This window comes from Anser cygnoides, chromosome 26 (assembly GCF_040182565.1).
Source record: "Anser cygnoides isolate HZ-2024a breed goose chromosome 26, Taihu_goose_T2T_genome, whole genome shotgun sequence".
Classification (NCBI taxonomy): Eukaryota; Metazoa; Chordata; class Aves; order Anseriformes; family Anatidae; genus Anser; species Anser cygnoides.
The window spans coordinates 4,723,217-4,963,225 of record NC_089898.1 but is presented as its reverse complement, the minus strand read 5'-3'; the positions used below and the strand labels follow the sequence as shown (position 1 = coordinate 4,963,225).

At 64.5% G+C, this 240,009-nt stretch overlaps 29 protein-coding genes and 1 long non-coding RNA gene across 47 annotated transcripts; 15 read left to right on the top strand and 15 right to left on the bottom strand.

The window, feature by feature from the left end:
* Window positions 1-1,224: 1,224 nt before the first annotated feature.
* On the top strand, window positions 1,225-3,256 carry MRPS24 (mitochondrial ribosomal protein S24). Its single transcript, XM_066983453.1, has 4 exons — window positions 1,225-1,282; window positions 2,494-2,580; window positions 2,679-2,790; window positions 2,906-3,256. The coding sequence occupies exons 1-4, from the start codon at window positions 1,250-1,252 to the stop codon at window positions 3,187-3,189; spliced, it is 516 nt and encodes a 171-aa protein (XP_066839554.1). The 5' UTR covers window positions 1,225-1,249; the 3' UTR covers window positions 3,190-3,256.
* A 734-nt stretch (window positions 3,257-3,990) lies between these two features.
* Window positions 3,991-14,385, bottom strand: NPC1L1 (NPC1 like intracellular cholesterol transporter 1). The gene is made up of 19 exons (XM_066983451.1): window positions 13,385-14,385; window positions 11,690-13,215; window positions 10,920-11,020; window positions 10,458-10,630; window positions 10,251-10,379; window positions 9,986-10,168; window positions 9,455-9,569; window positions 9,212-9,339; window positions 8,665-8,802; window positions 8,323-8,412; window positions 7,836-8,026; window positions 7,631-7,758; window positions 6,492-6,612; window positions 6,342-6,397; window positions 6,122-6,272; window positions 5,372-5,603; window positions 4,608-4,721; window positions 4,332-4,494; window positions 3,991-4,240 (listed from the first exon to the last, which is right to left on the bottom strand). The coding sequence occupies exons 1-19, from the start codon at window positions 13,436-13,438 to the stop codon at window positions 4,131-4,133; spliced, it is 3,903 nt and encodes a 1,300-aa protein (XP_066839552.1). The 5' UTR covers window positions 13,439-14,385; the 3' UTR covers window positions 3,991-4,130.
* A 150-nt stretch (window positions 14,386-14,535) lies between these two features.
* DDX56 (DEAD-box helicase 56) lies at window positions 14,536-19,882 on the bottom strand. Its single transcript, XM_066983452.1, has 14 exons — window positions 19,736-19,882; window positions 19,497-19,655; window positions 18,288-18,448; window positions 18,031-18,201; window positions 17,371-17,461; window positions 17,015-17,259; window positions 16,507-16,629; window positions 15,828-15,944; window positions 15,636-15,730; window positions 15,437-15,510; window positions 15,272-15,361; window positions 15,084-15,189; window positions 14,843-14,940; window positions 14,536-14,745 (listed from the first exon to the last, which is right to left on the bottom strand). The coding sequence occupies exons 1-14, from the start codon at window positions 19,781-19,783 to the stop codon at window positions 14,665-14,667; spliced, it is 1,659 nt and encodes a 552-aa protein (XP_066839553.1). The 5' UTR covers window positions 19,784-19,882; the 3' UTR covers window positions 14,536-14,664.
* A 2,234-nt stretch (window positions 19,883-22,116) lies between these two features.
* On the bottom strand, window positions 22,117-24,333 carry TMED4 (transmembrane p24 trafficking protein 4). Its single transcript, XM_066983469.1, has 5 exons — window positions 24,133-24,333; window positions 23,003-23,103; window positions 22,786-22,911; window positions 22,550-22,696; window positions 22,117-22,463 (listed from the first exon to the last, which is right to left on the bottom strand). Exons 1-5 carry the CDS (start codon window positions 24,272-24,274, stop codon window positions 22,314-22,316), a joined length of 666 nt encoding a protein of 221 aa, XP_066839570.1. The 5' UTR covers window positions 24,275-24,333; the 3' UTR covers window positions 22,117-22,313.
* A 282-nt stretch (window positions 24,334-24,615) lies between these two features.
* LOC125180995 (interleukin-1 receptor antagonist protein-like) lies at window positions 24,616-26,959 on the top strand. Its single transcript, XM_048054144.2, has 5 exons — window positions 24,616-24,751; window positions 24,988-25,048; window positions 25,120-25,208; window positions 25,291-25,415; window positions 26,245-26,959. The coding sequence occupies exons 1-5, from the start codon at window positions 24,748-24,750 to the stop codon at window positions 26,452-26,454; spliced, it is 489 nt and encodes a 162-aa protein (XP_047910101.1). The 5' UTR covers window positions 24,616-24,747; the 3' UTR covers window positions 26,455-26,959.
* A 134-nt stretch (window positions 26,960-27,093) lies between these two features.
* LOC136786986 (interleukin-1 receptor antagonist protein-like) lies at window positions 27,094-30,098 on the top strand. The gene is made up of 6 exons (XM_066983468.1): window positions 27,094-27,873; window positions 28,068-28,104; window positions 28,194-28,351; window positions 28,909-29,064; window positions 29,160-29,284; window positions 29,869-30,098. Exons 1-6 carry the CDS (start codon window positions 27,654-27,656, stop codon window positions 30,076-30,078), a joined length of 906 nt encoding a protein of 301 aa, XP_066839569.1. The 5' UTR covers window positions 27,094-27,653; the 3' UTR covers window positions 30,079-30,098.
* Window positions 30,099-31,088: 990 nt separating this feature from the next.
* Window positions 31,089-34,897, top strand: LOC136786954 (uncharacterized). The gene is made up of 4 exons (XM_066983301.1): window positions 31,089-34,039; window positions 34,142-34,187; window positions 34,333-34,707; window positions 34,863-34,897. The coding sequence occupies exons 1-4, from the start codon at window positions 31,346-31,348 to the stop codon at window positions 34,895-34,897; spliced, it is 3,150 nt and encodes a 1,049-aa protein (XP_066839402.1). The 5' UTR covers window positions 31,089-31,345.
* Window positions 34,898-34,971: 74 nt separating this feature from the next.
* On the top strand, window positions 34,972-40,149 carry LOC125181002 (PH and SEC7 domain-containing protein 4-like). Its single transcript, XM_066983407.1, has 12 exons — window positions 34,972-35,194; window positions 35,750-35,860; window positions 35,951-36,031; window positions 36,740-36,852; window positions 37,123-37,181; window positions 37,296-37,385; window positions 37,478-37,521; window positions 37,606-37,763; window positions 38,724-38,964; window positions 39,061-39,205; window positions 39,293-39,436; window positions 39,533-40,149. The coding sequence occupies exons 1-12, from the start codon at window positions 35,052-35,054 to the stop codon at window positions 39,785-39,787; spliced, it is 1,584 nt and encodes a 527-aa protein (XP_066839508.1). The 5' UTR covers window positions 34,972-35,051; the 3' UTR covers window positions 39,788-40,149.
* A 115-nt stretch (window positions 40,150-40,264) lies between these two features.
* Window positions 40,265-42,578, bottom strand: ASTL (astacin like metalloendopeptidase). The gene is made up of 9 exons (XM_066983409.1): window positions 42,244-42,578; window positions 41,896-41,970; window positions 41,727-41,788; window positions 41,543-41,633; window positions 41,319-41,436; window positions 40,902-41,083; window positions 40,736-40,817; window positions 40,519-40,649; window positions 40,265-40,433 (listed from the first exon to the last, which is right to left on the bottom strand). The coding sequence occupies exons 1-9, from the start codon at window positions 42,290-42,292 to the stop codon at window positions 40,300-40,302; spliced, it is 924 nt and encodes a 307-aa protein (XP_066839510.1). The 5' UTR covers window positions 42,293-42,578; the 3' UTR covers window positions 40,265-40,299.
* A 145-nt stretch (window positions 42,579-42,723) lies between these two features.
* On the bottom strand, window positions 42,724-51,166 carry STARD7 (StAR related lipid transfer domain containing 7). Its single transcript, XM_066983408.1, has 8 exons — window positions 50,725-51,166; window positions 47,142-47,347; window positions 46,823-46,872; window positions 46,350-46,460; window positions 46,176-46,258; window positions 45,659-45,758; window positions 45,089-45,173; window positions 42,724-43,610 (listed from the first exon to the last, which is right to left on the bottom strand). The coding sequence occupies exons 1-8, from the start codon at window positions 51,141-51,143 to the stop codon at window positions 43,426-43,428; spliced, it is 1,239 nt and encodes a 412-aa protein (XP_066839509.1). The 5' UTR covers window positions 51,144-51,166; the 3' UTR covers window positions 42,724-43,425.
* A 1,752-nt stretch (window positions 51,167-52,918) lies between these two features.
* TMEM127 (transmembrane protein 127) lies at window positions 52,919-59,761 on the bottom strand. Its single transcript, XM_066983357.1, has 3 exons — window positions 59,497-59,761; window positions 55,865-56,029; window positions 52,919-54,887 (listed from the first exon to the last, which is right to left on the bottom strand). Exons 1-3 carry the CDS (start codon window positions 59,759-59,761, stop codon window positions 54,580-54,582), a joined length of 738 nt encoding a protein of 245 aa, XP_066839458.1. The 3' UTR covers window positions 52,919-54,579.
* Window positions 59,762-59,878: 117 nt separating this feature from the next.
* CIAO1 (cytosolic iron-sulfur assembly component 1) lies at window positions 59,879-62,363 on the top strand. The gene is made up of 7 exons (XM_066983356.1): window positions 59,879-60,017; window positions 60,680-60,828; window positions 60,911-61,022; window positions 61,106-61,194; window positions 61,273-61,474; window positions 61,592-61,679; window positions 61,770-62,363. Exons 1-7 carry the CDS (start codon window positions 59,879-59,881, stop codon window positions 62,008-62,010), a joined length of 1,020 nt encoding a protein of 339 aa, XP_066839457.1. The 3' UTR covers window positions 62,011-62,363.
* Window positions 62,364-62,890: 527 nt separating this feature from the next.
* Window positions 62,891-84,284, bottom strand: SNRNP200 (small nuclear ribonucleoprotein U5 subunit 200). The gene is made up of 45 exons (XM_048054172.2): window positions 84,125-84,284; window positions 83,322-83,485; window positions 81,991-82,162; window positions 81,676-81,868; window positions 81,369-81,424; window positions 80,662-80,760; window positions 80,193-80,345; window positions 79,624-79,723; window positions 79,303-79,439; window positions 78,277-78,360; window positions 77,878-78,051; window positions 77,067-77,204; window positions 76,742-76,897; window positions 76,224-76,394; window positions 75,821-76,014; window positions 75,078-75,201; window positions 74,520-74,669; window positions 74,234-74,344; window positions 73,311-73,442; window positions 72,746-72,934; window positions 71,984-72,181; window positions 71,377-71,529; window positions 71,170-71,250; window positions 70,756-70,839; window positions 70,198-70,304; window positions 69,836-69,954; window positions 69,423-69,577; window positions 69,037-69,226; window positions 68,667-68,840; window positions 67,874-68,034; window positions 67,366-67,593; window positions 66,836-67,027; window positions 66,563-66,741; window positions 66,195-66,346; window positions 65,801-65,909; window positions 65,554-65,662; window positions 65,178-65,367; window positions 64,861-65,025; window positions 64,493-64,614; window positions 64,210-64,353; window positions 63,950-64,126; window positions 63,676-63,836; window positions 63,508-63,589; window positions 63,335-63,427; window positions 62,891-63,241 (listed from the first exon to the last, which is right to left on the bottom strand). Exons 1-45 carry the CDS (start codon window positions 84,167-84,169, stop codon window positions 63,098-63,100), a joined length of 6,411 nt encoding a protein of 2,136 aa, XP_047910129.1. The 5' UTR covers window positions 84,170-84,284; the 3' UTR covers window positions 62,891-63,097.
* A 242-nt stretch (window positions 84,285-84,526) lies between these two features.
* Window positions 84,527-88,969, top strand: FAM178B (family with sequence similarity 178 member B). 3 transcript variants are annotated; one of them, XM_066983576.1, is made up of 16 exons: window positions 84,527-84,961; window positions 85,665-86,023; window positions 86,117-86,178; window positions 86,258-86,356; window positions 86,464-86,613; window positions 86,725-86,830; window positions 86,905-86,974; window positions 87,073-87,193; window positions 87,266-87,356; window positions 87,523-87,699; window positions 87,782-87,879; window positions 88,014-88,094; window positions 88,183-88,267; window positions 88,346-88,447; window positions 88,556-88,633; window positions 88,728-88,969. In XM_066983576.1, exons 1-16 carry the CDS (start codon window positions 84,694-84,696, stop codon window positions 88,866-88,868), a joined length of 2,088 nt encoding a protein of 695 aa, XP_066839677.1. In that variant the 5' UTR covers window positions 84,527-84,693; the 3' UTR covers window positions 88,869-88,969. The 3 variants fall into 3 exon arrangements, with proteins under 3 accessions (XP_066839677.1, XP_066839676.1, XP_066839678.1); XM_066983575.1 differs by having other exon boundaries at window positions 85,662-86,023; XM_066983577.1 differs by lacking the exon at window positions 88,014-88,094 and having other exon boundaries at window positions 84,528-84,961; window positions 85,662-86,023.
* Window positions 88,970-89,638: 669 nt separating this feature from the next.
* On the top strand, window positions 89,639-98,577 carry SEMA4C (semaphorin 4C). 2 transcript variants are annotated; one of them, XM_066983330.1, is made up of 15 exons: window positions 89,639-89,659; window positions 91,930-92,058; window positions 93,463-93,611; window positions 93,709-93,771; window positions 93,884-93,982; window positions 94,770-94,866; window positions 94,949-95,065; window positions 95,135-95,286; window positions 95,384-95,559; window positions 95,641-95,785; window positions 95,866-96,088; window positions 96,168-96,283; window positions 96,362-96,519; window positions 96,594-96,664; window positions 96,813-98,577. In XM_066983330.1, exons 2-15 carry the CDS (start codon window positions 91,950-91,952, stop codon window positions 97,637-97,639), a joined length of 2,502 nt encoding a protein of 833 aa, XP_066839431.1. In that variant the 5' UTR covers window positions 89,639-89,659; window positions 91,930-91,949; the 3' UTR covers window positions 97,640-98,577. The 2 variants fall into 2 exon arrangements, with proteins under 2 accessions (XP_066839431.1, XP_066839430.1); XM_066983329.1 differs by having other exon boundaries at window positions 89,644-89,659; window positions 91,927-92,058.
* Window positions 98,578-99,347: 770 nt separating this feature from the next.
* Window positions 99,348-100,809, top strand: ANKRD39 (ankyrin repeat domain 39). The gene is made up of 4 exons (XM_066983332.1): window positions 99,348-99,506; window positions 99,645-99,748; window positions 100,307-100,510; window positions 100,582-100,809. The coding sequence occupies exons 1-4, from the start codon at window positions 99,407-99,409 to the stop codon at window positions 100,717-100,719; spliced, it is 546 nt and encodes a 181-aa protein (XP_066839433.1). The 5' UTR covers window positions 99,348-99,406; the 3' UTR covers window positions 100,720-100,809.
* Window positions 100,810-102,562: 1,753 nt separating this feature from the next.
* On the bottom strand, window positions 102,563-110,897 carry CNNM4 (cyclin and CBS domain divalent metal cation transport mediator 4). The gene is made up of 7 exons (XM_048054201.2): window positions 109,378-110,897; window positions 106,205-106,348; window positions 105,979-106,116; window positions 105,179-105,348; window positions 104,910-105,009; window positions 103,452-103,627; window positions 102,563-103,368 (listed from the first exon to the last, which is right to left on the bottom strand). The coding sequence occupies exons 1-7, from the start codon at window positions 110,858-110,860 to the stop codon at window positions 103,174-103,176; spliced, it is 2,406 nt and encodes an 801-aa protein (XP_047910158.2). The 5' UTR covers window positions 110,861-110,897; the 3' UTR covers window positions 102,563-103,173.
* Window positions 110,898-112,083: 1,186 nt separating this feature from the next.
* Window positions 112,084-121,927, top strand: LMAN2L (lectin, mannose binding 2 like). 6 transcript variants are annotated; one of them, XM_048054156.2, is made up of 9 exons: window positions 112,084-112,244; window positions 113,742-113,883; window positions 115,022-115,139; window positions 115,962-116,044; window positions 117,644-117,676; window positions 118,041-118,202; window positions 118,277-118,391; window positions 119,629-119,748; window positions 120,278-121,927. In XM_048054156.2, exons 2-9 carry the CDS (start codon window positions 113,812-113,814, stop codon window positions 120,418-120,420), a joined length of 846 nt encoding a protein of 281 aa, XP_047910113.1. In that variant the 5' UTR covers window positions 112,084-112,244; window positions 113,742-113,811; the 3' UTR covers window positions 120,421-121,927. The 6 variants fall into 6 exon arrangements, with proteins under 6 accessions (XP_047910113.1, XP_066839432.1, XP_047910110.2 ...); XM_048054153.2 differs by having other exon boundaries at window positions 112,098-112,244; window positions 113,765-113,883; XM_048054157.2 differs by having other exon boundaries at window positions 112,105-112,244; window positions 113,803-113,883.
* A 138-nt stretch (window positions 121,928-122,065) lies between these two features.
* FER1L5 (fer-1 like family member 5) lies at window positions 122,066-138,392 on the bottom strand. The gene is made up of 51 exons (XM_066983328.1): window positions 137,855-138,392; window positions 137,563-137,618; window positions 137,392-137,483; window positions 137,006-137,315; window positions 136,800-136,928; window positions 136,661-136,723; window positions 136,540-136,590; window positions 136,435-136,465; window positions 136,235-136,350; window positions 136,012-136,132; window positions 135,840-135,937; window positions 135,704-135,772; window positions 135,565-135,608; window positions 135,422-135,495; window positions 135,253-135,347; window positions 135,053-135,166; window positions 134,777-134,957; window positions 134,582-134,706; window positions 134,413-134,504; window positions 133,397-133,586; window positions 133,160-133,315; window positions 132,379-132,492; window positions 132,137-132,300; window positions 131,950-132,064; window positions 131,761-131,863; window positions 131,521-131,684; window positions 130,826-131,002; window positions 130,257-130,359; window positions 130,102-130,179; window positions 129,837-130,018; window positions 129,599-129,757; window positions 129,422-129,520; window positions 128,749-128,910; window positions 128,485-128,668; window positions 127,856-127,881; window positions 127,704-127,745; window positions 127,520-127,633; window positions 126,767-126,898; window positions 126,522-126,677; window positions 126,358-126,449; window positions 125,342-125,512; window positions 124,412-124,560; window positions 124,199-124,338; window positions 123,605-123,693; window positions 123,439-123,534; window positions 123,211-123,352; window positions 123,033-123,132; window positions 122,742-122,935; window positions 122,541-122,650; window positions 122,309-122,456; window positions 122,066-122,231 (listed from the first exon to the last, which is right to left on the bottom strand). Exons 1-51 carry the CDS (start codon window positions 138,144-138,146, stop codon window positions 122,160-122,162), a joined length of 6,276 nt encoding a protein of 2,091 aa, XP_066839429.1. The 5' UTR covers window positions 138,147-138,392; the 3' UTR covers window positions 122,066-122,159.
* An 820-nt stretch (window positions 138,393-139,212) lies between these two features.
* On the top strand, window positions 139,213-165,476 carry KANSL3 (KAT8 regulatory NSL complex subunit 3). Of its 5 annotated transcripts, XM_066983338.1 has the most exons (22): window positions 139,213-139,492; window positions 141,355-141,525; window positions 142,182-142,272; window positions 142,586-142,771; window positions 142,954-143,085; window positions 144,359-144,475; window positions 145,030-145,131; window positions 145,246-145,317; window positions 145,632-145,706; window positions 146,590-146,747; window positions 147,656-147,719; window positions 148,215-148,415; window positions 148,675-148,831; window positions 150,010-150,087; window positions 153,106-153,297; window positions 155,020-155,104; window positions 155,964-156,118; window positions 156,611-156,723; window positions 157,318-157,537; window positions 157,756-157,889; window positions 162,296-162,455; window positions 164,720-165,476. In XM_066983338.1, exons 1-22 carry the CDS (start codon window positions 139,242-139,244, stop codon window positions 165,301-165,303), a joined length of 3,498 nt encoding a protein of 1,165 aa, XP_066839439.1. In that variant the 5' UTR covers window positions 139,213-139,241; the 3' UTR covers window positions 165,304-165,476. The 5 variants fall into 5 exon arrangements, with proteins under 5 accessions (XP_066839439.1, XP_066839440.1, XP_066839441.1 ...); XM_066983339.1 differs by lacking the exon at window positions 150,010-150,087; XM_066983340.1 differs by lacking the exon at window positions 153,106-153,297.
* Window positions 139,961-140,453, bottom strand: LOC136786976 (uncharacterized). The gene is made up of 2 exons (XR_010826631.1): window positions 140,376-140,453; window positions 139,961-140,273 (listed from the first exon to the last, which is right to left on the bottom strand). It is a non-coding gene; the product is annotated as an uncharacterized lncRNA (long non-coding RNA).
* A 2,905-nt stretch (window positions 165,477-168,381) lies between the features above and the next one.
* ARID5A (AT-rich interaction domain 5A) lies at window positions 168,382-174,718 on the bottom strand. Of its 3 annotated transcripts, none has more exons than XM_066983345.1 (7): window positions 174,157-174,718; window positions 171,885-172,071; window positions 171,066-171,234; window positions 170,909-170,961; window positions 170,740-170,837; window positions 170,425-170,647; window positions 168,382-170,285 (listed from the first exon to the last, which is right to left on the bottom strand). In XM_066983345.1, the coding sequence occupies exons 2-7, from the start codon at window positions 172,038-172,040 to the stop codon at window positions 168,993-168,995; spliced, it is 1,992 nt and encodes a 663-aa protein (XP_066839446.1). In that variant the 5' UTR covers window positions 172,041-172,071; window positions 174,157-174,718; the 3' UTR covers window positions 168,382-168,992. The 3 variants fall into 3 exon arrangements, with proteins under 3 accessions (XP_066839446.1, XP_066839444.1, XP_066839445.1); XM_066983343.1 differs by lacking the exon at window positions 174,157-174,718 and adding an exon at window positions 172,569-174,108; XM_066983344.1 differs by lacking the exon at window positions 174,157-174,718 and adding an exon at window positions 172,569-172,675 and having other exon boundaries at window positions 170,500-170,647.
* Window positions 174,719-177,684: 2,966 nt separating this feature from the next.
* LOC106048913 (serine/threonine-protein kinase 10-like) lies at window positions 177,685-185,854 on the top strand. The gene is given in 19 exon segments (XM_066983337.1): window positions 177,685-177,935; window positions 179,081-179,245; window positions 179,355-179,403; window positions 179,575-179,724; window positions 179,815-179,887; window positions 180,213-180,407; window positions 180,965-181,046; window positions 181,134-181,244; window positions 181,339-183,006; window positions 183,112-183,267; window positions 183,378-183,514; window positions 183,662-183,785; window positions 184,058-184,313; window positions 184,316-184,453; window positions 184,561-184,685; window positions 184,763-184,945; window positions 185,029-185,154; window positions 185,236-185,349; window positions 185,475-185,854. Coding segments are annotated over 19 exon segments (4,107 nt in total). The 5' UTR covers window positions 177,685-177,788; the 3' UTR covers window positions 185,583-185,854.
* A 2,175-nt stretch (window positions 185,855-188,029) lies between these two features.
* Window positions 188,030-191,989, top strand: LOC125181005 (fumarylacetoacetate hydrolase domain-containing protein 2-like). The gene is made up of 8 exons (XM_066983387.1): window positions 188,030-188,104; window positions 189,501-189,713; window positions 190,451-190,667; window positions 190,761-190,820; window positions 190,930-191,092; window positions 191,176-191,284; window positions 191,398-191,485; window positions 191,819-191,989. Exons 2-8 carry the CDS (start codon window positions 189,508-189,510, stop codon window positions 191,879-191,881), a joined length of 906 nt encoding a protein of 301 aa, XP_066839488.1. The 5' UTR covers window positions 188,030-188,104; window positions 189,501-189,507; the 3' UTR covers window positions 191,882-191,989.
* On the bottom strand, window positions 191,971-201,947 carry GPAT2 (glycerol-3-phosphate acyltransferase 2, mitochondrial). Of its 2 annotated transcripts, XM_066983382.1 has the most exons (21): window positions 201,838-201,947; window positions 199,057-201,171; window positions 198,871-198,944; window positions 197,298-197,408; window positions 196,872-197,000; window positions 195,917-196,016; window positions 195,690-195,826; window positions 195,421-195,520; window positions 194,994-195,200; window positions 194,773-194,883; window positions 194,401-194,486; window positions 194,197-194,309; window positions 193,918-193,988; window positions 193,572-193,836; window positions 193,336-193,484; window positions 193,167-193,244; window positions 192,866-192,991; window positions 192,645-192,765; window positions 192,380-192,433; window positions 192,230-192,285; window positions 191,971-192,151 (listed from the first exon to the last, which is right to left on the bottom strand). In XM_066983382.1, the coding sequence occupies exons 2-21, from the start codon at window positions 199,168-199,170 to the stop codon at window positions 192,035-192,037; spliced, it is 2,319 nt and encodes a 772-aa protein (XP_066839483.1). In that variant the 5' UTR covers window positions 199,171-201,171; window positions 201,838-201,947; the 3' UTR covers window positions 191,971-192,034. The 2 variants fall into 2 exon arrangements, with proteins under 2 accessions (XP_066839483.1, XP_066839484.1); XM_066983383.1 differs by lacking the exon at window positions 191,971-192,151 and having other exon boundaries at window positions 192,242-192,536.
* A 4,249-nt stretch (window positions 201,948-206,196) lies between these two features.
* ADRA2B (adrenoceptor alpha 2B) lies at window positions 206,197-207,792 on the bottom strand. Its single transcript, XM_013200998.3, has one exon. It carries the CDS (start codon window positions 207,509-207,511, stop codon window positions 206,339-206,341), a length of 1,173 nt encoding a protein of 390 aa, XP_013056452.3. The 5' UTR covers window positions 207,512-207,792; the 3' UTR covers window positions 206,197-206,338.
* Window positions 207,793-209,425: 1,633 nt separating this feature from the next.
* ELMOD3 (ELMO domain containing 3) lies at window positions 209,426-216,371 on the bottom strand. Of its 3 annotated transcripts, XM_066983384.1 has the most exons (12): window positions 216,210-216,371; window positions 215,323-215,391; window positions 215,194-215,245; window positions 214,895-214,957; window positions 214,688-214,776; window positions 214,243-214,366; window positions 213,586-213,708; window positions 212,542-212,672; window positions 211,740-211,816; window positions 211,446-211,573; window positions 210,335-210,516; window positions 209,427-209,802 (listed from the first exon to the last, which is right to left on the bottom strand). In XM_066983384.1, exons 1-12 carry the CDS (start codon window positions 216,354-216,356, stop codon window positions 209,656-209,658), a joined length of 1,332 nt encoding a protein of 443 aa, XP_066839485.1. In that variant the 5' UTR covers window positions 216,357-216,371; the 3' UTR covers window positions 209,427-209,655. The 3 variants fall into 3 exon arrangements, with proteins under 3 accessions (XP_066839487.1, XP_066839485.1, XP_066839486.1); XM_066983386.1 differs by having other exon boundaries at window positions 209,426-210,516; XM_066983385.1 differs by lacking the exon at window positions 215,323-215,391.
* A 68-nt stretch (window positions 216,372-216,439) lies between these two features.
* Window positions 216,440-223,270, top strand: RETSAT (retinol saturase). Its single transcript, XM_048054170.2, has 11 exons — window positions 216,440-216,689; window positions 217,269-217,451; window positions 218,090-218,331; window positions 218,767-218,968; window positions 219,412-219,609; window positions 219,704-219,823; window positions 220,494-220,632; window positions 220,814-220,923; window positions 221,300-221,466; window positions 221,735-221,894; window positions 222,155-223,270. The coding sequence occupies exons 1-11, from the start codon at window positions 216,524-216,526 to the stop codon at window positions 222,301-222,303; spliced, it is 1,836 nt and encodes a 611-aa protein (XP_047910127.1). The 5' UTR covers window positions 216,440-216,523; the 3' UTR covers window positions 222,304-223,270.
* A 913-nt stretch (window positions 223,271-224,183) lies between these two features.
* LOC106048888 (caspase-7-like) lies at window positions 224,184-226,670 on the top strand. Its single transcript, XM_013200997.3, has 4 exons — window positions 224,184-224,418; window positions 224,703-224,875; window positions 226,147-226,276; window positions 226,351-226,670. The coding sequence occupies exons 1-4, from the start codon at window positions 224,184-224,186 to the stop codon at window positions 226,668-226,670; spliced, it is 858 nt and encodes a 285-aa protein (XP_013056451.3).
* A 2,120-nt stretch (window positions 226,671-228,790) lies between these two features.
* Window positions 228,791-235,137, bottom strand: TGOLN2 (trans-golgi network protein 2). Its single transcript, XM_048054171.2, has 4 exons — window positions 234,986-235,137; window positions 233,148-234,727; window positions 232,259-232,342; window positions 228,791-232,025 (listed from the first exon to the last, which is right to left on the bottom strand). The coding sequence occupies exons 1-4, from the start codon at window positions 235,041-235,043 to the stop codon at window positions 232,020-232,022; spliced, it is 1,728 nt and encodes a 575-aa protein (XP_047910128.2). The 5' UTR covers window positions 235,044-235,137; the 3' UTR covers window positions 228,791-232,019.
* Window positions 235,138-240,009: the final 4,872 nt, after the last annotated feature.

The window sequence follows — 240,009 nt, the reverse complement described above, 5'->3', positions numbered from 1 at the left end:
GGGGGGGTTGGGGGCACTGGGGCGATTGGGGGGGGCACTTTGGGGTGCGGGGGTGGGGCAGGGGAAGTGATGGGGACGTTGGGGACGTGGGGGGGGGAAGGGGACACCGCGGGACGTGCCGGGGGGGCAGCGCCGCCCCCCCGCTGCCCACAGTCACGTCCCCACATGAGCCCAGAGCCACCGCGGGGCGGGGGGGGCCGGGGGGGTTACGGGCAGGGGGCCACGGGGGGGTGGGGGGGGCCGCCCCCTTCCTGTCCCTGTCCCCTGCGGGCACAAACCTCAGCCCCCCCCCCCGCCCCCCCCCGCCTTCCGGGGTGCTGGGGGACCTGGCCTGTGGGGAGCCCAGTGCCCCCAGTGCCCCCAGCGCTCCCAGTGCTCCGTGTCCCCAGCTCCCAGTGCTCTGTGTCCCCAACTCCCAGTGCCCCCAGTGCCCCCAGTGCCCCGTGTCTCCAGCTCCCAGTGCTCCCAGTGCCTGGTACCTCCCTAGTGCCTCCAGTGCTCCCAGTATAGCCTGTGGCCCCAATACCCCCAGTGCTCCCAGTTCTCCCAGTACTCTTAGTACCCTCAGTGCTCACATTGCGCCCAGTGCCCCCAGTGCCCTCAGTACCCCCCGTGCCCCCAGTGCCCCGTGTCTCCAGCTCCCAGTGCTTGGTACCTCCCTAGTGCCTCCAGTGCTCCCAGTATAGCCTGTGCTCCCAGTGCCCCCAGTGCTCCGTGTCCCCAGTTCCCAGTGCCCCCAGTACCCCCAGTGCTCCCAGTATCCCCCACGATCTCCATACCCCCAGTGCACCCAGTGCTCCCAGTTCTCCCAGTGCCCCGAATGCCCCCAGTGCCCCAGTGCTCCATGTCCCCAGCTCCCAGCACCCCAGCGCTCCCAGTAGCCAGTACCCTCAGTGTCCCCAGTGCTCCCAGTACCCCCAGTACCCCTAACGCCCCCAGTACCCCCAGTGCCCTCCCAGTGCCCCCAGTACCCCCAGTGCCCCCAGTGCTCCCCCAGTGCCCCCAATACCCCCAGTGCCCCCCCAGTTCCCCCCCAGTGCTCCCAGTACCCCCAGTGCTCCCAGTACCCCCAGTGCCCTCCCAGTGCCCCCCCAGTGCCCCCAATACCCCCAGTGCCCCCCCAGTGCTCCCAGTACCCCCAGTGCCCCCCCAGTGCCCCCCAGTACCCCCAGTGCCCCCCCAGTGCCCCCCGCCCTCCCGCCCGCCAGGGGGCGCTGCCACCGCCCCCAGGCCCCGCCCCCGTCCCAAGATGGCGGCGGCCGCGGCCGCCCTGGCGCTGAGGGTGAGCGCGGCGGGGCCGGGCGGGGGGACGCGGGGACACCGGGGACGGGGGGCACGGGGGCCAGCGGGGATGGGGACAGGGGGACATTAGGGACGGGGAGCACCGGGCATGGGGACGCTTAGGGGTACGGGGACACCGGGTATGGGGCATGGGGACACCAGGCATGGGGACACTGGGCATGGGGACATCAGGTATGGGGACATGGGGGCACGGGTCATGGGGACACTGGGGATGGGGACACTTAGGGCTCGAGACACCAGTTATGGGGACACTTAGGGGTATGGGGACACTTAGGGGTATGGGGACAGCAGGTATGGGGACACCAGGGACATGGGGCATGGGGACACTGGGCATGGGGACATCAGGTATGGGGACATGGGGGCACGGGTCATGGGGACACTTAGGGCTCGAGCCACCAGTTATGGGGACACCAGGTATGGGGATACTGGAGATGGGGACACTTAGGGGTATGGGGACAGCAGGTATGGGGACACCAGGTATAAGGACATGGGGATACGGGGCATGGGGACACTTAGGGGTATGGGGACAGTGGGTATGGGAACAGCAGGGACATGGGGCATGGGGACACGAGGCGTGGGTTCACATAGGGGTATGGGGACACCAGGGACACCAGGTGTGGGGACACTGGGTATGGGGACACTTAGGGTTGTGAGGACACCAGGGACATGAGGCGTGGGGACAGCAGACATGGGACGCACCTGGGGCACCAAGCACTTGGGGCTCTGGGGACACCAGGTGCTCCAGGAAGGGTGGCTCTGGGGTATGGGGGACACCAGGTATGGGGGGGGGGAGCAGGAATGGTGGCTTTGGGGTCACTGGGTATAAAGGACAACAGGCACAGGAGGCTATGGGGACATCGTGTATGGGGTTCTCCAGGAATGGTGGCTCTGGGGACATGGGGGACACCAGGTATGGGGGTGTCCAGGAATGGTGGCTCTGGGGACATGGGGGACACCAGGTATGGGGGTGTCCAGGAATGGTGGCTCTGGGGACATGGGGGACACCAGGTATGGGGGTGTCCAGGAATGGTGGCTCTGGGCACACCAGCTATAGGGGACACCGTGCACAGAAGTCTATGGGGACACCATCTATGAGTAGTGGTGGCCCTGGGGACCCCACACAAGCTGTCCCAGGACACTGGGGGGACACCAGGGCCACCTTGTGCTCCTCACCCCCTCCCACCCCACCAGGCAGCGCCCCGTGGCATCCCCATCCTCGGCCACATCCCCGTCCTCACTGCCACCCGCCACCTCCACGCCACCCCTGCCTGCCTCAAGGTAAGCACCACCGGTAGTGTCCCCATCCCCATGTCCCTCAGGGACCATCCCGTGTCCCACGGGGCCGGTCCCCGCTCTGATGCCACCTTCCCTGGCAGACGCGGGCGGCGCGGGTGCGCGTGGGGAAAGGGGACAAGCCCATCACCTACGAGAAGGCACACCCACCCCACTACATCGCCCACCGCAAGGGCTGGCTGTCCTTGCACACCGGTAAGTCACCGTGTCACCCTTGGGCGACACGGTTGGATGGGGGGGGGGGGGGACCGGCACGCCATCCCAGCGTCCCAGTCCCCCCCTCCAACCGTGTTGCCCTCTTCCCTCGTAGGAAACCTGGACGGGGAATTCGGGGCGGCGGAGAGGACGGTGGAGGACGTCTTCTTGCGCAAATTCTTCCACGGCACCTTCCCCGGGTGCTTGGCCGACGAGGTGGTGCTGAAGCGGCGCGCCAACACCCTGGTGGGCTGCCTGCTGCTGCTGCCCCACCTGGCCCCCGCCAAGCTCTGCTTCCTGGTGGGCTACGCCGAGACCCTCCTCTCGCACCTCTACAAGTGCCCCGTCCGCCTCGAGGTGCAGATAGTGCCTGCCAAGGTGGTCTACAAGTGGCTGTAGGGCCCGCCGGGGGGCTTGGGGTGGGTTTGGGGGCGGTGAGGAGGAATAAAACGAGGCTTCATGCCCCCCTGGGTGTGGGTCTTTGAGGATTGGGGTCTTTGGGAGGTCTGGTCTCTACCCTGGCCATGTGTCCTGTGGGGTCTTGATCCCATGGGACCTGTCCCCATTGTGCCCATGTGCCTCATGAGGTTGTGATTTCATGGGACCTGTCCCAGTTGTGCCCGTGTATCCTGTGGGGTCTTGATGCATGGTGACCTGTCCCCACCCTGCCTGTGTGCCCCATGGGGTCTTGATTTCTTGGGGACTTTATGTGGCCCATGCATGTGCCCTGCATGGTCCTGTCCCCATGATACCTGTGTGCCCATAGGGCAGTGTCCCCACGATGCTCTTCAGCCCCATGAAGCCCCGTCCCCACAACACCTGTGTGTCCTGTCCTCAAACTATTCTTGTGGCCCTGTCCCCACAACGTCCATGTGCTCCAGGTGGTGCTGTCCCCAACATGTCCATGCATCCCAGGTGGCCCTGTCCCCATCACGTCTGTGTGCCCCAGAAGTCCTGTCCCCAAGATATCCATGTGGCCTGTCCCCAACGCGTCCGTGCGTCTCATCCGCACAGGTCCTGTCCCCACAATCCCCACGTGGCCCTGTCCCCACGCTGCCCCACCCCCGTGCCACCCGTGTGCCCCACAGGACCCCATCCCCGTGATGCCCCGTGCCACCCCACGTGTCCCCATCCCCACCGGTGCCACCGTGCCCTGCGCGCCCGTCCCCGTCCCCGCACAGACGCGGTGACACCGCAGAAGCCGATGCATTTTTCTGTATGCTGCGTGCCCACGCCCTGCCCAGTTAAACCCAGTCACTGGCTCTGAGAAAACCAGTTTAAATACGACCGCGGTATAAAAAGCAGCAGCAGGATGGGGCACAGCGGGGGATGGTGGGGGCTCAGCGCCGCTGGCGCACCGAGCCCTCGAAGTAGGGGTTGCCCAGGGCCAGCCCCATGTCTGGCCCTGCGCTGTCCTTGCTGTCCCCTGGTGTCGCCCGGGGACTGGGTCCTGCGGGGAAACAATGGGGTCAGTGCCGTGGCCGTGCCCTCCACCACCCTGGTGTCCCCTGGTGTCACGGCACCGTCCCCTGGGGCCTTACCCATGTAGCTGAGCAGGACGGGGAGGAAGACGAGGCCATGCGCCAGGCCGGCGAGGGTGATGATGAGGTTGAGGCGGAAGAAGAAGATCTGGATGAGCTGCGCCTTGGCGAAGGCCAGCACCACGATGCCCGGCAGGTTGGTCATGGCCACCCCGGCCACCACCTGCGGCCACAACAGGGTCAGTCACAGCTGGGCCACCCCATGTGCCCCGCACCCTTGGGTGACCGGTGAGGGGAGAGCACCCTGGGGTGCCCCCGCGGCCGTGCCGCCCCCACCTTGCTGCCCATGGTGATGGTGGCCTCGGCGGCGCGCTCCACGCGGGTGGGCTTGGTGCTGTGGGCGAAGGCGCAGGTGAGGTGGGACACGAACTCCACCGAGATGCCCACGGCCTGTGGGGACAGCGGTGTCACCAGGGAGGGCACCCGTGGGTGGCTCCCCAGGGCTGGCACGGCTGGGGATGAGGGGAGGAGTGGGGTGCCCACGATGCTCGTGCACCCTGCGTGCCCCAGGTCCTCAAGCTGCCGTGTCACCGTGTGTCCCCAGGTCCCTGTGCCACCGCAGGTAGCACCAAGCCACAGGTGCTGATGTCACCCTGTGTGCCCCATGTCCCCGTGCCACCTGTGCCCCATGTCCATGTGCCACCTCCCATGCCCCAGGTCCCTATGTCACCTGTGCCCCATGACATGTGCCACCCCGTATGCCCCAGGTCCCCGTGCCACCTCCCGTGTGCTCCTTGTCTCCATGCCACCTCCTGCACCCCGTGCCCATGTGCCACCTCTTGTGTGCCCCAGGTCCCTGTGCCACCTCCTGTTCCCCGTGTCCATGTGCCACTTCCTGTGCCCCAGGTCCCCATGTCACCTGTGCCCCATGTCCATGTGCCACCTCCTGTGATCCCCAAGGTCCCCATGCCAGCCCCGTGCACCCTAGGTCCCTGTGCCACCTCTTGTGTGCCCCAGGTCCCTCTACCACTTCCTGTTCCCCATGTCCCCATGCCACCTCCTGTGCCCCATGTCCCCGTGCCACCCCGCACGCCCCGCACCGCCACGAGGTTGATGAGGGCCACGGCGTTGTAGGGGATGTCCCAGAGGGCCATGATGCCCACGGTGTCCAGCAGGATCATGGTGATGGTGATGAGGGTGGCGACACTGGAGCGCAGGTCCATGCCCAGCAGCACGAAGGAGACGAGGAAGGTGGGCACCAGGCACAGCACCAGCGTGAACAGGCCCTCGCCCACCACCGTCAGGTACTGCTCGTAGTACACGTACGTCACCCTGCCGGAATCGTCATCGCTGCTGGCACCCTGGGGTGGCCACCAGGCACCCCTGCCCCGGGCCGGCACCCCCAGAGCCCAGCTGTGAACTGGGCTCCAGCGTTACACCAGTAAGGAACTGGGGTGCCCACGTGGAGCCTGAACCAGGCACCCCAAAGTGGGGCACCCGAAGTAGGGCACCCACATTGACACCCAACTGTGCACCCCTAACTGGGTGCCCTGATCCCTAACTGGGCAGGGGGAACCCACCCTGGACCTTAACTGGGCACCCCAAAGTGGGGCACCCCAAAATAGGGCATGCACACTGACACAGGCTGGGCATCCCTAAATGGGCACCCTGACCACTAACTGGGCAGGGGGCACCCACAGTGACCTCAAACTGGGGCACCCCTAACCGGGCACCCATGCTGAGCCCTCAATGGCCACCCTGACCCCAAACTGGGCACTGGGCACCCACCCTGAGCCCCCCCTGACCCGGGGGGCACCTCCTCCTATCCCGACCCCTCCCAGGAGGCTTACGTGTAGGGGAAGACGCGGAAATCGGGGTCGGTGCCGGGCACCTGGCGCAGGGTGCCGGTGATGTTTTCAGCCAGGGCGCGGGCGGCCCGCAGCGCCGCCGTGTACTCCTGCGAGGTCCGCAGCGGCCGCTGGTACGCCATGAACCGCGAGGCTGGGGGGCAGCGGGCTCAGCCGGGCACCCTGGGGTGCCCCCAGCCCGTGCCACCCCCCCCGCACTCACCCACGATGGTGCCGTTGGCATCCATGCTCACTGCCGTGTCGTAGGCACCCAGGCCGCTGTGGGGAGGGGGAAACGGGTCACCCGTGGCCGCGCAGAGGGCACTGAGCCCCACCCTGGGGACCTGCCGCGGCACCCTGGGGTGGCACCTACCCCTTGGCGCACTGCAGGGTGGGGAGGTCGTGGAGGAACCAGGGCAGGAAGCGCTCAAACTCCTCCACCGTCGGCCGCCGCGTGGCATTCAGGCATTGCCCCAACGCGCAGCTGATGTCATCTGTGGGCACGGCCATGGGGACCCAGTGGGAAGCAGGGTAAGCACCCAAGGGTGCCGCGGCAGGCACCCCGTGGACCCCCCATGGGAACAATGGGCACCCAGTGGCACCGTGGCAGGCACCCGATGGACCCCAGGGTGGGCACCCGGGAGGAACCCAGTAGACACCCAACACACCCCGTGGTGGGTGCCCAAGGGGCACTGCTGCAGGCACCCAGTGGGAATCCAGCGGGCGCCTAGTGGCACCCAATGGACACCCAGTGGGCCCCGTGGTGGGCACCCAGTGGGCTCCATCACAGGTCCTCAAGGGGAACTCAATGGGATCCCACTGGAAATTAAATAGGATCCCATTGGGAACAACGGGCACCCAATGGGAACCCAGTGGGAGCTCTATGGGATCCCAATAGGAAGTCAATGGGTACCCAATGGGGACTCAGTGGGATCTCAGTGGGAACCCAATGGGACTCAATGGGATTCCGATAGGAGCTGAATGGGATCCCAGTGGGAACTCAATGGGCACCGAATGGGAACTCAGTGGGATCCCAATGGGAACCCACTGGGAATTCAATGGGATCCCAATGGGAACTCAATGGGATCCCAATGGGCACTGAATGGGAACTCAATGGGATCCCAATAGGAAGTCAATGGGCACCCAATGGGGACTCAATGGGATCCCACTGGGAATTCAATGGGATCCCAATGGAAATGCAATGGGATCCTAATGGGAGCTCAATGGGCACCCAGAGGCATTCCAATGGACACCCAATGGGAACTTGGTGGGCACCAAATAGGACCCCATAGGCACCCAATGGGCTTCATGGTGGGAACCAATGGGCACCATCACAGCATCCAATGGGCACCATCGCAGCACCCAATGAGAACCGAATTGACGCCCAGGGGACACCCAATGGGATCCCAGTGGGCAGCATGGTGGGCACCCCATGGCCACCCAACAGGCACCGCAGTGCCCCCCCCCCCCCCCCCCCAGGAACCCCCCTAGCGAGCACCAGTGCCCACTCACTGCTGGTGGAAGGGCAAAACTGCCCGGTGAGGTTCCCGAAGCGGTGGATGCGGCAGCAGCGGCCGGTGGGGTTGAGCCAGTCGAGGAAGTCGTCCACCCAGGAAGTGGCGGGGATGGCAAGGTAGGACCTGGGCAGAGGTGGGGCTGGCAGGGTGCTGGTGGGGCCGTGCCCCACTGCCCGCCCCATGCCCCGCGCCCCACTCACACGTTGGGGAAGCGCGTGGCATACTGGATCATCTGCGTCAGTGAGTTGTTGTCGCAGCCAGCGCTGGAGCAGATGCCGTTGGTGCCCTCGGGCGAGGAGAAGTTGTAGCCGCTGGTGGTGACAAAGTAGGTGGGCACCCCCACGGGCAGGTACTGGTTCATGTCGGAGAAGTACTGCAGCATGTAGGAGTCCTGGCGGTGGCAGAGGCTGCGCTCAGTAAGGGTGGGGGCACCCAGCCCTGCCCGCATCCCCAAACAGGGGCTTGGTGCTCCCAGGTGTCCCCAAACCAGGGCTCGGTGTCCCCAGGTGTCCCCTAGGCCATGGTGCGTCTGCACGGCCCCACATTGGGTTGTGCAGTTCCCAGACAGGGCCACGCTCGTCCGGTGCTGTCCCCACATGGGGCCATACGTGCGGCCATGCCATCCCCACGTGTCCCCATCCCTGGGCACCCTGCTGTCACCACGTGTCTCTGCCCCCCGGGTGTCACCTCAGGCATGGCGATCTCCTGGTCCAGCCCCACGGACACTTGCAGCATGAGGTAGAGCCCGGCGAAGGAGAAGAAGAGGAAGAGCAGCACCTGGGGGCAGCACCCAGCCCCGTGAGGGCACCCCATGGCATGGGGCACCCCCAGGAGCCCCCCGAGCCCTAAACACCCCCAGAGCCCCCCAGCCTGCCCCCAAATCCCCCCATATCCCCCCCTCCCCAAGACTCCTGAACCCCTCCAGATGCCCCAGCCCCTCCTGTGCCCCCCACCTCCCAGGACCCCCCAGTCCCCCCATATACCCCAAAGCCCCTCCCCCCCGCCATGTGCCCCCAGCTCCCCACTGACCACCAGGGGCCGGATCAGGCGGTGCAGCAGCAGCGGGGTGTAGAAGTGGCTCAGGAAGGGGCGCAGCACCCGCAAGCCCGGCCCCGTGGGACCCTCCTTCTCTGTCCCACAGCAGCAGCAGATGTCGAAGCGGGCGGCCTAAGGGTGCCACTGGGGTGGGTGGGTGCCCCCGGGCCCCCAAATACCCACGGGAACCCCACGCCAGCCCACCGACACCCTTGGGTACAGAGGCATCCCCATGCCCACCCTGAGCACCCTCATGTCCTGTGGGCACCCCACGGGCACCTCAGGTATCTTCAGGTACCCCATGGGCACCACAGTCACCCTCCCACCCATGGGTACCCCACGCCCTCCATTTTGCCCACCCCAGGCACCCAAAGACCCATGGGTGCCCCACGCCAACCCCACACACATTGGGTACAGAGGCACCCCACGCCCACCCAAGGTAACCAAATACCCATGGGCACCCCATGCAACGCCCCAAACACCCTTCTGCACCCCCTCCCCCCATGCCCACCCTTGGACCCAGGGGCACCCGGTGCCGTACCTCCTGCCGGCGGGCATCGAGGGCCAGCAGGGCGACGAAGCCCGACATCTGGAGGAGGAAGTCGAAGGCAATGGCCACAGAGGCCGTGAGGGCGAAGGTGCGGACGGCGGGCATGGAGGAGAGGGCGCCTGCGGGCACCCCGGCGTCAGCACCCCGGCAACGCCATTGGGTTGTGCCGTGGCCCTGCGGCCACACGCTGTCCCTTGGGTGCATGATGCCGGGGGCACCCCTGTCCCCACTCACCCAGGAGGAAGCAGATGACCTCGGAGAGGCTGCACAGCAGCATGCTGGGTGCCACCTGCGCCAGCACCCGCCCGATGTGCTGCTCCCGCGTCTCGCCCGCCTCCCGCTGCGACTGCTGCTGGCCGGGATGGGAGGTTGGAGTGCCTGCCCTGCCTACGGGCACCTGGCAGCTGGGGGTGCTGCCACGTGGACAGCGGGACACCCGCACGTCCCCCGGGGACCTCCTCGTGTCCCCAAGTCCCCTTGGGATCCCAGCCATACTCCCGGGAGACCCCTGTACCCATGGGTGGCCCTTTGTCCTATGGGGACCCCTTGAGCTCAATCGTGCCCCCTACATACCCCTTGGGGACCCCCCACCCAAGGGTGCTGCCATGCCCCATGGGGACCCCAGAACCCAAAGAACCCCAGAGCCCCCCCACAGGGGGACCCAAGGCTGCCCCCCACATCCACATACCCCGCAATGATCCCTGCACCTAGAGGTGTCCTACGGGGACCTCCCCGCACCCTCCAGGGACCCCCAGTGGCGCCGACCTGGTACTCCTGCACGAAGATGAAGATGTTGTCGGCACCCACGGCGAGGACGAGGAAGGGCACGACCTCGAGGATGATGAGGGATGAAGGCAGCCCCAGCAGTGCCAGGAAGCCCATGGAGGCGAAGACGGCGCCCAGCACCACGGCGATGCCGCCCAGCGCCAGCGTCACCTTCGACTCTACCTGCGGCAGGACGGGGCCGCCCGTTCAGCACCCGGCGAGCACCCTCGGGTGCTGGCACCCTCCCTGACCCCCCGGCTGTTACCAGCACGCGGCGCCAGGCCGTGTACTCGCCCAGCGCCAGGGCGATGTAGGCGAAGACCACCAGGTAGCTGACAGCGAAGACGGGGATGTCCTCGCCTGTGGTGCGGTTGATCTCATCCTCCAGCGAGCGCTGCGGGCACGGGGAGGGTGAGCGGGGGCACCGGGGCACCCTTGGGTGCCCCCCAGCCCCACCGGCCGTGCACCGTACCTCAGCCATGAAGGAGATGGAGAGGTTCTGGCTGTGGTTGCGCTGGAAGTCGCGGACCACCTCGAGGAAGCGCTGCTCCCAGCTCAGCACCCACTTGTGCCGCGGGTCGCTCCGCGGGAAGTTGTTGAGGGAGTAGGTGATGATGAGCGCCTCCGCCTGCGTGTACTCGGAGTCTGCGGCATGGCATTGCACCCATCGCACCCCAGTGCACCCCATCCCACCCCACTGCACCTCATCCCACCCCACCACATCCCATCCCAACCCATTGCACACCATCTCACTCCAGTGCACCCCATCCCACCCCAATGCACCCCATCGCACCCCACTGCACCCCATCCCACCCCATCGCATCCCATCCCCACTCCATTTTACCCCATCACACCCCATTCCTCCCTGTCCCACCCCACTGCCCCCACCCCACCCCACTGCCCCCCACCCCACCCCGCAGTCCCCCCCACTCACCCGGGTAGCCGCCGAGGGCGATGTAGGGGAAGACGGGCCCCCCGTACTCAGCCATGCAGCTCAGCTCCAGCGACGTGATGTCCTTGAAGGAGAGTGGGGAGCTGGCGGGGACACGGCGCTGGTGAGTGGGGGCTGCGCCTGGTGCCCCCTGCCACCCACAGCCTGCGGGCACCGAGCCCTGCTCCTGGCAGGCATCGCCCTGACCCCGCAGCCTGAACCCCCACAGGCGGCACATGGGCACCGCAACGTGTCCAGCACCCCACGGGCAGCACCCCGACCCCATGGTCCAGCACCCCACAAGCACCTTGCCGTGTCTGGCACCCCTCAGGCAGCACCCTGACCCCACAGCCCAGCACCCTATGAGCACCGTGCCATGTCCAGCACCCCACGGTCATCAGCCCGACCCCATAGCCCATCACCCCACAGCCATCACACTACAACAGCAACCCACAGCCATCACCCTGACCCCATAGCCCAGCACCCCACGAGCCTTGTGCCACATCCAGCACTCCACAGGCATCACTCTGAGCCTACAGCCCAGCATACCATGAGCATTGTGCCGTGTCCAGCACCCCACAGCCATCACCCTGACCTCACAGCCCAGCACCCCACAAGCGCTATGCCAACATCCAGCACCCCATGAGCATCACCCTGACCCCACAGCCGAGCACCGTGTCCATCACCCCCCAGCCATCACCCCAGCCCCCAGACCACCATCCCCGTCCCCACACAGCACCCAGCACCCCGCAGGCGGCCCCGCGGGCACCCACTTGACGCAGTAGATGAGGTGATCGTGCCAGTCCACGGTGCCGGTCTCCTTGCCCACGGTCTGGGTGGCCACCATGGCCAGGCGGGTGCGGTTGTTCTGGAAGTACTGCGTCACGCTGTTGATGCAGCAGTCGGCCAGGCTGGGCCCGGAGGGGTTGAGGGGCGCGTAGCAGACGTCCTGCAGCGTCACCTCCCTGCCCTCCTCCTGCATCCAGACGCTCGCCCCCGTCAGCTGATCCTGCAGCTCCAGCAGCACCTGCAGCACCTCGGCCGACAGCACCCCGCTGAAGTTCTTGGCGCCCAGCACCACCGAGTCGTAGGTGGCCCCCGGGCGCTGGTCCCGCGCTGTCACGATCACCTGGCAGGTGCGCAGGAAGGGCCCGAAGTGCTCATCGTAAAACGCCTTCTCCTGCCGCGCCTGGCTGCCCGGCGCCGACCACAGCTCCACGGGGTCGGTGGTGAGCCGCAGGGTCGCCATTCCGGCTGACAGCCCGGCCGCCACCACCGCCGCCACCACCAGCACTGGCAGCGGGTGCCCGGCCACCAGCGTGCCCCAGCGGCGGAAAATACCGGCCAGGAAGCGGTGGCTGCAGGTGCCCAACCGCACCGCACAGCCCCTGCGAGGAGCCAGCACCGCCTTCTTCTTCTTCTTCTTCCCGCGGCACATCAAGGCGGTGAGGAAGACGAGGGCGAAGAAGCCGAAGAGCATCGCACAGATGACCAAAGCACCATCAGCGGCACCCAAGCGGAAAGGTGGCGCGGGGCTGGGCGGTGCGGGCACGGGCGGGCAGGATTCGGCGCAGTCCTGGCAGGAGCAGGGCTGCTGGTCGGAGCTGAGCGCCTCGTTGCAGCCCCACGCCCGCTCGTCCAGCGGCTCGATGCCGTCGCCGGGCTGCGTGCCGTTGGGCACCAGCTGGAAGTCAATCTGCAGCGGGGCCAGCCCGTTGTTCTTGTCACCCTGGAAGTCGAGCCAGCGCTGCGTGGTGCAGAGCCGGGCGCCGTAGATGCCGCACATGGTGTCGATGGCGTAGCCCCCTGTGGCCGGCAGCCGCACGCCCTTGCAGGAGTCGAAGGCGGCGTCGGCGTAGCGCTGGCTGTAGAAGCACTGGTACTCCACCACGGCCTCCTGCCGCACCCCCAGCACCGTGGTGCGGTTGACAATGCGGGTGACGTTGGTGAAGAGGCTCTGGTCGGGGCTGCAGATGTTGTTGCAGTAGAGGTTGGCGAAGTTGCGGGAGCAGGAGGGGCAGCGGGCCAGCACGGTGCCGGACAGGGCCACGCTGACCTGCAGGGCGGTGAGCTGCCGCAGCGTGCAGCACACCCGCGTATCGTTGTCCCCGCGCACCAGCTCGGGGCAGACGGAGCGCAGCAGCTGCAGCAGCGCGCCCGTGGCCAGCCGCGCCGGCTGGTTGTACAGGCAGGGCACGTTGGAGGACACCAGCGAGACGTTCACCTCGGGGTTGCGCCCGCATTCGTCGTAGAAAGCACAGTAGCCAGCACGGTGGATCGGCGTCAGCTCCGGTGCGGCCTGCGGGGCGAGGAGAGGGGCGCGTGGGGGCTCAGCCCGCAGGGAGCCAGCTCACTTCGGTGCCCCCGTCCTCTCCCAAAAGGTGCCACGCACCCGGCACCCATGGGTGTCCCCCTGCCATCACCACCCCTCCAAACCTCACCGCACTCGGCCACCCCGAAGCACCTACCAGCGCCAGGAGGGTGCCAAGCACCGCGCCAGCCAGCACCGGGGACGCTGCCATCGTGGGCAAAAGGGTGCTGCTGGCTTCGCCCAGCCCCTGTAAGACCCCGTATCCCTTGGGCGGCTGCCGCCTGTGAGGTCTTCTGGCCTGATAGCACCGAGGCCAATCAGCCGGCGCCGGAGCTGTAAAGGCGCTGTGATCATTAACCCCGATCGATCGGCACTGTCAGCTGGCGCATCCCAACAGGGAGGTGCCCCGACACCTGGGTGCTCCCCTGCCCGAGGGAGTGGGCACCCTGAGTCACCACCGACGGGGAGTTTTGCACTGTGCCTACGTGGTTTGGCAGGGCTGTACCCACCGGGGACGTCCCCGCGGGTTCGCAGGAACACCCAAGGAGGTGGCGGAGAGGCTGTGCCAGCCGTGGGAAACCCATCCTGCCTGGCACAGGGAGCGGCAGGCACCCCGGGGTGCCGAAGCGTGCCCCACAGCATGTGCCCAGTAAACGAGGGCAAGAAGGAACAGGATTTGCCTCCCTGCCTGCCCCACGGGTGCTAAAACTGCTTCTGTTAACAGAAACGGGGCTGCCGTGCCCGCCTCAGAGCCCTCTGCCCCACCGAGCTGCCAGGAAGGTTCAGGGCCGCTGGGCAGCCTTGGAGAAGCGTCAGCCCTGATAACAGGCCGAGGCCCCGATAAGAGGCAACGGTGGGCGATACGGGCACCGCGGCGCTGCCACCCGTCTCGCACGCCACGGGCAGGGCTGGGCACACAGGGCAGGCAGGCACAGGGCGAACTCGGGCGCCCCGAAGGCGCTGTGCTGGTGGCACACGGGTGCCAGACTCCAGGGAACGGGCGCGCGCCAGCCCTGGGGACGGATGCCAGCGGGCGGCGGGCACCGCGGCTGTGTCGGTGTGGGGGTGACGGGCACCTCGAGGGGACGGGGGGGCCCCGAAGATGGCACTGCTGTGTGTGCTGTACCCTTGGCCCAGTTTACAGCCGTGCTATTGATAAGGGGGGGGTGATAACGCGCTGGCACCTTTGTCCCGCATCTGAGGCTTCCCACCCCTGCGTCACCAACCCTCCCCTGTGCCCCTGCCACCGTCACGCAGCCTGCGGGCACCGCGCTGCCCGGCAGGAGAAGCACCCCGCCACACGGCTGGCACAGCCCACCGGCACCTTTATTGCACGCGGCTGCCCACAGGGGACAGCACGGGGACACCCCATCCGCCAGGGGGGCCGCGAGGCGGCTGCGGTGGTCCCCGGCACAGCCCCTGGGGGGCAGGGGGGGCTCAGGAGGACTTCGCGGCACGGTGCTTGGCGCGCTGGCGGGTGTACTTGAAGCTCTGCAGTGGGTTGGCGTTGCGGCGTGCCTGTAAGGGCAGAGAAAAGCGGCGTCAGACCCTAAAAAAGCAGGGGACAGGTGGGTACCCCCCATGCCCGGGGGGGTCACGGCTGTCCCGCACTCACCGTGGGGCCGCCGCGGCGGCCAGCACCGGCGTGGGGCAGCCGCAGCCGCTTGTGCTTCTTCAGGTTGGGCTTGGCGATGCCGCGGAGGCTGGGAGGCACTGCGGGCACAGAGCGGGACATCAGAGGGCGAAGCGCTCCCCAGGAACGCCCCCCTAGCCTTGCACCCCTTTTCCCTAGGCACCGTTTTGGGGTCTTGTGTCCCCACCCTGCCCCAAAAGCTGCTGTCGGGCGCGGGACGTACCCAGGTAGTCGGGCACATTGCGGAGGTGAGGCTTGACGATGGCGGGGTGCAGCGGCTTGTCGTGGCGCAGGACGTGCAGGTCGCGGGGGTTGTCCTCGAAGTACGTCTGGGTACAGGGAGGGGACGTGAGGGGGGGGCTCCCGGCACCCCGCGCCCACCCCACACCCCCCTCGGGATGCCGGGGGTACCTTGAGTTTCTCAGAGTTGAGCAGCTCCTCCTTGATCTCCCGCAGCCGAGCCTCCTTCACCGCCTGCTTGGTGACGGAGCGCATGGCGTCCTGGGGGACTTGGGGTCAGAGCCGGGGAGGGGGCACCGCCGCCACCCCCCCGTCCCCGTCCCCACCCGCGCTCACCCGGCACCGGTACCGCAGGCCCTCGATCTCCTCCATGCAGAACTTGTAGGGCTGCAGCATGGACCCGCCGTTCTCTGGGGACACACACGGGGACGTTCCCTGGGGACACGCCCGTGCCCCCGGCGCCCTCGGGGACACCCCCACGATGTCGCTTGGCACCCAGTGCCCCCCACCCCGCGGTGACAAAGCCCCCCCTGACCTCCAGCAAGCCTGTCCTCAATCTGCGCCAGCCGGTCCCACTCCTCGGGCAGCACGAAGGTGAGCGCCGTGCCGGGGTTGTCCGCGCGGGCCGTCCTGTGGGCACGGAGGGGTGCAGCAGTGGGGCGCCCGCCCAAGCACCCCCAAAAGGCTGCCCCAAAGCACCCCCCCGGAGCACCCAAGCCCCCCGGACCTGCCCACGCGGTGGATGTAGGACTCGACCGTCGGCGGCACGTCGAAGTTGATGACGGTGGCCACGTTTTGGAAGTCGATGCCCCGCGCGACGCTGTACTCTGGGTCCTTGCCCTTGCTGGGGGGGAAAAATGTCATGGGGGGGGGTGGAAAGGGGATGCTGGGGGGACTCGCGGCCCCCATGGGCTAAGGAGACACCCATGGGGATGAGGACAGCTGGGGCAGACACCCACGTGGGCATGGGGACGCTTTAGGGGAGGATCTCCCTGGGCACGGGGACACTCATGCAGGGACACCCCCGAGTGATGCCCATGGTTATGGGGACACCCAGGGCCACGGGGACATGAGACCCTGAGGCAAGGAGCCCCCCACGAACAAGGGGACAGCCTGGGGACAGGGAGATCCCTGGGCATAGACACCGGGACCTCCCCTTGGCATAAATCCACCTGGAGAAGAGAAAATTCCCCAGCAGGGGGACACAGGGACACGCTGGGCATGGGGACGGGCAGAGCAAGGACATCCCTGCAGCACAGGGACCCCGTAGAGCAAGGGAACCTCGGGGGGCACAGGGACCTTGGGGGGGACACAGGGATCCCGTGGGGGGCACAGGGACCCCGCTCCAGACCCTGGGTCCCGTTCCCTGGGCCCCGCCCCGCTGGCACCCATGGGTGCCCGCTCACCTGTCGGCAGCGCCCTTCCGCTTCTTCTGTGGGGGCTGCCCTGCGGGCGCCTCCAGCGCCTCCTCGTCCGTGGCCACGATGTAGTCGTAGAGCCCGCGGTTGAACTGGGTGATGACGTGGCACCTGGGGACACACGGGTGGCCCTCAGCACCAGCGCCTGCTCCCCGCCAGCACCCCGCTTCTACCCAACGCAGGGCCCCCCATGGGCGTTACCCTGGGCACCCCAAGCACACCCCACTTCCCCCAGACACCCCGGGGCACCCCGTGTCCCCAGCCACCAGGCTGTCCCCCGAGGCGAGCGTGCCCCACAAACACCCCGCGGGCAATCCCCATCCCTCCGCACCCCACCGCCCTCCCAGCCTTTTAGGGGCACCCAGGAGCACCCCATCCCCCATGGATGCCCCCAAAAGCATATCTCGCGTTCCCCCACCCCACCCTCCAGCAGCCTGGCTCCCCAAGCCCCCCATTGCCCCACCGGGCACCCCATCCCTGTCCCGGCTGCGGGTACCGGGAGCGCGCGGGCAGCTCGGAGTTGAGGGCGCAGGCGGCGATGCCGAACTGCTCAAGGAAGAGCTTGAGGCGGTAGCAGCGGGCGAGGGCGCCCACGAAGAGCAGCGCGCGGCCCCGCAGCAGCGCCAGTTTCAGCAGGGCGCAGAGCAGCAGGAACTTGTCCTCCTCCGTGTCGCAGCGCACCACCCACTGCTGCAGCTGCGCGCTGCCCGGCAGCCGGGGCTCCTGAGGCTGCACTATCACCTGCGACCAAAACATCAGAGCTGGGGGGAGGTGGGGAAGCCCCCCAGATCCCCTAAATTGTGCCCCTAGGGTTGTTGTGCCCACCCCGAGCCCCCCGCCGTGCCCGCTCACCGGGTTGTGCAGCACCAGCTCCTTGAGCGCCTCCACGTCGGGGTTGAAGGTGGCCGACACGAGCAGCGCCTGGTAGATCTTGGGGAGGTGGCTGGGGGGGCACGGGGGGCTCAGCGCTGGCCCCGTAGTGGGGTGCCCCCTCCCCTTGGCCTAACAATGCCTGCCCGGCCTGGGGGTGCACCCCAAGCCCCCCCCCAGCACCGGCTGTGCTCCAAAAACCCACAGAGCGTCCCACGAGACCCCTGGCTGTGCCCCCCAAGTCCCCTCACTCCAGCAGCACCCCACAGTTGGGGATATGCCCCCAAACCTTCACAATGCACCCCCAAACCCCCACCCATGTTCCCACTGTTTCCCCTAACCCCACCAACACCCCACAGTTGGAGACATGCCCCTGAACCTCCACAATGCCCCCCCCAAACCCCTCCCCACATCCCCACAACCTCCCCTAATCCCACCAACACCTCACAGTCCTGGATGCGCCCCCAAACCTCCACAATGCCCCCCCAAAAACCCCTACCTGTGTCCCCACAGCCCCCATCCCCGGCAGCACCCCATAGTCACGGATGCGCCCCCAAACCTCCCCAAGGCCCCCCCACATCCCCCCAAACCCCATCCCCTGCAGCCCCCCCCCCTCCCCGCCCCCCCACCCCCCTCCCCTACCAGAGCAGGGCCTTGAGGTCGTCGCCGAAGCCGAAGGAGAGCAGCAGGTCGGCCTCGTCCAGCACCAGCAGCTCCAGCGAGTGCCGCAGCACCAGGCTGCGCGCCTCCAGGTGCGCCAGCACCCGGCCCGGCGTGCCCACCACCACCTCCGGCCGCTCCATCAGCACTGGCCTTGGGGACACGGGGGGGTCACCCGCCCAGCTCGGGGACACCCCCAAGTAGGGGGACACGGGGGACAAGCGGAGGGGGACACTCACTTCTGGGCGGCGAGGTCGGTGTGGGCGCAGATGTCGGCGACGCGCACCTCGCGGGCGCAGAAGGCCGCCAGCTGCCGCAGGCTCAGCACCACCTGCTGCCCCAGCTCCTTGGAGGGCACCAGCACCAGCGCCCGCACCGCCTGCGCTGCCGCACCCGGTGCCTGCACACACCCCCCCCCAGCACCGCCACCGTCAGCGCCACCCGGCCCCGGCGCAGCGGGGACCAAGGGGACGGAGGCAGCAGGCGGGGGGGAGCTGCACCATGGCACCCCGGGTACCCCATGGAGCCCCCGAACTCCACCGAGCCCCCCAAACCCCACAGAGATCCCAAACCCCACAGAGATCCCAAACCCCACAGCCCCCCGGGCACCCCACGGAGTCCCCCAAACCCCAAGGAGATCCCTCAACCCCATGGAGACCCCCACCCCATGCATGATGCTCTAAGTAGCCTGCGCGCCCCGATTCTCCCCCGTGCTGCCAGGCACCCCATGGAGCACCCACACCCCACAGCATCCACCCACGCCCAACACCCCCAGACCCCCACTCCCACCAGCCCCCACCCCATGGAGCCCATGCACCCCAGGGTGCCCCCATCCCTCTCAGCCCCCCCCCCATGGATCCCACACCCCCGCACGGAGTCCACCCGTGCCCGACATCCCCACTCCCACCCCAAGGAGCCCACCCACCCCAGGGTGCCCACGTGGCCCCCATCCCTATCAGCACCCACCCCAAGGATCCCACCCACACGCCCAACACCCCCAAACCCTTACTCCCATCAGTGCCCACCCCAAGGATCCCACACACACCAGGGTGCCCCCATCCCTCTCAGCCCCCACCCCACTGATCCCAAACACCCCAGGGTGCCCACATGGCCCCCATCCCTCTCGCAGCACCCACCCCACGGATCCCACACACCCCAGGGTGCCCCCATCCCTATCAGCCCCCCCCCAGCCCCCCCATTCCCCCTCTCAGTCCCCACCCCACGGATCCCACACACCCCAGGGTGCCCCTATCCCTATCAGCCCCCCCCAGCCCCCCAATTCCCCCTCACTCCCCCTGACGCCCCCATTCCCCCTCTCAGCCCCCACCCCACGGATCCCACCCACCCCAGGGTGCCCACATGGCCCCCATCCCTCTCGCAGCCCCCACCCCAGGGTGCCCCCACCCCTCTCGGCCCCCCACGCCCCCCATCTCCCCCCGGCCCCTCACCGCGGCCCGCAGCAGGCGCTGCAGCAGGGGCAGCCCGTAGGCCGCCGTCTTCCCGGAGCCGGTGCGGGCCCGGGCCAGCAGGTCGCGGCCCTCCAGCGCCGCGGGGATGGCCTGGGCCTGGATGGCGGTGGGGGCGGCCCAGCCCAGCTCCGACACGGCCTGCGGGGACGGAGCGTTACGGGGGGAACCCGGACACCCCCCCCGGGACCCCCCCGTTATCCCCGAGCCCCCCCCGGTACCCGCAGCAGCCGCGGGTCCAGCCCCAGGTGCTCGAAGGCCGCCGCCATCTCGGCTGGGAGCGGGCCCGAAAAGGCTCCTCCGCCGCCCCCTGGCGGTGTGGAGGGCTCGGGGGCACCCTTGGGTGCTGGGGGAAAGGGGGGGCACCCCCCGTGGGGGTCGCGATTCGAGGGAGGGGTGTTTGGGGCGGAGAGCGCGCCTCGGCTGCACTACAGGACCCCCAAAAGTAAAGCCACCCCAAAAGTAAAGCCACCCCAAAATACACCCACCCCAAAATACACCCACCCCAAAAAGGCCCCCAACCCGCCCTAAAGTACCCCAAAAAGCACCCCCGCCCCAAAAAGGCACCACATCCACTCTAAAGTACCCCCAAAAGGCACCCCCCACCCCAAATGCAACCCCCAAAAGACCCCTCATCTACCCTAAAATACCCCCAAAAGCACCCCAACCCCAAAAAGCACCCACTTACGGCACCCTAAAAGAAGCCCCTCATCCGCGCTAAAGGACCCCAAAAAGCACTCCTACCCCAAAAAAGGTCCTTCATCCACCCTAAAGTACTGCAAAAAGCACCCCCCACCCCCAAAAGCACCCCCCACAGCACCCCAAAAAGGCCCACCTCCAAAGTACCCCCAAAAGCACCTGTACCCCACACACAACACCCCAAAAAGGCCCCTCATCCACACTCAAGTACCCCAAAAAGAACCCCCACCCCAAAAAGACCCCTCATCTACCCTAAAATACCCCCAAAAGCACCCCAACCCCAAAAAGCATCCCACTTACAGCACCCTAAAAGAAGCCCTTCATCCACCCTAAAGGATCCCCAAAAACACACCTACCCCAAAAAAGGCCCCTCATCCACCCTAAAGTACCCCAAAAAGCACCTGCACCCCACACACAGCTCCCCAAAAAGGCCCTTCATCCACCCTGAAGTACCCCCAAAAGCACCCCTACCCCAAAAGCCCCCTCACCCCAATCCACCCCACACACAGCATGCCAAAAAGGCCCCTCAGCCCCCTCAAGGTACCCCAAAAAGCACCCTGTATACAGCACCCCAAGAAGGCCCCTCATCTACCCTAAAGTACCCCAAAAAGTCCCCCCACCCCAAAAAGTGCCCTGCACACAGTATCCCAAATGTCCCCCATGCACCATAAAGTACCCCCAAATCCCCTCATGCCAAAAGTCCCCCCCCCCACTCCACACCCCCCCAGCACCCCAAAAACCTCCAGCTCACGCCCACGGACCCCACAGCCTTTATTGATCCCCCCCAAAAAACCCAAAACCCTGCATTGGGTGCGGGCAGCGTGCCCCCAGCCCCCCTCCAGCCCCCTGGTGTTCTGCGGGGCCGCAGCTCCACGGGTTCGGGGGGGAACCTGGGGTTTGGGGTGGCCCCCCCGGGGGACCTACACCAGCTTCTTGGCCTCAAAGGAGTAGCCCTGCACATAGCACCCCAAAAAGGCCCCTCATCCACCCTAAAGGACCCCAAAATGCCCCCCACCCCAAAAAGCACCCCACACACAGCACCCCAAAGGCCCCTCATCCACCTTAAAATGCCCCAAAAAACACCCCCTCCCCCAAAAAGCACCCCAAAAAGGCCCTTCATCCACACTAAAGAACCCCAACCCCCCCCCCACTCAATCCACCCCACCTCCAACACCCCAAAAAGCACCAGCTCACGCCCAGGGACCCCACAGCCTTTATTGATCCCAAAAAACCCCCGCACCGGGTGCGGGCAGCGCAACCCCAGCCCCCCGGTGTTCTGCAGGGCTGCAGCTCCATGGGTTTGGGGGGGAACCTGGGGATTGGGGTGGCCCCACCGGGGGCCTACACCAGCTTCTTGGCCTCAAAGAAGTAGCCCTGCATGTAGCACCTCAAAAAGGCCCCTCATCCACCCTAAAGGACCCCAAAAAGCACCCCCCAGCACCTCAAAGGCCCCTCATCCATCCTAAAGTACCCCCAAAATCCCCCCACCCCAATAACCCGCCCACCAGCACCCCAGAAAGCACCAGCTCACACCCAGGGACCCCACAGCCTTTATTGATCCCAAAAAAACCCCGCACCAGATGCCAGCAGCGCGCCCCCAGCCCCCCTCCAGCCCCCTGGCGTTCTGCGGGGGCTTGTAGGGCCGTGTCTCCCTGGGCTTGGGGGAAACCTCCGGGGTTTGGGGTGGCCCCCCCAGGGGGGCTACACCATCTTCTTGGCCTTGAAGAAGTAGCCCTGCACATAGCACCCCAAAAAGGCCCCTCATCCACCTTAAAATACCCCAAAAAACACCCCCTCCCCCAAAAAGCACCCCAAAAAGGCCCTTCATCCACACTAAAGGACCCCAACCCCCCCCCCACTCAATCCACCCCACCTCCAGCACCCCAAAAAGCACCAGCTCACGCCCAGGGACCCCACAGCCTTTATTGATCCCAAAAAACCCCCGCACCGGGTGCGGGCAGCACGCCCCCAGCCCCCCTCCAGCCCCCTGGCGTTCTGCGGGGGCTCGTAGGGCCGCGTCTCCCTGGGTTTGGGGGAACCCCCCGGGCTTTGGGGTGGCCCCCCTGGGCTTTGGGGTGGCCCCCCCGGGCTTTGGGGTGGCTACACCAGCTTCTTGGCCTCGAAGAAGCTCTTGAGGTGCCGCATCTGCCAGATGCCGGTGAGGATGAGGATGCCGGTCTGGGCGATGGACCACCACAGCACGCGCTGGTTGGTGCTCTCGCTCGTCATGCGGAACCGCTCCTCGCGGTACTGCGGGGCCGAGACGCGGGGTCAGGGGGGTGCCGGACACCCCCCTCCCCCCCGTTTCGGGGTCCGGTTTTGGGGCGACCCCTCACCCGCTGGTAGTTCTGCTCCTTCTGGATCTGCTCCACCTGGTCGAGGAGCTGCCGGGCGCGGAGCTGCAGCTCCGTCAGCTTGTCCTTGGCGGCGATCTCGGGGTAGTTGTTGGTGTGCTCGCCCACCTGGATGTCCAGGTGCACCCGCTGCGGGGGCAACCGCGGGGTCAGCGCCTCGGGGGGGGACCTCCCCGCGCCCCCCCCCGGTGCTGTGGGACCCCCCCAGCCCCCGTTACCAGCTTGCCGCCGGCGAAGAGCGCCATGCGGGTGGAGTTGGAGTGCAGGCAGATCTGGTGCTCGCCCGGCGTGTGCGAGGTGAAGGTGAAGCGGCCCTCGGAGCCGTACTGCCGCGACAGCACCACCTGCGGGGACACGCGCACACACACCCACCCCCCCGCGTCATTATCAGGCCCCCTCCCGGGACCCCCGAGCCCCCCCCCCAACCCTACCCACCTTGCCGTCGGGGTCCTTCACCTCCACGTGCATGCCCAGCCCCGGCGTGGAGGGCAGGAAGGCCTCGGACTGCTTGTCCCACAGCTGCGTGCGGTAGTTCCCTGCGGGGCGGCGGGTCGGAGCAGGGACGCGGACACCCCCCAGAGCCCCCCTCGACCCCCCCAGAGCCTCCCTGACCCCCCCAGAGCTCCCCCGACCCCCCCGGAACTGCCCCTGACCCCCCCAGAGCTGCCCCCCAATCCCAGAGGGGGTCTCCCCCACCCCCCTCCCCACCCCCAGGAGTCTCCCCCTTGTCCCCAGGGCTCTCCCCCGCTGCCCCCCCGTTCCCGGGGGTCTCTCTACTCACCCCCCTCCACTCCCTGCCCACCCCCCCCCCCATTGCTACCTCGCTCCCCAGGGGTTTTCCTGTTGCCCCCCCATCCCCGGCGGTCTCTCCCCCTGCCCCCCCCAGGCTCTCTCCCGTTACCAGCCCCACTCCCGGGGGTCTCCCCCGTTGCCTCTCCCCGTTCCCGGGGGTCTCTTCCCTCATCCCCCCCCACTCCCGGGGGTCTCTCCCCCCCGTTCCTACTCCGGCCCTTCCCCCTCACGGTCTCTGCTCCTCTTCCCCTCGCCCCCAGGCCCTCCCCCGCTGCCTGCCCCGTTCCCGGGGTCCCTCCGGTTGCCACCTCAGCCCCGGAGGCTCCTCCGGTGCCCTCCCCGGTGCGCGGGGGTCCCTCCTTTTGCCCGCCCCCCCCCCATTCCCGGGGTTCTCCCCCATCACCACCTCGGTCCCCGGGGGTCTCCCCCCATTCCCGGGGGTCTCTCCCGTTACTGCTTCAGCCCCGAGGCTTCCTCAGTGCCCCACAGTACCCCGAGGACCCCCCCTCCCGTGCTCGGGGTCCCCCCTCCGGTAACCCGGGGACCCCCCCCCCGGTAACCCGAGGACCTTCCCCGGTAACCCGGGGTCCCCTCCGGTAACCCGGAACCCCCTCACCGGTAACCCGGGGGCCCCTCCCCTCGCCTCGCCTCCCCCCCATTCCCGGTGCCCCCTCACCACACCCCCGGTGCCCCGCCCCCACTCGCGGTACCCCCCGGTGCCTCCCCCCCCCCCCCCGCCCCAATCCCCCGGTGCCCTCCCCGCCGCCCCGCACCGATGACCATGGTCTCGTCCGGGATCTCCTCGATGAAGCAGCGCTTCTCGGTCTCGCCGATGTGGAAGTAGAGCCCGTGGGCGCCCCACGCCGCCAGCACCAGGGCGGCCACCGCCGCCCGCAGCCCCCCGCCGCCCGCCATGGCCCGGCCCGGCCCTCCCCGGGGCCTCCCCCCCCCACACACCGCGCACCGCGCATGCGCCGCCCGCCCCCTCCCCGCGCACTGCGCATGCGCCGCCCCCCGCCGCGGCCACTCACCGCTCCCCACGCCGCGTCTCTCCGGCCGCGCGCCCCGCCGCGCTGCGCATGCGCCGCCGCCTCCGTGACGCGCGCGCGCGCGCGCGCGCCGCCAGGTGGCGCGGCGGGGAGGGCGCCGCGCTCGCAGAGAGGAGATCGCGGGTTCGATCCCCGCTTCTGCCAGCTCCCCGTTGTTCCCCACCCCCTGTGCCTTCGTTGTCTCTGTCCCCCCCCACGCAGCGGGAGCACCCATGGGTGGGGGGGTGGGGCGAGCCCTTCGCACCCTGCTGGCAGTGTGGCAACACCCCCGCGTCCTTCCTTCCTTCCTTCCTCCCCCGGCAGGGCAGCGCAGCCGGGGCGGCCGGCGTGGGGCGTCCCATGGGTGAGCGGCACCGGGGCCACCGGGCGGGAGCGGGGGGGGAAGCGGAACCGGGAGCGCTTGCAACACTGGCAGCCCCCCACCCCATCCCCGCCTCCGCGGGCTGGCGATTTCAGGAGGGAGCCGCCGAGCCCGTGGGCTATAAAGGCGAGGGGTGGCCTGCCCCACGGCCAGCCCCATGGCCTGCCCCATGGCCAGCCCCACGGCGCTCACCCTCGCCCTCCTCATCCTCTGCGCAGAGGCCGAAGGCTTCGCGTCGTGCCACGCGCCCACCCTGCAGACCAAGGTCTTCAAGTACCGGTAAGGGGCGGGGGGCCGGGAGGGGTCCCGGGGGTCCCGGTGGGGGCATTGGGGTCACGGTGTCCCCGCAGGATCTGGGACATGAACCAGAAGTCGCTGTACCTGCGCAACGACCAGCTGGTGGCCGGGCACCTGCAGGGCGCCAACGCTGCGCTGGAAGGTGAGCGGGGGCTTGGGGACACGCGGGGGGGACGTGGGGGAGGGCTGACGGTGTGTCATGTCCTCCCTCGGTGTCCCCACAGAGAAGGTTTTTTGGGTGCCCAACCGCTCCTTCGAGCACGCCCGGCTCCCCGTCATCATGGGCATCCAGAACGGCACCCGCTGCCTCGCCAGCCCCGCTGCCCCCCAGCCCACCCTGCGGCTCGAGGTGACAGACGGGGACACCACGGGGATGGGGACATTGTGGGGTCGGGGGCACTGCCAGGATGGGGATAGCTTGGGGACATGGCAGGGATGGGGACACCATGGGGATGGGGATAGCATGGGGACACTGCGGGGTTGGGGACATCATGGGGTTGGGGACACCATGGGGTTGGGGACACCATGGGGATGGGGATAGCATGGGGACACCGTGGGGTTGGGGACATCGTGGGGTTGGGGACACCATGGCGATGGGGATAGCATGGGGACACCGTGGGGTTGGGGACATCGTGGGGTTGGGGACACCATGGGGTTGGGGACACCGCAGGGATGGGGACACCATGGGGACATCATGGGGATGGGGTCACAGTGAGAACAGGGACACTGGGGATACCACAGGGGTGGGGGCACAGTGGGGATGGGGACACCATGGGGACACTGACACCCTGGGGATGGGGACGCTGTGGGAACAGGAACACTGTGGGGACACCATGGGGATAGGGACACCACAGGGACAAGAACATGAGAATGAGGACACCACGGGACTGGGGACACCACAGGGCTGGGGACACCATGGGGACAGAGACTCTATGGGGACAAGACACACGGGGATCATGAGGATGGGGACACCACAGGGATGGGGACATCAGGGATGGGACCACCATGGGGACAGGGACAGTGTGGGGATGGGGCCACACAGTGAAGGAGGTGACATCAAAGAGACGGGGACACCACCGGGACCACGCTCACGGGGCTGTGCCAGGGGGGCGGCGGTGGGGGCGGGGGACACCGTCAGCCGGCGCAGCCCCCGGCGGTGACACCGGCGACCGCCGCAGGCCGCCAACATCACGGAGCTGCCCCGCGCCGGGGAGGCCTCGGCGCCCTTCACCTTCTTCCGCTCCTACAAGGACGGGCTGTGGCGCTTCGAGTCGGCCGCCAACCCCGGCTGGTTCCTCTGCACCTCGGCGCGCGCCCACGAGCCCCTGGGGCTCTCGCGGCACCCCGACGCCACCCACGTCCTCGACTTCTACTTTCAGCTCTGCTGAGCCCCCCGGGGACGGTGACATCCCCCCAGGGACGGTGACATCTCCCTGGGGATGATGGCACCCCCCTGGGGATGGTGACATCCCCCCGAGGATGGTGGCACTCCCCTCGGGGATGGTGACATCCCCCTGGGGACGGTGACACCCCCCAGGGACGGTGACATCCCCCCAGGGATGGTGACATCTCCCTGGGGATGATGGCACCCCCCTGGGGACGGTGACATCCCCCCGAGGATGGTGGCACTCCCCTCGGGGATGGTGACATCCCCCTGGGGATGGTGACACCCCCCAGGGACGGTGACACCCCCCAGGGACGGTGACATCCCGCGGGAACGGTGACATCCCCCAGGGACAGTGACATCCCCCTGGGACGGTGACATCCCCCTGGGACGGTGACACCCCCCCAGAGATGGTGACACCCCCCCAGGGCTGGTGATGTCCCCCAGGGATGGTGACGTCCCCCCCGAGGACAGTGGCACCCTGGCAATAAAGGCGCTTTGCTCCCCGATGTCCCTGTCCCCATGGGTGGCACCGTGACCCCCCCTGCGTCACTGCCCCGGGGTGCCCGGCGTTGCGCCACGGCCTCGGCGGGGACGGGGACGGGGAGTCCCCGGGGTGGGGGTGACGCAGGCGGCGGGGCTGCCCCCGGCGGGGCACGGCCCCTTCCCGCATCCGGCGCTGGCGGACGCCTCCCGCACGGCACGGCCCCCGCCCGCGGCGCTGGGGACGGCACGGGAATGGGGTGGCGGCACGGGAATAGGGTGGTGGCAGCACGGGAACGGGGTGACGGCACGGGAACGGGGTGGTGGAGTGCATGGGATGCTGGGGATGGGGACCCAGAGGGGGCCGGGGGGGGACAGGGTGTGTAGGACCGTGGGGATGGGGCACAAAGGGCCGTGGGGACGTGGGACGCGGGACAGTGGGGACAGGGCGCATGGGATCGTGAGGATGGGGAATAAAAGAACATGGGGACAGGGCACACGGGACCGTGGGGACAGGGCGCATGGGACCACGGGGCTCAGAAAACAAGGGGCCAGGGCACACGGGACCACGGGGCCAGGGCGCGTGGGACCATGGGGACAGAGCATGGGACAAGGGGAACGACGCAGATGGGACACTGAGGACAGTGGGCATGGTCCCCAGGGCACGGGGCACCACTGGGACAGAGCACACAGGACCACGGGGACAGCCCACATGGGACCATGGGGACAGGGCGCGGGGGCCACACCGTGGGGACGGTGCAGGTGGAGGATACAGGGAGCGGAGGACACGGGGCCCTGCCGGCATTTCGCCATCGCGCCGCGTCTGGGCTCGTCCCTGGGGCGGGCCCTGTCCCCACGCCCTATAAGTGCCACCACCGGTGGGTGACAATGCAGAGGACACCACTCCCCAGCAGGTTCTCGGAGGCCGACACCTTTGCAGGTAGCGCTCCCGGCGGGGGCGGGGACGGGGACGGGGACGGGGACGGGGTGCTGGTCTGCTGGGATCAGATCCGGGCAGCGTTCCTGAGCCGTTCACTCTGGAGCCTACTGACAACCGGCGGCGGGCGGTGCGGGGCGGCGACGGGGGGAATCTCCCTGCCGGTTCTCCCCAGCGCTGCCCCCTCTCTCGTGCAGGCTCTGCCATGTCCCACGCGTCCACAGCAGCCCCCAGGTAAGTGGTGGGGGTGCGGGGCCACCTGCTCTGGGACCGACCCCCCCGGCGCGGTGGCACCCGTCCTCAGTCCTCTCTCGCTCCTCCAGAGGCGGCGCCGGGAGCCCCCGGAGGTGCCAGGACCATGCCCAGCGCCATGAGCGCCCGCTGGGTGTCACCGTGGGGGGGACCTCGGGGGACAGCGGCCCCGTGACGTCCGTCATTGACCCCGACATGGAGGCCTTGTTCGACGAGTTCCTGGGGAAAGGTAGAGGCCAGGGGACACGCGCGCCCTGTCCCCATGTCCCCATATCCCCGTGTCCCCATGTCCCCGTGTCCCCATGTCCCCTCCCCACATGCCTGTGATGCCAACATGTCCCTGTGTCCCCTTGTTGTCCACGATGTTCTTGTCCTCCATCCCCATGTCCCCACACCCCATGATGCTTCCTCCCCATGTCCCTGTGTCCCCCCTCCACGTGCCTGTGATGTCCTTCTGTCCTCCTGATGCCCACGTCCCCCATCCCTGTGTCCCCTGTCCCCACATCCCTGGGTCCCCTCCCCATGTGCCAGTGATGCCTACAAGTCCTTGTGTCCCTGTGTCCCCATGTCCCTACAAGTCCCCGTGTCCCTACATGTCCCCATGTCCCTACGCATCCCTATGTCCCCATGTGTCCCCGTGTCCCCACACATCCCCAGACCCTACACGTCCCCACGTTCCCCCTGACACCCAGATACCCGTGACACCCTCACCCCCCACCCCCACGCCCCCCTGTCCCCACGCACCCACGACACCCCCGCCCCCCGTGTCCCCGTGTCCCCTCGCAGTGAGATTCGAGGAGGAGACGATGACCACCTCGGTGGCCTCGGGGACGGCGCAGCCCTACCACTACGCGGTGCGGGACGCGGAGCACAAGGCGCTGTGCCTGCAGGGGGGGCGCCTGGTGGCCACCAGCCTGCAGGGCGCCAACGCCGCCCAGGAAGGTGGGTGCTGGGTGGCTGGGTGGGTGGGCGCTGGGGGGGGGTCACCCCCACCCGTGGGTGCCCCCCGCCGACCCACTCGCCCTGTCCCCACGCAGAAGCCATCAGCGTGGTCCCCAACCGGCACCTGGAGCGCCGGCGCTGCCCCCTCATCGTGGGCATCCGCGGGGGCAGCCAGGCCCTGTCCTGCGGCACCGGCCCCGAGCCCCAGCTGCGGCTGGAGGTGAGCGGGGGGGGGTCACCGGGGAACCCCTGCGAGATGGGGGGGGACAAGGGGGCGGGGTGCCCGTGGGGGTGATGTGGGGTGGGGGTAGCTGGAGGTGGAGGAGACCGGGAGTGGTGGAACCAAGAGGTGGGGGTGTGTGGGGTGGGGAGTGCACGGGGTGGTGGCACCCCGAGGTGGTGGCACCCCGAGGTGGTGTGACCCCAGGGTGGTGGCACCCCAAGTTGGTGGCACCCTAAGGTGGGGTCACCTCAAGGTGGGGTCACCCCAAGGTGGTGGCACCTGGAGGTGGGGGTTTCTGGGATGGTGTCACCCCAAGGTGGGGTCACTCTAAGGTGGTGTCACCCCAAGGTGGGGTCACCCCAAGGTGGTGGCACCTCTAGGTTGTGTCATCCTAAACTGGTGGCACCTGGAGGTGGTGACATCTGGAGATAGGGGTTCCTGGGATGGTGTCTCCTCAAGATGGTTGGCACCCCAAGGTGGTGGCACCCCAAGGTGGGGGTTCCTGGGACGCCGCCACCCCTTGGCGATGCCACCCGGGGGTGTCCCTGAGGTGTCGGTGACCCACGGTGACACCCCCGCAGGAGGTGGGGGTGCTGGACCTGTTCCACGCGGAGGACCACGCCATGCCCTACACCTTCTACAAGACGTTCGGGGGCTCCACGCACACCTTCGAGGCGGCCGCCTTCCCCGGGCACTTCCTCAGCACCACCCCGCGGCACGGCGAGGCGCTGGGCCTGGCCCCCCCGGCCGCCCAGGACTCCATCACCTCCTTCTACCTGCGCCGCAAGTGACTGGGGGGGGGCACCCGTGGGTGGGGGGGGGGGGGGCTGGCACACCGCCCCCACAGCCTCCTGTGGGAATAAAGGTGCTGGCTGCAGCGGCTGGTGTGCGGTGTGCGTCTGTGGGGGCAGGATCAGGCCCTGGTGTGGGGCAGGATCAGGCCCTGGTGTGGCTCAGGACCAGGCCCTGCTGCGGGGCAGGACCAGGACCCAGGTGCGGGGCAGGACCAGGCCCCCCCCCGGCTCAGGACCAGGCCCCCGCTGTCCGTCAGGATCAGGCCCTCCCCCCCCCCCCCCCGCAGCCCCCCCGAAGTGGGCGTGGCCTCTCGGTAGGGGGCGTGGCCTCGGGACGGCGGGGAACTGGGCGTGGCCAATCCCGCCCCGCCCTCCCGAGGGGCGGTGGAGGAAGGGGCGGGGCCAGTCCTGGCCACGCCCCCCCTCGCGCGCGCCGGCCGTGCCGGTAAGGGGAGGGGGAGCGGGGGGGGGGGGGGGAGCAGGAGCCGGGTGTCCCCCCCCCACCCCCGGAGCCCCCCCCCCAAATTTACCCCCCCCAATTTACCCCCCCCGCCCCTTGGCTTCCCCCACGCCCCCCCTCTGCCCCCCCCTCCCCCGTGGGTTTCCCGTGGGTGGGGGGCGTTGGGCGGGGGGGGGGGGGGAACCGGAGGGACCCCCCCCCCCCCCGCAGGGAGCCCGCCACGGGGGGGTGGGGGGGGGCACCCACGCGCGATTTGGAGGGACCCCCCCCCCCCCCAAAAAAACACGCCGGAAGCACCCGCTGTGGGGTGCAGGGGGGGCAGGGAGCCCAACCCCCTTGGGGTCCCCACCCTTGGGTGCGGGTTGGGGGGGGGGCACCCACGGGGACACGCGTGGGGGGGCGACACGGGTGGGTGTGGGGGGGGCAGGGCGTGGGTGCCCCCCACCCGCGGCTCCCCCTGGGGCTGCTGTGGGGCGGCGTGGGGCGGGCTGTGGGGCACGGTGTGGGGCAGGGGGTGTGGGGGGGACACGCGTGGGGGGGGACATGCGTGGGGGGGACACGCATGGGGTGGGGGGTGTGTGGGGGGGCACAGGGTTTCCTCCCTCCCATCCCCCCTTCCTGCCCCGGTAGCGGGGCCGGAAGCCGGCGGGCGGTGACGTGGGTGACACGGGGACGGCGTGGGGCGCGCTGGGGGGGCCCCCGGCTCCCAGCGCCCCCCCCCCCATCCGTCCGTTAACGGGGCTTCTCCCCCAGGTCAGGCCCACGGCCATGGGGGGGCCGCGGTGACGCCGGTGACGCCGCGGCATGGAGCCGGGTGGCGGCCGCCCCCCCGGCGCGCTGGCGGCGCAGGACGCCATCGTCTTCTCCGAAGCCGCCCCCCCGGCCGCCGGGACCCCCGGGCCCCCCCTGCCCGCGCCCGCCGACGTCTTCTGGGCCAGCCTGGTGCAGGCCCAGCTCTGCGTCTGGGACCTGCAGGGGGCCATCGACGGGCAGCACGGGGACACCGGTGGCACCCATGGTGGTGGCACCCACGGCAGTGGTGGCACCGCTGGTGGCGGTGGTGGCACCCACGGGTCCGACCGTGGTCACCAGGGGGGCTCGCACCAGCGTGTCCCCACCCATGGGACCTCCTCCTCTGAGCCCGTCCCCGCGTACGGGGGCGCCCCGGTGGGACGCGTGGGCACCCATGGGAGCTCCTCGCCCCTGTGCACGTCTGGGGGTGGGAGCACGCTGATGGAGCACCCAAGCCGTGGAGCTGCGTGTGAGAGCTTCTCACCCGTGGACGTGGGTGGGAGCATCTCACACGAGCACGTGGACGGCCATGGGACCACCGTGGCCACCTATGGGACCACCTCCTCCGAATCCATCCCCACCTACGGGAGCACCTTGGCAGAGCATGTGGCCACCCATGGGACCATCTCCTCTGAGTCCATCTTCACGTATGGGAGCACTTCACATGAGCACATGACCACCCATGGGACCACGTCCTCCGAATCCATCTTCACATATGGGAGCACTTCACATGAGCATGGGGCCACCCATGGGACCACCTCCTCCAAGTCCACCTTCACGTATGGGAGCACCTCACACGAGCACGTGGACACCCATAGGACCACCTCCGCCGAATCCATCTCCACGTATGGGACCATTTCACGCGAGCACTTGGCCACCCATGGGACCACCACCTCCGAGCCCATCCCCACGTCCAGGAGCACCCCACACGAGCCCGTGGCCACCCATGGGACCAGCTCGCCCCAGTCCGTGCCCGTGGGCGGGAGCATCTCCTGTGAGCACCCACCACCCGGTGGGACCACGTTGCCCACAGGTGGGAGCTTCTCGTACAAGGACGTGGCCCTGGGTGGGGGCTTCTGGCAGGAGCCCCACGGGTGTGGGGCCGTGGACAGGAGCGTCTCGCACGAGCACCTGCCCACCTTTGGGACCATCGCGCCCACGTCCATGCCCACCTTTGGGACCATCGCACCGAAGTCCGTGCCCACCCATGGGACCATGTCATGGGTGCATGTCCCAACAGATGGAACCACCTTGACCAAGCCCACACCCCCAGATGGGACCATGTTGACCAAGTCCTTGCCCATGGATGAGACCATCTCATGGGAGCATGTCCCAGCAGGTGGGATCATCTTGACCAAGTCTGTGCCCATGTATAGGACCATGTCATGGGAGCCTTCTCCAACAGATGGGACCATGCTGACCAAGTCGATTCCCAAGGATGACACCATCTCATGGGAGCATGTTCCCACAGATGGGACCATCTCGACCAAGTCCTTGCCCACGGATGGAACCATCTCAACCACGTCCACACCCATGGGTGGGACCATCTTGACCAAGTCAATGCCCACAGATGGGAACATCTCATGGGAGCATGTTCCAGCAGATGGGACCATCTCGACCAAGTCAATGCCCACAGATGAGACCATCTCAACCAAGTCCACACCCATGGATGGGACCATGTCATGGGAGCATGTTCCAACAGATGGGACCATCTCGACCAAGTCCATGCCCATGGGTGGCACCATGTTGACCAAATCTATTCCCAAGGATGACACCATCTCATGGGCACATGTTCCAACAGATGAGACCATTTCGACCAAGTCAGTGCTCACAGATGGGACCATCTCAACCAAGTCCATGCCCATGGATGGCACCATGTCATGGGAGCGTGTCCCAACAGATGGGACCATCTCAACCAAGTCCGTGCCCATGGATGGCACCATGTCATGGGAGCGTGTCCCAACAGATGGGACCATCTCAACCAAGTCCATGCCCATGGGTGGCACAATCTCATGGGAGCATTTCCCAGCAGATGGGACCATCTTGACCAAGTCAATGCCCACAGACGGGACCATGTCCTGGGAGCATGTTCCAACAGATGGGACCATCTCGACCAAGTCAGTGCCCACAGAGGGGACCATCTCAACCAAGTCCGAGCCCGTGGGTGGCACCATCTTGTGGGCACATGTCCCAGCAGATGGGACCATCTCAACCAAGTCCATGGCCATGGATGGGAGAATCTTGCCTGAATCCACGCCCGTGGATGGAAGCATCTCACCCAAGTCTACGGATGGGACCTTCTTGCCCAAACCCACGCCCGTGGATGGCACCATCTCACCCATGGATGGGACCTTCTCGCCCAAGCCCATGGATGAGACCACCTCACCCAAGCCCACCCCCGTGGATGACACCATCCCCCAGGATGCCGTGCCCACCAACGCCACCATCTTACCCAGTCCCCCAGACCCCAAACGGAGCGAGGAGGAGGAAGAGGAGGAGGAGGAGGAGGAGGAGGAGGAGGAGGAGGAGCAGGACAACGATGAGGATGAAGAGGAGGAGGAGGAGGACCTGGAGGAGGAGGAGCCCCTCTTCCACACCAACCCCCTCTTCTGCAGCCGGGCGCCCCTCTACAGGCCGCACCTGCCCCCCCTGCGCATCACGGAGCTGGACATCGCGGGCGCCCCCACCATGGGGGGCACGCAGGAGGTAAGGGGGGGGTGCGGGTGTTGGGGGGGCACCCCAAAACTTCAACCCCCCCCCCCCCCCCCCCCCCCAGTCCCTGTGCCCACCCAGCTCTGTCCTCTGCAGGTTGCGGTGGCCGCGGGGGGGGGCAGCACCAGCCCCATGGAGCAGGGTGAGTGTGGGGACCCCTGGCCCCTTTTTGGGGGGGGGGTGCTTGGGGGGGGGGGGGGCACCATGCAGTGTGGGGGGGGGGCGATGCTGATGGGACCCCCCCACCCCCCCAATACATCCCCCCCTTTTGTCTTCTCCCACCCCAGGCCTGGCGTTTTCCAGCCCCCCGGAGCTGACCCCAGTGGGGGGGCACCAGGACCCCCCCCCAGAATCCCCAGGAGGGGGGAACCCGGCCCCACCCAGCCCTAAGTGCCCCCCAGATTTGGCACCAGCGGGGGGGGACTGGGACCCCCCCAGCCTCTTACGCCCCCTGGATCTGCCCCAACCCAGCCCCCCAGCACCCCCAGACCTGCCCCCCAAAAGCCCCCCAGCACCCCTGGATCTGCCTGCCCCCCCAGCACCCCCAGACTTGCCCCCCCCCAGCCCCCCAGCACCCCCGGACCAGCCCCCCCCCAGCCCCCCAGCCCCCTTGGATCTGCCCCCCCCCAACCCCGTGGCACCCCCAGACTTGCCCCCCCCCAGCCCCCCAGCACCCCCAGACCTGCCCCCTCCCAGCCCCCCAGCTCCCCTGGATCTGCCCCCCCCCAGCCCCAAAACCTCCCCATATCCTCCCCAGGGTGGGGGGCACCATCTCCCCCCACCAGCCCCCCCAGATTCCCCCCCCCAATATCCCCAGCGAGGGGGACGCCAGCCCCCCCCCTTCCCCCTTAACCTCCCCTCGACCCCCCCAGTTTTGCCCCGGGGGGGGCAGCAGGAGCCCCCCCCCAGCCCCTGGACCCCCCCAATCCCCTCCCCAACCTCTGCCCGGCCGCCACGGGGACCCCCGGGGCCAGCGGGTGCCGGGGGGCTGCGGGGGGCCCCCCCCATGCCGGGGGGCCACTGTGCCCGTGGGGGGGGCGTGGCTCAGGGCCCCGCGCCCCCCCCCGCCTCCCCGCGCCCCGACACGGAGGAGCTGCCCCCCGAGAGCGGCCAGGAGCCCCCGCCGGACCCCCCCGCCAGCACCCATGGGTGAGGGACCCCAGCGCCCCGAGTTCCTTGGGACCCCCGTCCCCGCGGACCCCTCCCCCGTCTGTCTGTCTGTCCCCCCCCCAACCTCCCCGTCTGTCCCTACAGACCCCAGACCCCTGCCTGACCCCCCCGAGACCCCCAGCTGTGCCCCTAAGCCCCCCGTCCAGCCCCCCCATTCCCCATCCACCCCCGTAGACCCGTCTGTCTGTCCGTCTGTCCCCCCAGACCCCCCCACCCATGCCCCCAGACCCCCACCTGTCCGTCTGTCTGTCCCCCCAGACCCCTATCCATGCCCCCAGACCCCAAGCGTCCAGCTGTCTGTCCCCCCCAGCCCCCCCCCACGTCCCCAGCCCCCCACCTGTCCGTCCATCTGTCCCCCCCCACCTCCCCTCCTCCCCCTGACCCCCCCAAACCCCCAGCCCCTCCCCAACCCCCCCAGCTCCACCCGACCCCCCCCGACCCCCCCCATTGCCCCTCCACCCGCCCTCCCTGCCCCCCCCATGTCCCCCCCCCGACCCCCCCTCCCCCCCTGACCCCCCCATGTCCCCCCCCCAGGTGCCAGCCGGGGGGGCCGGGGGGCCGCGGGGACGCGCAGCGCCTGGCCGCCCGCCTCTTCCACCTCGACGGCTTCAAGAAGTCCCAGGTGGCCTCGTTCCTCCGCAAAAAGTACGGGACGGGGCCGGGGGGGGTCCCGGGGGGGGTCCTGGGGTCAGATCCCCCCCCCCCCCGGCCTCACACCGTGCCCCCCCCCCCCAGCAATGAGTTCAGCAGCCTGGTGGCACAGGAGTACCTGGAGCTCTTCCAGTTCGGGGGGCAGCCGCTGGACCGGGCGCTCCGGTAAATTTGGGGTCGGGGGGGGGGCACGAGGGGTGGGGGTGGGGGGGAGACCCCCATGGGACCCCCTGGTGATGGGTGGGGGCTGGGGGGGGCAGCAGGGGGAGGGAGTTTGGGGATGGGGAGCAAGTGTGGGGGGGGTGATGGGGTTGGGGGAGGGGGGGGTTGGGGATCTGGGGGGGGCACATTTGGGGTGTAGAGGGCTGGATTTGGGGGGTTGGGGGCCTGGGGAGCAGATTTGGGGTCCATGGGAAGGAGATTTGGGCTCTTTTGAGGTTTGGGGGGGGGGGGGGGGGGCGCAGCTTCTTGTGTTGTGGGGTCCAGGGGTCAGCTTTGGGGTCTCCTGCGCTCATCGGAGGCAGATTTGGGATATTTGGGGGTCCAGGGGGGCAGATCTGGGGGCCGATAGAGCCCGGGGGGCAGACTTGAGGTCCAAGGGTTGCAGACGTAGGGGGTTTGGGGGCAGGGGGGGACAAATTTGGGGCGTTTTGGGGTCAGTGAAGGCAGATCTGGGGGGGGGGGGTCCCGTCCATCTACAGGAGTGGGGCCAAAATCTGGGGACTGCTGGGGACCCAGGGAGCACCTTTGGGGTCCCGGACCCCAAATTTGGGGTCTGTCGGGGGTGCGGTGCCGTGGAATCTGGGGAAGGGGGAGGTGTCCCAATTTGGGGGGCGTCCCTGTGAGCACCCCCCCCAACCCCCCCCCCCCCAGGACCTTCCTGCAGGCACTGGTGCTGACGGGCGAGACGCAGGAGCGCGAGCGCATCTTGGGCCACTTCTCGCGGCGCTTCCATCGCTGCAACCCCGGCGCCTTCCCCTCGCCCGGTGAGACCCCCCCCCACCCTGAGACGCCCCCACCCCATGAGACTGACCGCCCCCCTACCCCACAGACCCCCCCCCAAAAAACTCCCCCCAAGACCCCTTTGTGTCACCCCTGCTCCCCGTGCCTCAGTTCCCCCCCTCGGCACCCATCCCATCCAGGCACCCCAAATATTGCGGCTGGACGGTGACGGTCACCACGTCCCCGTGCCTTTTTTTTGGGGGGGGGGGACACCCCCTTTTTTTTTTTTAACCCCCCTGTGCCCCCCCCCCCAGACGCCGTGCACTCGCTGACGTGTGCCATCATGCTGCTGAACACGGACCTGCACGGGCCGGTGAGCGGAACTGAGGGGGGGACGGATGTGTGGTGACACCCCGAGACATTTGGGGGTGCTGGGGGGGGGGGGGGGCACGCACCCACCCCCCCCACCTTGACCCCACCTCCGCAGCGCCTCGGCCGTGCCATGACCAGCGGCGAGTTTGTGGCCAACCTGAGCGGGATGATGGACGGGCAGGACTTCCCCAAGGAGATGCTGAAGGTAACGGGGCCGGGGGGGGACACCAAGGGTGAGGGGGGGGCACCCCACAGCGCCCCCACACCCCAAAATCTGCTGCCCCCCCCTCCCCCCAGGCGCTGTACAACTCCATCCGCACCGAGAAGCTGGAATGGGCGGCGTGAGTAGGGGCCGGGATGCGGGGACCCTAATTTCGGGGGGGTTCGGGGTGGGGGGACGCCCGGTGACACTGATCTGGCCCCAGGGATGAAGAGGAGGAGGAGGAAGAGCCCGGGGGGGGCCCCGCGCCCCCCCGGAAAAGCAGCACCCCCTTCGTGGAGCTGCCGCGCCAGGACGGCGCCACCACGTACCGCCGGGGCTGGCTGGCGCGCAAGGTGCTGGCCGAGGCCGACGGCAAGAAGGGTGAGAGCGGGGGGCGGATTTGGGGTGCCGGGGGGGCCGGCAGGGGGATTTGGGGTCTGGGGGAGCAGGTTCGGGGTGTTTGGGGTGCAGGGAGGGGGGTCCAAGGGAACAGAGTTGGGGCATTTTGGGGTCTGGGCAGCCGGTCTGGGGGTCTAAGGGACCAGATTTCGGGTGTTTTGGGGTTTGGGCAGCTGTTTGGGGCTTAAAGGGACCAGTTTTGGGGTCCAAGGAACCAGAGTTGGGGTGTTTTGGGGCCTGGGGAGCAGATTTGGAGTGGTCTGAGGTCCACATTTAGGGTCCGAGGGGAACAGATTTGGGATGTTTTAGGATCTGGACATCTGCTTGGGGTTTAAGGGGCTCAGATTTGGGGTGTTTGGAGGTTCCGGGGAGCAGATTTGGGGTGTTTGGGAGGGGTTTGGGGAACAGATTTGGGGTGTATTGAGGTCCAGGTTTAGGATCTAGGGGACCAGATTTGGGGTGTTTTGGGGCCTGAGGGGACCAGATTTGGTGTGCTTTGGGGTCTGGTAGCAGATTTGGGGTGGTTTTGGGTCTGGGGAGCTGATATGGCATCCAAGGTGTCCAGATTTGGGGTCTTCGGAAGCAGATTTAGGGAGTCAGAGAGGCAGATTTGGGCTCTGCCGGGATCCAGGGGGAAAGATTTTGGATGTTTTGTTGCCAAGGGGCACATTTGGGGTCCAAGGGGACCAGATTTGGGGTATTCTGAAGTCTGGGGGGAGGGGGCAAATTTAGGGTATTTTGGGTACCAGAGAGGCAGCTTTGGGGTCCATTTTGGGCCCAGAGGAGCAGATTTGGGGACCAGAAGGACAATTATGGGAATCGCTGGCAGCTGCAGAGGCAGCAACCCCGCAAATTTCAGGTCTCTCAGGGGGTGCCCCCCCCCCCCAGACCCCCCCAGGGGACCCTAAACCTCACCTCCCCCCCCCCCCGCTCCCTTCACAGCACCCTGGGGCCGGCGGGGCTGGAAGCCCTTCCACACGGTGCTGAAGGGGACGCTGCTCTACTTCCTCAAAGCGGGGACCCCCCGCCGGGGGCCCGACCCCCCCGGCACCCCCCCGGCGGAGGCCGAGGAGCCCCTGGGGGTCCACCACGCCTTGGCCGAGCGCGCCAGCAAGTACACCAAGCGCCCCCACGTCTTCCGCCTGCAGACGGCCGACCAGCGCGTCCTCCTCTTCCAGGCCCCGTGAGCGTGGGGACAGCGCGGGGACAATGCTGGGGAGGGGGTGGTGGCAGCGCTGACCCCCCTCCCCCCTCCTTTTTGTCCCCTGCCCCCCCCCAGGAGCGAGGAGGAGATGTCCTCGTGGATCTCCCGCATCAACCTGGTGGCCGCCCTCTTCTCCTCGCCCCCTTTCCCCGCCGCCGTGGGCTCCCAGCGCCGCTTCGCCCGGCCCATCCTGCCCGCCGCGCCCAGCCGCAGCCCCCCGGTGAGCCGCGGGGACCGGCTGGGGACCCCCAAAAAATAAAAACCGGGGACCCCCCCGCCTCGTTACCCCCCACCTCGGTCCCCGCAGGAGGAGCAGCACCGAGCCCACGAGGCGTGGATGGAGCGCGTGGCCCAGGAGCTCTTCGAGCACCAGCGCAACCTCCCCGAGAAGCGGGGCCGAGCCCGCGACCTGGACGAGTACCGGGTGAAGAAGGAGTACCTGCTGTACGAGGTGGGGTGGGGGGCACGGGACGGGGACGGGGGGGGACATGGGGACGGGGGGCACACAGGGCTCACCCCCACCCACATTTTATTTCTCGCGGCGCAGAGGCGCCGCTACGAGACCTACGTGCAGGTGCTGGAGACGTGGATCAACTCCGGCGCCCAGGACCTGGAGGGCTGGGAAGCGCAGGCGGGGGCCGTGGCGGCCCCCCCGGAGCCCCCCAACCTCACCAAGGCTCACTCCAGCCCCTCGCTGGCCCCTGAAAGCGCCCCCCCGGCCGGCGTCCGGGTCAAACGCAACATCTCCGAGCGCCGCACCGTGCGTAAGGTCATCCCCAAGCGCAACAAGAACCTGCTGTGACGGGGTCGGGGACCCCCCCCTTCCTTTTTTGAAGACCGCCCCCCCAATTTAGGGTTTGGGGGAAACCCCTCCCAACTTTGGGAATGCCCCCCCCAACCTTGGGAATGCCCCCACACCGCGGTACGAGGGTCCTCGGGGCACCGCCGGAAACAAGGGGGTGCCCCCCACCCAGGATCGAGGACTCAAACTCAGGGAGACCCCCCCCGTGTCCCAGGGGAGGACATGGGGGGGTTGGGGGGGGCCTGGCCCTCCCCCCCCCAGCTTGGCTGCCTTGCCCCCCAGCTGTGCGCCCGCTGCCTGCTGCTGTCGGACACGTCGTCTCGAGGAGACGGCGCCGTGCAATAAACGTGTGTCACACCCCCGCCTCCTGTCCCCCTGTGTCCCCCCCCCAGCCCTACGGGGACACGTGGCCATGGGGGGGGGTCCTCAGGTCCTTGAGGAGTCACCGAGGTGACGGCAGTGACAAACACCCCGCGTTTATTGGCGGTGCCAACCCCTGGCACCCAAGGGTCTCATGGGGACGCGGTGGTGGCACCGGTCCCCGCGCACCGCGCCGGTGCTGTCACCTCTGCTGTGGGCGCTGTCACCCCCCCGGTGGCTTCGGTCCTCGTCCCCACGGAGAGCGGTGTGCCGCTGGTCAGGGGCCCTGGATGGAGGACACGCGTCATGCACCATCGTCATGGGGCACCCTGGGGTGCTGCCACCCCCTGCCCCCCCCCGGTGCCACCCACCTTGGGGACAGCCGTAGAGCCGGTTGACCCGCGCCACGTCGGAGGCGCTGAGCCCCCGCCGCTGCCCCAGCACCGCCCGGGGGTCCTGCAGGGGCGTGATGGTGGGCTCGGCCCCGCGGCTGAAGGCGTAGCTGGAGCGGGGGGGAAAGAGCCAAAAAGCAATGAAATCACCCCAAAAAATATAACGGGGGGGGCAGGAGGAGGGGCCGGGGCTCACCGGCCATAGTGCAGCACGGAGGAGTAGTCGTAGCCCACCAGCGTGTTGGCCGAGCGGGACTTCACGAAGTTGCCCTCAAAGCCTGTAAAGGGGGGGGGATCAGAGGGGGCGGGCTGGCAGTGACACCCCCCCCAGCACCCAAGGGTGGGGGGGACGGGGGGCTCACCGGGCAGGACGTGGCTCCAGGCGATGCTGATGAAGGCGTCGCGGTCGGGCCGGCTGTGCTCGTGCCCGAAGCCCACCGCGTGCAGCAGCTCGTGCAGGGCCACCCCCTTGCCCCCCTGCAGGCACGGGGGGGCCAAGGAGAGGAGCTGCGGCCCCCCGGCACGGCCCACGCTGGAAAAGCACCTGGGGTTGGGGGGGGGGGGGGTGGTAAAAAAAACACAACAAAAACCCAACAAAACAGGACAAAAATAAGGTATTGACAGATGCACGGCAGCCCGGGGGGTCCTGTGCTGTGCCCATGGGCCATGCCACAGGCACGCGTCTCCCGTCACCCGTGGGTGCCGCCACGTCACCCGTGGGTGCTCCCACCCTGTTTCCCACCCCCCCACGGGGGCTCGCTGCCCCCCGCCCCACTCACCCGCCCATGGGGGCGATGACGACGAAGTCCCGCTGGTGGGCGCGGGGCACGAAGCGGACACAGGTGAGCCTCGCCAAGTCGCCCAGCGCCTCCTCCAGCACCCGGGTGCTGCTTGGGTCTGGGGGGGGAGGGGCACGGCTCTGAGCCCCCCCCGGGCAGCTCTGAGCCCCCCCAGGGCAGCTCTGAGCCCCCCCAGGCCCCCACGCTGCCCGGGCATCGCCTACCGAAGCGCTCCGACAGCATGTAGGGGATCCAGACCAGCCCTCGCCTCTTCGGCCATTTGGGGTTTGCGGCTGCAAAAGCTCGGGAGGGGTCCTGGGGGGGCCGGACGCAGCCATCAGCACCCCCACACCACTGAGACCCCCCCCCAGTGCCCCCACCCCCCAAAAAAATCCCCCCCGCACTCACCGCCCGCACGATGTCCCCTTCCAGCAGGGTGCCGGGACCGGGTGCCTGGAGCGGGGTGAGCGCTGGGGGGGGGCACAGGGGGTGAGGGTGGGGGCTCAGCCCCCCCCGTCCCACTGAATGAGCCCCAAAATGGGCTCAGGGTCACCCCCCCGTGCTGCCCCCCCCTCACCTCTGTTGATGCTGAGGATGGCGTCACCCTGCGGGGTCTCGGTGGGGTCTGGGGCCTCCCGCTGCCCCGCAACCCCTGCGACACAGCAGTGGGGTGGGGAGGGGGACACGAGCCCCTCACAGGGGGGGGGTCCACAGCCCTACAACCCCCCCCCACCTCCCCCAGGTGGGTTTGTGGCAACGCACTCAATGCTGAGCGTGCTTCAGCCACGGCAGTGCCCCAAAAACCACAGCAGTGCCCATGAACCCCCAAATGCTCCCCCAAATCCCAAATATTCCCCCAAATGGGGGGCAAATCCCCCCCACCCCCACCCCAAAACCCTCAGTGGGGAGGGGAGCCCCCCCTCACCCGCCAGCAGCCCAAGGAGGCCACCAAGGCCCAACCAAAGCCCAGCCATGGCCCCAACAAACCCCAAACCCCAAGGAAATGCCCCCCAGAAACCTTTATATGGGGCAGCTGGGCCCACGCCTGGAGGCTAATTAATGGCTAATTAATAATTAGAGCTGCACGGGGAGGGGCGCGTGGTGCCAGAACGGCAGCAGGTGTGGGATGCTGTAGGTACCAAGGGGATAACACAAACCCCATAGCTGTTCTGGGGGGTGCACGGGGGGTCCCAGCCAGACCCCGCAGGGGTTCGTTAACATCGGGGGCTAATTGGGGTCTGTTCTGCTTCTACAAATGGCACCAGCCCCTGAGCTCCCTTTCTAGGGGTTTTGGCAGCCCGGAGCTGTCCCCCCCGGCTGGGGGGGGTCGCACCCCAATATTTTGGGGGCCGTTTGTGCAGACTCACAGCCCCACCAGGCGCTCGCCACCACCCAGCAGCGGGGCTGCTGCCACCACAGACCGTTTATTTGTGATTTTCTGCCATCCTACAGAGCCCCCCGCCCCCAGCGCCCCCCCGCCGCGCCCCCCAGCCAGATAACCCCGGTGACACCACGGGGGGGTCGCCACGGTTTTGGGGTCCCCCCCATGCCGCGGGGATGCTGGGGAGCGGGGCTGCGGCGCCCCGGTTGGCGCTGGCAGAAAGGTTCCCCCTGAGCTCTGCCCTCCCCTACAAAGCAGCAGCAGCTAAAAACCAGCTCGCGGAGTCGTTTCCCCAGTTTGCCCAGTTTCCCCAGTCCAGGACGCCCGCAGCGAGAGGTCTTTTGGTGGAAATGAACCGGCGGTGAGGCGGTGCTGATCCCTCGGGGGCCCCAAATCGGGCGTTAGGTGAAGTCCGGCAGCGCGGGGCCGCGATGTCCGGCGAGACCCCCAGATTTCTGGGCGCCGGAGTGCAGAGATGAGGAGGGACGGGGGCGGGACGGGGCGCCGCTGCCGGCCCCAAATAACGGCGTTGCTCCCTTTGCGGGGTGGGGGTACCGACGGGTACGGGGGGGGGCGGTTACACGACACGACACTGCAGCGGTGTGGCCACGGAGGGACGCCGGGGGGGGGCCAGCACCCCCTTCCCCGGCCTCAGGCTGCCCGCAGAGGGGGCGCCGAGCTCGCGGGGAGGGGGCAAAAATGGGAGGCGAGGCGCCCGCGGCCGCCCTAGGCGTACTCCAGCTGGGCAGGGCTGCAGCTGCCCTCGCTCTTGTGCTCGGCCGCGGGCACGCCGGCCTTGCCCTCGCCGCCGCTCTCGAGGGGCTTGGCAGCCATATAGTCCCGCACCTCGATCTCCATCTTCTTGGCCTTCAGTGCCGCCGTGTGCAGCTTCTCCAGGAAGTCGGGCATACCTGCGGGGAGACGGCAGCGGTGAGCGGGGCTCGGCCCCGCAGGGAGCCACCCTCCCGCCCCCTCCCCGCTCTCCTCTCTCTATCTTTCTCCCCGTCGCCAGCAGCCGCCGGGGCTGACACCCGGCTCGACTCCGAGCGGCCCCACGGAGGCGTTTTTTTGGTTTGGGTTCTCTCTTTTTTTCCTCTCGCGTTTCCTGCCCCCGGCCCCGAGCTCAGCGCAACCGCAAGGCAGCGAGGCTCCCCCGCAGATGTGCCTGGCGGTGAAACGGCCCTGGCAGCCCGGCTGAAACAGGCTCCGGAGTGGTGGAGAACAAGTACGGGGTACTTTGGGGGGGGGGGTGTATTTTATTTTTTTTTTTTATTTTTAAATGAAAACAAATCTCTCCTCCGACTCACGGAGGTCTCTGCAGGAAGGGCACAGGGCGTGCAGGAGGTCAGGGCCAAGCTCCTGGCAGCCCTGGGCAGAGCCCTCGCGCCCCAGCACTGCCGCAGGTGGCTCTGGAGCGAGCCTGGCTGGGAGCTGAGGTGCTGCGGGGCTCAACCCCCCCCCCCTCAGCCCCACCAGGGGCTTCCTAAAAGCTTCCCTCCCCCCCCACCCCACAGCTCCCTGCGGTTAAAGCCCTGCTGCAGCACACCCGGCGCTCACAGCAAGAGCTGAGAAGCACGAGCGCTGCCCTGGTGGGGTTACGGGGGCCTGAGGGTGCTGCCCCCAGCCCCCCGGGGGGCCACTGAGCGGCTCAAACCAGGCAAAACCAGGCCATGGGGTAAAAGGAGGGCTGGGGGGGGCAGGGCAGGAGGTCGGGGTGCTGCGTGCGGTGAGCGGACGGCATCGGACTCCACCGTCTACTGCAAAGCACGTGATGGGAAGAGGAAAAAAGAAAAAAAAAAGACAAGCTTTCGCAAGAAGCGGGTTTTGGTTTTATTCCCCCCCCCTCCTCGAGGCGCCACCAGCGAGGAGCAGCTGGAGCCCCCAGGGACCCTACAAGCGTCCTTCTCCCCCTCCCCTTGAAGCTGGCCCCGTTGTGGGAGTCTCAAGAGGTGCTGCGCTCAACAAAAGACAAAAGTTTTCTGCCCCGTTTGCTGACATAACAGGGAAGAACGACAGCCCAGAGCTGCTCCAAGGCCAATGCTGCTCTGAAGTACGGAAAACCCAACTCATTTTAGTATAAAAAAAATATATATATATAGAAATAAATAGAAATAAAAAGGATCCTGCTGTGTTTCTGTTCTGCCTGGACTCTCTCCTCCTCGCAGCCCGTGAGCCAGGCAGAGCTCCCTACCCGTGAGACGGGACCAGCCCCCAGGCCCCCCAGACCAAGGCAGGCTCCGTTTTTAAGCTATTTTACATCTTCCCTGCCCTGGGGGGGCTCAGGAAGGGGAAGGGGGGGAGCGCCCACGGGCAGCCAGAGCGAGGAGGCGGCGGGACGTCCCGCCAAGGGCCATGTCGGCGCTCCCCAAGGCCGCAGGCAGCAACTCACCGCTCGAGACCATCCAGCTGACGCAGTACCGCGGGAACACCGTCTGCGGGTTGTCGCTGTACGTCAGCAAGTAGTCGAAACCGTTCTGGAAAAGGAAAAGGAGGCGGCTCCGTGAGCCCGGCCCGGCAGGCCACCCACGGCCCCCTCAGCGAGCGCCACTGGCTCTCAGGCATCGGAGGAAGCATTAAAGAGGGAAGCACCGCGGTGGTGCAGGGCAGGACGGACCCCGGGAGAGCACGCGGGGAGTTTTTGGAGAAGGTTTTGTGGAGAAGGAAGGAGTCAGGCACCTGCACTGACCCCGTGCAGCCCCTTCAGGCTCTAGGCGGCCTGCAGAGACCCAGCGACACTTGTTGTGAGGACACCGAGCACTACAAACAAGACTTGAGAGGCTCGAGGCTTTTTTAAAAGGCATCCGGGTCTCTGGAGCGACGCGTTTGGCTCCCCAGGGGCACCCAACTCCTCTAGGAAGGGCCTCGAGCTCCCGAGCCAGCACTTCCAGCCCCTACCCCTTAGATCACGACAAGCAGCCTCGCACCCGCGCCTCCCAGCCCCCTGAGACGTGAGACGTACCTCGTCAAAGGTTTTGTGCGGACGGATAACCATCTGGGACTCGTAGGTCCTCACCCGAACGTACTCCGGGTCCTCCGGGACGCTCGGGTGCTCCACAGCCCTGCAGGGACAGAGAGCGGGCGTCAGGGCTCCGGACGGGGATGGCACCGAGCACCGGCTGACCTGGACTAGGTGGGGACTGGGGAGCGAGGTTTTTGAGAACCAGGCTGGATTTCCAAGAGAGCTCCTTCAGGTTTTGAAGGAGATTCAGAAAAAACTCACTGAACCTACACCCGGCTCTTAAAAGTTGGTCTCCGCTTCGTTTTACGGGTGGGAAACGAAGGCAAAGCGCTGCCGTAACTCAGCTGGACAAAAACCAGCCACCGACAAAGACCGGGAGCTCGAACCATCCCGCTGCTTCAGCTGCGGGGCACGACGTGACCCTGGCGCGAGACCCAGCGGATCACGGGGCACCAACGGCCTCGCGGCCTGGCAGGAAAACCTCGGGAGCTTGGCCAGGCCGACGCGGCGCACGTACCGCGACACCAGCACCATCAGGTTGTTCTCCTTGTCCACGCTGTAGCGGCGAACGTAGACGTAGTCTCGCGAATACATTGGGTACTGGGGGAGGGAGAGAGAGCCGGCGTCAGCCCTGCCTGCTCGTGAGGCGTGGTGGGGAGGCAGAGGGGGAAAGGAGGAGGGACTCCCTCACCGGGAAGTGGGTCACCCAGTGAATCACTTCGGAGCCCGTGGCCAGGTCCCTCTCGATGACATCCAGCTTGATGACCAGCGAGTCCCACTTCTTCCTGTACTCGGTGTCCAGCTGGCAGCAAGGAGAGGCTGAGTCAGCACCACGCGTAACAATAACTGGCCCTGCTCCTCACCCCGTGGAAACACACCTCACCACGGCCACGGCTTCTAACACTGAGCAATTAAAGACTCCTGGGCGATGCCGGGAGAGAAGGGGCAGCAGAGGAGGGCTACGCTGCCCGGCAGGGCTCGTGGGAGGGAGGCAGGACCCAACCGGGGCGTGGGATAACTTTGTCCTGCTTCTGGCCTACGCTACGAGCTGTCCTGGGTCGGGGGAGGCCACGCAGACGGATGCCGTTCACCATCTCTCTCCCCCACCCCTCCGGCAGCAGGACTTGATCCCTACCCCACCACACGGGCGGGACTCCCGCTCACCTGGACGTTGAAGAACTGCCTGGGAGTCACGTCTGTGTACGTCCCAAACACTGCAGCAAAGAGAGAGCTTTCAGTCACGGGCAAACGCAAGTTTTTACACCCCACAAACCGACTTTCCCTTCTCATCTTGCTGCACCGAGGCAGGCGTTGGGGCTGCGACCCCCCCCGAAGGGCTGTGAGGGGACGGGACGCGTGGAGGGGGAAGTAAAGGACGGGATTTCACATTTTTTCCTCCAGGCAGAGGCCAGGCGTGGCGCACGAGGCGCAGCCGGTGCCGGATGTGGGGAAGAAGCCGCGTGCAGGGCGCAGTGGGCGGTACCTCGGTACTGGTACAGGTGGGTGCCCTCGATGGGGCGCCGCCAGAGCTTGAAGTGCTTCTTGTCCATGATCATCTCCCAGGGCTGCTCCCCGGGGGCGCGCACCGCATCCCGCTCCGACGCGGGGTCCGGCCGCTGGTACTCGTCCGGGGAGCCGCCGCGAAGCATGGCCGAGATGTTCTCCATGTGCTTCATCTCCTGCGCCGAGCTGGGGGGACACAGAGCACAGTTAGAGACGAACCCGGGCACGGGACGGAGCTTTCCCGTGACGGACGGAGCCCGGGGAGACCTGCAAAACCTTCTCGGCGAGCTAAAGGCAGCGCCTGGGGCTCGGTGCTGCAGGAAGGGTGCTGCCCCGTGCGGGGGTCGCTCGCTGGGACGTGAAACACGCAGCCGGCCAGGTGCCGCAGCTTCCCCAGGCCTTTAACTTCGGTCCCGAGGGCCCTGTGTTATTACAGAGCACCACAAACTTCACTCTGGTGCGTTCGGAAGGGGCTCCCCACGCGATCCCCTGCAGTCGGAGCCCACTCCGTGGCTAAAAGCAGTCACCAGGGGCTGCACGACCCACGGCAGGGCCCTTCCTTCCAGGAGAGGAACGAAACCCCCCCGGGACACGAGCAGCTGCCTCACAGCCGCTGCTTCTCAGGGGAAGTGCCCGAGGGCGGCCGGGCAGAGCCCCGCGAGAGCAGGCACCGAGAGGAAGGGGGCGGCCAAACCTCCCGGCGGCGCCCCCGGAGCGGGGTTGGTTTTGTTGGTTCGGGAGCAGAACGGAGCGGGAGGAGCCCAGGGAAGGAGGGACGCGAGGAAGAAGCGTTTGGGGAAGGCGGCGACCGAGCGCTCGCGGCACCGGCACCGGGGCTGTGCTGAGTCAGCGCAGGAGCAGCGGCCAGGGACGGGGTGGCACTCGGGGGAGGACGGAGACCCCGCAGCACCCCAAGAGGAGATGGGGGGGGGGGGGGGGGGGGGGGGGAAGAGGGGGGACCGGCGCCGCTCCGGGGCTGCAGCAGCTCAGGAGCCCGAGCCGCAGGCGGCAGCTGGTGTTTGTAAGGCAAAGAGGACCGCCAGCCTCCCCCACAGCGGGAGGACAGCACGAGGGGCTCTGCACGCCATCAAAACCCCAAAAAGAAAACGTCAGAATGGGAAAACCCGTGCGTTCGGAGCTGCAGCCCCCACCCGCGCCACCCCACAGTCAAACCTCCGGCCCAGCTCGCGGTGCAGCCCCTGCGGACACGGGGTCCTCGCTCGCTGCCTGCGGCGCCTCCAGCCCCGCCACCGCCCCGAGACACTAATTACGTGGGGTAATTAGCATCGGCCTTAATGAAACCGCCGGCTGGGAGCTGTGAGGCAGGTCTCGCCCGTCGGGTGAGGGCAGGTTGGGGGTGCCGGGGAGCCCCCAGCCTGCGCTGCTCCTGCTCCGAAAGCGTCACACAGCGATCCCGTTCGCTGGCGCCTCCCGCTCCGGGAACAAAACCCCGCAGATTTACGGGGAGGCAGGCGGAAGGAGGCAGCTGCACCCCGATAAACGCGGGGAACGGAGGGGGAACCGCTCCCTCTGCAGGGCTTGGCCCCATCCCTCGTGAGCCGGCCCCTGTCCCGCGAGCGGAGGTGCCAAGAGCCGCAGCGTCCCAGCCCCGTGCCCAGCGGGTGCCAGCGCCAGGCCCCGCGATTTATTTCGGGCGCGCCGGAGCAGCCGGGCCCCGCCGCAGGGCCCTGGGGTCAGGCTGACCTCTGCCTGGGGTGTCAGCAAGCTTCAAACCAAACCCAACCCAACCCAACCCAACCCACCAGCAGCACCTGCTGGGAAGCACGCCCCTTCCTCCTCCCGCCCCTTGAGGCGTGCGAGGAGTAAAAACGCGACAAAACAGCTTAAATTCCCCCCAAAACGGGCCTGTGCTGCTGCCGAGATCGGGTGCTCGGGGAAGGCTGAGGGCTCGGAGCCCAGCGGCCTGCGGGCGTTTCTGCCCCAAACTCCTGGGCTTCCTCCCTGCTTTCCCCCTCCGCGTCCGGAAGCCCCGAACCAGCTCCACAGCTAAGACTTGGTTTTAACCCCCCGAGGCGCACGTCGCACCCTGCTGGCTCCCGAGGGAACCGGCTCAGGGCCCTGCAAGCCCAAACCCAGAGCCAAGGCACGAGGAGGGGAGCAGCGAGCGGGGACATCAAGGCGAGGGCACCGGGAGGGGCTCGGGACCGTCCCCGTAACCTTGAAGCGAGCGGCTCAGCCCCGAGCTTAATCCCACGCCTAATCCAAGCCCTGCTGAGGCCACCACAAAGCGCCGCGTTTGCTGTCCCCGTGTCGGCCCCAAAACACCTTGCAGCACGCGGGTGAGCCGCCTCCCCCGGGGATAAAAAGGGATTTCTCCTCTCCTGGGCCGCGTAAAGGTCATCAGCGCACACCTGAACGCCCCAAGGTGCCCCAAAGCGGGGCAAAGGGACGCAAGCGAGGGGCAGGCCTCGTTAAGGCGAGGATTTAATTGATTATTAGCTAAGCTCCTTAGTGCAGCGCCGGGTACCGAGCTCCTACAGGGTACCGAGCACCCACAGGATGGCGTGGCCATGCGCTCGAGGCGCCGGGAGCTGGAATTGAAGAGGAGGAAAGGCGGCGCTGCCGCGGCGTGCCAGAGCTGCCCATTAAGTTTTAATTATTCCCCCTAAACCCCCCCCAAGTCCCAGCCCGCGCTCACTAATTACGCTGCAACAAAGCCAGGGACGATTCCAAAAAGCACCGAAAAGAAAAAAAAAAGCACCCAAACTGTCCTCATCCCACCACAGCGAGGGCACCCCAGGGTGTCTGGGGGGGTGCTCACCCCACGTGTGTGGGTTTGGTGGGACATCCCCAGCCTGGGGCACCCTGTTGGGGGGGGGGGGGGGGAGTTGGGGGCCTTCCCCGGGGGTTTTGGGGTTAACCCCGTGCCTGGGGGGGGGTCGGGGGGGCTTTGGGGGATCACAAGAGTCAGGATTTTGTGGTAAGGGGGGGAGTTGGGGACCTTGTGAGGGCTTGGGGGGCACCCACAGGAACGGGGTACGGGGTCAGGGGCATCCCCAAGAGCCTGGGGAACACCCCCAGGTGTGGGGGCTCAGGGAGAAACCCCAAGAGTTTGTGGAGGATCCTCTGTCATGGGGGTGGGCAAGGACCCTCTGCGGGGGGGTTTGGGGCCACCCTCAGGCATGGGGGGGGGTCAGGGACAGCCCCAAGAGCTTGAGGATACCTCCAGGTGTGAGGGCTCAGGGGGCAGCCCCAGGAATTTGGGGGGGGCCTCTGACATGGGGGGCTCATGGGGTGGACAAGGACCCTCCAGGGTGGCTCGAGACCACCCTGAGGCATGAGGGGGGCTCAGGGGCACCCCCAAGAGCTCAGGGCCCACCCCCAGGTGTAGGGGCTCAGGGACACCCCCAAGAATTTGCCCCCCCCCAAACACGGGGGCTCAGGGGGCACCCCGAGGAGTATTGGGGGGGTCCCTCTGAGTTGGGGGCACGCCAGGACCCTCGGGGGGGGGGGGGGGGAGGGACCTCCGACACGGGGGGGTTGTGGGGCGGGCAGGGACCCTCGGAGCGGGGCGCGGGGGGCAGGTGTCGGGGGGCACGCACCGCTGCAGCTCCTCCTCCTCGATGCGCTGCCCGTCCCACACGAAGACCCCGGCCAGGGCGGCCATGAGGCGGGCGGCGGCGAGGGCGGGGCGGCCCCGGGCCAGCCCCCGCCCCCCCCCGGGGCCTCCTCCTCCTCCTCCTCCTCCTCCTGCCCGCCGCCCCCCTCCCCTCTCCTCAGCCCCCCCGCCCCCCCGCTGCCGGCCCCGCCGCGGCCTCCTCGCCCGCTGCCCGCCGCCGGAGCCGCACTGCAGCAGGCCCAGCAGGCCCAGCAGGCCGCGCCGCCCCGCCTGGCCCCCGGCGGGAGAAGGAGGAGGAGGAGGGCGGGGAGGAGGCGGCGGCAGGCCCGAGGCCGGCGGGCGGAAGCCCAGCCGCGAGGCCCGGGCGAGGAGGCCGAGGAGCGGCCGCCGCGGCTGCAACATGCCGCCGCTCTGCCCCCGCCGCCGTCGCGCGGCGTCTGACGTCAGCGCGCCGCGCCGCCCGCTCCTCATTGGGCGCCGCCGCCGCCGCCCCGCGCGGCGATTGGGTGGGGAGGGGCGTGGGCGGAGCCTAAGGGGTGGGCGGGGACAGCGCGAGAGGGGGCGGGGCCTAGCGCGGGGACGCGGCCCCGCCCGGGGGGCTGGGGGCGGGGCTGGGGGGGGGCATGGGGCTGGGGGGGGGGCACAGGGCTTCGGTTGGTGGGGGGGGCACCGGCCTTCATGTATCGGGGTGTGGGGGACGTGGGCCCTCATTTATTGGGGTGTGGGGGCCACGGGACTTTATTTATTGGGGTGCGCAGCACAGGCCTGTATTTGTAGGGGTACGGGGGGCACAGGCCTTTATTTATTGGGGTTTGGGGCACCAGCCTTTCTTTATTGGGGTGCAGGGGGCACAGACCTTTATTTATTGGGGTTTGGGGACACCAGCCTTTATTTATTGGGGTTTGGGGCACAGACCCTTATTTATTGGGGTTTAGGGGCACAGACCTTTCTTTATTGGGGTGCACAGCACAGGCCTGTATTTGTTGGGGCACAGGGGGCACAGAACTTTATTTATTGGGGTTTGGGGCACCAGCCTTTATTTATTAGGTTGTGGGGGCCACAGGCCTATATTTATTGGGGTGCACAGCAGCAACCTTTATTTATTGGGGTGTGGGGGGCACCTAGCCTTTATTTAGTGGGGTGCAGGATTACAGGGCATTATTTATTGGGGTGCTGGGGGCACAGCCCTTTATTGGGGTGCAGGGTACAGGCCTTTATTTACTGGGGTACAGGGGCCACAGGACTTTATTTATTGGGGTTTGTGGCACCAGCCTTTATTTACTGGGGTCCAGGGGGCACAGAACTTTATTTATTGGGGTTTAGGGGCACAGACCTTTATTTATTGGGGTACACAGCAGCAACCTTTATTTTTGGGGTGCAGGAGTACAGGCCACTATTTCTTGGGGTGCTGGGGGCACAGCGCTTTATTGGGGTGCAGGGTACACACCTTTTATTTATCGGGGTGCGCAGGACTTTATTGAGATATGGGGGCATAGGACTTTATTTATTGGGGTGGGGGTCCCCAGCCTTTATTCATGGGGGTGCAGGGCACAAGGCTTTATTTATTAGGGTCTATGGCACAGGCCTTTATTTATTGGGGTGCTGGACACTGGCCTTTTTTTATTGGGGTGTGGGGACTCAGACCCTTATTTATTGGGGTGTTGGGGGCACAGGCCTTTATTTATTGGGGTGGGAGCACTGACCTTTACTTATTGGGGTGCAGAGGGCACAGGCCTTTATTTATTGGGGTGCAGAGGGCACAGGTCTTTATTTATTGGGGTGCGTGGCAGCAGGCGCAGGCCAGGGGCGTTTCTTGGGGTTCGGGGCACAGGCACTCAGGGGGGTGCAGGGCAATGGGGTGCGGGCAAGGGCATTTCTTGGGGCGCACGGGGCAGGGCCAGTTATTGAGGTGGGGGGCGCAGGCCTTTATAGGGGCGCAAGGATCGGGGGGCACAGGGTGCGGGGGGGGGACTTAGGAGGGTGCCGATGTGCGGGGCACAGGGCAGCGACAGATAGCGGGGATATTTATCGGGGCGCGGGGGTTTATCGGGGTGCAGAGCAGCAAGAGGGGGGAGCAGCGCGGAGCCCCCCACCCGGCTTTAGGAGAAAACCCGGCCGCGATCCCCCCCCCCCCCCAGCCCCCCGGTTTCGGGAACAAAGCGCAGGCAGGCACCGGGCACTATGTACACGGGTTTTATTCCTCTGGAAAAGGGCAGGGCGCGGGACGGGGCCGAGGCGCGGGACACGGGGGACACGGGGACGGTGACAGAGGGGGGACACGTGGCCCCCCCACCCCCAACGCCTCGGGGACCTCCCCGCGTCCTGCCCTGACCTCCCGGGGCTACATTTGTTAGTAGGGCGGGGGGTGTCGCGCCCTTTTCCTTTTTTGGGGTTTTTACAGAAATACAGTGTTTATGCACAAGACTATTTACAGACGAGCCCTCTCTTGCATAGAGGCGCCGGTGGGGGGGGGGAACCCAAATCATTTTCCGGACGCCCCAACACCCCCAGACCTGGTTGGTTTTTTTTTTTGGCCGAGGGGGCAGCAGCGGGGCGGAGGGACGGGGCGAACCGCGCCGGGGCCGTGCTGAACCCTTCAGATCGCGCTGCCGGTGCCCGGACCAAAACCCCGATGGTTTTGGGGCCGTGACGGAGCCACCCCGGTCACACCCTGAGCCCCAGCGGGCGGCCGAATCTGCGGCGGGGTGCGGGAGGAAGAGGAGCGAGCGGGACGAAGCAGCCGGTGGCAGGGAACAGGGGGAGAAGCGTCAGGAAGAGGGGAGCAGCATCGCGCAGCGTGCCTGCCCTAAAACTCCTCCCGGAGCCCCCCGCTGCTCCCCGGGCTGGTGTCCCCCCGCCCCCGCATAGCTTTCTCTGCTCGATTTGCCCCAAACGGCCCCAAAACAAGGCTGCTCTCCTTGCTGGCTGCCGTCTCGCTTTGGCTGCGGGACTCTCGGCACCGTGCGGCTCCCAGCAGCGTGCCCGGGGGCTGGCGGAGTAGCGGGGCGGCGAATTAATTAATTAATTAAAAGCAGGTGGGGGGGGCAGAAAAAAAAACACTAAAAAGGAGCGAAAAGCAGACCAGTCCGATTTCCCCAGAGGTCGGGAACTTGCATAAAAGCTAGGGCCGCAGGCGCCCACCTCGGAGCTGCTTCTTGGGGCCGGCGCCATACAAAAACCTCGGGTTTTTTTTTGTTTGTTTGTTTGTTTTCCTTGGGTTTGCAGCCCGGGGCGGTGCCGCAGGGGCGCGGGTCGCTCCCGGGGCAGCTCCTCCGGCAGCCGGTGCCGTGCCTCCCCCTGCCAACCTCACCGCGGGCACGGCGGCGTCCTCGAAGCGTCCCCGGCGGGCGGCGAGCCTCGCCGGTAAAGTGCAAAACGGGCGCGACGGGCACGAGCCGCGGGAGGGGAGCGGTGGCGGTGCTGTGCCTGCCCCCGTCGCGGGGGTCGCGGGGGTGCTGCGGCGCCCTCCTCGCCCACGGCGCCTTCCCCACGCGCACGAAGACGCTCGCACGCGCGCGTGCCCGGCGGCGCAGCCGTGGCGGGGCTGGGGCCGAGCTCGCGATCTCCGTCCCGGCGCCGCCTGCCCTCGGTCCGTGGGGGAAGGAGGGCTCGGGGGAGCCACGGGGTTAAAACCGCGCCGCGGGGGGTTGCGGAAACAGGGGGGCGGCTTCGGAGCGTGCCCCCCCCCCAGTCTCTAAATCCAACTCTAAAACCAGTCCTTCGCACGGGAGAGCCAGCACGGTGCCCCGACGGCGAAGCAGCCGGGACCGGCGGCCTCGGGTGAGGGCAGGTTTCGGGGGGCACGGAGCCTCGCACGCGCCCCGGAGCCGCGGCGGCCTCAGGGGGTGTAGGCCGGGGGTGGCTGGAACTGGTTGATCACCTCGTACTCGGCCGGGTAGGGCTCGTTCTCCTCCATCTCCGACAGCAGCTCCAGGGCCTGCTCCTCCTCCTCGGTGGGGTAGTGGCGCAGCAGGTTGGCGGCGGTGGCGAGGATGGAGGCGCCCCCGGCCCCCGCCACCAGGTAGAAGCTGACGGCAAAGGTGACGTAGACCTGGGAGCCGTGGTACTTCTTGTGCTGCTGCTGCTGCGCCAGGATCAGCTCCGAGGCCCAGTAGCAGAACCCGATGACGGTGGCGCACTGCAGGACTGGGGGCGCGGGGATGGGGGGGGAAGGACAGAGGTCGAGGCACCAGGAAGAAATAAAAATCAGTGAATTTACTTCGTGGCTAAGGCAGGAGCCCCCCCACGGCTGTGCTCTGTTTGTCAGGGGCATGGAGCGGGCAGGGGGAGGTACTGGGGCAGAACTGGGTCTGCCCAGCCCGCGGATGTCCCAGAAGCCTGAAATTCATCACGGGAGGGAGGAAAGCACGGCACGCGGCGGGGAGAGGAGCTCAGCGTGACGGCCAACCGTCACGAGAAGGGGCAGGGCGTGCTCAGCACCTCCCTTCGAGCCTGGACGCTGAACTAAGGGTATTTGTCCCGGTCTCTGCCGGCGAGCTGGGCTAAGGAGGAAAAGCAGCAGAAAAACAAAGGAGCTCCTTTGGCGTGGCTCTGAGGAAGCAAACCAGCTCGCCCGGCTCACAAAAAAGGAGGAGGAGCAGCGAGGCCGTGAGGCTCAAGGGTTCTTGTGACCCACACGGAGCTCCATGGACACCTCGGCACCCTGAGCTCGACACTGTGGGCACTGCAGCTCGGCCCAGCAGCTCAGCGCTCGCAGCTCAGCGCTCCAACACAGGCAACGCCGGCAGGGAGCCGGGGACGTAAACTGCCCTCAGCCTCCCGAGGGTGACCCACAGCACCCGACCTTCCCCAGAAGGGCACGGCTCTGCGCCACGGGAGCTCTTTGAGAAGCAAAACTCACCGCTCCGTGCCCGTTTGGAGGAGCTTGATGTTCATCCCTGACCTCTTACCCCCGGATTTAGCTCCGATTGGGAGGTCAGAGCTGCCCTTGAGGCCTCTGAGGCTGCTCTGGCTGGAAAAGGAGCGAAGGGAGAGCTCCGCGCGTAGGCTGGGCAGCGCAGCCCCGAGCTGAAAAACCCCTTTCCTCGGATCGGGGAAGGAAATTTGGGTTTTCCCCCCGCGCAGCCGGAGTGAGAGCCCTGCACGGTGCTGCCGGGCGTTACCTGTGAGGATGTGGGCGAAAGCGTAGCGGCGAGTGATCTTCAGCGCCGGGTGCTTGGGCCCGAAGACGTCCAGCAGGAAGGCCGAGAGGCTGCAGATGATGCCCAGGAAGCAGAAGGCGGCGATGACGCGCAGCAGCAGCACGGTCTGGGGGTTCATGCAGTAATCTGCGGGGAGATGGGGCTGCTGAGCACGGCCACGCCGGCCCCACGCGGCCACGGAGCCAGCGGCGTGCTTCCTTTTTGACCCAACTCCTCCCCGGCGTCACGACAGGCACGGCGGCTTCATCCTGCCCAGAGCTCTCCTCCGGGGTTTGAGGCCTGGTGCTGGGCACCTCTGGGTGCCCTCCATAAACCCGACCTTTGTTCCGCTGCAGCCGGGCAGCGCCTTTTATAGGGTGCCGCTGCGGTGGAAATGGAAGCTAAGGGAACGCCTCCGAACAGCCAGGACAACAAACCGGGCCGCGCAGGTTCCTTATTTGATGTTAAACCGGGAATTTTACTGGAAAGCCTCCTCGCTCCGACACCGCGTCCCGCTGGCGACCAGCCCCGCTGCAGGGGAGGTCCCACGCAGAGCTCGGCTTCGGAGCTGAACGAAGCCTGGCCCCGCATCTCCCTGTCCGAGCCTGGTGCTGCCGGGGCACGCCGACGGCCTCACCCCGCAGAATTTAACCCCATTTACCCGTGTCTCAGGCACGCCGAGCCCTCGGGCCGGCCAAGGTGCCGCCGGACCCGCCCCGGGACGGGCAGCGCCCTGCCCAGCTCCCCAGGAGTCACCTCCCTGGGAACTGTTTACGAGCAGCACCTGACGCAGCCTGGGGACAAACCCTTCAATTAGGGGAAAATTAGCGCGCAGACGTGGCGGGATGCTCTTCCTGGCGGCTCACCGGGGCTCTGTGCCACGGCGACCCCGCAAACACGAAGGGCGTTCGCCCTAAAGGCGTGCGGGGACAATGCTGCCCCAGGCTGCGCGGGCAAACCGGGTGGGTTCGCGCCAGAAAAACACCCGTGGGTGGGGAGAGGAAGAAGGAAAGGGGCTCGGGGTGGCTGCCCCGCTGCGAGCCCCGAGCTGAAGGAAAGCGAGCAGCCTGTTGGAGCAGGGGCGCCGGGACAGCAGGGTGCCCACGCCGTGCGACGTGCCGCTTGAAAGGAGGAGCGGGCGCGTGGTTCTAACTCCAGGCGTGTCAGAGGGATGAATAAAAAGGCAAAAAGCACTCGGATAGGGGCTTTTCTCCTGTCCGGATTCAGCTCCTAGCCCCAAGGCAGGGCGACAAAGCCAGCAGGAGCCCCTCGGAACCGCGCGTTCCAAACACCCCCAGCACAGGGCACAGCTCGGCCGCTGCCACCCCAAACCCCCTCCGTGCTGGGAGGGCAGGGCGCTGCTCCCTTCTTCCCCTTCTCCTCTCACCACCCAGCCGTTCTTGCGCTTCCCAGTCTCTACGGGGCGGTGCGAGCGCTTCCTGGCTCGAACACGGAAGGAGAAGCGAGGGGGATCCCGGGGGAAGTGGAAACCTTGGCTAAAAGCCACAGCGGGTACAAGTGGGCTGTCTGTCTGTCTGTCCGGCCGGCTGCCTGCCCCGGGTGGCACGCAGAGCTGGAGTGACAGCCTGGGGCCTCCTGGGAGCGCTCAGTGTGGTGTTGGGGGCACGGGGAGCTTCGAAGCAGCTGCCCCGTAGGATAACCTGAGCTGGAGGGGACCCGCACGGAGCACGGAGCCCTGCTGCTGCCTCCACTCAGCACCACCAGCAATTAATCCGTGGGCCTGAGTGCTGGCCGAGTGCTTCCTGAACTCCAGAAACCATCAGGGCTGGGAAAGCCCTCCTCATCTGGCCCAGCCACCCCCTGCCACCACTGTCACCACCAACCCATGTCCCCGAGCACCAGGCCCAACCTCTCCTTGAACACCCCCAGGGACGGTGACTCCACCACTTCCCTGGGCGACTCGTCCCACTGCCTGACTGCTCTTTCTGAGCAGAAATGTCTCCTCATTTCCCACCTGAACCTCCCCTGGCACAACTTGAGGCCATTCCCTCTTGCCCTGTCACAGTTACCTGTGAGAAGAGGCCGACCCCCAGCTCCCCACACCTTCCTTTCAGGCAGTTGCAGAGAGCAATGAGCTCTGCCCTGAGCCTCCTTTTCTCCAGCCCAAACACCCCCAGGTCCCCCAGCCGCTCCCCACAGCACTTGTGCTCCAGGCCCTTCCCCAGCTCCGTAGCCCTTCTCTGGACACGCTGCAGGGCCTCGATGTCCTCCTTGCAGTGAGGGGCCCAAAGCTGAGCACAGCACTCGAGGTGCGGCCTCACCAGAGCTGAGTACAGGGGGACGATCACCTCCCTGCTCCTGCTGGCCGCACTGTTTCTGATACAAGCCAGGGTGCCGCTGGCCCTCCTGGCCCCCTGGGCACGCTGCCGGCTCATGTCCAGGCGAGCACCCAGCAACACCCCCAGATCCCTTCCACCGCACAGCTCCCAGCCACCCCGCCCCAGCCCCGCGGCACCCCGTGGGGTCGCTGTGCCCAGGCGCAGGACCCGGCACTGAGCCGTGGCAAACCCCAGCCGGGAGAAGCCCCCACGTCCCTGGGAGCCCGTCCCAGCGCCCGACCACCTCTGGGTGCAGGACCCCTCCCTGACACCCACCCTGACCCTCCCCCGTCCCGGCTCCCTGCTGCTCCCTTGGGTCCTGGCGCTGTCCCCAGGGGGCAGAGCTCAGCACCTGCCCCTCCGCTGCCCGGGGAGGAAAGTGGGGGCTGCCTGCCAGGCCTCCCCTCAGCCTCCTCCCAGGGAGTACGAACCCGAGCACCCTCCTCTCCCTTCCCCAGCCCCTACACCCCCAGGGCCCAAACCTACACCCCTGGGACCTGCTCCTACATCCTAAGACCGGCTCCTAACCCCCTTCTCCTGCCCCTAAACCCCCTTCCCTTGGTCCCTACACCCCCGGGGACTGGCTCCTACACCTTAGGACCAGCTCCTAACTCCCTTCTCCGGCCCCTAAACCCCCAGGATCCGCCCCTACACCCCTTCCCCTGCTCCCTACACCCCTGGGGCCACTCCCTAACCCCCTTCCCAGGCCCCTAAACCCCCGGGACTGGCCCCTACACCCCTTCCCCCAGCCCCTAACCCCCCGGGGTCGGCCCCTAAACCCCCTTCCCCTGGCCCCTACACCCCCGGCGCCCGACTCTACACCCCCGGGGACCGGCTCCTACCCAATGCGTTCCCCAGGCCCTACAGCCCCGGGACCTGCCCTTACAGCCCCGGGACCTGCCCTTACAGCCCCGGGACCTGCCCTTACAGCCCCGGGACCTGCCCTTACAGCCCCGGGACCTGCCCTTACAGCCCCGGGACCTGCCCTTACAGCCCCGGGACCTGCCCTTACAGCCCCGGGACCTGCCCTTACAGCCCCGGGACCTGCCCTTACAGCCCCGGGACCTGCCCTTACAGCCCCGGGACCTGCCCTTACAGCCCCGGGACCTGCCCTTACAGCCCCGGGACCTGCCCTTACACCCTTACCCGGGTCCCTACACCCCGGGGCCTGCCCCTAACCCCCTTCCCACGGCCCCTCCGCCCCCGGGACCGACCCCAAGCCCCCGGTCCCCGCCCCTATCCCCCCCTCCCCGGTGCCCCCCCGCCCCGTCTCACCGCGCAGCAGCTCGGGCTCCACGTAGCCCAGCACGTCGGCGACGCCCAGCTCCTGCCGGCCGCAGGTGCCGCCGTGGATGCGGAGCCAGGCGGGCTCGGCCAGCGCCGTGCACAGCGCCGTGATGGACAGCGCCCCGGGCAGCGCCGACGCCAGGCTCCGCTCCGGTTGCTTCGGCAGCCCCCCCCCGCCGCCGCCGGCCCCGCCGCCCGCCGCTCCCCGCCGCCGCCGCCCGCCGGGCAGCCCCGGCCCGCCGGGGGTGTACATGGCGCCCGGCCCCGGCCCCGGCTCCCGGCCCCGGTTCCGCTTCCGGCCGGGCTCCGGTTCCGCTTCCGGCGCCGCCCCGCGGCGCGGGTTCCGCTTCCGGCTCCGGCGGCGGGCGGCATGAAGGAGGCGCTGCAGGCGCTGGGCCGGGTGCCCGCGCACCCCGAGGCCCGCTGCTGGTTCCTGGCCTGGAGCCCCGGCGGCGGCCTCCTGGCGTCCTGCGGCGGGGACCGCACCGTGCGGCTCTGGGCGCGGGAAGGTGCGGGCGGCGGGGCCGGGGGAGGGGGCGGGGAGAGGGGGCGGGGCCACGGGGAGAGGGGGCGGGGCCACGGAGGAGAGGGGGTGGGGCTATGGGGAGGGGGCGGGGCCACGGGGGGAGGGGGCGGGGCCACGGGGGGGAGGGGGCGGGGCCACGGGGAGAGGGCGTGGCAAGGGGAGAGGGGCGGGGCCACGGGGAGAGGCGGGGCCACGGGGACAGGGGGCGGAGCCATTGGGAGAGGGGTGGGGTGGGGGCACGGGGAGGGGTGGGGTCATGGGAGGGGGGCGGGGGCACGGAGGTGAGGGGCGGGGTCAGGAGACAGTGGGCGGGGCCACGTGGGGGAGGGCGGGGCTGTGGGGGCGGAGCCACAGGGCTGCGAGGGAGGGGCCGTGGGAGCTGGGGGAGGAGCCACAGGGGGTGGGGGCGGGGCCACAGGGGGTGGGGGCGGGGCTACGGGGCTGTGGGGAGGCGGGGCCAAGGGCCGTGAGGGTGGGGGTGGGCGGGGCCACAGCGCCTATGGGCGGGGCCAAAGGCACGATGTGGGAGGGGTCTTGGGGAGGGGCGGGGCCTGGAGGGGCGGGGCTAAAGGACAGGGTGGTGCTGGGGGGCGGGGCCTGAGGGCATGGGCGGGGCCTGCAGCCACCCCCTCGCCCCCCCCCCAGGGCCGGGCTGGGCGTGCCGGGCGGTGCTGGGCGAGGGGCACCAGCGCACGGTGCGCCGCGTGGCCTGGTCGCCCTGCGGCTCCTACCTGGCCTCCGCCAGCTTCGACGCCACCACCTGCATCTGGAAGAAGGGCGACGACGGCTTCGAGGTGAGGCCCCCGGCCCCCGGCCGCCCCCTGCCCGCAGGCCCCCGGCACGCTCTGACCCCCCCGCCCCGTGTCCCCTCCGCAGTGCGTGACCACGCTGGAGGGGCACGAGAACGAGGTGAAGTCGGTGGCCTGGGCCCCCTCAGGCAACCTGCTGGCCACCTGCAGCCGTGACAAGAGCGTCTGGGTGTGGGAAGGTGAGCGGGGCGGCCCCGGGGCGGCCCCGTGCTGGCTGTCCCCCCCCCCCGCAGCGCCCTAACGGGGAGCGTTGTGCCCGCAGTGGATGAGGAGGAGGAGTACGAGTGCGTCAGCGTCCTCAACTCACACACGCAGGACGTCAAGCACGTGGTCTGGCACCCCAACCAGGAGGTGAGGGCGGCGCCGGCGCGGGGCTGGGGGGTTTTCTGCGGGTGCACAGCACCTCAGCACCCCCTGCTCCCCCCCCAGCTCTTGGCCTCGGCCAGCTACGATGACACAGTGAAGCTGTACCGCGAGGAGGAGGACGACTGGGTGTGCTGCGCCACGCTGGAGGGCCACGAGTCCACCGTGTGGAGCGTGGCCTTCGACCGCGGCGGTGAGCGCCTGGCGTCCTGCAGCGACGACAAGACTGTGCGCATCTGGCAGCAGTACAAGCCGGGCAACGAGGAAGGTGAGCGCCCCTCGGCCCCGTGAAAAGCAGCAGGGAACGCGTCCGGGCACCCGGGGCGTCGCGCGATTCGCCCCCAGCAAACCCCAGGCGCTGAGGTTTTTTCCCCTTGCCGCCCAGGGGTGGCGTGCAGCGGCACCGACCCCACCTGGAAGTGCGTCTGCAACCTGTCGGGCTACCACACCAGGACCATCTACGACGTGGCGTGGTGCGTGGCGGCGCGGCCCCGCTTCCCCTTGGTTCCCCTTGGGTCGGGAGGAGCTGGGCTGACCCCTTGCGCTGCCCACCCCCCCTCCAGGTGCCACCTCACCGGGGCACTGGCCACGGCCTGCGGCGACGACGCCATCCGCGTCTTCGAGGAGAGCGCCTCCTCCACGCCGCAGCAGCCCACCTTCAGCCTCACCGCCCACGTGCCCCGCGCGCACTCGCAGGACGTCAACTGCGTGGCCTGGAACCCCAAGGAGCCTGGCTTGCTGGCCTCCTGCAGCGACGACGGCGAGATCGCCTTCTGGAAGTACCAGCGGCCCGAAGTCTGCTGAGAGCTTTACCCGGAGGTTTCGCGCCGTGGTGCCGGCCCCAGGATTTGGGGGTTCAGCCGCCACAAAGCCCCTTGGTGGGGAGAGCAGGATGGGGACGGGGTGGGCAACCTCCTGCATCCTGCCTCCCTGCGGCACTTGGACTTCAGCCCTTTGGCAGCCCGTGGCGGGGGGGGGGGGTTCAGGGGGGTTTGGCATGGCCAAAAAGGAGCCTGCCAGCCGCGGGGGTCCTGCCACGCTCCCCGAGGACACGCACGGCGGCGCAGCCCCGCTGCCAGGCTCAGGCTGGCTTTGGGAGACGCCCCGAGGGCGTTGCTTCTCCCTCCTGCTCCGCGCTCAATAAATCCTTGCCCTGCTCGAAGCCTCCGGCTCTTCCTTTTGGGGCTGTCCCCGCCCCGCCTGGCCCCCCGGGGCAGCAGGGCAGGGTGCAAGCAGCAGGGCAGGGTGTAAGCGCTGCCCCGGGGCTGGGTGAGGGTGGGAGGGGGAGGCCGCCCGCCAGGGAACGGGTTTTACACCTCCCCATAACGCACAGCCCCAGGGAGGTGGTGATGGGGGGGGGGTGCCTGCCTGCTGCTCCCCGGAACGGCTGCGGGGCAGCTCCTGGGGCCGGAGCCGGCCTCTGTTCCTCCTGCCAAACCCCAGCACCGCCACTTCTCACTCCTGACAGCTCGCTCTGCCTTAATTAACTCTGCTAATGAACTTTTTGGAGCTGGCAGCGATGTGCAGCAAAGCCAAAGGCGCAGAACTACTCGAGTTACATGTTGAATTCCTCAGCCTCGCTGTTGAGCCCTCTCAGGGAAAAAGGAGGTGGAAAACAGCCCCGACAGCTCCTGCTTTCACCCCATTTCAACCCCACAAACCCCGCAGCGCAGAGGAAGAGGTGGGGCTCCACATTTATTCCAGCTGCTGCAGCCGCGCTGTGCTCCTGCACGCAGCTCCGCTCTAAAAAACACTGTACAAAGCTTCGTCATCATAAAAAAAAAAACACAAAACACACGGCACCACGCCTACGGAGGGGACATGAGCGCTACCACGGCTCGGGTTTGGGCGCTGTCCTCAGATCCTCACCGGGGACCGGCGCAGCCCCACGCTAATCGGAGTCGCTGTCGCTCTCCGCTTCTTTCACGTCCACGCTGAACTTGTACTCCTGGTCGCAGCCCATGTAGGCGTCGCTCATGAAGTACAGCGTGTAGTTGTGCGTCCCCGTGGCCGGGGCCACGAAATCCAGCTTCACCTAGGCAGCGAGGAAGAGCCCGTGTTGGGGCTGCGGGGGGCAGAGGGCGGCCGCGGGGGCGGCCGGAGCCGTGTGGTGCCCAGCCCCGCTCACCTTGGCTTTCTGCTGCAGCGTCAGGCGCTTGATGGAGATGAGGCTGTTGGACTTGGAGTCGCCGATCACCACCCACCAGCCCTCCTCGCGTTTCTGCCGGGGAAGAGAAGAGTTAAGGGGTGCCGGGGGGACGATCCCCAGCCTGGCTTACCGCCTGCAGGCCTGGCACGCACCTGGGGGAAGAGGGGAGCGATGACGGGGCCGGTGACCTCCTCCTCACGCTCCAGCTGCACCAGCACCACCACGGGCCCCCCGCTGCGCGGAGAGAAGCAAGGGACACGGTCAGGGCACCCCCTGGGCTGACGCAGCGCCGAGCGGCCACGCCACCCTCCCCGCCTCACCTTCGGATGCTTTCCTTCTCCACCACCTCGTAGGAGAGCTCGATGTTGGGGTAGCGGTTGCAGAAGCGGGCGACGTCGGCGATCTGGGCGTCGGAGAGCTGCAGCAGCGCGTTGCGGTCCTCGTCCTCCATCTCCATGATGTCGAAGACGCTCTCGACCCCCTGCGACAAAGCGGCTTTCAGCCCTGCCGTTACCCCACGATCCTCGCGCTCCCGTCGCACCGTTCCCTCTTCCCAGCACGGCGCCTTCCCCAGGGCCAGGCAGGGGTTTTTACCTTATCCGTGCAGCGCTTGATGTGCTCCGAGGTGAAGTGAGGCAGCTGCTTGAGGTAGGAGTCCTTGGACCACATGGCCTGGGTCACCATTTGCGCCAGCTCCATGGCGGCCAGCGCGGGGCTGAGCCAGCCGTTGCTGGACAGCACGTCCACGCACGCTTGGATCAGCCGGATCGCCTGGGGGCGAGGGACGGGGACGGGTGAGAAGGCAGCGCCGAGCCACGGGCAGCGCGGGCGGGACCCCCCCCGCCTCGCTGTACCTTGCTGAGGATCTCCTCGGTGTCCGACTGCAGCTCGGCGCTCAGCTGCATGCGCGACAAGTGCGCCTGCAGCAGGAGGTTGGTCTTGACGTGGGGGTCGTTGAATTTGGGGTTGGTCAGCTTGTGGGGAACCTTCTGGGCCAGCTACGGAGGGAAACGATAAATCTTTAACCCTACAGAGCAGAAAATGCAGGCGGCCCTCCTCGCTGCGGCCCCGCAGGACGCGTCTGTCCCCTCCAGATCTGAGTCGCTCCCAGGTCGGCGCGGAGGCGCTGCCACTCACCTGCCGCAGCAGGTTGTCCTCGTGGTGCCTGATGGGGATGTTCTCGTACTCGGCAGCATTCGAGATGATTTCAATCAGCCCCCGCACCTTGGTTTTGGCGTTGAGGGACATGCTGAAGAGCTCTGGGGAAGACAGAAAAACCAAGCGGTCAGGAAAAAGCAGGCGGCGTTCACCACCGCGATACAAGAGACGCCTTCAGGCAGACAACACCCAGCCTCACGCTGAAGGAGGGAGGTTTATGCAACCACCTACGTGTGCGGAGCTTCCTCTACGATTACCACAGAACAGGGAGAATGCAGGGAGAGGACGGAGAGCTGGAGCACCAGCAAGCGCTCGTGTACGCCGCCTACCCCTGGCAGAGCCCTTACCGATGGTGGTGTAGTTAATGTAGTAATAGGCTGCGATCATCCCCAGGTTCAGCGGGGCCACGTCCATCTCGTCCTCGATGCTGATGCACTTGGACTGCTCCAGGTCGCTGAGGGTCTGCTCCACCAGCTCGGAGAGGTGATCGGAGAGGTGCCTGTGGGACACGCCTGCGGGTACAGCACCATCGCAGCGAGGCTCAGAAATTCCCCAGGATGGAGAAAAGCTGCTCTTGTGGAAGCAGAGCCCCCAAGCAGAGGGTCCCCGGTGTCCTCCCTCAACTCCCCCACCCCGTATCCCCGGGGCAGAGCCCTCCGCTCACCCTGCAGGTTGTAGTAGTTCGGGTTCTGGGTCATCCTGCGGTACAGGAAGGTCCACGTGAGGTAATCCACCGCATCCTGCTTGTTTTCTATCGTCTTGGTGACAATCTCGGCGTTGAAGTGGTCGTGCATGCAGTGGTCCAAGTGCGACTCCACAGGCAGGGGCTCGTAGAGGAATTTCTTGAAGAAATCCTAAAGTAGGGCAGAGGTAGAGTGGAGGGGATAAATAAACCCAGCTCCTCCAGTATCCCAGAGCACCTCCCAGGCTGCAGGGTGCTCAGTGAGGGCTGCATCGGCCTGCCCAAAGCTGGCAGGAGAACGTCCCAGACAGGAGATGGCCATTTGCAGGCCAGAAGCGGTGCCTGGCTCCTCACCCACCTTCTTGGACCCCTGGCACATGATGACACAACGGCCCTCGTCGTCCTGCAGCGGGCGGTTAGCGTGGCCCACCATCTGCAGCACGTCGTAGATGGGGTAATCCACGTACCTGGGACACACAGAGGATCGCTTTCATGAAGCGTGGCTGCTCCACAGAAAGCCACCGGGGCCTCAGACCCTGCAAGGACAGGGACGAAGCCCTTAGGGTTCAGGGCCGCATTCCCTCGTGCCTGCCCTCCACACTCACGCGTGGATCTTGCCGTTGTAGTACTGCGTGTCCATGATGATCACCAGGTGCGCGGCGATGTTCATACCCCAGCAGAGGCTGCGGGAGGCAACCATCACCTGCACTGCACCTGCAAGGCATGGGGAGAGCAGTCAGCCCATGCCAGAGCCCCTTTTTGGGTCAGACATCTTGCAGAGAAAGATGTGGAGGTTCTGCACTTGCACAGACAGCCCTCAGCGTACAGGGAGGCCCAGAAGAGAAGGTGGAGTTTAAGATCACAGCCTTTTGGGACCAGGGAGGCAGAGAGATTTGGGCAGGCTCTTATCTCCAGCCCAAAAACTGCAGGCACCGCCAAGCTTCGGGGAAAAGGGTTTAGGGGAAGAACAGCCGGTGCGGCCCCTTCCCACCCCCTCACCAGAGCTGAAAAGCTGCTCCACCACTCGCCGCTCCATGGCCGTCAGCCCCTCGTGCAGGTAGCCCACCCCGTTCACGAGGGTCTCCTTCAGGGTGTTGTCATTCAGCTTGTCCAGGTACGGCACCAGATCCTTCTCCGCGCAGTGCAGGAACCTGCCGGAGGTGGGGAGTAAAGAGACCGCTGCCGGGCGCAGCGAGCCTGTCCCTGTCCCCTCCGGTCACAGCAGGTGCCCGAGTGACATCTGATGACACCAACCGATGGGAAAACCCTCCCCCAGCCCAGTGAAACAGCCAAAATCCTGCCCCTGCCTCAGGCAGAGGAGGGACAAAGGCCCTGCACCGAATCCCACGTGGCCACGGCACCGCTACCTTTGTCTCTGGACGTCCGAGGCGCAGGTGGTGAGGATGTTGATGGCCGTGAGACGCGTCTGCTTGCGGGACGGGACAAAGACGATGACAGGCTTCTTGGGAGAGTGCTTCATGATGGCGTGGTAGACGGGCTTGGCCATGGAGAGCAGGCGAGTCTGCGTGTGGCTGATGTTGAAGCCCTGCAGGGGAGAGGAGCAGGCAGCGATGCTGTCTGGAGAGCAGGCGGAAGGGAAGGGAAAAGGGAAAAAGGCGACGGGGTCGTCAAAGCCCTACCTGGATGTGCAGCTCCAGCGGCACGGGGCGGACGTTGGGGTGGAAGTTGAAGGTGGAGGTGGCACTGCAGCCCAGCCAGTGCGCCACGTCCTTGGCGTTGGACAGGGACGAGCTGAGGGCCACGATGCGGATGGGCCGCTCGATCTGCGAGGAGATGTAGCGCATCCGGGAGCAGATGACCTCCAGCACGGGCTGCGGGTGGGACGGGGCAGGTTGCAGCAGGAGCAGGAGGGAAGCGCCGAGCCCCCCTCCTGGGTGAGCTCCGGGCACTTCAGCCCAAGCCCCCTCACCCAGCTACAGCCATGGAGACCCCGGAGGACACCGCTCCTGAGCTTCCCAAGGGACCTGGGGCTCCTGTCCCAGCCCATCCCACAGCTCGGGGAAAAATCCCAGCAGGAAAAGCTGACCTCAGGCCAGACGTTAAGAGGGAGCAGCCAGCCACCCCCCTGCAGCTTTACAACATCTCCGAGACCGACACGATGACGAGCGCCACTCCAACGACTCGCACCCTCCTCCCCACCCAGCCGTACCCCGTTCTCGCCCCCGATGAGGTGCACTTCGTCCACGATGAAGAGGTTGACGTTCTGGACGTTCTTACGTTGCTTCCAGCGCCGGGACAGGATGTCCCATTTCTCAGGAGTGCTGATGATGATGTTCCCTTTGCCCAGCAGCTTCAGGTCGGTGCTGGTCTCCCCCGTCAGCAAGACCACCTTCTTATTGAGGCGCTCCTGGAACTTTTCATACCAGTCCATGAAGACCTGCCAAAACGCAGGGGATGCTGCTGTCAGTCTCACATGAGGGTAAGTTGTACCGAGTCCTTGGGGCGAGACACGTGCAGCTGCCAACGTCAGCACGTCGGCAGTGGGGCGGTGTTTCTTTGCTCCCTCAGACATCAGCAGACCGCAGCTAACCACAAGCCTCAGGAACCATCCAGAGGGATGTGGCAGCTCGGAAGGGATGGGGAAAGTGGAACGGGAGAAGAGGAAATAAACCTAAGCTGGAGCAAGGTTCCAGTAGTCCTCGGGACGCGGGGCTCACCTGCTCTGCCAGGGCCTCCATGGGGGTGATATATACGCAGCGCCCCTCCGAGTTCTGGAGCAACATCCTCAGGATGGCAAATTCGGCACAAATGGTCTTCCCGCTTCCCGTGGGGGCGCCCACAAACACGTTGTCGTCGCTGTTATAAACGGTGTTAAACACTGGGGGCAGACGGACAAGACAGAAGAGAGCAGCTTAACGTCATCTCGTAGGCTTTCCACCAGAGCTCCAGGAACAGGCAAGGATAACACAGCCCGGACCCAGCCCGCACAAGGAGGAGCTGGAGGAAAGGCTGGGTAAGAGTTTTAGCCCAGGATCCGCTGAACAGAGCGCTCCGTCACAGTACCTCCTAAGTGTGAACTCCCTATTTCCCTATTCAGGCTATGCCCAGGAAGATGAACACGGGCACAGCAGCTTTGCTTCACGCCCAGCCCCGTCCCTACAAGCAGCACAGAGGGAAAAGTTTGGAGCCACCTGGCTCTGCGAGGCTGAGCAGCGGCGTCAGCACGGGCACAGCTCCCAGGAGCAAACCTGCTGCTGCCAGGCAGCCCCAGACAGGCTGCTTGATGTACGTGAGGAATGTATTAAAGATACCCTGGCCCATGGAGAAAAATTTCAAGCTATCAAGCCTCTAAGGCTAGGGGAGGCAGAAGGGATACTTTTTTTTTCCAGAGGAGTTCCTCACGTTACATGACTACGCCTCACAAAAGCAAGGGTACGGGACTGTGAATGCCAAAAAAGCCAGACCCCACTGACAGGCAGTTCAGAGGAGGTGAGCAGAGCTGGTACCCACCCTGAGTCTGGATAGGGTTGAAGAAAGGGAACTTGTCCTGGTAGAGGCTCTCGAAGGCGCTGTTTCGCAGAGCGGACACGGGCAGGGGCTGCAGATCCAGCAGCTCAGTCGGAGGAGGGTATTTTTCAGGGAGGATCAGGTGGCGGAAGGAAACGGGCAGCTGGGTCTCGCAAGCTGTCAGGCACACACAGCATTTTTACCTTAGAGAGCACTCCAGGGCTTTCATCTCTGAGCTGCGCCTCCCAAGGGGATCCCCAGCCCTCCTGCCGCTTGGAGGGCAGAAATCTTTCCCCTCACACAGCCCCAGGAGAGGTCCCAAAGCATCCTCAGATCCCAGGAAGAAGCAGGGGGCTGGCGGGGTGAGACTTACAGAGCCAGCGGTCGGAGACCACGCGGATGAAGTACTGCGGGGGCAAGGGCTCAAACACGGGCACAAAGAAGGTGACGAGGTGCTCGTCCTGCGCGTACTTGGCTTTCAGCAGGAAGTACTCGTGGTGCAGGATCACTTCGCTGTCCACGTCCTCCACCAGGATCCAGAAAGCTTCAGATGAGCCATGCACCTAAGCAAGAGCAGCCGTTACCTTCCTGCCAGGGCCCAGTTCTCCCTTCTGGACCTCCAGGAACTGCTCAGCAGCTCTCCCGCAGCAATCCTGCCCCACAAGTGCCCTCGTACCCGCCCGCAGCGTGGCAGTTAGCCTGGTGGTACGTAGCTGCCCCCCCTTAATGAGGGTGGCTCATCCCCTGCGCACAGCTCACCTTCTCATCCCACTGGAAGTCAGGGGCGATAGTAAGCTCCACCTTCAGGGTGGAGCGGGTAATGGGCTGCAGGTGGACAGAGAGCTCCAGCTTAGGGAACAGATGGACGTATTTGTGGATTGTCTTGCCCATCTTGGGCATCCGGATCAGTTCCCCTGCAACAGAAAGGCACTGCTGTCAGGACAGACAACGGGCTGACCGGCAGCTCCCAGACCGAGCTGCATTCACAGTATCTGCAAGCCAAGCACAGCTGGAAGGGCAAAGCTTCAGCCTTCCTCAGGCTGTACCCAGACCCCGTGGTTCTGCCTCTTCAGATGGGACCAAACACCCCAACCTCTGTGCCAAAACCTGGCAGAGGGGGGAACAAAGAGGCAGACCCCTCTCCCTGCCGCATTTGCCCCACGCCTCAGTACCGATTTCGTTGTGGTTCAGGTCGTAGAGCCGTTCAAACGGGAAGTTCTTCTTCTCGATTTTCTTCACCACTTCTTCGGGCAGTTTCTTGAACTGGCGCAAAGGACACATGGACTGCCACCTGCGAGGACACCGCAGGGTGAGGCGAGCAAAGAAACAGGGTGAGACGAGCAAAGAAACAGACGCAGCCTTCAGAGCATCAGTTCCCCCTGCTGCCAGGAACCAGCCCGCAGCCAGACACACGTGGTAGGTGGCAGCTTTACACCCTGGCAATCACAAAGCCTAGCCGTGCTGGAGAACCTCATCCTGTGCCAGAGGTGCCCGGCCTGCAATCAGGAAATACCTCCGAGGTGTTCTCACTTACATGCGTTTGTCAATCATCTTGCAGAGGTTGAGGGTCTTGTCGGTGAGCTGCGCCCAGCCCCGGTTCAGGACTATCTCGAAGATGGCACGCATCAGCCGCCCCGCAGACTGCGGGAACAGAGAGCAGCTCTCAGCGCGTGGCTGGGATCGTCCCGGTAACATTTCCTCCTCTCTACCCATTTTCCTGCCCAGCCACGCGATGGTTTGAGCTCAGGTCCTTCATCCCAAACGCCCACAGGAGGAGCAATTACTCGACTCCCAGCCCTGGCAACCTGGCACTTGTGGAAGAACAACAAGGCTACGCTGCAGTCCTCCAGCACTGAATTATCTCAGGATTTTGATTACAAATTGAAGACTCCAATGAAGATCTAATTCCCATGTTGACAGGAGTTAGACCTCCTTACCACTCAGCTCTGGTTACTTTCAAAGCCATCTACGAACACAAACTAAATCCCTGGGGTGCAAATTGTTGCCCCTCTTAGCAGGAAGACTATGACGTGGCTGGGCTGCAAACACCTAGGAGGAGATGGAGAGGCCCCAGCCACGTTTCCCCACTCACCTGGGTAACGTATACCATGTCTGCCATGAGAGCAAAGCCTTCCAGCTTCAGCTGCGAGATGAAGGCCTGGAGGAGCACGTTGATCTGGGGAGCAGAACACAGAGGGTCTCAGTGTCAGCTGGGTCTCCCCCGCACCAGCACCTGGCCCCAGAAGGTTCTGACACACGGCAGGACAGAAGGGGTCAGCGGGGCTGAGTGCCCTTCACTGCAGGACAGCGAGCCCAACCAGAGCAGCGTCTGCAGCTCTTTGGGCATCTCTGACGTGTGATCCGGGACACCCCACGGCGGGAAGAGAACAGAAAGCTCTCCATGAGCAGCAGACCATGGCAGCATTTGGCCCAGCAGCTCTCACAAGGATCACCCCTCCCTCAAAAGACGGGCATAGAAGCCCCCTCCCAGGCAGGCAGGGCTCACCTTGGCACTGGGCTCCTCGATGCTCTCCTTCACTGGGATTGGAACTCGCTCCAGCAGCTTCTGGAGCTCCAGCTTCTCCTCCTGCAGAAACCCAGCGGAGGAGAGATGAGAACAGCCCCGCACAGGACAAGCTCTGCATCATCCCCTGCAGCACGACGACCAACAGCCCCAGGGCTGCATCAATCGGATGGGTTTGTGGCTCCATACCTCCCTCACGGTGATGTTCCTGAACTCGGAGGACAGCGAGAAGACCCGGAACAGTTCGATTTCACTCAGGGTGGGCTTCAGGAGCTGATTGTAAGTTTGCATCGTCTCGTTGGTGATGTAGTAGTGGCTGGCAATGCGGCCCAGCTCTGTCACCTACAGCAAGGACAAGCCAGAGTGAAGAAGCAGACAGACACAAACAGCAGATACTGAACAGCAGGGGAGACACTGCCAGACAAGCCAAGTATAAACTCTCAGGCTACAAATCCCCCAGGAAGGCTGCTTTTCCTGGTACACGACTGCGCATCTCACACCCTCCCCTTCTCATCTCATTCCCTCTGAGGCAATGAAAACACAACAGGAGTGTGAATTTGCTTAGAAGACAGCAGCAAACACACAGCAATGAGACCGGGTTTCACACTGGCTCTCTCTGTGCCAGCAAACAGCTCCCTGGAACCACAGGCATGCACAAAGGCAGGTCTGAATGAGGCAGCCCTCCCTGGGGGTTGTATTTCACCAGCGAGATGCCTCTTGCATCCTTTCTCTCAGCCAGAGGACACTCCTGAACAGCTCTGCCTGTCCACAGCGCCTTTCCCTGGTCCTGTCTCACCTGGAAGTTCCCCGTCTTCTTGTCGTACTTCACCAGGTTGTTCTTGTCCAACATGAGGGCTGCGGTGTGGACCAGGTCCAGGCGGCGCTGGTCCAGCAGCGGATCTCCCTTCAGGTCATCGTGGGATATCCCATAGAGCGTGGGGGAGCGCAGCATGCGGATGTACAGGTAGGTGTAGCCCAGCCAATTCACTGCGTCCTGAGGGAACACCAACGCACCGTCAGAGCTGCCAAACACCTTCCCAAGCAGCAAGGACGACGTGCCAGCGCCAAGCCCGGTACTCCCAGCACTGGTGTAGGACGCAGCGGGCTAAGCCCGGCTGAAACTTGCTGGGTCAAGATCAGACCGGAGCTCAGAAGCCCAACAGTGCAATACACGACTCCTCTCCACCATCAGAAGAATCTTAAGGAGTTATGAAACAAGAAAACCCACCCTCTACACACAGTTTCTTCCCCCCAGTGTCCTTATCCACAGGGAGAACTCTGTCTGCGCTGAATTACAGAAGCAGTTACCCGTTCCCCTGACAGACCAGTCAGCCTTACAGCTTGGCATTTCTCATGGCTGCCCTTCCAGATCTCTTAAAAATCTCCATTACATTTGCTCCCTGGGCACTGAGGAAATAGGCCGCAAGATCCTTTACTGCCCTACAGTGACATTGCTTTTCCCCAGCACGGACCATCCATCGCCTGCCACAATTCCAGCCGGCTCTCTGGGTGCAACTAGGGGCGCATGTACCCAGAGAAGGCAAAGACTCGTGCTCACCTTCGCGTTCTGGACGTTCCCGAGCACAGTCTCTGCATTCAGCATGTCTGGGAGCTTCGACACCATCTGACTTTCAATGGGGAGCTGCTGGTTGAGCAGGGACAGGTAATACTGCAGCTCGCCGTGGGATGTGATGAGGATCCCCTCACCTTTGGTATCGTACTGAGGCCTCCCAGCACGCCCCAGCATCTGAGGAATGAGAAAGTGAGGTCAGCAAAAGATAAGAGCTTTTAGCTTGGCAGTTTCTCCTTGCTGCTGTGACCTGGGGCTTTACGTCCAGATTGCTCAGCCTGCTGTTACTTCTAGTTGGCAGGAGTCACACATAAATATCTCAGATGTGTCTGGGCAAGATAATGGGAGAGGAATCATTTGTCTTCTCCGCTCCCGATCTGTTTCTCCTGTGCCCTCACAGCAGGGCAGCTCCCAGAACAGCTGAGAGTCTGGCAGTACAGAACAGGGAGCCACTGCACGGAGAAAGTACAGAAGCAGACCTCGAATGCACCTCAGCAGGAAAGGAACAATCCAGCCCCGGGGCACAGCAGCATCGCTGGTAGCAGAACTTCACCTGCAGGATGTCCAGAGCGCCCAGCTCAGTCCAGCGCCCCTTCTCAGGGCTGTACACCTGCGTCCCTTTGATGATGACCGTGTGAGCGGGGAGGTTCACCCCCCAGGCCAGCGTTGCTGTGGACACCAGAACCTGTAGGAGCAGCAACAGTGATCAGCAAAACCAGCTAGGAGCCCCTTCCTAGTGTAAGAAAGATCCTAAACGTCAGACAGGCACAACAGGGACAAGGGCTGGGAGCTGTGATTGTCTCAACAGTTCAGCAGAGGAAGGTCAGACAGACAGCAGGACTTGGATCTTCACCCAAATTTGCCAGCTGACTGCACGACTCTGGGAAATGACCCTGGGAAAACCCTTTGCCTATCACTGGTTTGCCTACCACTTTGCAACGCAGACACACTGAGAAGTTCAGTGTGCAGGAGCGCCCCAGCACATCGCTATTTCCCACCAGAACCTCCTATTTTGCTGAACAAGTTTTCCCAGCTGAGAAGCAGAAGCATTCAAATTTACTTTCCTCAGAGTTCACCCAATTGGTGAAGTTCTTTGGGTAACAGGTCTCGCCCCATGCTGAACTCCTGCTTTTTTGAAGCAGCTGGTTTCCTACTGAGCTGTTACATCCTTGTAAAAATCAGATAAAACTCAGTGCCTGGTCTCACAGGATGAAACTGGTAAGGAGACAGCCTGCTCTGGGACAGACCCCTAGCTTTACACACTCGTCTGGGTCTAGGGGAGATTTTGCCCTCTCCATTCCTGTCTATGTGCTTTTAATTTCTGTCCTGTCAAGGCTCTTTTCAACGGGCATTGATTCTCTTGATTTTGCACAAAGGGCTATTGGAAAAAACGCTTTGAGCAATTCTTGTGAAGGACCTTACCCGAACAACCGTGCCTGGAGGAAGCAGCAGCTCCTCCTGGGAAGCGGGGCTCACCTGGATGTGCTTGTCAGCAAACAGATCCTCCACCAACGTCCGGTCCACTCGCGTCATCCCAGCGTGGTGGATGGCAAAGCCGTATGGCAGAAGGTCCTTCAGCTCCAGGTTCTGCGGCAAAAACACAACCAGCGTGAGGGTTTCTGAGCCAAGGAGCACCGGGGAGAACAGCAGCGACAGAAGGCAGCGTGTGGCCTAGAGGGCTGCAAATCTGTGCAACTGGAAGCAGCTTTGTACCTGCTCTTCTGCTCTCGCTGTGTCAGAGCAGCCCTGACCACGCAATTACCTTGCACTGCTCAGCTTCTGTCCTCAGGACCTCGGTGGAGGCCGAGCCCTCCCGCAGGAAGAGGCCCAGGGTATCTTTCTCCAGACACATGTCCCTGATGGCCCGGGCAGTCTTTCCAGTCTCCTTCCTGGAGTGAACGAACACCAGCACCTGTCAACCAAGCACACGGCACCGCTGCTGAGAGACAAATCACTGCTGCAGCTGGCAAAGATTCTTGACCCAAGCTGCTCTTTGTGCTCACGATGGGAAGTTTAACAGATTTAGTGTTAGTCCAGCTGCCCAGTGAGCCACGCTACTGCAGCTAGCGCACAGCCAACAGGGCTCCTGATCTAAGAGGGCAGCACCACAAAAACCCCCTCAAATAGAAGCGGACAGGTCATACATTAATCAGACAGCTGGCATGGAGAAGAGAAGTTTGTGTTCCTTCCCCTCTCAGCTGCCATCAACCACTCCAACCTACCCTCTTCTCCTCAGCAGCACTGCTGCAGCTACAGCAACCTGAAGAAGCCTCAGCACCATGGTTAAGTGCGTCAGGAACAACAAAATAAAGTATCAAACCTGGTTCTTTCCAGCATGCTCCATAATCTTTTCGTAAACAATCTCATTCATTATCTGGAAGCGCTTGATGGCTTTCTTCTCCGTGATACCCACGTAGGTCTGCTCCAGGGGCACCGGTCGGAAGCTGTCAGAAGAAAACCCAAGACCATAAACGAGCAGAAGGGAGAAACGCTGACACGAAGGTCCGGTCAAGAGGCAATTCTTCAGCCACACCACTTCCTCTACACAGATCCTGTATTTCGTGTTACTGAGGTCAATACACTTCCTCGTGCCTCAGCTTACTCTAAGATTTGATGGCTCTGGTTCTGCCCTGTTAAATGCCGCAGTAAGGACAGCAACACTTGTTCTTATTTCACGGAATCCACTTGCTATGCACACATTCAGGGAGCAAAAATGGTGTTTCAGAACTCCCACAATATTACTCCAGGCTTCCTCCAAACAGCTTCTGCAGCACACGGGTACAGCAGAGTTTATCTGCCTCCTCTAACGCGTTTTCTGGCAAGTACACCGCAGAAACCCTGATGCACGTTCTGAGGCTGTATTTAACTGCTCTAGTCCTGAACGGGCGATTTCTGGCACATCTAAGAGCAAACAAACACAGGGCTAAGCCAGGCTAAAGGCCCGGTAAGACCCTGGCATCATCTGGCAGATACACACAGCTGCCTCCACAGGAGGCCGGCCTTTCCCACCTCTCAACAGCTACCCGCAGTCAGAGCAAAACCTCGCCCAGCCTTCCACAGTACCTGTTATCAAAATAGAAGAGGCCCTTGGCGGGGTCCACGCGGAGGAACGTAGCCACGTCCTCATAGTTGGGGAGGGTGGCGCTCAAGCCGACAAGCCTCACGTCCTCCTGCGTCATCTCGATGTTGCGGATGGCTCTGGCTACCAGCGACTCCAGGACGGGCCCTCGGTCATCGTGCAGCAGGTGGATCTCATCCTAAAGAGGGGAAACGACAAGAGTTCCACCCCTGTTCCAGACTGGCTCTATTTACCTCTTTGGTTTTTCTTTCCTAGCAGACCTGCTTGCATGGACTCAAGCAGGCTCATCCCCACAGCCCAAAACCCAAGTCCACAGCCAAGCATCGGAGACATTTTCAGCTGCCAACGCGCTGAAAAGCCGCGTGCTCGGGGCTTTGCGGTGCTCACCAGGATGACGAGCCGCACCAGCTGGGTGTAGGTGCGCTCCCCTCCCTTGCGCGTGATGATGTCCCACTTTTCTGGGGTGCAGACGATGATCTGCGTGGCGCTGATCTCCTCCTTGCACAGCTGGTGGTCCCCCGTCAGCTCCGCCACGTTGATGCCGTACGTCGCCAGGCGCTAGGAGGAACCCGCAGGCTGTTAGGCTGGATCAAGACGCGTTCCCCAGGGCGGCGTTAGAGCAGCACGGCCCCGAGACACTCGCTGACAGCTTTATAGGATTCTATAGGATTCTATTTTATAGGATTTTATAGCCCAGGCTGCTATCTAGTGCCTGTATCAACACACCCTGAGAGCCTACTGAACACAGACTACACAGAGATTAAAGGAACAATCCAACTCATTTTCTCCCAGAAAGCTTCTGCCAGACCTTCTATCCTTCTGCAAGCGTAACATAAAGTCACCGCAACAAAGCTCCTCTTCCCCAACCTCCAGTTCCAGCAGGGCGGGCCCAAACCTCTCCTTACCTTCCCAAAGCTGCCCACCATCTCCTGCACCAAGGACCTCATGGGTGCGATGTAGATGATCTTGAAGTCGTCCACGTTGATGGTCCCATCCATGTTAATGTGCTTCCCTATTTCTCGCAGCATGCACATGAGTGCCACGTTTGTCTTCCCAGCGCCCTAGATGGCAAGCAGAACCAGTCCTATCAGATTCACATCCTCTCCAGGATGAAGGTATTTCCCAGAGCGGCCACTCTTTTCTGCCTAAAAAGATCGTTCTGCCAGAGGCTAACGAAATATTTCTCTTCCCACTCCCCATCACAGGGAACCCGAGCATCGGGATCCTTACCGTGGGAGCACAGAGCAGCAGGTTCTCATCCGACTCCAGCGCTGCACGGTAGAGTTTGCTCTGAATACGGTTCAGAGTTTTAAATCCCTCAAATCCAGCCTGGGCATATTTGGGCAACTTTTCCACGGAAACCAGTTGCTGAAAAGGGAAAAAAATAATCAAACTCGATGCCTTTGTTTCAGTTCCTCGCAGGCTGCAGGGCACATGTGAGACCTCAGAGACAGGCTGGGGAGTAGCAGGGTCATATTGTCTCCAGATGGCAGAAAGAGGCGAAGCCCCGTGCCCAGCGATCACGGAGCAGGTTAGGGAGAGATCAAAGCAGGCACATGAGCCTGCCCTTGCACTCCCAACAGTGCAAGCCACAGCTGGCTGCACCATCAAAAAAGCAAATCCCCACTGTGTTCTCATGATGGAACGGATCAGCCCACATTTCCGCTGCCCAGCACTGATCAAAAGAGTTAATTTCTCACACGGGGTGCAATGCATCAGCCAGATCTCTGGCTCAGCTGCCTCACACTGCACAACGGTGAAACGCGAGCAACAGCAGAGCCGAGGGCTCAGCACAGCAGCTGAGCGGGGCAGGGGAGCCCTGAGACACAGACACCAGCATAGGACACACACCCCGTAAGTGAGAGAACGGAAACCAGGAACCCTCTGCAGCCACATGAAATCCCTCAGCTTAAAACAGTGATCCTTCAAGAAACTTGAAAGGGCGTCACAGCCATACCAAAGCCAGCTGAGTTCCAGAAAGTATCAGTGATACTGAGAGCAACTCAGTGCCAAATAAGTGGCAACAAAGCAGGTCACCGACCTCTTCAGAGCCAAAAGGCTTCGGCTTCAGGGCCGGCACGTGCACCTCCTCGTAGCCCTTGCGCTGCCTGCGGAAGGAGCCGTCGGGCAGCTGGCACCGCTTGTTGGCCATGAAGTGACTGCCCTGAGCGAACACCAGGTCCTCCAAGTCCAGCACCTGCCGGGGAGCTAGCGCCTATGAACAGCAAAGGGAGAGTGAGACGAGGAAGAGGCGAGGACTGGAGAACCCCTTCCTGCTGCTTTCGTCCCGGGACTGGAGGTAAAGCGACTGCATCCAACTGGCAAGCGCCTCTTCAGCACACGAGGGGCTTATCCTTGGAATCTTCCTGCCCATGACACTTCAAAAAGACTTTTTTGTATCTACAAAGGTCTGGGAACAGACGGCTTTGAAGAGTCTCACCTCTCCTCCTTGGTCGAGGTCCATGGTCTCCAAGTCAGTGTCCATCCGGGACTGACGAACACGCTCCCGCCGGGAGCGCTCCTCCTGCAAGGAGACCAGAACTCAGCGCTCCGCAACGCAGCGCCCGCGCGAGAGCTGCCCAGCCTCCTCCGCAGACCCGGGGCCTCTCCTGCCACACACAGCCCCGCATCCTGCCAGCCTGCACAACCTGAGTGCCCCACACCAGGACTTTTCTCAAGTGCAGGCATTCGTGTCACCAGAACCTGTGATTTTGGGCCGGAATTTTTGGTCCAGGACCTAAACTTACCTTCCAGGAGAGCACAGAAAGAGAGGCAGGGAGTGAAGGCACACAAACCTGCCCTACTAAAAGCCCAGCCCACAACATGCCAACAGCACTCCTCAGAGACACAAAACTGCCCCCCCATATCGACATAACCGTTGGGTTTTTTTTAGTTTGGTTTGGTTTTTTGATTGCCTTGTGCTTTTTTTTTAATATAACAACAAAGCAGGAATGTGATGTTACTCCAAAATAACGAAACAAACCCACACTCAGTCACGGAACTGCTATTCTCCAAAGGCCAAGCAGAGCAAATCCAGCACGGCAGTAAGCCTGTGGAACACTGCTGTGAATTGTTTCTTGGCCCACTGTGTTCAAACACCGGCGATTAGGATTTGAACGGAGGTGAGCAGAGCGTTTCATGGCAGTGAGCCTCGCACTGAGGCGGCTCAGAGGTGAAGCAGTAACGTTACAAGAAAGTTAACACTAGCACAAAGACCTGAAACTTGCATACATCAACATTTTTCCTGGAAAAGCAGCCATCTGAGCCACTTAAAATAGTAGATGATAAACACGTTGCCCTCTCAGCTGAGTCTCGGTGGTCACCTAAGCAACATTTCCCATGCTTGCGAGATCCCAGCTGAGTCAGCAGGCTCCTCTCACGCAAACAGCAAACAAAACACGCAGCTGAGTGACACGGCTCACACAGCAGCAAGGGTCCCACGGTTCCTCTGCTCGCCCAGCCTTACCCGGATGAGATCTTCCTTCTCTGTCTCGTGCAGCTGATACAAGAACTTGGACAGCTCAGGATCCGCTTCCATCTTCCCCATTATCCTTTCTTTTTCAGCTTCGCTTTGGGCACTGGCCAGCAAAGTGCAGTACAGGACTGAAGAGAGGAAATTGAGAGATGGCAGGCGGTCATAAGGCTAGAACCAGAAGGAGGGAGCAAGCGACAAGAACCCAAACTGCACAAAGCAACACGGATGGCAGTTAAAAAGCCCTGGGTGGCACTAGAAGCAGGTGTCCAAACAGAAAACCAAGGTGGCAAGGTGACGGGGAACGCCACTCACTCATCATCCGATGCTGCCGCAGCACTTTAATGAAGTCGAAGGTGTTAAAGCCCAGGAGCAGAACGAGCTGGTTCTCACATTCCCGGTCATCGCTTGCGGTCTGGCAGAAGACACGAGGAACAAGCAGTTACCTCTGCACCACGCACAACGAGAATCCCTCTTTGCACAAAGTAAAACGAGAACCGAACTCAAGTGGAAGCAAACAACAGCTACAGGCAAGACTTTTACCTGACTCAGGCTGCAGATAAAAATCCCATCCTCTGATTCCCCCCCTCCCCAGTGAGTCACGACGCCCAGCACACGAGCATCAGCACCAAAATTAGCAGGGCAACAGGCCTGGCTTACGACGATCTCCCAGCAACCACTGACAGAAAAACCAATCCCCTTGGAAGAATATTTCTCTGTGCATTACGACGACCTCTAACCTCTGCTCCAGTGCCTATCTTGTTGGCTCACGCCAATGACTGCATTTAATTGTTTAGTTTGAAGAAACGCAGTACGCGGTGTCAGGGATGCTTCCTGCCTCCCAGGGGTCCTGGCGGGATCCTGCAGAGCGGCTGGCCGCGTACCTTCAAGATCTCCAGCACTTCGTCTGCCTTCTTCTGGGAAACGATGGCGTCATCGTAGAAGCGGCTCAGCTGCCGCTGAAGCCAAAAGGCATCGATGTCTCGGGGATGCAGATCCTTCTTCTTGGAGCTCATCAGTTCGCCCGATGCCACCAGCTTGGGGGAAAAAAAAGAAAAAATACAATAAAAACGTCATTTTCCTCCAATAACAAAGCGGGCACCTGACCTCTGTGCTGCGGAATGAGTGTTTTGGGGCTCTCTCTACCCACCCAGAGGAGCCTGGGACCAGCTGCAGCCGTTTGGCTGACAGACCCCACACCCTGCCATATTACTTCTGGCCTGCACCAGACAACAGCCTTCAAGGCCGCCTTCCACCCGCCGACGAGCTTAACTCCATCCTCATCCCAAAAGGATCCCTGGCTCCCCTCCAGGCGACCCCAAATCACGTTCCACGTCCTCCTCGGTGACTCACGTTGGCTGAGAGGGTGCAGCGGACGACAGCTTCGTCTCCCTCCATGTCGTCATCAGACGCCTCGTCACGCACTTCGCCATAAATGTCCTCGTCCCCTTCCTGTTGGAAGAGGAGTTCCCGTAAGCGGCGCTCACTTACATCAAAGAGGAGCTTCTCCTTGACACAAATGAACGATCTGGCAACTCCTGCCTGAGGGGAAACTGAGCTCGTGCTTTTAACGTCAACATAAAGCTGCTGCTCAGGTAAAGGAGCGCGTGGTACAATTATTTTTGCTCTTAGAATCCTACAGAGAGGTTTTACTGGTGACTCCAGGAAGCTCACATTTGTCTCTCTTATTCTCTCAGCTTCTTCCAGAAACAATCCCAGCGAGCAGTTCTGTGAAATACTTCCAAACAGCGCATTTGAATTCATCCCTTCCTCCTGAGCTGTCAAGTTTCCCCAAGAGATCTAAATACCACCATCTGTTTTCCATCGTACTGACTCACGATAAGCCCTGGATTAGCAAGATAATCAACAAATCCTCCCAAAGCCAGGAAGCGGCATCTAAAATAATCCCTCCTCTCCTTCCTGGCAGAGAGAGCCCAGCCCGAGCCCATGCCCACTTCCCAACGTGACCGAGTGACACAGAACAAGCGCGGTCCCCGCAGCTCAACGCGAGGGGACAGCGCAGGGGCTCGGCTGCCAGGCTGCGGTGCCTCATCACTCACCTCCTCGTCAGACTCGAACTGCACGTTCACGCCGTACGTCTCGTCAATGTTGTCATCTGCAGGGAAGAGCGGAGTTAATTAAGCAGAAAATCTGGGGGCCATATGCAAGGTTCGCAGCTCCCCACACCCCACCTCTGCACGCCCAAAAGATGAAAAGAACGGCATTTGGGACTTGAAAGCTATCCAAGCGTTTTCTAGGCTGCGTGAAAACACGGCCCCTGGAACGACGCTGGGTCTGGCACTGGCTGCTGCAGGGAATTTTCTGCCAGCCCCGTCCCCGGGGCCGCAGGACGGCGCGTGCCCGTACCCATGTTCTGAATTTCCTTGTCGCCGCCGTAATCGGTGATCTTCTTGCCCAGGTTGACCAGCACGTGGTAGCGGGTGTCGTCGGTCTGTCCCAGCAGCAGGTCGATCTCCTTCCGCCTCTCCTTGTCGCGCAGCTTCTCGTTCTTCAGCACTGCCAGCACCTCGTCGGCAGCCCCACAGAGGATGTCGCGTGGCTGCGGAACGAGCAACACGACCGCGTAATGCGGGGACGTTTGATGTGGGGAGGGGTACGGTGCTGGTCCCCCTTTCTGCGCGGAGTGGTCCCACCCGTCCCGGACCTGTCCCACGTCCTCACCTGGTCTCCGAGGGCGGCCTGGATGAAGCTCAGCAGCACCTCGTAGGTCTCGCGCGTCTCCTTGGTCTTGGGCTTGTAGATGATTCCCACCATCTCGTCAATGCCCTCGGACAGCAGGGTGTAGCCCTTCATCTTGTTGATGTCGTGCCTGTCCTCGTCACGCTTCCTTCTCCTGCAAGGAGGGAGTGCCTGGGTCAGGCCCCAAGCGGGGACTTCTCCAGCCAGCACCACCACAGCATGAAGCGTGGACGTTCTGCTTGTCACCAGCAGGCAGCCCGAGCACCTTCCCCGCCATCACCGCGCACGGCGATGGATGGACGCATCCATCCCTACGGGCTCACGAGAAATCCCAGAAGCGGTGACGCCGTTTCAGTGCCCAGTGTCACCCACCGGTGAGGACTGGGATCAGGGGGCTCAAGGCACCGCTCTGACCAGCTCTGTCCCCCTGCCCTTATGTCTCGTGGGACTGTGGGAGTGAGCGATGCTCTCATCGGGCTGTTATTGGGCCCCTCACTACAAGAAGGACATCGAGGCCCTGCAGCGTGTCCAGAGAAGGGCTACGAAGCTGGGGAAGGGCCTGGAGCACAAGTCCCGTGAGGAGCGGCTGAGGGACCTGGGGGGGTTTGGTCTGGGGAAGAGGAGGCTCAGGGGAGACCTCATTGCTCTCTGCAACTGCCTGAAAGGAAGGTGTGGGGAGCTGGGGGTCGGCCTCTTCTCACGGGTAACTGTGACAGGACCAGAGGGAATGGCCTCAAGTTGTGCCAGGGGAGGTTCAGGTGGGAAATGAGGAGACATTTCTGCTCAGAAAGAGCAGTCAGGCAGTGGGACGAGTCGCCCAGGGAGGTGGGGGAGTCACTGTCCCTGGGGGTGTTCAAGGAGAGGTTGGGCCTGGTGCTCGGGGACATGGGTTGGTGGTGACAGTGGTGGCAGGGGGTGGCTGGGCCAGATGAGGAGGGCTTTCCCAGCCTTAGTGATTCTATGATTCCAAGAAAAATAAAGGAACAGATTAAGTTTTAATTTTGCACTTCACTTTTAGCTTCTTGACACGGAGCAAGCGCCTTCAAACAAAGGAAGCGTGCTGCCTGCACACCCCAAGTCGGCAGCTGTTGGCGTGCAGCCCTATGCTCAGGCCACCAAAGCATTTTCACTACAAAACCCTCAAATAGGCGTCGAATTCTCCCACGTTTACGGGACCAAAACCAACAAAGGGTGTGTTGCTTAAAGACGTGGAAGCGAGACGAACTGCCCGTAGCTTTACCACGCCGACGTGACCGGGAGGTTCCGCGGGGCTCCGCGCCCTCGTCCCCGAGCCTCCCGCTGCCCCCACTCACTTGGCGCGCCGCTCCTCCTGCATCTGGGGCTTGGTGCGCTGCGCCTTGTCCCCCATGCGGGTGCCCTCCAGCTTGCCCACCAGCGACAGCACCTCGCCCGTCGGCTCATCCCGCCGCGTCCGGTCGATGAGCGAGCGGTCGGCTTGGAGGACGAGGTTGGAGTTCTGCGGGGATGGAACGGCGCCCGGTCACCGACCCTTTACGTCACTATTCCCGTCCGGTCACCGACCCTTTACACCCTTATCCCCACCTGTTCACCCGTTTACCGACCCTTTACGTCTTTATTCCCATCCCTTTACCCATTTACTGACCCTTTATGTCCTTGTTCCCATCCCTTTACTCGTTCACCGACCCTTTATGTCCTTATTCCCATCCCTTTACCCATTTACCGACCCCTTACGCCCTTATCCCCGCCCGTTCACCCGGTCACCGACCCCTTACACCGTTATTCCCACCCATTTACCCGTTTACCGACCCTTTACGTCGCTGTTCCCACCCGGTTACCGACCCTTTACACCCTTATTCCCGTCCCACTCCCCCCAAAACCGGCCGGTGGCGGCCCCGAGCCCCTCCGCGGGGTCCGCTCCGCGTTAACGGCGCCGGTGTAACGGGGGGGGATGGAGAAGGGGCAGAGGGAGCCCCCGGTGCGGAGGGGGCCTGAGGCGGGGCGGGGAGGGAGCCCCCGGGGGCCGAAACCTGGGGCCCAGAGACCAGAGGCCGAGGCCCGGGGACCGAAACCGGGGTCCCGAGGGCCTGGGACCGGGGACCGGGGAGCGCGGCCCGGTGCCGGTGCCGGCACTCACCGCCTTGTACTCATACTGCAGGCTGCGGGCGGTCACGTCCGCCATGGTGCCGCCGGGCTGGAGGAGGCCGCGCCGCCGCCGCCGCCGTGCCCCGGTTCCCGGAACGGAACTTCCGGGGCGAGCGGAAGCGGCCCGGTCCCCGGCCCCGCCGCGTGCCAACGACCCGGAAGCGCTTCCGCTGCGCGGCGCGGCGCGGCAGGCTCTGGGACTACACCTCCCAGCATGCACCGCGGTACGCAGGGGCGGGGACAGCCCCTCGAGGCCTCGCTGATTGGCTGCGAGCGCCAGGAGGCGTGCCCGCCTCTCGGGCCTACCCGCTCCTCCCCCTGAGAGCCGACGCTGATTGGCTCATCCGCGCCGCCCCCCCCCCCCCCGCTCCCCCATTGGCCGCCCCGTTGGCGGCGCCGTTGGCCGTTAACCCCCCTCCGCAGGTAGGAGGAGCCGCGGCGCGGGCCGGCCGCCTCCCATTGGCCCTCCGCGGCGCAAGCCCCGCCTGTTCCTCACAGCCCCGCCCCCTCCGCCGCCATTTTGAAGCCACCCCCGAGGAGGGGGTCCTGCCCGGCCCCAACATGGCGCCGGGGGGGCGGCGGCGGCGAGGGGTGGCGGCGCTGCGCTGGTACCAGATCCCACTGTCCTCTGCCCGCGTGCCGCGCTCCGGCCTCTTCAGCTACGGCTTCCAGGCCAGCCTGCGCTCCTACCAGCAGCTGCGCGTTCAAAAGCGCCTGCGCGTGGGCCGCCCTGTGGCCCCGCCACCCCCCGGGCTGCTGGCGCCGTGGCCGCCGCCGCCGCCGTCACCGCCCGGCCTGCCGCGGGCACCGGGCGCGCCTGGGGGGACAGGTGAGGGGGGGCACGGGGACCAGGGTGGCCAGTGGCACTGGTGTTGGCCCCGGTGTTGGCCCCAAGGTGGGCGCGGGGCGGCTGGTGACCCCAGTGCCAGCCCCAGTGTCACCCCCAGGATGGGCACAGGGCACAGGGGTGGTTGGTGACCCCGGTGTCGTCCCTAGTATTGTTCCCACAGTGAGCACAGGGGGGCTGGTGACCCCATTGCCAACCCCACTGTCGTCCCCAGGGAGGGCACGGGGCGCTGGGGTGGCCGGTGACCCCGGTGTCATCCCTGGTGTCGTCCCCAGGATGAGCACAGGATGGCCAGTGACCCCGGTGTTGTCCCCAAGGTGGGCACAGGGCAGCCAGTGACCCCATTGCTGTCCCCAGTGTTGTCCTCAGGGAGGGCACAGGGCACTGGGGTGGCCGATGAGCCTGGTGTCATCCCCAGTGTCATCCCCAGGATGGGCACGTGGCACCAGGGTGGCTGGTGACCCAAGTGTTGTCCCCAGTGTTGTCCCTGGGGTGGGCACAGGGCACCGGGGTGGCTGCTGACCCCAGTGTCATCCCCAGGGTGGGCATGGGGCTGCCGGTGACCCCGGTGTCGTTCCCAGTGTCATCCCCGGGCTGGGCACGGGGCGTTGCTGTGGCTGGTGCCCCCGGTGCTGTCCCCGGTGCCCCAGGCAGCCCTGTGCTGACCCCCGCGTTGTCCCAGCAGCCCCGTGGCGCCCCAAGGAGCCTCCCAGCACCCAGAGGAGGCTGAGCAGGGGACGGCAGCCACGCCGCCCTGCTCGGCCCCGTGGCGAGCAGCGGGACGCGGCACCGTGCCGGGAGGAACCGGGCCGTTCCCAGCACAGCCCGGTGCTGCTGGGGGTGGCCGCGGCGAGCCCCGGGGCTGACAGCAGCCGTGGGCAGCACACCACGGCCAGGACAGCACCGCAGGAAGCAGGGGATGCAGCAGGGGACGCGACGACAGGACGGGAGTCCCCCGGGGACAGCGAGGACAACCTGATCCCGCTGCGGGAGCTGCTGCTGTTGGGCAGCGCGCCCCCGAGCCCCACAGAGCCCCGTGAGCAGGTTGGTCCTTGCCCCGTGGCACCGAGCCCTCGGCGGGTGCCCGGGGACGCCCTGCCCGGCCCCGGTGCCGAGGTGTTGCCCCGCTGTGCCCAGACCCCGCGGTCGTGCCCGGAGCCGCTCGCCAACAGCCTGGAGGCGCTGCTGCGGGAGAAGAGGTGAGGCTGCCCCCGCGGGCACGGGGACGGGATCCCCGGCGAGACCTCACCCCGCCTGCCCTCACCGCCCCCATGCCAGGGAGCAGTGCCTCGTGCCCGTGCTGCCACGGGTGCCCGTGGATGACGACAGCCTGCAGGAGCCCCCGGGTGACGCCGTGCAGCTCCCGGAGGAGCAGAGGTATGGCTGCGAGCCGGCGGGTACCCCTCCTGGGGAGGGGGGGGGGGGGGGCGCGCGCCCCCGCTGCCCCCCGCAGCGCCGTGGTGGCCGTGCCCTCCCGCCCGCAGGCTCCTCCTGGCGCTTTTCACCGTGGAGCCGCGGCTCATCCCCGCCACGCACCCCGGGGAGCCCGTCTTCTGCGCCCGCCCGCTGCCGCCGCCCGCCCTCGACACCCACGGGCTGTGGCCTCGCAGCGTCCTGGAGGGGCGGTTCCTGTGGTGAGAGGCCGACAGGGGGGACGCGGGGACCGGGGGGCACAGGGACAGGGGGACGCGGGGACAGGGGGACGCGGGCAGGGTGCTGCTCACCCCTTGTCTTGGCTCTCCCAGTGCTTCGCCCGCCGGCCGGGCGGCGTTTGTCCGCGACGGGCTCCTCAGCCTGCTGTACCGCTCCAGCACCGCCTGCCCACCGCCCGTCCTGCGCTGGCTCTTCCAGGTGAGCCTCCGCAGCCGGGGGGGCCCCGTCCCCGCGTGGGGGCCCCCCAGTGACCCCCCTCCTCACTTTGGCAGCTGATGAGCCTGCGGCCGGACACGACCAACGCCTTCCAGGCGCTGTGGGAGATCTGGCTGAGCGCCGGTGGTGAGCGCGGGGCGGGCGCGGGGCTGCCTGGCCGGGGTGCCCGCCGTAACCCCCCCGGGCGTGCTCCCCGCCCGCTGTCACCGTCCCCTTGTCCCCAGGCGAGCCCTGGTGCCCCACGCTGCAGGACATCGGGCAGGCCTTCGCTCGCCTGGGCGCCGACCTGGGCGCCCTGCGCCGCCAGCACCTGCTGCCCCCCGAGCTGTGCCCCGCTGTCGGGAGGTGAGCCCCAAATCAGAACACGCACCCGCGGGTGGCACCGCCCCCTGCGCCAACCCCTTGTGCTCCTTCCAGGCCCCCGGATCCATCCTGCTGCCCGGGACAGGCTCGCCTCGACGCCACCGGCACGCTGGCCTTGGTGACGCAGCTCGGGGACATCTGCAAGGTGGGAGCCAGCCCCGTCCCGCCGCTACCGCACCTTCATTACCGCCCTCCCGCTAATTGGGCGACGCCAGCTCCCGGAGGGGCGCCCGCTGGGGCTGCCGCCGCCCTGCCCCTGCCCCGTTGGGGACGTCGGAGCCACCCCGGTGACCCGCCGCCTTCCCCTTCAGTTCCTGGAGCTGTGCGTGGCCGCCCAGCCGCGCCGCTACCCGGACCGTGCCCGCCGGCAGCTGGTCGCGCTGCTCTGCTTCCTCGGCCTCGACCGCGCGCTGCGCCGCCAGCCGCTGCCCGACCTGCAGCACCTCCTGCTCTGCCTGCTCGAGGGCATCGCGGACTGGCAGGGGCAGGTACCGGGGGGGGCGCTCGGCCGCCCCACGCCCCGCCGGGAGCCCCGCCGCCGCTCAGCACCCCCCTGCCCTCTCCCCGCAGCTGCCCGCGCTCTGCCTGTCCCTGTGCCGGCTCTCTCAGCACCACCACAACCTGCTGGCCCTCGTGGGGCTGCTGCCAGATGTCACCGGCAGGGGCAGGTACGTCCCCGGCCGGCCCGTGCCCCCCGCGCGGAGGGGACGCGGGGAGCCCGGCGGGAGCTGGCAGGGCCCCGCGGGCTCCGTGCCACGCCGCGCGGGCTGGGCCGCGTCTCGCTCTAATTCCTTTATTCCAGCCGGTTGCGCAGGCACAAAGCGGGCAGGAACCGGCTGCCGGCGCCGCCGCCCCTCGCCACGGGCACCCGGAGGGCACCGGGGTGACGCCAGCGCTGCGGGGACATCGCGGCTCTGGCAGCGGGGACGGTGGCACGCGCCCCGTCCTCACGCTCTTCCCCCTCTCCCCAGGGAGCTCCGCAGGCGTCTGAGCCTTTGTGTCATGGCCCGGCTGCTGGGGGAGCCGCCGGGCACCGCGCTGCCCCTCGGGGCGGAGGTGGGCGAAGCCCCCCCCGTGCCCCCCTTGGGGGCGGCGGTGTCCCCAAGCGTCCCCTGAGCCCCGCTTTCCCCGCAGCTCCCGGCGCTGAGCCGGCTCCTGGAGCTGTCCCGGCCGGACGCCCTGCAGTGCCTGCTGCCCGACGGGCACCCCGATGAGCCCGAGGACTCCGAGCAGGAGGTGGGCGTCCCCCACCCCGGGGCCAACGGGGTGACCTGGGTGGGGGGGGGGGGGTTGGGGACACCGCGGAGGTGCCACCACCTGCCTGCCCCCCCCCCATCCCCGCAGGCCTGCTACCTGAGCCACAGCCTCCTGCGCCTCGCCGACGCCGTGGTGGGCAGCGAGCGGCCGCGGGGCGAGCAGCGGGTGAGTGCCAGCCCCCCGGGGGGGGCACGGGGAGGGCACTGGGGGTCCCCCTGGTGTCCCTGATCCCCTCCCCCCCCCCGGCGTGTCCCCCCAGGACCACCTGGAGCATCTGTGTGCGCAGCTGGACTGGCACTTCGGCACGGGGCTGCGTGAGGGCTCGGGGCTCCTCTTGCGCACCCAGCTCAAGGGCCTGGCCGCCCTCCTCTACGTCAAGTGGCAGGAGCTGCTGGAATAGCGGGGGGGGGGCACGCCGAGACCCCCCCGGGGTGCTCGGGGTGGGGGCGCAGCTCCCCGGGGTGCCCCCCACCCAATAAACCACCCCCCGACGCATCGACCCCCGGTGCCGCCTCCATCCTGCGCGGGCAAATTATGGGGATGGGGGGGTCCTGGGGGTTGGGGGGGTCTAGGAGGGTTGGGGGGGGTCTGGGGGGGTTTTTGGGGTCCATGGGGGGGGTCTGGGGGGTTTGGGGGGGGTTGGGGTGGGGGTGTCCCCCCGGGGTGCCCCCCACCCAATAAACCACCCCCGACGCATTGACCCCCGGTGCCGCCTCCATCCTGCGCGGGGGCAGCGGGCGAATTATGGGGATGGGGGGGTTCTGGGGGGGGGGGGGTCCTGGGGGTTGGGGGGGGTTCATGGGGGGGATTGGGGGGGTCCATGGGGAGGGTCTGGGGGGGCCCGGGGGAGGGGGCTGGGGGGTTTGGGGGGGGGTCGGGGTGGGGGGGGGGGCCCCCGGGGATGTCCCCCCGGGCCGCCCCGTGCTACCGGGGTGTGTGTGGGGAGGGAGGCGGGGGGGGGGGGGGGGTCCCGCTGTTCTTCCCGGTGCCCGCCCCGCTCGGCCCGACCCGAGCCCCCCCCGGTGAACGCGGCTGTGACGTCAGGGGGCGGGCCCGAGCGGAGCCGCGCGGCGCGCTCCCGCCGCCGCCGCCCCGAGCCTTCGCCGCCGCCGCCGCCGCCTCCTCCTCCCCCCCGCCGCCGCCGCTCCCCCCCCCCCTCCCCCGGGCCGCCCGCCCCCGCCGCGCCCCGAGGTGAGTGCCCCCCCCCCTCCCCCTCCCCGCCCCCTCTCCCCCCCCCCCCCCCGCCGCCCCCGGTTGCCCCCGCCCCGCCCCGGTATTGTTGTGGCGGAGCCGCGGGGGCGGGGGGAGGAGGGGGAGGCGCTTTGTTCCGCCCGGTACCGGGGGTCGGCACCGGCTCTGCGACCCCCCCCCCCCCCGTCCCTTCTCTCCCCTCTTTCTCCCCCCCGGTGCCGGTGCCGTCGGTACCGGCCCCCGCCCCCCGCCCCGATCCCTCGGTGTTCCCCCCCCCCCCCCCCCCGGTACCGGCACCCCCGGCCCCGGTGCTGGCGGCGGGGCCCCCCCCTGCGGCGGGGGGGGGTGGGGAGGCGGGGGGCTCAGCCCCACGGGTGGGGACCCCCGGGATGGCACCGCTGGGACCCCCCCCCCCGCGGGTGTCCTGCGCCTGCAGCGGGGGGACGGGGGGACCGGGACCGCAGCACCCCGACAGCGCCCGCGGCACCCCCGTGGTGTCCCTGGCACCCTGACCATGCCCGCGGCACCCCCGTGGTGTCCCTGGCACCCCGACCATGCCCACGGCACCCCAGCCATGCCCTGAGCACCCCGACCGTGTCCCTGGCACCCCAACCGTGCCCGTGGCACCCCGGTTGTGCCCGTGGCACCCTGCCCCTGCTCTCGGCCCTGGGGCTGTGCCCACGGCACCCCAACCATACCCGTGGCACCCCGACCGTGCCCACGGCACCCCGATTGTGCCCGCGACACCCCGACTGTGCCCGTGGCACCCCGGTTGTGCCCGTGGCACCCTGCCCCTGCTCTCGGCCCTGGGGCTGTGCCCATGGCACCTCAACCATACCCGTGGCACCCCGACCGTGCCCACGGCACCCCGATTGTGCCCGTGACACCCCGACCGTGCCCGTGGCACCCTGGTTGTGCCCGTGGCACCCTGCCCCTGCTCTTGGCCCTTGGGCTGTGCCTGTTGCACACCAACCGTGCCCGTGGCACCCCGACCGTGCCCATGGCACCCCGATTGTGCCCGTGACACCCCAAACATGCCCATGGCACCCTGGCTTTGCCCGTGGCACCCTGCCCCCGCTCTTGGCCCTGGGGCTGTGCCTGTGGCACCCTGGCTGTGCCTGTGACACCCCAACCATGACCACGGCACCCCGATCGTGCCTGTGACACCCCAGCGGTGCCCGTGGCACCTTAATCGTGCCCTTGGCACCCCAACCGTGCCCATGGCACCCCGGTTTTGCCTGTGGCGCCCTGACCCTGCTCTTGGCTCTGGGGCTGTGCCCGCGGCACTCTGACCATACCCACGACACCCCAGCCATACCCATAGCACCCTGACCATAGCCGTGACACCCCGACCGTACCCATAGCACCCCGACCATGCCCCTGACACCCCACCCGTGCCCCTGACACCCCACCCGTGCCCGTGACACCCCAGCCATACCCACAGCACCCCACCCGTGCCCCTGACACCCCGACCGTGCCCGTGCCGTGGGCAGCACGGGGCGCCCCCAGCTCCCACTTCCCCCCTTCCCAGCTGCCATGGGAAGCCCGTCCGGGGCGTCCCCCGTTCCCACGCCCGTGGGGGGCCCCTTCCCGGCCCCCCACCCTCCCGGAAACCCTTCCCCAGCCCCCCCGTTTCCTGCTTCCCCCCAGGCCGGGCAGAACAATTCCCGGCCGCCCGCTCGCTCGCCCGGCCGCATCCTGCCCCGCCGGGCGGGGGGCAGCGGGGGCACCCCTGGGGTGCTGGGGCTGGTGGCGGGGGGGGAGGGGGGACACAGGACGGGAGGTGAGGCTGTCCCGGTGGGGGGGGGAGGAAGAGGAAGGGCCCGTTTCCTCCTGCGCGGCCCCCCCGGACCCGCCTGGATGCGTCAGGGCGGGAAGTGGCCGGAGGAGTGACCGCGGGGACGGAGCGGGTGGGGGGCACCGCCGGCTGCACCCCCCCGTCAGGGTAGGGAGCCACTTGGGGGGCACCCCGACACCGGCAGGGTGTGTGGGGGGGTCTCTGCCACGGGGACAGATTGAGCCTGGGGGGGCCGGATGCCCAAAGGGGTCACGGGGAGGCTTGGAGCGCTGCGCCCCCCCCCTAGGACCCCGACCCCACGCCTCGTGTCCCCCCGCCCCGTCCCGCGTGGGGTGCCCCGGCCTCGTGATGCGCGGCCCTCAATGCCCGCCTTGTCCCCGCGCCGCCCGCGTGACGCCGCCACCGCCGTGGGTGACGCCCCGTAACCCTGACCAGGGCCGGGTGTCCCCCCCCGTCCCCTCCCCAAAAGCAGGCCACCCCCCCGCCGGCGCCATGGCCCCCTGCTTGCTGCTGGCCCTCGCCTCGCTGCTGGCACTCGTCCCCAGCGCCGCCCCGGGGTCCTCGTGGAGCGCCGTGCCCCGAAAAACCGTCCCCTACGCGGGTGAGTACCGTAACCCCCCCTCCGGACGGGTCCCCAGCCCTTTGTCCTGTCCCCACGCCCCGCCATCGCCCTGGGTCCCCGTCCCTTTGTCGTGTCCCCTGTCGTCACCCCGGTCCCCGTCCCTCTGCCATGCCCCGTGTCCTCATCTCCGGGCCGTGCCAGCACCCGAGGTGCCATCCCTTCGCCATGCCAGCACCCTGTGCCCCCTTGTCCCTGCGCTGTGCCAGCACCCCGTGTCCCCCATCTGTGCCGCGTGCTGGGTCCCTGTCCCCGTGCCATGCCAGCACCGGTGTCCCCGTCCCTTTGCTGTGCCCCGTGTTCTTGTCCCCGTGCTGTGCCAACACCCGGAGACCCCCAGCCGTTTGCCGTGCCAGCGTCCTATGTCCCTGTCCCTTTGCCACGTCCCTTGTCCCCATCCTGGTGCTGTGCCAGCACCCCACGTCCCCTTTCCGTGCCCCATTGCACCATCCCCGTGCCCTGTGTCCCCTATTCCTGTGCCATGCCAGTGCCCCATGTCCCCGTGCCCGTGCCCCCTGTCCCTTTCCCCTGCCAGTGTCCCCGTGCCGTGTCCCATGTCCGTGTACCAGACCCCATCCCTTTGTCACGCTGCTGTCCCCGTTCCTTGCTCTGTGTCCCTGTACTGTCCCCAAGACCCCTGTCCCCATGCTGTGCACCATGTCCCTGTGCCGTGCCCCACGTCCCTGTGCTGTGCCCATGCCCCAGACCCCTGTCCCTTTGGCGGTGTCCCCATTCCATGCCCCGTGCTCATACCCGAGACCCCCATCCCTGTGCCCCATGTCCCCCTGCCCCAGACCCCCCCGTCCCTTTCCTGTGCCATTGTCCCTGTGCTCTGCCCGTACCCGAGCCCCTGTGCCTGGGCCGTGTCCCCTGTACCTTGCCCAAGCCCCCTGTCCCCATGCCGTGCCCCCTGTCCCTACACTGTGCCCCCCATCCCCGTGCCATGCCCCCCGTCCCTGTGCTGTGCCCCAGGCCCCCACCAGTGCCCCCGTCCCTTGTCCCCGTCCCTTGTCCCCGTCCCCGTGCCGTGCCAGCCCCGCGGCCCCGTCGCCGCCCGGGGCCCTGGTGCCTGCCCTGTCAATGGGGCCTTTCTGCGGGCTCGGCCGGGCCTGGGGGCGGGCAGGGGGGGCTCGGGGGGGGGGGGCGCGGGGTCTCGCCAAAGGCCGCTGTGTTCCCCGGCGCCGCCAGCGCCTGCTCCGGTGACAAAGAGCCCTTTGTGCGCGGGGGGCCGGGGGGCTTCCGGCGGGGGCCGCGGGTGCCCCGGGGTGCCAGCGGTGCCCACCCGTGGCTTGGGGGTGGGGACGGCCGCGGGGACGGCGGTGGCCTTGCCCCGATGTCCCCACGGCGTGCGTGTCACCGTCCCGCCCCCCCCTCGATGTCCCGCAGAGCTGAAGGACGCGGCCAAGCGCTTCTCGCAGGGGGGGGTCTCGCACTACCTGACGCTGACGCTGGACGAGGCCGAGGCGCTGCTCTACGTGGGCGCCCGCGAGGCCGTCTTCGCCCTGGCCACCGGCACCGTGGAGCTGAAGGCGGCGGTGAGGCCCCGGGGGCGAAGGGGGGGGGGGAGGGGATTTTTTTTGGAGGGGGGAGCAGCGGGGCGAACCCTCCTGCTGACCCCTTTTCTCCCCCCAGATCTCCTGGGAGGCCCCCGTGGAGAAGAAAGCCGAGTGCATCCAGAAGGGGAAAAACAACCAGGTTTGGGGGCACGGAGGTGGCTATGGGGTTGGGGGGGGGCGTGGGGCACCCCCCAGTTTGCGTGCCCCCCCCCCCAACTTTGCCGTTAACCGCGTGTTTCCCACCCCCCCAGACCGACTGCTTCAACTACGTGCGCTTCCTGCAGAGCTACAACAGCTCCCACCTGTACGCCTGCGGCACCTACGCCTTCCAGCCCAAGTGCACCTACATCGTGAGTGCGACCCCCCCAAAAACCCGGCCGCATCCAGCGCTGCTCCCCCTGGTGGGAGCCTCGGCCCCGGGGGGGCTCTGTGTTAGGCAGCGGGTTCCAGGGCAGCTCCCTCTGGTGCTGGAGCTTTGTTTGAGGGGGGGGGGTCCCCGTGTCCGGGAGGGTCTTCTGGGGGGTTGTCCCTGTCCCCAGGAACATCATTTGGGGGTGTCCCTGTCCCCAGGAGCATCATTTGGGGGTGTCCCTGTCCCCAGGAGCATCATTTGGGGCTGTCCCCATGTCCAGGAACATCATTTTGGGGTGTCCCTGTGTCCAGGAGCATCATTTGGGGGGTGTCCTTGTATCAAGCAACATCATTTGGGGCGGGTCCCTGTGTCCAAGAGCACCATTTGGGGGGTGTCCTTGTATCCAGGAGCATCATTTTGGGGTGTCCCTGTGTCCAGGAGCATCATTTTTGGGTGTCCCTGTGTCCAGGAGTATCATTTGGGACTGTCCCCATGTCCGGGAGCATGATTTGGGGGTGTCCCCGTGTCCAGGAGGGTCTTCTGGGGGGGTGTCCCTGTGCCCAGGAACATCATTTGGGGGTGTCCCTGTCCCCAGGAGCATCAATCCAAGGCTGTCCCTGTCCCCAGGAGCACCATTCAGTGTCCCTGTCCCAGGAAGGCCATCCAGGGGTGTCCCTGTCCCTAGGGGGGTCACCCGGGGGTGTCCCCGTGCCCTGGGGCTGCTTGGGCGCGGGGCGGATGTGACCTGGGGAGGGGGTTTGGGCCCCCACTCCTGTGCCCCGCAGGAGCTGTCCGGCTTCACCCTGGACCAAGTGGCTTTCGAGGACGGCAAGGGCAAGTGCCCGTACGACCCCACCAAGGGACACACCGGCCTCATCGTGGGTAGGTGGCACCGTGGGGCACCCCCTGTCCCCGCTGCGGCCTCGGGGGTGCCCACCCTGCCCCTAACCCCCCCCCCTTGCAGACGGCGAGCTGTACTCGGCCACCTTCAACAACTTCCTGGGCACGGAGCCCGTCATCCTCCGCAACCTGGGCCCGCACTACTCCATGAAGACGGAGTACCTCACCTCCTGGCTCAACGGTAGGCCGGGCTCGCGGGGAGGGCGTGGGCCCCCTCGCCTGCTGCTACCCGTCTCTTTTTACCCCGCAGAGCCCCACTTCGTGGCCTCGGCGTACGTGCAGGAGAGCGCAGCCAGCAGCACCGGGGACGACGACAAGGTTTACTTCTTCTTCAGCGAGCGGGCGGTGGAGTACGACTGCTACGCGGAGCAGGTGGTGGCCCGCGTGGCGCGGGTCTGCAAGGTACGGGGGGCGTCCCCCGCGCGGGATGCGGTCCTGGCGTGGCTTGGTGCAGCCGGTGAAGGCGCCGGTGCTGCCCTCACGCCCGCTCGGTGCCCAGGGGGACGTCGGCGGTGCGCGCACGCTGCAGAAGAAGTGGACGACCTTCCTCAAGGCTCGCCTGGTGTGCTCGGCGCCCGAGCAGCAGCTCCACTTCAACCGCCTCCAGGCCGTCTTCACCCTGCCCGGGGCCGACTGGCAGGACACGACGTTTTTTGGGGTCTTCCAGGCCCGCTGGTGAGCGCATGGGGAGCGGCCCCCCGGCCCCCAGGGGGTTCCCTGTGGTCAGTGCCCCCGAAACCTTCACTGTCCCTGCAGGGGGGACGTGGACGTCTCGGCTATCTGCCGGTACCACATCCTGGAGGTGAAGAAGGCGTTCGAGGGGCCCTACAAGGAGTACCGGGAGCAGGCGCAGAAGTGGGGCCGGTACTCGGACGAGGTGCCGAGCCCCCGTCCCGGGGCGGTGAGTGCTGGGGGGGCACGGGGCCGTGGCAGAGGGGGGCACGGGGCTGGCCGTGCGCTGACGGTGCCCTCTGTCCCCAGTGCATCACCGACTGGCACCGCCAGAACGGCTTCGCCAGCTCCCTCGAGCTGCCCGACAACACCCTCAACTTCGCCAAGAAGCACCCGCTGATGGACGAGCCCATCCTGCCCCACCGCGGGCGCCCGCTGCTGCTCAAGAAGGACGCCAACTTCACCCAGCTGGTGGTGGACCGGGTGACGGGGCTGGACGGCACCATCTACGAGGTGCTCTTCATCGGCACAGGTAACTGCCGGGCAGCCGGGGGGACGCAGGGGGGGCTGCCGGTGTGGGGACGCCCCTCACCTCCTGCCACGGCCCGCAGGTGACGGCTGGGTGCACAAGGCGCTGAACCTGGGCGCTCACGTCCACCTGGTCGAGGAGCTGCAGGTTTTCGAGCCGGCGCAGCCCGTGGAGAGCCTGGTCCTGGCCGGTCGGAAGGTGAGCGGTGCCGCGGGAAGGGGCTGGTGGCCGTGGCGTCGCGCGGTGTCGCCTCACCGCCTGTCCCTGCCCTCGCAGAAGCTGCTCTTCGCTGGCTCGCGCTTCCAGGTGGCCCAGCTGCCGCTGGCCGACTGCAGCCGCTACCAGTCCTGCACGGACTGTGTCCTCGCCCGGGACCCCTACTGCGCCTGGAGCCGCAACGCCAGCCTCTGCGTCCGCACCGAGGGCCTTAACGGGTAAGGGGGTGCCCGCGGGGCTCCCAGCCATGGTGCGGGGCCCCCCTCACCTCCGCCGCCGTCTCCTCCTGCAGGTCCCAGCTGGTCCAGGACGTGCTGAGCTCCAACACCCGCGCCTGCACCCTGCCGCAGGTGGCCAAGCAAGGTGAGACCCCACGCCGCGTGGAGCTGGGACGCTGGGGACGTGTCACGGGGGTGGCAGGGCGTGCGGCAAGGCCTTGGCACGGGGGGTGACACAGCAGGGACACCCCCTGTGCTGTGCGTCCCCCTCCTGACTCGCTCCTCTCCCTCAGGGCCCATCATCCCCAAAAACGTGACGGTGGTGGCGGGCACCGACCTGGTGCTGACGTGCCGCCTGGGCTCCAACCTGGCGCAGGCGCTGTGGACCTTCGAGGGGCGAGCGCTGGCGGCCGAGCAGGCGCTGGTGCTGCACGACGCCCGCCTGCGGGCGCTGGTGGTGCCGGGGGCCGGGGCGCAGCACAGCGGCACGTACTGCTGCTATTCGGAGGAGCAGGGCGCCCGGCTGGGCAGCGAGGTGTACCGGGTGGCGGTGCTGGCCGGCCCGGGGGTGCCGCTGGAGACGCGGGCGCCGTTGGAGAGCCTGGGGCTGGTGTGGGTGGTGGCGGTGTGCCTGGGCGCCCTGTGCCTGGTGCTGGTGCTGGTGGTGTTCTCGCTCTGGCGGCGGCTGCGGGAGGAGCTGGGCAAAGGCGCCAAGGCCATCGAGAGCACCCTGGTGTACCCCATCGAGCTGCCCAAGGAGCCCCCCAGCCCGCGCTTCGTGCCCAGCGCCGCCTCCGACTCGGACGAGAAGCTCTGGGACCCGGCCAGCTACTACTACTCGGACGGCTCGCTCAAGATCGTGCCGGGCCACGCCGTCTGCCGCAACGGCGGCCCCCCCGGCACCACCTCACCGCCCAGCGCCATCCCCGGCCAGCCCCTCCACTCGCCCACCCGCATCCACCTGGGTCCCCTGCGCGGTTCCACCTCCAACGGCTACATCCGCCTGGCGCTGGGCGCCGAGGAGCGGCCACCCTGCGCCGACCTGGCCGAGGAGCTGCGGCGGAAGCTGCAGCAGCGCCAGCCCCTGCCCGACTCCAACCCCGAGGAGTCGTCGGTCTGAGCCGCCACCGCGCAGCCGCACCTACCTCAGGGCCCGGCACCCGCCGCCAGGACGCCGGCACCCGCCGCGGGGACCGCCGCCCCGGTGCCAGCACCCGCCTTGGGGCTGCAGCACGGGGAACCGGCACCCGGCTCGGGGCCGCGGCGCCGGCACCGGCACCCACCTGGGCACCGCGTCCTGCCTGCCTTGGGTGACGCAGCTGGGGCTCTTCTGTCACCGTGTCACCACGTCCGCCTTCGGTACTGCGTCCCGGGCGCTGCGTCTGGCTTTGGGGACCGCGACCCGCCTTGGGGACCGTGACCCGGGCGCCGGGACAAGGCTTGGGGACCGCGTCCCAGGCATTGGGACAGGGCTTTGGGACCGTGACCCGCCTTGGGGACCGTGTCCTGGGCCCTAGGACAGGGCTTGGGGACTGTGTCCTAGGCACTGGGACAAGACTTGGGGACTGTGACCCGTTTTGGGAACCGTGTCCTGGGCCCTGGAACAGGGCTTGGGGACCACGACCATCCTTGGGGACCGTGTCCTAGGCACCGGGACAAGGCTTGGGGACCGTGTCCCAGGCCCTGGAACCTGCTTGGGGCCCCGTAACTCACAACGGGGGCCACGTCCCGGGCCTTGGGACCAGCCTCAGGGACCGTGCCCCGCCTTGGGGACTGTGCCCTGTGCCCCGTGTCCCCCCCCGGGCCCCGTGTCCCGCCGCAGGCCCCTTTCGGCCGCCTCCACGAGGACTTTCCGGGTTTTTTTCCTTCCTGAGAACTTTTCTAAGCGCCCCCGCCCGGGGGGGGCCTGGCTGTAAATACCCCCCCCGCCTGCTGCCCCCTGCACGCCGCCCGCCTGGGCCCCTTTTGTATAACCCCCCCCAGTGTAATTTATTTGTTACCGAAATATATTTATTTGCTGTAAATACGTGAGTATTTTTATATTAATAATAAAAAGGAGGAAAAAAAAAATAATAACAGAAGCGGGGCTGCGTCCGGTGCTGGGGGGGATGGGGGATGTGCGGGTCCCCCCCCCCGGGGTGCTGAGCTCATGGAAAACGGCGGCGCTCGGGGCTATAAAAGGGCATCGCGGCGCCGTTCCCAGGCCGGGGGGGGGCCCGGCCGCCCCCCGGGGCCTGCGGCTGCCCGGGGCTGGCCCCGCGCCCGGTGCCCCCCCGGTAGGGACCCGATGGGGGTGGGGGGGGGGGTCCCCGGGGGGGCCCTGCCGGGAAGCTGGGAGAGGGCCGGAAGCGGCAGCCGGGGTCCCGGCGGGGCCTGGGAGCTGGGCCCGGAGCCAGGCGGCGGCCCTGGGGCCGTGGGAAGCGGGGACGGGCCGGGGGCACCGGGGGGGGCACCGGGGGGGGGCGGGCGGGGGGGGAGGGGGCGCCCCCTGGCGGAGGGGGTGGGGGGAGTGCGCATGCGCTGTTGGCGCTCGGGGTGGGGGCACGGTGGCGCTCGGGTGACTTCGGAACCACACGGGTGTCGTCGGAGCCATTCGGGTGTCTTCGGAATCACTCGGGTGCCTTCGGAACTACCCGATTATCGGTCGGCTCCCTTCGGCTCTGCTGAGCTACCTTCGGAACTACTCGGGTACCTTCGGAATCACTCGGGTGCCGTTCGGGTACTTTCGGAACTACTCGAGTCCCTTCGGCCCCGCTCGGGTCCCTCTCGGCTCCTTTCGGCCCCACTCGGGTCTCACTCGGGTCCCTTCGGCCCCACTCGGGTCCCTCTCGGCTCCATTCGGCCTCGGCTCCCTCCGCCCCCTCTCGCCCCCGCCCCGCCCCGGCCGATGGCGGCGGGCCGCCGTTCCCCCCCGGGGCCGTGCTGCCCGCCGCGGGCGGCGGTGCCGAGCGTGCACCAGAGCCTGCCCGAGATGGACTTCGAGCGGGGTCCGCGGCCGGGCCGGGCCGGGCGGGGGCGGTGCCGGTGCCGCGCTGCTGGGGTGGGGGGGAGCCGGTAGCGGGCGGCGCGGGACCCGGTGCCGGTGCCCGGTGCCCCCGGCCTGAGCCCGCTGCCGCTGCCCGCAGGGATCTGGGCGGCGGCGCGGGACGGGGACGAGCCGCGGGTGCTGCAGCTGCTGGAGCGCCGCGGGGAGCCCAGCGAGACCGACCTGGCGGGGTACACGGCCCTGGTACGGCGGGGGGCACCGGGGGGAGGAACCGGGGGGGCACTGGGGACCGGGCGGGTGGAGGAACTGGGGGGGCACTGGGTACTAGGGGGAAACCGGGGGGGCACCGGGTACCGGGGGGAGGCACCGGGGAGGCACAGAGTACCGAGGGGGGGAACCGGAGGGGAACTGGATACCGGGGGGAGAGGAACTGGGGGGGCACCGGGTACTGGGGGGAAACTGGGGGGGCACCGGCTATCTGGGCTGGGACACCGAATACCGGGGGGGGAACCGGGTGGGCACAAGGTACTGGGGGGGGGAGGAACTGGGGGGGCACCGGGTACCGGGCTGGGGGGAACCAGGAAGGCACCAGGTACCGGGGAGGAAATAGGGGGGGCACCGGGTACCGGGGAAGGGAACTGGGGGGGGCACTGGCTACCGGGAGAGGACAGGGGGGGCACCGGGTACCAGGGGGGTACCGCGTACTGGGGGGGGGGGGTGGGAACCGGCAGGGCACCGGGTACCGGGGTAGCACCGGGTACCGGGGGGAGAACCTGCTCACCCGCCCCGTTGCCCCCCCAGCACTACGCCAGCCGTAACGGGCACCTGGGGGTGTGCCGCCTGCTGCTGCAGCGCGGCGCCCGCTGCGACGCCCGCACGCCCGGCGGCGCCACCGCCCTGCACCGCGCCTGCTACTGCGGCCACCTCGCCGTGGTCCGGCTCCTGCTGGCGCACGGCGCCGACCCCGCCGCCGCCGACGGGGACGGCCGCACCGGGCTGCACAAGGTGGGCGACGAGGCGGGGACCCGGCCGCGGTGCTGCCGCGGCGCCGCGCGTGACGGTGGTGTCGCCCGCAGGCGGCCGAGCGCGGCCACCGGGACGTCTGCGCCCTGCTCCTGCAGGTCGACCCGGCGCTGGCGGCAGCCCGCGACGCCAGGGGACGGCGGCCCTGCGACACGGCGGACCCCGCGGTCCGGGACCTGCTGGATGGCTGAGGGGGACGCGGTGAGGCCAGCGCGGACGGGGGGGCCCGCAGGGCTCTGTGCCTGCTGGAGAAAAAACAAAACGAGGTCCTGGCACCAAAACCCGGCTCTGCCTCTCTGTCCCCTGCGCACGGTGTGGATGTGGACACGGGGTCACCGCAGGTGGTGGCGCACGGAGAGCATCGGTACCGAGATGTGGTGAGGGCAGGGGGACGGGGCTGCCCCCAAACGGGAGCAGCAAGGCTGGGACTGCACCCCGGGGACCTGGGAGGGGACCTGGGAGGGGACCTGGGAGGGGACACGGCCCGGTCCCAATCCACCCGCTGGGGACTTGCAGGGCGCTACGGAACGGGCAGGGGGTGGCACCTCCTTTGGTGAGCTGCTGGGACAGAAGCGCGTGCCCCTGCCCCTCCAGCAACCTTTTATCGCCTCCAAAACCCAAACGCTGGGACAAAAAAAAGAAAAAAAAAGCTTCCGTGTCCCTGCTCCCACCCCAGCTGGCTTTGGGGCGGATCCAGCCACAGGCCTGCGAGTGCCCGCGCGACGTGGTCGGGGCGCTGCGAGGAGCTGCAGGTCCTGCAGTTGTGGCTCGGGGCGGACGGAGGGCCAGGACTTGCCAAAGAGCAGCTTTGCACCCCAAAAAAAAGGCCAGGTGCTGCCCCGCACCTGCGGGGAATGGCGCCGTGCTCGCCTGCAGGCGGTGGGGGCCAAGCAGAGGCTGTTGGGTGACGCTCCAGCGGGCGGCTTGGGGCGGGCAGAGGGGACAGCCCGCGGTCCGGGTGCCAAGGGACAGCCCGGCGAGCGTCCCAGCGGGCGGCGAGGGCGCTGGGCAGGATGCTGAGGGGACGGGTGGGGGCGATCGGCCACCCGGTGCCCGCGGGGCCGTAGCTGTAGGGGAAGGGCGACGTGGCTGGCGGTGCCGGCAGAGCTCTGGGGCGAAGCATTTCTCCTCAAACCCCAGCTCCTGGCCGGGGCAGCGCGGCGAGGCCACCTCAGAGCCGCGGGCTCTGGGCCACCTGTCCCCGCACCCTGTCACCTCCCAGGACAGACGCGCCCCCTCAAATGGAGCTGGAACCTCCTGGGCTTCGGTTTGTGGCCGGTGCCTCTCGTCCTGTCGCTGGGCACAGCTGAAAAGAGACCGGCTCCATGCTCTGGACACCCTCCCCTCAGATATTTGCACACCTTGATGGGGCCTCCGGGGGAGGCTCAGCGCCTCGCCCTGCTGCCAGCACCCTTCCGACGCCCCCCAGGATCCCGTTGGCGCTCCCCGAGCACCGAGGGCGAAGCGAATGGGCAGCCCGGGAGCTCTCAGCCTCCATCCCCACCCCAAAGCACGCAAGAGGCCGACAGTACAGATATAGAGATTTTTTTTTTTTATTACCCAATCGGCAAAAAAAATAAAATAAAATTCCAGAGTCGGTTCCACAACCTGGGGGGGGGGGCTGCAACAGCGGCACCGGCCCCTGCGGGGCCTCCGGGCCCGGCCTCCCCCTCCCCAAAATATACAAATCAAACCCGATGCGAAAAATAAATACAGATTCTCGGGGGGGGAAGGGTTGCATAGAGGAAGATTTAATAAAAAAGTTTTTTTTTTTTTTTAATTTCCATCATGATTTATTATTATTATTATTATTATTACTTCTAGCATCTCCCCGCAGAAGAACCTAGGACCTGATAGTCGCGACACGATTAACAAAAATAATTAACCTTCTCCCAATAACTTACAGCGGTCACCCAGGGGACTTGTGCTTTTTGGGGGGGGTGGGGGGGAGCCCCGGCGGTGAGGGGGGGGTCCCGGCTGGCGATTTCGGAGAAGCTCCTTGGGAGGAGGCGGAGGGGAGCCCCCCGCCCGTACTTTGGTCACTAGCTGTGTGCCGGATCCTGCCCCCCCGAGCCCCCCGCCCCGGGGCCGCGGCACTCCCTGAGTCACCCCCCCGTCCCGTTCCGCCTCCGGTTTATTTATGTTTTATTTTTTTGGGGGGGTCTCCCGGCCGTCCTCAGCGCCCCCGCTGGAGGCTGGGGGGGCTGGTGGCGGAGCCAAGCCCCTCGCCGCGGCCTCGGGCCCGGTGCGGTTCTCCGGGAGGAGGCCCCGGAGCCGCTCGCGTCCGCCCGAAAACGCCCCCGGGGGAGGCCGTGGGGGGGCCCGGCCCGCGGGACCTGAAGCTCCCTGAGCTGCACGCGAACGAACGCCCGCCGGCTGCGGGGCCTCCGGCCTCCACCGCGCTGAAACCACGGAACCAGTCTCCAAAAAGCAGCAGCAGCAAAACCGGGCTCCCTTCCGGCCCGCGCCGCGGGTGCCTCCGGCGAACGCCGGGCGTGAAAACGGCGGCGGGCGCGTCCGTTCCCTCGGCGGCTGGCGCGGCGGACCCGTACCCACTCCGTCGCCACCGGAGCGTTTCTGACCGGGGCAGGGTCCCCGCAGGGCGGCTGCGGGGGTCCCAACGCGTCCCTGGCCCGCGGCCGGGGTCAGATGGAGTTCTCCACGGGGCTGTGGTTGCTCCGGCGGCTCAGGCAGTTCCTCTCGTTCAGGAGGCTGGTGGTCTCGTCGGCGGGCTCCGGCTTCTCCGGCAGGTCGGGTTTGGGAGCGCTGCTGTCCGGGGACTGGGGACAACTGTCCATGCGGGAGGCGGTGAGGCCGTTCTGGTACTCCTGCCGCGTGATCTGCGGGGGGAATCGAAGAGGGATGGGGTGGAGGTCGCGTCCCCCAGGAGGCCCCAGCCGCCCCCGGCCCCGCGCAGCCTCACCTTGACGAACTGGAGGTCGGTGAGGGCGCGGACGCTGAAGTCGGCCACGTACGGGGCGCCGGCGTTGAGCTGGTTGTTGCTGCCGCCGACGGGGGACGAGACGGAGTCGGAGCGCTCGTGGTAGCTCAGGGAGGCCGAGCGGTTCAGGCTGCCCACGTGGGACGGGGAGCGCGTCTCTGCGGGGACGGGGGGCACAGGGTCAGCACCGCGGCACCGGGCAGGGTCCCAGTGGGTGACCGCGGTGCTGAGCCCCCGGTGACACTGCCCCGAGTCCCGTCCCCTAGGATCTGGGGACATGGAGCCAAGCACAGAGCGGTGGGACAGACGTGTCCCCGAGTGCTTGGTCCCTGCCTGCCACCTGCCAAAGGGTCCCCAACTGGAGCCCGGCCAGAGCCTCCAGTTCCCCCCGCTTTGGGCACAGCGGTCCCCTCGCCCAGGGGACAGCTCTGTCCTCAGCAGTGGGACCGAGCCCGAGGATGCCGTCCCTGCCCCGCTGGATCGCTCCCCCTGCGTGGGGGTGAGGGGGGGTGACGAGGACAGAGCGGTGACGTGCTCCAAAAGCTGGGGGTGCCCCAGGGACCGCGGGCAGCCTTGACACGAGGTGGGCTCACCCGCCCGGCCAGCGCTGGCTCCTCCATAAATAACCACAGAGGAGGCAGTCGGGGGAAATCGGGGTGAATGAGGGGAGCGCGGGGCCCTCGTGCCACTATGAGCGGGACCGGGTGCTCGGCTCTGCCCCCGCAGCCTGTTGCAGAGGCTGGTGGAGCCGCTTTTCCTCCTCCAGCAGCACCGGGATCCCACGTTGAACGGTGAGGAGCCGGCCCAGCCCCAGGGGCAAAGCACCCAGCGCTGAGTTCATGTGGCTGGGGTGGGGACGCCCGAACGTGGGGGGTAACCCGGTCCCAGCGGGGTTTGGCACCATGTAGCCGTGCCGTTTGCCTGTCAGCCTGGGAAAGGGTGACCCTCGCTTTGTGGGGCCGGGCTGGGACACGGACAGCACGACGCACGCAGAGGACAACGTCAAGAGAGACCGGCGGGCAAAGGGGCAGTGCTGCACTGCCCCGTGCTGCTGGTGGGGATGGCAGAGGGCAAGACGGAGCAGGAGAAGCGCTGGTGACCCCACGGCACCAAGCAGAGCCCGGCACGGGCTGCGAGGTCCACCTCTGGCTGCTCGCAGAGCTCAGCAAGGGACATGAAGGCGCCCCGAAATGGGGGCCGAAGGGAGCGGATCCGCCTGCACGGTGCCAGCCCAGCACCGGGGTCCTGGCTCCAGCCTGGCACGGCCCCTTGGCCCCGCTGCCAGGCACGCACAGGGCGCAGCGCCCCGAGGGGCGGCACCAGCCCCAGCACTGCCTGGGGGGAGCCAGCGGGGCTCGGAGCCTCCTCCAGCATCTCCACTTCCCAACAGCAGCTCTAAAACGGGCAGGGGGCTCTGCCCACGCCATGGGGGACGCTTACCCGATACCGGAGGCGGGCTGATGGCCATCACCCCGTAGTAGGAGAAGGCTCCCGCTTCGAACTTCATGCACTCCTTGCCGGCCTCCACCTCCACCTTGCCCTGCAAGGCAGAGAGACGGCGTCAGGCTCCGCACGCCGCGTCCCGCGGCGCTGGGCTGGGTGGAAGGAGGCTCCCCGCAGCCTCCCCGGGGTGACGGCTCCCCCCGGGGACCCCACGCGTGGCTGGTGACACCACCCCGCTCCCAGCCAGCGAGGAGGAGTGGCGGTACCTGCAGGATGAGGATGAAGTAGTCGGCTGACTTGTTCTTGGTGTAGAGGAAATGGCGCGGGGACTTCTTGTTCTCCTCGTCAAACTTCAGCTCCTGGATGACGTCCGAGTACTTGAGCAGCCGCAGCAGGATCTTCTCCGAGATGAAGTTGGGCGTGAAGAGCGTCACCTCTGCGGGCGAGACGGGACGGGGTCAGAGCTGCCGGGGCTCCCTGTCCTCGTCCCGTCCCCTCGGACGGAGGTGCTGGGGGATGCAGGGGGACCCCAGGCCCCGCTGACACCTCCCTGGGCCCCCAGGTCTGGCACCTCCACCAGCTCCAGAGGGAGAACACTGAGGTCCCCACTCTGTGGGATACGGCTGGCAAGTGCCAGCACACGGACAGGTGTCAGTGCTGCCACCCCTAAGCCCCATCCCTTTTTGTTTTGGGGGACAGGGTGGGAGGACAGCGGGATCTCACGGTCACAGCCCCCTCCCTCACCATCTCCTGCCAAATCCCTGGCTCCTGCTTGAATGCAGGGACCGCTGTGCCCCCATTTCCCCACCCCTGGGATCCTCCAGGCAGGACAAGACCACCCGAGGGGCAGCGACAGCACCAACGCGGCCCAGCTGCGGGGACACGGTGCCAGGCAGGGCTCCCTGGCAGGCCGCAGGGGGAGCAGCTGAGCTGGGGGCAGACTGCGGACAGGACGCTGATGCTCTTTAACTCCTCGATTACAGAGCAGCGGGAAGGGGACGGAGCCCTCGCGGTGCCCAGACGCGGCACCGCACCGAGCTGCGCGGAGCGTCCCCCAAAAACTCACCCGTGGAGAGGAAGCGGTGAGCGGCCAGCAGCAGCTGCGGGGACACCTTCACCTTCAGCTCGTTGACGGGGTCCTTGAAGGCCGAGAAGTCCCGCTTGTTCTTCTGGTTGCCCACCCGCTTCTTGCTGCGGTTGTCGGCTGCGGGGAGCACGGCGTTAGCGGGGGCGGGCGGCACCCGGGGGACCCCGGCACGCGACGGGGACGCGGGGCCGAGCCCCGGACCTACTGTAGGTGTCCGATTCGTCCAGGATCTCCGACTTGATGATCTCCTCGATGACGTCCTCCAGCGTCACCAGCCCCAGCACCTCGTAGAAGGGGTCTCCCTCGCCCTCGTTGTTCACCTTCTGCACGATGGCCAGGTGGGACTTCCCTGCGGACACACGGACGGACGCTTGACACGCGCCGGGCACCCCGATCCCACCGCCCTGGGGGGGTCCCGGGCAGCACAGGGCGGGGACAGGACCCTGCCACCAGGCCCAGCCCGTCCCTCCGCAGCATTTGACCCCGGGCAGGGAACAATAAACACGTAAAAATTGAAATGAGCCCCTGGGCTGGACTCTCCTTCCATATTTAATGACAGTAATTAAGGCCGTAACAGCGGCGCCTGCTGGGCTCGGGACATCTCAGGGTGTGGGCTCAGCCAGGGGGGTCACAGGAGAGGGGAGGGGTCCTGGAGGCACCGTCCCACGTCACCAGGGCCTGGGGACATCGGCACAGCTCCGTGTGAGCGCCACGGGGCAACCAACACAGCCACAGCTGCGTTTCCACCAGCAGCCACCACCTCCCTGGGTCTCCCTGGCCACGCTGTCCCAGCCCGGAGGGAATGCTCCGGACCCCTGGTGCTGCACGGGGCCAAAATATCCAGGGAGAAAGAGCCCAGGGCAGGGAAACGCTGCCTGTAGGGGACATGTCCCCAGGAATCCTCCCCAGCCCTGACTCAGTAACTCCTCTCGCTCCGCTCCCCGCGCGCAGGTTGCCTGGTTCTGGGTAAATCGGGCGTTGGCATCTCCCTGCCACGAGGCTCCGTTTCTCTTGCTTCAGCCAAAACCGCGCCAACAAAGCTCGCTGCCGGCCACCGCCTTCGGGAATTCCCTGCCCCGGGCACGAGGCTCGGCCCTGAAGGCCCTGAAATCCCCACACCGCGGCCGGCCGCGCTCTGCACCCTGCGAGCCACCTGGGCAGGCGCGTGCCCGCCCGGCGCTGCCCTCCCCGACGCTCTCTGCTCTTTAATCTCAGAGCGGGGCGGCTGCGGGCAGCTCAGCGCCGCGCTCCCACCCAGGAAAAGGCTAATTTTAGAGACGGGCACCGCGCGGCTCCCCGGTTCCTCCTCCGTCAGCCAAACACCCGCGGCTCAGGCGGCCCCGCTGCGACGAGGCGGCGAAAGCGGCGCCGAGGGGAGCCCGTGCCCGTCGTCATCCTCGTCCTCGGCCACGCCGACGGCCCGGGGGAGCGGCGAAAGGACGGCGGCACCGGCAGGGCCCAGCCCCGATGAGTCAGGCCGCGGTTCCTCCCCGCGGGCCAAGCAAGGACGAGAGCAAAGGGCGTGACGCCGGCGTGCCCGCGGTGGGGACAGGCCCCGCTCCTCACGTCAAGGCTCCCCAGTGCCACCACGGTCCCCACGTCGATGGGGACAGGCCGATTCCCAACGGCCTCGCGCCCGCTGGCTGTGTAACCCAGTGAAAAGTCCACTTTTCCCCTTCCGCAACGCGTGGTGCACAAGCAGCAGCCGCGGGGTTTCGGGGTGTTCATGGTGCCCACGGTGGGAAGCCAGGAGGGGACAGACAGCCCCAGACCCGGTGCTGTGAAGGGGTGACGCGTCCCGTCCCCGCTCCGAGCTTCGTGCTGGGCTGGAACCGAGAGGATGAGAAGGACGGGAACGGGCGCTGGAGCTGCGCAGGAGCTGTCACCCCGGTGCCAGCCTTGGGGACGCGTCCGTGGCACCAGGGGAGTCGCAGCGAGGACGATCAGGAGCGTGGCGGGTCGTTTTCCTCTCCTTATCCTTCCACTCAACCCGGGTCGAGATGAGCGGGACGAGGGCAGGGGCTGTCGGTGGGGCGGCAGCCCCAGGGAACAGGAATTTTGGGGTGACCCCAGAGAGGGCCCCCCAAATCCTCCCGCTCCTGAGCCAGATATGAAAAGCAACATCGCAGGACGTCGGCGGCTTTGGAATCAGAGCGGGCGCGCTTTAAATCCTTTAATAAGGATTCGTCAGAGGGAAAGCCGGCGCCAGCAGCGGCCGTAAGCCCAGCTCCAGCAGCACGGCTGCAGAATACGGCCCCGCTCCCCTTCTGCTGGATTTTGGAAAAGGGGCCGGGGGTGGGAATCACGCTGCGGGGTGGGAACCTGGCCCGCTGCGAGATGAACTGAGGCAAAAGCACCGGCCGAGAAGGCTTGTGGTAATCGGGGATAAAAAGCAGAGGCTCGGAGGCGATGAGATCCTGTCATGGTCACGACCACAAGTGACACCAAGTCGCAGCGTGGTCCCCGTGCTGATGTTTTGGGGCGCGGGGGCAACATGGCTGCAAAGGGAAGGCAGGAACCGAGCGTGCGGCCACCGAGCTCTTCCCTCAAGGATCGGCCTGGCCTGGACCTGCCAACTCCTGGCCCAAGCTGTAGCAGAGCTCCTGCTGCAGGAGAAATTGGCAGATCCCCTAAATCCTGGTGTGGGGTGCAGGTGACTGCCCCAAGCCCCTAAAACGTCCCCAGTGCCACGAGGACAGGGCCAAGCACCCCCGGTGCGAGCGGAACGGGAGCCGGAGGAGCAGCGGGGTCACGGCGGCGTCACCCCGCAGAGCTGCTCATCCTTGGCAGCAGGGTCCCTGCCTGGTCGGGCGTCCCCTTGTCCCCTCGCTGAGGGACACGGCGCCGTGCTGCTGCCAGCCCCTCCTGCCGCCGGGCGCGCTCGGTTTTCGGGGCCAGCAGGAAGCGCGGGGCTCGGGGCCGTCCCGCGCGGCAGGGCAGGGCCCTGAGGAGGGAGCGGAGCAATTTTCCAGCAGCGTTTCAAGGGCCTCCGGGGCCGATAATTAAAAACGAGGCGCAAGTAAACACTCTCAGAGCGCTTCTAGAGGCGGGCGCCGAGCAGAGATTGCTCTGCCTCCGCCGCCCCGGCGCCGTTACGGAGCGGTCCCCGGAGGCGTCGGGCACCGAGATGGGGCCGCTGCCCGTCCCCAGCGCCCCGGTGGGGGCTCCGCAGCCCCCTCACCCCCTTAAAGCACCCAAAAAGCTCGCGGCCGCCGGGCAGCTCCGTCCCTGGAGAGCTGCCAGGGAGGCTCGGCCGCAGTTTTGCTTCCGGCATCGTGCAACCGGAGCTGGGCAGAAAGCAAGCAGCAGCCCCGGGAACTGCCCCCCCCCCCCCCCCCCCCCCCGGGGCGTTTCACCCCCCCAGCCCCGACCACTCACCCTTTTTGAACTCCTCCAGCATGGCGTCCAGCTTGGTGTCGTGGAAGACGACGTGGACGGGGTGGTTGTAGAACTTGGTGATGGTCTTGAGGGGCGTGCAGTCGTCGGGGTCGACGAAGGCCAGGTCCTTGATGTAGAGGATGTCCATGATGTTGGAGCGCTCGTCCTCGTAGACGGGGATGCGGGTGTAGCCGCTCTCCATGATCTCCGACATGGTGTTGAAGTCCAGGATGGCGTCGCTGTTGATCATGAAGCAGTTCTGCAGCGGGGTCATCACGTCCTCCACCGTCTTGGTGCGCAGCTCCAGGGCGCCCTGGATCATGTTGAGCTCCTCCCGCACCAGGTCGTTGTAGGGCTCCGTCACCTTCAGCATCTCCACCAGCTTCTCCCGGTTGTAGACGGTGCCGATCTCCTGGCCCAGGATGCAGTCCAGGAGCTTGCTGATGGGGTAGGAGAGGGGGAACGTCACCAGCATGAAGAACTTGGTGACCACGATGGTGTTGGCGCCCACGGCCAGCCCGTGGCGGGAGCAGAGCGCCTGGGGCACGATCTCCCCGAAGATGACGATGCCGATGGTGGAGGCCACCACGGCGCCGATGCCGGAGCCGATGAGGTCGTCGAGGAGGATGGTGAGCGTGGTGTTGACCAGCACGTTGCCCAGCAGCAGGGAGCACAGCAGGTAGTTCCCCTTGCGGCGGATGGGCTCGATCTTGCGCGCGTAGCGCTTCTCCTTGTCGGTGCCGCAGTTCTGCACGATGCGCAGCTCCATGGGGTCCAGCGCCATCAGCCCCAGGTTGAGCCCGCTGAACATCCCCGACAGCACCAGCAGCCCGCCGATCAGCGTGGCCTGCAGCCACAGCGGCAGCAGCGACTTCTTCTCCTCCAGCACCACCAGCTGCCCGTCGGGGCCCCGGTGAGGCAGCCACGGCTGCCCGGGCCGCCGCTGGCTGCACAGCACGTACGTCTTGGCCCGCTCGTCCTTGCGCAGCGGCTGCACGCGCACGCGGAGCAGCGCCGAGGTGCTGCGGGGCTCGGCGGGCCCGGGCCGCACCACCAGGTCCTGCGAGCGCTCGGGGCAGCTGCCGTTGGCGGCGGCCGAGGCGTTGGCGGCGGGGCGCAGCTCGGCGAAGGCCACCCGCTCGCCGGTGCGCGGGCCCAGCCCCAGCCCGTAGAGGCGCAGCAGCACCTCGCTGCCCTCCGTCACCCGGATCGGGCCCCGCGACGGAGCCGCCGCCGCCGGCTTCGTGCTCTCCTCCAGCCGCATGCCCAGGATCACGCTGTCCCCCGCCGCCGCTACCGGGGAGCCGCCGCCGCCGCCGGGCAGCGCCAGCAGGAGCAGCAGCGGCGGCAGCAGCGGCGGCGGGGACGCGGGGCCTCGGCCGCCGCCGCCGCCTCCCGGGCCCGGGCCCGGGCCCGCTGCCGGGCCCCCCCCGCCGCAGCCGCCGCCGCCGCCTCCCCGCCGCCGCCCGCCGCCCGGCGCCATGTTGGGGTCTCGCGGCCGCCGCGCTCGCCGTGACGTCACGCCCCGGCGCCACGCCCCCCGGGAAGGGGCGGCCGCGCCCCGCCAGTGCCCCGCCCCCTCCCCGCGGAGGGCGGACACGCCCAGCGCGGGGCTTAAAGGGGCGATGGATGGGGTGGGGCCCACAAGGGGGTGGGGTTAGGGATGGGATGGGATGGGATGGGGTGGGATGGGGTGGGATAGGACAGGATAGGATAGGATGGGAGGGGAGGGGAGGGATAGGATGGGATAGGGTAGGATAGGATACACAGGGTAGGGTAGGATAGGGTAGGGCAGGATGGGATGGGATAGGATAGGACGGGATGGGATGGGATAGAACGGGATGGGACAGGATGGGATGGGATGGGATAGGATAGAGTAGGGTAGGGTAGGATAGGATAGGACAGGATAGGATGGGATAGGATAGGACAGGACGGGACAGGACAGGATGGGATAGGATAGGAAAGGATGGGACAGGATAGGATAGGATGGGAGGGGAGGGGATGGGATGGGATAGGGTAGGATAGGATAGCACAGGGTAGGATAGGGTATGGTAGGATAGGGTAGAGTAGGATGGGATGGGATGGGATTAGGATGGAATGGGATGGGATAAGGTAGGATAGGATAGGATATGGAGATATCTCTTATGTGGAGTGGGTCAGTGTGCAGAAGAACGGATGGGGAGCGAAGGTGGGGAGATAAGGTGGGGTGCTGAGGGCAAGGGGGGTCCCTGAGGGCAAGGGGGCCTCTGAGGGAATGGAAGGGGAGGGTATAAGGGCATGGGAGGGGGTCTAAGGGCATGGAGAGGGGGTCTACGGGCATAGAGGGGGGCTCTCAGGGCATGGGGGGATGTCTCGGGGGCGGTCCAGGGGCATGGGGGTGGTTCTAGGGGCATGGAGGAGGGAATCTAAGGACATCGGGGGTGGGGACCTAAGTGCCAGGAGTGGGGCACTAGGACCCTGGGCGGCCGCCAGGACCTGCGGGGCAGGACTCGGGAAGCCGAGACCTGGAGGGGGGCGCTAGGACCCGCGCGGCCCCGGGCTCTCCCCTCAGTTGGGAGCGGGGCAGGCCCTGCGGTGCGGGACCCAGGCCCTCTGAGAACTCCATTCCCCAGCATGCCCCGCGCGCTATCCCCGCCCCTCCTCTTGACGGACGGCGCGGTACAGCCAATCAGCTCGCGGCGCCGGCGGGGCGGGGCGGAAAATGTGCGCGCGGGGCGGGCGGCGGCGGGGGAAGATGGCGGCGGCTGCGGGCCGGTGGCGGGCCGGGCTGTGGCTGCTGGCCGTGGCGCTGCGGCTGGGCGGGCCGCGGGCCGAGCAGACCGAGGAGCACCTGAAGCGGGAGCACTCGCTCTCCAAGCCCTACCAGGGTGAGCGGGGCGGGGTCCGGTACCGGGGGTCGGGGGTCCGGTACCGGGGGTCGGGGGTCCGGTACCCGGGGTCGGGGGTCTGGTACCGGGGGTTGGGGGTCGGCGGGGCCGGGTACCGGATTTGGGGTGCCGGGATTTGGGGTACCGGGGTTTTGGGTGCTCGGTACGGGGACTGGGGGCACCCGGTACCGGGTTTTGGGGTACCGGAGGCTTTTGGGGGGCCCGGTACCGGGGGTCTGGGGGCCCGGTACCGGATTTGGGGTGCTGGGATTTGGGGTACTGGGGTTTTCGGTGCCCAGTGCGGGGATTGGGGGCATTCGGTACCGGGTTTTGGGGTACCAGGGGTCGGGGGGGGCCCGGTACCGGGGCTCGGTGTGTGGTGTTGGGGTGCTGCTATTTGGAGTACTGGGGCTTTGGGTGCCCGGTACGAGGATTTGGGGTGCTCTGTACCGGGTTTTGGGGTATCGGAGGCTTTTGGAGGGTCTGGTACCGGGGGTCTTGGGGCCCGGGACCGGATTTGGGGTGCCGGTATTTGGGGTTCTGGGGTTTTGGGGGAGCTGATACCGGGGCTTTTGGGGGGTCTGGTGCTGGGTTTAAGGTGAGTGGCTTTTGGGATGCTGGGGTCTTTGGGGTGTCTGATGTGGGGGGATTGGGATGCCTGGTGCCAGGGGTTTTGGGGTGCTCACTACCAGGATTTGGGTGCCCGTTATGTGGTTTTAGGGGTCCAGGGATTTGGGGTGCTGGGTTTTGGGATTCCCAGTACTGGGTTTTGGGGCGTGGAGGATTTGGGGTGCCCATTATGTGGTTTTGGGGTTCCAGGAATTTGGGGTGTGGGGCTTTTAGAGTGCCCAGTACCCGGGTTTGGAGTGTCAAGTACTGGGTTTTGGGTGTGGGGGATTTGGGGCCCCCGATGCAGGGGATTTGGGGTGCCTGGTACCGGGGTTTGGGTGCCCGGTATGTGGTTTTGGGGTCCTGGCGGTTTTGGGTACCTGGTACCGAGTTTTGGGGCACTGGGGGTTTCGGGGAGCCCAGTGCGAAGTTTTGGAATGCCGGGGCCTGGGGATTTGGGGTGCCCAGTGTAGGGATTTGGGGCATCCAGTACTGGGTTTTGGGTGCCTGGTGTGTGGGTTTTGGGTGCTGGGGATTTTGGGGTGCCCAGCATGGGGGGGTTGGGGTGCCAGGTTTAGGGTGCAGGAGCTTTGGGGTTCCTGGTACTGGGATTTGGTGCGCCTGGTGTGGGGGTTTGGGTGTCAGGGCTTTGGGGCATCTGGTGCCAAGTTTGGGGTGCGGGGGTTTTGGGGTGCCCAGCGCAGGGATTTGGGGTGTTGGGGCTTTGGGGTACCCGGGCTTTGGGGGCATCTGGTGCGGGGCTTTGGGGTGCCTGGGCCTTGGTGCCTGGGCTTTGGGGCACGAGGGATTTGGGGTGTCCGGGCCCTGGGGCTTTGGGGTGCCGAGGTTTTGGGGTGCCCGGGTGCCAGGATTTGGGGTGCCCGGCAGCGACCGCGTGTGTGGGCCGGCAGGCGTGGGCTCGGCCAGCTCGGGGCTGTGGGACCTGCAGGGCAACGCCATGGTGATGACGCAGTACATCCGCCTCACCCCCGACGCGCAGAGCAAGCGGGGCGCCGTCTGGAACCGCGTGGTGAGCCCCGGGCTGGGGGGCACCGGGGTTTTGGGGGGGCTGGGGGTACCCGCTGCGGGGTGGGGGAACGGGGTGGGTGAGGGAAGGGGTCCGGAGGGAGAGCTTTTGGGGTCGGGGGGCAGGTGGAAGGGGGGTTCGGGCCTGGAAAATGGGGTGAATTTGGGGGAGGTGGGGGGGGCTGGGAAAAGGGGGGTTGGGGAGCTGGGGGTGTGGGGCGGTAGTGGTTGGGGGATTTTGGGGAGCTGGGGGATGGGTGGGGGTCAAATTAGGGCAACGGGGGAGGTTTGGGGGGCCAGGCCAGCAGGTAGGAGGGCGTTATTGGGGTGCGGGGGAGGTTGGGTTTGAGGGTCCGGGGTAAAGGGAGGGGAAATGGGGGGGATTTGGGGGGTAGGGAGAGGGGGGCAGTGGGAATGGGGCTGGGGGCCCGGTGAGGGCAGGGGACTGGGGCTGGGGGCAGCAACGCCGAGATGTGCAGCACGTGGCTCGGGGATTCCTGCGTGGGCTGAGCCCCTTTTGGGGTGACTGCTCTGAGGGGGGGGTCCCGGCGTGGATCTGGGGGGGGTCTTGGGCTGCCCCACCCAGAGCCCTTCCTATAAAACGCTGGGGGAGGTTTGGGTCTGGGGTTTTCAGTCCTTTTTTCGGCTCCCACAAAATATCGCTGCCTGTGCGAGGCTCAGCTGCCGCCGGGCTTATCGCGTTCCGCGCCCGTTCCCACAGGGAGTTCGTTTGCAGCTCGAGCAATAATTGGCGCAATTAGGAAGGCAGAGCTGCTCCCCGGGCTGCTCCTGCTGTCGCTCACCCAGGCACGAGTTACAGACCCCGCCACTTGCCGTCACCCCAGAGTAGTGCGAGCCCGGAATTGTTTTCTTGGCTCCTCATAGCCCTGGGCAACAACCGACTCCCTCGGCCTGATGATGTCCCTCGAGGTTAATTAGGACATTAATTATCCTCGCTCCCATCCGAAGCCCGGGGCAGCGCCGTCTGTTGCCCGGGGAAATGGGGAGCGTCCGTGCGCCCGCGGGCTCGGCGGGGCCGCGGGCTGTCGCGGTGGTGGTCGCTGCCTGACCCTCGGTGCTGGGGGGCGTTGGGGGGCCCCCGGGGGCGCCCCGATTTCACGCGCTCGTTCCTCCTCCTGCAGCCGTGCTACCTCCGCGACTGGGAGATGCAGGTGCACTTCAAAATCCACGGGCAAGGCAAGAAGAACCTGAACGGCGACGGCTTTGCCATCTGGTACACCAAGGACCGCATGCAGCCAGGTGAAGGCAGCGGGGCCGGGGCTGTGCCCGCAGGGGACGGGGACTGTGCGGTGCCGCCTCCTCGAGGCGCTGCCTCTCCTGCTCTGCGCGCTGCCTCGGGAGCCCTCTGCGGAATTGCGGCGCTGTGGGGCCTGAGGGCTGCTTTCCCTTCACGCTGGCAGGCCCAAAAGGGGGTAACAGCCGTGAGAGATGCGTGGCGCTGGGGGTGTGGGGGGTCCCTGGGAGGCTGGAGCCTGCCCAGCGCCTTTGGGAATTGTTTGCCTCGATCTCGGGGCGTGCAGGGCGGTGTAAGTGGAAGCACAGGGCTTCAGCTAGTAAGGACTGGGCTGGGGAGGAAGCTGAAGGCTGGCCCAGCACAGGGCAGGGGGTTTAACCTGTCCCTCTGACCTCCCCGCCTGTGGCACCGCGGGTCTGTGCGCTCGATTATCCGCACAAGGCTGCGTGGAGCCCTGGAGTGCCCGGCTCTGGCGTGTGAAGCCCAGTTCCGCGAGGTGACATCGGCCCCTCACGTAGGAACAGGCAAAGCTGGGGGCAGAAGAGCCCCCCCAGTGATCCCCATCAGCCTTTGGCCTGGGTCTCCCTGCCACCGTGGTGTCAGCAAGCCTTTGCATGCCCTGACCCTTTATGCCTCGCTAACTCAGCTTGCAGCGGGTTTCCCTCAGTGATTTGAAGGTAAACTTGACCCTGGGCAAGCTGGAGAGCACCCGCCTCGCTACCCGGTGCAGAGAGCGATGCGAAGGAACTCGTAAACCAACCCTGCCTGGCGTTGCAATGCCTTCCTCGCCTCGCACCATCATTCACAGCCTGTTTTATTTCTTCTAGGACCTGTCTTTGGAAGCAAGGATAACTTCCTGGGCCTGGGGGTGTTTGTGGACACCTACCCGAACGAGGAGAAGCAGCAGGAGGTGAGCGAGGGGCGATGGCCGTCGCCGTGCTGCTCGCCGGGTGCCTGCCGAGCGTGGCACGGGCAGCGCTGGCTCAGCACCCAGGTTACGGCCTCGCAGCTGGTGCAGCCCTTCACCCGCACGGCGAGGTGTGATGGGTTTGGGCTCCTAACTCAGAGGCCAGCTGGCTACAAGCGGACGCTGCTCGGCTTCCTTTGCGCCCTTTCCCTCTCTGTGTAGTTGGCTTCTGCCCAGGGAAGCGATAACCTCTCAGACAGGTGAGAAGCTGCGGGGTGGTTTTGTTGTCAGCTTCACCCAGGGGAAAAAAGCCTGGGGTAGGAGAAAATTCGTGGATCTCATCACCTCCGTGTGGCGAGCTCCTGCGCTTTCTGGAGGCTGCTGGCAAGCAGCAGTTGAGGGGAAGCTGTACCGTGAGCCTGGTCCTTGTAGACCTCGAGCAGAGCAGCAGGCCAGCGGCCAACCCCAGCCTGCCGAGCTGATTTATGGCAGCCAGACAGCAGGACCTGCTCCGGGGCACGCAGCGTGACTGTGCTGTGTCCCTGAAAGGTGCCCGTCTGAAGACCTTTGGGTCCGTGATGCGTTGTTTGTTTGCCTGGGGTTTATTGGTTTCTGTGGAGAAGAGGGCGCAGAGGCAGTTAGAAGCGGGCTCCACCCGTCCTGATGCTGGAGTCAGTTTTGTCAGCCCGAAAACAAAGCTGGCCCTGCCCTCGATTCCAGCTGCCCCTAGAAAACAGGCGTTGTTTTACTGTTTCGCCCCAAGACGTTGGCACCAACCACCCCACAGCACCACTGTCATTCTTCACCGCGGTCCCCAAGGGAGAGGGGGCACCGTTTGGATGCGCCCTGGCCTTGGAGCTGCTGAGCAAACGTTGAGTAACCGGCGGCTTCTGCTCAGACGTTACCAGCAGCCTGCCCTGGCACGGGGGCGGACTTTGTGCCCACAGCAGCGCCTTCCCATTACCGGCACTGCTCGGGGACTGGCGTGGCGGTGGGTAGGTGAGGCCGTCCTCTTGACGTGCAGGGCTGTGGCCGTGCTTTTCTGGGGTAAAGAGGCACAGCAGCCTTTATTTAAACAAAATAAAATGGTTTATGGGATGTGTATGGCTTTACAGCATAGTCAGCAGCCGGAGGGGCTGCCCTCCTGCGACCGAATGAGAAAGGACAGAGGTGGAGAAGCGCCGATCAGGCGTGGGGGCTGGCAGCTGCTTTGTCTCCGTTAAAAGTTAAAGAAGTGTTTTATTATTGAGGGAAGGGGGCGGGTGGCTTGCGGGACCCTTGGGAGCTGTTGGGGAGCTGTCGGTCGTGGTCAGTGTCAGAGCCTGTGCTCGGGGCACGTGGCTTTGCGCAGGGGAGCGGCTGTGCTGCACGTTGAGGAGGAGAAACGTGGTGCACGAGGGGGCTTCTGCCCACCCGTGCTGCTTCCTAGCCCTGTGCCCCAGGATTTGGGACCTGGCCCCTACAAACCCCCTCCGCTAGGCAGGTAGCGTGCTGAGCTCTGCAGGGAGGAACTTCCCAGGTTGCGAGTTAATCCTAAACTCTGGTCCGTGACCATTTTGCTTCTGTGCTCTTTCTTGCTTTGCGATAACCCTGGACTCGCAGGCTCAGAAGAGGAGGTACAGCCCGGGAAATCAGGTACTTGCTCTTGCCAACCTACTCGTTTCCAAGCTCTTTGGCTTCGTCTCGTTTCCCCGTGAGGGAATTCCCTCATCCCGGCTCCAGAAATCCCCGTGCGACCAGGGAGGCAAGCGTGGGAGCTGCTCTCCATCCCAGCTGCTCGGTAGCCACGGCTGACCCAGAGGAAGGCTGGAGGGTGGCGAGGGATCGCGGTCAGCTGCTGAGCCCAGTTTGGGGAGGCACAGATGGGGAGCGAAGGAGTTTGGGGTGTGCAGGGTGGCGCGGCTCTTCACCCCGCAGGTGTGCCGTGACGCTGACACGGAGTGGGCAGAGCAGCCGGGGGGGGAGAGCCCCGAATTCACCCCCAGCCTTGCCCCCGCAGCGCGTCTTCCCCTACATCTCTGCCATGGTGAACAACGGCTCGCTCACCTACGACCACGACCGGGACGGGAGGCCCACGGAGCTGGGGGGTTGCACGGCCATGGTGCGCAACCTCAACCACGACACCTTCCTGGTGATCCGCTACGTCAAGAGGAGGCTGACGGTGAGTGAGGATGGCCGGGGCCGAGCGGGCAGCCCCCCAGCCCCCCGGTGCTACCGCAGCCTCCTCTCCTTCAGGTGATGATTGACATCGATGGCAAGCACGAGTGGCGGGACTGCATCGACGTGCCAGGCGTGCGCTTGCCCCGCGGGTACTACTTCGGGACCTCCTCTGTCACTGGAGACCTCTCAGGTACCGCCACGGGGCCCCGAGTGGCGCTTCCCAAGCAGCTCTGGCAGGACTTAAGCAGCTTTGGGTGCTGGAGGTGCAGCTGGGTATGTGGCGGGGCTCGTGGACGCGCCCAAAATCTCTCTGTGCTTTAGGCACCCCCAGGCTGTGAGCCTTGGTTCTTCGTCTTGCAGCAATTCCCTAGGAGCCAAATCCCCGGTCTGGGTGTGCTGCGCCCCCGAGCACTTTGCTTGAGCTCCTTCTGCCACTGGGTTAGGCTGACGGTGACACCCAGACGGTGACAGGGACACGGCCAGGCTTCAGCCAGCATCTCAGAGCAAACAGCAGAGAAACACGAGGGGCCGTCTCCAAAATGTGTGCCCTGGGAGGAGTAACGCAGAGCGAGCACTGAAAATCTCCTCCTGTGCTCTCCTGGCTCGACCCGTAGTGGTCGGCGGGGCCTGAGGGCAGTGCTGGAGGTAACTGCACCCCGGGGGTTAAAACACGGGGGTGCTGTGCTGCCTCTCCAGGTGTAGTTCTCGTAGCGCTTTGGGTTCCCCAGCCCAAGAGCGATGTTGAGGAAGGGACCGGCCAGGTGTGTCTGGAAGCAGTGGTGCAACAAGGGCTGATGGAAATCGGGTTTGGCAGGGAGCTGAAGCCCTCTGCTTTGCTTTTCTCACTTCTTGCAGCGCTGCTTGGGGTGCCGGGAGGCCTGAAGTTACCCCGCTGTGTCTCTTTCAGCAGGTTTTAGCCCGATTTTGAGTTATGCCCCTACAAAAGCGCATTGATGGCCAGTGTCCGGGCCCATTGTTGGCTCCAACAAAAGTTCCTTTTCTTCCTCAGATCTCTGCCTAATGCCCTGGGAGCTCGCAGGCTGGCGTGGAGCACTCGCCTTGTCCCACTAATAACTCCGCAGTCACGAGCAAAGGAAATAGGGTCATGTGAGGCTGGTTCTAACACGCTCTTTTCGGGTGGCTGAATGCTTTGGGGTCAGATGATCTCCCGGTCTGGGCTGTTGTTTTCTCGGTTTAAGTAGCTTAAAAGTTCCCCTTGGAAGTGCTGGAAGAGGGCCCCGTGCTGGGCACAGCTTTCAGCCCAGCGTGGACCCTGCCCCGAGAGGTGAGTTCTCCCCGTGGCAGGGGACAGCCGGCGGCCTGGGGCTGGCGCCCGAGTTGTGACGTGCCACCGGTGGCACTCAGGTCCCCGGCCGGAGCCGTGCCGGTCGGTGGCACCTCAGGACGTGTCTCTGCTCTGCTTGCAGACAACCACGACATCATCTCGCTGAAGCTTTACCAGCTGACGGTGGAGCGGACGCCGGAGGAGGAGAAGCGGGACAGGGAGGTGTACCTGCCCGTGGTGGACAACCTGAAGCTGCCGGGCAGTAAGTAGGAGCAGGGGGAAGAACAGCGGCAGAAGGACCTGCGGGGTCACGGAGCAGAAACCACGGCGCCTCACCAGCAAACCAGCCGAGCTCCAGCTGGGATCAGGAGGCCCGTGCCCAGATTTCTCTCGCCCGCTGTGCCACAATCTGGGTCACAGCCTGCCTTCGTTTGGCACAGGCACGCTTGGAGGAGAAGTGCTGCCCCCCAGAGCGTGCCGGGCTAACCGTGGTCACGGCATCACCGAAACGAGGTGTGCTGGTCTGCCGAAACCTCACGGAGGCTTGGGCCCTGGTGGTGTTTGCTCCTGTCCAGAAATGCCCCTCCTCGCGTGTCCGCTGGCTGGGTTGCGAGGCTCTCACCAGCCCACAGGGCACCCAGAGCCTCATTCCCAGCCACAGGAGCTCTTCCCACCGGTTTTGTGTCCTTCCGAATGAGCTCCCTGCAGGAAAACCCATGGCCGAAGTGGTGGCAGGACGGGGGCGAGCTGATCGTCCAGCTCACAGCCGTTCTTCTTCCTCTGTCTCGCAGTGGAGGCGCCGCTGGAGCCCATGAGCGGCCTGGCTCTCTTCCTAATCGTCTTCTTCTCCCTCGTTGCCATCGTCTTCGCCATCGTTATCGGAGTCATTGTCTACAACAAGTGGCAGGAGCAGAGCCGGAAACACTTCTATTGACTTGGGAGCCTGCCTGGGATGGCCCCTCGCTAGCCACACCCTGGCTCCCATCCCAGGCTGGCCAGAGCGCGATGGACCCGGCCTCGTGGCAGGGCCCCCGGTGTCCCCAAAGCCCCAGCGGGGACGGCCGCCGTTTCTCGTCAGGCTCCAGGACCCCCCCGGTGCGAGCGGGGACCCCCGGCGCGGCGTGGCTGGGGCCGGGTGCTGCGGGGACGGAGCCGCCGTCCCCTGAGGGTTTGCTGGGAGCAGGAGCCTTGCTCTGGGAGCTGTTGGGGACTGGGCTGTGGGGTTGTGGCAGCGCCGAGCCGCCTCTCTGCTCTCCGGGGAATACAGAGGTCACTGCTTCGGCTGTGAAATCCTGGCTGAGAGCGACGCAGCGAGCAGAGCCCCGCCAAGCGCCTGCGTTCCTCGCCAGGCTCCGACGACAGCCCCTCTGCAGCAGTTTCCTTTCTAGGAGGGGTTTGCCGAGCTGCTCATCCCCCCCCCAGCTGCTTTTTAGGCCGTCTTTAGAGACCGGACTGCTTTTCCTTGGCACCTTGAGCTCCCCCCACCACCGCACAACCCCTCTGGGTCCCTTCAGCCTCCCCGGTTTGGTGTTTTTGGGCTGCTGACGGATTTCCCCATCCCAGGCAGCTCGAGCTGGCAGTCTGCCTGGCCGCTGGGGGCTTAATTCCGTGCTCCCCTCTTTTACCACCCGTTTGCTGCTGCTGCTGCCCCCCGGGGCTCGGCCCCTCTCCCCGCTCCAGCATGCCGCTGCCTCCGCACACCTCCCGCACCGGTGCCGTCCGCATGCCGTGTCATGGCTTTGCCGGCTTTCCCCGGGGCTCCCCCTCGCTGCGTCCCGACCCCGCCGAGGAGGAGCCGAGCTGCGCGGGCCTCTCGGAGCCGCAGCTCCCGCTGCCCTTCAGGGAGCTGTAGTTTATTCCTACCTCAGCGCCTTCTTGCTGTGTTTCTCTCGCCGGCGGTCGCCAGAAGGAACGGCGCGGCCGGTTTTGCCCCCAAAGGGACGGGGCGGCCACCTTCCCCCCCCCGGGGACTGCCTCGAGCTCCTGTGGTCACTATCCCAGAGCGAGGGGTGGTGGCAGGGGGTCCCCGGAGGGACCCAGGAGAGGGAAAAATGAGGTTGCTTTGTCCCAGGAGCCTCCCAGCAGCTCTGGGCACGTCCAGAGGGCGAAATCTCTGCAGCACCCTCCTTGCTGGGGCCCTGGGGCAGGGCTGGGAGCCGTGTCCTCCGCACCCTGCTGCTTCCCGGGGTGCTTTCTGACCCAGCCAGGTCCCAGCCCGCGGGGAGCGGTGTTTTTTTGTGAGCAACCACTGCTTTTTCGGCAGAAAGCTGCCGCCGGGGTAGGTGGAAGCTTTTTTAGAAGTGCCCAGGCGTTCTTGTGGCCTGAAAGGACTATTTCTGGCGTTTTGCCTCTGTTTTTTTGCCTGATGACCAGGAGTGAAATGCGTGCGCCTCTTCCCAGAGCTGTTACTGGTGTCTTGGAATAAACGTTGGTGTGTGTGACGTGGCCGCTGCTCTCCTTGGGACGACCCAGCCCCAGCACCCCAGGGCGGCATCCTGGCCCCGTGGTGCCTTGCTCCCCGAGATGAAGCCGGCAGAGTCGGGGGATGATGCTCTGCCCGTCATTTGGGTCCCATTTTATTAAAGAGGTGACACCGGGGGGTGGCAGCCCCTCGGCAATCCCCACACCCAGCATCCTCGTGCCCCGGGGGTGTCCCCGAGCAGGGCTGGCCCCTCAGGGCTTGCTTGCACTGCCGAAGAGCTGCCAGCCTTGCAGAGGGTTCACCAGCTTCATGGCCAAATAACCCTGCGGGGGGCAGAGAGGGGGGCTCAGGGGGGGCTCTGGGGCTGGCAGGGGGAGGGATTGGGGGGGACTGCGCTCACCGGTGCGGCGTAGACGAAGGCGAGGATGAGGGCGAGGAGCAGCAGCAGGGCCAGCCCCAGCACGATGCGGCAGCGGTGCCGGTGCCAGAGGCTGTAGCGCAGGCTGCGCAGCGGTGCCTGCAGCCACAGGAACGACCACTCCGGCCTCCTGCAACGACACCCAGCTGGGGGCACCCACCGCCACCCCCCTGCACCCCTTTTTTTTGGGTGGGGGCTCCACGCGGGGGCTTACACGGGTGGCTGTAGGGCCGGGTACATGTTGGGCTCCTCTCGCCCTTTCCCTGCCGGCCGCTCTTCTGCCTCCTTGGCCTTCAGCAGCTCCAGGCTCAGCTCCAGCTTACCCTGAAGGGGGGGATGGATTCGGGGGGTGGGGGCCGGGATTTGTGCCCCCCTCTCATCGCCGCCCACCCTTTCCCCACCCCTCCTGCTGTACCGAGAGGCGCCGCTTGCCGCCCTCCTGCACCGTGCAGGGCCACCACCCCTTCACCCGCTTCTGCCGGAAAAGGGAGAGGTGGGGGGGTCCCCGCGCCCCCCGCCAGGGCCAGCGGCTCGGCCGCGGCGTCAGGGCGCAGTCCTGGGGGCGCCGGGCTGGCTGCGGCAGCCGGCTGAGCTCCAGCTCCAGGACGCCTGCATGGGGGGGAAAAGCCAAAACGTGGGTGCCCCCATCACCCGTGGGTGCCCCCCTCCGCCCCAGCAGCCGCTGGGGAGGGAGCTGGGGTCTCACCCAAAAAGTCATCGGCCGTGAACACGTCGTTGTCCCACACTTGGAGGATGAGCTTGGGGGGCAGCTTCTGCACCGTCTCGTCCAGGCTCCAAAAATGCTCCTGAATAGAGGGAAGGAAGGGTGGGTCGTGCTCGGTGCCCCCCCCAGCCCCATGCCTGCCCCAGGGGAACCCCGGCACCTTTCGGGGCAGGACGCAGAGCTGCTCGGCCACCAGGTACTCGAAGGGGAAGACGAAGCGCCAGTTGAAGCTGCCGTCCCCTTGCAGCGAGCGGTAGTGCACGTCCGTCCTCTGCCTCTGCTCCTCCAGCCCGTCCAGCCACCTGCCATGCCCCGGGGGGGACGGGACGTGGGTGCCACCCTTGTTCCCATCCCCACCACCGGGCCCCCGGCGGTGGCTGTGGCTCACCCGGTGACGTAGATGTCGCTCATCCTCTGCCCGGCCATGTTGGTGTCCCTCAGGTCCACGTCCCGCGTGTTCCACACCACGCAGCGCAGCTCGTACCTGGAGGGGGACGGGGACGTGCCACCTCCCACCCCCAGGGGATGTCCCTGTCCCCCAGCGGGGTGCTCACCTCTGGGGTTTGCGGGGGGTGATGTCGACGGGGGGGCCGGGGGGCCCAAGGCTGGCAGGGAAGACGTCCACCCACATCTGCACCTTGCCCTGCACCATGGGGCGACGGGAGGCTGGTACCGGCGCCCTTGTCCCTGTGCCGCTGTCCCCCTCCGTCCCAGGGTGTCCCCAATGTCCCTGCCACCTGCCCCCAGCATCCCCCCTTGGCCTGGGGTCCCTGTCACCCCAGGGTTCCCCTTATTCCCCCAGCACCCAACCAAGTCACCCCAGTGTCCCCATTGTGTATCCCTTTTTGGCTCAGGGTCCCTATCTTACCCCCCTGCTGGTGTCCCTGTCTGTCAGGGGGGTCCCTGTCACCCCAGGGTCCCCGTTGTACTCCCTAGCATCCCTTCATGCCCTAAAGTCCCCATAACCCTTGGGTCCCTCCCCAGCCATGTCCCCATCACCCCAGGGTCCCCATCACCTCTCTTCAGCACACCCCCGCCCAGGAGCCCCTGTCACAATAGCGTCCTTATCACCCCAGGGTCCCCACCTTCCCCCCCCCGTCCCTCTGTGCCCCAGGATCCCCGTCTCCCCGCCGTCCTGGCATCCCCACCTGCTCCAGCCCGGGCTGGGTGCTGTTGTAGAGGGTCCGCGTCTCGAGGTGCTCGGGGACGAGGCGACAGGCGCGGAGCACGTGCAGGGCCAGGCGCTCCCGGGGCGCCCCAGGGTGCCGGTGCGTGGGGGGACCGCTCTCTGCAAGGCCGAGCCCTCGCACCACTGGAGGGGCCCCGTGATCCCTCCCCAGCACCCCCGGACCCCGACGCACCGAAATGGCTGAGCAGGAAGGTGGAGCACCCGAAGGTGACGGCGGTGCCGTCGGCGCTGAATTCGGGTGCTGGCAGCCCCTGGGTGCGGGCGAAGTGCTCCAGAGCCCGGCTGGGGCTGAGCTGGTCCCTCCAGCGCCCAGGGCCGGCGCTGAGGGCACAGTGAAGGGGCTGGGGTCTGTGGTGTCCCCTTCCCAGTTCCCGGTGCCGCTTGTTGTGCCCACCCCATAGCCCCGAGCCTGCCTGATCCCTTTATGCCCATCCTTGTGCCAGCCCCATCTCCTTGTTCATGTCTCCCTGTGCCCACCCGATCCCCCTGTCCCCTTCCCCCTTGTGCCACTGCCAGCTCCCTGTGCCCACCCCATCCCATGTCCTCGTGTCTGTGGGCCCCCCCTGCCCCATCTCCCCGGCCCCAGTTCCCCTGTGCCCATCCCTGTGCCAGCCCCATCCTCATCCCCCTGCACCCATCCTCTTGTACCCACCCTGTCCCCGTCTCCATGTGCCCATCCTGGTGCCTACCACATCCCAACTCCTTGTACCCATCCCCATGCCCACTGTCCCCATCTCCTGTCCCCATCCCCATGACCACCCCCATGTACCCCTTCATCCCCTTTGCCCCGTGCCCACCCTCCTGTGCCCTCCCCATTTCCTTGTCCCTATCCCTTTGTCCTGATCTCCTTGTCCCCATCTCCTCAGCTCCAACCCCTCTGCCCTCCCAGCCTCCTTGTCCCCATCACCTTGTCCCCATCCCCATGTGCCCACCCTGTTGTGCCCTCCCCATCTCCTTGTCCCCATCTCCTTGTCCCCATTCCCCTGTGCCCGCTCCCTCCCCATCTCCCCACACTCAACCCCATGCCCCCACCCGTCCCTATCGCCCCGTCCCCCCCTCAGGTCCCGGTGCCCCAGCGCCGTGCCCATCCTGGGGCACCCACGTGCGGTACAGGCGGGGCAGCCCGCAGTGGGCACGGAAGCGGGACAGCAGCCGGTTCTCCAGGTCGATGGTGGTGCTGCCGATCTCCTGGTCGGGAGGCAGCAGGTCGTAGTCCAGCAGCGAGACCCGCAGGTCCTTCTCCAGCGGGATGGTGCCTGTCACCTCGAACATCCTGGCAGCGTGGTGCCGTCAGCCCCGGGGACCAGCACCCATGGACTTGGGGACACCCAAGGGTATGGGGACACCCAAGGGTATGGGGATACCCAAGGGCATGGGGACCCGCTGGCACAAGAATGGGGACCTACAGGCATGGACCTGCTGGCATGGGGACTTGGTGGCGTGGGGAACTGGTGGGATGGGGACCTCCTGGCACAGGGACCTGCTAGCACGGGGACTTGGTGACATGATGGCCTGGATTGTATGGGGACTCACCAGCATGGGGAATGGGGACTTCCTGGCATGGGGACCTGCTGGCATGGGAAACGGGGATCTGGTGGCACAAGGGTGTACTGGCATGGGAAGTAGGGTACAAGAATGGGGACCTAAAGGCATGGGGACCTGCTGGCCAAGGGACTTGGTGGCATGGTGACCTGGTGTTATGGAGACCTGGTGTTATGGAGACCTGTGGGCACTGGGAATGGGGCATCTGGTGGCACGGGGACCTGCTAGTATGGAGGCCTGGTGGCGTGGGGACCTGCTGGTATGAGGGATGGGGATGTGGTGGCACAGGAACCCTCCAGCATGAGGAACAGGGACCCAGTGACATAGAGCCCTGCTGGCAGAGGAACTGGGGACATGGTGGCATGAGGACCTGACAGCCTGGGGACCCAGTGGCACCTGGACCAGGTGGCACGAGGAATGGGGACCTAATAGCTTGGGGACCTGGTGGCACCTGGACCTGGTGGCACGAGGAATGGGGACCCACCAGCACGGACCCTCATGGGACACCTCACCTGGGTGCCAGCCTGGTGCCACCCAGCAGTGGCAGTGCCACCACGCCACCCACGCTGGCCCTACCTGCCGAAAACTGGCTCCACGGTGTTGGGCACGTACTGGTCCCGCTGGCCCAGCGTCTTCGCCCCCAGTGAGACACGGACGTAGGGGTCACACTGGCAGCGGTGGGGGGGACATCAGGGTGACCCGGGGGACATAGGGTGCAGGGGACACGGGGGTGGCCTTACCAGTCCGTTTCGGTCACGAGGGGACAAGTCGAAGGCGCGGACGATGTAGACGCGCACCAGGCACTGCTGGGGCTGGCTGGGGGGCAGCTCCTGGAAGTGGCGCGGCGGGGGGGGCACCCCGGGGTCCTCGGGCAGGGGGTAGAGACAGAAAAGCCCCTGGAGGTGGGGGGGGACAGCCCAGCTGTGCACCCCGAGGTGCCCTGGCCCTGCGTTTGGGGTCCCCAGGGGACACCGTGGGCTCTCACCTTGAACTCGCCCACAGGCACGGGGTCCTCCCCAGCCCCCAGTGGCCCCCCCGGCTGGTAGAGAGGAAAGGTCTGGCAGAAATCCTGCAGCCCCTCGAATTCGGGCACTGCCTCCAACTCGCAGCTGTAGACCTGGGGGCACAGAGGTGGCTGGTGGGGCTGGCACTGTCCCCACCGCTGTCCTCGTCCTTGTCCCCAGCCCCAGCTCAGCCCCATCCCTGTCTTGGTGCTTCTCTCCACCCAGTCCCCGTCCCCTTCTTTCTTCTTGTCCCCATCCCCAGCCTTGTCCCCATCCCCATCCCATCTTCCTTCCTGTCCCTGTCATTGTCCTCATCTTGTCTTCATCCCTGTCCCCATCCCCAGTCTTGTCCCCATCCCACTGCCTTCTTCATCATTGTCCCGTCTTTGTCTCCATCCTGTCCCTGTCCTCATCTCTTCTTCATCCTTGTCCCCCGCCTAGTCCCTGTCCCCTCCCCATCTTTATTTCTGTCCCCTCCCCACCTTTATTCCTGTCCCTGTCCTCGTCTTGTATTCATTCCTGTCCCCATCCCTGTCCCCGTACCCATCCCATCCCCTTCTTCATCACTTTTCCTGTCCCTGTCCCCATCCCCATCACTGTTCCTAAAGCCACCCCATCTCTGTCCCAATCCTCTTTCCCACCCTTATCCCCATCCTATTCCCATCTCTGTTTTCATCCCCATCTTTGTCCTTGTCCCCTCCCCATCCCCATCCTTGTCCCCTGCCCCAGCCCACCTTCAGGCTGTCCCTGTGTGTCCCCCGGTGGCTCTTTGCTGTGTCCCCCATGGCCGCGTAGAATTTGCTCCACCAGTCTCCTTCTTCCTCATCCTCTTCCTCCCTCTCCACAGCCTGGTGGGGAGCAGGGTGAGGCGGGGAGGGGCAGCCCCGGTGCCCTTGGGGGCCCCCTTCCTGTGCCCACCTTGTCCGCAGCCCCCTTCTCAGCGGTGATCTTGGGCAGCATCTGCAGGGAGCAGAGGGGACACCTGGGGAACGGAGGTGGGGGGCCGGGGACCCCGCTGTGGGGCCAGCGCTGCCAGGACTGGGGTGGGGAGGGGCAGGGGGGGGACTCACCTGAGCGATCCTGTCCCAGGCAGCGGCTGTGCGGGGAGAGGGGAAAGAAATCCCAGAGAGGGGAAGAGACGGGCAGGGATGGGAAGGGATGGGGAAGGGGTGGGATGGGATGGGATGGGATGGGATGGGATGGGATGGGATGGGATGGGATGGGAAGGGGTGGGATGGGGAAGGGGTGGGATGGGATGGGGTGGGATGGGATGGGATGGGAAGGGGTGGGATGGGATGGGGAAGGGGTGGGAAAGGGGTGGGGATGGGGTGGGATGGGAAGGGGTGGGAAAGGGGTGGGGAAGGGGTGGGAAAGGGGTGGGAAGGGATAAGAAGTAATGAGAAGGGATGGGGAAGGAATAAGAAGGGATGGGAAGGGATGGGGAAGGGATGAGAAGGGTTGGGAAGGGATGGGGAAAGGATGGGAAGGGATGGGAAGGGCTGGGGAAGGGACAGGAAGAAATGGGGAAGGGAGGTACTCGGTATGGGGAAGGGATGGGAAGGGATGGGGAAGGGAGGGGGAAAGGATGGGGAAGGGAAGGGGAAGAGAGGTACCAGGGATGGGGAAGGGGCTACCAGGGAGAGGGCAGACATGGGGCAGGAGGGTGCTGGGGATGGGCAGGGGCAGGGCAGGGCTGTACCAGGGCCAGGGCTCGCTGGGGGGGCACCGGGTCCAGACAGCCGCCCCCCACCGTCGGGCTGGCAGCAGAAGCGCCCCAGGCCCCGCACGCACGCCTGCCCCACCTCGGGCCGGTACCCGAACCCCTGCGTGTCCAGCACCCGCAGCCGGAGGGGGGGCACGTACTCCTCCTCCGCCGGCAGGTGCTGGGGCCAAACCTCGCCGTCACCCCGGGTGCCGCCGGCAGCACCCACGGGTGGGCCGCCCCCCGTCCCCGCACCCTCACCAGCGGCAGCAGGAAGGCGTTGATGGGGAAGTTGGGGTTGGCGGCGAGGTCGGCGATGGGGGGCGTGCGCAGGACCTGGCCCCCGCACTGCACCTCCAGGCAGGGGGCGCGCACGGGCAGGGGGGAGCGGCTGCGCAGTCTCCGCAGCCCCCACGCCAGCACCTGCGGGGGTCCCACGTGGCTCCTGTCACCCCCCGGCACCTGTTCACCCCCCACCGTTGCCACTATCCCGTCTCCATCCTTTTCTTCATCCCTGTCCTGGTCCCCAGTCCCTCCTTCATCGCTGCCCCGTCTCCTCTCAGTCTCCATCCCTGACCTTGTCCCCATCCCATTTCCATTTCCATGTCCCATTCCCGTTTCCCCACCCCTGTCCCGATCTTGTCCCAGTCCTGTGCCCATCCCAGTCCCCATCCTATCTCCATCCCAGTCCCCATCCCCTCTCCATCCCAGTCCCCATCCCATCTCCATCCCAGTCCCCATCCCCTCTCCATCCCAGTCCCCATCCCATCTCCATCCCAGTCCCCATCCTGTTCTCTTCCCTGTCCCCATCCTGTCCCCATCCCTGCCCTGTCCTCATCCATATCCTTGTCTCCAGCCAGCCCGTTCCCCCCCAAACCTCCTCCCACCCCATCTCCCTCTCTGTCCCCATCCCCGTCCCTGTCCCCGGGGTCACCTCGAGCGCCACCAGCCGCAGGAGGGGCCGGATGCCCAGGGGGACGCTGAAGGTGCCGTCCCTCCACGGCGGGGTGCTGAGCTGCGCCAGGGCCCCCTCCTGATGGGGTTGGGGGGCACGAGAATGATGGGGACAGGTTCCGGGTGCCCCCACGCCACCCCCCTGCCCGCCCCTCACCTCAGCCTCGTGCAGCAGCTCGAAGGCAGCCAGCAGCTCCCCCGCCGGCCCTCCCGGCCCCTCCAGCGGGTAACGTCGCAGCCGGGGGGGCTGCCAGCGCCCCAGATCCAGCCACACATGCGGGGTGCACACGCACCTCCCCAGGAAACTGCCAGCACCCTGCAAGACAGCACCTGGGCGTGGGTGCCCCCCACCCATGGGTGTCCCCCACCCATGGGTGCCTCCCCCCCTGCCGTACCTCTCCTTCTTGGTCAAACACTTCCACCACCACGGCCGGGGGCTCGTCGCGGACCCCCCGGGGGTCCCCGTAAAGCAGCACCCGGTGGAAGAGCAGCGCCTGGTCCCAGCGTGGGTCCAGGGTGCGGGCGAGCACCCGGGTGCTCTGGCTGACGTGCACGAAGGACACGTGGGCGACGGGGTCTGCGGGAGCGGCACCCACCGTCAGCACCCCGGGGTGCCTGCTGGGGGGGTCCGGGGTGCCGGGGAGGGGTGGGGGGTCCCACCTGCCGTGGCCTTGGTGCCGTGGGGCACCAGCTCCAGTGCCTGGAAGAGGTAGCAGCGCAGCTGGAAGTAGCTGGGCCCTGTGGGAGAGGCAGGGGGTGGCAGGGGGTCCTGTAGCCCCCCCGGGACCCTCCCCTCCCAGCAGCCCGGCGCTCACGCTGGAAGGTGCAGAGGATGAGGGGCATGGGCTGCTGCGGGCGTCCCTGGCTCCTGGTCCCTGCTGCTGGCTGCTCGCCCTCCGGCACCGCCGCCTCCGTGCCCTGTGGGGTTGGGATGTGGGGCAGGGGGTCAGCCTTCCCCTGATGCCCCCGTGTCCCCTGTCCCTGCATCCCAAAGCCCCTGGGTTCTGCTGTCCCCATATCCTGCTATCCCTGTGTTCCCTTGTCCCTGCATCCCCCATCCCTCCATCCCTCTCTCCCTCCATCCCTTCCTCCCTTTGTCCATCCCTCTGCCCTGCATCCCTGTCCCTCCATTTCACCATCCCTGTGTCCCTCTGTCCCTCCCTTTACCCCTGTCCCTCCATCCCTGTGTCCACCCCTCTGTCCTAGCATCCATCCATCCCTCTGTCCCTCCCTCCCTCCATCACCCCATCCCTTTCCCCCTCTGTCCCCCCATCCCACCACCCCCTGCCGCCCCCCACCCTCACAGCCCCCTCCCCAGCACCCCGTCCCCATTGCCCCCTGCCCAGCTCCCCCTTCCCACGCTGGCGGCCGTGCGCTGCGGTACCGGGGATCCCTCGAGGAGGAAGATGGGGGCCACGGACGAGGACTGCGATGGCACCATGCGCCGGTGCCAGCAGCGCCGCCGGCACAGGTCCCCGGCGCGGGGCCGCAGGTGGAAGCGGCAGCCCCACAGGGTCGCGTACTCCCACGCCTCGTCCGCCGCCGGCGCTTCGGGGCTGTGCTGAGGGGACATGTGGCACGCAGGGGACGGTGGCACGGGGAGCAGATGGGGATGCTCAAGGCAGGGCACTGGTGGCTGTAGGCTTGTCCCTGCCACCTCATCCCTGCCACCTTGTTCTTGTCACCCCCATCCTGTCACCTCCCTTCCCTGCCACCCCCTTCATGTCATCCCCATCCCGTCGCCCCCATCCCTGCCATCCCCATCCCCTCCACCCCATCCTCAGCACCCCCAATCCTGCCACCCCATTCCTGCCACCCTCCTATCTGCCACCCTGTCCCGGCCACCCAATCTTTGTCACCCCCATCCCACCACCCCCTTCCTTGCCACCTTGTCCCTGCCACCCCCAACCTTGCCACCCCATCCCTGTGAACCCATCCCAGTGACACCATCCCTGCCACCCCCATCCCTGCCATCCCATCCCTGCCACCCCATCCCTATGACCCCATCCCCGCCATCCCACTCCTTCTACCCCCACCCTGCCACCCCCGTCCCTGTCACCCTGTCCCCGCTGCCCCAACCAGCTGGAGAAAGGTGGCCACGTCCTGCTCCTGTCCCTGGGCGCTGGGCTCCCTGCGGCGGGTGCGCAGCCACCGCCGTCGCCGGTGCGTGTGGTACGTCTTCTCAGCAGGGTGCCATGCCAGTGGGGGGCTGCCGGGCGCTGCGCTTGCCCCGTACTCCCAGCCTGTGCCACCCGGGTGTCCTTGTCACCTCTGCCACCACCACCCTCCCCATGGTACCCGCTGGGGACGCCCGCTCACCGGCCTCATCCACGGCCCCCGCCACGTCCACCCGCCAGCCGTCGGTGACGTGCCAGCCTTGGGGACAAGCCACCTCCTCCTTGGGGGGCACTGCTGCACCGACCTGCATCGGGTGGGAGCTGAGCCCCGGCGCACTGGTGCCACCCCATTGGTGGCACCCCCAGTGTCCCTGTGTCACCCCTCACTCACGGCATCGGTGTTGGCCATGGCGGCGGGTCCCCAGTCCCCGCCGGGCTGCCGGCTCTCATTCTCGTAGACCTCCTCCAGCACCTCACCCAGGTTGGCCTCGGTGTCCAGCAGCAGCCTGGGGACAGGGACAAGCCGGTGTCACCTCCCCGTCCCCTCCAGCTCAGCGCAGGGTCCCCAGGGTGCTCACCGCCGCTGTGGCTCCACAGCCCAGGGTCCGTCCCAGCGCCAGCCCTTGGGGGGCCGGATCCGGTGGCGGGGCAGCCCTGCTTTGCCAGTGATGTCGGAGAAGCTGGGGCGCCCCGGCAGCCCCCTCCCGCTCCACTTGCCCAGGAGCTTCGTTTGGTTTTCGTACTGCAGCAAGACCAGGGTGGGGGGCTCAGGGGGACGTCGGGGATGTCCCCATGTCACCGTGTCCCTCCCAGTGCTCACCGTCTCGGCATAGAAGCGCAGGGTGCCCTCCAGGCACCGCGGCAGGTCCCGGCTCTCAGCCACGCGCCCCAGCCACAGCCGGACACGGAGCTGGGCATGGATGTGGCCCGAGGCCTGGGGGGACATGGGGGACAGGGGGGAGGATGTGGGGGGTGTGGGGGACATGGGAGACATGAGGGGACGTGGGGGAAGTGGGGGACATGGGGGGACATGGGGGATCTCTGGGACATGGGAGATGTGGTGGGGACATGGGAGATGTGGATGGACATGGGGGACAGAGGGGATATGGGGAAGTGGGGGGATATGGGGGACACAGGAGATGTGGGGGGACATGGGGGATGTTGGGGACATGGGAGATGTTGGGGGGGACATGGGAGAAGTGGACGGACATGGGGGACATGGGGAGATATAGACAAGGCACAAATGGAGCAGAGAGGGGACGTGGAGGAGACATGGCGGGGACAGGAGGAGCATGGAGGGGATGTGGAGGGGACATGGGACACAAAGGCAGCATGGAGAGGACATGGAGATGACATGGTTGGGGCATGGAGGGGAGATAGAGCGGAACTGGAGGGGATGTGGAGGGGACGTGGAGGGGACATAGATGGGACATGGAGGGGAAGTGAAAGTGACATGGAGGTGACATTGATGGGACACTGAGGGGACATGGAGGGGATGTGGAAGTGACATGGAGGTGACACTGGTGGGACACAGAGGGGACACACAAAGGGGACACTGAGGGGACACGGCGGGGATGTGGGACACCCACGCTGCCCCCTACCCCCAAGAAGAGGGTCTGGGTCCGGCCGCAGAGCCTCCCGCAGGCAGCACGGCCGCGGGGCGAGAACGCCAGGCAGTGCGCGGGGATGCGGGCGCAGGCCACCCGCCGTGGCCCGCTCAGCAGCCACAGCAGCACGTCAGGGACACCGGCCTGCGGCTGGGGACGGGACGGGGCTGAGGGCAAAGCCCCAGGGCCAGGCACCGGAGAGGGGCCTCGAATTTGGGGCCTTCCCCTCACCTCGGCCGCCAGAGCGGCCACGCGGCCTAGCCAGGCCTCGGCCTCCGGTAGCAGCGCGGCCCAGCCACCGCGCGGGGGGCCGGCGGTCGCCGCCGCGGCCATGAGGCGCAGGAGGTGCAGGCGGGCGGCACGCAGCTCCGTGTCCAGCGGCGTTTTGGGGAGCTGCGCCTCCAGCACTGGCAGTGCCACTCTGCCGGATTGGGGACACCGGGATGGGGACAGCGGGGAGCATGCCGGGGATGCTTGCCCACAGAACTGCCCCATTTTGCACCAAAATGCCATGTTTCCAGCCCAGAAGTGTGCTGTTTTCCCAAATAAATGCAACTTTTCTGCCCCTGAGATGTTTTGTTTCCTCCTAAAATGTTCAATTTACACCACAAAAGTGCCCCGTTTTCCCTCAGATATGCCCCATTTCCCCCAGATATGCCCCATTTCCTCCCCCCTAAATAGCCCATTTTCCACTAGAAATGTACTATGTCCCCCTAAAATGTCCTATTTCTACCCCAGAAGTGCCCCATATTCTCCCAGAAATACCCCTTCTACTTGCAGATATGCCCCGTTTTCCCCGTCTCATTTCTACCCCAGAACTTCCCCATTTTCCCCCAGATATGCCCCATTTCCCCCTAAAATGCCCCGTTTCTCCCCAGAATTTTCCTGTTCCCCCTCAAATATCTAATTTTCACCCCAAAATGCCCCATTCACCCATAGATATGCCCCATTTTCTCCCATAAGTCTCATTTCCACCCCGGAAATTCCCCATATTCCACCCAATGCCCCATTTCCCCCCCAAATACCCATTTTGTCCCCCAAACCTCCCATTTTTATCCCCAAATGACCCACTTTTTTCCCTCCAATGCCCCATTTCCCCCAAAAATGCCCCAGTGCAGCTCAGCGGGTGCTGGGTTCCCCTCCATGTCCCACCACCAGCACCCTGGGGGCTGCTGCGGGGCTGCCGGTGGGGATGTCTCAGGGGTGCTGCACCCTGGGGGACCCATGGGCCACCCATGGGTGCTCACCTGCAGTCCCGTGCCAGCTCCCGGAGCAGCCTCCTCCCGGCGTCCCCGCAGGTGGCCGTCCCCGCATCCCGCAGCGCGGCCACGTTTCCCTCCTGTGGAGCTCACCGCTGCCCAAAAACCGCCTGCGCTAGGTGCTCGCCCCCCGCCTCCCCCACCCATGGGTGCTCACCAGCCTCTGGGCCATGTTCTGCAGCAGGTTCGTGGCGTCCCAGCGGTAGCCGGCGTCCTCCCAAATGGAGGTGACGGCCACCACCGGCTTGGCGTCATACCAGGGCAGGTAGTGGTAGCGATTGCCTGCGTCCACAGCAGGATCAGCATCCCCGTGGTGACCCGGGGGGGGGACAGGGGCATCCCCTGTGCTCACCATCAAAGAGGGGGTGGCCGTGCGGGGTGGCGGAGGCAGCGGGGCGGCACGTGGGGTCACCGGTGTCCCCGTAGTTGCCAATGCTAAGCTCGAAGCGCAGCAGCTCGGGTGCGGGTGCCAGCATGGTGGCCGAGTAAAACACCCCGCACAGCCCGAAGCGGCGGCGCCGGGGTAGGAGGCGCTGGGGATAAAAAAGCCAAAACCCCCCAAATAAATACTGCTCCCCCCCTATTAAAAAGCAAAAGCCCCATCAGTGGCATGGCACCGTGTCCCCACCTGCACGCGGGCGACATCCTCGGGGGCGATGGTGTCCTGCTGGCGCCCATCCGGGCTCCCGGTGTGGGTGCTGAGCTCCAGTAGCACCCGGCCCCGGTACGCAACCCTGGTGTCCTGCAAAATAAAGGGGGGGAGAGCAGCTGTGGGCTGGTGCCCCCCCCCCCCCAGCATGGGTGCTATCCCCCCCCCGCTGTACTCACACTGGGGGTGCTGGGTCTCCTGGCAGGATCTGGCCGAGGGCCGTAGAATGGGAGGAAGCTGGGTCCAAAGCAGGGTAAGAAGCCAGAGACCCCCCCTGGGAGCAAAAAAGGGGGTTCAGTGGGGGGGAAGAAGGTGCTTGGGACCCCCCCGAGGTTGGACCCCGCTCACCTTGAAGCTCGGCGCCAGCAGAGGAGATGTGGGAGAGGTGCAGGGTGGCGGTGCCCAGGACCTTGGCGCGGGACCTACGGGTGGCAGCGATGGGTGGGGGGTGATGCCAGGGCCCCCCCCAAATTGGGGAGCACCCCACTTACCCACTGACGATGGCCAGCTCGATGGCATCACAGACGGGGGGCAGCTGCCGGGCAGAAAAATATTGGGGGGAAAGGACAGCGTTAATTAATAAGGGTTTTAATGGGGGTCCCCACCTGGGGAGTGCGGGGGGCACCTCACCCGCAGCGGGAAGAAGAGCACCTCGTTCCATGCAGGGTTGGCATCGGGGGGCATCACCCGGGTGCAGAGCTGGGGGGGGACACAGAAATCAGCCCCTGCCCACCGCCAGCACCCATAGGTGCTCCCCACCACCCACCGTCCTGCCAGCGAAGCTGGCTCGCACAGCTGCCGCCACGAAGCCCCGCTTGCCGCCGGCCGGTAGCACCGCCGGGAGGTACGGCTGGGTCGGTTCCTCTGCACCGGGGAGGGTAGACAAGTGGGTACAGGGACACAAGGTGACACCCATGTCCCCCGTCCCCGTGGCGCACCCTGGGGCAGGTCCTCGGCACGGTAGACATGGAGCTGGAGCGTGGCCACGCACGGGGTGAGCGGTGAAGGCTGCAGGAGGTTGGCCTCCACCTCCTCGCTCCCCGCCGGTTCCTCCGGCTCCTGGCGTGGGGGGCAAAAATAACCCAAAATCAAAAATAATAATTAAAAAAAAATCACAGGTGCACACTAGGGGGGTTTCAGGGTGCTGGGCACGGTGCTCACCGCCACAGGCTCGCCGGCGCGGAGGACGGCCAGGCTGACGCGGAGGTAGCCGCAGGACCCGGCCTCGGGGCGCCGGGGGTGCTGCAGGCTCAGCCACTTCCAGCTCAGCCTGCGACCTGCCGCGGGGACACCCGTGTCACCTCCCCGGGGCGTGGTGACACCCCAAGGGGCACCCACCGCCCCACGGGGGGCTCACCTACCAGGCGCGTTGTAGATGGTGCTGACGTCCAGCTGCGGGGAAGCAAAAAGGGAGGAAAATGGCTATAATGGGGTTTTTCACCCCGTTTCCCTGCTGCCAGCCTCACCTTGAAGGCACCGATGGTGGCCTCAGCACGGATGGCCCGGGAGTTGAGAACCTGTGGGGTCGGGGACAACGTCAGCGGCCACCCTGTTGTCACCGACCCCACAGGTGCCACCGGCCCCGACCTGGACGTGGATGGGCACTGCTGCCAGCTGGACGGGCGTTAGGTGGAAATGCTGGGAAAACACCTAGAATTGGGCAAAACTGTGAGTGTGGTGGTGGGCGGGGAGGGGACACCGGTGGGTCCCCATCCCCTGGGGCCACCTCGTTGTAGTAGGGGTTGTTCCCCGCGCGGATCCTGGTCCTGAAGCGGTGCTCGCCGATGAGGACCGTCACCACCGGCTTGATGTCATTCCCCTGCAGCTGGTGGCCCTCGATTACCCTCACCCGCACCTACGGGACACGTGGGGACACGGTGGCCACTGTTTGGGACACCGCCCCAGGTGCCACCGCACCCTTGGGTGCCCTACCTGGAAATCCTCCTTCCTCTCCATCACAGGCTTAGCGTGGTGGTGTGGTGGCCCCGGTGGCACCCCGACGGCTGTCCCCACCGCTGGGGAGAGGCATGGGGGTGACAGGCAGGGCGCCACCCGTCCCTGCTGGTGTGGCGCGGTGTCCCCTGCTGCCACCTGGCCGGGGGGGATGTAGGAGCAGCGGACAGTGACAGTGGCCCCCGTGGGACGTCCCCGAGGGTCCAGCAGCGGGAGGTGGCTGAGGGCGAGCGGCAGCCCGGGCTCCTCCGCCAGCCGGCCCAGTGGCACCGTGGTGGCACCCAGTTCCCTGGGGGGACAGGGACGGTGAGCACGGCCACCTTGGGGACAGCACCCTGCGGTGCCCACCCATGGGTGCCACTCACCCCTGGGGTGCTGGCTGGCCCCAGTGCCGGAGGCGCAGGGCCAGGCTGGCCGAGGGGCGCAGGGGACGGGCACCCAGCGGCCACACCAGTGTCTGCAGGGCAGGTGACAGCGGTCAGCAGGGTGGCACGAGTGTCCCCATGCCACTGCTGGCTGTCCCCGTGCCACGTCACCTCGTTCCAGGTGGGGTTGCGCTCTGCCGGCACCACCCGGGTGCTCCTGGGGACACCTGGGGGGGGGACAGGAGGGACGGTGGCAGCAGCCTGCGTTGGGGACGTTGAGGTGGCACTGTCCCTGTCCCCGCACGCTGTCCCCACGTGTGGCTGGCACCATCCCATCACACGAGGATGCTCGATGCCATCCCGTCCCGTGACGATGACCGATGCCACCCCATCCCACGAGGATGGCCAACGCCAACCCATCTCATGGGGACGGCCACCGTGATGTCCCCCTGCCCCCCGGTACCTCTGAAGTGGGCGGACACATGCATGCCGGGCCCGGCGCCCGTGGCTGCCGGGATGTGGGCGCTGGCCACCAGCAGCTGCAGCATGGCTGTGTCCCCGTGCTGTGTCCCTGTGTTGTGTCCCCGTGCCACCGAGTGGCTGTCACCACGGCGCTGCCACCGGTCTGTGTTCTGGAACGACACCACATGCGCTGCGGTGGGAACAGGCAGGGACACTGCTGCTGTCAGCGGGTGTCCCCATGTCACCAGGTACCTCTGCCACCGTGCACCCGTGTCACCCTGTGCCATGTCCATGCGTGGCCATGTCACTGTGCTGTGTCACTTTCTGCGCGTCCCTGTGTCCCTGCATCATGCCGTAACCCATCTGTGCATACCTGTGTCACTGCGTCCCCATGTCCCTGTGTCCCTATGTCTGTGTCCCCGCATCCGTGTGTCCCCACATCTCTGTGTCCCCATGTCCACATGTCCCTGTGTCCCCATGTCTTAGTGTCCCACGTCACTGAGTCCATGTGCCCCATGTCACTGCATCCCCATGTCTGTGTCCCCATGTCCCTATGTGCGTGTGCCCCTTGTCACTACATGCCTGTGCCTGTTCCTGTGCCCTCATGCTCATGTGCCCCCATGTCCCCATGTCTGTGTGTCCTTGTGTCCCCACATCCATGTGCCCCAAGTCCCCGTGTCCCCACATCCATGTGCCCCATGTCCTCGTGTCCCCACATCCATGTGCCCCATGTCCCCATATCCTTGTGCCTGCACATCCATGTGCCCCAAGCCACCATGTCCCCATGTCCCCATGTCACTGCATCCCCAAATCTGTGTGCCCCACACCACTGCATCCCCATATCCTCATGTCCTTGTGTCCCCAAATCCATGAGCCCCATGTCCCCACCTCCCCATACCCCTGTCCCCACATCCATGTGCCCCCGTGCCCTTGTGTCCCCATGTCTCCGTGTCCTAGTGTCCCCACATCCGTGCGCTCCATGCCACCTCACCCCCACGTCCCCACCTCGCCATGTCCTTGTGTCCCCACATCCATGTCCCCATGTCCCCATCCCCTAGTGTCCCCACATCCCCATATCCTTGTGCTCCCACATCCATATGCCCCAATCTACCTCATCCCCATGTCCCCACACCCTTGTATCCCCACATCCACGTCCCCACGTCCCCACGTCCCCACCCCCTCCTCTCCCCACCCCACGCCCTCCCGCCCCTTCCCATTCCGGACTCCACTCTCCAGCCCTTCTCCCCTCCCCTCCCGCCCCGCTCCGCGCGATCCAGTCTCCACACCTTACCTCCCCCCGCCCATGGCGCATGCGCCGTCTCCTCGGGGGGGGGGCGCCTCCTGACGGCGGCGCATGCGCAGTTGGGGGGAGGGGGGGTGGCGAGGCTATGGCGCAGCGGGACCGGGACCGGGACCGCGATCGCGATCGGGACCGGGATCGGGACCGGGAGCTGCAATGGTCGGCGCGGAGGATGGGGACGTCGCTGCTGCTGCAGCTGTCGGCCCACGAGCGGGAGCTGGACCTGGTGTGCCTGGACCACAGCTACGCCAAGCCCTGGAGCGCCCACCCCGACGCCAGCGCCGCCCGGCCGGCCCGCATGCTCTTCCTGCCCCCCCGGCGGAGCCCCGGCAGCGCCCTGTGAGCCGGGGGCGGCGGGCGGGGGGGGGCCGGGGGCGGGGGGGGGCTGGGGAGGGAGAGGGTGGGGGAAAAGGGGGGGCCCGGGGGGTTTTGGGGGGGCTGAGGGGCTTGGGAGGGGGTGGAGGGGGTTGGGGGGGTGTGAGGAAGGGCCTGGGGGGGTGGGAGGGGAAAATGGGGGGTTTGGGGGGTGGGGGGGCTGTGAGGAGCGGGCTGGGGGGGCTTCTGAGGGGGCTGTGAGGGGAAAGTGGGGGGGCTGGGGGAGGGGGGGGGCTGAGGGGTCCGTGAGGGGGTGTAGGGGGCTGGGGGGCTGCCGGGAGGGGCCTGGGGTGGGGGCTGGGGGAAGGTGTGGGGCCTGTGAAGTGTGGGGGGCTGAGGGGCCTCCGAGGAGGGTCCTGGGGTGGCTTCTGAGGGGAAAGGGGGGGGGGTCTGTGGGATCTGGGGGGCCAAGGGGTTTGTGAGGGGCTGTAGGGGCTTGTGAGGCTGTGAGCACAGGCTGGGGTGGTTTCGGACGGGCAAGTGGCGGTCTGTGGGAGTTGGGGGGCTGGAACGTCCTTGGGAAGTGTCCTGGCGTGGCTTCTGAGGGGTCTGCAAGGAGAAAATGTGGGGTTTGTGGGACATGGGGGGGGCTGAGGGGTCGGTGGGAGGTTGTAGGGGGCTGTGGGCCTCTGAGGAGGGGCTTGGGGTGTGTTGTGAGGGGAAAATGTGGGGTTTTGGGGGGTGAGGGGCTTGTGAGGAGCGTCCTGGGGTAGGGCTTGAGTGGAAAGTGTGGGGTCTGTGGGACCTGGGGGGTTGAGGGGCCTGTGGGGGGGGTGTAGGGGGCTGTGGGTCTATGAGGAGGGGCCTGAGGTGGCTCCTGAGCAGAAACTGTGGGGTCTGTTTGGACCTGGGGGGTTGAGGGGCCTGTGAGGGATTGTAGGGGGCTGAGGGGCTTGTGAGGAGGGTCTTGGGGGTGGCTTCTGAGGGGCAGGTGTGGGGATTTGGGGGGCTGAGGGGCTTGTGAGGGGTTGGAGGAGCTTGTTGGCCTGTGAGGAAGGTCCTGGGGTAGGTCATGAGGGGAAAGCGTAGGGTCTGTAGGACTTGAGGGGCTGCGGGGCTTGTGAGGGGTGTAGGGGCCTGGGAGTACGTAAGGGGGGACCTGGGGTGGTTTCTGAGGGGACAGCGCGAGGCCTGTGGAGTAAGGAGGTGTCCTGTGGGACCTGGGGGGCTGTGAGGGGAGAGTATGGGGCTGGGGGGCTGTATAGGACCTGGGACTATGGGGAGGGGCTGGGCAGGGTCCGGTTGCTGGCTGGGAAGCTTTTCGGGTGTCTGTGGGGCTGGGGGGACGGTGGAATGTGAGGCAGAGCCTGGGGGACGTGGGTTGGGGAGACTGGAGCAGGTCCTGGGCTCTGTGGTGGGGAGCATGGGGCCGAGGGGAGGTCTGGGGGCTGCAGCAGGGCCTGGGGGGGTCAGGGCAGGGCATGGGGTGATGGGGCTTGGGGGCACAGCAATGTGCTCGGGGCCGTGGCGCGGGGCCTTGGTGTCAGGGTCTGGGGCTCCAGCGGGGTTCGGGAGCTGCCTGGGCTCTGTCAGGAGCGGCGCAGTAGCTGATGGTGAAGCTCGGGGGCTTGCGGTTGGCTGCAAACACCCGCCAGGAGCTCTGGCTGCGTCATTAAGTGTTAAAGTCAGGATGTTCCAGTGCTTCGTGTTCATACAGCTTAGACAACTCCTGCTGCTGTGCTCACTCTCGCAGCCAGAGCCGGGGTTTGAGAGACGTGGCCGGACTTAGGACCCCAGCTGGCTACAAATCCTTTCTCACTTTACCACCGTAGCAGGCCCCGAGGTGAGTGATCCCGCTCTTTAACGTGTGATTTTTTTCCTCACAGCGAAGCAGATATCCCCATCGACGTCGAGACGGTGACGCCCACGCCCGTGCCGCTCTACGACAACCAGAAGGCGCGCAGCGTGATGAACGAGTGCGAGCGCCACGTCATGTTTGCCCGCACGGATGCGGACGCCCCTCCGCCGCCGGATGACTGGGAGGAACACGTCAACAGGTAGCTGGGGCCAGCTGGGAAAACAAACTGGGGCTCAGAACAACCCCACGCTGCCCGGTGTGGGTTTTTCAGTGTGACGTAATACCCGGCGACGTTCCTGAACCGAGTAACGTTCAAAGAAAATGAATTCTGGTGTCCAAATTCTTTGTTCGCCTGCTGTGAGAACTGTTAGGTTTAATGACAGAGGCTGGCCCAGCTGCTGAAGCTCCTGCACGCTTCGTGTGGAGCTGTCTCCTCCCTTCGGAGGGGCTTGGGACAGTGACACGCAGGCCCCAGCTCAGCCATATTCCAGTGTTGAAGACTAAAAACGAGGACATGTAAATTCCCACCCCCCTGTAACTGTAGTCAGTCGATTTTCAGGAATGGTTATTCTGAGAGACAGGGAGATAACGTTTGCTAAAAGGAATAATTATTTTGGTCTTATTTCTTGTTTCTGTTGTTCCAATGCTTGGATGTTCACCGGTACGCCCTGGTGACACTTCCAACCTGGTGGTTTTTGTTGAGCGATCTTTTAACTTAAACCCTCGCTAGCGAAACTCACTTTCTCCACAGCTGTAAGCGGGTTCTGGAGGTGCAGCTGATGCCCAGCTGTGCCTGCTCGCCCGACCCAGATGCCTGTGTCCAAGCGATCGACGTTACCTGTTTTTTCTCCCCAGGACGGGTTGGACAATGGCTCAGAACAAGCTGTTTAACAAGATTCACAAAGCGCTGCAGTCCGACAGGCTGGCCCGCTTGGCCAACGAAGGGGTAAGATCTTTTGCTCCCTGTTGCTCTCTTACCTTCCAGCAGATTCATTGCCTGTGTGTTTTTCATCCCCCCTCGCAAAGCGATTGAGTCAAGACGGAAGTCTCGGCTCTGGGGTTCTGTGGTCTTAAGAACCAGGCAGCTCGGGACTTGTTTGAGGCGTGATTCTGTCCTCGCTGAGAGGGTGTTGGTCCCTGCTTGCTGCCAGAGGGCTTTGAGCTGCCCAGGCTGATGCTTTCCTGTGGTTTGGGATGCACGTGGCATGCTTGATTTTCCCCGTAACTGTGTGTTTGTCCTTTAATTTCCTGGTTCTCAGGCTTGCAATGAGCCGGTCCTGAGGAGGATAGCGGTGGACAAATGTGCCCGGAGGGTCCGCCAGGCGCTGGCCAGTGTGAACTGGGACACCAAGCTGATCCAGTGGCTTCACACAACGTTAGTGGAAACCCTCAGTTTGCCAGTGTTGGCTGCGTACTTGGACGCTCTGCAAACGCTTAAAGGAAAGGTGATGAAAGCAGCGAGAGACCTTACCCTCTCTTACCACGTTCTCCCTTTATAAAGCTCATTGAAAGGAAGCTGATGGAGTGTTTATCCTTTTTTTTTTCTTGGGGTGGCAGGGATGATGTTTAAAAGCCCCTTGGAAGAACAGTGTGCGTGTACTCAGTCCTTTCTGGCCTCTGGTTTCAGATCCCCACCCTGATCGATAGGATGCTGCTCTCCTCCACCGCGAAGACGGGGGCAGCAGGAGCTGAGGCTCTGTCTCTGCTGCTGAAGAGACCTTGGGACCCAGCAGTGGGCGTCTTGTCGCATAATAAACCAGTGAGTACCGCTGGGGGCTCGCGGGGAGCGAGAGGCCGTTCGCAGATCACAGGGTGGTTTGGGTTGGATGGACTTTAAAGCCCATCTAATTCCAACTCCCCTCCCACCAGCCCAGGCTACACAAAGCCCCATCCGGCCTTGAACACCTCCAGGGGTGGGGCAGCCACAGCTTCTCTGGGCAGCCTGTGCCAGGGCCCCACCACCCTCAGAGTAAAGAATTTCTTCCTTATACCTAATCTCAGCCCACCCTCTTTTAGTTTAAAGCCGTTCCCCCTTGTCCTATCACCACACTCCCGGACAGAGTTCCTCTCCAGCTTTCGTAGCCCCCTTTAGGCACTGGCAGGCCACTATCGGGTCTCCCCGGAGCCTTCTCCTCTCCAGGCTGGACGCCCCCAGCTCCCTCAGCCTGTCTCCATAGCAGAGGTGCTGCAGCCCCTTGATCATCCTCGTGGCCTCCTCTGCACTCATCCTACTACTTCCACGTCCTCCTCGTGCTGGGGCCCCAGAGCTGAACGCGGGGCTCCAGGTGGGGTCTCACAAGCAGAGCAGGGGCAGAATCCCCTCCTCACCCTGCTGCCACGCTGCTGTTGGTGCAGCCCAGGACACGGTCGGCTTTCTGGGCTGCGAGCGCACATTGCTGGCTCGTGTCAAGCTTCTCATCAACTTCCACCCCCAGGTCCTTCTCCTCAGGGCTGCTCTCAATCCATTCTCCACCCAGCCTGTGCTTGTGCTTGAGATTGCCCTGGCCCTGATGCAGATTGGCTTTATTCCTCCTGTTCTTCTGCTTGTTTCTTCCTTCTGTCTCTTTCGTGCTCCTTGGGCTCTTTTCCTCCTGGTTTTTAGCCTTGCTCAGTGAGGGGACTCCTTTTGTTGGACCCATTTCCCCCCATACTATCCCGAGGTACCATCAGCTGGGGAAAGCTTGCGCATTTAATGAGCTCTGCAAGATCCCTCCCACTTTGTAGTGCGGGCCGGGCTGGGCTTTGGGTTTATAAATAACCGTTTTAATTCTTCTGTGGCTTATCAGGGTTGTGCTGAGAGTGTTGCTCCTTTTCAGCCCCCACCTGGGAGGATGCTCTTCCACGGGCTTACCACCAAGAAGCAGCTTGCGTAAATGCTCGCTGTCCTCTTGTGTGAAGCTTTGCTTAAGTTGCCCCCGTGAACCCCTTGGTGCACGTGAGGGTCTGGAGCAGCAGGAGGATGGGGAAGCAGGCGGCAAGGTTTGGGGCTGAGAGGTCGCCTTCCCTCACGTATCTCTCGTTGCACTCTGCAGAGCAAACTGCCTGGTTCCCCCCTCATCCTGATAGCTTCCTCCGGCCCCTCCAACTCCATGTTCCCCACTTCTCGACGGCACCGCTTCTGGCAGTCGCAGCTTTCCTGCTTGGGAAAGGTTTGTACGGTCGGGTTTGGAGGCAGGCACGTTAGCAGCTGTGGTAGGCTGCAGCTGCTGAACTTATTTTTGTAATCTGTTGGTGCACCAAAATACTTGCCGTTGCTAAAAACAGAGGCTGGCATCTGCCACCTGCGGTGTTTGGCAGCTAAGGCACAAATTGGGCTGAAGTTGCCCAATCTGATCAGTTTGGGGTCACGTCGGGAGACTTGCCATCCAAAGTCAACCGTCTCCAGCAGTTCGGGTTGTATCGTTTTATTAAGAATTTGAGTTTCCTGTAGGAAGAGGTTGGAGGAGGGAGGCTGTAGGTCACCTTGGCTACAGAGCTGCTCGCAGCGCTCTGTGTGTCGGACGTACTGGGCGTATAGGGGCAAGGTGAGCAGCAGAGGCTGTCTCTGGAGGGAATTCTCTGTTTCTTCTGTTTTTAGCAGCTGGAAGCGAATTCCACGGGAGAGACAAAGCACAAAGTTGTGTATAAACTGGTTCCGGCCCGTGCCTGTTGCTGGTGCCCATTGTGCCTCTGTTATTTATTCATTTTTCGTTCCAAATGACAGGTGATTCCCATCGCCACCCACCTGCTGAACAACGGCAGCGGGGTGGGAGTGTTGCAGTGTCTCGAGCACATGATCGGCGCGGTGAGGAGCAAAGTGGCGGAGGTAAGAGCGGCGAGAGGAGGGCGAGCCTGTGCCGCCCTCGCCCGCAGGTGCTGCGGGGCCCAGCGGCAGCGTCCCGTTGTCTGTCCCTCCATCGCTGTCCTTTGTCTCCCGTAGATTCACAACCACTTCTCTCACAAGCCGATCATCCTGATCGGGTGGAACACGGGTGCCTTGGTGGCCTGTCACGTAAGTGCCTGTTTCGTTTGCATTCTCTCAGACAATTTGAAAACTTCAGGTCAGAGTTTGGTGCATTTGAGGCTCTGGGGGATTATTATTTTATTCCCTTTCCTCTTGCTGAGGCCTGGCTTTGAGATGCACCCTTTTTGGCCATGGGGACGTAAAGGAGTTTGAGTTCCTTGGTGTTTTTTCCCTCCCCCATTCCTTTTAAGCACCTAAGCACAGTCTAAATACGTGGGAGATCTCCGTGCCATGAGCCTAGCAAAGCGGTCTTTACAGCAGAGGACTGTGAGGATGCTTACTGTTGTTGCTTTTCTACCCAGGTTTCAGTGATGGAGTACGTCACTGCAGTTGTGTGCCTTGGATTCCCTCTTCTAACAGTTGATGGCCCCAGAGGGGTAAGGACTGAAGGGGGTGGGGGCCATTTAAAGAACTGTTTGTTTATTAACCTCCCTAGACTGTTCCGTAGAACGTGGTTTGGAAGTCCAGTGATACCTGGAAAAATTTTGAGGAATGTCTCTGATTTTTTTGTTTGGAGGGGATGTGCCCAGCAGGCAGAAGTGTTGCATCCGTAACAGGTTTCCTGATGCGATAGCAGGCGTGTGAAGTCCTGTGTTTGCTTGTCCCTCCTGTAATGTGTTTTTGCAGCTCCTTCCTTGGGTCTCACATGAGCGTCGCTTGTTGACTGTGTCGTTTGGCACCAGAGATGATGACTTAAAGTCATTTACGTGGATCCCAAATCGCTCCTGTGTTAGCTGACCAGTTTGCGACCGTGTTGGGAATAATTACGGTTGTGCTGGTGAAATAACCAGTCCTGAGACTGTAGTGGAAATCCATATCAGCCCTGTGTAAAAGACATTTTTTGGGGATGGTGCAGTGCTTGAGCAGACTTCTCTTCAGGATGACTGCACAAATCCCATCGGGGCTCACCCTAGAAAGCTTCATTGCCGGTTGTGCTGCTGCTGGCACTGCTTCAGCTTTGTCCTGGGTTTGTGTGGCAAAAGCTCGGAAGAGGAAGGATGAGTTGAAACAGGGTGTCTGAGATGTGCCACCTTGTCCAGGCAAACCACGCGATTCATAATTTCCTTTCCTCTAGGATGTGGTTAGTACACACTGGGATCGCGTGTGATGTGCTGCCTGCTCCTCCGTGGCACGTGCTTTCCTGTTGGGAAGTGCTTACCTGTTTGGGAATGTTTGGGAAATGCTTCAGAAACGTGTTTGGCCCCAAAGATTCCGTCCTGAAACAGCCCTTCTGAATTACAGTCCCCCTTCCTCTTGCAGGACGTCGATGACCCCCTCCTGGAGATGAAGACCCCTGTCCTCTTTGTGATCGGTCAGAATTCCCTGCAGTGCAACATCGAAGCGATGGAAGATTTCCGGGAGAAAATCCGAGCTGATAACAGCATGGTGGTGGTGGGAGGAGCAGACGACAATCTCAGGTGATGTCCTGTGAGGTGGATTCTCTGCCCTGAAGCGCCGGGCAAGACCTGAGCGTGCTGCTTACAAAAAAAAAAACGTGGCCCTGCCTAATAATGCTCTGTCAAAGCGAGCAGTTGGTCAAAGCCCAGTGTGCTGGATAGAGAGATGGTTGGTTGGGTGATTTTTCTGGGATAAATCACCATTGCTTCTCCCAGTGGGAAGCAGAAGATCCAGGGCACAGTATGGCATGACACTAGAGCAAGTAATCTGCTTTTTCTTGCCACCCTGGCTCTGGAACATGCAGCTGATGGAGGTTGTGTCCGGTATTGGGGTAAGGGAGGCTCCAAGAGCCTTGCAGGAGGTGCTGAAGTGAACTTTGGAGCTTGTTCTCCAGTCACACTCGTGTGTCTCTGGGATAACTGCACCAAAAACTGGAGCAAGTTGTGTATGAGAACAGCTTTAGCCTGATGCTAGAGCTGGATCCAACAATGCAAACAATATTTTGGAGCACTGTCAAAAGTCAGAAATCCATAGCAGAAATAGTTACTAAGGGAGAGGAAAGAAAGAAAAGTCAAGCTCTGATACGGGTCTGGAGACGAAGCTCTGAAGGAAAGGAAATGTATTTGCTTTGCAAGAAGCTTTAGTCATAAACTGAGCGATGCTGGGCCCTTGTTGCTGTCCCCGAAGCTCATCTCAGCACTCCTGAGGATGAATCTCGTCTTGCCAGCAGGCGGTGCTCTGGAGTTGAGCGCTAACGGAGCCAGCTCATACTTACTCTGTAGGGTCAGTGGGTAAGGGAGCAAACCGGCCATCGTTTGAGTTTTATTCTCTGGTGAAGAATCGTATAGTGAGTGTGAAAGGGGAAAAACAGTATTTGTTGACTTCCACTTGTTTGATGTGTTTTTTTGTTTTTGTTTTTTTTTCCTAGGATAAGCAAAGCCAAAAAGAAGTCAGAAGGCCTGACCCAGAGTATGGTGGACAGGTGCATCCAGGTAAAGACAGAAATCTTCCCCGTATGCTTCGTACCTATAAAAAGCCTGCTGAAATGTCTGCGATCACAAGTTACAACCTCGCTGCCAGTATTGGTTGAACAAACATAATCTTTCTCAAGTGGTTTTCGAAGTGGTTGTCCTCTGACAGGAGGAGAGACGTGAGCTTCCTGTTTGTGTACTTTAAGCAAAGATCAGTTTTCTGAGTCTTCTCATCTGCCTGGGGAGGCAAGCAGTACTTTGGGGAGCATTAGGGAAACCATCACGTTTCTCTTCCATGTGTCAGAAATCAGTGGAGTTAGGAGCGCTGGTGAGAAGTCAAGGTCTGTCTGCAAGGGTTTAGGATTTCTGTTTGTGGAATGTTAAACCCGGAGAGCCCTATCAGTTTTTCTTTGAGAACCTTCAGTTATTTTTTTTTTTTTTAATTTTAGCTGTGAAACTGAATTATTCAGAGACCTGCGCACCTCATAGCCTAACTATTAGTTTCATCCTGCCTAGGATGAAATAGCTGACTTCCTGACTGGAGTCCTCACTCGAGCGGAGAGCCACTCGGGCTCTGATCCCCGTGACCTGGACGCTGAGAAGAAGAAGAAGCCGCGTGACTCGACCAGGAGGGATCTGTCGTTTGATTTGCCAGAGAGATCCAGCAGGCCCACCTCACCAGCAGCCAAAGTGCCCGCTTCGCCTTCGGGCTCGGAGGTAGGGGCTCCCTCCGGGATATGGCGAGCGGGGGAAGGCTGAGGTGGGGCAAAGAGATGTCGTGTGCCGCTGAGGTGTGGTAGGGCTGGAAGAGGGAGGCAGGAGGATGTGAGAGGACTGAAGGCTTGTGGAGGGGCAGAGGAACCTTTGGATTTAGACCTGCTTCAGCAGAGGGATGCACGTTCTTGCCTGCGCTGAGGGTTAGGATTGCCTGTCCTCGGGGAAACACGGGGGTAAGGTGTTCCTTCTCTTCGAGCAGGACTTATCCAGCGTCTCCAGCAGCCCCACGTCGAGCCCCAAGACTAAAATGGCTGCGGTGTCCTCCATCCAGAAGCCCACCCAGATCAGCACCACGCAGCTGCTCAAGAGGCAGGTGCAGAGGACGGACACTATCCTGACACACAAGCAGGCACAAGGTAACCTCCTGCGGCTTTTCCACCCTCTTCCCTCCGAGCACCTGGATTTTTGGTCTTTATCTGCCCTGACTCTTTTAGGTTTTGTCTTCTGAGTCCTGTCGTGAACTCCAAGCTTCCCGTGGCAGTTTGCTCCGCAGCTCAGTTCCCCGTTCCTGTCAGCTGAAGGCAGCAGCTTGTAGGGGGTTGAAATTAGGTTGGAAACGGTGTTTCTGCAGCTCGTGGAGCCTCACTGCTTTTCCAAGTGGGAAGGATTTTCACGTGCTCTGGCTGACAAAACCGCTACGTAGCCATGCTCCGATTCCCTTTTGAGTGTGAGCCCCTTGACTGGTGTCTCCAGGCTGCTCGGGAGGGAGATTAAAGATTCTCAGGTGATGGCTGAGGCTAGTGAATTGTGACTGGAGCAGTGGGCCTTTGGTAATTAGTCATCCTGCATGAAACAGCAGAGGAAAACCCGCTCTGAACTGCTTGAGCTATGGGGTTTTGTCCTGTTGGATGCTGATTTAACAACCTTTTTGCGCAGCTTCAGTCTGATTGTGACGGCTGTGGCTGTAGGTGAGGGTTTTGTCATTGAGGATCCTTTCTGGCCAGAACAGCAGGAGCGGGGAGTAGTTCATCCTCCCCTCTGGCCTCGTTCCTTCGCTCAGGACACACCTGAACAGACTTGTTGTTGTCTCCTGCAGCAGTGCGACCACGCACTCGCTAAAGTCTTTGTGTTACTCAGGCTAGGCTCCGGGGGGAAATCCAAGCTTGGATCTCGTAGTTTCTCAGCTCCTGGACTGTTCCTCCGTTGTCGTAGCCGAGGAGGAAGCTCCTAGATAGTGTAAGGGAGGCAGGAGGATGGTTTGCTGAGTGGAGCGAGGCCGCCTCGTTTCGTGAGGAGCGCCGCTGCGGCGTGCCGTCCGTGCGCGTGTCGTGGCAGCAGGTGGTGAGGGACGCGCTGGCTGCGGGGCTGGACAGGGCTCGTGCTGCTGGGACCCTGCAGGAGCTGGGGCGCTGCCCGGTGTGGCGCGGGATGCGCTGCGCTGCCATCCGGAGAGGAGCTGAGGGTGTCTCCTCGTGCCCTGAGCCGTTTGCCTGCCTGCTGCCAGGTCTCTGCGCGTCGCAGTGGTGTTCCTGGAGGTCGCTGCCCCCCTCCAGAGCCAGGCTGTGATACTGTAATTCTCTCTGATTCATTTCAGCTCAGTTTGCTGCTTTTCTGAAACAAAACATGCTGGTGAGGAAAGCTCTTCCTCCTGGCACCTCTTCATGTCTCTTTGGTGAGTATCTCCTCACTTCTCTCTGTCTCTCTCCATCTCCCTCCTTTTCTCTGTCTCTCGGCTTCCTTCTTTCATCATTTTCCTCTTCCCTTGCATTGGTTGGGGGATGTGGCCCAACGTGTCCCCTCGTCCCCTGCTTTTTGCTTTCTCGTTGCTGTATCTGAAGCTTAAGCAAACGGCTCGCGTGCTAGCTGAGAGCACTAACGCCTCCTGAGCTCCTCCCCTGCCCCTGCCCCGGTAGGTAAATGCTGCTGGGACCCGGCAGCAGTTCTGCTCCGAACTGAAGCTTTGTGGACGGTGCGGTGACTTGTTGGGAAGCTTAAAGACCGAGTGCATGCCGGCGGAGCTCCTTACTGCAAAGTGGCTGTCGGCGGGCGTGGAAGCGAGGAGCTCCCGAGTGGAAGGGGCAGACGTAGAGGCTGGAGCAGCGTTTCTTGGCCAGAGGGCGTTAGAGAAGAGCAAAGAGAGCAGGGAGAGGGATGGCCGTGGGGTGACGGCGGCGTGGTGGGAGAAGGGTGTGAAGGATTGAGTTTGTTGACAGGTTTGGCTGTGCTGAGCGGGAGGCAGGCCGAGGTGAGCAGTCTGTGGTCCTGGGGGCTCTTGGTTGGGTGCTGGAGCACCCCGAGGTGGAGGTCAGCGTGTGAGGTGCTCCGAGGGTTGGGTACTGAGGGGCAGGATCCGCAGCATGTCTAAAGGTGTGTTTTGGTGTCTCAGAAGGCGGTGACTGGGCAGATCTGGGGCTAGGGGAGGAAGAGAGCTTGACATCCAAGGCTCTGGGAGGCTGCGCTGTCGTGTGGGGTGGCCGTGCTCAGCTCAGGTGACCCCAGGAGCTGAGAGCACTGCTGGGGGTGACGAATGCCTGCAGCCCCCCCAGTGCCGGTGCTTTTAATTGCCGAGGATGCAGTGATGTCCGTGCTGTGTTGGCATGCTGAGCACACACAGGGTGCAGTCCAAACATGCGTGCACAGCCATGGTGACAAAGCCCTGAGGCACAAAGACCAAGGTGGCGGCTTTAAAGGTTTCTTTCTCCCTCGAGCCTTGTTTTTGAGACACCTGGTGGTCTCCCCGTGCGTAGAGATGAGCCTGGGAGGAGCTCACGTGGAGCTCTGCCCTTACCCAGTACCTGCGGGGAAGAGAAACCGCAGTGGCCGAGTCGGGTGCCCGGATGCTTTATCGGGGATGCTCTGGCACCAGCCTGCCCTGCCTTTTGCTAAGACTGAAAGTCGTTAACATCTCGGGGCTCGTTACTGCGCTGGCTCAGCTGCCTGAGCCGTGAGGTAGGAAGCTGGGGCGCGCGTGCTGTGTACGTGGGGGTGATCGCCGCCCCCCCTGGAGCTGTAAAGGCACGCCGAGCCCCTTCCAGCAGAGTCCTCGTACAGCACAGGCTGCCTCTGCGGCAAGCAGCAGGCTCTGCTCTCGCTCGTGGTGACCAGGAGGGACTTCGGGTCGCTGCTCAGTGACGCTTTGAGGGACACTAACGCCACTGCCTACGCGTGTGCCGTTTCACCGTCCTGCTTGGCTGGTGGCACTCACGGTGGCACTCCGGGGGGCTTCGGTGCCTGCAGTCCGTGCACGCCGGGCGAGGTCCCTCCGGGCAGCGGTTCTGTCCGAGCGTGTTCGCAGTCGGGCGGGAGGCGTGGGAGCGTGCACAAGTGTGACCAATTCACGTGCTCCAGCTGCGGGTCTGCAGCGATAGCAGCGCAGCGGGCTCGGAGCTTGTTGAGGGGAGCAGAGCAGCCCCGAAACGCTGCTGCGAGTCGCCTGACACCGAGGGATTTGGGTGCAGCCTTGTCCCGACACGCAGGTAGTGGGGCGTGCAGGGAGAGGAATAAAGACACATACACGTGCACATCTCGGGACTGATTACATATATATAAATAAAAGGATGCGTGTAGCTTGGCTTCCAGGCTGGTGACTTAGAAACCCAGGACGTTTACCAGCAGGGAGTTAGCTGCCTCACGGCATTCTTCGAAAGCTCCCGGTGGAGAGGGCTCTCCAAAGCTTGTCCCATTGCCGCAGATCGTGGCAGGGCTGCGGCTGTGAGCGCTGCCAGGCTGCCAGCACCGCAGTAGGAGGCAGATCCGCGCTCTCGTTTGCTCCACCAGCGTTTCAGCTTGGGGCTGGGTGACCGTACGCCGGCCGTGGAGTGCGCAGAGGACGGACAGATGGGATAACCCCTCTTGTCCCCGTGCCGTTGATCCTGTCTTGTGACCTCCTCTTGTCCCCGTGCTACCCAAAAGCGCTTGTAGCGGGCTCCCTGTGCTTTTTGCACAATCCTTTCCCCAGCAAGCTTGTGCTGTAGGCAGAACGGAACGGATGTGATGGGTCGAAAGGACGCGACAGCAGAACGAGCCCTTGGCGTGGAAGAGAAGTCTCAGCTTGCTGCTTTTCTCCCTAGCGCCACGCAGCGTAGGGCGCGGGGGGCTTGGCTTTGCTGCAGCACCTCTTGTGCTCATGGCTGCTTCGCTTAGCGCCTCCCAGCCACCTGTACGCTCCTGTCCAGCCCTCTTGAGGGCCGGTTCTGAGCGCTGGAAGGGACGTGCTGAACGACAGGCACACAAACACCTCCTCTCTAATCCCAGCACTGACAGCACGCCTGCACCAGCTCTGCAAGTCTGCACCTTCGTCCCCCTCGTCTGGAAGTTAGGGGTGCTGGAAGGGTCGGATGCCGGGAGCGATTGTACCGTGCTTTGAAAGGAAAAGTGTTCACGCGAAGATGTGTTATTACTGTAGGCATCCGTTTTTTTCTTCGCTGCAGAGGGCAGGACGGGCTTCGTATGCCTGTGAGCAGCTTAAGCTAAGCACTGGCCCTGAGGCAGCAGCGTAGGGCACGCAGGAGTCAGCGTAGGTGGTGAAAAGGAGAAGCGAGGGGTCCCGGTGCATGGGAGATGGGCAAGGCTGGCATGAAGGGAGCTGTGGAAGTATGCATGGGCATGTGTCCCTCCTCCGCGCCTTGGAGCAGCACTGACCTGGAGGAATCGGCCGTCGGTTTCAAAAAGCTACTTCTGTGTCCCCTAGTTCCAGTCTCCTCAGAGCACTCGGAAGGGGCTGAGAGAGACGATGTGCGCGTGCAGCTGAAGAGGCAGCAGACCCCCAGCCCGACCCAGTGCAGCAAAACCTCCAAACGAGCCAAAATCAAGGTGACCATTGTCTCTCACGGAGATGCTGCGGGCGTGGGGAACGGAGCACCCCTCACCACCCAGGCAGAAAGTGAGTTGCGATTGCAAAGCCGCTTCGTAAGCAGAGAGCGGGTCGTGGCAGCGCCCGGCTCCTCCGGGGCACGGTGTGGGGAGGGGAGGGGAGCTGTGGTTTTTGGCTTTTCGAGGAGGCAGCTGCAGGAAGGAGACGGAGGCTCGAGGTGCGATGTGGTGCTCTAGGGGGTAGCAGGGGATGCGTGGGGGCTGGCAGCGCGTAGCTGGGACGTTTTCCGTAGCGGTTCGGGTCGCGCGCTTCAGCGAGGTGCCTGACGGCAGCCTTGTGAGCTGTGAGGCAAATTTTGTACCTTCCTGGGAGGCATCGAGGTGCCGCTCCTGGCAAAGCCTCGCTCCGCGTAGGTCCGTGCGGGTCTCCGGTTCTCCTGCCTGCCTGCGTGTCCCCCGCAGCAGAAGCAAGGCACTCCCCGGGAACACGCTCCTGCTTTACGGATGACGGCGATGTTCCTGCCTCTGGAAGACCTCTCCGCGCGTTCGGACTTCACGATTCAGCCAAATGCCCCTCGGGGCTGTGCAGTGGCCTGAAGTCCAGGACAATTCGCCCTTCATACGCGTGTTAACAAATTCCAGCTCCTCTCCTGCCTGCGGGGCTGAGAAAACCCGCTGCCGCGGGCATTGCGGAGGTCCTTCTGTTCAAGAAGAGGTGATGTGCTCCGTCGTCTTCCCCTCGAGCCTTCGTGAGGAGGGCAGAAGCTTTGGCTGCTCTCGCTCCTGTACTCGGAGGATTTTGCCTTCTTGCTCTCCGTGCTCGTGCAAAGGACTTCTTGAGCTCAGAGCCCCCCACATGTGATGCTGGTGCTCGTTTTTAGCGCTAGCTCGGTGCAGTGCAGGGCTGGAAGGTCAGCATCTCCGTTCAAAGTGTTAGGAGACCAGAGGGTTTTCCAAGCTGAGAAATAACCGTGCTCCTTTAGAAGGATTTCTTGGTTAATTAACGGTTGTTTTGAAATGTGAAAATTAACTAATCAATACACATCCTTTCGTAGGGTTACAGTTCATCTTCGGGCAGCTTTGAAGATCTCTGGTTTCCGGAATCTTTTTTTTTTTTAATTTTCCAAACTTTACTTCTTTCCACAGAAAGGAAATGAGTTGCAGAAGTAAACACGAACCAAACGAGAATTCCCTCTTACCGTGCGTGAGCAGGAGGAATACACGAGACAAATGCAGTTGTATCCCAAAGGCCGCGATAAACAAATATTGTGACACAATAAACAAATATTGCGACTCGCCGCATCCCTGTGTATTCTGTAAAGTGCCTGTAAGGAATGCTTACAAAATTCACAAAATCCATCTCCAGCAGCCAGCCAGACCCCAACCGAGCGCTCGAGGCGGTAGCTCCGTGCCGTGAGGAGTAGGAGGAGGGGATTAGTGGAGGTGACGCTTAGGAGAGAGAATTGCGTTTGGTGGTGAGGGCCTGAGTGGCCGCTGCTGTCGGACTTCGAGCCGGTTCCTTGAGTCCTGCCTGTCGTCACGCTCTGACGACGGCAGCTTTCTGGTTTTTATTCACAACTCTGCTCTCTCCGCTACTCCTGACCTGCTGTAGCGCGGTGCCTCGAGCGTGTGTTCGTGGCTGCAGCGGAGGTTTCCTTGAGAAGAGGTCTTGTGAGCAGGATGAGCCCGTGGCCTGCAGCGCTGGGCCGTGCCTGGGGGTAGCGCGTGAGACAGGGAATCCCTCAGGCCTCATGGAGGAGGAAGAGTTAGGTTTCTTCTTTTTCTTTTGCAGTTGTCTCTGGAAAGCCGGTCCCCATGGCTGTCGGCCAGTCCGTGTCAGGTGTGAAGGAGCCCTTCGGACTGCTCACCGCCTCCAAGTGAGTGCAGCTTTGGTTTTGTAAGCCCTGCGCCTCCTTGAGAGGCTGCTGGTGTGAACGAAGCACCACTGCGTGGCGCGTTCTGTGCGTGGAGCTTCCTGGTACCTTGCTTATGACTGGATTTCTCTGAAGAATGGGAGACGCTTAGGCTCCCCAAAACTATTTGCCAACCGGTGGTCGAGTCTGAGAACAGTGGAACTGGGCAGATGGGGAAGGTGGTGTGGCTGCTGGGCCGTTTCTGTATAGTTTTCCAAATTAAAGTTTGCTGCAGGACTGCTTATCTTCGTCTTTTGAACGACTGTGCCGTGGTCTTTGCCAAAAATTCAGTGTTGTCTTCGTTCTTTGATAGTTGAGCATTTTTTTTCCAAAGATAGCGAAAGAATTCTCAATATTGGCTCTGAAGTTAACAGGCCACTGGGATTTCTTCTGAGGAACGAATGTGGTGTTGACAATCCCTCACATCACTGTTTTCCATTTTAATTTGAACCATGCCTTGGAGAACTGGACCCCGACTGATCTGGGTGGGGAGAGGAAGAAGAGCTGTTCTCTGATAGGAAGTAGGTTTTTAATGGGAAATTTTTCACTCCAGGGTGGATTGCATTTGTGTAGGCTGGCACAGCCTTTGCAGCACCTTCCTTCTGATCTGGAAATGCACAGATTTTGCCCCAGGCGCTCCTCGCTGCGGTGGACACAGGGAAATGTCTCTCGCTTTGTTTTATTTTAGCTCATCACCTCCCCACCTTACGCTTCCAGAAGCCCTGCTTGGTTGCGCTAGGTTGGTGACAGCGCGCTGTCGAAGCCATCGTGCGTTGCCCATTTTATCGCTAAGAGGTGCCTTTCCCTTCTGCTTGCTTTGTAGGCTGAGCTCAGCAACAGAAACCTCCTCCATGAGCCCTGCTCCGTCTGCCGTGATCCCCAGCAGCACGGCGCCCAGCGCTTTCCATGCCCTGCAGAGCAGGCTGGTAGCCAGCAGCGCCCACTGCATGCAGGCCCAGCCAGCCAGTGCCCTCCAAGGTACCTGTCTCTTGTGAATGTAAAAGGTAAACCAGGTTCCACATCATTCGGGGGATCCTCTTTCTTGCGTTCACTGGTTGCGTTGGGTTCGGCCCTGCGGTGGCTGAGGTGGCACTTGCAGTGCTTTGCTCTTCAGAGCCCGTGGAGAGCCAGAGGGGTGCCATAAATGAGGCTGAAGGTTCAATAACCCGTTAACTGCATCATTTTCATGTAATGATGCCTCGAGATACCAAAAACGACCTCCTTTTGGCAGTACGACTGCTCCTGCCCAGTTGTACCGTGCCTCCCCTCTCTCACAGATGGCGTTGCTGGTCACTGCAGCAGTGAAACGTGTTGGGCTGTGTTTATAGGGTAACTGGGAGCATCCCTGCGGGCTGCTTGGGATGCTGCTCTTCAAAGGACAGTTCTGCAGGCACTGCTGCGTGACGGACCTAGGATTTCATGTTGGTTAATTCTCCAGGACTAATCTCTTTGTTCTTTCCTCTTTTCTAGGAGCAGCGTCTGCCAGCAGCCTGCTGCAAGGGCTGAGCTTCAGCCTGCAGGACATCGGGACCAAGTCATCAGCCCTTCCTGCCAGTGTGGCTGCTGCTGGCTCACCCGTGCAGGTACACAGCCTGCAAACATCGGAGGTTGCTCTCTGGAGGGAAGCAGTACGGGGGTGACGTGGCAGGAGCTGGAGCCCAGATAATGTGTGGTGTAGGGCCGGGAGAGACAAGTGGTGCTGGGTGTGAACTGCAGCTGGAATAATGTGCCCAAAGTTTGACAGGCGATGAGGGTACAGGTTCCCGTAAAAGGCCTTGGTTCTAGGGAACAGGGCTGTGGGAAATTGTACTCAAAAGTGGGCTTGGCAGCCACCTAGAAAGTGCTGATAAATAAGGGTCCGGAGAATGGAGAGGGGAGGATCAGCAATCTGTCCTCCTCTTGTCCTTCTGTGATGCTGTCAGGCAGTGCTCCCCATCCTTCCAGTCTGAGAGGCCTCAGTAGAAGTGAAGCCAGCCTTTCTCCCAGTTGTGCTTTCAGGTTGAAATGGGTACGTGCAGACGGGAAGGGATGGCTTTACCTGCTTGTAGACCTGCTTGTGGCTACCGGGATGAAGTGTGGAAACTCTCTGACCTCTAGCTCCTGCGGGAGGGAGAGGCTGTGCCATCCCACCGTCCCCAGTCCTCCCAGGTGCTCAGTGCTTCTGCTTCTCCTTCCAGAACTCAGCTGTGAAGACACCCGCACCGATCCAGAACCTGAGTGCCATCACCACAGGCACGGGCACGATCGTCCGCACCATCCCAGTCGCCACCTCCTTGTCTGTGGGAGCCTCGGCGAGCGGGAAACCCACGGCCATTCACCAGCTGCTGACCAACGGGGGACTGGCCAAGCTGGCCAGCAGCCTCCCTGGCTTGGCTCAGATCTCCAACCAGGCGGCAGGTGAGGCAAGCAAGCGCTGCAGGCTTCTGGAGCACCCCAGGCCTGGTGTTCCCAGAGTTTATTTCGCCTTTGTGGTTCTGAGCTGTAGCTGCGCAAAGCTGCGTGTGGTAGCAACTCGTGAGCTTCCTCTGCTGGGAAGAGACTCCTGATGCAGCCCCGTGGGTGAAGGTGGCCCCTGCAGTTCCGTGTTTCAGGGACGTCTCGCTTGTGTTTTCCAGGCTTGAAGGCCCCAACGACCATTACTGTGACGCTGCGTGGGCAGCCCAGCCGAGTGACCACGCTCAGCCAGGCTGCGATGGGGGCTGTGCAGCCCCAGCTCGACGAGCAGCCGATGCAGACGCAGGCCCCTCAGGTAATCCTCGGCGTCTCCTCCCTAGAGAGAGTGTTTGCTGTGATCAGAGACAGCTCACGGGCAGGAACGGCTGTTCTGGGGAAAGCGTTCTTGGTCCTGACATCTCTCCTGGGCTTGAGCCTTGTTCTTTTGCTGAGGCTGTGCAGAGAGGGGCCTTGCGAGGTGGTGGTTGGAGGACCCGGGTTATCTTCACATCCGTTAGCAGCAAGGTCGTCTCCTCCAGAGATTGTACTTGGTGTCCTGCTGGTACCGCACCGAGGGAATCTCCGTCTAGTTCCTAACGCTGACATCGGTGTGGAAACTCTTGTCGGGGCTCTGGGCTCTCTTGGCAGTAACAGGGCTTGGTGGGAGGAGGAGGGCTGCTGCTGTAGCGTCTATCCCGTCTGGTCAGGCAGGAGAGTGGGCTGGCTGTGCTGTCTGGTGGTGTCTTCCTCTCAGAAATGCTGCTCCTGACGCTCAGGTGCCCTGATGTGACAGCGGGTGTCAGGGCGCTGGAGGCTTTCCTGCTGCAGGACCTCAGCTTCTGCCCCGTCTCGCTGCTGTGCTGTTAAAACCAATACATGAAGTGCTCAGTGCGTGCTCCAAAGTTGTCTGTTCACAGCAGATCTCCTTGCGGCGATGGATCGCTGACAGAAGGAAATGCTTTTGCCGTGCCCATGCTAGAGGTGTGCCAGGTCTCAGAAGGGTCCCGGCTGCCTCCCAGCTTCCCAGGACGAGGCTTGGTGCAGATGAGCTGAGGGCGCAAGAAGTTGGAGAGGGTTTTTTTTTGTTGTGGTGGTGAAGGCAGTGGTGTTGGGTACTGTAACGCAGACCTCTCCACCCCGACACCTGGAGGTAGCAGATGCGGTACGTTTGCTGCAGGTGTGTCCCTGGGCTCTGTCCTAAACCACTGCCAGTTTGGAGATGGATCCGTAAATGTGAGGGTAGAAAGAGCGGTTCCGATGCCCTGCTGGGACGTTCGGTGAGTGGTGGCCGTAATGTGCCGTCAGCAAGGTTTAGCCCAAGCTCAGGTGGCTTCCCCATGATCCCGGCTCCAGCGCTGCACAGCACTCAGGCCTCTCCTGTAGGCGTTATCCTGGCGGGACACGGGATTTACAGGCAGCCCTGTAATCTGCCTTATGGGACCGAAGGAGGCATTGCAGGGAGGGCTGGTTGTCTGAGGATGAGCAGTGTGGGAGGCAGCACCTGGCTGGCTCTGCCATAAAACCACCCCAAGCTGGCAGGGACGCCCAAGGACTGTGCAGTCCAACTCCTGGCTCTGTACAGGACCCCCTAAAAATCAAACCCTGTGTCTGAGAGCGTTGTCCACGGGCTTCTGGAGCTGTGGCAGGCTTGGGGCCATGACCGCTGCCCTGGGGAACCTGGGATGGTCAGAAACAATTTCTGTATGAACAGCCTGAAGGGAACCACAAACTGAACGGGTGAGGGTCTGACAATACAACAAAGCAGCAAGCTTCGGAGGTAAATGAAAGCTTTGAAGCTTGCCAGGAGCTCTTGAATTAACTGGGGGTTAGCTTGGGGTCATCAGAGGAGCCCACAGAGCAGGGACAAAGAGGCGCCAGCAACATCCCCCAGCCTAAAAACTTTGGGGTACAACCGACTGCCCAGCAGGAGCCGAGTAGTGATTCAAGACAGGCATTTGCAGGGAAACAGGAATTTAAAGACCAAGAGAACAAATTCCCGGAGTGACAAACGCTACAGCTTGGGCAGTGGGGTGAGCATGGAGCGAGGGCTGCGGGGATCGAGCTCCAGTTCCCACAAGCTGGTGCCGAAGGCACTGGAGGATGCCAAGGTCTCTCCAGCGTGGCTGCGGCTCTGTTCTCTTGCACGTGGGCTTTTCCTGCTCTCGATATCGCTAACGCAGCCCGGGTCAGGTGAGCTGGTGTAGGAGACGCAGAGCAATCTTTGCCTTGTAGGTGAAGCCCTGCAGTTCTGGTCCCTGCTAGTGAGGCAGCTCGTGTCGTGGAGGCAGGGAGCGTGCTTCTGCTCCTTGCTGCTGTCTGCCGAGGTTGTTTAGGGTTGCTCGAAGCCCTGAGACATGTAGGGAGGCATCGTCTGTAGGTCAAGCCTCTGGATGGAGCTGGGTAAGTATTAACAGCAGCCACGAGTCCTTAGTTTGTCCCGTGCTGCTTCAGAGCTGGCCTTGCATCCCCCGTTGCCGGTAGTTTCCGCCCAGGCTCCTGGTTTGCCGCTGGTTAAAGCCAAGATCCGGGAGCATCCGCGTCCTTCCTCCCTTGACTTCTCTGTGTTTCTTCCAGTCACTTCGTAGCGCACCAGAGCCTGCAAGCGCTGGCAGAGCCGGGCTGCTGCCGGCTAAGGTAGAGCTCGGAAATGCAGCGCTAGTGGCACTCAGTGCAGCTCCCACCTAAGCAGAGGGTGAGTCGCGTCGTGCTGCCTTGCAGCTCCCAGTCTCGGTTTTTGGGCTCTTCAGAGGCCGTTGGAAGAAACCACGAGACCTGGCGTGCTTCCCTCTGTGCCCTTTGTTGCCCGTTTGAGACACTCAAAATCCATCGGCAGCTACCGGGTGTAATGAGGCCTGGCACGGGCTGCTCGAGGGTTAATGGGTTCCTTTGTGGGTTGGGGTTTTAAGGCAGCGACACCTGAAACTGCCTCGCTGATCCTAGAAAACTGCATAGCTGGTGGCAGGCTGCGGCTTGGACCTACAATGCTGAGCTTGTGTGTTCAAGGTAGCGCTTAATTGTGAGGTCGGTTGTGAGAGCTGCTTCAAAAGCAAACTGAAAGCAGGCTTTTACAGGAAATGGAACGAGCTGTGTGTTTTTGTAACTAATTATAGCCCTTGACATCAGCTTGTGTGTACCTTTAGCACATAGGATTACGTAATCCACCGGGGCTTCCTGTAAAAGAGCAAATTTACAAAAGGCTGGGGGGGGATTATGCCAGAGCTTAAACTCTTGTGTTTTCAGCGGTAGCCAAAGCCATTGTTGGTTGGGTTTCCTTTGAAATTCCAGCTGACGGCTCCACTGTGCCTGCGCAGGAAGCGTGAAGCCCACGCATCGGCTGCGATTTAAAACTCTGGGGGCTGGGGCGATGCCTGTAGCAGCTGAGATGCAGTTTGAGTGGGTAACTCTTCCTTCCCCCACGGGCGTTGCAGGGGAGGCGGGAGGCTGAGGAATCTTCCCGGGGAGTTTGGCGCAAATGTTTTCTGCGAGTAGCAGAGTAAGAAAAGCAGAAGAGTGTTTGGGTGGCTTTGAAGTGAAAATACAAGCAAGCTTCAGCTCCTGTTTTCAAGGAACTGTTCCACCGTGGTTTTGAGCGGTGCTTTCTATGTGAGTTCCTCTCTTCAGCGTGGCTGTATCCCGATAGTGGCTCCGCAAAATGTAGCGATGCCGATGCTGGATCGTGCTCTTGCCCCGCCACGAGGCGGAAAACCATTTACATTGCAACGAGCCGAGGTGCGACGGTTTGAGCCGTGGGCAGGGATCTCGCCTAGAGGGCATGAGGCAAGCGAGGAGCCTCCAGCCCTTGGTGCTGCCCGGAGCCAGCCGTGCTGGTGGTGGACCTACCGCCCCTTGCTGGAGTCTGACCTTTTTGCCTCCCAGGGGCAGAAATGAGTTAAAACGAACGGAGTGCCGTCAAATTGCTGCGCAGGGCGTGGAAGAGCAGGCTGTGACCTGCACGAGCGTCAGGTAGGAAGGGCTCGGACTGGAGCTAAGCCTTTGCTGGCGATGTTTGGCGGCGGTGGAGGAGAGTGAGCGAGTTGCCTGAAGCCTGTCAGCCCCTGAAGGCCACGTGCGCCTTAGGACACGAATCCAAGCTGCCCGGTTGTCCCAGTGGGGGACATCTGCAGACATCTGGTGGACACCAGAAGGACTTGTAGTCTTCCTCTGGCACCCGGGGAGCTCTTCTGGTGTGTGCCGTTTGCAGTCTTTGCTGGACTTCACCGGTGCTGGCGGTAACAGCGCCTTGTTCTCACAAGCAGCTCTGTGTGCCGTGGGAGTTGTGCGTGAGCTCCAGTTCCTGGCGGTTGCTTCGCTGGCGCCGCAGAGAGCACGGGAGCACGCCTGAGCTCCCTGGCAGCCCGCGGTGGGGACAGAGCCACCCCACTCCAGGAAAAGGGAACACGTTTGTGGCAGTCCCAGCCCGAGCACTGCCAACAGTGCTGGCTCTGTAAGCGGCACCGTCACGCCTTACAGGACAGATCTCTGCAGACTGTCTCTCAGTGTGGATTTTGCCTCGAGTTTAGATGTGACTGATGGGAGCGAGGGCAAGGCTAGAAGAAGCAGGGAGGAGGCGCGCTCTGATTTAGAGGTGAGGGACAGCGCAGGCCCTGAGGAACGGCTGCAGCCCCCCCAGCGATGGTCGAACCCCGCTCCACTTGGGGTCCTGGCGCTCCTGGCAGCGCCGCGGCCGCTCCCAGCAGCTCTCCGTTCCTTTAACCCCTCCAGGCTCCAGACGGTGCAGTTGGGAACTTGGCCGGCCCAGCTTCCAGCGCCGCCTCTCCTGGCAAGCTGCTGTCTCAGATGGATCTCAGCAAAGCCCAGGCTGGCGCAGAGATGGCTCCTGCCGACCCCGCAGCCCACCTGACCGCCGCGGCAGCACCCGTAGGTGAGGCGCATGGCAGTTGTGGGGCGCGGGCAGCCGGCCTGGGGGCCAGAGCGGAGGCCGGCTTGGAGCCATGCCTGCCGGGTGACGTGTGCGGAGTCCCTCTGGGGAATAGCTGCCTGAACACTGCTTATTTTTAAGTCCCTTGCCTTTTTTTTTTCTTCTTTTTTTTTTTTTCCTCCTCCGTTGAGTTAGGTCCCCTGTGGTTTCTTTGCACGAGTACATGCAGTTCTGATTTCGCTCCGTGCAGCTGACAAAGAGCGGGGTGTAAAACTTGAGCCTGAACGCAGCGGGGGATTACCTTCAGTTTGTGTGTAGGGCCCCCGCCACACGCCGGTAGCACTAAGCCCTCTCCCTGCTGCCTACATTTATTTACCTTGCCTGGAGAGAGCAGACCCATCCGATTACACCCGAACAAACATTGCATACCCAGCTAGTAGCCTCACACTACAAGAAAAAAAAAAAAAATCAAAAACCTCCGCAGAGCGATGATGCAGCCCGCCGCATCCTCAAAAGGCTTCCGCACAGCAGAGCCCGCCTCCAGCCACGCCAGAAATGTGTTTTCCTTTCCCTCGGTCCAGCCGATTTGCCAAGCCAGGGGAAGGACGGGCAGGTATTCGGCACCCAGGTCTGGTGGGTGACGTTCGGGGGAGCTGTGCCGGTTCCCCAGAGGTCAAACAAGGCTGCTCGGCACCGCGCTGATGCGTGTGCTGTTTCACCGTGCCGTTGGCTCCTCGCAGGCGTCAGACCCAGCTCTAACTGGTGGTCGGCGCTGGCTCAGAGCCCCAGTCTCTGCTGGTCTCCCCCAGGACTCAACAGGGAGCTGCAGAAGCACTGGGCTTAATCCTTCTGTGTTCTTGTGTTTTGTTTTGCTTTACTTTGCCCTTTTATGTTGTGTTCTTGGTTGGTTTGTTTTTGGTCGTAACTAGCGGATGAAGTCAGATCCGTGGAGAACTTTACCTGCTTTCATTTGAGGTTCATTTTGGCTTTGTGTGCAGGGGGAGGACCGGTTTGCAGCAAAGCTGCCAGAGCAGCAGGGCGGACTGGGCTGTTAGCACAGACGGTATTCCAGCCGGAATATCTTCCGTGGAGCTTTCAGGGAGCCTGCTTTCATGGAGCAGCGTGTGCTGCTGCCCGACAGCATCGTCATGTCTCCGTGCCCCTTCCCAGCCTGTGCAGGGGTTTTAGCCTCCTGTTCTTGCTGCACGTCTGGCCTCTCTCATCCCCTTCGGGGCAGTGGGGTCAGCACCCCGCCCTGGTCAGTCAGTCCTCAGCCTTCGCTCTGTGTCCTCCGTGCCCGAGCCTGGCACCCTGTTCTGGAGAGCTCCATGCTGCTGCTGGAGCTTGTGGCGAGCTCTTGCCGCTGAAGAGCATGAGGGGCACCGCGATACATCTCTGACACCGTTGTGTCGGAGCTGTGGTGCGATTCGGGTGAGCCAGCGCTGCTGCTGTGCTGCCTGTCGATGTGGGCTCCTGGGGGACAGAGCGAGTGGCCTTGGGTGACCGCAGGAGCGAGCCGTGGGCTTCTCCAGGTCGGGGTCTTTCTGGTCAGCGTCGTCTTTAACCAGCAGTGGGTCTCCAGGCTTTATCCAATGTCCTGAGCGCATCTAAGCCCAGCGATCAGATTGCAGAGGCGTCTCCTTCCCTCCCCCCTTGCACTCTGGGCTGTGGTAACCCCAGACGTGGCCGGGGAGCAGGCTTGGATGGGGTAACCACCGCGCACCACCTCTGCTACTGCCTCAGAGCGCCAAGGGCTTCACTTTGTGAAGCCTGAGGTCTTTTAGCTGCCCGAAGGTGGAGTGTGGTGAGTGTCCGAGCACCTGCGGCAGCGTCTGCCTTCGCTGCTGGTGGGATGGAGCTGGAGATGCCTGAGCCGAGCGAGAGCTTGCCCTGAGCCAGGCCGCCGGGAGCAGCGTGAGCTCAGCGTGTTCGTGGCAGCTCGGAGGGTAGGATGGCATGTGCCTGGCCAAGAAAGAGCCACAAGGTCCCGTCCCCACGGGAAGGGACTGTGTTGGGTGAGACACTGAAGGAAGAGGGAGGCTTTTTGTGGGGTCTGAGAGGTCCGGGAAGGGAGCTGGCAGGTTTGGGGTTTCCTTGCAGTGCTCTGCCCAGGCTGTGACAGCTCTGGGGTTTGTTGTGGATGACAAAACGAGGCAAGTTGTCTCTCTTCAGCCTGAAACCCTACAGCTGTGCTGCCGGGGGGGGCTCAGCTCGGGGTGGGCACCTCGTCCCCCCGGCCGCTGACCGCGCTCTCCCCTTCCCCGCAGTGACCAGCGCCAGCCCCATGAAGACGCTGTACGTCATGTCGGACGCCAAGCTCTCTGCGCTCACCAAGTCCGTGATGGGTGAGGCTACCTCAGTCCCCCTCAAACTGCCAGGCATCCAGCCTTCCTCCTCCTCCTCCTCCTCGTCCGCCAGCTCTCCCACTGGTGCCGTCACCTTCGCCACCTCCCCGCTGGCCGGCGCTCCCAGTCCTCCCGGCAGCCTGGTGCACTCGAAGGTGGGGCCCGTCCTGCAGACCGCCTCCAAGACCGTCATCCTCACCTCGACGCTGGCCGCGGTGAAGGGCGACGGGCCCCTCGGGCACCTCGGGGAGAAGGTCGGCCTGACCAAGAGCGCCTCGGCCCTCGGCCACGCTCTGGGGACGATGGAGACCCTGGGGAGGGTTCCCTCCGTGGTGGACGACGGCAGCACCATCATCCGCACCAGAGAGGCTCTGGCCAACAGACACTTGCTGCCCCAGGGCGTGCTGCCGGGAGGGGCCGGCACCACGCTGATAACGCTGGGCAGCAGCCTGGCCAGCTCCTCCATCATCGCCGCGGCGGGGCCCACGCTCAGCCAGAAGCCGTAGGGACCCCGGGGCCCCTCGGCCAGGGCCGTGGGAAGACCCAACAAGGCTGCGGGACGGGAGAGGAGCAGCCCCGGGGTGACCGGGGGCTGGTTCCGGCTGTAGCAAACTAGGGGGATGTTTTCTGGTTTTGTTGCTGTTTAATAAATCTGTTTTTTTTTTTTTTTCTTTACCGACTTCGTTGTACCTGTCTCTTCCAAAAGCAGCTCTGGTGGCAGCCCAGCTGTGGGCTTGTTGGGTGCTCTGGGTGTTTGGAAGAGACCAGTTCTGCTGAGGGCCTGATTTCTCTGATTTCTCTTGCCACGAGTGCAGGGACAGACAAAGCAGTGTGCAGGCAGGGAAAACTTCACGCTGTGGGTCCTGGGAGCAGGCTGGGCAGCAAGGAGGGAGGCTCCTCCTGCCCCTGCCATCCGTATGTCCCTCCTCCGGGTAGAAATTCCCTTCTACTTCTGGAATATTCGAATTTGTTGAAAAAGGCCTGACTTACGTGGGGGCTCAGCACCACCAAGCAGGGGAAGGCACCGGGGACCTGAGCAGGTTGTGCTTGAAGTGGGGGAAGCTGCAGAAAGGGCACCACAAAGGTGCTGAGCCCCAAAATGGGTGCCCAGGGGCTGAGGTGAGGCTGGGTTTGGCGGTGTCGAAGGTGGTTTCCCAGGGTCTGTGTCTGCTGGGGCTCAGGACCAGCGATGCCCCTGGGGCTGTCACTGGGCTCTTGGGGGTGCTTGCACAGCACAGAGCTTAGGGCTGCGATTTTGGGGGACTTTCTGTGGTTATTGGGGCTAATCCCTGTGCCCAACGCTACGGCCCTGAGCCCTCGACACTCGCTTCCCCCGAGGGATGTGGGGCGTGAAGCGCCGCCTGAGATGCATTCGGGGAGCACGAGCCCGTGAATGGGATTCTGCGGTGCTGGGGCAGCCCTGCGCTCCCCACCCCGCTGCAGGCACGTTTCCGAAATCTCCGCTCACTTCCTCATCCCGCTGGCTCGTGAGAAGGTCCTATTTTTGGCTCTGCCGAGCTGAGACAGCGACCAGAGGAAGGGTGATCGGTACGGGGAGCCTGGAAAGCAGCAGGGGATAAACATCTCAACCTTCGGCTGGGTTTGCTCGTCGCGAGAGGAGGGAGATGGCACGAGGCTCGTCCCACCCTTCCTGCGCTCTCCGTGTACCCGCTCCAGACGCTGCCCAGCTTTTGGGGACCTCACGTAGCCTTCAGAGCCTCGCCACAGCCTTTTGTGCACTGGACTTCACGCCCCAACGCTGGTGAGTAGAGGTCTTGAGGGTGCTGAGCAATGATCGTGAGCTTTGCCCTTTCACTGGGCCGCTCTCCCAAGCCCTGCTGCACCCAGGGCCTGCCTCACCTCACCTCTTTTCCCCGGGGTTTTGCGGAGAAGTTGGCAAGGTTTTACTTTGCCAGCCATCCGGGTTCAGTCCGGGCAAAGCCTCTGCCAGGGGAGGTTGTATCCAAATATCCTCGGGGTTGTAACTGGGAGGCCAGGCAGCGCCCAGCTGAGCAGGCGGCTGCGGACCCATTGCTCTCCTGACTTTACCCTGGTCCTGCTCCGAGCCCTGCTGCTAACCGCTGCTACCTGCACCGAGTCGGGGGCTCGCTTTGGTTAAAAAGGGGACTGGATGCCCCGAGGTGCAAAATGCGCCACCTCCTCCTGTTTTTCCTCTTCCCCAGGTGGCCTTGCACCTCCCAAAAAGCACGGGGACCTTTCCGACGGGAGCCAGCACCAAGCGGGGACCGGCTGGGTCTCGGCTCGCTTCCTGCACCGCGGCTGCGCGAGGGACACCGAGACCTGCTGCGGGTGAGGGGTGGCCACGGGGCGCAGCTCTACCAGCCCCCCTGGGGATGGATTGGGGCAAAACGCAGCCTGGACGAACTTCAACTGAGAGACCTACGGACAGAAGCGTGTGCACGGCTCCTGAAAGCTTGGTCAGCTGCCGCCCTGCCGTGTTTTCAAGCAGCCCAGCTCTTTCCTAGGCTTCACGTCACAATTTCCCTGCTGCAGTGAGGCTGAGGGGTGGGGGGCGTCTCCCATTTCGCTCCGGTGCCCTCGCTCCCAGGCGCAGAGGGAGTGCGGCAGCTCTGAGGGAGCACTCGAGCCCTGGGGCTCACCGAGCTGTACGCGTTTTGGTGGCAACGCTTGGGGCACAAGGAGTGCCGGGGCAGCCAGCAGCGTGTGTCTGACGCCCAGGCTGGAGGACCCAGAACTGGCTGGCTCCACGGTGCTGCAGAAAGCTGCTCCCTGTTTCAGCAGCGATGACAACTCCTCTCACCAAGTCTTAACCCTAAAGGCGTCCCAGTGACCAGTACTGCTTGGGGATAACTTGAGCTCTTTTTCTGCTTTCTGTGGAAGCAGCAGAAGTGGTTCTTCAAAGCCGATTTACTGCTGCTGCCCCGTTTCTCCACCCGAAGCCGTTACCCTCGCTGGGGATGAGCACGTGCCACCGTCTCGCCGCCCTTTCCCCGGCTCACAGCAAGGCGCCAGGATCGCAGTCAGCAGCCGCTCTCGTGGGGAGTGGCCGGCACACGAGAAATGAGTCCTGAGGGCCCCGTGAAGAGTTCAGGTCGTTTGCAAAGGCTCATCGGGAGCTCCCAGAGGCAGAAAGCAGCTGGAGATGTGCTGTGCAGGTCTGTGCGGGTTTGCTCCTTCCTCTGGAGTTGTCCTGGGCCATCTGGCCGCCACCAGCGTGCTCCTCTCTTCCCCAGCTCACGTCCAAGGTGCTGCCTGCCTGCCTGGCTGTCCATCTGTCCCCTCCCAGATGTTCTCAGCCACGCAGGAGCGCTTCGGAGCCAGGAGGCCTCCCTGTGGGGCCATCACTGCGCTGCCCTCAGCCCTACGGCACCCGCAGCTGGGCACACAGATGCTCCAGGAAACAGCTGAGATTCCCCGGGGCTGGCAAAAAGCTGCCAAAAACAGTGCAGGAAAACCCCTCCTTCCCCACGGGACAGGGGAAGCCCCGCAGGTAGGTCTCAGCCTGTTCCCCACAGCTTGCGAAACACCTGCAAGGGTGAGGCTGGTCCGCCCCCCAACCCCGCCCCGAAAATCCCAGAAATCAAGGACACCCCAAACACCGCCAGGTTGGGACCATCCAGCCAGTTTTATTTTGGGATGCTGCCTTCTGCCACCGGCTCAGCCCCTTGGGCTGTTGGAGGTGCGTGGCGGCAGCGAGCGGAGCGGCCGGCGCGCTTCTCACGGATGCTTCTGCCGCGGTCCCGAGCCCCTGACCAACCTCAGGAACCCCCTGCTCGAGGCAATGTCGTTTAAAAATAAAATTGCATTGCTTCCTAGGAGTGAGCAGGGGCCGTGTGCCCAGGGAGTTACAGAGCATCCTGGTGAGATGGCAGAGAGCCACCGCTCGGCTCTGCCTCCTCTCGGCGTTGGCCACGTGAAACTGCACGGGGCACGGCCTCTCTAACAAACTAGAAACCTGCAGCTCGCTTTGCTCCCTTTTTTTATATATATATAATATATATATAACCTTGTGATATTGGAAGTTAAGTCACCGGCGAACGATGGCAGATACAAACAGCTCTAAGATCAGAAGTTAAAAACGACACGGTCCAGCTCAGCTCGTCTCTGCCGCGGGACGCGGCGGCTCTGAAGCGGCGATGGGCTCCGGCCACCGCGGCACCCCCGCGGCCACCTGTCTGCGAGGCCGAGGCCGGTCCGGATCGGGGCGAAAACCCTACAGCTTGGCATTGCGGTGGAAGGCCGATGCGTGCGGGGTGGCGTAGGTGGGCTGGCTGTGCCACGTCGCCACGGGGTAGAGCCGGTGCTGCAGCGAGCTCTCGTAGGACGTGGGGTAGTGCCCAGGGCCGGTCGCCAGCGGCCGGCACAGGTCAGAGGGCTGCGTGGAGGCGGCTATCAAAGGGCTGGGGAAAGCAGGGATGACGAAGGGGTTGACGGAGAGGGACGGCATCAGCGGCGCCGCCGGGGTTTTGAGGTGCTCCAGCGGGTTGGCGAAGCTCACCGGGAACCGCAGCATCGCTCCCTTGTAAACGTCCGGGGCTGGAGGCACAGCGGGCAGCGGGGCGGCGTAGCCGGGACCGGGCACGATGGCTTTGGGCTTGGCCAGCACCTGCTGGCCCCTGGGCGAGCCAGCGCCCTTGTCCCTGCCCTCGGGCTCCTTGACGAAGGGGGACACAGCCCGCAGCTTCTTGCCGGGGCCGAAAGCCTCGTCCTCGCGGCTCCGCTTGCCCCCCGGCACCGCGGGGCTCTGCGTCGGTGGCGCGAAGCCGGCCCCGGGGGGCACCCGGCAGGATTTAACGGCGGTGAAAGCGGCCGCCCGCGGGCCCTCCCCGCTCCACGCTTGCCCCGCTTTGCTCCGCAGGTCTTGGGGCTGCTCCGTGTCCTCCGGCTGCGGCTCCAAAAAATCCTTCAAGCTGGAGAAGTAGCCCCCGAGGGGGTGGCAGCTCACGGGCTTCAGCACCTTGTTGTGGTAGGCGTGGAAGTAGCCGGTGAAGACGGCGGGCGCGGGGCCCCCCTCCTCGGCTCTGGGGTAGGGCTGGCTGTCTCTCCCCCCGGGGGAGGCGCTGGGGACGGATCCCGCCTCGCTCCTGCCGCCTCGGGATGGATCCTTAAATCCAGGAGGCTCCGGGCTCCTCCGCTCCTCTGCTGGCCGGGGGGGCTCGGGGCTTGTGCTGGGGTGAGCGTCGCTCGCCCCCCGCCGGCCCTCTGGGCAGTGGCGCTTGTGGCAGTGCAAGGACTCGGCCTTGCTCACCTGGGCCAGCAGCTTCTTCTTGGCCAGCGGGGACATGATGGGGTGGTTGCCTTTGGAGTAAAAGCTGGAGAAGAGGCGTTTGTAGGCTTCCGTGTGCGCTCTGCAGGTGCCCGCACACCCCGCTGAGGGGCTCGGGGCTGGGGCCGCGGGGCTGGCGCGTCCTTCGGCCGGTCGGCCTCGCTCCGGGGCCTCCGCCGGCTCCTCCTTGCTGCCTCCAGGGGTGGCCACAGCCTCAGGCTTCGCCTTCTCCGGCGGCATCTGCAACCAAAGGGAAGTTGGGGTGGGGGTGCTGGGCCCCCCGCCCACCCCACTGGGTTCCCCCCCGGTGTCCTCCACTGCCGGAGGCTCAGTCCTCTGCTCTCCTCCTGCCCCAGCTCTTCCACGTCCTCCCACGTGCCTGGGATGGAGGAAAAGTCTCCGGGGGGTTGGGGGCTGCTCCCACGCTCCATCCCAGCCCCATGGGGCTGCGCACCTGCTCCCGGCCCTTCTCCTTCTTGCTCCTCCTGCTCTTCTCGCCCGTCTCGGCGCCCTTGGAGACCTTGTACTGCTTGCGGGGCTTGCTGGGGGGCAGCGGCTTGTCGTCCTCGCCCTTGAGGTGCCGCACGTACGGGAGGACCAGCCTGCGGGGCGAGCGGGCGGCCGTGAGCGCCGGCCTCGGACGAATCCCAGGGAGGGGAAACTGAGGCACGGAGCGGGGCCGCTGCCCCCCTACCTCTCGTAGTGGCGCCGGGTGCAAGTGGCCGCGCTGGTGCTGCCGGGGCTGCCCCCGAGTTCATCGTAGACGTTCTTCCAGAGCCGTCGCCCCGTTACCTGCAGTGGGGACGGGTTAACCCCTGCCCAAACCCCCGGACGGCCCCCGTGGGTGCTCCCCAGCCGCTTACCAGCTCGTAGGCCCCCAGCTTCTCCACCGCCTTGTAAATCTTCCAGAGGTTAACTGGGAAGAGAGGAGAAGGCGTCAGCAGGGCGCAGCGCCCGCCAGCCCCGCTCCGAGCCCTCAATCCCCCAAAAAGGCTCCCCCCTGCCCCGTGGGGGCCGTACTCTGCTTGAAGCCGAGGTGGGGGATCCTCTCGATGGGCGTGTGCCGGTCCTTCATGAACTTGTAGAGGCTGACGAGGAAGGCCTCCTCCTCCTCCTTCTCCCCGCTGGCCACCGCGTCCTCCTCGGACGCCTTCGGCCGCTCGGGGCCATCCTCGGGCAGCGGCGGCTCCTGGGGACACAGCGGTCAGGAGGGACCCCGCACCCCGGGGTGGGGGGCACAGAAAGGTCCTGGAGGGGAAACTGAGGCAGGGCAGGAGCCCCCCCCACCCCATCCCCCCTTTGCAGCCCGGGGGCATTTTCTGAGCTCTCCGTCCGTTACTCGGCAGCCCGGGCAGGCGGCCAAGTTGGTCAAAGCGCTGGAGCCGTGCGAGAACACGAGGACCGGCTTCCAGGAAAACAGAAGGGCAGAAATTCTTGCTCCGTCCCCCCCCCCACCCCCCTTACCCCCCCGCCTCCTTTCTCAGCTAAAAACGTTTCTCGTTTGTTTGTTCTACATTTTCCGGAGTTATAAAACTTGTTGCTATTTTTGGGCAAAGCAGCTGCTCGGCTCCCAAAGTACTTTTTCTTCTTCTTTCTATTCTTTTAACCGCTTGTGACAGCCGCGGCGTTTCAACGGCCGAACTATTTCGAGGCTCGTTTTTAAACAGAGGCCGCCGGGGAGCGGCGCGGCCGCGGGGCCACAAACCCTAAAACCCGCCGGACCCACACCCCCGGGGCCCCCCCGCCTCCATCGGGCTTTGCGACGGCACCCCAATTTTGCTCTTTTTCCCCCCAAAACTGGGAACCGCGCCCTCCTCCTCTTCCTCCTCGCTTTCTCACCCCGTCGGAGGCCGGCGCGGGAGGCTCGTGCCCGGGGGTCTGCCCCGAAACGGGGGGCGGCTGCTGCGGGGCGGGGGGCGGCGGCGTGGCCCCCGGGCTCTGTAGGGTGGCGGGGGGCTCGGCGGGGCCGGGGGGCTGCTCCCGGCTGTCCTCCATGCGGGGAGCGGCGGCGCCCTCACGGTGAGCCCTGCCGAGAGGGGGGGGGAAAAAAGGTGAGAAATGGGGAAAATGGGCAAGATCCCCCCCAGATCGCCACTCCCCCCCCTCCCCAAATCGTCGCTGCTCCCTCCCCCCCCCCCCCCCCCAAATATGGGGAAAAAGGGCAAGATCCCCCCAAATTCGCGCTCCCCACCCAAATAAGGAGCAAGCGGGACGCTTCGCACCAGGGGGTCGCCCACCGGGGTCTCTCCCCCCCCCCCCCCACTTCTTTCACACCCCTCCCCCCAAAAAATAATCAATTTTGCCCACCCCCCCCCGCCTGCCCCTCCCTGCCCCTCCCTGCCCAGCGCCAACTTTTGGGGGAAAACCCTCCGAAAATGGTTAAAAAAATTTTAAAAAGGCGGTGGAGGGGTTGAGGGGGTGGGGGGAAGGGGCGGCCACCCCGAATACTCCGAGCTCGGGGGGCGCAGCCCCGGGGGGGGGGGGTCCCGGGGTGGGGGGGGTCCCGGTGCCGGTGCCGCTCACCCGCCGCCGCCGCCGCGCCATGTGACTGCCCGCCTATTGGGCGGTGCCGCCACGCCCCCGCCGCCGATTGGGCGGCGCATCCACGCCCCCGCCGCCGATTGGGCGGCCGCGCTGCTCGTCCCCGCTGGCGAAAGGGACGCTGGGGGTTGTAGTCCTGCCGCCCGTGCGTGCGCGGGAGGGGGGGCGCGGGGAGCACGCGTGTGCAAGGGGGTGCGTGGGGGTGAATGTTTGTGCACGCGTGTGCGTGGGGGAGGTGCATGTGCGTGTGCGCGCGGCTTCGTGCGTGTGCACACGTGTGCAGGCGTGTTCAGTGCGTGTGTGAACACGTGTGTGTGTGTGAACACGTGTGTGTGCGTGCGTGCACGCGCGTGTGTTCAGGCGGGCGTGTGCAGGTGGGTCGTGCATCGCGGTGGGTGGGTGCGGGTGCAGCTGGGCGCGTGCCCAGGGGCTGTACACGCGTGTGCCAGGCTGGGCACACATGTGCCAGCGTGCTCACGTGTGCAGGTATGCGCTGACATGCGTGTGTGTAAGTATAGGTGTGTGCGTGAGTGTGGGTGTGTGCACGTGGGTATAGGTGTGTGCACGTGGGTATAGGTGTGTGCATGTGAGTAGAGGCGTGTGCATATGAGCATAGGTGTGTGCATGTGAGTATAGGTGTGTGTGAGTATAGGTGTGCGTGTGAGTATAGGTGTGTGCGTGTGAGTACAGACACATGCGTGTGAGTACAGACGTGTAAGTGTGAGTTTAGGCGTGTGCGTGTGAGTAGAAGCGTGTGCATGCGGGTCCAGCTGAGCGCACCCATGTGCGTGCCAGTGCTCACGTGTGGGTGCCGCGGGGCACACGCTGTGCCCGTGTGGGGTGCGTGCAGCCACGCGCGTGCACACGCAGAAACACGCGTGAACGTGCGCGTGCACAGCCCGGGCCCCGGCTGTGATTTCCCGGCTCACGCCCGGTTCCCGGCACTGCGAGCGCGGCGGGGCTGACGCGATTTCCTCCCTTTCTGCGAAAAAAGCAGGAAACCGGCGCGCGGCTGCCCCGAGCGCAGGGGGGGCCGGGGGCTTTTGGGGCAAAAAGCCGCCACTTTGGGGGCAAAGAAGAAAACGGGCGCGGGAAAGCTGCGCTGTAGCAAAGCAGGAAAGTTTGAGACAAACAAACTCCGGTGCCCCCCGCGGCACCGCGCTCCCCGGTCGAAGGCCTGCGGGATGCTCCCGTGATCCCGCCACGCTCCCCCAAATTCCCGGTGACCGGCGGCGGCCGGGGCGAACGCCGGGGGCGTCACGGCCGGGAATAGCGCGGGCCCGGTGCCAGGCGGGTGAGTAACGCATGAAGTCACCGCGGGCCCGCTGCCACCCTGCGCCCACCGCCGCCGCGCGCCCGCCGCCACCCCAGCCCCAGCCCCTCGCCAAAACAAGGCGGGGGGGGCAGCCCCCAAAAAGTGGGGGGCTCGGTGCCGTTGGGTTCGCTCCGGGCTCATCGCCGGGACCCCGTGCCCGGAGCCCACTCGTGTTCGGCCCCACGCAGCGTGCCCGTGGGGCGGGGGCCGCGTGGTGCCCCCCCCCCCCCCAGCCCGGTGCCCCCCGGCACTCACCGGTTCAGGAGGCGAAGGCCGAGCGGCTCATGGGCGGCCGGAGGAAGAGCGCTGTGGGGCTGCTGGTGTTACTGGGACGGGGATGAAGGGCTGAGGATGACTCATCCCCACTCAGGGAAGTGGCGTGTGTGGCTCTGCGTGTGCGATTGACTCTTTCCTTACCGGAACGGACGGGCTTTTCGAGGCTCTCGCCAACCGGCAGCCGGCACCTTGCTGTATGACTGTGCCGGACTTTCCGGCTCCAGCCCCCCCAGCCCCAGTCCCGGTGATGCTCCCGGGGCATTGGGGACATCACCGGGGCCGGGTCCCCGTGCCCTGGGTGCCGGTGGGTGCGTGGCCCTCGTCCCCCCTGCTCCCCGGGTGGCTTCGCACCCCCAGCTCGGTGTGTCGGCTGTGAGTTGGCACCGGTGCGTTGTCCCTGCCCGGTGTCCCTCTGGGGCTGGAAATGGGGACCGAGCCACCGGTGCGTGTCCCCCCCCCTGCACCCCCGGAGCTGGGACCGTCGGGTAAAGCGGGAGCGAGCCCCCGGCACCGCTCTGGTGCTGGGTGCTGCTTTCCAGGGACGGCGGCTCCGTGCCACCGAGAGGGACCGTGCCTTGTCCCTGGTCCCCAGCCCGGGTGCCGCGGTCCCGCCACCTGCAAACAGGGGCCGGGGGGGGCTGCTGGAGCACCCATGGGAGCTGCGGGAGCACCCATGGGTGCTCAACCCCTCGGCATCCCGGCCGAGAATCCCCCCCCGCCGGGTTGTGAAAGAGCCCCGAAAAAAAAATAAAAATCCCCCGGTGACTCATTTGGGGCCAAACAGCCAGAAAAAGCAGAACTGGGGGGGGTCGAGGGGGACGGGGACGTTTCGCTCCTGTCCCCCCCCCCCCCCACACCTTGGGCTAGGAAAGGGGCAAAGGAGCCGCTGGGCAGGGGACAGCCGGGGGGGACTGATACCCCCCAAAAGGCAGTGGGGTGGGGGGAGAGGGAGAAGCGGGCTGAGCCCGGGGGGAGGGAAAGGGGGGGGACCGGAGGGGGGGGGGCTTTGGGGTGTGACATTAACCCTTTCGTTCCAGGAACGCTCCCGCTTGGGCTTGACTCAGCAGCAGTCAGAGCGAAAGCCATCCCTCGTCCCCCCCCTGCTCGCAAGGGGCCTCCCGTGAGATTCACCAAGAGGGGAGAAATTGGGGGGGGGGGGAGGGGGGGGGACAAGTGTGGCCCCCCCGGCCCTGGTTCCCCCCACCCCGCAGCCCCCAGCCTGTGCCATCGGAATAAAAGTTTTTGTTATTTTTATTCCCGGGGTGAACGCTCATTGCTGGGATGGGGAATTTAAAGCCCCCCCCCAACCCCCCCGCCGTGTCGCAGCCGGAGCACCTCGCCCCCACGCTGCCCCCCCCCCCGGGACCCCCCGGTGCTGAGCCCCGCTGGGACGCGGCGATGCCGGGGCAGATCCGGGCGGCATCGCCCCGACCGCGGCAGGAAGTTGGGGCAGCAAAATTACCCCAATAATACGGTGTGTTACGGCGAAAAAGAGCTAAAAAACCCCAAACCTCTGCTTTCTATTCCCGGCTCCGGTTTCTATTCGTGTGTGGAGGGGGGGGGGTTATCGGGAGGAGGTCAGGGCCCCGCATCGCGTTGCCCGCCCCGTGCCTCAGTTTCCCCTTGTGCGAAGCCTCCTGGGACCCGCAAAGGGTTTGGGAGCGACAAATGTGCCGCTAGGGGCCGGCGTCAGGCTGGGAAACACCGAATGTAAGGGTGAGCCCCCCCGGTGGGGGCCAGCCCGCGAGGGAAAATCTCCCCCCAGTGGGTTTGGGTTTTTACCGCCCTGCTCGGGGGAAGCAGCGAGCGGCTGGGGAGGGGTCGAGGCAGCGCTGGGGTCACGGGGTGCTGAGAGGTGCTGGGGGTCAGCCCTGGGCACAGCACCCCGGGGTCCTGCCACGGTCTGCTGGGGATATAGGGGAGGGAAATAAGGGGAAAAGGGGGGGGGGTAAGAAGGGAAAAAGGAGAAAAAGAAAAAAAAAAGAAAGGAAATAAGGGAAAAGAGGTGAAAAGGAGAAAAGGGAAAGAAGTGGAAAAGGGAAAAAATAGGGAAAAGGAAAAAAGGAAAAAAGAAAAAAGGGAAAGGGGAGAGAAAAGGAAAAGGAAAGGAAAGGAAAAGGAAAAGGAAAAGGAAGGAAGGAAAAGAAAGAAAGAAAGAAAGAAAGAAAGAAAGAAAGAAAGAAAGAAAGAAAGAAAGAAAGAAAGAAAGAAAGAAAGAAAGAAAGAAAGAAAGAAAGAAAGAAAGAGAGAGAGAAAGAAAGAGAGAGAGAAAGAGAAAGAAAGAGAGAAAGAGAGAAAGAAAGAGAGAAAGAAAGAGAGAGAGAAAGAGAGAAAGAAAGAAAAAGAGAGAAAGAGAGAAAGAAAGAAAGAAAGAGAAAAAGAGAGAAAGGGGAAAAAGAAGGGAAAAAAGGAAAAGGGGACAAAGAAAAACGGGGGGAAGTGCAAAGGGGAGAAAGGGAAAAGGGGAAAAGGGAAAAAAGGAAGGAAAAAAGGGAAAAGGGCAAAAAAGGGAAAGGGGGAAAGAAAGCAGGGAAAAAAGGAAAAAGGGAAAAAAGAGAAAAGGGAAAAAGGAAGAAGACAAGAAAAAGAAAAAAGGGAAAAAGAAAAAAACAGGAAAAAATGGGAAAAAGAGAAAAAAGGGAAGTGAAAGAAAGGAAAAAAAAGGAAAAGGAAAATCAGAAGTGCAAAGTGGAAGCCTGGCTGCTGGGTTTTCCTCTGGGAAGGAAAAGCTTTTGCCTGGGGGTACAAATAGGTCGGGGGGGGTGAGGGGGATGCGCCCACACCCCCTTGGGGTGTAAGCGGCCGCCAGCGGGTTTGTTGTGGCCCTGGGGCCCCCCCGAGCTGTCCCCCCCCCACGGTCACCTCCCCGGGGCCAAAGCCACCGGGCGTGTGGGCACGGAGCAGTCCGGTACGCGTGGGGAGCACAACCCGATGAAACCTCCCCGGGTAACTAATGACACCGTGATTAACGACGGCAATTAATTGATTAAAACCAATTAGCACCGGGGGGCCCGAGGAAACCCCCATGGGGCCGTGTAGGGCTGCCCCACCCCTCTGGGCACTGTTTCAGCCCTGCCCGGCCAATTCTGTGCCCCTGACCCGGGGGGCTCCCGGTGGCTCCATCCCATCTCCACGGCCCTGGGTGGGCGCCCCGAACCCACCCTGCTCGGTGAGGGGGGGGTTGTTGTCAGAGCAGCAAACCTGCTTTTAATGCCCCCAAAGCGCTTGGGGACAAGGGGACCCGTCGGCACGAGCACCTGGATGCATGCGCACCTGCTGCGTGGCGATGGAGCCGCCGCGCACGGGGGGGGCACGGAGCCCCCAAAGGAGCGGGGTGTCTGCAGGGGGCGGGTGCAGGCAGCACCCTTGGGTGCCCCTACACACCCCGAACCCCCACCCTGGGGCAGCGCAGCTTCTTCTCTACGGCCTCCGCCGCTCAGCCTCCGCCTGCAGCCTCCGCACATCCTGCGCCCTCCGCGAGGCCGCTTCCTGAGCGGGGCAGGAAGAGCGCGGGCTGCCACGGCGCCTCGCAGGGGAGCCCGAGACCCCCGGGGCGAGCCCCGGCCCCACGCATGGGGGTGGCCGCCGGCCCCCCCTGAGCCCCCAGCCCCATGGCTTTCCTCCGGAGGCTTTTCCGCTTGGGTCCGGAGAAGAAGAAGCCGAGGCGGTGCGAGCATGTCAAGCGGGACGTCGACCCCGAGGAGGCCTGGCTGGTGCTGGGCGAGCTGGGCGACGGGGCCTTCGGCAAGGTCTTCAAGGTAGGGGGGAAACGAGCAGCCAAAAACCACCGCCGGTCCCCGAGGATTCTGGAAACGCGCTTTTTTCTTCTCTTTTTCTTCTTCTTTTCTTTTTCTTCTTCTTCTTTTTTTCATCCTCCGTGCTCCATCAAGCGCGGAGCTCATCGCCATCATGCAGCAAGCCAGAAACCTTCGAAATGGCCCCAGATTTCTAGCAGGGGGTGGCAGGGTGCAGGTCCCTGAGCGTTGGCTCAGTGCAGCCCCATCCACGCCTCCTGGCGTGGGGGGAGCCCCGTTTTGGGTCCCCACGGGCCACCGCTCGCCGCCCCCGTTCCAGCGGTGGGGCGCAGCAGGGATGTTTTCCTCCTGCACCATCGCTGCCACCGCGGTGCAGAGGCAGGAAACCCGATTTGCTGCTCTCCGGCCCCAAAGCAGCAGCAGCCGCCTTCCGGCACCAGGGCTGGGGGTGCACAATGGCCCCACTTCTAAACCATCCCCTTCCCTTCGGCACCGGCTCTTTTTTTTTTGGGGGGGGGGTGGGGGGGTGGCCGAATGCCTCCTTGTAGCACCCGGTGACCTGGGGTGGGCGCCAGGCAGCAGGGATGGGGCAAATCCCCCTCTTCCCCCGGCCCCAAACCCATGCAGGCTGCTGCTGGGGTGGGCTGCAGTGCTGAGATGCCCCCTTAAACCTGCAGGGCCCCCCAGTGCCCCCCAGTACCTCACAGTACAATCCCAGTGCCTCCCAGTGCTGCCTACAGACCTTCGATAACCTCCCAGTGTCCCCCACTGGTACCTAGAGACCCCTGGGTCCCTTCCAGTGCCACCCAGTACCACCGAGACCCCCCCCAGCGCCCCCCCCAATGCTGTCCGGCACCTCGTAATACAATCCCAGTGCCCCCCAGTGCTTCCCAGAGCCCTCCCAGTATCCCCCAGTACTAACAGCTTGCATACAAACCCTGTGCCCCCCAGTACTGCCTCGAGCCCCCCAGAGTGCTCCCTAGAGCTCCCCAAAGCCCCCCAGCACTTTCTGCACCTCCCGGTGCCCTCCATTGCCACCGAGAGACCCCCAGCTCCCCCCCAGTGCCCTCCAGCAGCGCCCAGAGGCCCCGGACACGCTCCCAGTGCCCCCCCAGTGCTGTCGGGCAGGCGGAAAACCTCTCCCCCAGGCACAAAACAAGGCGACGGGGGCGCTGGCGGCGGCGAAGGTGATCGAGACGCCGAGCGAGGAGGAGCTGGAGGATTACGCGGTGGAGATCGAGATCCTGGCGGGCTGCGACCACCCCAACATCACCAAGCTCCTGGACGCGCTCTACTGGGACGGGCGGCTCTGGGTGAGCGGCGGGGACACGGCAGGGGCGAAGCGTCCTCGGGGACGGGGGTTTGGGGCTGGCAAGGGCACGCTTGCAGATTTTAGGTGGAAAACTCAGCTCTTTCCCGCAGATCTTGGTGGAGTTTTGTCCCGGCGGGGCCGTGGATGCAGCGATTTTGGGTAAATAAACGCTCTCCGGGTTACAAGCGCGGCTGTCGGAGGGGTGGGAAGGGGGATTGGCAAATTTTGAGGTATTTTGAGGCAGGTGTGGGACCTGCAGGAAGGGTCAGGGTGCAGCCGGGAGGGGGGGTGTGTTTCATTAGTGGCGGGGTTCATTTTTGCTGCCGGCAGAGCTGGAGAAGGGGCTGACGGAGGAGCAGATCCGAGCGGCGTGCAAGCAGCTGCTGCTGGCACTGCAGTACCTGCACGGCTGCAAGATCATCCACCGCGACGTGAAGGCCGGCAACGTCCTGCTCACCCTCGATGGGGACATCAAGCTGGGTGAGCCCCGGGGGGACGCGAGGACAGGACCCCCCCGGGGGTGTTTTCTGCCCCGAGGGTCCCCTCTAAGCCCCGCTTTCTGCGCTGCAGCCGATTTCGGCGTCTCTGCTAAAAACTCCAGCACCATCCAGCGCCGGGCGTCCTTCATTGGCACCCCGTACTGGTAGGTGCAGGGTGGAAATCCCAGGGGGGATGGTGGGGTTTTGGGGTGTCCCGAGCATCCTGCGCCTTCTGTGGCTGCTCGCCACCAGCTTCGCTCCTGCTGCAACCCCTGGAGCATCTCGGCCAGACCCAGCGCCGGTCCCAGGCTGGGTTTCTCAAGAGCACGGAGGGAAGTGGGGCTGCTGGTGGGTGACAGCCCCCCGGGGTGGTGCTGGGGGTGTCAGAGGTCAGATCTCCGAGGGGAAGGAGCCCGGGGCTGGTTTCAAAGGGAGGCGCCAGCTCCAGCACGGGCAGGCTTGGCCCCTTCCCCTCGCTCCTGTGCGCAGGATGGCCCCGGAGGTGGTGCAGTGTGAGACGTCCAAGGAGAACCCCTACGGCTACAAGGCCGACATCTGGTCCCTGGGCATCACGCTGATCGAGATGGCCGAGATGGAGCCCCCCCACCACGAGCTGAACCCCCTGCGGGTGCTGCTGAAGATCGCCAAGTCCCAGCCGCCCACCCTGCGTCACCCCAAGAGGTGGTGAGTCCCCACGCAGCGCGTGGTGAGCCCCCTGGGGTCGCCCGGCACGGAGAAGACCTTCGAGCTCACCAACCTGACCTGAGCCCCATCACTGTCCCGTGTCCCCTAGTGCCACGTCCACAGCTCCCAGATACCTGCAGGGACCCCACCACTCCCCCCGCAGCCCCTTCCAAAGCTCGACCGCCCTCCCCGTGAAGAAATTCCTCCTGACGCCCGATCCAACCCTCCCCTGGTGCCACACACGGCCATGCCCTCAGGTCCCGTCACTCGTCACCGACCCCCCCAGTGCTGGTGGTGCTGGGAGAAGCTGTCCCATGGGGACCCCAAGGCAGGGGCGGGCAGGATGGTGTCGTGGACTGATGGGTGATGTTGGTTGTGGTTCCTCCACGACGCAGCACCAGGGGGTTCCCATCGCACCGCCGTGACCCATGGCAGGTGACATGGGTGGGCAGCACCAGGCTGGGGACCTTCTGCCAAGGTGTCCAACACCCCCCCGAGTCCCCTGGGGACCATGGCCGGGAGCACCCCTCCCTGTGCTCACGGGGACCGTCCCACAGGTCCGAAGACTTTAAGGACTTCCTGAGGAAATCCTTGGAGAAGAGCCCCGAGGCGCGCTGGTCGGCCACGCAGCTGCTGCAGGTGGGTGGCCCCCGTCCCGTCCCTTCCCTGCCTGTCCCCGGTGGTGGCCCCCGGCCCCATCCCTGCTTGTCTCTGGCTCCTTCTCAGCATCCCTTCGTGGCGGGCGTCTCCGACAAGCGGCCGCTGCGGGAGCTGGTGGCCGAGGCCCGGGCAGACGTGCTGGAGGAAGAGGATGAAGAGGAAGCTCCGGTCCCCTCGGTGCGTGAGTAGCGGCCAACGTGCCGTGGGTGCAGGGCACAGCTCCCCTTTCCATCCCCTTCACCTCACCTCCCTGCCATTGTCCATCCCGCAGCCTGTCCAGGAGCACGGAGGCTCCTCCTGCCCCCCATCCCCGAGGGGGCCCCTGGAGCATCAGCCCCCAGCCCCAGCGGGGGGGCTCGGCGAGGAGCCCCCCGTCCGGACGGAGGTAGTGCCCAGGAGCAAGACAGCGTCCGGCGACTTGAAGCCAGCGAGGAGGAAATACTCGCCCATGCCCACGGGCTCCCTGAGGCTCCCCTCGAGGAAGCCGTCCGAATTCCTCAAGCTGATGCGGCGCAGGTCGCTCTTCGGGGGGGTCAAGTCCCAAGAAACGGCTCAGGAGCAGCACGGGGGGGAGGCGAGCAGCTTGGAGCGGATGGCGCTGGGTGCGCCCCAAGGGACGGCGGAGGCAGGAGGAGACATCCAGGGGTGCCAGCAGGAGGGGAGCGTCCCTCTGGGGACACCCTGCACCCCCGCTGAGCCCCCCCCGGGGCGAAGCCAGGAGGGAGACCTTCCTGAAACGCAAGAACCCCGGCTTGGACCCGAGGCTGAGGAGGCAAGCCAACACACCGATACAGCACCCGTGGATGAAACGCCTGCGGAGGGACAGCTCGCAGCCCCGCTGAGCCCCGTTTCACCCCCCAAAACTGATGAGAAAAAGGAATCAAGTGATGCTGCTGCTCGTAGCTCTCCGGTCCTGCCCAGGCCCCCAGGTGGAGCTGATGGGGACCAGTGTGGAGGCTCAGCCGTGGGGGTGCTGGGTGAGGACCCAGGAGGACGGAGGACGAAGCAGCGCCTGGGCTGGGCTGGCGCCCACACCGAGCAGCAACCGTGGGGCAGCTCCCAGCTGGTGGCGGCCCTGGACCTGTGGCCCTTGGGGACCAAAGCCCGGAGCTTCAAGAAGCTCGCAGAGCATCAGTGCTGGGTCACGGCGACCTTGCGAGGTCTGAAAGTTGAGGCTGGCTCCATCGGGGCTGGAGGTGGCCCTGGGAAGGACGGGGACGGAGCAGAGAGGGCACCCACGGGACCTGGAGGTGATGGGGAGCCTGAGGACACCAAAACAGAGGGGGAAAGGGTGCTGCAGGAGGGGGCATCATTGGTGCCCCGTGCGATGGAGGAGGAAGCTGTGGGGTCAGAAGTGCTCGAGGAGGGGCAGGAGCCCCCGACCGGTCGGGGAGAGGATGGAGAGAGGAACGAGGGGGAGAAAAACTCAGCCGAGTGCGAGCCCATCGCTGGCTCCTCGGCCCTGGTTAGGCAGGAGTTGGGGAGGGAGGAGGAAAAAGCCACCAACAATGATGAAACTCCGGTGGAAACTTCTCCCGGTGAAGCCCCGGTGCCGGCAGAAGCCCAACTGGAAGATGACTTTGGCGAAGGGCGTTTGGCTGGAGACCCCAACGCAGCGGGGGATGCAGCCAGCCTGGCCGAGCCGATGCCGGCGGGAGAGGAGCTGGAAGCAGCCCCTGCAAGAGGGGGACCTGTCGGTGAGGGAGCCCAGAATGCAGCAGGGGATTCATCCAGTGTGGAGATCCCGGCGGCGCTTAAAGAAGCGGAAGAGAAAGCAGAGAACAGCCCCAGAGACAACACGCCAGGGGATGCTAATGGGAACAGCTGGAGGGGACACGATGGGGACGACGGAGAGCTCGGAGATGGGGCACGGCTCGGAGATGGGGCACAGCTCGCTCCAGCTCCTGGAGGGCCTTTGAGGGATGGACCCGAAGAGGAGGTGGGCGCCTTGGAGAGTCACGGAGCGGTGCCAGAGCCCCTTGGAACACACCCAGAGGCCACGAACACCTTGAGCTTTGCTGCTCTTGTCCACTCCTCTGCCCAGGTGCGGGCAGCGTGGGAAGGGGACGCACCGGACCCATCCGTCACATCAAAGCAAGGAGAAGAGCCACCTCCCACTGAAAACCCTGAGGTCGTACAAGGTCTGAGCACCCTCCCCGTGACATCGCAGCCCTCTCCCTCCGTCGGGGAAGCCCAGCAGGTGAGCAGCTTGCAGGTGACGTGACCCACAGAGCTGCCCCCCCTTTGCATGGGCTCCACATTAGGTTTGCCCGATTTGGGGGTCAGCTGAGCTCCCACCGTTGCCCCCAGCCTCAGGACCCCCCCTTGCTGCGAAGGACGGTGAGGAAAACCCGCAGGTTCGTGGTGGACGGCGAGGAGGTGAGCGTGACGACCGCCAGGACGGCCAGCAGGGCCGGGCCGAGGGACGAGAAGACGCGCTCGGCTCGGTGAGTGGTGCCAGCAGCACGGACCTCGGGGTTTCTGCTGGGGAGGATGAGGGGCGAAGGATGAAGGAGGGAGGCTGGGGCTGGGGCTGGGGGGGGCCTCTTCCAGGCTTGCAGTCCCCTCCCGCCCCAGCTCGCCCCCCCCTTTAGGCGCCAGGAGCTCCGCGAGCTGCGGGTGCTGCAGAAGGAGGAGCAGCGGGCGCAGAGCCAGCTGGAGCAGAGGTTCCACCAGCAGCGGGAGCAGATGTTCCGCCACATCGAGCAGGAGATGACGGTAACGGGGACAGGGGCTGGGTGCGACCATGGGGTCAGAGAGGGGTGCACAGCCCCCAGCCCGTGCAGGGAGGTGCTCGGGTCCCACTGCGGGAGATGCTTTTGGGGGGGGGGGGGGGTGTCAGTTAGTTTGGTGGCCACGTCCCCAGTTGCCCCAGCCCCACTGACACAATGCACAGGTCACTTTTTGGAGGGGACTCTGCCTGCTCCGTGACACCCTGCCCGGGTGTCACCGCAGCCCCCGTTAACCCTTCCCCTGCCCCTGCGTGGCAGAGCAAGAAGGAGTACTACGACCGGGAGGTGGGGAGCTGGGAGCGGCGCCACCGGCAGCTGAAGGAGTGCCAGGAGCTCAAGTACACGGCCAGGCTGCGCGACGAGGCCAAGCGCCTCAAGGCCCTCCAGGAGAAGGACTGCAGGAGGAGGCTGCAGGAGCTGAAGGGTGATGGGAAGGAGGTGAGGGTCTGGGACGGCGCTGTCCCCCCCTGGCTGTGCCACCAGGACACGTGCCACTGGGGACCGTCTGCTTTGGGTGGCCGCAGGAGCAGCGGTTCCTGCAGCAGCAGCAGCAGGAGCTCAACGCGGCGCTGCAGAAGGTGGTCCAGGAGCACAAGAAGAAGATGACGTCCATCGACTGGGAGTGCATCAGCAAGATCCACAGCCTCCGACGAGGTGGACGGGGCTGGGAGGAGGAAGGCGGAGGGGTCCCGGGGAGGGGAGCTGGGGGGGTTGGAGGCTGGGGTGGGTCGTGGTCACGGCGCTGTGCTCTCGCCCGGCAGCCCGCGAGGCGGTGGTGTGGAGCATGGAGCAGGGGCACCTGCAGGAGAAGTACCAGCTCTTCAGGCAGCAGGTGACGGAGCAGCACGCGCTGCAGCGGCAGCAGCTCCGCAGGCGCCACGAGAAGGTGAGGCCGGAGCCGGGCGGCCACGTCCCGCCTGCCCCCTGGCTCCTCGGTCACCCCACCGCCCCGTCCTCGCACAGGACACGGAGCGGGCGCACCGCTTCCACCAGCTCTCGCTGGAGGAGCTGAGGAGCCAGCAGGCCCAGGAGCGGGCCCAGCTGCTGAAAAGCCAGCGCTGCGACGCCAAAACGCGCCTGGCCCTCTTCAAGGGCAACCTGAAGAGCCAGGGCAACGGGGCCGAGCAGAGAGAGCTGGCCAAGCAGGTGGGGACTGTCTGGGACACAGGGGGGATGAAGCCCGGGGAGGGCTGGGGATGGGCAGCGTGACGGGGGCTGTCTCCCCACAGTTCCTGCAGCAGGAGGAGAGGCGGCAGCAGGCGGAGGTGCGGCGGCAGCAGGAGCAGCAGGCGCAGGAGCTGCAGCAGCTGCAGCGGCAGCAGGCCGAGAGCTTGGTGGAGCTGGAGCAGATGCAGGTACCGGGGAGCAGCCTTCCCGCGCCTCCCGCTACCTCTCCCTGGGCAAATCCCTTCCCCTTGCCACCTCGCCTCTCCCAGAGGGAGAAGATGAAGCTGCTGGAGGAGCAGGAGAGGAGGCAGCTGGGCCGGCTAGAAGAGGAGCACGCCATGGAGCTCAGCGAGTGGAAGCAGCGGCTGGCTGCTCGCAAGGAGGTGAGCGGTTCCCCCCACACCCGCAGCATCCTGAGCCCGTTCACCCCATCCCTGGGGGTCTGACGGAGGGCTGCCTTCCCCACCACCCAGGGCTGGGACGCTGAAATGCTGCTTCTGTCCCACAGATGCTGGAGGAGGAGCTGGGGAACGCGCTGCCGGCGCAGCGGCACGGAGAGCTGCACGGCACCCACGGCGGCAGCAGGACCAGCCGCTTCTTCCACCTCCCCTCCTGACACTACACCGGGGGTTTCGGGGAGAGGCAGGCGTCCTCTGCGAGGTGGGACTGAAGGACCCCAAAGGCTGCCCCAGGATGCTGAGGTGCTGCACAGACCACGGGGGCGGCAGACGTGGGAGAGTTCAAGCCCTCCTCGGTCCCTTCCATGCAGCCAGAACGGCCCCAAAGCCCCTCAGGGAAGTCACCCCCCTGACCCCAAAGCCACCGATACAGGGGTGTTGCCCTCCTGCCAGCTGGTTACCCCTCGAGGAAATACAGCCTTTAACAAAGTCCCTGTTTGTCATTATTTTACTAAAAATCTCCTGCCTGTGCTGTGAGCTGCCAGCGTCCCCATCACCACCATCCCCAACACCACCATCCCCAAAAGCAATTTCCCATCACGGTGATTTCCCGTCCCAGCAATTTCCCATCCCAGCCATGATTTCCCATTCCAATGATGCTTTCCCTTCCTGCCGCTGGTTTCCCATTCTAACGAGAACATCTTATCCCCCAAATTCCCCATCCCAATGATTTCCTCTCCCAACCATTTCCCTCCCTGTGGCGGGCTGACCTCGGCTGGCCAACAGGTGCCCCCCAGCCGCTCTCTCATTCCTCCACCAGACTTTTTCCCCCCATTTCTCATCCCACCACATCCCTGTGCCAACAATTCCTAACCCCAGTGGGGATTTTTGGGGAGGGGAAGGGACGGGACCGGTGGCAGCGGCCCCGGGACAGCGGCGTTTGTGCTGCCCCGTAGGTGGGTGCGGGGGGGGGGGGGGGGGGCTGTTTCGCCCTCCTGCTCTGCACCCTGGGGTGCTCCCACACGGGCTGGGGATGCGGCTGCTGGGGATGCGGGAGGCAAGGCGGGGATGCGGGTGGCAGGTGGCGGTGCTGGTGCAGGCTGGAGGGGTGCTGGGGGGGCACTGGGGCGAAGCAGGACGCTGGGACTGGGACTGGGACTGGGGCTGGGGCTGGGACCGTGGCTGGGACCGGGACCGGGACCGGGACCGGGACCGGGACCGCGGTGCTGGGGCTGCCCGGGGTAAGGAGCGCAGGGCCTCGGAAGGGTAACGCTGCCCTCTTGCGACCATCCCATGGCGCTGCCTTCCTCCTCCCGGGCTCACCGGCACTTCGACGGGAGGGGAACGCCGTCGTGACCGGCTTCCTTCCCTGTTCTGAGCGTTATTCTATATACAGGAGGGTTGGGGAAGAGCCGGTGCTTACAGCAGCGCGTGTCCCTTCTCCCAGGGACTCACCTCGCTCAGTTTAGGGACACCGAATCTCAGGTGGGCAACGAACGGCTGCATGAAGAGTTTTGCAACTTAATTCAGCTGATAAGGCCCCGTGGTGCGTTACAATGCCCCATGTATGAGTTAGGGGTGGGATAAGGCCCCGTGGTGTGTTATTACGATGCCCCATATATGAGTTCGGTGTGGGATGAGGCCCAGTAGTGTGTTATGATGCCCCATATATGAGTTTGGTGTAGGATAAGGCCCCGTGGTGCATTACAATGCCCCGTATGGGATTGCTGTGGGTGGGATCGGAGAGCAATCGCACCCACACCTTATATTACAATCACTCCCAAGCGTGACTTCAAGGAAACAAGCTTGATTGCATTGATTCTGACCTGAAAAACTTCACAGGCCTGTAATAACGGATGAGCAATCACAACAAAAGGTGCTTGAACTTTATGTGGGATGTGAATAACAGGAATTGTAGAGGCGCTGTATTTTCACTGCTCCTATTTCTGCTGCGGTCTGTGGGGTAACGGTCACTGGGTACCGACAGCTGGGACACAGGGCACAAACCCCAGGTCTGGCTCAGGATTTGTCCACCGGACAAGGCGATGAAGCCACACACCCTTAATAAACCCAATTTTTCCCAATCCATGCGGTGACCGCGGAGGCTGTGGCTGCCCCAGCACCGTCACAGGGGGCTCCCAGCCTGGCCCCAGCACCCCCGGGGATGGGGCTCCCGCAGCACCCGCGGACGGCCTGTCCCGGTGCCTCGCCGCCCTTATGGCGAGGGATTTTTCCTAATTCCTCCCTAATGACCCCAACTCCTCCCTAATGACCCCCCCTTAACTTAAAGCCATCACCCCTCATCCCATCACTGCGCCGCCTGACCCCGACCCCGCTCCCCAGCCCCGCCAGGCTGCCCCAAGGCCCCCCCAGGAGGGGAAGTGGCTTTTTTTTTGGCTTTTTTTTGGCTTTTTTCCCCCCAAAGTGCCCGGCGCGGCGCTGCCCAGTTCCTTCCGTCCCTCCCCCCGGCCCCCGGGGCGGCCATTGCGGCACCATCATGGCGGCCGCCCCCGTCTCCTAGCAACGCCAGCACTTCCTGGAGGAAGGGGCGCGGCCCCCCGCCCCCAGCCGCCATTGGCTGCGGGCAGCCACCTCCTCACGCTCCCATTGGTCGGCCCGCTGAGGGGGGCGGGGACTCGGCTTTCACGCGGGCGGCGCGGGGTTAGCGCGTGCCCGGAGGGCGGTGACGTAGAGGTGACGTAGGAGGCGCCGGGATCCCCCCGTGCCCCCCTGAGAAGGGGTCGGGGAAACCCCCCCGGGGCGGGGATGGGGGGGGCTGGGCGGGATTGGGGGGGGTCCCATGGGGGCTGGGTTTGGGGTGCAGGATTTTGGGGGGGTTCCATGGGATTGGGGCTGTGCAGGACTGGGGGGGTCCCTTGGGGTCGGGGCTGTGCAGGATTGGGGGGGGATCCCCTGGGATCGGGGCTGTGCGGGATTTGGGGGGGGGGGTCCGATGGGGTCGGGGCTGTGCGGGATTTGGGGGGAAGATCCCATGGGATCAGGGCTGTGAAGGGTTTAGGGAGCATTCCATGAGATTGGGGCTGTGCAGGATTGGGGGGAGGGTTCCCATGGGGTCGGGGCTGCGCAAGATTTCAGGGGGGGTCCCGTGGGGTTGGGGCTGTGCGGGATTTGGGGGGGTTCCCATGGGATCAGGGCTGTGCAGGATTTGGGGTGGGATCCCCTGGGTTTGGGGCTGGTCGCAACTTGGGGGGGGGATCCATGGGGTCGGGGCTGTGCAGGATTTGAGGAGGGTTCCCATGGGATCAGGGTTGTGCAGGTTTGGGGGGGTTCCCGTGGGGTTGGGACTGTAGAGGATTTTGGGGGGGGGGGTTCTGTGGGTTTGGGGCTGTGTAGGATTTCAGGGGGATCCCCTGGGATCGGGGCTGTGAAGGATTGGGGGGGAGGGGTCCCGTGGGATCGGGGCTGTGCAGGATTTCAGGGGGGTTCCCATGGGATCGAGGTTGTGCAGAATTTGGGGGGGGTCACATGTGGGCTGGATTTGGAGTGCAGGATTTTGGGGTGGGTTCCATGGGATCAGGGCTGTGCAGGATTGGGGGGTTCCCATGGGGTTGGGGCTGTGCGGGGTTGGGAAGGGGTCCCGTGGGGTTGGTGTTGTGAAGAACTGGGGGGGGGTCCCACAGGGTTGGGGCTGTGCAGGATTTGGGGGGGATTCCACGGGACTGGGGCTGTGCAGGATTGAGGGGGTCCCATGGGATTGGGGCTGTGCAGGATTTGAGAGGGGGGTCCCATGGGGTCGGGGCCGTGCAGGTTTGGGGGGGGATCCCATGGGATTGGGGCTGTGAAGGACTGCGGGGAGATCCCATTGGGGTTGGGTCTGTGCAGGATTTGGGGTGGATCCCCTGGGATCGGGGCTAGATAGTGGTGGGGGATCTGCTCCCCGCTGTACCACAGGACCCCAAATCCCCCTGGATCCAACCCCAGCTGCACCCCGGCCCCCTCCTCAGCAGGGATCTGCAGCCCCCCCTGGGATCCACCCCCGGGAGGGATCCACAGCCCGCAGCCTCCTTTTGGGGATCCGCTCCCCACCCTCAGCCCGGGACCCCCCCTCCCCCTGGCTGGGGGCTCGGTCCCGCTCCCAGCCCCGGTGCCCACCGTCCCCCCGCCACCACCCGCAGGTGCCGGATGCCCCCCGGCCGCTTGCCCGCGGCGCTGCCCCGCGCCATGCGCCTCGTCCGCTTCCAGGGCCCCGGGGGGGGCGAGCCCCGGCTGGGGCTGGAGGAGGAGGAGGGCGGGGGCCTGGTGGACCTCAGCGGGGCCGAGCCCTCGCTGCCCCGCTCCATGCGAGCCTTCCTGGAGACCGGCGAGCACGGCCTGGCCGCAGCCCGCAGGTGGGCTATGGGGCCCCGAGGTGGGCTGCAGGGTCCTGAGGAGGGCTATGGGGTCCTGAGGTGGGCTGCGGGGTCCTGAGGAGGGCTATGGGGTCCCGAGGTGGGCTATGGGGTCCTGAGGAGGGTTACGGGGTCTTGAAGTGCGTTTTGGGGTCCTGAGGTGGGTTATGGGGTCCCGAGGTGGTTATCGTAGAGTCCTAGAATCACAGAATGGTTTGGGTTGGAAGGGACCTTAAAGATCATGTAGTTCGACCCCCCCCTGCCATAGGCAGGGACACCACAAGAGTCCCAAGGTGGGTGTCGGGGTCCTGAAGTGGTTATGGGGTCCAGAGGTAGGTGCTGAGGTCCTGAGGCAGATGATAAGGTCCCAAGGTGGATTATGAGGTCCAGAGGTGGGTTGTGGGGTCCCAAGGTGGGTTATGGAGTCCCAAGGTGGATTACAGGGTCCAGAGGTGGGTGCTGGGATCCTGAGGTGGGTGACGGTCCAGAGGTGGCTGCCAGGGTCTGGAGTTGAGTGCTGGGGTCCCAGGTCGGGTTACGGGGTCCTGAGGTGGATTACGGGGTCCTGAGGTGGGTTACAGGGTCCCAAGGCAGGTTATGGGGTCCAGAGTTTGGGGTCCCGAGGGTCCCTGGTGCCGTCCCCATGCTCAGCCCCATCCGGAGGCGGGTTATGGGGTCCAGGGTTAGGGTCCCGAGGGTCCCTGGTGCCGTCCCCGCGCTCAGCCCCGTCCCCGCAGAGCGCTGGCCTCGGGCCAGCACCGCCTGCCGAGGGCGGGGGCGCGGCTGCTGGCCCCCATCGGCGACCCCGAGAAGGTGATCTGCGTGGGGCTCAACTACCGCGACCACTGCCTGGAGCAGGACGTCAAGGTGCCCAAGGAGCCCCTCATCTTCAGCAAGTTCCCCAGCGCCATCGCCGGGCCCTTCGACGACATCGTGCACCCGGCCGAGAGCAGCGTGAGTGCCCCGCGGCCCCCGCCCCGTGTCCCCCCCCGGCCCCATCCCAGCTGGGGGGGGTGCAGCCCCCCCGAACCCCGTTTTGTCCCCCAGGAGGTGGACTGGGAGGTGGAGCTGGCCGCCGTCATCGGGAAGACGGGGCGGCACATCCAGGTAACGGCAGCGCCTTGTGCTGCGGGGAGGGGGGACATGGATGTGGCCCTGCCACCTTGTGCCCCCCCCCTCCCAGTACTGGCTGAGTGTGTGTCCGTCCCCCCCCCAGGAGTCGGCGGCGCTGGAGCACGTCGTGGGCTTCACCGTGGCCAACGATGTCAGCGCCCGGGACTGGCAGATGCGGAGGAACGGGAGGCAGTGGCTGCTGGGGAAAACCTTCGACACCTTCTGTCCCCTGGGGCCGGCCATTGTCACCAAGGACTCGGTGACAGGTGGGGACGGGACGGGGCGGGAGGTGGACCCCCGAGCGTGGGGTCCCCGAGGCGTCCCCCGGGGTGACGCGTCCCCTGCGCAGACGTCCACAACCTGAGCATCCGCTGCAGCGTCAATGGGCAGCTGATGCAGAGCAGCAGCACCAAGCAGCTCGTCTTCAGGCTGCCCCAGCTCGTCGCATGGGTCTCCCGGTACGTGCGGCACCGGGAGGGGGGGGGGGACGGCACGGGGAGGGGGGGCCGGCAGCGTCCCGGCTCCCCCCCGTGTGTGGGACCCCGGCCGATGGCTCCCCTGGGCCCCCCAGGTTCGTCACGCTGCGCCCCGGGGACGTGCTGCTCACGGGGACCCCCCCCGGTGTGGGGGTTTTCCGGAAGCCCCCCGTGTTTCTCAAGGTGAGCGCGGGGTGGGGGGGGCTCGAAACGGGGCCGGGAGGATTGGGGTGGCGGAGCAGGGGTTGCCTCCCTGTCGGATTACACGCTGCAGGCTTTACGCCTTCCTCCCCCCGCCCCTTCTCACCGACCCACCCAGCGCCCCAAATTTCCCCCTCCCAGGCTCCCAGCTCGTGCTGGAGGTGGAGACCCCCGCCCCGTGGCCCCCTCCCCACGCGCCCCGCTCCCCGCTCCCCCTTCCCCACGGGGCGCGCACCCCTTCAGCCCAGGAGCCCCCACTTTGCCCCCCCGGAGCCCGCAGCGGGCGCGGTGCCGCCAGCGCCTCCTGCCTTGCAGCCAGGCGACGAGGTGCGCTGCGAGATCGAGGAGCTGGGCGCCATCTGCAACAAGGTGGTGTGAGGACCGAGCCCCCCCTTGGCTTCGATCGAGCCCCCCCGGCCCCGGGCCTCGCCGTGCCGCGACGGCGTTCAATAAATGCGCCCGAGGAGGAGGGTGCTGCTCCCCCTGCGCCCGCAGCTGGGTTTATTGCTGTGCCGCGTAGCCGCGGGGGGGCTACGGCTGCACGAACTGCTGGATGAAGGCTCGCAGCTTCCCCCGGCCCTCGGAGGAGCGGAAGGGTCGGGCGAGGTGCAGAAGGGGCCCCGCGGGGCTCGGCGCCTCCTCCAGCACCTGGGGAGGGAGAAGGGGGGGGGGTCACAGCGAGGCTGCTGGGGATGGGGCCGGGGGGCAGGGCCCGGCCGTGCTTACCCCCATCTCCTTGAAGGTCTGCAGCGTGCTCAGCGCCAGGCTCCGGGTGGGGCGCTCTGGAGGGAGAGAAATCCCCGAGGGAGCCCCCTCCCCATCCCACCTGCAGCCTGGCAGGGGTGGGGGGACCCCCGCCGCCAGGCCCCGACTCACCCAAACCGTCCTTCTCCGCGAGGAACTGCTGCAGCGCGCCCGCGCAGGCTGCCTCTGCGGGGGGAGCGGGGTCGGCGCCAGGGCTGGGGGGGAAAACCCCGACATCCCCCCCGCTGCGGGGCAGCACAGCCCCCGTGGGCTTCAGCGGGGGCTGGGGCTGCGAGGGTGGGTGCTGCTGATGTGCCTCAGTTTCCCCCAAAGCCGAGCAGGGCTGGGGTGGGGGTAGAAGAAGGGGCCATGGGGGTGTCCTGGGGGGGGGTCCTACCAGGCTGGGGCCAGCTGGGCTGCTCCAGGAAAGCCGCCGCTCGCGCGTAGGTCTCCAGCACGGGGCTCAGGAGGCGGCAGAGGAAGAGGAGGAGGCCAGGCGAGCCTTCGGGGTCTCGGAGCTGGCGGGGGGAGAGCCCGAAGTGGAATGAGTTTGTGGAGCCTCGGCGCCCTGCCACATCCCAGGGGCATGGAGGGGGGGGGGGGGGAGCCCCCGCGCACCTTGAAGCAGCGCTTGCAGACGTCCTCGCTGTCGCTGTCGCTGTCGGTGAAATCCACCTCGGCCCAGGGCTGCCACTTGCCGAAGGGCCGCGGGGCCAGGTCGCACAGCCAGCGCTCGTTCTCCGACTGCACAGCGACGCCAGGCACCCCTGAGCTGGCACCGCGCGTCCCTGTCCCCTCACCCCGGCCCGGGGGGGCCCTCCCCAGCCCCAGGGGGGAGCAGGGGACAGGTGCCCCAGTCCCTTGTCCCCGAGCAGGACCGGAGGGCGCGGTGAGGGCTGAGCAGAGCGGGGGCACCCACCTCATCAGCCTCCAGCAGCCCACACAGGATGAGCTTGTCCAAGACGTCCTGGCTCTGGTGCTCGAGGGGCTGGCAGGGCTGCCGGAGAGGAGAGGGGGCTGGTGAGGAGCCGGCGAGTGCCCGGCCACCGCCACGCGACGGCAGCGGTCCCCGTGCCGCCCGCTCCCACCTGGAGCCCCAGCAGGCTGGGGGGCAGCAGCTGGAGCAGCGCCAGGGTCTTGTGGAGCAGCTCGTCCTGGCTCAGCGTGATGCTGGAGGGGCAGGCGGCCGCCCCCACGAAGGGCAGCATCTCCAGCAGCAGGGCGCGGATGGCGCAGGCTGCCGGCAGAGCGGGGCGAGCGGTGTCACCGCGGCGTCACCGCTCCCCAATTCAGGGACACCCCCACCCCATGCCCTGCTGCTCACCTCCCACCACCTCGCCGGCGAAGACGGGCAGCAGGGCTGCGCTGTGCTGGCTCAGCTCCCAGCGCGCCTCCACCGAGACCTCGGGGACCACCAGGACGTCGCCAGGGGGTGCGAGGTGGTAGAGGGCGACGTGGGCTCTGAGCAGGGCCAGGCTGTGCCGCACCAGGGCGCGGAGCTGCCCTGAGAAGCCCACGTCGCGCTGGCGCACCAGCGTCTCCTCCAGGAGCCACGCGAAATCCGACATGAGCCGGGAGAGCAGGACGCCCTGCAGGGAGAGGAGGCTGAGCTGGGCTGGGGGCTCCGAGGGCAGCCTGGAAGCCCCCCCCCCGAGGGGGCCTCGCCTCACCTGGCGGTGCTTGTGCAGCAGCAGCGCGGACGTGATGCCCACGGCCGTGACGGCGGAGCAGGCGGCGCCGTCTGCGGGGAGCGAGAGGTGCTCGTTCGTCTCCCTTGGCACTCGGTTGTTTGCGCTCTATTTCCAGCACGGGCGCTGCCAGGCAGCAGCAGGAGCAGGGACACGCAGCCCCAAGGGCGTCCCGCTCCCCCCGCAGCCTGCACGGCCAGGCGGGCGGCTCAGGACAGACGGACGGACGCCCCCCCACCCCCCCCCCAGCAGCCCCCTCACCGCTCAGGGCGTGCAGGCCCAGCTTGGTCACCATCATTTTGTCTTCTGCCTCCGAGCCGGGAGCCGTTCCAGGGGCCAGCCCCTCAGGCTCTGCCCTCTCGCTGTGCGGCTGGCTGCAGATGTAGAAAAGGGGGTGAGAGAGGTGGGAAAGGGGAGGGCTGGGAACAGGCGTGGGGGGGCGGCGAGGCGCTGCCGCGGGCTTACTGCGTGCCGAGGATGGTGGGCAGCAGCAGCTCCTCCGGCGGCTTCCCCGCGCTGCTCTGTCTGCTGAGGGTTTTGGCCACAAACTCCTGGGGAGGAGGACGGAGCCGGTTACTGCCAGCAGCCCTCAGCACCACCGAGATGAATCCACGCCCTTGGTCCCACCAAGAGCCACCCCATCGAGCCCCAACTGCCCCTAGGCGTGGGCTCCGCGGCTCTCCGGAGAACGCCGGATCCCCCCAGAATCCCCAAACCTTCCCACGCATCCCCCAGAGGTTTGCAGAGCCCAGAGCACCACGGCAGCACGTCCCCTGGGGCCCGGCCGCATCCCGGCAGCCAGCTCTGCCCCAGAAGCCGGACGCGGTGCCGCGGTACCTGCAGGGAGAAGGGCTGGGCGAAGTCCACGCGGGCGCAGCCGAGGCGTCGGCGCAGGGCTCGGCACGCGGCCCAGAGGCAGGCGCTGAGGCTGAGGGGCCGAGCGCCGTGCTGGGGGAGAAGTGGGGTTCATTAATTCGTTAATGGGGCGGCAGAGGGGGGGCGCCCCCACCCCGATTCAGGTGCTGCCCCAGGGCAGGAGTGGGCTCGGGGCCGCTCACCGCTCCGCTGCCCTCGAGGCAGTCGGGGGCCAGGTCGTAGGCAATGCCCACGGGGACCAGGAGGACATCGGGGACGGCGCCGTCCCGCACGGCTCGGTACACCGGGGCCAGCCACTCGTGGGCAGCGGCCGAAAGGCGCCGCGGGGCGCAGGGCTCCTCCAGGAAGATCAGCAGAGGCTGCCGGCTCCTCAGCACCTCCTCGACGTACTGGAGCAGAGGAGGTGAGGCTGGGGGTGCCGGTGGCACCGCAGGGACACGCGGGAGCTGCCACCCCCCACGGCCAGGGGGGCTTCAACACAGCCCGACAGCCTCACCCATCTGCCAGCACGTGGTGCTGCAGGTCCAAGAAGCCTTCACCGGGCGCTTTGGGTGCTCGGGGGGGTTCTTTCCTCCCAGCACGGGGGGTGAATGTGGGAGCTGGACTTACCGAGGCAAGCACAGCACCTGGGAGCCCTCCGTCCTGGCCGCTCGATGTCTGCTCCATCCCCACAGGCAGGAAAACCCCTCCCAGGCGGCGAAGCAAGGCCCTGTTGGGGAGGAAAATGCTGTGGGTGGCCCCCATGAATGGGACCGTGTTCTCCCTACCACCCTTCTGTCCTCCCTGCCACCCCTCTGCCCTCCCCACAGGCAATCTCATTCACCCTGTGCAGGGAAGCAGCCACGTGCCGGGCTGGAAAAGGACTCCCCGTGCCTTACCGGAGGCGAGGGCTGCAGTTCAAGCTGCCCACCGTCACCCTGGGCACCCCCAGGCCGTGGGAGAAGAAGAGGAAGGAGAGGAGCAGCCCGTCCAGCCGGGATTTGTGCGTGGAGAGGAAAACCAGCGGCACGTCGGGCTGCGGGGACGGAGGAGGCGATGAGGACTGGGTGCTGAGGGGGAGATGTGCAGCCGCGGCGTGCCGGGAGCGGGCGGCCGGGCTCCTCACCGTCGTGGCGGCCCTCAGCACCATCTCCAGCTGCCCTCGGTGGAGCTGCACGCTGAGGAAGAGGCGGCTCAGGAGCCGGAGCAGGACCCAGCTGCACAACCTGCGGGACGGGGCAGCACAGCAAGGCAGTGAGCACCCCTCTGGGGGCCGTGGCTGCACCCAAAGCCCCCGGAGAGCTCGGCCAGGCTACGAGACGGCACCCAGGCATCATCCGGGGACGTGGCCGCTTCCCTCAGCTCCCTCACCCTCCTCCCAGGCACAGTCCTGACCCTCCCCTGCCTCAGTTTCCCCAGCCAGGCACAAACGGGGCTGTGCGAGACGGTTCGCTTCACCGCATCGACTCCCGATCTCACTGCTCAGCTCCCATGAAGCAAATAAACAGCTTTATTATAAATTAAGTTAAAACACTAAAGGCTGGATGTGACAAGACCACCCCCCTCTCCCCCCGGTAACAAAAGCTCAAGTCAATTACCCCTCCATCTCCCCGTCCTCCCGCACGCTGCTTACGGGAAGGATCTGAACGCTTTTATCCCCTGGGTAATTTCTTCCCTTTAAATACTTCAGACTGCTCAGAAGGTTCTTTTATTACAGCTCAATCAGACGAGCAATTAGGGTACAATGCAACCTTTAATTGCCAATTTCTCAATGACAGGAGGTAAAAAGGAAAAAAAAAAAGGGGGGGGGGGGAGAAAAAGGAGGAATTTTTTTTTGCTTTGCTTTGATTTCCATCCCCCTGGTGTGGCTCCCCCCCCCCACCACCACTCCAGCACTGTGTTCCAGCTCTGCGGAGGGGAAAATGTCCCTAGGAGGCCGTGCGAGACCCCCAAGGAGCAAACTCCCCCCCGGCAAGGGGCTCCATGCCCCAACCGAAGAGCAGGAGGGAGCTGGAGTGGAGCAGCGGGACTGGGAATGCCCCAGCCAGGGGCTGGGAGCTGCCGCGCGGCCCCGCACCCACCTGAGCACGGGGAGGGAGAGCGGGGCCTGGATCCCAGCCAGGATCTCCAGGGCTTTCTCCTTCCACCGCCGGCGGGACTCGCTGTCCCCCTCCGAGCCACGGGCCTGGCCGGCAGCGACGTCCCGTACCCTGCAGGGAAGGGGAGGGAGACGAGGTGGGAAGCGCGGGTTAACGCGGTTTTTTTTTCAGCCAAAGCCGCTCTGAGTTACAGTAATCACAATGTACCGGCTGCCAGCCCCGTGCTGGATAATTAGCAGTGACAAGGGGCGAGGTGACAGGTGCCTGACGAGGCCACGTCACCCGGCGCCGCAGAGCAGCAGCAGCCAGAGACCAAACACGGAGCAGCCTCTGCGCGAGGACGCGCCTCTGCAGGGCCCGGGTCCCGCTGGGGAGGTGACACCGAAGCCCCCGGCTGTCCCCACCGACCTGCGGCTGCGGCAGACTCTCTCCGGGAGGTCCCTGGGGGTGTCGGCGGGCACCTTCCAGTCCCAGACAGCCAGGAAGCAGCAGAGGCGTCGAACCAGCCAGCCCCGGTACCTGGGCACGGAGACAGAGCGGCGTGCCGGCGGTGAGAGCAGCCGGGGCTGCGGGACAGAGCACCCCCCTGCTTTTTTAGGGTGCTGTTACCGCGTCAGCCCCCCTCGAACTCGCTCTATGCACATTTAAGACTTTTCTCCCTGTTTTACAGCTGGGGAAATGGAGGCACCAGCACTCTGCTCGGTGCAGAGCGCTGCTCCAGGCCGCCCCACTCCTCACCGGATTGCTGCCCGCTTTCCTGGCACGTAGAAGGAAATCTGGCATTGCTGGAGAAGAGCTGGGGGCTTCCAGGCTGCGAGGAAAGCTCTCCAGGCACCCTCCAGCCCTCCCTGCCTCAGCAAGCCACCCCTCCATCTGCTGACATGTCCCCGAAGCTGCTCTCACAGCAGCTCTGCCAGCACCAGCACTGCTGCACACGTCCCAAGCCAGGGACTTTCCCAAATCCACCCCATATCTGAGCTGGGCAGCACCACTGGGTCAGAGAGGGGTGTAAATGACGTTCCAGACGTTGCAGAGCGCGGGGGACCCAGCGTGCGACGAGGCTGTGGGTGCCCAGGCAGGGACAGAGGCTCTCCACACCTCCAAGCTGCCTGCTTCTGATCTTGGCCTCCCATCTCCAGCCTCGTTTTTAGCATCCCGCAAGTCCTGAGGCGCTCCGAGCGGAGATGAATTATTCAAAGAGTTTGAAAGCTGGGAGCTGGGATATTTCAAGCAGAAGGGAGCATAATGACCCGATTTGGAAAAATACAGCGCGGAATTGCTGAGCCGCCAGGGACCGCTCGGAAAGGGAGAGGAACCGGAGGAGTCCGGCACCTCCGAAAACTCGGGCTAAATTCAACGACAGGCGTTTGGCAAGCGAGCGGCTCCTGGGCGGCCACGTCAGCTCCTCAGCTGGAGCAGAGGCTGGTTCACACCAGCTGAGATCCCCACGGGGCCGCGGGGAGGAGGAAGCGCATGGGGGCTGGCGAGGCCATCTCGCGTCTCCCAGGGGTGGGAGCGAGCTGGCCCCGCGTGCGTGAGCTTCTCCTTGTGCCGGAGCCAGAGGGGAGAACGAAAACACCCTCTGCCCCCTCTCAGGCTCTTCCCAACAGCTTCAAGAGATCAAGTTTTGATTTAAGGAGTCCCAAGCCCTTGACACTGTGGCTGACCGCTCTTCCAGGCCACGAGGGTGACAGTAAGCAGAGGAACGGACCAAGCCCTTTCCTCTCTGCTGTTATTATCGCTCTGCACTTGGAGATGTGGCTTCCATTCAAAAAATAATTAACGTGACTACTTTCTGGACTAATTAGTGAGCGAGGATGACAGAGAGGCGTCCCTGCACTCCAGTGCAGCAGGGGAAGTCAGTTCCCCAGGGATTCAGACAAGAACAAAACCCAGAAAAAGGGATTTGCCCAGCGTCCCTGGCACGGGGCTCTGCTCCGAGCGCCCACGCAACAACCGGTACCGACGGCCCCGTCCTCACCTGGTGTCTTCCTCCGTCACCTGGGCGGCGCTGCAGAAGCCGAGGGAGGAGAGCTGCGCGTGGTAGAAGCCATCCTGGGAGCAGGGCAAGGGAAATGGCTGGAGGTTAGCCCAGACCAGCTGGGAAAGGCAAACCCACCGCCACTGCACCCCCAGCCCCTCGGCCGAGCCCCCGCAGCGGGCTTACCCAGCTCCTCGGCGTGCAGGTCTGGCAGCAGCGCCCCGTGAGCGGCCGGTATTTGCCCAGAAAAGGGATGAAAATTTCCAGTTTCTGCCCTGAATCACAGACCCAGGTTTTCATCTGAAGAGGGAAAGAAAGACAGGGAGAGGGAGGGATGGCACGGAACCTCCTCGCCCTGGAAATATGAAGTGCAGGCAAACGCGCCCCCAAATGCACCGGGGCAAGGAGAAGTCCCACTTCTAAACTCTCTGGGGAGAAATAAAGCTGCCACGTGCTGGTGCAAACCTCCCGTGGCCAAGTCCCAGGTTCATCCTGCAGCTGCCTTCCTCCCCGAGCAGCCCCCTACATTTAGCTTTTAAAGGGGGCTTGTAAAAGAGATGGAGAGCAACTTTCTGCTCGGCCAGATAATGACAAGACAAGGGGAAATGGTTTTAAACTAAGAGATGGGAGATTTCGATTAGAGGTTAGGAGGAAATCCTCCACTCAGAGGGCAGTGAGGCACTGGCACAGGCTGCCCAGAGAGGTTGTGGATGCCCCATCCCTGGAGGTGTTCGAGACCAGGTTGGATGAGGTCCTGAGCAACCTGATCCGGTGGGTGACATCCCTGCCCGTGTCAGGGGGTTGGAACTGGATGATCTTTGGTAGGTCCCCTCCAACCCGAGCCGTTCTATGATTCCAGGATACATTTGTGTGCCACTGTCACCGGAGGAGCGTGGGGACCTGGAAATGGTGAGACCAGCACCCTGGGGTGACCACCGTGCTCCAGCAGGAACAAACCCTCGGAGAAGCGTCCGGCACAGCCCGGGGAGGTCAGCTGGGGAGAAAAGGGCAGGAGAGAATCAGTGAGAGTCGGGGTGTGCAGGAAGGCTGTGGAGGCCCCTTGCCCCCACGACAGCAACCAAGAGACCTCTCCCCCCACAACCAGGGTGGAGGTGATGGCAGCATGGGACCCACGGAGTGCTGGGAGGAGGTGCTGAGCCCCTCTCCCCACTTCAGGCATTCGAAGGGAAGGGACCGGCTCCTTGGTGGGGAAATGAGTTGTTCTACTGCAGAAAGAGAGAAAGGGAGGGAAAAAAACAGCAATCAACGCTCCAAAAGCCCTCGGGAAAAGAATTTGTTCTTTGTAATACAGCTCCGGCACGGCTACAATTGACTTTTCCCTCCCACACCTTCCTCCCCGCAAGCGAGGAGTTGCCAATCTGTACCCAACAACCCCATGGCATCACCACGACACAGAGATCCCCAGGACAGCGAGGACGGGCGAGAGTCGTGCAGGCAGGGTGGGATGTAACGCTGTCCTTCTGCAAATCTCCCCTCCCCAGACACCTGAGAGACACTCGGGCTGAAACCCTTGGTGCTTTGCAGCCTGGGCTCCACGCTGCTCTTCAGGGAGATGTTTACACCCCAAAATGAAGGAATAATCCTTGATTTTCAATCCCAGATTTTCAAACCCAAGCAAGGAGCTGCTGCATGACACCAGCCAACAGCAAACGCACCCACTGCTGATCAGCAGGGACACTTCTCCCTCTAAAAAAACAAATGCAGAAAAGTAAACCGTGCTAATGTGGCTCACGGATGCCAGGAGGAGAGGGGTGACAACCACAGTGGGGACATCCCAGGGTCACTCGCGTGCCCACACGCGAGACCCCTCCGGCAGAGCCGGTGCAGCCCGCGGAGGCTGCAAACACTTCTACCCCCGCTTCACTTCGGAGCAGAGATTTTAAAGTCATTTTATTCCAAGAAACAGCACTCAGCGAGGCTTCTCCTGGCAGCGATGGGAGCGCGAGCGCTTGCTCACGCAGAAAAACAACCTGTTTTTCAAATCTAGCAGGGGAAAAGAAGGAAACAGGGGCCTGGCATCAGCCTGTCCTGGACCTCCCGGGCACCTGGGGGGAACCCACAGGGGACCCGAGCAGGGTACACCATGCCTGGGTACACCGGGGCGCTCGTGGCACGAGGGAACAGGGCCAGCACGCGCTGGCACTCACCGCGTCCCCACCACGGGGACAGGCTGTCCTTGTCCCTGGGGAGCCTCACCTGCCTTCGGGCTGCGACGGCGTGGGGGGGACGCTCGGTCTCGGTGCGGGAGGGGGACGCTGCCCCGTGTCCTGTGCCACACAGCTGGGGAAGAGAAGACAGAAAGTGGGCAGAAAGAGTCGGTTTGGGGTCTGGTCCTGCAGAGGGGGGCTGCTGGCACAGGGCATCCCCACGGACCCCACAGCGCTGGGGAGGGGCAGGGGGAACAGACCCTGCATGGGCCCCACAAAGCTCTTGGTGGGGTTTGGGAACCCACCCCCACAGACCCCACGGGCACCATAGAGCCTTGCTCGTGGGGAACACACCCCACGTGGACCCCTTACACCCCACATGGACCCCTTACACCCTACATGGACTCCTTTCACCCCACATGGGCCCACTGCACCCCACGTGGACCCCTTACACCCCACATGGGCACCACACACCCTACATGGGCTACACACACCCCACATGGGCCCCACACAGCCCACATGGACTCCTTACACCCTATATGGGCCCATTCCACTCCACACGGACTCCTTGCACCCCACATGAGCCCCACACAGGCCCCACAGAGCCCCGGGGTCTTTGGGAGCCCATGCTGCACGACCCCACAGGGCCCTGGGGAGGGCACAGGCCCCACACAGCCCCTGTAGTCGTGCTCTGGGGGAACCCACCCTACACAGACCCCCAGCCCCCCCAGGGCCATGGTTTGGGGTACGCCCCCCCCCAAGGCCCCATAGAGGCCCCACAGGCCCCGGCCCTGCTCACCACCGCCCGGCCCGGCCCTGCCCGGCCGCCCCGCTCCGCCCCCGGATGGGCACGGCCCGGCACGGCCCCTCCTGGGCCTCGGACCCCGGGGTGGTGGCCATGGGCCTGTGTCCCCCCCCCAGACCCCCCCAAATCCCGGTCCCCGCCCCCCCTTGTCCCCCCTGTCCCCTCTTTGTCCCCCCCCCCCGTCCCCGACCTCCGCAAGGCTGGGAGCCCGCGGGGGCTGCGGCGGGCAGGCCTTGAGTGAGGGTGGTGAGGGAATAAGGGGGGGGGGGGAAAGAAAAATTTAAGGGAAAATAACAAGTAAGGAAAAATAAAAAGGCATTTATATAGAGGGGGGGCAGCTGCAGAGCGTGGGCTGGGGCTCGGGGCAGGGGCGCTACGTCCTGCCCACCCCAGGCCCAGCTCTTTCGGGGTCCTCCAGCTGGCTCTGTGTTCTTCCAGGCTTTTTCCCTCTTTTTTCTTTTCTCGTTCGTCACTTTTTGTGTGTGGGGGGGGGAGCTTTTTCTCATTTTTTGGCTCTTCCTCAGTTTTTCGATCTTTTTCTCACTTTTTTCTACTTTTTTCCCACTTCCCACCAGACCCCGATAGCAGCGGAGCATCGCCCGGCGACCCCGGCAAATCTCACCCCGCGAGGAAGCTTTCACGCAGCCCAGCCCATAGTTTTTAAAAATTTTCAAGCATTTTCTCCGCAAAGTGCCTGCTGCGGCTTTTCACCCCCCGGCGCGCCGCCGCCAGCCGCGCGGTGGTGGCCATGGTTACCGTATCTCCCCTTCCCTGCCTCGCGCCGCGCTGCCATTAAACCCAAGTACAAATAAAGCGCTTTCACAAGCCCCGGCGGCCCCGAAGCCGCTCCCAGATCCTTATTTTTAAATATTTGAATGGAAAGAAGCATTTTTCCCCCATGAAGAAACAGATTGCCCCCGCCGCGTTCGCGCCTGACCTCCCTCCGCAGGCGAAAGTGGCCAAATGTTGTCACCACCCCGAGAAATAAAGCAAATAGCACGGGACGGAGGGAGCGCGCCGCAGGGCTGCGATCGAGCTCGTTTCCATCCCCGGCGAGCCCCAGAGCTGCAGGCTGAGACCTGGCAGGAGCTCGTCACACCTCAGCATCGCCCGCACTGCTCCCGCACCAGCGCTTTCCCAGTCTGAGGCAGACTGGTACCAGTTCTAGCCAGCCGCTGGGCCTGAGCATCCTCCCTGGCAACAACCTCTGCACCCGAGGGAGGAGGCTGGGCGCAGCAATTAACGTTTCTGCTCAATTAACCTCTCCCTGCGCTTCCCCATCGCTGGCGGGGCCGCGGGTTGGCTCAGCAGCAAGTGTGGGGTCAGCCCAGCCTGAGCAAGCCCCCGAGCCCCCGGCGCCTCCCCCGGGGAGCACCGCATTCCAGAGGCATGTGGACTGACGCCACACGCTTTGGGGTCTAACCAGGGCTTTTTTTACAAGTGTGTTTTTTTTTTTTGTTTTTTTTTTTAAGCTTTAATCCTTGGGATTTAAAAATACATATATATGAATTTACATGGCCTCTTTTTTGCAGCAAACCTGGTTACGCTGAGTAGGGGGGATTTTAGTGAGTCACCATGACAACCCGGGTGCTGTTTTGGGGAAATTACCGGGGAGAGAAGGGCTGTGAGAGCCTGGGGAGTGGGGGGGAAGGGGTAAAGGGGGCTGGAGGCAGCACTGGGGCTGGGGCAGGCATCAGCTCCCAGTGGGGCCATGCCCAGCTCCATGGTATCAAGCCCAGTGTTATAGGACCATGCCCAGCCCCATGGGATCAAGCTCAGTGTTATAGGACCATGCCCAGCCCCGTAGGACCATGCTCAGCCTCATAAGACCATGCTCAGGGTCATAGGACCATGTCCAGCTCTATAGGACCAAACCCAGCCCCATAGGACCATGCCCAACCCCCTAGGACCATGCCCATTTCCATGGGACCATGCTGAACCCCACAGTACCATGCCCAGTCCATTAGAACTATGCCCAAACCCATACAGCCATGGCCAGCCCCATAGGACCATGCCCAACCCCCTAGGACCATGCCCATTTCCATGGGACCATGCTGAACCCCATAGTACCATGCCCAGCCCTACAGAACTATGCCCAAACCCATACAGCCATGGCCAGCCCCATAGGACCGTGCCCAGCCCTACAGAACCATACCTAGCACCATACAACAATACCCAGCCCCATAGGACCATACCCAGCCCCATAGGACCATACCCAGCCCCATAGGACCATACCCAGCCCCACAGCTCACCTCGATGCGGGGTGCAAGGCGGTGGCAGATGGGGGTTGGGAGGGCACGGGGCTAGGGCTGGCCAGGGGCCAGGGTCTCGGCGTGCGCAGCGGTCCCGGTCGCACGCCCTCTCCCGCGCCGCTGTCACCCCAGCACTGTCCCAGCGCGCCGCGTCGGGCCAACGGCCGCCGGCCTCTGCTGGCTTGGTTGGGGAGGGAGGGGGGAAGTGTCCGGGCTGGGAAAGGGCTTCCAAAAAAAGCTCAACCCGGTTTCGGGGTGGCCGGAGGCGATGTCCCTGATGGGATGGGGAGGTGGCGGGGGGCCAGCACCGCTCCGCCACTGCAGGGGCGAGCTGTCCCCAGCCCTGTCCCCCGGGGCTGGGCTCGGCATGTGCGGCCCCACGTCCTCCGCTTCTCCCCGGGCTGGTGGCAGGGGGGCACGGGGTGGGATGGGGGCACGGATGGGGTGAGGAGCCCGGGAATATGTGGGTCAGGAGGCAGCAGTGTGGGGCACGGGACCCTGGTATAAGGCAGGATTTGGGGGGGATCCTGCAGCACTGGGGGCACCAAGCAGTGGTGGGGGTCACCATGCACCACTGCGGGGCACTGTGCACCATCGTGAGTCATGACACAATGGTGTGGGTCGCGATATACTGGTGTGGGTCACCACCGTACACTGGTGTGGGTCACCGTGTGCCGTCGTGAGTCACGGCACAGCAGTGTGAGTCACGATACTCCGCTGTGGGTCACAGCGTGCCACCAGGAGTCACGATACACCAGTGGGGTCATGACATGCTGGTGGGGGCTGCAATACAGTGGTGGGGGTGATGCTACACCACCGTGGGTCATCGTACACCGGTGTGGGTCATCATACACCACTGTGAGTCGCGATACACCGGTGTGGGTTGCAATGCACCATCGGGAAGCACAATACAATGGTGTGGGTCACGATACACCAGTATGGGGTGTGGGGCGCTGCTGTGGGGTGCGACACACCATCCCGAGCCACGATGCACCAGCGTGGGTCACAGCACACCACCACACAGCACTGTGGGTCCCGATACAGCCGCGTGGGTCACGACAAAGCAGTGTGGGTCACACCGACATGGGTCACATCGCACCACCGTGACCCCCACCCCACAGGCACAGCTCACGAAACCCCCTCCAGGAGACCCCCTGTCCCAAGGCTGGGCAGCACAGCCCTATATCAGACACCCGAAAATCCCACCCCCCCCCCCGGTCATTTCACGTGGCACCATTGCAAACGGCCAGCACGGGGCTTTGTCCCCGTCCCCCGGCGCTGCCTCCCACCCCTGTCCGGTTCAACATCCTCGGGGTCGGGCCCTGCGGGAGGCAGCTGCAGGGATTTATTCTTTGGGGCGGGGGGGGTTGGGGGGTGTTTTTCTAATTATTATTTATTTTCCCCGTGCGCTGCCATAAATAACCGACCCCGTCCAAACATTTTGTTCCCGCTCGCGCTGCAAACATTCCTCCTGGGCGGGCGACCCGTGGCCACGGGAGGAACTCAGCTCCGAGCGCTGCCCTTGCACCACGGGGGGGGTCCCAGGGCCCCCCGGCCCAGCAGGGGCATGGGGCGAGGTGGCTGCTCCAGCTGGGCTGTGCCCCCGTGTCCCCTCCGCGGCGTCGAGAAGGAAATGATTTTTTTTTCTTATTACAAAATATCTTTTATTGTTAAAAGGCAGCGGGCCCCGGGACTGGGGGGGGCTCGGCTGGGACACCCAAAAAACAGGGAGAAAAGCGATTTCCTGGGGGCACCGTGTGTAGGGTGGGGAGAAAAATCCCTGAACCCCCTCACTGCCGTTCCCGGGCTGGGGTCTGCCTGCTGAGCATCCCAGCACGGCTGGGGACATGCCACCAGGCTTGGGGACAGGGGATGTGTGGCATGGCGGCACGTGCCCCCAGCCCCGCGGGGCCGGGTTTCCCGCGGCAAATTTGGCAGCGAGACGAGGCAGCGGGCGGGCAGGCGCTGCCAGCCGAGAGCCTGCTGCCTGGGGAGGAAAACGGGAGGGGGGAAAGGGAGAAACGAGGAGGAAAAAGGGAAAATGAGGGGGAAAAGGGGAAAATGAAGAGCCTCAGTGCGAGCGGGGTGCCCCAAGGGGACGGCCACCGGGACCGGCAGAGACAGCGAAGGCGAGAGGGGTGGAAGGAAGAGCAAAGCTCCCCGAAAACCGCGGCACGAACCCGTCGTAGCGTCGGGGGGCTGGGGAGGCAAGGCGCAGTGCCTCTGGGGGGGGGGCGAGCCCTTCACCACGCCGTCCGGGCGCCGCGGCGGCAGAGGATGCGGCGGAAAGCCTTGCGGAAGTCCTGGTTGAAGACGGTGTAGATGACGGGGTTGAGGGAGCTGTTGCAGTAGCCGATCCAGAAGAAGAACTGGAAGACGCCCTCGGGCACCTTGCAGCGCCGGGGGCAGATGGCGCCCAGGCTGTAGAGGAAGAAGAAGGGGAACCAGCAGAGGACGAAGACGCCGATGACGACGGCCAGCACGAAGGTGAAGCGCTTCTCCCGGTTCGCCTGCGCCTTCCTCCGCCAGGGGCCGGGGCTCAGCGTGGGCGCCAGCACCACCCGCCCTGTCCCCGTGGCCAAAGTGTCCCTGGGGCGCCCCGTGGGCCGTGGGGACCCCTCGGACCCCCGATCGGCCCCCGCTGTCGCCACCGCTGCCGCCGACAGCTCCTCGGGGCTGAGCAGCGAGGTCCTGTCCGCCGGCAGGGGATGGGGTCCCCGGGTGTCCCCATCGGCGGTGGGGGGCGCGTTTGGGGGCGCCGAACTCAGGGGGCTGGGGGCGGCGGGGGGGCTCTGGCCGCGGCGGTGGCGGCGCTTGGCGATCAGGTAGATGCGCAGGTAGACGAGGATCATGATGAGGCAGGGGGCGAAGAAGGAGCCGATGCTGGAGGAGAGGATGTACCAGGCCTCCTCGTTGAGCTTGCACTGCGGCCGCCCGCCCGGCGCCGCCTTCTTCTCGCCCTTGTAGACCAGGGGCGGCAGGGAGATGACGGCGGCGATGGTCCAGACGATGAGGATGCTGCACTTGATGCGGCGCGGCGTCCGCTTGGCGTTGTACTCGATGGCGCGGCTGACGGACCAGTAGCGGTCCAGGCTGATGGCGCAGAGGTGCACGATGGACGAGGTGCAGAAGAGCACATCCAAGGCCAGGTAGATCTCGCACCACGTCTTCTGGAAGTACCAGTAGCCCAGCAGCTCGTTGGCCAGCGAGAAGGGGATGATGAGCGTGGCCACCAGGATGTCGGCGGCCGCCAGCGAGACCAAGAAGAGGTTTTGGGGCGCCCGCAGCGAGCGGCTCGTCAGCACGGCCATGATCACCAGCACGTTGCCCGTGATGGTGAAGAGCACCAGGAAGGTGATGGCGGCCGCGATGGCGGCGGTGGCCTGCACCGAGTACCCCCCCTCGGGGCTCTCCATGGCGGGGGACGGGGGCACGGAGCCGGGATCCGGCCACCGGCGCTCAGCGGCCCCCCGGGACGCGGGGGACGGGGCGGGAGGATGAGGATGGGGTGGGTTGGGGGACGGGGGTCCCGCTCGCCATCCTGCTGCTGCTGCTGGGCTGCCCGCACCCTGCCTGCCCCCTGACCGCCCCCTGCCCGTCCCCGGTCCCGGTCCCGGTCCCGGTCCCGGTCCCGGTCTCGGTCCCGGTCCCGGTCCCCGCCTGCCGGTGCCGGTGCCGGTGCCACCGGGCTCTGCGCCGCCGGGCGCCGCCTCCGTGGGGTTTTGATCGGGCGCGGGAGGGCTCTGAGCCGCCCCCGCCCCCGGGGCGGACCCGGGCGGCACCGGGGACACGCGGAGGAGCCGGGGGATGCGCCGGGCTCAAACCCGCCCCCCCCGGATCGTGCCACCCCCCCCGGGATGGTGTCCCCCCCCCCCTCCGGTGCTTGCATCCCCCCTAATACTTGCGTCTCCTCTGGACCCTCGTCCCTCCCCAGTACCCGCGCCCCTGCCTCACTGCCAGCCCCCCCAGCACCTGAGCCCCCCCAGCACCCCTGTCACCCCCCCAGCACCCCTGTCACCCCCCCCAGCACCCCTGTCACCCCCCCCAGCACCCCTGTCACCCCCCCAGCACTGTCACCCTCGGACAGGAACCGCATCGTGCGCCAGCACCCACGTCCCCTCCCAGGCACCCTTCTCCCACCCCTTCCTTTTGGGGTCCCCCCCGACCCCTCCTCGCTGCCCCTGTGCCCCCCAGGGCTGGATGAACCCCCCGATCGCGGCCACCCCGCAGCCGCCCCCCAATTTGGGGCACTTTGGCCCTAAACCTGCTTTCCCCCCGATCTCCCCGCTGTCTCCGACCCTAAGGGGTTTGGATGGGGCACCCAAGCAGCTCCAAAAACCGATGGCAGAAATTCCTGGAATTGCCCCTTTTTGCCATGATTTCGATGCACTCAGGACCCGACCTTGCCCAGGTTTCGAGGCACCGATGCCAAAAACAGACACACACAGAACCCCGCTTGCTTAGCGGCCCCGCTAAAACCCGTAAGAGAAATCTCCAACTGGGATGACGAGCAGCGGAGCGGTGGTGCCCAGCTCCATGCCCCGCTCTTCCCGCCCCATTTCTTTTTTATGAGAAAAAAAAAAAAGCTGCCTGGGCTCTGGCACTTGTGCTGGGGGTGTGTGTGCAGGTTTGCCCGTTTTCTTTTTGTCCCCAAGCGCTGTTTCAGACGGGGCAATCAATGAGGCAGCCGCCGCCGGGCGCCGTAAGGCACCTTTGTCTCTCCAGCTCCCGGATCTCACTTGTTAAAAGACACTTTTATCTCCAGCTCCGCGCTTTTGGGGCTTTTTTCCCTCTTTTTTTCCAGGGCTGAAGATGCTTTTGGAGCACTTCTAAGCACCGGGCATGCTGCAGTCATTGCTGCTCCAAGTTTGCCTCCATGCCCCATCCAACGGCAGTGTCCCCATGCTGGGGACCCGTCCTCGTCCCCCTGGTGGGGACACCGACCTGACCCCGTTTTCCTCCTCACCCCCCAGGGATGCTGCAGGGGCTTTCCCCCAGCACGGCCCCATCCTTTATCCACAGCCATCACTGAAATTTGGGTTTTATTGAGGGAGAAACTGAGGCACGATGGGGCAGAGCCTCAGACCCACTCTCCAACCCGAAGCTCGATGTGGCTCCGGCATCTGCAGGCAAAAAACCTTTTTTCCTCTTAAATGAGGTTTTCCTGAAACAAAGAGGTGGGCACAGAGAAGTCACCTGTCTGCAGCCGGGGGCTGGACGGGGCTCCCAGCACCGCCTCGCTGCGGGGCAGAATCAGGCCCTTTTTCCTCTCCTGGCCCCGTCCCGCTCCTCGCGACCACCTCGCCCCCAGCCCAGCCACGGAAACCACCAAGCCCACGTCAGGAAGCTTCTGAACGCTGAGAAAAGTTTATTTTTTCCTTTTAATGCCTTATTTTGATAAGTACCAACATAGTAACTCCCGGGGGGAGTTGAGGAGGGCTCCCCAAACACTGGGCTTGTGTTCAAACCCACTGCCCCAGCCAGAGCAACAGGGCCGTGCTCACGGCTCTTGGAGCACTACTGGTGTGAAATAAGGGGGTTTGGCCCGAAACTACGGGCTTCAAGCCCTCCCACGTGCTCTGGAGCAGCGAGTGGGGAGCCCTGCGAGAGGGGAAGGCTCCCACGTGCATTTCCAGCCAGGTCTGAGCCCTCCCGGTGCGCTCCAGCTCCAGCCGTGGGTCTGCCCCGCGCAGCAAGACTCTTCCTGCTGGGGGTAAAGACAAACAGCACCCCACGTTCCCGACAGCCGGGCAGATGTGAAACCCAGCCCAGGGCCGGTGGCTAATAAAACCCACCCAGTTTCCTCCTGTGCTTAGTTTTAGAATCACAGAACCACCTAGGTTGGCAAAAAACCTTCAAGGTCACCAAGCCCAAGCGCCAACCCGACTAATTCTACCTCGAAAGGGTCGAAGCCTGCAGTTGGCTCCTGCCGCCGCCCCGCGGCTCCCAGCGACGCCACCAAACCGCAGGGGAGGGACACGGCCACCCTTTTTGGGGGATCTAGGGCAAAATCTACGCTCCACAGTGCCCCAGCTGGCTGACTGCCCGAAGCTGGGTCCCAGCCGCTTCTCCCACCACGGCTCTCAGCACCTCCTGCCCAGAGGCATCGCTCTGCCCACTTTGGGGCAAGCCCCTTCCAAGCCCCCTGAGCAGCACCGGGCACCCCCCGGTAGCGGTGCCACGAGCAGGGCTCCCCGCTGCGGGTTTCAGACCAGCCGGGGCTCCCCTTCCAGCTCAACCTGCAGGTCGCAGATGCCTGTGAAGTTTATCTCTTCGCCAGCCCGGCCGGCGCTGATGGAGCCGCCGGTGCCGGAGGGAGGGGACGGTCGCTGGATGCCGTCTGCCACGGAGCTTCTGCTCACGTAGGCTTCCAAGGATTTCAGGAGCTGCTTCGGTTTCTTTTTGGTGGATAGCTCCAGTTCTGGAAAAGGTCAAAGGAAAAGCATGCAAACAGACAGCAAGGGCTGGATGGCGGCAGGGACGCAGCGTGGAACGCACGCTCCCGGGGTACGGCATTTACTCAAATATTTACAGACTATTTCTTGAGTCCCAGTGTATCGCCGCTATCCCCTCTGGAAAAGGCACGGTTGTTTTGCTCAGGAAAGGCTGCGCTTGGGCTGAGAGCACAAAAAGCTCCTCGCCACCCCCCCCAGCAGAGCTCAGCACCACAGCCCCAGCTACCACAGCACCCCCCCAGCCGACCCCACTGAAGGGGAAGCCCAGAGCTGCCGGGGGGCAGGACCAAGCCCACGCCTGGCCACACCAGCAGGACCCCAAATTAAGAGAGCCATTAGCACAGCGCATGCGAGCAGCTCTGCTTCCATCAGGGCCCCCTCCTCCGGAGTAAACATCCCTGCTGCTTAATGTGGTGCTTGCTGCGAAAAGCACGGCAGCGGCCGCCCCGCTTACACGGCGCGCTACAAACAGCGCTTATGCAACCGAGCCCCACGCTACGGCAGCGAGCCTGCAGGAATTGGGGCGAGACACGGCCCCGTTTGGTCACCCCGCTGGTGTGATTTGCCACCCCGAGGCACCACGACACGGCGCCCCTCCGAAAGCGGCAGGCGCTTGCCTGTCAAAAGATTTGAGACTCCGAAGTTAAGAAGGAAAAAAACAAAACAAACAAACAAAAAACCGCAGGGTGCTAAGATAATAACACCACTTGTTGAAAAAGCTCTGTGTGAAGATGAACGGCTGGGGCCTTCCGCGCATTCTGCCCTGTTGAGTTCATCCCAGCAGGACGTGGTGCTCCCAGAAGAGCAGAGAGCACCAGAGCACACCAGGCTTGGTCCCCACGCCTCGAGTCGCTTTGCTGGCTGGGAGAGGAGGGTGAAGCGTGGGGATACGCACCCTTCAGGAGGAAGCCGGAGTCAGCAACGGTCTTGTGCTGCGATTTCCAGACTCGGTAGAGCTGCAGAAACGCCGCGGTGTACACGTCGTTCAGCACGGCGATGACCTGCTGCCTGCGGTTGCACTCCCTGCCCGGGGACAGAGGGGCTCAGCCGGCAGAGCCGCCACCGCAGCACGCCCGGGGGGACCGAGCGGAGCCGCTTCTCCTCGCTTCTCCCCCTGGGCAGCCCGTGGTGCGGCAGCCCCGAGGTCAGGAGGGCGCAGCACAGCCCGGCTGCACAGCTCAGTCCTCACCTGGAGAGGCATTCCTCCCTCAGGGCCTGCAGGACGATGCGGGTGATGTTCACGGACATGATGCAGAAGGGGAAATTCTGCAAGAGAACTGGCGTTACGTCGGCTCTGCCAGAAGGGCGTCCTCCCTTCCAGCACCCAGAGGTGCCTCGGCACCACCAGCCCCTTGGTGCTGCGTCTGCACGGCCCCAAACCCACGCGGTGATGGCTGCAGGGAACAGATTCACATATCAGGACACTAATATTGCAGATGCAGGCTCAGATGGATGCCGTGGATCCAGCCAGGCTTAAACCTAAAAGCAGCCAAGACTGCCCCAAACTGAAGGACTCTGCTCACCCTCACTGTCCCACCGTGCTGCTCCTGGCCACACCACGCAGGGTCAGACGTTCGGTCTGGTCTGTGCCAGCCCTCTGAACTCACACAAGCGCAGACCGGAGCCCCACCAGGGAAGCTCTGCTCTCTAAAATCTTATTCCCAGCGAAAAAAAAACAACCCGGGGGTTTGGCCTCAGCCTTTGACCAGCTCTCCTCAGCTCTCCGAGGACCACCTGCCTCACCTGAGCAGCGTGAGGAGGACTAAGCAGCCAGCGAAGCTGCTCTGGCTGGTGGAGAAACCCCTGATGGAGCTGCAGAGCCCTACCACGAATGGCCCCAGAGACCCCACCACCAAGCAAAGAGGCGCAGCACAAAATCGGGCCCTAACTGAGAAGACAGGAAGGTTTTTGTGCTCACCTTTCCCTGAGCTTTAGAAAGAGAGAGGTAAATACCACGGCAGAGGGTGAGCAAAGAAGGTGGGAGGACGTGCCTGTGTCTCGTGGTGGGACAGCCTGAAAATCTGCCGAGCCAGAGGCAGCGTCTGCGCGTCCATTACGAAGTGCAGCATTTGCATCAGGCCCAGCATCCCCGTCCCTCGCAGGTCGGTGCCCGGATCCGCACCTTGAAAGCGAGGAGGGTGAATCGAGGGCTGTTCCGTCACCTCCCCTTCGTCCTGGGGCCGCTTGCTCCCGGCCACAGCCCTGGCACTTGGAGAGCAGAGGAACCTCAGCGACCACGTCCTGGGGAAGTTTCCTGGGAATTGCCCTGTCTAACAGGCGCTGAAGCGGTGCCATAGCCCCTTTGATGTGGGCATCAACAGGCACTTCTCTCCTCCCCACATGCCGATTCCCACAGTACCTCTAGGAATTTGGATCTTCAAGCTCTACCCGCCCCAGGGCAAACTTGGCTGAAGCTGGTAAACTAAATCAGGGGGATTAAAACCAGTTGTGGACTCGATGCTACAGAGAAGAGGGAGCCGTTCACCTTCTCCTGCGGGTTTCAGCCCTCATTAAAAGCTGGCCTATTTAACTCAAGTCAACCAGACCGAAAACCCCGGTGAAGCCACACTTGAGAAGACAGAGGCGGCTTTAATCACGCTGTTTTCAGCACGCAGCAGAGGCTGAAAGCAACCTGCGACGCGCCCTCGGTGACAGAGCCCTGACCAGGGCTTGGCTGACAAACCAGCCCTCCAGGGACGCCTCATTAGCCGCAGAGATCGCTTGCTAATGAAGAGCATTAACGGCCCCGGCAAAGCGGTGACAGCAGCTACTTCTGTCCCCTCCAGCTGGACGCAGGCTGCCGAGGGTGCTGGGCAGCTCGTCCAGGTGCGGTCCTGCCTCTGACACCTGGCTGGGGCAGCAGCGGCCAAATATCCGCTGCAAGACAACAGCAGGGGCAGCGACTGCAGGGAGGCAGAGGGAAGGAGCCCCCAAGCCTTCACACCACCTCTGAAGGAGGGAACGGGACCGCCGAGACCTCTCCTCGCGAAGGCTTGCCCCGGGTGTGTGTCCCCCCCCCCAGCCCCTGGCTGTACCTTGGAAGCCGAGCTCCTCCCAGTGCGCGCCGTAGCGCGGGCAACCCAGCCGGGAGCAGGTCAGCTTCTTGTAGATGGTCTGCAGGATCCTCATGTGCACCGCCTCGCTGTCATCCAGGCCACCTGGCAGAGAAACCCCCCCACCCGGTGACACCGGGCACCCCCTCAGCTGTCACCGCAGAGCGGGACAGGAGCCACCCCCAGCGGCAGGGGGACGCCGGAGGCCAGCTGGGAGCAGCAGAAAACGGCTCAGGGGAACACGGAGAGCGTCCCCGCTGCGTTCACCCTGCCGCAGGGGAGAACGGAGGGATTCAAAATAAAGCCCGGGAGGGGCCGAAACACAAAGCTGCGCGCTGTGTGAGTGCCGGGGGGCTAAATAACGCAAACAGCACGGGAAATATTGCGGGCTGGAAAGTTTTCCCTGGCCGGGGAACCACAACAACCACGAATCACAGGTGGAGGAAAGGAATCTCCTCGTGCAAGCATGCTCTGGGCATCCATCACCCCCCCGCCAGCAAGCACGAGCGTGCAAATGAATGAAGCAAAGGAGACAGGAGGTGTCCTTTGGGATAAGTGCGTGCCCCGGGACCCCCAAGCGGCGCTCGGCGTGACACCGGTGGGGCCCACGGCCCACGGGGGGGCACAGGGGACACTCACAGTGAGCCATGGCGAGAGCCAGGTCCCGCTCGCCCTGCAGCTGCTGCTGGAGCCGCGGGGGGCCGAAGAGGAAGCGAAGCAGAGCGGCCAGGCCCTGCCTGCGCGCCGTCGCCTGGATCTTCTTCTGCGGAGAGGAAAAAGGCAAAAAAAACAAACAAAAAAAAAGCGATGAGGGTGGGGCCGGTCCCGTGGGAATCGGGCGGGGGGAGAAACACCGGTGGGCAGAGCGGGAGGGGAGGGATCGCAGAGAGCCGGGCAGCAGGGCGGGAGCAAGGGGAAAGAGGAGCGCGAGGCGAGGGGAGAGCACGAGGCGGGGAACGGGGCGATGAGGCAGGACGCCGAGCGTGGGCGCCCTCGCCGGGGGGACCCGCAGCTTCCCCGCGTCCCCCTCTCCTCCGGGCTGGAGCCGGCAGCGGGGAGCTGGGAGCCGGCGTCCCGCACGCACCCTGCAGGCGGAGAGGTCGGCGGTCTGGAAGTGCTGCAGCGCCTCGTTGAAGGAGATGAGGGGCACGGGACCGGACTTCCCCGGCAGCCCTGCGGGGAGGCGCGGAGCAGCGTCAGCCCTCCCGGCCGAGCCCTGCCTCGAAGCGGGCGCTGGAGCTGACTCCTGCCCGAACCCCCCCATCCCAGGCGCTTTTGGGATCAGCAGTACCTGGCTGGATCTCCTCCAGCGCCTCCCATTCCTCCCGCGCTCTCCGCACCTCCTCGCTGCTCTCTGCCGAGGGAAGCACGCGCTGGAGGCAAGAAGTGGGGAAGGCCGGGGGGGGCTGCTCGCCCCCCGCAGCCCTCAGCAGGCTCGGAGGCGTCCCCTTCCCCTTCCCCGCGCCCCCACACCGCAGCCACCCGGCCCCCGGCAGAGCCCAAACCCGGTGCCGGGGGATCCGCAGCTCCCCGGGGGTTTCCACCAAGGGAAGGGAGCAGACGGAGCAGGAAGGGAGGGGGGCAGCTTACCGGCGGCCCCCCCGAACGCCCGCAGGAGGCCGGGCTGCCTCGGAGCCGAGATCTAAGCCGGGAAAGAGACGCAGCGCTCAGCGGGGCCGCCCCTCACCCCCCGCTGCCCCCCAGGCCCCCGCCGCTCACCCCTGACACCCCGGGGACCGGCGGGGACAGCGGGGGCTCCTCGGGCGGCGCTGGGGGGGCGCTCATGGCCTGCGGGGGGAAGGCAGTGCCGGTCAGCGGGGGGCCCGGGGGACCCCAAAGATCCCCAATGAGCCCCCCAGGGGTCCCCAGTGAACCCAAGGGTCCCCAAGGAGCCCCCCAAAGAGGGTCCCCAATGATCCCCAATGAGCCCCCCAAGGGTCCCCAATGACCACCCAAAGGGGTCCCCCCAAGGGAGTCCCCAATGAGCCCCCTAAGGGGGTCCCTAAGGGGGTCCCCGAGGTCCCCACTGAGCCTCCCAAGGTTCCCACTGAGCCCCCAAGGGGTCCCCAAAGGGTCCCCAGTGAGCCCCACAAAGGGGTCCCCAAGGGCCCCCAATGAGCCCCCCCTAGGGTCCCCAAAGGGCCCCCCAAGGTCCCCATTAGCCCCCCTAAGGGGGTCCCACACGGGGTCCGTCCCCAAGGGTCCCCAGTGAGCCCCCCCAGAGGGGTCCCCAGGGGTCCCCGATGAGCCCCCCCAGGTCCCCAATGGACCCCCCCAAGGGGGTCCCCAATGAGCCCCCTAAGAGGTCCCCAGGGGTCCCCACTGAGCCCCCCAAAGGGGTCCCCAGGGGTCCCCAATGGGGTCCCCGCTGAGCCCCCCAAGGCCCCCAGTGGGGTCCCCAAGGCCCCCAGTGGCCCCCCCGAGGGTCCCCAATGCCCCCCCCGGGGTCCCACTGAGCCCCCCAAGGGGGTCCCCAACGCTCCCACTGAGCCCCCCCGAGCCCAGCCCGGCCCCCGTAGCCCCGCCCCCTGCCCTTTGACCCGCCCCCCCGGCAGCCCCCCGCCCGCTGCCCCCCGCCGCCCCCCGCCCCCTGACCCCTCGCCCACCGGAAGCGGCGGCGGGGCCGCCGGGCGCAGCCAGCTTCGGCGCGGCGCACTGCGCAGGCGCGGCCGCGCTGCCTGCCGGGAGCTGCAGTCCGCTAAGGGGGGGAGGGACGCGGGAGGGGCGGGGCAGGGGACTACAGCGCCCGGCATGCACCGCGCGGGGAGGGAGGGGGGCGGGAAGAGCCGGAGGGTGGGCGGGGGGCGTGGGCGGGGCTCCGGCGGCGTGGGCGGGGCTTGAGCGGGAGTGGGCGGGGCCTGGGCGCGGCGCGGCGGGGTCTCGCTGCCGGCGGTGGCACGCCGCAGACGGGCGCCGCGCCATGGGGCCGTTCGCGCTGCTCGCCTTCGGCCTCGGCCTCCTCCTCTTCTTCGCCCTGCTCCGCTGGGTCAGGGCCCGCGGCCCCAACCCCTTCGCCGCTGACGCCCGGCGCCCGCCGGCCCCGCTGGTCACCGACAAGGCTGCCCGGAGGGCGGTGCTGAAGGCAGGTAGGGGTCGGCGTCCCGTCCCCGTGCTCCCCGGGGCGTCCCGGGATAAGTCCGGACCCCCAGCACCCGGGACCCACAGCCCCGGGATGTCCCGGGACCTCCAGACCCCGGGACCCCCATCCCTGGGATGTCCCGGGACCCCCATCTGCCAGGCGCCCAGTCCCCGGGATGCCCCGGGACCCCCAGAGCCCGGGACCCCCAGGACCCCTGTCCCCGGGATGCCCCGGGACCCCCAGAGCCCGGGACCCCCAGGACCCCTGTCCCCGGGATGTCCCGGGACCCCCATCCCTTGGGACCTCCATCCGTGGGATGTCCCGGGACCCCCATTCCCCAGGACTCCTGTCCCTGGGATGCCCTGGGACCCCCATCACCCGGGTGTCCCGTGCCCGGGATGCCGCAGGACCCCCCATCCCCTGGGACCCCCATCCCCCAGGTGCACCATCCTCAGGATGTCCCGGGACCTCCATCCCCAGGACCTCCATCCCCAGAGCCCCTATTGCCCCCCCCCGAGTGCCCCATCCCTGTGGCATCCCCCCATCGAGATTTCGGGAGCCCCCGCTGAGGACCCCCGTCCCGCAGTTTTCTCGGCAGACAAAGTCCCCGCGGGGCTGGATGCCATCGTCATCGGCAGCGGCATCGGGGGCCTGGCGGTGGCCGTGCTGCTGGCCAAGGCCGGCCGGCGGGTGCTGGTGCTGGAGCAGCACGGCAAGCTGGGGGGCTGCTGCCACACCTTCAGCGAGAAGGGCTTCGAGTTCGACGCTGGTAAGCGCGGGCGCGGAGAGGGAGATGCTCGTACGGGGCGGGAACCAGCCCAGGACCCAAAGCCCTTGGGGGGGGAACCCGGGGACGCTGCCCCCACGCAGGGAACCGGGGTCGCAGTGTCATCCCCAGCACGCACCCAGCACTTTGCTGGGACGAGTGGTGGCGTCTCGTAGACGTGCCCTGCCCAGAAATTCCCCTGCTGAAAGAGAGCACGGCCACGGTGCTGCCGTCGCGACGCTGCTGTCGCAACATGCCCCGTCGCTGTGACACAGCCACATCCCTGTGGCACCCCCAGTAGGGGCAGGTCCCCGCAGCACGCTTCTTCCAGCGAGACAAAGTCGAGCTCTGTGCGTCTTGCAGCGTGCCCAGGATTAATTATTGACAGCAGCGTGGCGAGGAGGGGAAGTTTGTATCAATGCGTACCAAAGTTCCTGAAAAACCACCTCAAAATGCAGCGTTAGCACGTGGATTTCCTTTTGAACATGAACTCTGCCCCAGCAGCGGGAGGCTGTGGGCACCCTGCCAAGCCCGGAGGAGCCGGGAATTTCACAGGAATGCGGTGCGAGGAGAATAAACCCCGAAATAAACAGAATAAACCCTGAATCCCCCCCCAAACGCCCCGCCGTGGCTTCTTGCAGGGATCCACTACGTGGGGGAGATGCACGAGAGCCGCATGATGCGCTTCATCGTGGACCAGCTGACGGAGGGGCAGCTCGAGTGGGTCCCCATGCCGGCCGCCTACGACGCCGTGGTGCTGGGGGAGCCCAAGCGCAGCAGGGCGCACCACGTCCTCACGGGGAGGAAGGAATACTTCGATGGCTTGAGGAAGCGCTTCCCCGGAGAAACCGGCGCCATCGATGAGTTAGAGCAGCTCACGCAGGTACCGGGGGCACGGGCTCGGTCACATTCCCTCCGCTCGCGGGGCCGTGGTTGGGACGCTTGGCTCCGGTTCCTCACTCTGGAGTCACGCAGGGGAAAGGAAGTTCTTCCCCTTTGCTGCCCTGGGGACAGCTTTTTGGCGACCACACAGCACAGTGGTGTTGCACAACCTGCCTCCGCGCAGAGCGTCACCGTCCCAAACACTTCAGGAGAAAAACCTCAAAATCTCCATTTTGTACCCCAAAAGCCCTGCATCGCGCACAGAGCTTTTAACCCATCTAAGGACACCCTGGATGTGCTCAGAGCAGGGCGTGAGCAGTGAAAGAAAGGAGAAAAATCCACTCCGTGCCCAGCCCCTGGTTGTTTGCAGCCCTGGCGGCCTCCCCCAGCGCGGGGAGGGTCGGGGGTGCGCTGCGACAGCCCCCCTCTCTCGCAGAGCGTCAGGGGAGGGTTGAAAGCCGTGGGCGTGCTGAAGCTGCTGCCCCTGCCGCTGGCCCGGCTGCTGTGCCGCTCGGGGCTGCTGCCCTGGCTCAGCCCCTTCTGCCGGATGGCTTCGCGCAGCCTGAAGGATGTGGTCGACGGCCTCACCGCCAACGCAGAGCTCCGCGCCATCTTCAGCTACATCTTCCCCACCTACGGTACGGCGCCGCGAGGCCCGGACACCCTGTAGGGGTGAAGTTAGATCCTTTATAACAAAACCAACCCCACCCCCAAATCCTGCTCTGCTTTGCTTTTTGGATGCGTGCCGGACAGATCCCAGCTCCCCGAGCTTGGCTTCGCATCGCGTCGCTGCTGCCGAACCGCCCGGAGCCCTCGGTGCCATCCTCAGCGCTGTCACAGTGTGCCCCTGCCTGCTGTCCCCTGCTCGCCTTCGTCCCCAGGGCTGTGGCTTTTCCTCTGCATCCTTCAGCTTCCCAGCAGGAATCCTGTACGCGAGGGAGCAGCCGTCCTGCGCTAACCTCCTGCTTGCCTCCGCGCTGCAGCCTTGGCACAGCCCTCCCGCCCTGAACCTTCCTCTTGCCCCGAACCTTCCTCCTGCCCGGCTCCGGGAAAATGCTCCTTACGCTCGCCCTTTTTCCAGGCGTGCCCCCCTCGAAGGCCAGCTTCTCCATGCACGGCATCCTGGTGAACCACTACCTCTACGGCGCCTGGTACCCCAAAGGGGGGTCCGGGGAAATTGCCTTTCACACCATCCCCATCATCCAGAGGGCCGGGGGCAACGTGCTGGGCAGGGCGCCGGTGCAGAGCATCCTGCTGGATTCCCAGGGCAGAGCCTGCGGTGAGCGATGGGACAGGACGGGACGGGACACGCAGCTTCCCCCGCCGGCGCTTTTAACCAGAGCTTTTTTCCCCTCCTTGCCTCTCCCCTCCAGGCGTGAGTGTCAAGAAGGGGCAGGATCTGGTGAAAATCTTCGCTTCCACCATCATTTCGGACGCTGGATTATTTAACACCTACGAACGGCTCCTGCCGGCGGAGGCGCGGGCTCTGCCTGGTAAAACGCGACGGGAGCAGCCCTGCAGGGGGGGGCGAGAGCTGCTGCCTCCAGCGCTGGGTTTGACTGGGATTAGCGCAGTAATCCCCTCTCAGCCAGAGCATCCACATCAGGAAGCAGCTTTGTAATTCTTTGCTAGGCACCAGCAAAACCCAGCGGTGATCCGAGTCCCTTTGCAGGGGCTTTATCAAGGCTAAATTGGCTTGCTGGAGCTGGCATCGCTGCTTGCTTGCTGCAAAAAACGTGGCACAGTGCCCAGGAGCTTGTGAAAGCTGGTGAAACTCCTCCAAGATGAGCTTAGCGCTGCCACAAAATTCCCTGCTGTCTCGGTGGGAGCTTTCTGGACAACGATATTGAACAAGTGTTCAGTGTTTGCAGAGCAGGAGCACAGCTAAGTCACAAAAAGTAGTTAAATGCACCGAAAGCTCATGCCAAGGTTACCCTAAGACCTCTCCAGTAGGACACAACGGCTCTGCCACCGTCTGTACAGCTGCCAGCTGCCCTCCTGCCCCTCGGGGACAGGAGGACATCACTTTTGCAAGCCAACACAATCAAGGGGAGCAACACAGATCCGACAGGGGCTTCCTCTAGGAAAGGAGAGGCTGCCACTTCCCCGTAGCTGAGCAGCCAGGAAAATACTAATTTTCCACTTCTTTCCCCCGTATCGCAGAGATCCAGTCCCAGCTTGGCATGGTGAAACACGGAGACGCGAGTTTCAGCGTTTTTGTAGGTCTTACGGGCTCGAGCCAAGAGCTGGGGCTGGAAGCCACGAACTACTTCGTCTACCTAGGAAATGACCTGGATGAAATGTACGTTCGCCCTCATCTCCGACGTGCTTCGCTGAGCATAGGGAGATAAATTCCTGGGTGGTAGCTCGGAAAATGCTCAGAATGCTCTCGGCAGATCCTCGCTGCGTGGTGATTCGGCTCTGGCAGGTGTTCGCAGAAAGGCTTGCATGAACCCGGCCCCAACCCCTGTGTCTCTCCGCAGAATGAACCGGTACCTGACTTCATCCAGAGACGAAGCCGCCAAGAACATCCCATTCCTGTTTGTCACCTGCCCCTCGGCCAAGGACCCCACGTGGGAAACGAGGCACCCAGGTGAAGGCTGAAGCTGGGCAGCGACTCGAAACCTCTCGCTGGGTTTTGGTTCGTTTGCCGACTGCGGTTGAGGAGAGTTTCCCCTAAAGCAGCCAAATAATGCCCTGGGGGTTTGGAAATAAGGGGGTGCGAATTGGCTTTGTTCAGGGAGGGGTCTGAGGGTCTCCGGCGCAGCCAGAAGGTGCTGAGCAGCTTGCTCTGTGACGAGGGGAAAGGGAGGAGAGGCTCCATTTGGTGACTACACCAAGGACATGGGACCACAGCTACCTGGACACGTCCCAGACGTTCATGGGATTATGGGGGGGCTGGGTTGGTGGCAGCGAAGTGGTGGCATCGAGGGGGCAGAGGGACACAGGCCAGCCTCGTCCTGCTGCAGGTAAATCCACACTGGCCATCGTGACCTTTGCCAAATACGAGTGGTTTGAGGAGTGGAAGGATGAGCAGGTCAACAAACGGGGAGATGCTTACGAGGACCTGAAGAAGACCTTTGTGGACGCTGTCATGGAGGTTGTCTTCAAACTCTACCCCAATATTGAGGACAAGGTGAGGAAACAAGGGCTTCACGGGTCCTCCAGCTCCTTTCCTGTGTCCCGTCTGGGTCTGCTGGGTCCTGGGTGGCACCAGCCCGTTCAGCAGCCTCCTGACCGCGCATGGTGCAAGGGGGCTGGCTGCTGTCCTCCGGGACCACGCTGTGCCCAAACTTGGCCACGAACACCACCCAGGGGCTGCAGGGAGCCTTGTCCCAGACCGTGCCCCATGTCTGGGGGCACCAGACCCCCTTTGCCATCGTGCCTGCCCTTGTGCCCTGCAGATCGAGTACATCTCTGGAGGGTCGCCCCTCACCAACCAGCACTACATCGCCAGCCCCCGGGGGGAGATCTACGGCGTCGACCACGACATCGCCCGCACGCAAGCCGAAGCCATAGCCGCCATGCGGCCACAGACGGCTGTCCCCAACCTCTACCTGACAGGTACCACAGCCCCTGTCCTCGGGTGAGGACATCCCCAGGGAATTGGGGTGGGAGGACAAAAATCTTCAGTCCCCCAACGGCACGAGGGGACGAGCCACCTCCGTGCCGTGGGGTGCCGTGAGAGCTGCTGGCACGCACTGAAGCGCATCGCCGCTGCGATGCAGGAGGAAAGGGCTGGGCGCCCCCCAGCTCCGGGACACGGCTGCCCTGCTGGTTTGGTTCCACTGGGCAGGATGAAGCCCGTTCCTGCTCTCTTCTAGGGCAGGATGTCTTCATGTGCGGCTTCATGGGAGCCCTGCACGGAGCCCTCTTCTGTGCCAGCGCCGTCCTCAACCGCAACGTCCACCTGGACGCGTTAAGGCTGAGGAAGCGCACACGGGCCACCACCAACGACAAGAAGAGAGATTGAGGCCCGGCGTCCCACCAGTGCCCCCTTCCCCTCCCAGCCCAGCAAATCACCCCCACACCACGGCTCAGTGGTGGCTTTGGCATAGGTAGCGCATCCTCCTCGCACACAGCTCCGAAGGATGGAAGGCCAGGAGGAAGCTGTTGCCGAATCTGGCCGGCTTGCCTCGGGTCCTGCCCAGCTGGAGCACGCCTCCTTCCACCACAACGCACACCACCACCCGGTCCCGGCTGCCCTTTTGAAGGGCAAATCCCTTTTCCCAGCACTGGGGACACCAAGAGCTGACACGGGCAGCATTGGCCAGGAGCAAAGTTGCAGCACTCCCCAAAAATGGGGTGTGCCAGAAGGCAGAGCCCAGCAGCTTCCGCCAGCAGCACCCTGCACAAACCTGCCCAGGCAGCATCAGACCCGTTTGCTGTCAGTCCCTGGGTGGGTGATGGCTGCATCGAAGCGAGGGCAAATCGTCCCAAGCCAGGGCAAGCCCCGTCACTGCGTGTTAACGAAAGCACAGGAGGCTCAGCGAGGCTCTCCCCGTGAAGGAGCCCGCTCCTGGCTGCAGCCCTCGTCCTGCAGCCTCGCGGCTGCTTGCTGCCAGCAGAGTTCAGCGGGTCAGCAGAGCAGGCGTTGTTGCACGCCAAGTGGATTGATTAAAGCTGGATTTAAGGTTACTGAGGAGCCACGGCACGCAGTGCTCTCCAGCTCTATGGGGCGTCCCACGGCGTGCCTTGCTGCGGCGGTGTCGCACGCTCTGCAATCCCACAGCCCTCGGTCCAGTGATGCTGCAGAAGTCGGCGCTGCTCATCACCTGAGATGTGTGATGGTGCCAATCCCCACTCCTGTAGAAGTAGCAAAAAGCCCGGCCTGTCTGCTGGCCGGGAGAAGCTTGGGCACACGATCAAAGCCCTTTCCGACCGCCGCAGTGCTGGGAAGGGAAGCACATGAGACTAAATAAAAAAGCCTTGTGATGCCATCAGTGCCTCGTGATGTGGGAGCAGCAGCGCTGGGGTTAGGGTGGCGTGAAGGGGCTGCTTGCATCCCCCATGGGACGCAGAAAGGGCTGAGCAGAGACATCCCTGCTCTCCAGACCTCTTGGCTCAGATCCCCCCAGCTGGGTGGCAGTGAGCAAGGACAGTGGTGGGCTCTCAGGGCTTCCCACCAGCCTGGGCAAGCTGGGGAAGGAGAGAGCTGTGCTCCTAAGGAGGGGGCCAAACCCCATCGCTAGGGGCTGTCCTGCACCAGCACGGCCTGCTTACAGGGACAATAAAATAACGGGGCACCACAAATGGGTGCCCCCAGCACGTGGTGCCCAGCTGGCGAGTGCCTCCCAGTACCAGCAGGGTTAGCTAGAGCCGTGCCGGCTGAGCAGCCCGGCTTCGTGGACTTCAGCCCCCAGTTAAAGTCCTGCTGGGAGCCCACGGGGCAGCCGGAGGGGGCAGTTTTCCGGCAGCCTGCTAGGGAGCAGGAACCAGACGGATTTGGGGGAACTGGTGTGAGGGAGAAGTGAACTCCACGTGGGAAAAGCAGGGGAAGGAGTTCCCACACCACAGGCACGTCTCTCCAGCCCTCTTTTCCCCATCCCATGCAGGGAGGTGCAGGTGAACATCCCCCTGCCCTTGCCAATGACCCCCTTGGACCAAAATCCTCTTTTTTTTTTTTTTTTCCCCTCCCTGCGTGGCACAGGCTGAACAGTGCTCAGCAAGCCCAGTGGCAAACCGTGGCCATCTCCTGCCCCAGTGACTCATGCCCAGGTGACATCTGGCAGGTGACAGGGCACTGCTCCTGCCTTGCCCTCCTCCTTCAGCCCACGCTGGCACTGAGTCGAAGGAGCACTCGGGGCTCACCGCCAGCCTGAGCTCCCCGCTGGGGCCGTGGGGGGGGTTTAGATGCCACTAATGTGCCCGAGGGGACGCCCCAGCATGGCGCAGGCAAGGCAAAGCCGGGCTCTCATCATCGTCAACACCGATTTCTGCAGCAGTACCGGCGATGAGGCGCTCGGGGCCCGGAGAGGAGCCAAGAGGGAAGCGGAGAAGCTTTCGAAGGCACTCTCAGAGCTCAACTACAAGGTGAAGCTGATGCACAACAGCACGGCCAGAGAGATGGAAGACCTTTACCAGCAAGGTACGCGCCCCTGCGGCACCGTCGCGCTCCCCAAAGCCCAGCCAGCTCCTGCTTCCCACCTCTGCCTCTGCCCAGCTTGGTCGGAGCACCCTGTGACAGCCGAGTCGCTGCTCAGCGGCAGCTGGGGACTCACCCCACAGCCAGACCCAGGCCCTTTAGGGTCGCCCCACCACGGGGGCTCAGATTTGGATAGGCAGGGGAGTCCCCAGCACACTGGGAGCTGCCCAAAGACCCCAAATCGTGGCCATGGATGGCAGAGCTTAGGTTCGGCTGTGCCCCCACAGAGTGCAGCCGCGAGCACGGGGATTTCTTCGTGAGCATCATCTCCAGCCACGGGGAGGAGGGCGCCGTATTCGGCTCTGACTGCAAACCTCTTAAGCTGACCCGGATCTTCCGGATTTTGTCACCGCAGAATTGCCCGGTGCTTGCCGAAAGACCTAAAGTCTTCTTTATCCAGGTAACGCAGCTGCTGGTGATAATTTGATCCCTTTTTGCTAAGGTTCTGCAGTTAGACTAGCACAAACACAAGCTGTCAGCCTGTATTTGGTTTAACTGTGGACTTTGCTACCCCTGTGCAAGCTCGGTCTCTTCTTCACCCCCCCCACAACCCACCGCCCCTCTGTTTTTCATGCTGATTTTGGGGTCTCCTTGCTCACAGCACTATCCCCCCCCCCAGACACCACCAGGGTGTGGATAAATCAGCAAGAGTTGCCTTCAAATTCCATCACCGTGCCCCCCTCCTGCGGTGGGGCTGGGAGAAGCGCAGGAGGGGCCTGGTGGTGCGGAGGAAAATCCCCACGCCTGGTCCCCTGGGGACTGGGAGCGCGCCCTGGCAGGACAGCACTGGGAGCTGGAAGTGATCGGCTCAGGGAGGATTAGGCTAGCTCCCTGAGGAAACAAACAGTCTAGCAACCTGCAACCTTGACTGATACCAGCTCTGCCGCTCAGATATGCAGATACACAGAAATCTTCAGCTGAAAGCGAGTGTAAATTACTCACGGTGCTCGCTTCCTTCTGGTCAAAGGGCTCAGCACCGTGCAGGGCATGGTGACGACCAAGGACGTCTCCAACAGCCAAGCCAGAAAAACCGGGGACCGGTGCGGGCCCACGCTGACACCTCGCCCCGAGGGCTGTCCTCCCTTTGGGCTAACACCCCAGGGCCGTGCTGGTCCCCTTGGCATCACCGCGACTCCCGGTGGCCTTCACCCACCTCTCGTTCAGTGCAGCTCCTTTGTGGGCAGCCAAAGCGAGGATTTACCGCTGGGGCTTTGTAGCACAAGGGGATGCGATGGGTCCTCAGGGCGGGCTCGGCGGTGCTGGTCCTCCTCCAGCCTTCCCCAAACCCCATCCCTGGAAGAAAGCAACAAAGCACCGCATGGAATCAGCAGCCACACACAAAACGTTGCACTCAGGAGGAGTCTGCTGGCGCTTTCCGAGCAGACTCGGGGGTCTCTGGGTGTATTCCTGGAGCCCCAAAGGGAACCAGGCTCACATAGGGAGGAGAGGAGGCAGCACGGCTCATGGGGAAGGGAGGCTCAGCAAAGCTGAGCTCGGGCCTGGATGGATGGGGAGGGAAGAGCCTGGAGAGGAGCCACGTGGGGCCTGGGGAGCGGGATGGGGTGCAGAGCTCTCCTGGGGGTGCTGCAGGTCCACGGGGGGGCCCTGAAGACCCCAGGAGCTCTCTGGGAGCAGAGCAGGGGAAGCCAACAGCCGTGGTTCTGCCCACAGGCCTGCCGGGGGGGCACGCTGGACCAGGGGGTGTTTTTGGAGACTGACGGCGGGCAGCCGGAGCCATGCAGCTTCTCAGAGTACCTCCGCATCCCTCCCAACACCGCCGTCATGTTCGCCTGCAGCCCGGGTAAGGAAAAGCCTCGTGAGCTAAAACCTGGAGGAGACACGGCCGGGTCCAACACGTCTCTCCTTCCTCTGCAGGCTACGGGGCCTTCCTGAACCCCTCGGGATCCAGTTTCCTGCAGGCGCTGCTCAGGGCGCTGGACGGGGAGGAGCGGAGCCTGGCCCTCAGCCGCCTGGCCACCCGGCTCAACGGGGACGTGGCCCTTCGCTTCCAGGCCCGGGGCACATATGAGGGCTGCAAGCAGATGCCCTGCTTCGTCACCAACCTGCCGCGGGAGGTCTTCCCCTTCTCGGCCATGTCTGGGAGCCCCTGGCTCCTTCCCAGCCTGGCTGAGCAGGGAGGGCCGGAGGAGGAGGAAGAGCGGCAGCCTGGCTGCAAGAAGTCCCTGGCTACGTAGTTGGGGGGCGGGGAAGGGGAAGTTGTGGGAAAACCAGCAGAAAACCCCTCTGAGAAGGTGACCTGGGGTGTGCCAGAACCGCCTGGGGGAGTAGCACCAGGAAGATCTGGGCCAGATCCTTCCCATGTTGGAGGGAGCAGGGTCTGAGAGCAGGGCTGCCCGAAAGAAGCCCGTGACGGCAGCCCTGAGCCCCGGCATGGCTCCAGCAGGGCTCTTGGACCTGCTCAGCCCCCAGCTGTCTCCCACGGAAGAGCTCCAGCATTGTACACTCTATCTTATCTCAGTGAACCTGCACGGGCCATGGGACGTGGGCTTTTTTCCTGGAAAAGGAAAAGCTGATGTTTACCTGCCCTACCCACAATGAAAATACTGCTGCTGCGGTGTAAAGATCACCTCAGGCTCGAGCTGTTTGTTCATAAGGCTGCTTCTCGCTCAAGGCTTTAAAAAATGAGGGTGCTCAGTGGGACTTGCAGGCTGGGGGGTTAGCTCGGGATGGGGGCCGGGGTGCGGATTTGGGAGCTTTGCTCAAGGCAGGGCTCAGTTCACGACCGAGAACTGGCTCTTTGCAAGCCTCCTCTTCCACGGGTTGCACACAGGGTGGGCTGGGACACCCCATGGGATGCGTGCAGGGGGCTGGGTGGGCTGGGACACCCCATGGGACCGAGGTGCTTGCTTGACCTGCTCCTGCTGCAGGTTCCTGGGTGTCTGAGGCACTGCAGCAGGCAGGGGATGCCCCCACCCTCGCCCCAGGGCTGAGCAGATTTGTGCTCCCACGTTAACTCCTTAACTCCGCCGCCTCCACCCTGAGGGCCTCTCGCAGAAAACCTGCCTGTATCGGTATTTCTCAGCTTAGCCCCGCATAACTGGGCTTCGGTAAACAGAGCCCTGCCCAGCTCGCAGATAATTTGTGTTTCACTAAGCATTTTGCCCTCCCCTGGACTTTGAGACCTCCATGGGCGTGCGGTGTCACTGCCCCGACACAACCCCACGCTCAGCATTCACCTGGAGCCTGGGTCGCCACATCGCAGGACCTGCTAGGGTGCTGCTTCCCTCTACCTGTAGGAAGAAAACAGTTTTGAGGCCCTTATGGCACCCCCAAATCAGGCTGGAACTGAGCAAGGGGGTTGAGGAGTTGTTGGAGGAGCACAACCCTGATTTCTTTGGGAAATCACCCTGAAGACATGCAGCAGAACAGCACTCATCTCCTCGCAGGAAGGTGTGGAAGGGCACTCCGCCTGACAGCCCACCATGCGACCAAACAGAATTTTCATTTTAATTCCCTGCTTTCACCCTTTCTTTTAATTCTCTCAGCAATGGGGTCAACTAGGGGGAAAAAAAGGCAAAATAAAAGCAGCCCTCCCTGTTCCTCCAGCCCCTCCCTTGCACACACCGCGGGGTCAGCCAAGCCGGAGGCGAGCGTAGCAGGGCAGATTTTCTCCTTTCAGAGAAAAAGTGGAGGAAAGGGGAAAGTTTCTTCCATGTGGAAGCAGCTGCAGGTGCTACCCCGAGGTGCCCTCAGCAGCGGCAGCTCAGGCCCGTGGCAGCTTCTTCTCCCCGTTCCAGGCTGGTCACCAGCAGCACCCCACACAGCCTGGCCCTGATTCCCTGGGCTCCCTCTTTCCCAGTCCATCCCAGTCCATCCCAGTTTCAGCTGCTGCGCTGGGTCCTGCTCAGGGAGCCTCCCTGTGGGAGAAGGAGGGAATGCAGCAGGACAAATCTCAAAGCATCGCTACTGCAGCCTCAGCTCCTCGCTAACCCCACAGCCTGCAGCCTGAAGAGGGAACCAAGTCAGCAGGCAGGGAAGCGCCTGCTGATCGCGAAGCCGACCGTGAAACCGTCTGGAAACTTCTCACACAGGCTGGCAGCTGAAGGCTGTCTCAGCTCTTTCCGGCTGCAGGGTGCTTGGTGACACGCCGTCTGAGTTTACCTGTGCGAATCGAGGCTCCCCCACAAAGCTTAGAACATAAATCACAGCTCGAAGACTTTGTGGGTTTTCTAAAGCTTTTTTTTTTTTTTTTTTTTTTTTTGCAAAAGGAGGAACTAACCTGCACCGTCGCTGCCAGGTTTCAAAGACCAGGCAAATAGCGCACGCAGAAAAAAAAACAGAGGTGAAAACAGCGTATTTTTTAAATCATTTATTGACTTTATCACACAGAAAAAAGTACAAAGAAATATAAAAATTCTGATCCTTCAAAGCAAGGTGCGTTGCACTGCAGCAGAAAACAAACCATTTGCTGATTCAAACTGGCAAGGCAGCTGGCCTAACAGGAACGTTTGGCAAAAATTACGTACCGACAGATACCATCCATTCAAAAACGTCTTGTGTCCAAAGGGAAAAGGTTCCACGCACCTTGACCAGTTCGAAACGCATTGCATAAATTCAAATCCCATTAAAAAAACAAAACAAAACAAAACAGAAATCAACAGAAGTCATTCCCAGAGGTTTCACGCCGTTGGGGTACGGAGGCTGCTCCCAGGAACAGAGGGCACCTGGGAGCTGCTGGGCAGGAGGAGGCTGAGCTGCGAGTCCCCCGCTGCCGCGCGAGCTCTGCCGGCCGAGGCTCCTGCCCTCGGTGCTGGCTCGGCCTCTCGGCGCCTTCCCGCTTTGCCGGAGCCACCAAGCAAGGCGACAGCTCCGGCAGAGACGTGAGGTTCGATCTCGGCAACCTGGTAAAAAGCTCGTGCTGCTCTGCCCGGCACAACCTGACAGTGGAACAGCGACTGAGACGCCTGAGGTACAGCGGCCCTGCTATCAGAAGCTTCAGCTTGCTACCAACAGCCCAGCGCTCTCAACGGGGGTGGGATTTCCACCAGAACTCGGAGTGACGGAGGACTGAAAGACATCTGAAAAAGCTCGTGGGATATAAAAGCAAGCAGGTTGTAGAAACGCCTTTGTAAACTATTCTTCAATGCTTTTTTAAAAAAAAAGAAACAGGACAAAGCAGGAGCACAGCACAAACTCTAAAACTTCAGGAAGGAGCAGCCCAGACGCATGCGCTATTTCACATCTTGGCAGACGGTTTCCCCCCGCTGGCACTAGACAGAAGCCCCCGCCTCCCACCCCGCATCCTGTCCGTACACCGGCCGCCCGACAGCGCGCCTGACTTCGCAGCCGGCATCTCTCAAACAGCAACGCCTTGTTGCGCGAGCTCCCACTCCTCCCAGACAGCGCATGTCCCTCCAGGGTTATGTTCCCAGACTTGTTTTCCTTTCTCTTCCCCCCACCTCACGCTCCCGCTCACCAAAATAGCTTCTGCAAGTACTTTTAGCATCAGAAGTTTGCTACGAAAACCTTGGGAGCTATTTAAAGTCAAGAGGGACTTTCTCCCGCTCTCCCTTTGTGCTGGCTGACAGCTAGGGAAAAAAGGAAAAAAAAAAAAAAAAAAGATTTTTCTCTTAAGTGGGTCAAGCTGTGCACAGAGCCCCCCCTCTCCCCTCTTACAAGAGGAATGAGCCACAAGAAAAACAGAACAGAGCTGCAGCTTTCATCTCCACGCAAGGAAACCGGGCCCCTGTCAACGTGACTATCTGTAGCGACCGCAGGCAGATCCCCGTTTGTCCACAGCCTCGGGAGGCTGCAGGAGGGCAGGCCTGGCGCCGCGAGGCGCTCCTGCGGCCAGCGGAAGGGAAATCGGCCCCCGAGCTCAGCGGCTCGCACGGGGACAGGATTCTTCCTGTGCAGTCAGTCGGCAAGGGGATGACTCACGTACGGTCGGCAAGAGCTTCGGGCGTGGAAGCTTACCCGTGTGAAGAACTCCACATGCGTCATGCCTTTCTTTTTTCTGCCCACATCAGGGGGAAAAAAAAAAGCACAAAATAACAAGCTGGCAGGCACTTCGCGCGCCCTCCCAAAATGCCCTGTCTCAAACAAACATCTTTGGAGTAGAACTACAAAAATAAGAACAGCGTCACAGCTCTAACTCAGCGATCAACGTGTTTTGCAGCCTGAAATACAGCCGGTACGTCCCGGGCCCTGGTTTAAGTGCTCCACAGTGATACCGAGGCAACCAGCTCGGCGCCGAGCAGCTGCCCGTGTGTGTGCATTCAGCGACACAAAACTCCTCAAAGCAGGGGCTGGCAGAGGCGCGTGAGCAGCCACGATGCCTCCCACGGGCAGGGCACCTGGCTCGGGAGATGCCTCCACGCAGGAGCCACGTGGAGGCAGCGCGCCCCGCCGTGGGCCGCGACGGCTTCGGAGGTGGTGCTGTGAGCCACGAGGTGCCCAGCACGCCGCGATGCGCCCACCTATGTGCAGTCCCAGGACCGACAGCTTCCTCACCCCTCAGCGGTCTCGGAGCAGCGCTTCTCAGCGGGAACCGACCCACGGACTCGGGCACAGCGAGCCCCACGATCGATGTGGAGGCTGGCTCAGCGCCGCAGAGAAGAGCGCTGAACGCTCACGGGCCTCGGCGCTGCGTTTCTGAGGAAGGGGGCTGAAGGGCTGCGAGTTTCGCCCATCCCAAACGCTGCCGGATTACCGCACACCTCGCGCTACCACACGGCGACATCCTACAGCAGGGAGGAAATCAAGTCTCTCGAGTCCGCCACAACTCGACCGCAGCGATTTGGCACAGGGCTCCGTAAGCCTGAGCGGCCCCTTCACAGCCTCCAACCGAACGCCACCGTCAGGGCGAGCACCTGAGCCGCGGGGACTGCGAGGGAACGAGCCGCGCGGAGTGCAACCTCCACGAGGCAGGCAGAGGAAGTTTAAGCTACAGGAAAAGGGCCAGGGACAAGCTCCAGCACCTCCCAAGAAGCGCGTTACAGAGAAACCTCGATGTCAGACCGACATTTTCTTCATCACAGGGAGAAAGAAAGCAGGAAAATCAAATCAGGGTCCGTGGCGGATGATTTCCAAGCTAGTGCAATCAGCCTCGCTCCGAACCTTAGCATCCAAATAGAAAGGACAGAGGAAGAGATCTCTGTGCTGGTTCCGAAGGCAGCTCTAGGACTCAGAGGAGACAACCAGATGGCTCATTTCGCAGGCAGACTTTTTTCAAGAGCAGACGTCAGTACAGTAGATGGCCGATTCCACTTCAGTCGGACACAGGAGTTCTGCCAGGTGCCGGGAGCTGGCTTTTCGCGCGCCACAGACAAGAGCCTGGACGCCCGGGCAGAAAAGCAGCTCACCTTCAGGCAGCTGGGGCAGGAGAAATGCGTTTTAAGGAAGTGAGAGGTTTAACGTTACCAAGGTGCAGGTGCAGAACTAGAAGCATTTCTCCTTCCTGTTCTCTGAAGTCCGAAGACGACAGCAAAGCTATGATTCAGAGTGCTACAGCAGGGCAGTCGGTGGGGTCCCAGGATTCCAGCGCCGGGCATCCTTGTTCCATTCGACACCTGAGGAGGAATCTAGATCTGGAAAGGCAAAACGAGAGGTTTAAGCAATTACCCTGAGAAAGCACCAGGCCTTCAGAGGGCCGAACCTCGCTGAGGAACTTTCAAACAAAAGCCGAGCCCTTTCCAACTGCCCGGCCACCTGACCGCACCCCGGGGGCAAGTCAGGAAATTCCTGGCAGGGCAAACAACTTCCCCAAACCCTGGGGAGGGGAAATGGGGAGGTTTGAGCCGGCAGATCAGGCAGGCCTTACCTTTTGATCCAGCCTCTGGTAATCACCAGATTTGGGCCGTCGACCGCCTTTCGATCTTTTCCCTTCCAGAGCAAAAGCGATGATCTTTGGAGAGAGAGAGAGAGGCAGGGCCAACGCGGGCAGGTCAGTAACAACCAAATACCTTCTTCTCACTTCAAACAGAGCCAAACTTCCGCTGAGCTAAGGACAAGCTCCACTTACCTCCGTCTAAAGCCCGCGTTTCATTTGAAAAAGCACTCGAAACAAACAAGTGTCATAATTTAAAAGCAGCTAAGACTGAAAGCAGGCAACGAGGAGCTTTGCCTAACAGGCAGAGAACAGTAAGAAGCTGTTCTCTTTTCCCCACCTCAAAAATAGCTCTGCAGGAGGGAAAAAGCAGCAGAGGACAACAGCTCTGTCCTCTGAGCTGCGTCCCTCCGTGCGCTGCTATTTAAAGACGAGTCTTTTGCAACCTGCTACAGAAAACTCCTCGTCTGTGAGAGACACGGGGTAACTTCACACGTCGTTTCCTTTCCTCCTCTCCCAGCTCCATTTCTCGGAGCTGAAAATAACTGCCGGAGCTGAGGCCACCCAATTTCCATGGAGACCCACCTTCCTCGTCACAACTCCCCTCTGTTCATCCCAAAAACCCGTCACAACACCCAAATTCATCCCAAAAACCCGTCACAACACCCCTCTGTTCACCCCAGAGCTGCTGAGACCAGGGCTCAGATCGACATTAACCCTCAGCGACATTAACGCTCAGCGAACGGGAGGCTTTGGCAGGAAACCAAAGACAAAAACCAGAGCAGCAGAGGGGAAAGGGCTGCAGCCGAGCACGTCCCAGACAGTCTGGCAGGAAGCTCCCAGCCCACAAGGCGCGGTCCGGGCGAGGAGCAGAGGCACTCACCTTGCGCTTGTTGTGGTAGGCGACGTACAGGGCAGCAACAACGATGGCCGTGGTCACCAGATAGGCAAAGAAGTGGCTGTTCTCCGACTGCTCCCTGGGAGCGGCGGGGATGCTCTTCTCTCTCCCCTTACTAACCGAGGAGCCCCCGTTGCCGTTCCCACCCCCACCCTCTTCCTCTTGGAGCTCCCCGCTGTCTGGAGAGCCTTCGTTGTCACGAAGGGGTACGGACGACTGCGACGATGGGTTTTTCTCTCTCTGTGAGCCCGTCTGAGCGCCCTGGCTGCTGCCTTGCTTGTTGGTGTCGCTGCTTTCCTGCCTGTCGGTGTGCTGCTGGCTTCCATTTTCCTTCACGTTGCTCTCTTCCTGGTGGTTGCCAGTTTGCTGCCTGCTGCTGTCTTGCTCATTTTTGCTGTTTTCCTGCCTGTTGTTGTCTTGCTGCTGGTCCTTGTTTTCCTGCCTGTTGTTGCCTTGCTGTTGGTCACCATTTTCCTGCCTGTTGTCGCCTTGCTGTTGGTCACCATTTTCCTGCCTGTTGTCGTGCTGCTGGTCCTTGTTTTCCAGCCTGTTGTCGCCTTGCTGTTGGTCCTTGTTTTCCAGCCTGTTGTCGTGCTGCTGGTCCTTGTTTTCCTGCCTGTTGTTGCCTTGCTGCTGGTCGTTGTTTTCCAGCCTGTTGTTGTCTTGCTGCTGGTCGTTGTTTTCCAGCCTGTTGTTGCGCTCGTGGTCCTTGTTTTCTTGCGTCTTGCTGTCTTGCTCGTGGTCCTTGTTTTCCTGCTTCTTGTCTTGCTGCTGGTCCTCGTCTTGCTGCCTGTTGTTGTTGTCCTGCTGCTGGGCATCGTTTTGCTGCTTGTTTCTGTCTTCCTGGCGGTCATCATTTTGCTGCCCGTCACTGTTCTCCTGCCTGTTGTTGCCTTGCTGCTGGCCGCCATTTCCCTGGCTGCTGCTGTCTTGCTGCTGGTTGCTGTTCACCCCCCCGTTGTCTTGCTGCTGGCCACCGTTTCGCTTCGTGTTGTTGTCTTGCTGCTGGTCGTCACTTCCCTGCCTGTTGTTGCCTTGCTGCTGGGTGCTGTCTACCTGCTTGTGCTTGTCCTGCTCAGTGTTGTTTTCTTCCCCGTTGCTGCCACGACCGTCGTTGCCGCCACCCTGCTGGGTTTTCTTCTGTGTCTCGGTGTCACTGACGCCATTTGGCTCGTTTTTGCCTTCTTTATCTTTGCCGTTCTGACTGCTGCTGTTGACATCATTCTGGTGTTGCCCACCAGTGCTGCTGCCATGCTGCCGGCGATCTTCGTCACTGGTGTTGTCGTTGCCCTGGTGCTGGGTGCTGCCGCTCTGCGGCTCCCCGTTGTTGCCTCCGTCACTCAGGGGATTGCTCTGGTTCCCGTTACCCGTGTTCTGCTCCCGTTTTACCTTTCTGCTGTGGGCTGCCAACGACTCCGAGCTCTCCCCCCACGCTCGGTTCCCGCCGGGCAGGCCGTGGCTCCCGCCGGGCCGGCTTTCCGGCCGCTCGGGGGCACCGGGCAGCGATCCCTCAGCGATCCCGGGGGTGCTGCGGGCCTCGGGGAGCTCCGCGCCCTGCCCCGCACCTGCAACGAGCACACAGACCGCCGTCACCGCCCGCAGCCAACGCTAAAAGCTCCCGTGCGGCAGCCCCGGCCCGGGGGACGGAACGGGGCGGCCCAAAGGGCCCAAACCGGGGCGGGCGGCCCCGAAGCCCCATACGCAGCCCCCCGGGGGGCGAAAAGCCGAGAGTCTGCACGTACCCCAGCGGGAGTCTGCACGTACCCCAGCGGGACCCAGCCCCCCCCCCGGCTCCCCCTCGCGGTCCCAGGGCCCCCGCTCACCCCCGGTCCCGGTCCCGGCGCCGAGCAGCAGCAGCAGCAGCAGCAGCCGCAGCGCCATGGCAGCCCCGCTCCGACCACCCGGCCCGCTTCCGCTTCCGGCCAGGCGCCGCCGCTTCCGGGAGAAGATCTCGCGAGAAGGGGGCAGGGCGAGAGGGAGCGGCCAAGAGCCGCGTGCGGGGCGGGGCGGGGCTTGGCGAGAAGAGGGGCGGGGCTAACGGCAGGGGCGGGGCTACTGGGCGTGGGCGGGGCTTGTTGGTGGGGAGAGCGGTGGGCGTGGCTTTGTGGCGCGGGGGCGTGGCCTAGCCGGAGTGGGCGGGGCTTATCGCCCTGCGGGCCTCAGCACGGCGCGCTCCAGCCCGGGCCGGAAGCGGCGTTTTGGGGCCAAAGCGGCCGGTTTTGGGGCCGCCCCCGGGCCCCGTGTGGCTCCCAGGAACTGGCGGGTCACGTCCCGCTGCGCCTCCCTTCTCCGTTTCCGTATTTCCCCTGGGGTGTGCTCGCCGCGCCCCCCGTTGCACCCTCCAGGCAGGCGCTCCGCGTTTCCGAGGATATTGCCCCAAACCGGGGACGGTTCCAGGGCCGAGCCCCTCGCTGCCGTCACCCCCTCAGTGCCGTGGTCCTGCCGCTGCCATCACTCGCTGCCTTCCAGCCCCGCGTCACCTCAGCCGTCCAGAGGTGCTCTGGGGTTGTCTCCTGCCAGGCACTGATGTCTGGGGGCTTTTTGGGGGGGATTCCGGTAAAACAAAGAGTTCCAAACGTTCCTGGGTCTCGTGTTCCTCGCTGCCACCCGGCGAGCTCGGCTCTGTCCCTCGGCGAGGGGAATTGGGCAGGGGTCGCATCGTTCTTCGTGAGGTTTCACCCCAGCTTTCCCTGCCCTCCCCAAACCACGACTTCTGATACCGGGCCTCCAGGCGCGTGAGTGGTGCCGCCGAGCCTCCGCAGTTTGATTTATAGGCACAAATCCCAGCTGCCCTCCCGCTCAGCTCGCTCCTTCCCCTTTGGACCAGCGGATTTGCCGAGAAGAGCCTTCAGGTGTCTGACCGCGCCAGGCCGCGCGCGCTTCCCGGTGTTCCCTCGGTGTCCCCGGAGCCATCTCGTCCGTAACGCACCCTCCTGCGGCGCTGAGCACTGCTGAACCTTCAACGACCAGCAACGAGTCCCACGTGCCTCCAGAAGGAACCGCAAGGATGCCACAAATTCGTTAGCCTCCCCTGTTTAACGCTGAAATACAGAAAAACAGCACAGCATCATCCAACATGCAAACCGAACGAGTCCTGCGCAGCGCTAATGCTTTGGGGAATAATCCCGACTTGGCCTCGGAGCATGATGGATTATGTGGTTGATTTTTCTTTCTTTCTTTTTCTTTTTTTCAGCCCGCTATTCAATTCAATGCATTCCAATAATCCTAACGGCTCGGTTCTGCCCATGCCTGCCTTTCTAAGGAGACAGAAGAACAGTTGGCCCGATGCTTTTGTTGAGATTTAAAACAGACAAGCGAGGCTATTTCGCATGCCCAGCCAATTCGGCTTTCACTCACACCCCTGGAAGTCAAGAGTAACTGAACCGAGGCCAAGTTCCTCTGGATTTACAACAATATATCTGGGAACTGAATTCTGCCCAAATACCGAGCGCGGGGCTGACATCAGCGCAGCGCCGGGTGGCTCGCACCGGGCTCGCTTTCCTCCGACCCTTTTCTTGACTGAAACAAGATAAAAAGGATGGCGAGCGTGCCCGGCCCCACGCAGCGAGGAAGACCGCAAGGCCACAGAGGAAGAGGAGGGCTGAGGGCCGCTATCGCCGTCCGCTGCAAAGCAGGAGGAGGAAATTCCCCTTGGGTCCCACCCAGCTGCTTCCCAGAGCTGCTTCCCACTTTCCAGGGAAGAGCCAAGAGGCCGAGAGCCGCCAGGACGCACGGATCCGTCCTGCCCTTGGGCACCGAGCGCTCCCCAGGCCCGGCGACATCGCGGTGCCCGGCGCTGACAAAGCCCTCACCTTGCCACAAGTGTCCGCGCCCCCTCCCCTGAGGGCTGATCCGGTCAGGATAAAGGACCGAAAGGAGAAACAATTAGCAAATGGAAGAATTTAACGATGCTAATTAAAATGTATTAAGTGTAGCCACCGCCTCTGCACCAGCTGCTTTGGCAGGAGCCCGGAGCCCGCGGAGCGCCGGCCTTGCCCCGGTGCAGAGCGGGGAAATGGGACATCTGGTGTGCCCCCCCCGGCCCCTCGCGAGGAGCGGGCTCGAGGAAGCCTTTGCTTCGTTTGCTGCTGCTCGCCGGGTTCGCGGCGGAGCCCCTAATTAGCTCCATCTCTGCAGGAGACCCCTGGGACCTCATTAGGCATTTCAATTAGTGAATAGCCAGAGCTGCGTCGGGAGAGGGGGCTGGGGGCCGCTGGATCAAGATGGCTGCAATTAGGCAAGCGGGCGGAGGTGACAGAAGTAACCCCGCTTCCCAAAATAAAATAAATATTTAAAAAAAAAAGCAGGGAAAGCACCAAGCTGGCTCCCAGATGCTCCCCGCGCTCACCAGAGCTCTCCGAGAAGTTTGCTCCCAAGCTCTCGACGAGGCGTTCGCCAGCTCCCAGCAGGAAGACACAATGGCTGCAGTGAGCCCAGGGAAAAACGTCACCCTGGTGGCGAGGGGACGGGAGGGACGCGCTGCCCTCATCCAGCGCCTGGTGGCTCACTGGCATCCGGAGCCAAAACCGGGACAGCGACGGGGTCACCGTCACGGGGACGCAGTTGTCCGATGCAGTTGGGATGTGTCCTATGAACAAGCAGCCTGCGAAGAGGTGTGGAGCGGTGGGTGCCCTGTGTTCTCGGGGTAACGAAGGGAAAGAAATCAGGAATCTTTGGCCCCAACCTTGGGTTTTGTTTTGCTTTTGTCACAAGTTCAGTAAGTGAATTCTCTTAACGGGGAAATAGCGCGGGAGTGCTGCCCGGCCCCTGTGCCCAGCTGGATCTCGGCTCCCAGCTCGGAGAACGCGTTAGGCATCGGCAGAAATGCAGCCTAAAAGTTGTCCCAAAAAGAGGAAGGGGACTACGGATGCCTTTGCCACAGCAGCCATAACCGAAATACGCCAGCCTTTTTGCCCCAGCTGAACCCCAGAATTCTTCTCATTGAAGTGCCTCCAGGAGGATGAAAAAGCTTTGGCATTTTTTTGAACATTTTATCTCACGTTTTCACCCAGCCCCGTCGCTGCATGACGAATGTGCGGATTCCCCGAGCAGCCCGGTTAAACCAGGAGAGGTTTAACAGGGGAGGTTTAACAGGGGAGGTTTAACAGGAGAGGCTGCTTCAGCGTGCTCGTCTGAGCCCAGAGCAGAGTGTAACCGATCTCCTCCTTGTCTCCTCCTCGTCTGCAGGAGGAGCAGAGCCACGAGGGCTCTCCTGGGCCGCGGCGGCCACTTGCTCCTCTTCCAGCAGGGCTAATCCCAGCCCAGCCCAGCTCAGGAGCACGGCGAAAGCATCGGAACAGATGTTCCTTTTCTGTATGGGAAAATGCCGAGTAAAACAAAGAAATATTCTCCTGCTGAAGACCAACATCTGTTTGAAGCTGTCTGGCTCCGGTTCAGACTTTAATTCTTGTGACAGGTCTCTTCATGCCTTTAATTTCCCATGAAATCTAATTCAAGAAGTTGTTTGTCTGCAGCCTGCTCCCGGTGTTGGGGAGAGCGAGGCCGCATGCGATCCAGACGTTCCTTGCAGAAAACCAGTTTTTTGGAACGGCCTTTCTAAAAAAAGCCCCGTTTTGCCTCTTTTCAAATTACGGCCCCGCACGTTTTCGGCGACACCCTAATCCCCTCAGTTCTGGAGCTCGCACGGCCGCGCGACACGCTATCAGGATGCCATCAATTAAAGCGTCGTGGCCGGTCCTCCGGGGTGCTGCTGCGGAGGCGTCGTGCCCTACCCCGTTTCCGAGTTTGTTCTTCGAAAGCGAAATGTTTAAACAATTCTGCGCGTGGAATGGAAACGCCTCCCGAGTCCGGGGCTGTCTTGGGTGCGACGGTGAACGGAGATGCTCCAGGCACCTCCTCGTGCTCAGAGGCTTTGGTGGTGACCACCAGGAGCTGGGGCTGCTGCAGGCTCCTCTCGCTGCTCGAGGCTCTCAGCGAGCCGGGCCCCCTTAGAGCAGTGATTTGGGGAGCTTCCAGCCAGCTCCGAGCTGGGGCTGGCTGCGGATTTAAGCTGTCGCCGAAGACAATCCTCAGCTGGACGCGAGGAGCTGTGCTCGCAGGACTCATTTGGAGCTGCCACATAGCCACAGGAGGCGACATTTGCCCCAGACCCATTCCCAGTGCTCGTGCAAGGGCTCCAGAGTGGCCCCGTCCTGTTTTCTTCTCTGCTCCCATAGCTGAGGGCATCCGTCAGCCATGGTTTTGGTAATCCTGCCCAGCCGCAATCCGTGCACAGGAACTCACGAATCCAGGTGTCATCTTCTGGGGCCACAGCTGCCGGCACCATCCCAGGGTGCGCACCCATCCTGCACGGCATCTGGCAAAGGCGGGCTCCATCTTCCTTTTCCTTGAGGACCGGGCACACGAGGACAGTCCCTTTTCCTTTGACCTGCAGGAGGACGTCCGCTGCTGCTCCAGCCGGCTGCAAACGCTTCCTCTGCGGCATCCCGGATGGCTCAGCACTGGAAAGGAGAAGAGAAATGTCACAACAAGAGGCTACAGCATCGTTCATTCCACCAAAAGCATCAAAAGCCTCCTGGGCAACCTGCTTGGGCAGGGGGCAAGACCAGGAGGCCCCCAGAGGTCCCCCCCCCATCCCCAACCATTCGGTGCCACGGTGGGAAGCACCCACCGGGCCGAGAGCCGGTGCCGTGGAGGACACTGCGGTCCCCATAACGCAGCTGGTGGAGGTGGAATGGGCCCCGGGAAATGGAAATCGGCCAAAAAATTCAAAGAGGGGAACGAAATCAGACTGTAAGCACCACGAGTCGCCTTTGGGCAGACACTGCTCAGAATCGGATCTTCAACAGAAAACAAAGTCGTGACTTTCAGCGGGAAAACTTTGAGA

Bases quoted from the DNA above. Each gene is read 5' to 3' on its own strand.
- LOC106048888 (XM_013200997.3), top strand. From the start codon at position 224,184: ATGCCACTAATGTGCCCGAGGGGACGCCCCAGCATGGCGCAGGCAAGG. The intron at 224,419-224,702 runs GTACGCGCCCCT...GTGCCCCCACAG, and splicing joins GGAAGACCTTTACCAGCAAG to AGTGCAGCCGCGAGCACGGG. The intron at 226,277-226,350 runs GTAAGGAAAAGC...CTTCCTCTGCAG, and splicing joins CATGTTCGCCTGCAGCCCGG to GCTACGGGGCCTTCCTGAAC.
- ARID5A (XM_066983343.1), bottom strand. From the start codon at position 172,648: ATGCGCCGCCCAATCGGCGGCGGGGGCGTGGCGGCACCGCCCAATAGG. The intron at 172,072-172,568 runs GTGAGCGGCACC...CCCTCTCGGCAG, and splicing joins TGGCGCGGCGGCGGCGGCGG to GGCTCACCGTGAGGGCGCCG. The intron at 171,235-171,884 runs GTGAGAAAGCGA...CTGTGTCCCCAG, and splicing joins CCGCGCCGGCCTCCGACGGG to GAGCCGCCGCTGCCCGAGGA.
- FER1L5 (XM_066983328.1), bottom strand. From the start codon at position 138,146: ATGGACATGGCACAGGGTGACACGGGTGCACGGTGGCAGAGGTACCTG. The intron at 136,929-137,005 runs GTAGGGCACCCA...CGTGTCCCGTAG, and splicing joins AGAGGAAGGAGGATTTCCAG to GTGCGGGTGAGGGTAATCGA. The intron at 134,958-135,052 runs GTGGGGACACGG...TTTTATCCCCAG, and splicing joins AGGATGTCGCCCGCGTGCAG to CGCCTCCTACCCCGGCGCCG.
- ANKRD39 (XM_066983332.1), top strand. From the start codon at position 99,407: ATGGCGGCGGGCCGCCGTTCCCCCCCGGGGCCGTGCTGCCCGCCGCGG. The intron at 99,507-99,644 runs GTCCGCGGCCGG...CGCTGCCCGCAG, and splicing joins CGAGATGGACTTCGAGCGGG to GGATCTGGGCGGCGGCGCGG. The intron at 100,511-100,581 runs GTGGGCGACGAG...TGTCGCCCGCAG, and splicing joins GCCGCACCGGGCTGCACAAG to GCGGCCGAGCGCGGCCACCG.
- ELMOD3 (XM_066983384.1), bottom strand. From the start codon at position 216,356: ATGCCGGGCGCTGTAGTCCCCTGCCCCGCCCCTCCCGCGTCCCTCCCC. The intron at 210,517-211,445 runs GTGCGTATCCCC...GACCTTTTCCAG, and splicing joins CTCCGGCTTCCTCCTGAAGG to AACTGGAGCTATCCACCAAA. The intron at 209,803-210,334 runs GTTGAGCTGGAA...CTTTACCCCCAG, and splicing joins CAGGCATCTGCGACCTGCAG to CAGGAAGAGTCTTGCTGCGC.
- STARD7 (XM_066983408.1), bottom strand. From the start codon at position 51,143: ATGTTGCAGCCGCGGCGGCCGCTCCTCGGCCTCCTCGCCCGGGCCTCG. The intron at 47,348-50,724 runs GTGCGTGCCCCC...GTGTCCCCCCAG, and splicing joins GAGGAGGAGGAGCTGCAGCG to CTCGGCGCAGGAGATGAAGC. The intron at 46,259-46,349 runs GTGAGGGAGTCC...TCCCTCCCCCAG, and splicing joins ACTGGGTGACCCACTTCCCG to TACCCAATGTATTCGCGAGA.
- LOC136786954 (XM_066983301.1), top strand. From the start codon at position 31,346: ATGGAGCCGGGTGGCGGCCGCCCCCCCGGCGCGCTGGCGGCGCAGGAC. The intron at 34,040-34,141 runs GTAAGGGGGGGG...TGTCCTCTGCAG, and splicing joins CCATGGGGGGCACGCAGGAG to GTTGCGGTGGCCGCGGGGGG. The intron at 34,708-34,862 runs GCCCCCCAGCAC...CAATATCCCCAG, and splicing joins CCCAGACTTGCCCCCCCCCA to CGAGGGGGACGCCAGCCCCC.
- GPAT2 (XM_066983382.1), bottom strand. From the start codon at position 199,170: ATGAAAACCTGGGTCTGTGATTCAGGGCAGAAACTGGAAATTTTCATC. The intron at 198,945-199,056 runs GTAAGCCCGCTG...CCCTGCTCCCAG, and splicing joins CCTGCACGCCGAGGAGCTGG to GATGGCTTCTACCACGCGCA. The intron at 197,409-198,870 runs GTGAGGACGGGG...CTCCGTGCCCAG, and splicing joins GTGACGGAGGAAGACACCAG to GTACCGGGGCTGGCTGGTTC.
- DDX56 (XM_066983452.1), bottom strand. From the start codon at position 19,783: ATGGCGGCGGCCTTCGAGCACCTGGGGCTGGACCCGCGGCTGCTGCGG. The intron at 17,462-18,030 runs GTAGGGGAGGGG...GTGCCCCCCCAG, and splicing joins GACCTCAAGGCCCTGCTCTG to CCACCTCCCCAAGATCTACC. The intron at 15,511-15,635 runs GTCAGGGGGGGC...GTGTGTCCCCAG, and splicing joins TGAGGACAGGCTTGCTGGAG to AGAACGGCGGGTCCATGCTG.
- MRPS24 (XM_066983453.1), top strand. From the start codon at position 1,250: ATGGCGGCGGCCGCGGCCGCCCTGGCGCTGAGG. The intron at 1,283-2,493 runs GTGAGCGCGGCG...CCACCCCACCAG, and splicing joins CGGCCGCCCTGGCGCTGAGG to GCAGCGCCCCGTGGCATCCC. The intron at 2,791-2,905 runs GTAAGTCACCGT...CTTCCCTCGTAG, and splicing joins CTGGCTGTCCTTGCACACCG to GAAACCTGGACGGGGAATTC.
- LOC125180995 (XM_048054144.2), top strand. The intron at 25,209-25,290 runs GTGAGCGGGGGC...GTGTCCCCACAG, and splicing joins CGCCAACGCTGCGCTGGAAG to AGAAGGTTTTTTGGGTGCCC. The intron at 25,416-26,244 runs GTGACAGACGGG...CGACCGCCGCAG, and splicing joins AGCCCACCCTGCGGCTCGAG to GCCGCCAACATCACGGAGCT.
- CNNM4 (XM_048054201.2), bottom strand. From the start codon at position 110,860: ATGGCGCCGGGCGGCGGGCGGCGGCGGGGAGGCGGCGGCGGCGGCTGC. The intron at 103,628-104,909 runs GTAAGCGTCCCC...CCGTCCCCGCAG, and splicing joins CAGCCCGCCTCCGGTATCGG to AGACGCGCTCCCCGTCCCAC. The intron at 103,369-103,451 runs GTGAGGCTGCGC...TTCCCCCCGCAG, and splicing joins CCGACCTCCAGTTCGTCAAG to ATCACGCGGCAGGAGTACCA.
- ASTL (XM_066983409.1), bottom strand. From the start codon at position 42,292: ATGGCTGGGCTTTGGTTGGGCCTTGGTGGCCTCCTTGGGCTGCTGGCG. The intron at 41,789-41,895 runs GTGAGGGGGGGG...GCCCCCCCCCAG, and splicing joins CATCCTCAGCATCAACAGAG to CGCTCACCCCGCTCCAGGCA. The intron at 40,434-40,518 runs GTGGGTGGCACC...TCCTCCATCCAG, and splicing joins GCTCTACGGCTGTCCCCAAG to GGCCCCTGACCAGCGGCACA.
- KANSL3 (XM_066983338.1), top strand. From the start codon at position 139,242: ATGGCGCAGCGGGACCGGGACCGGGACCGCGATCGCGATCGGGACCGG. The intron at 144,476-145,029 runs GTTTGTACGGTC...TCCAAATGACAG, and splicing joins AGCTTTCCTGCTTGGGAAAG to GTGATTCCCATCGCCACCCA. The intron at 156,724-157,317 runs GTACACAGCCTG...TTCTCCTTCCAG, and splicing joins CTGCTGGCTCACCCGTGCAG to AACTCAGCTGTGAAGACACC.
- LOC136786986 (XM_066983468.1), top strand. From the start codon at position 27,654: ATGGGGACAGGGCGCGGGGGCCACACCGTGGGGACGGTGCAGGTGGAG. The intron at 27,874-28,067 runs GTAGCGCTCCCG...TCTCTCGTGCAG, and splicing joins GGAGGCCGACACCTTTGCAG to GCTCTGCCATGTCCCACGCG. The intron at 28,105-28,193 runs GTAAGTGGTGGG...TCGCTCCTCCAG, and splicing joins GCGTCCACAGCAGCCCCCAG to AGGCGGCGCCGGGAGCCCCC.
- TMED4 (XM_066983469.1), bottom strand. From the start codon at position 24,274: ATGGCGGGCGGCGGGGGGCTGCGGGCGGCGGTGGCCGCCCTGGTGCTG. The intron at 22,697-22,785 runs GTAACGGGGGCT...TTGCCCCCGCAG, and splicing joins TCTTCGCCGGCGGCAAGCTG to CGGGTGCACCTGGACATCCA. The intron at 22,464-22,549 runs GTGAGGGGTCGC...TCGGCCCCGCAG, and splicing joins AGGAGCAGAACTACCAGCGG to TACCGCGAGGAGCGGTTCCG.
- TMEM127 (XM_066983357.1), bottom strand. From the start codon at position 59,761: ATGTACACCCCCGGCGGGCCGGGGCTGCCCGGCGGGCGGCGGCGGCGG. The intron at 56,030-59,496 runs GTGAGACGGGGC...ATCTCCCCGCAG, and splicing joins GGAGCCCGAGCTGCTGCGCG to ATTACTGCATGAACCCCCAG. The intron at 54,888-55,864 runs GTAACGCCCGGC...CCGCGCCCCCAG, and splicing joins TTTCGCCCACATCCTCACAG to TCCTGCAGTGCGCCACCGTC.
- LMAN2L (XM_048054153.2), top strand. From the start codon at position 112,112: ATGGCGGCGGCTGCGGGCCGGTGGCGGGCCGGGCTGTGGCTGCTGGCC. The intron at 113,884-115,021 runs GTGAGCCCCGGG...CTCCTCCTGCAG, and splicing joins GCGCCGTCTGGAACCGCGTG to CCGTGCTACCTCCGCGACTG. The intron at 117,677-118,040 runs GTACTTGCTCTT...TTGCCCCCGCAG, and splicing joins GGTACAGCCCGGGAAATCAG to CGCGTCTTCCCCTACATCTC.
- ADRA2B (XM_013200998.3), bottom strand. From the start codon at position 207,511: ATGGAGAGCCCCGAGGGGGGGTACTCGGTGCAGGCCACCGCCGCCATC.
- RETSAT (XM_048054170.2), top strand. From the start codon at position 216,524: ATGGGGCCGTTCGCGCTGCTCGCCTTCGGCCTCGGCCTCCTCCTCTTC. The intron at 220,924-221,299 runs GTGAAGGCTGAA...GTCCTGCTGCAG, and splicing joins GTGGGAAACGAGGCACCCAG to GTAAATCCACACTGGCCATC. The intron at 221,467-221,734 runs GTGAGGAAACAA...TGTGCCCTGCAG, and splicing joins ACCCCAATATTGAGGACAAG to ATCGAGTACATCTCTGGAGG.
- NPC1L1 (XM_066983451.1), bottom strand. From the start codon at position 13,438: ATGGCAGCGTCCCCGGTGCTGGCTGGCGCGGTGCTTGGCACCCTCCTG. The intron at 8,027-8,322 runs GTGACACCCGGG...TGCCACCGCCAG, and splicing joins AGGAGATCGCCATGCCTGAG to GACTCCTACATGCTGCAGTA. The intron at 4,722-5,371 runs GTGCGGGGCGTG...CTGTCCCCACAG, and splicing joins CCCTCATCAACCTCGTGGCG to GCCGTGGGCATCTCGGTGGA.
- LOC125181005 (XM_066983387.1), top strand. From the start codon at position 189,508: ATGCCCCCCGGCCGCTTGCCCGCGGCGCTGCCCCGCGCCATGCGCCTC. The intron at 191,285-191,397 runs GTACGTGCGGCA...TGGGCCCCCCAG, and splicing joins CTCGTCGCATGGGTCTCCCG to GTTCGTCACGCTGCGCCCCG. The intron at 191,486-191,818 runs GTGAGCGCGGGG...CCTGCCTTGCAG, and splicing joins AGCCCCCCGTGTTTCTCAAG to CCAGGCGACGAGGTGCGCTG.
- FAM178B (XM_066983575.1), top strand. From the start codon at position 84,694: ATGGCGCCGGGGGGGCGGCGGCGGCGAGGGGTGGCGGCGCTGCGCTGG. The intron at 86,831-86,904 runs GTGAGCCTCCGC...TCACTTTGGCAG, and splicing joins TCCTGCGCTGGCTCTTCCAG to CTGATGAGCCTGCGGCCGGA. The intron at 88,634-88,727 runs GTGAGTGCCAGC...GTGTCCCCCCAG, and splicing joins GGCCGCGGGGCGAGCAGCGG to GACCACCTGGAGCATCTGTG.
- SEMA4C (XM_066983330.1), top strand. From the start codon at position 91,950: ATGGCCCCCTGCTTGCTGCTGGCCCTCGCCTCGCTGCTGGCACTCGTC. The intron at 93,612-93,708 runs GTGAGGCCCCGG...TTCTCCCCCCAG, and splicing joins CCGTGGAGCTGAAGGCGGCG to ATCTCCTGGGAGGCCCCCGT. The intron at 96,520-96,593 runs GTAAGGGGGTGC...CTCCTCCTGCAG, and splicing joins CGCACCGAGGGCCTTAACGG to GTCCCAGCTGGTCCAGGACG.
- SNRNP200 (XM_048054172.2), bottom strand. From the start codon at position 84,169: ATGGCGGACGTGACCGCCCGCAGCCTGCAGTATGAGTACAAGGCG. The intron at 71,251-71,376 runs GTATGGAGCCAC...GGGTTTCTGCAG, and splicing joins GGAACATCACCGTGAGGGAG to GAGGAGAAGCTGGAGCTCCA. The intron at 65,663-65,800 runs GTGAGTGTGGAG...TGTGTGTCCCAG, and splicing joins TACAACGGCAAGATCCACGC to GTACGTGGATTACCCCATCT.
- TGOLN2 (XM_048054171.2), bottom strand. From the start codon at position 235,043: ATGGCGCTGCGGCTGCTGCTGCTGCTGCTGCTGCTCGGCGCCGGGACC. The intron at 234,728-234,985 runs GTGAGCGGGGGC...TGCTCGTTGCAG, and splicing joins CGCCGGGACCGGGACCGGGG to GTGCGGGGCAGGGCGCGGAG. The intron at 232,343-233,147 runs GTGAGTGCCTCT...CTCTCTCCAAAG, and splicing joins CCTACCACAACAAGCGCAAG to ATCATCGCTTTTGCTCTGGA.
- LOC125181002 (XM_066983407.1), top strand. From the start codon at position 35,052: ATGCCGGGGGGCCACTGTGCCCGTGGGGGGGGCGTGGCTCAGGGCCCC. The intron at 37,182-37,295 runs GTGAGCGGAACT...CCACCTCCGCAG, and splicing joins ACACGGACCTGCACGGGCCG to CGCCTCGGCCGTGCCATGAC. The intron at 39,206-39,292 runs GTGAGCCGCGGG...CGGTCCCCGCAG, and splicing joins CGCCCAGCCGCAGCCCCCCG to GAGGAGCAGCACCGAGCCCA.
- CIAO1 (XM_066983356.1), top strand. From the start codon at position 59,879: ATGAAGGAGGCGCTGCAGGCGCTGGGCCGGGTGCCCGCGCACCCCGAG. The intron at 61,023-61,105 runs GTGAGCGGGGCG...TTGTGCCCGCAG, and splicing joins GAGCGTCTGGGTGTGGGAAG to TGGATGAGGAGGAGGAGTAC. The intron at 61,195-61,272 runs GTGAGGGCGGCG...CTCCCCCCCCAG, and splicing joins TCTGGCACCCCAACCAGGAG to CTCTTGGCCTCGGCCAGCTA.